This window comes from Heterodontus francisci, chromosome 10 (assembly GCF_036365525.1).
Source record: "Heterodontus francisci isolate sHetFra1 chromosome 10, sHetFra1.hap1, whole genome shotgun sequence".
NCBI lineage: Eukaryota > Metazoa > Chordata > Chondrichthyes > Heterodontiformes > Heterodontidae > Heterodontus > Heterodontus francisci.
The window spans coordinates 73,102,968-73,391,325 of record NC_090380.1 but is presented as its reverse complement, the minus strand read 5'-3'; the positions used below and the strand labels follow the sequence as shown (position 1 = coordinate 73,391,325).

Genomic DNA, 288,358 nt, shown 5'->3' with positions numbered 1-288,358 from the left:
GCAATTAGGGATGGGCAATAAATGCTGGCCTAGCCAGTGACGCCCACATCCCATGAACGAATAAAAACAAATTAGAATCTTCTCCTTGCTTAATGGATCATAAGGTATATAACACGGACAGAACTTTTAGACAGGATATTAAAATTCAATGCTTGAAGCTGGTGCATATAACCATATTAATTTTAACTCTTTCTCTCCATTAAGGCTCGAGCCTAGATTTTCCACTAATTTGCACTGGCTTTTTTCAATGCAATTGGCTGAAATCAGCCAAACCAGTGCAAAAGATCATGGAATTTTAAATGCAAGTTTGGTCAAGCATAAATCTAGTCTCCACCATCTTTAATTCTGGTTTAAACAAAAATTGTGCTGGAAGTTGCCCAGCCCACAAAACTGATCATGCCCCCCAGATTGAAATAATGTGGTTGGTGAGTTTCTGATACTGGGAACGATTTGAGTAGGCTCTTTAAAATAAGCTTTTTTTTTTTAGCCGCACAAGCACTAGTACACAGGTTTCTCAGTTTTTAGTGTAGTAAATTAAATACTTTTAATAAGAAATGACTAGTGCATGCCAATGAAACTAGTGAATGGTTCATTTTAGTTTTTTAAAGTCATTTTCAGTTATTTAAAATCAGGTTACCCACAGATGAAGGATTAACCCTCTGATTAAAATGCTTATTTTTTGTGACAAACCCACTTTCAGCAGCAAGAAAAGGGCACCAAGTTATACTATATACAACAGTGCAACACAGAAGGAGGCCATTCAGCTCATTAAGGTCTGCACTGGCTCTTTTGAAGAGCAATCCAGTTAGTCCCACTCTCCCACCCTTTCCTCATTTCCCTGCAATATTTTGGATTATGTATTTATCCAATCCCTTTTAAAGGCTACTATTTAATCTGTATCCACCACCCTAACAGGCAGTGCATTCCAAATCCTAATCACTCGTTGTTTAAAACATTTTTTTCCCTGATGTAACCTCTGGTTCTTTTGCCAATCACCTTAAATCTGGGCCCTCTGGTCATTGGAAACAGTTTATCTTAATTTGCTTTACCTAAACTCTGCATGATTTTGAACACCTGTATCAAATCTCCTCTTTGCCTTCTCTGCTCTAAGGAGAACAATCACAGCTTCTCTAGTCTAGCCACATTGTGGTATACTGTATTAAACTGGCTTATTGTATTGTAATACCTTTTATTTCCAGCCTCACAGTTGCCGTCTCTATTGGGAGGTGTAAATAAAATTACCAACATGGCTGCTCCTAGTTAAGACCTTTTAAATTTTACTCTTTTATTTTTATTTATTTTTTTTTATTTAGAGATACAGCACTGAAACAGGCCCTTCGGCCCACCGAGTCTGTGCCGACCATCAACCACCCATGTTATACTAATCCTACACTAATTCCATATTCCTACCACATCCCCACCTGTCCCTATATTTCCCTACCACCTACCTATACTGGGGGCAATTTATAATGGCCAATTTACCTATCAACCTGCAAGTCTTTGGCATGTGGGAGGAAACCGGAGCACCCGGAGGGGACCCACGCAGACACAGGGAGAACTTGGAAACTCCACACAGGCAGTACCCAGAATTGAACCCAGGTCGCTGGAGCTGTGAGGCTGCGGTGCTAACCACTGCGCCACTGTGCCGTTGAAAGTACACAACGGAAGCATGACGACGAAAGGATGGGATTGATTTCTTTTTATATTTCATTTGAAAGATTACAGTCTGAAGTACATTCTGACACTTTTTGGAACTACCAACATCGATTTTGAGGAAATTTGAACAATTTGAAAGATTGCAATTCAAGTTCAGCTAAAACTCAGTAAATACATCATTTTAAAAATATGGTACTGAAGACATATTTAGGGACAATAGGGGAACTCAACCCTAACAAAGAGGACTGGTGTAATTACGAAGGTTACACATTTGGCTTAAAGCTAACAAAGGCGGAGATCAGGATAAAGTGAATGTTTTCCTCAACTTGCTGGGGCCAGATGCGTTTGAGGCAGTATTTAACCAATGTTGCCCATGAGACCCCAGAACATTGGACTACTCTGAAATAAATGAGATTCTGGACTCATTATGGCTCACTAAGGATGAAATTGTGCTGCGAGTTACATTTCATGGAAGGAAGCAGTTGCCAAATGAGTCTGTTGCAGATTATATTCTTCAGTTAAAGAAACTCTCGTCATTGTGGTCATGGTGCCAACTTAGAAATCAACCTATAGACATGTTTGTTGGAGGTCTAAAGAACAGTAAAATCCAGGCCAAGCTTTTGTGTAATGGCAGTAAGCTGACGTGGAAGGAGGTCTGTGATGAGGTGACAGCCATGGAATTGGCAGAAAGAAATAACTGCAGATTCCAAGGACGTTCTTTTCCTGAGCTGGCAAGGGAGGTCCACCAGATTTCAGCAGGAACCAGGCAGCCAAGTTCACAGACTCAGAGTCAGAAATTTAGATGCTATCATTGCCGTGGTAGTCACCACCCATCTAAATGCTCCTATTTCCAGTCAAAGTTCTATGCCTGTGGGAAAGTCGGTCATATCCAGACGGCATGCAGAAGTAGAAGAAACAGTAATACTCCAGGTCGTGGTAAAACTCCAGGTCGCAGCATTGTAGCAGGTCGAGGTTGTGGTAAATCTAACGCTACTCTAGGCTCCCAGAAGTCCTCAAATGCACATATGGTAGATATGGAAACAGAAGTTGATGTTATCGAACAGGAAGATCAAGACTTGTACTCAGTCAGAGATCAAGAAAAACAGCATATGGAAGTTGAGAGAAAAAGGACATATGGAAGTTGAGAGAAAAAGGACTGAAGTTTTAATCCAACACCCACAGTAAAAATGAAAGTCGGAAAGTCACAACTTACATTCATCGATACAGCCGCAGCAGTGTCTGTTATCTCAGAAGGAGCGTACAAGAAGTCCCTAAGTCACATTCTCTTACGAAAATCTGGTGTGAAACTGATTAGTTATTCCAATAACAGTACTCCAGTATTAGGTGAAGTGAGTGTTAAGGTGGAATACAATGCTGCATCCTATTATTGCTATCAATGGCAAATAAGAGGGAACAGAGCCTTGCAGAATCAAAGAATTGTTACAGCGCAGAAGACGACCATTCAGCCCATCCTGTCTGCACCGGCTCTCCGAAAGAGCACTTGGTGCCATTCCTCCTCCTTCTCCCCATAATCCTGCACATTCTTCCTTTTCATATAACAGACTAATACCCTTTTGAATGCTTCAATTGAACCTGTCTCCATCACACTCTCAGACAGCGCATTCCAGACCTTAACCACTCACTGCGTGAAAAATTTTTTCCTCGCTTTTGCTTCTCTAACCCATTACTTTAAATCTGTGCCCTGTCGTTTTTGATCCTGTCATGAGTGGGAACAGTTTGTCCATATCATTTGCTGTCAGTAGTATCCAGAAATGTATTGATTTCTGTCTTGAACATGCTCAATGATTGAGCTTCCACAACCCTCTGGGGTAGAGTTTCACAGATTCACTACCCTCTGAGTAAAGAAATTCCTCATCTCAGTCTTAAATGGCCTGCCCCTTATTCTGAGACTGTGTCCCTTGGTTCTAGACTCACCAGCCAGAGAAAACATCCTATCCACAGCTATAGGAAGATGTGCAAGGTAAGGTAAGAGAAAAGGAAGACTAAATGAAGATTAGTCATGATACTCGAGGCATGAAACTTAGAGGGTTCATTGGAGGTCAGAAGGTAATGCTGAAAAACCAGAGGTTATAAGGAGAAGTATGAGTTTGAAGTTGTTGAAAAAGGCTAGGTGTATTCACATATCTCGTGAAGGTGGAGAGAGATTTCATCAGTGTCATGTCAATCATTTGCTTGACAGAGGAAATCTGACAAAGGGAGAGCATGAGAAACCTCCTACAGTCCAAGTTCCTACAGTTCCAAGTGAAAGTCAGAAGGAACGTGAAAGTCATAAAGAAACTGAAAGTTTGCCAGTATCACAAATGCCACTGGTAGAGCAAAGTGTGTTGGGGTCTTTGATTAAGACTAATCAATCAATTTCACAGTCCCAACCATTAATTGGAGTTTTTTTTTATTCGTTCCTGGGATGTGGGTGTCATGGCTAGGTCAGTGTTTATTGTCCATCCCTAATTGCCCTTGAGAAGGTAATGGTTAGCTGGAAACTTCAGGAGGTGGCCGGGATGGATCACCAACTCAGCACTTCTAGCTGAAGATTGCTGAAAATGCAAACGATTGTTGGTAGTAAAAATCTAAGTTCAGGATCGACACAGTCTGAGATGTTGGGAGTGCAGAGTCAAGCTAATGAAAATAGAAGATGCCCAGACAGAAAGAAAAAGATGTTAATTGAAAGTATGTAGGAAGGAAGAAGAAATAAGTTGTTCTTTACATTACTTTTTGTCAATGATTATATTTTTGTTAAAGACATTATGGTGCTAAGGAAAAACAATTTTTAACATGTAAATTACTCTGGAAATATTGATTATATATGTTTTCATTGTGATTACAGTAACAAGAAGCATGCAACCTAACCAGTTAAATTTCAGAGTATTGTTATTGTATTCTGGGAAATTATGTACAAGTACTATTTTACATTTAATGTAATTTTTTAAGTGAGGAGGGAGTGTGGTATACTGTATCAAACTGGCTTATTGTATTGTAATATCTTTTGTATACTGCCTCTCTGCTGCCCTCTCTGTTTGGAGGTAAAAATAAAGTTACCAACATGACTGCTCCCAGTTAAGACCTTATGCTAGTTTTATTCTTGTGAATATACAACAAAAGTAACTGCATAAAAAGAGAAATTGTTGGAAATACTCAGCTGGTCTGGCAGAATGTGAGGAGAGTGAAGCAGAGTTAATGTTTCAGGTCTGTGACCTTTCATCAGAACTGGCAAAGGTTAGAAATGTAATAGGCTTTAAGCAAGTGAAGCGGGGGTTGGGGGGGATAAAGAACAAAAGGGAAAGTGTGTGATTTCCTTTGCTTGCATTTACTCTCTGCCTTTGATATGCATGTGCTTTTGAAGAAGACTGCATTCTTTTTTATTTGGTTGCGCCAGATACAGCAATCCTGGGCGAGCTTCTCCCAGGATTCGGGGTCAATATCAAAACTCCTAAGCGAAGCCTTCAGAGTGTCCATAAGAGTGCACCTGAGACTCAAGCTCTCCAAAGAAGATTCGCTTTGGTAATGAGTGTCAGGCATTCTGGCTACATGGCCAGCCCAACTCAGTTGTAACGGTCTCAATATGGTGTGGATGCTTGGTATGCCAGCTGTGGTGAGTACCTCAGTGTCAGATATTTTGTCCTGCTATCTGATCTTCAGGAACTTCTGAAGGCAGCTCAAATGAAAGTGGTTGCACTTCTTGGCATGATGTTGGTACACAGTTCAGGTCTCGCATGCGTAGCAAAGAGTACAAAGTTTCATTGCTCTAAAGACTTTCAGTTTGGTAGGCAGACTTAGCTTCTTTGTTCCCAGACTGATGTTCGAAGTTTGCTGAAGGCTTGCTTTGGCAATTCTTGCATGTGTCTCGTCATCAATACAGGTAGCTCGAAAGAGTGTGCTGTCAAGGTAAGTGAACTTATCCACTGCTGACAGGTCCTGGTCATGGACTGAAACCTTGGGTTTGAGATAGGGCTTTCCTGGAGCTTGCTGGTACTTTACTTCAGTTTTTTTTGTGCTGATCATAAGACCGAAGTTGTCACATGCATTGGAGAACAAGCCCATGCTACATTACATGCCCAGCTCTAAACCAGCAACTAGTGCACAGTCATCGGAAAACAGGTATTTGCAAAGTATGTCCTTGGAGACTTCGGATTTTTCCCCGAGTTGTCTCAGATTGAGCAGCTTCCTGTCCATGCGATATCTGATTTTGATGCCAGATCACCATCATGGAAGGCATTGGAGAGCATGACGGAGAAAAACATGAAGAGGGTTGGTGCGAGCATGCAGCCATGCTTAACTCCATTAGTGACTGGGAATGGGTCAGAAGACTCAACATCATCCAAGACACATGCGAGCGTGCGGTCAAGAAACTATCGAACCATTATGATGAATTTCTCAGAACAGCCAAATTTGTCCATTACCTTCCAAAGGCCCTCATGGCCGACTGTATCGAAGGCCTTTGTCAGGTCAACAAGTGTGGTATAAAGATCCATGTTCTGTTCTTGGCATTTCTCCTGGAGCTATCTAACTGCAGATAGGGTGTCAGTGATTCCTCGACCTGTTCTGAAACCACAACGACTTTCTGGTAACAGATCCTTGTCAAGATGTTGCACTAAGTGATTCTGGAGGATTCTTCATTGCCTACACAGCTAAATATGTATTCAGTAGCAAGAAGGACCCCCACCAGTGTTATTTAAAGAAATCATCAACTACTTTCAGGTTAGTTGATGATTGATTTATAATGGCTGGTGCTGAGTTTGTAGAAATGTTTGGAGGATGGACTATTATTTAAAATTGCTGAAGTCTACAGGGAATGGTGTGGCATGTGCTGAAGGCCTTGGTCCTGACTTCAAGAGTACCTGAGAAATCACTTGCTCCCAGACATGGAAGCAGTAGTTTGCATCACCCTTGCACTAGAGCATGAAAGGGAGAATGAAGAGAGGTGACACAGAGGAGGAGAAGCAGCTGGAAGAGAGAGGAGGAGAAAGCTCTCAGAAGGGGGCCAGATCTGCCCAGGGTCTACAGGGAGCAATTCTCATATGTCGGCCTCAATGAGGAGCAGTATCAGACATCCGTTTCACTAAGAAGGTGCTCACTGTAATCTGTCACCTGCTGCAGCCACAACTGCAGCCTCAGAGCAGGGCAAAGATGGCACTGCCACCATGGCCATGAACTTTAATGCATCTGGCTCATTCCAGGCAGGAGCAGGTTATATTTGCACTCACTCTCAGTTCGCTGTCCACTTTTGTGTCAGGGAGGTCATAGAGGCTCTGAATACAAAGAGTTGAATACAATATTTTTTTTGGCCAGAGAGAAGCACATGGAGTGATCACAGAGCTTTGACAGGATTGCAGGCTTCCCCATGGGGCAGGGTGCTATTGACTGCACACACATCACATTGCCGGTGCCACATGTCAACTCTGTTCTATACGGCAACTGAACGGATTCCATTCCGTCAATGTCCAGCTGCCGTGTGACCATATGCAGCGTATCATGTAGGTCAATGCCTGGTATCCTGGCACATGTCACCTGCCTTCATTCTACAGCAGTCTGCTGTACCATCTGCATTTGAACCACCATGACAAATCAGGGGGTGGCTATAGGGCAACAAGGGTCCACTAACCACATGGTTCATGACCCGGGCATGCAAGGAAAGCACACACAGGCAGCATGCATACAACAGAAGTCATGTTGCCACACGCAATGTGATCAAGGCGACCACTGGTGTGTTTAAAAAATGCTTCAGTGCCTAGACCACTCTGGTGTTGCCCTGAAGTACTTGCCAGACTTCATCTAAAGCCTCATGGTGGTAAGCTGCACAACCTCGCCATCACCACGATGACCAGCAGAGAAGGAGAAGGAGCAGGAGGAAGACGAAAAAGATGAAGAGGAGGAAGGGGGAAAGGATGAGGAGGAAAGGAGAAGGCAACAAACACATTTTCCTTCTGGTCAGGCTGACCATGATCAATTCATCTAACTACAGCACCAGTGAATGCAACCCTAATTCCCCATTCAACAACAGTCCCACACCTAACCATCCCTCTGTTACTAACCATCGTGTTATCCTGGTGACTAAAATAAAATCCAACACAAAACAACATTCCAAATCAAATTTCTAAATGAAACCATCCATTATTCCATACAAAAGTCAACTAATCACCCTTGTGCATTCCCTAAAAACCAGTATTCCATGTGCCTTTGCCTATCCTAATGTTCCTATGCTGCATTACCCTAATGACTGCAGCATGGCTGGTGGAAGGCTGCTAACTTTCAGTGGGGGAGACGGCAGCTGGCCTTGCAGGATAACCTTGACCAGTTCTGGCCATAGAAGGCCCAGGCTTCAGATTGAGCCACCTTGGCAAGAGTGACAGCAGTCTGGGCAGGCTGACTGGATGGCTAAAGCATGGGCACTGATGGAGTGGCAATGGTGGGAGGACGAATGCTGTCATCCTGAGAGAGGACAGCAGGTTCATGTTCCACAGCGCCACTGCCACAGCCATGGGGTGGCACTTCAGCAATGCTAGCAATGTGTTGGAGGACAGATTACTGGACTGCTGTGACACCCTGAAAGACTCTGCGAGCACTGGAATCCACAGGTATGATGGCAGCAGTCTGAGCTTGCATCCACTGCAGCACTCAGACGTTGGGTGGCTGCCGCTTTTGCTGTAGTGGAAGCTGACACATCGGCCATCAGATGTTGCATCATGCTTGGCTCTGCAAGTGTTCTCATGGAGTTGGCCATCACTTCCATGCAGGAAAGGATGGGCACCAAGCTGTCCACAAGCTCTGTGGGCGGCACAGTGGCTAGCACTGCAGCCTCACAGCTCCAGCGACCCAGGTTCAATTCTGGGTACTACCTGTGTGGAGTTTGCAAGTTCTCCCTGTGTCTGCGTGGGTTTCCTCCGGGTGCTCCGGTTTCCTCCCACATGCCAAAGACTTGCAGGTTGATAGGTAAATTGGCCATTATAAATTGCCCCCAGTATAGGTAGGTGGTAAGGAAATATAGGGACAGGTGGGGATGTGGTAGGAATATGGGATTAGTATAGGATTAGTATAAATGGGTGGTTGATGGTCGGCACAGACTCGGTGGGCCGAAAGGCCTGTTTCAGTGCTGTATCTCTAAATAAAAAAAAATTTAAAAAAATAAATAAATAAAATAAATAAAGTAGGTGCTGAACTCCTTCATGGTCTTTGACAGTGACCGAAGGTGTTCTGGCAGGCCTGCCAATGCACCAGGCCTTTCCTTATGCATAACCATCAGCCTTTTTCAGCAGGCCACCCCATCGAAGTCATCATCAGAAGCCTCGACAGCAGAACTAATCTGCAATCTCACTCTCCAGTGAGCTGGCATCTCCACAACCCTTATTCCCTATCCAGGCTGCAGACCACTCATGTCCCATTGTCTTATTACGAGCAGATCCCACATAAAAGCCACCCTCTAAAGTATGTGCAGTGTCAGCAACTGAACTGATAGTTGTGAATGTAAAACTGAGTAACTGTTCCTTCTTCTTCAATGTCTTCCAGCTCTTTCATCTCTTGCATTCCCACCACTGCCTGGCCTGGTGGTAGTTCTTGGGTATCTGAAAGGAAAAAGGCATAAGATGGGTTTGTGATGAGGGAAAGGGAGAAGCAAGAGACCATCAGGAGCTTGTAAATTAGATGAAAGTGTGGGATGAGAGGGAAGTGGGATGTGAGAAGAAGGATTAGGCATGAGGACACTGTCATCTTCAATGGTTTCAGCCCCACTGTTGACCATGGCCTCAGTCATGGCCAGTCCAATGATGGTGAGCAATGTCTACTCAAAGTGGGCAAGGACATGTAACCATTCCTGTTCCCTGCTGCTGCCTCTGGTTACGCGCCACTTTGGCTTGCAAGAGAGTGGGAAGTGTGTCAGTGAGTGTCCTACAATCTGTTTGGGTGATGTGGCTGTCGTGGTTGAATAACTGGGAGTGTGTGCAAGCTGTGAGTGGGAGGCTTGCAGCAGTGCTAAGTGTTTGAAGGTGAGGCAAAGCAATGAATGTGAGATATGAATCGTGATTGTTGGTGGGTGAATTGAGCAGTGTCTAAGGCTAGTGGTTCAGCTGTAAGTATATGACATTTGAAGATGAATTCACTGAGCTTGACTAGAATCACAGAATTGTCAGAGAAGTGTTACAGCGTAGAAGGCGGCCATTTGGCACATCGTGTCCGCACTGGCTCTCTGAAAGAGAAATTCCCTCAGTTCCGTACGCCTGCTTTCTCCCCATAACCCTGCACATTTTTCCTTTTTATACAACTGTCTAATTCCCTTTTGAATGCTTCAGTTGAACCTGCCTCCACCACAATCTCAGGCAGTGCATTCCAGACCTTAACCACTCGCTGCGTGAAAAAGATTTTCCTCAGGTCACTTTTGCTTCTCTTACCAAATACTTTAAATCCGTGCCCTTTTGTTTTCGATTCTTTCATGAGTGGGAACAGTTTCTCTCTCTCTACTCTTTCCAGACCCTTCATGATGTTGAATACCTCTATCAAATCACCTCTCAGCCTTCTCTTTTCTAAGGAAAACAGTCCGAACTCCTCCAATTTATCTTCATTCCTGAAATTCCTCATCCTTGGAACAATTCTCGTGAATCTCTTCCATACTCTCTCCAATACCCTCACGTCTTTCCTCAAGTGCGGTGCCCAGAATTGGACACAATACTCCAGCTGAGGCTGAACTAGTGTCTTATACAAGTTCAACATAACTTCCTCGATCTAGTACCCTCTGCCCCTATTAATAAAGCCCAGGATACAATATGTTTTCTTAAATGCTCTCTCAACCTATCCTGCCACCTTCAATGACATATGCACATATACACCTACGTCCCTCTGCTCCTGCACCCCCTTTAGAATTGTGCCCTTTATTCTATATTGTCTCTCCATGTTCTTCCTACCAAAATGAATCACCTCACATTTTTCTGCATTGAACTTCATCTGCCACCTGTGTGCCCTTTCCACCAACTTGTCTATATCCTCTTGAAGTTCTACACTGTCCTCCTCACAGTTCACAGTGCTTTCAAGTTTGGTATCATCTGCAAACTTTGAAATTGTGCCCCGTACACCAAGATCTAGGTCCCTGGGGAGCTCCACTACAAATCTTCCTCCAGCCCAAAAAACATCCATTAAGCACTTCTTTGTTTCCTGTCACTCAGCCAATTTCGTATCCACGTTACTACCATCCCTTTTATTCTATGAGCCAGAAGTTCTCTCACAAGTTTGTTGTGTGGCACTGTATCAAATGCCTTTTGAAAGTCCATGTACACCACATCAACAGCATTGCCCTCATCAACCCTCTCTGTTACCTCCTCAAAAAACTCAAGGAAGTTAGTTAAACATGATTTTCCCTTATGAAATCCATGCTGGCTTTCCTTAATTAACTGTCATTTGTCCATGTGATTATTGATTTTGTCCTGAATTATTTTTTCTAGAAGTTTTCCCACCACCAAAGTTAAACTGACTGGCCTGTAGTTGCTGGGCTTATCTTTGCACCCTTTTTTGAACAAGGGTGTAACATTTGCAATTTTGCATTCTTCTGGCACCAGCCCGAGTCTAAGGAAGACTGAAAAATTATGGCCAGCGCCCCGACAATTTCATTCCTTACTTCCCTTTGTATCCTTGGATGCATTTCATCTGACCTTGATGCTTTATCCACTTTAATTACAGACAACCTATCTAATACTTCCTCTTTACCAATTTTAAACCCCTTTAGTATCTGACTTACCTCGTCTTACAACATTGCCTCGTCTTCCTTGGTAAAGACAGATGCAAAGTATTCATTTAATACCTCAGCTATGCCCTCTGCCTCCATGTATAAATCCCCTTTCTTGTCTCTAATCGGCCCCACTCATCCTTTACCACCTTTTCACTATGTATATGCCTATAGAAAACTTTGGGATTTCGCTTAATGCTAACTGCCAGTCTTTTCTCATGCTCTCTATTTGCTTCTCTTGTTTGCTTTTTCACTTCCCCTCTGGACCTTCTATATTCAGCCTGGTTCTTGATAGTATTTTCTACCTGACATCTGTCATAAGTACACTTTTTCTTCTTTATCTTAATCGCTACCTCTTTTGTCATCCAGGGAGCTCTGGATTTGTTTCTTGTTCTACTTTTCCCCTTCAAGGGAACATACCTCGACTGTGCCCAAACTATCTCTTCTTTGAAGGTAGCCCAATGTTCATCTATCGGTTTTCCTGCCAGCTTTTGACTCCAATTTATTCACCCCAGCTCCATTCTTACCCCATTGAAATTGGCCTTGCCCCGCTTAATTATTCTTACCCTGGATTGCTCTTTGCCCGTTTCCATAGTCAGCCTAAACCTTATGATACAATGATCACTATCCCCTAAATGCTCTCCTACTGATCCACTTGGCCCACCTCATTCCCAAGAACCAGGTCTAGCAGTGCTTCCTTTCTTGTTGGACCAGCAACATACTGTTGTAGAAAATTCTCCTGAACACACTCTAGGGACTCTTGCCCTTCACTGCCCTTTACACTACTACTTTCCTAATCTATATTTGGATAATTAAAGTCCCCCATTATTCTACCCTATAATTTTTGCACCTCTCTGTAACTTCCTTGCAAATCTGTTCCTCCACATCCTTTCCACTAGCTGGTGGCCTACAGACAACACCGAGTAATGTAACTGCACCTTTTTTGTTCCTTAGCTGTAGCCAAATTGATCCTGTCCTCGACCCCTCTGGGATATCCTTTTTCTCCAGCATTGCAATGCTCTCCTTAATCAATACTGCCACCTCTCCCCCATTTTTCTCTTCCCTATCTTTCCTGAACACTTTGTATCCAGGAATACTTAACACCCAGTCCTGCCCGTCTTTGAGCCAGGTCTCTGTTATAGCCACATCATATTTCCACATAGCAATCTGCGTCTGTAACTCACCAGTGTTATTAACCACACTCAGTGCATTTGCATACATGCAAATTAACCCTGATTCAGACTTTATTACTTTATCCTTACTCTGACCCTACCTAATAACATACTATTCCCTACTCTCGTGCTATCTATCTCCCCCAGTATTCTGTGTATCTTGGTATTCCTCTCTAATATTTGCTCCTGGTTCCCACACCGCTGATTAGTTACCAGTTTTGCTTCCCTCCAATCTCAGGTTTCCATTCCCTTGAGAATTTAGTTTAAACCCTCCCCAACAGCACTAACAAATCTCCCTGCGAGGATATTCATCCCAGTCCTGCTAAGATGCAACCCGTCCATCTTGTACAGGTCTTGCCTGCCCCGGAACCGGTCCCAATATCTGAGAAATCTGATGCCCTCCCTCCTACACCAGTTCTCCAGCCACGTGTTCAATCGCTCAATTCTCCTATTCCTATGCTCACTTGCATGTGGGACTGGGAGTAATCCTGAGATTACTGCTTTTGAGGTCCTGCTTTTTAACCTCCTTCCTAGCTCCCTAAAATCTGCTTTCAGGACCTCATCCCCCTTCTTACCTATGCCATTGGTACAAATGTGGACCACGACCTCTGGCTGTTCACCCTCCCCCAGAAGAATGTTCTGCAGCCTCTCCGTGACATCTTTGACTCTGGCACCAGGGAGGCAACACATCATCCTGGAGTCACGTTTAGTGCCGCAGAAATGCCTGTCTGTTCCCCTAACTAATGAATCCCCTATCACGACTGCTGTTCCACTCCTCTTCTTCCCCTCCTGTGCAGCTGGGCCACCTGTGGTGCCACAAACCTGGCTCTGACTGTACTCCTCTGAGGAACCATTACCCTCACCAGTATTCAAAATGGAAAACCGATTAGCCAGTGAGATCATATCAGGGGACTCCTGCACTACCTGCCTGGTTCGCTTAGACTGCCTGGTGGTCACCCATTTCCTATCTGCCTGCATGCTCCTAATCTGTGGTGTGACCACCTCCCTAAACATGCTATCCACATAGTCCTCTGCCTCGCGGCTGCACAACAGAGACTTCAGCCACCGCTCAAGTTTCAAAACCCAGAGCTCAAGCTTCTACAGCTGGTGACACTTCCTGCAGATGTGAGGTAATGAAACTTCTTGTGGCACTGCATCGAGGTCCTCAGGGCTACGCTGCTCGCATTGACTGTGACAACTATCTGCTCCCACTGCCTCCTGCCACCTCCCCCCCCCATGGATAGAGGACTTCTCTCCTCCTGTCCACTTGCTGCACTAAGGCCTCCAGTGCTGCCTTTGTGAAGCTTGAATCACGCTCTCCGGATTGTGGTGCCATTAGTTAGTGCTCTTCCTGCTCAGAATGCCTTCTCCAGCCACTTCCAGCCACTGCTGCAGCCAGAATGCACTGCCCCTTTAAGAGGTGCAGGCTGGCTTGAAGTAGTGCAGGCTAGCTTTAAGTAGTGTTAGTCTCGCACAAATTTGGACCTCCTGCTGAAGTGTGTAGCCACTCAACAGCACATTTAGTACTGGGTAGCAAGCCGCTATCATGTAAATCAGTAGACAGCACAATGTTTGCAAGTTTAATCACATATTACAATCCCCACGTCCATTTTCGGGGTTATCCAATTTTACCCCCATGTCTCTATTTATAAAACACAGGATCTAATATGTATGCTTTAACAACCTGTCCTGCCACCTATCACCTTTAAACACATCAAGGAATATTTTTTAGTGTAAAGATAAAAAATTATTACATTCTTTTAAGCTGGCTGTGTGCGCTGTTAGTGATTATCTAAATGAGTTTTAGCAGAATCTTGAACCATATCTGCAGTTCGGAAAAACAAAATAATTGCAAACGCAATTTGCACCCAGTTTGCCGAACATGTCCAAAGCCGAAAGCTCTGCTCTTGGCACTGGCTCTTGCTGGAGTCCAATTTCATAGGAAATGACCACTTCCATTATCTTGCCCAAGTGACTATTCTACACAGGTGAGCTTAAATCCTGTGTATCTTCAGGTTATTCAATATGGGAAGCAGCAGAGCCAAGTCTGATCTGGAGGTCACCCACCACATGTTATCACCAGCAGGGGACACTTGATAACAACCAGGAGCAGAAACTCCTGCTGAATTTTCTCCTATGCAGTCCAGAAGCCCTGAGACCTATTGTACCATTCCGAACAGCGCTCCAAGCTGAAATGAGCATATCAACATAGACTGTGGTTTTGACAGGGGCCCTTCTGCCCTGAATGGATTCTTACAACTTCAGCAGTTCAGTTATCCACTCAAGCCATCAGGAAAGGTTGCCCATTTTCTATTCTACCCATTTTATTTGTTGTTCTACATTTTTTTGTTTCATATACTTAGAATTCAGATAAATGAAAGCAGTAGAGACGCTGACATGATAACTAACAGAATATTCCTACTAGAACACATTGTTTGATTTATTTGTAAATGAACCATTTTGATGTCCTATTTTTGACACAGTCTATTGAGTATTTAAAGCAGAAATTTGAGCTCAACACAGCATCCCAAGATATTTCAGACATTTGTTTGGTTAAGATGCTGAATTTCAATAAATTAACCACTGGTCGGGATGTAATAGAAATTAAAGCTTAATTCAAAAGAAATAACTATGAGCTTTGGCCAACATATGAGATAATTTAAAAGAGTGTAAAAGTACCCAAAGGATTTTGGCTCATGTTAAAGCCAGATTGCTATTAGACAGTGAAAAATGAATGCAGCTGCTTGGAAAAGTTGAAATGAATTTAGTGTACTAGTCACCATATTAAACCATATCCAACAGGCAATCAAATTTCAATTCAGCTTAACAAAGGATAACGGCGATAAAATTCACAATATCACAATAGGTGTACACACAGGCATTAGAGATAAAGCTGCAAAGTCCACAGACAGGGCTGTCACTTAGCAAGTGGCAAAATCCAGGGCTGAAAGCATGTATAACCTGTTAGGGCACATGTGGCATTATGAAAAGTAGAAAAATTCCTGCTAGATGATCCATGTGTTTATTAATAAAATGTCTGATTCTGATGAAAATCCTTTCTCAGTCCTGAAGAAAAGATTATTTCAGCACTAAACAACAAGGCTGTAGAAAAATAGAAGCCCACTAAGACCTCTATTTTGTTTAGATAAGTCATCTTGATATTTCAGACAACCCCCGCAGATTGTGAAGAAAAACTCATATGATAATACTTGCATTTTTGAACTAGAAATTTGATGGAGATGATTTTTTGCACGTGTCACACCATTTTATACCACAATATTGCCTTTGCCTTGTATTTCATTTAGTAACTAGGAAAGAATATTTTCTGTGTTAATAGGGAGTCAAAAAATACTTAATTTCATGTTTCATATTGATAATTTACTACCACAGTAACACAAATATTTATATTACTAATATTAAAGTTATAGAATCATAGTATGGTTACAGCACAGGGGGAGGCTATTCAGCCCATCAAGTCCAAGCCAGCTTTCTGCAAGAGCAATTCAACTAGTTCCACTACCCGGCCCTTTCTGCATAATCCTGCAAATTTTCTCTCTTTTGGTGCTTATCTAATTCACTTTGGAAAGCCACAATTGAATGTGCCTCCACCACTCTCTCAGACAGTGCATTCCAGATCCTAACCACTCGCTGCATAAAAAAAAATTCCTCATGTCGCCTCTGGCTGTTTTGCCATTCACCTTAAAATCAGTGTCGTCTGGTTCTTGACCATTCCACCAATGGGAACAGATTATGCTCTGTCCAGACCCCTCATGATTTTGAACACTTCTATCAAATCTCCTCTCAACCTTCTCTTCTCCAACCTATCTTCGTACCTGAAGTTTCTGACCTCTAGAACCACTCTCAAATCTTTTCTGCACCCTCTCTAATGCCTTCACATCTTTCCTAAAGTGTGATCCCCAGAATTGGACACAATACTCCAGTTGAGGCCAAACCAGCGTTTTATAAAGGTTCACCATAACTTCCTTGCTTTTGTACTCTATGCCTCTATTTATAAAGTCGTGATCTCATATGTCTTCTCAACTACTTTCTCAACCTGCCTGCCACCTTCAACAATTTGTGCACATCTACTCCCAGTTTCCTCTGCTCCTGTACCCCATTTAGAAATGTATCCTTTATTTCCCCTCTTGTTCTTCCTACCAAAATGTATCACTTCACACTTCCTTGCACTAAATTTCATCTGCCACCTCTCCACCCATTCCACCAGCCTGTCTATGTCCTCTTGAAATCTATCACTATTTTTCTCAACAGTTGACAATAATTCCAAGTTTTGTGTCATCTGCAAATTTTGAAATTGTGTCCTGCACACCCTAGTCTAGGTCATTAATACAGATCAAGAGAAGGAGTGATCCAAGTACTGACTCCTGGGGAACCCTACTGTATTAGGCCTCTAGTCCAAAAAACAACTGTTCATGACTACTTTCTGTTTCCTATCACTCAGCCAACTTTGTATCCATGATGTCCTTTTATTCCTTGGACCTCAACTTTGCTGACAGGCCTATTATTTGGCACTTTACTAAATTCCTTGTGGAGGTCTATATACACAATATCAACCACATTACCCAGAATCAAAGAATTCTAACAGCACAGGAGGAGGCAATTCAGCTCATCGTATCTGCACTGGCTCTCTGAATAAGCAATTCACCTAGCACCATTCCTCTGCCTTCTCCTCGTAACCCTGCACATTCTTCCTTTTCAGATAACAGCCTAACTCCCTTTTGAATGCCTCAATTGAACATGCCTCCACCACACTCTCAGGCAGCACATTCCAAACCTTAACCACTCACTGCATGAAAAAGTTTTTCCTCATGTCGCTTTTGCTTTTTTACTAATTACTTTAAATCTGTGCTCTCTTGTTCTCAATCATTTCACGAGGGAACAGTTTCTCTCTCTCTCTACTCTGTCCAGACCCCTCATGGTTTTGAATACTTCTATCAAATCATCTCTCAGCCTTCTCTTTTCTAAGGAAAACAGTCTCAACTTCTCCAATCTATCTTCATAACCGAAATTCCCCATCCCTGGAACCATTCTCGTGAATCTTTTCCGGACTCTCTCCAATGCCCTCACGTCTTTCCTGAAGTGCGACGCCCAGAAATGGACACAATATTATAGCTGAGGCCGAACTAGCATCCTATACAAGTTCAATATAACCTCCTTGCTTTTGTACTCTATGCCCCTATTAATAAAGCTCAGGATACTGTATGCTGCATTAACCGCGCTCTCAATCTGTCCTGCCATCTTCAATGACTTATGCACATATACACTCAGGTCCCTCTGCTCCTGCAGCCCCTTTAGAGTTGTAAACTTTATTTTATATTGTCTCTCCATGTTCTTACTACCAAAATGAATCACTTCACATTTCTATACATTGAACTTCATCTGCCACTTGTCTGTCCATTCCATCAACTTGTCCATATGCTTTTGGCATTCTGCACTATCCTCCTCACAGTTCAAAATGCTTCCAAGTTTTGTATCATCTGCAAATTTTGAAATTGTACCCTGTAACCAAAGTCTAGGTCATTAATATACATCAGGGAAAGCAAGGGTCCCAACAATGATCCCTGGGGAACTCCCCTACAAACCTTCCTTTAGCCCAAAAAACATCCATTAATCATTACTATTTGTACTAATGCTTTGTCTTTCAACATACCATTAACATATTGTTTGCATTTGCTCCATGACCTTTTGGTCAGCTATTCTGTGGCCTTGTCTAATCTACACCTTCTCCTTTGTTATCTCTTGCCCCACCCTTGCTTTACTTGTTTATAACCTTTGACATTTCTAATATTTGCCAGTTCCGAAGAAGGGTCACTGACCCAAAACGTTAACTCTGCTTCTCTCTCCACAGATGCTGCCAGATCTGCTGAGTATTTCCAGCATTTCTTGTTTTTATTTCATTAATCACTATTCTCTGTTTCCTGTCACTCAGCCAATTTTGTATCCGTGTTGCTACTGTCCCTTTTATTCCATGAGCTATAACTTTGCTCATAAGTCTGTTGTGCAGCACTGTGTCAAATGCCTTTTGGCAGTCCATGTACACCACATCACCCTAATCAGCCTTCTCTGCTACCTCATTAAAAAACTCCTGCAAGTTAGTTAAACAGGATTTTCCCTTAAGAAATCCATGCTGGCTTTCCTTAATTAACCCGCATTTGTCCCATGTGCCTATTAATTTTGTCCTGAATTATTGTTACAAGAAGTTTCCCCACAACTGATGTTAAACTGTCTGGCCTGTAATTGCTGGGCTTATCTTTACACTATTACAACCAAGGCAGGAGGAGTGCACTGTCTTTCTCCACTTCCACTTCTCCAAAGATCACAACACATATTTAAATATTTACCCAGTTACTGATACATCCAATTGTATACTCTATCTATTTTTTGGTTTCAGAATAAAATCCAACAAGCGGGTTTCTTTAATAAGTAAGAAAAGTATTAATTTATCATAAAACAAGACTTAGTCAATAAAGATGCAAAGCTTTAACACACAGTTTGAAGTATGACAGTAAATATATACATTTCCTTCTAAATATCCAACACACACACACACATACTTACCGGTTAAAGGAAAAATAAAGATTCTTTGGCCAAAGTACTTATTAATTCTTGAAGAAAAAGTTATGTTATGTTCCAAATGGCATACAGTCTGGCGTCCGAGTACATGTAGACAGGTCACTGGGATCTTTTTAGAATCAGTTCATTCAGGGGATTTTGAGAGGAAGTATTCCAGAAGCTTGTCAGGAGAAATGCTGCTTCAATTTCTCTATTTCTAATACTTGATTCTCAGAGCTTCCCAAAGAAGTGGAGAAAAGATAAACTGGTCTTCTCTTTTAGCAGGCTGACCTTCAACGGACTCAAAACAGTATTCAAAAATGAAACCCACTCTTAAGCACCATAAATCTTGATATGTCACTTCTCTTGTAAACAACTTCCATAATCAGAAGGTACCTGTTGTTTACTTAGCTGAAGAAGTGTGACATCCAGTGAATGTTTTTAGACAGAGTCCTTCCAGTGACCCTTTAAAACAAGTCCATCATCTATAGAATCACTTCAGTCCTCCAATGAATCCATCTCCACAATTCTAAAACATGAGTTCTCAAAAAATATTTTTAAAAATGGAAACACTTTCATAACAACATGAAACACAAAATGTTAGTATGCAAGTACAGCAAGTGATTAAGAAGGCAAATGCAATGTTGTTGTCTATTGCAAGGGGAATGGAATATAAAAGTAAAGATGTTTTGCAACAGTTGTACAGGGCATTGCTGAGACCACATCTAGAGTATTGAAAACAGTTTTGGTCTCCTTACTTAAGAAAGGATATAATTGCATTGGAAGCAGTTCAGAGAAGGTTCACTCAATTGATTCCTGGGATTATGAGGAAAGGTTGGATAGATTGTGTCTGTATTCTTTGGAGTTTAGAAGTACGACAGGTGATCTTATTGAAACATAGAATCATAGAGTTGTACAGCAAAGAAACAGGCCCTTTGGCCCATCATGTCCATGCAAGCACCTATCTACTCTAATCCCATTTTCCAGCACTTGGCCCATAGCTTTGTATGCTATGGCGTTTCAAGTGCTCATCTAAATACTTCTTAAATGTTGTGAGGGTTCCTGCCTCTACCACCCCTTCAGGCAGTGTGTTCCAGATTCCAGCCACCCTCTGGGTGAAAAACTTTTTCCTCTAAACCTCCTGCCCTTTACCTTAAATCTATGCTCCCTGGTTATTAACACCTTTGCTGAGGGAAAAAATGTCTTCCTATCTAAACTATCTATGCCCCTCAATTTTGTATACCTCAATCGGGTCCCCCCTCAGCCTTCTCTGCTCTAAGGAAAACAACCCTAGCCTATCCAGTCTCATTTCATAGCTGAAATGCTCCAGCCTAGGCAACATCCTGGTGAATCTCCTCTGCACCCTCTCCAGTGCAATCACATTCTTCCTATAGTGTGGCGACCAGAACTGTACACAGGACCCCAGCTGTGGCCTAACTAGCATTTTATATAGCTCTATCATAACCTCCCTGCCTTATATTCTATGCCTTGGCTAATAAAGGCAAGTATCCCATTTGCCTTCCTAACCACCGAATCTACCTGTGCTGCTGCCTTCAGTGATCAATGGACAAGTACACCAAGGTCCCTCTGACCCTCTGTACTTCCTAGGGTCCTACCATCCATTGTGTATTCCCTTGCCTTGTTAGTCCTCCCAAAATGCATCACCTCACATTTCTCAGGATTATATTCCATTTGCCACTGCTTTGCCCATCTTACCAGCCCATCTGTATCGTCCTGTAACCTAAGACTTTCCTCCTCATTATTTACAACACCATCAATTTTCATGTCATCTGCGAACTTACTGATCATACCTCCTATAGTCATGTCTAAGTCATTAATGTACACTACAAGCAGCAAGGGTCCCAGCACCGATCCCTGCGGTACATCACTGGTTACAGGCTTCCAATCGCAGAAACAACCCTCAACCATCATCCTCTGCCTCCTGCCACTAAGCCAATTTTGGATCCAATTTTCCAAATCGCCCTGGATCCCATGGGCTCTTACCTTGTTGACCAATCTCCCAAGCAGGACATTATCAAAAGACTTACTGAAGTCCATGTAGACTACATTAATTGCTTTACCCTCATCTACACACCTAGTCGCCTCCTGAAAGATTCAATCAAATTTGTTAGACATGATGTCTCCCTGACAAAGCCATGCTGACTATCCTTGATTAATCCCTGCCTCTCCAAGTGGAGATTAAGCCGGCCCCTCAGAATTTTTTCCAACAGTTTCCCTACCACTGATGTTAGACGCACTGGCCTGTAATTACCTGGTTTATCCCTACTACCCTTCTTGAATAATGGTACCACATTCGCTGTCCTCCAGTCCTCTGGCACCTCTCCTGTGGCCAGCGAGGATCTGAAAATTTGTGTCAGAGCCCCTGCAATCTCCTCCCTTGCCTCACATAGCAGCCTGGGATACATCTCATCTGAGCCTGGGGATTTATCCAGTTTTAAGACCGCTAAAACTGCTAATACCTCCTCTCTTTCAATGCTGATTTGTTCAAGTATATCACAATCCCCCTCCCTGATCTCTACGCCTACATCGTCCTTTTCCATAGTGAACACAGATGAAAAGTAATCATTTAAAACCTCACCTACATCCTCCGGTTCCACACGCAGATTGCCACTTTGGTCCCTAATGGGCCGTACTCTTTCCCTGGTTATCTCTTGCCCTTAATATACTTATACAACGCCTTAGGATTTTCATTTATTTTGCCCGCCAGTGTTTTTTCATGTCCTCTCTTCGCTCTCCTAATTATGTTTTTAAGTACCCTCCCCCTACACTTCCTATACTCCTCTAGGGCCTCCGCTGTTTGCAGCCCTCTGAATCTGCCATAAGCCTCCTTTTTTTTTCTTTATCCAATCCTCTATATCCCTTGATATCCAGAGTTCCCTGGACTTGTTGGTCCTATTCCTCACCTTTACGGAACATGTTGGCCCTGAACTCTCACTATTTCCTTTTTGAATGACTCCCATTGGTCTGATGTAGACTTTCCTACAAGTAGCTGCTTCCAATCCACTTTGGCCAGATCCTGTTTTATCATATTGAAATCAGCCTTCCTCCAATTCAATACCTTTATTTCCGGTCCATCTTTGTTCTTTTCCATAACTACCTTAAATCTTACAGAGTTATGGTCACTATCCCCAAAATTCTCCCCCACTGACACTTCTACCACTTGTCCGACTTTGTTACCTAAGATTAGGTCCAGTACCGCCCCTTCTCTAGTAGGACTTTCTATGTGCTGGCTCAAAAAGCTCTCCTGGATGCACTTTAAGAATTCCACCCCCTTTAAGCCTTTTACACTAAGAGTATCCCAGTTAATATTGGGGAAATTGAAATCCCCTACTATTATTACCCTATTATTTTCATACCTCTCTGAGATTTGCCTACATATCTGCTCCTCTATCTTCCCTGACTGTTTGGAGGCCTGTAGTACACTTCCAGCAAAGTGATTGCCCCCTTTTTGTTTTTAAGTTCTACCCAAATGACCTCATTTGAGGAACCTTCTAAGATATCATCCCTCCCTACTGCACTAATTCACTCCTTGATCAATAGTGCAATGCCACCTCCTCTTTTACACCATCCCCACCCCACCCCTTGTCACACCTGAAGATCCTATACACTGGGATATTGAGCTGCCAGTCCTGCCCTTCCCTCAACCCTGTCTTTGTGATAGCAATAATATTATATCCCGATGTGTTAATCAAAGCCCTCAATTCATCTGCCTTACTTGTAAGATTCCTTGCGTTAAAATAGATGCAATCCAGCCTTTCATTATTCGCTTGTGCCCTAACAGGTCTATATTTGCTGTGCCTTCCAGACTGACTTAATTTCTCTTCTATATTTAGCTGTGCATCACCCACTTCTGTACCTCCACTCTGTATCCCATCCCCCTGTCAAATTAATTTAAACCTCCCCCAACAGCACTAGCAAACCTTCCTGAATGGATATTGGGCCCCTTCCGGTTCAGGTGCAACCCATCCGACTTGTACAGGTCCCACCTTCGCCAGAAACAGACCAAGTGATCCCAGGAAACTAAAGCCCTCCCTCCTGCACCATCTCTTCAGCCATGCATTCATCTGCTCTATCCTCCTATTCCTATACTCACCAGGACGTGGCACCGGGAGTAATCCAGAGATTACAACCTTTGAGGTCCTGCTTTTTAATCTGCTACCTATCTCCCTAAATTCTTGTTGCAGGACCTCATCCTTCTTTCTACCTATGTCGTTGGTACCCAATGTGAACCACAACCTCTGACTGCTCACCTACCCCCTTCAGAATGTTCTGCAGCCGCTCCATGAGATCCTTGACCCTAGTACCAGGGAGGCAACATACCATCCTGGAGTCACGTTTGCAGCCACAGAAACATGTAAGGTCCTGGGGGACTTAACAGGGTGGATGTTGAAAGGATGTCTCCCTTGTGGGAGAACTGGAATGAGGGGTCACAGTTTAAAAATAAGGGGTCTCCCATTTATACAGAGATGAGGAGAAATGTTTTGTCTCAGAGGGTCGTAAGTCCGTGGAACTGTCTTCCCCTTAGTGCCGTGGAGGCAGGGTCATTGAATGGTTTTAAGGCAGACGTAGACAGATTCTTGACAAACAAAGGAGTCAAAGGGTATCGGGGTAGGCAGGAAATTGGAGTTGAGTCCGCAAACAGATCAGCCATGATCTTATAGAAAGGCGGAGCAACTCTTGCTCCTAGTTCTTATGTTCCTATTCATAATTCTCTAGTCCTCTGTCACCACCTGAGTCTAAGGAAGACTGGAAAATTATGGCCAGTGCTGCCGTAATTTCCACTCTCACTTCCCTCAATATCCTTGGATGTATCCTATCTGGTCCTGGTGCTTTATTAACTTTGAGTATAGACAGCCTATCTAATACCTCCTCATCAATTTTAGATCCTTCTAGTGTATTAATTACCTTTTCTTTCACCATGGCCTGGTAGCATCTTCTTCCTTGGTAAGGACAGATGCAAAGTATTCACTTAGTACCTCAGTTATTCCCCCTGTCCCCCTTTTAGTCCCTAATCAGCCCTACCCCTGATTTACCACCTTTTTGCTATTTACATGCCTATTGGAAGATGTTAGGATTCCCGTTTATGTTAGCTACCATTCTCTTTTCATACACCCCCTTTGCTTCTCTTATTTACTTTTCCACTTCTCCTCTGAACCTTCTATATTCAGGCTGGTTCTCCATTGTATTATCCACCTAACATCTGTCATAAGCACACCCTCATCAACTCATTCTGTTATCTCATCAAAAAACTCAAGCAAGTTAGTTAAACACGATTCACCTTTAACAAATCCATGCTGGCTTTCCTTAATTAATTTGCCCTTGTCCAAGTGATTGATAATTTTGTCAAGGATTTTTTTATTCATTCATGCAATGTGAGCATCATTGGCAAGGCCAGCATTTGTTGCCCATTCTCAATTATCATTTCTAAAAGCTTTCTCACCACTGAAGTTAAACTGACCAGCCTGTAGTTGCTGGATTTATCCATACACCCTTTGTTTTAACAAGGGTGTAATATTTGCAATTCTCCAGGCCGCTAGCACCACCCCCATATCTAAGGAGGATGGAAAGATTATTGCCCATGCCTCCACAATTTCCACCCTTACTTCCCTCAGCATCCTCAAATGCATCCCAACTGGTCCCGGTGATTTATCAACTTTAAGTACAGCTAGCCTTTCTAATACCACCTCTATCAATTTTTAGCCCATCCAGTGTCTCAATTAGCTCCTTCTTCACTATGACTTTGGCTGTATCTTCTTACTTGAGGTAACAGATGCAAAGTATTCATTTAGTACCTCCATGCATGGATCCACTTTTTGGTCCCTAATTGGCCTATCCCTCCTCTTACTATATTTTTACTCATTATATGCCTACAGAAGACTTGGATTCCCCTTTATTTTAGTTGCCAGTCTTTTCTCATACTCTTTGCCTCTCTCATTTCTTTCTTCGCTGCCCCTCTGAACTTTCTATAGTCAATCTGGTTCTCACTCGTGTTATAAACCTAACATCTGTCATACGCACCCTTTTTCTGCTTCACACTCTCTATCTCTTTCGTCATCCAAGGAGATCTGGCTTTGGTTGCTCTATCTTTCCTCCTCATGGGAATGTACCTTGACTGTATCCAAACCATCTGCTCTTTAAATGCAGTCCATTGTTCCATTACAGTTTGCCTACCAATCTTTCATTCCAATTTATCTGGGACAGATCTGTTCTCATCCCACTGAAATTGGCCATCCTCTAATTCAGTATTTTTATTCTAGATTGCTCCTTGTCTTTTTGTATAGCTAATCTAAACCTTATGATACTATGATCCCTGTCCCCCAAATGTTCCTCTACTGACACTTGATCCACCTCATTCCCAAGAACCAGATCCAGCAATTCCTCCTTTCTCATTGGGTCGGAAATGTACTTATCTAGAAAATTCTCTTGAACACACTTCAGAAACTCTTCTCCTTCTCTGCCCTTTACATTATTGCTATCACAATATACATTAGGATAATTAAAGCTCCCCCCCCCCCCCATTATCACTGCTTGATAGTCCTTGCACCTCTTTAATATCCCTGCAAATTTGCTCCTTTATATCTTTCCCACTAGTTGGTGCCTGAAGAATACACCCAGTAGTCTAATGGCACCTCTATTGTTTCTTAACTCTAACCAAATGGATTTTGTCCTTGACTGCTCCAGGACAGTTTCTCTCCAACACTGTAATATTCTCCTTAATCAATGCTGGCAGCCTCCTCCTTTCTTTTCTTCCTTATCTTTCCTGAACAATTTGTACCCAGGGATCTTTAGTCCGCAGTCCTGTCCCTTTTTGAGCCAGGTCTCAGTTATTGCCACAACATCATATTCCCATGTGACTATTTGCGTCTGCAGCTCACCAACCTTATTTACCACACTCCATGTATTTACATACATGCACTATAAACCTGAATTAGATTTTACTGTAGTTCCTTTTAGTCTGACCCCACCTAATACCGTAGTTTTTCTTACCTGTCTCGCCCAATCTTTGTGCATTTTATGTTTCTTAATGCTACGTCCTGGTTCCCAGCCCCCTACCAAGTTTGTTTAAACCTCCCCAACAGCACTAACACCGCCCCATGGGGACATGGGTCCCGGCTCTGTTGAGGAGCAACCAGCCTGGTCTATATAGGACCCACCTTCCCCAAAACTGGTTCCAATATCCCTGGAATCAAAAGCCCTTCCTTGTGCACCATCTCTCCAGCCACGCAATCATCTGCTCTTTCCTCCTACCTTTATACTCACTAGCACATGTCACCTTGAGTAATCCAGTGATTACTACCTTTGAGGTTATACTTGCTGATCTCCTTCCTAGCTCACTAAAATCTGCCTGCAGGACCTTTCTATCTATGTCGTTGGTACTGGTATGGACTACAGCCTCTGGCTGTTCAATCTCTCCACCTCCCCCCCGCCCCCCAAACAACCCCCCTCAGAGTGCTCTGCAGCCGCTCAGTGACATCATTGATGCTGGTAACAGGCAGGCAAAATACCATCCTGGATTCAGGTCTGAGGGTGCAGATATGCCTGTCTGTTCCCCTATAGAATTGCCATTCACTACTGCTTTCCTAATTGTCCTCCTGCTTCAGCTATATAAAGCATTCATGGGGCTGGATTTTTAGATCCTGCCGGGAGTGAGAATGGAGGTGGGAGGGTGATAAAAAATAGTGGTGCTGGCCGCGTGTCGGCTTCTTGTTGTTGTTGCAGTTGCTGGCAGGGGAAGGCCAACCCCGAGAATCTGCCCAATTCCCAAATAAGTCCAATCAAGGTTGTTAAAGAGCTCATTGAGGGCCTTCTTGATTTTCATGGGGGCACATGGGCTCTATGCTGGGTCAGGAGCAGACCAGGTGCATGGAGGCAGTAACACAGTGGGCAGCCAATCATGGACACCCCAAGAAATTAGGAGGGTGCATACAAGGGAGAACGGCTCAGAGGGGGACTCAGTCATTGGTACATAGGTGTCATCGTCTGTACGCAGATTGCACGGAAAGTTAGCTGTACATGCTCAGGCAGTGCAGGGGGTCGGTACCCTCCTGGCATCATGGATGCATAAGAGTGAGGGGCAAGGCTTCCAGACCTAATTGGGAGGCCACCCGAATGGTAGGAAGGCAGCAGCTGGCAATGGGAGCACGACTCTCAGATTTGGGGTCCAGTGGTGCTGAGGATGAACATCCTCCGCAGGAAAGACAGAGTCCCAGCCATGGGAAGGGCAGAGGAGAGGGACAATGGGCAGGAAGGCAATGGAGACTATACCCTCAGCACAGGATGTACTAATGAAGGGGGAGCTACCTGGAGATGTCAGAGAACCAGTGCTGCAGGATTCTGCGACTCTCCAGGCAAATGGTCACAGTGATTTGTGCCCACATCGCGGAATACCTCACAACGCACAGCACTACTCATCATGCCTTGCCATTACCATCAAAGACACTGTGGCCTTCAACTTCTTTGCCTCAGGGTTCTTCCAAGGATGAGCTGCGGACCTTGGTGGCAGCTCCCAAATGGCTGAACACCACTGCATCTCTCAGGTTACTAATGTCATATTTGCGAGAGCTGAACAGTACAGTCAGTTCCAGACAGATGGGGCCTCTCAGGCCTTGAGGGCAGTCGGTTTCACCTCCATCATTGACTTTCACGAGGTGCAGGACATCATCAATTGCACCCATGTGGCTAACAAAGCACCCGGTGACTGGTCGGTGAAAATGATCAACAGAAAGGGCTTCCACTCCCTCAACGTTCAGCTGGTCTGCAACCACAAAAGAGCTTCCTGCATGTGTGCTCACTCTTTCCTGATGGCCTCCATGACTCCCTCATCCTTTGGCAGTCCAGGCTGCTGCAGTTCTTCATTCCACCCCCCCAAACTACATGGTTTGATTCTAGGTTAGATTCCCGAAGAGATGGATCCTTGCCCCTTTACGAGACCCTTAGACAGAGCCACAGAGGCACTACAACCAAATCCAGCTGCTCACAAGGACCACCATCAAGCAGGCCACAGTCTTCTGAAGATGCGGTTCCTGTGCCTGGACAGATCCAGGTGACGTCCTGCAGTACATTTCTGAAAGGGTCTCGCGCATTGTGGTCTGCTGCGTTCTCCATAGCATGGCCCTCCAGAGAAGTGTGGACCTTAGAAAGGGTGAGGCTTTGGAACAACGCAGCTCATCGGAGGATGAGGAGGAGCAGAAGATGCAAGAGGAGGAGGAGGAGGAAGAAGATGCAAAACACAGAGGAGCCCAGGGATGTAGCTGGGCCCATCTCAGGACTCAAGGGTCTCATCAGGGTGCTGTCAACATCAGGATCATCTGTTCCAAGCACGTTTCAGCTAAGACAGTAAAACCCAGGAGTGGCATGGTCTGGTACTCACTTTGAGTTGCCTGTGTTAACTTTTCCATTGAAGATACAGCCTGGAATAGATCCACTCTTACCGCCAATGAAGGATGCACATCTGTCCAGAGGTTTCACTGTCCAAATTGCTCCCCTTTACCAGTTCATCCCTATTTTCTTATCCCACCATTAAAAAATGGAAGTTCACACGTCTGGTGTCCTGTTTCAATATTCACATGGTGTTGAAAAAAAGGAAACGTCCACAGTTACAGATGAAACAAACCTCAGTAATTCACTTAGTGCTCTGCTCGGCGCAGTGGCTTCCATTTTCGGCCACTTTGCACAGTGCTCCCCTTGTGGCCTCGGAGGAGGTGGAGGCACCTTGCTCATTTGTCTCGACTTGTGGCTGAGATGCACATTTTGGTCGTCCTTGCCCTGGATGCATCAGGGGACACCTCCAGAGGCTGCTGCACTCTGCGCCATTGAGGCCACTGACCGGTCCATGCTACACAGTGTGGCATGCATTTTGTGAATGTCAGTGTGCTCCTCCTCTGCATCCACTCCGAGTGCTGCCGCTTATGGCTGTCCATGAGGTTGGCCACTCTCTTAATGGAGGAGCTCACGTGCTCAAAGCCCTGAGCCATGACCTGAATGGACTCCTCCATTCTCAGCCAATGACTCCTCACTTAGGGAACTCTGACATGTGGGAACACAAATGTTGCTGCTGATCTAAGTAGTCTCCTTTCTTATAACTCCCGAGGCCCTGCATCTGTGCCTAGCTGAGCAAAGCTGTGTCTGTCCTCAATCCTCTGAGGGGGACTGCCCACAGCTGCCCCTGCCTCTGTCACCTTTTCCTGCTCACACGTGAACGTGTTCATCCAGTGCCATCCTATCTATTTGCAAGCGAGGACCCCCTAAGGTGACTGTATCTGAGCTGGTGGAGGATGTGCTTGTAGGGTGTGATGATAATTGCTCTGATGTCTCTGCTGGCAGCACTTGTCCCACTTCAGACACAGGACTCGTTCCTTCCCTCTCAACATCTAAACCCGTGGGAGACACACAAAGACATGAGGTCTAGCCTTGGAGAATAGAAGCCTCTGCAGTGTGAGACTTCCCAATGCAGCTGAGTCTTTGACATTTGCTATTGGATGGGCAGGTGTGCACTGCACTCCTTTAATCTATGCATCGTAGTTTCTATTCACCCTCTTCACCAGGCATGCCCAGCTCACCTTCCCCGAATTGCTCATGGTCAGCCACCCTGGCGATCGCCATGGCCCCCTCTTCCATGGCAGTGACGATGTGAAGGATGGGGACTCCTCCTCCTGTCTGTGTCATTTCATGGGCATTACAAAGACAAAAGAAAGAGAGATAAGACCCTGCTGGTCTCTATGTCCAATGCCAATGACTCATTGAGATAGGAAGCTGCATGTTTCATTGCTGACAGGTCCTCAGCAGCATGATGGCTCTGAGCCTTGTTAAACGTTCAATAAGTGCTCTGGGCACATATTCCTCCCATGTTCAGGTGCAGCATGCACCCTCATATTCCTCAGCTGGAGGTTGACTGCCCGGAGGCCGGTCCTGAGGGTCCGGTGTTGCATTCACCTTGCCAGAGTGAATAAGGTAATTTGTTGCACTGCACCCAGTTCCTCCTGACCACACTTCATCTGCTCACAATCTCCACCACCTCTATCCAAGTCTGCTTGGTTTGGGAGGGTAGCCTTCTCCCGCCACCCTCCTGAAAGAGAACCTTCCTGCTTTCTCTCACTATCTCAAGGAGGACCTACTGGTCTGCATCAACAAAGTGAGGGGCAGCCCTACACTGGGTTCCAGCACTCTGCCATTCCTGCTCCATGAGTAATACTGCAAATGATTCAGTAAAATGTCAGCCAGAGAAATGGCTGCCACGGTTGTTTAAATTAGGCCTGCACTCTTTCTGTCCTACCTCCATACCTGCCCCCATAACCGCCAATTGGTTGCCCAACCAGCCCTCCAGCCAATTAACAAGCAACCCCCGTGAAAATTGGAGCCTGTGACTGCTCCCCGGAGGAGTGAAATTGAGACCTGGAAACAATCCTGATGCTCATTTCCTGACTCTGGAAGGAAAATCAGGCCCATGATCTCATTGAATGGTGGACAGGCTCAAGGGGCTAAATAGCCTACTCCTGCTTCTATGTTCCTATGGCCAAAAAACACGTAGGGGTAGAGGGCTAGATTTTCAAAACGGGGTCAGGAATCTGATTTCTGGATAATTTCCATGTTCTGGACCCTCTGCCTCAAATATTTTGAAATGTAACTGCCCTAATTGGGCGGGGGGCAAGCTCAGCAACCAATTAGTGGCAGCGAGTGTCTCCAGGAGGCAGGAGCTGCCTGCAGATTGCAGTTGGCAAAGGTGAACAAGCAGCCATGATGGGTTATGCCGCTGCTTTGCCGAAGACAGCAGGCAGCTCCTTAGAGGGCCAGTAGCATAAAAGAATACAATGGTGTTTCAAACATCCAAAACTGAGGTAATGTGCATGATCCGGCGCAAGATCCCCATGGGCCCCATAATTTTCAACCTCAAAAAAGAAGTTTCACTTCATCCCGCTGTGATCCTGACAGCCGTGCATTACCATGCACCAGACTGTTGTCAGGCAAGCCCCCCACCTGCCAAGAATGATTTTAAACAGTTGTTGGTGAAGAAAGAACTTGCTTTAAAAAGAAATTGGAGACTTTGGCTGGAGAGAGACATTAGCATATCCACAGATAGTACTTCAAAGAACAAAGGGGCTATCCCCTGCTCCAATTTAATCCACAATGGACTTTTGATTACCAGACATTGAAGGTGGAAAGGCTAGCATTCTAAGTTAACTTCTAAGATGGCCGAATACACAAACAGACATGGTCGGACCAGTTTGGTCACATGGCTGGCTGACTGTTGGAGTTTTTTGAATTTGAACTTCCAACAAGCAATTTGAAATCAGAAAGCTGTTTTCTCCTGGATTGAGAACACCTCCCTCCTGTCTGCTCTCATTTCGCTCTCACCAGCTTCGGAAACCATTGAAGACGCATGAACTCCAAGTGAGAACAGTCTCCTACAGAGAACAAGGTTTAAGAAGAATACTGGCCCCAACGAAAAGTAAGAGCTATCTACAATCAAGGACTCTATGACAAACTGGAAACAAAGAAACAATAACAAGAAACCTCGCTTTAGAGACTGCCTCGAACCTCTCTATTTTATATTTTTCTTCTGCTCTTTTCTGTCCCTATTTGCACGTATGTATCATGTGTGCATGCTAGTGTGGGCACGTCCTTTATCTGTAGGCGTTAACTGTATTAGAGTTTAAGTTTAAGTTTTTAATAAATTGCACCTTTCTTCTTTAAACCTAAGAAAGCCTGTTTCTGCTCATTTCTTTGCCTTGTAATTGAAAAGCTGTGAACAAGGATTCACCAAAGGGGAGCTCAAAACACAGTGTTTTTAAAATTTAACCCTGTTACAATAAGACCAGGTGAAGACAGTAAAAGACCCCAAGACACCTTTCTCACCTGGTCGTAACACTGTTCTGGATCGCCAGAACCCCATTTGAAAATTGCAGTCCCGACCTCCCCAGCTCCTTAACAAGGCTCCTGGAGGTGAGCCCTCACTTTAAAAATTGGGGCCTGTCCAGGAGTTGTCAGGATCCAGAGATGCCCTTTCAAATCGCATCTGCACCTGGTCCCAACTCTCCGGCATTTGAAAATCTGGCCCAGAGTTTGTGTTAGTTTCCACTGGTTTTATCAGCGTAATTCAGGTGAAATTGGTCGAAACCGCGCAAGAGATCAGGAAATTTTAAATGCAAGTTACGAAAAGTGTAAATCGCGTTTCCACCATCTTTAATGTTGGTTTAAAAATCATTTGGCCTGAACCCGGCCCCACCCACAAAACTGGCCATGCCCCCAGAATGAAATAATAGGGATGGCAAGTTTCCACCGATTGCACTGTTTGTGCAAGATGTAACTAGTGGGGTGCTACAGGGTTCGGTCCTCGGGCCCCAACTATTTACAATTTATATTAATGACTTGGATGCAGGGATAGAAGGTACTATAGCCAAATTTGCAGATGACACTAAAATAGGAGGGATAGTGAGTTGCAATAAAGAAATTTACAAATAGATATGGATAGGTTAGGTGAATGGGCCAAAATTTGGCAGATGGAGCTTAATGTGGATAAGTATGAAGTTATACATTTTGGTTGGAAGAATAGAAAAGCAAATTATTATCTAAATGGAGAGGAACTTCAGAGTGCTTCGGTGCAGAGGGATTTGGGTGTCTGCGTGCATGAATTGCAGAAAACTCTTATGCAGGTGCAGCAGGTAATAAGGAAGGCAAATGGAATTTTGGCATTTAGTGCTAAAGGAATAGAGTATAAAAGTAGGGAAGTGTTGCTGCAACTGTACAAGGCATTAGTGAGACGGCACCTGGAGTATTGCGTACAATTTTGGTCCTCTTACTTGAGGAGGGATGCAGTTGCATTGGAGGCAGTTCAGAGGAGGTCCACTAGATTGATTCCAGAGATGAGGGGTTTGTCTTATGAAGAGAGATTGAGCAGTTTAGGCCTTTACTCTCTAGAATTTGGAAGAATGAGAGGAGATCTAATTGAGATATATAAGATGATTAAGGGAATTGACAAAGTAGACGTAGAGAGGATGTTTCCTTTGGTGGGGCAATCCAGAACTAGAGGTAATAGTTTTAGGATAAGGGGTAGCAGATTTAAAACAGAGATGAAGAGAAATTATTTTTCTCAAAGGGTCGTGAGTCTGGGGAATTCCCTACCACAGAGAGCGGTGGATGCCGGGACATTGAGTAAATTTGTGGAGATAGATTTTTAATTAGTAAAGGGTTGAAGGGTTATGGAGAATTGGCAGGAAAGTGGAGTTGAGGTCAAGAGGAGATCAGCCATGATCGTATTGAATGGCGGAGCAGGCTCGAGGGGCTGAATTGCCTACTCCTGCTCCTAGTTCTTATGTTCTTATGTTCACAGCTGTTGAAGGGGACTCTTCAAATTGAGTTTGTTTTCTTAGGCGCACAGGCACTAGTCGACGTATTTTAAAAGTTTTAGCATTGTAAAAAAAATGTTTAAATTACTAAGGAACTGATTCTAGTTTACACCAGTGAAACTAGTAAATGGTTCAGTATATTGCTGTTAAGTCATCTGCAGTGATTTAAAATCAGATTACTTCCAGGTGGAGGACTAGATATGCTTATTAAAAATGCTTATTTTGTGATAAACCCATTTTCAGATGTATTAATAAAACTGTACCAGGTTACCACTCTTAAATATATATATGAATATTTTTAATGCAAAAGAATTTGTACTGGATCATAGAAAATGTTACGTTTATGATTATGCAAATGAACTTAAGCGAAAACTTGAACTGTGATCTAACCAGCACAATTTCCTGATTGTGGCCAAAGGGGAAACTTAATCCACAGTGTGCAACTAAAGCCAAAGTAAAATAATCCAAGCTAAGGTTTAGCATGACATCTACTTGCCCAGCTAAAACATCCACCCCCATTTACTAATTCATTTAAAACAAAATGCATATTTGCGGTTGCTATCAGTGTGTTTTTAAAAATAAATGAGGAATTTATAATAACATAGCAATAAAGGGAACTCAAATTCATTCAGATGTCAGGTGTGGGTTTTATTTGATTGACTTATGTCAATGGGACTCTCTTTCTCCACTGCCTCGCAAAGGAGGGATCAATCATTTCAAAGTTGCAAAAACATTTATCCACTAAACAAAATTCCAATATATTTATAGTTTATTCAGAGATCCCTTTGAGATAAGAAACATTATTTGGTTCAATAGAGTCTATAATATGAAACTCATCAATAGACTATTACCAATGATATTTTTTTCAGATGTGATATGATAAAAGAAACATATGTACAGTTTAAAAATGACAAAGGGCAGTCAAGCATCCAAGAAATGAGAGGTAAGAATGAAATCATGTATTGGAGCTTTCAAATGCTTTGGAAAGAAAATTTGTGGTGTTCTCTTATGGTTACATTCACATTGCGGCCAGAAATTGCTAGCCAATGGAAAATCTCCCATTTCAATATTTAAAAGACAGTTACAATATTGGAATGGATTACTGGATCAGTTGATAAATACAATGCTCTGTGTGGTAAATAACTCTCCTGAACCAAGGTGGTCCCCAGATCAGCCCTTGATCTGTATCAAACTTGGGACACATTGTCATTTTGTTTTTGTTGGAATGATGACCTGAAAAATTGTGATCAGGCCTACTTAAAAATAATTTTCTATTTCAGTATGGGTCCAGGTCTGTTAATGAGCAAGTTATTTTGGCATCAGAAAAGAGAAACAATTATTTCCTATCTGATCTTTGCTCTGATTTGTAGCCAATCAGCCAGTGCACAATAAAGATATTGCTTCTACTATCAGCTCAGAATCCATTTCGAACCAACTCAACTCCTTTGAATTCTACCAGCACTCAAAGGAGTATGTAAAACTTAGGGTTTAATGTATATTCCTATCCATTATAGTTAGATGCAAGACTGTCAATTATTGCAGTTAACATCTATGAGTAATGCATTCATTTTTCTGGAGATTAAAGTTACAGGAATAATATCAGGTTTCAAGAAAAAGAGCTCTGAAGCTCAATACCTTCGTGGCTCTGTTAAACTAACTCATTGGACAGGAAACAGGTGGGATTGAATGTGCCACCTATTTTACATCTCTCCCAAGAGTATTCCCTGTTGAAGTAATTAAGCATAGAATGGGGCAGGTGTAAAATGAGTGACCAAGCCAACCCTGTCAGATTCTGAAATAAAAACAAGAAATGCTGGAAATACTCAGCAGGTCTGGCATCATCTGTGGAGAGAAAAACAGAGTTAACATTTCAGGTCAGTGACCCTTCTTCTGGAGGGGGTAGGGTTAAAATTACCCTCTTTGTTTTCAAAGACCAAATAATCTCCCTTTTCTGTTTTCAAATTAAAAACTATAATTATTTCAGGTTAGCTGGTGTTCACCCTTGTTTCTATTGTTTCTCAGCAATTCTATTCCGAGTGGCAGGAAGTGTGGGAACAAGTGATTTTTAAAAAAAGGCCGTCAGTCAGGGACCAAAAGTGCTTGTCACTTAACATTGAGTAGTTAGCATTTCAGATTGTTGGCTAGACAGAAAGATGGCAGAGAGGATGGATATGGCGGAACAGGGCAGAGAATCCGCCTTAAGAAAAGGGAAAAGAGTTAAAGTAAAAAATAGAGCTGCAAAGTAAATTTAAAAAATCATGGTTAATGTGGACCAATATTAGCACAAAGCAATCAAAATAAACAAAATGTAAAAGGAAAGCTAAAGTATTATGGACCAAAGCACTAAAAGTGAAGAACTTGTGAATGATAAATCTGTTTTTAAAAAACTGACGGTTCATTGGATCGAGAGGTTGTTCCTTGTATCTATTGTCAAACTGTTCCAGTATCACAGAAGTACTCTGACAATAGGGTTCAATTTATGCATTTTCCAATACAATTTCATAATAAAATCAGTAATAAAACAACCTTGAATGAGATTAATGCAATAATTGTATCAATTGAACATGCAACTAAAACCAAAGTTTTTTTTTAATCACGAGATTAATCATTTTTAAAAATCATTTAGTTAGATGGCAGAAGCAATGGTGCTTGGTACGATGAAAACAAATGTACAAAAACATTCTGGTTGCATGGAGAGGGACAATTTGGCTGGAAGAGTCCATTCAGATACAAATTATCCCAAGACTAGATTAAAAATACGAAGAGAGAAAGAAAATAAACTTTTTTCATAAGTACAAGAAAAACTACATTCCTATCTCTAGGCCACAAAGAAATGGGTGCAGTATCTCATCTATTAAAAAAAGTATAAAACGGATATTCTCACCAAAAATGTATTTTTATATAAATGCATGTACTAACCCGTTGTGTTATTTTAAGGATTTTTTGATTTTATTTCAGATCCACTCAACAGACCAGCAATGAGGTCCGCTGTATTCACCACTCCTGATCATCATTGGTAAGAAACTTGGTTATAAAATATACACGTTAAAATAAAAAGTCAACCTCTTTCAACCACAACTGAACCAGTCTACTAAAAGTTGGTGCAACTTCTAAAATGGCCATGTCCATGCACATAAGAAACAAGTCAGCACAAAATTTATTAAAATAAATAGGCCGTTCAATTTATTAATTGACTTCCATGTTAGATTAATTTAAACTACAAAAATTTAGCCCAATTCCTACCAATTCAGATTTGGATTCTAGTCTTGTCATTCTTCCACCCTTAAATTATCATGGAGAGAGGGCTTTAGTTCGTTTGAATGGGCAGGAATTCAATTCAGACCCCCGTGATTAAAATACAGCATTTTAACAATACTATCCGGTTCCTTGACAAATGTGACATCTAACTCAATAAAGCTTGAGATTGTTAATGGCCTGTGTAACCATTATCATAGTCTAGTGGTATTTGCAACATTTGCTTCTAATCATTTCCAAGAGAACAGCAAAATAGAAAGTGAGCTATAAAGCATTAACTAAATGTTTTATTGAAAACTTTTAGAGATCTTAAACTGTCCTCCCCTGCATCAATAAGTGCAAGGAACTCATGGACTATGTTGTTAGAAAGATTGAGACCATCCGTTCAGCTGCTTCTCTCTCTTCCCCTAGGGCAAAAATCTAGCAGATGGAGTATAATGTGGGAAAATGTGAAGTTGTTCACTTTGGCAGGAAGAATAAAAAAGCAGAATATTACTTAAATGGAGAACGACTGCAGAATTCTGAAATGCAGAGGGATCTAGGTGTTCTGGTGCAGGAGTCACAAAAAGTTAGTATGCAGGTACAACAGGTAATAAAGAAGGCTAATGGAATGCTATACTTTATTATGAGAGGAATTGAAAATAAAAGTAAGGATGTTTTGCTTCAGTTATACAGGGCATTGGTGAGACCACATCTCGAATACTGTGTGCAGTTTTGGTCTCCTTATTTAAGGAAGGGTGTAAATGCGTTGGAGGCGGTTCAGAGGAGGTTTTCTAGATTGATACCTGGAATGAGCGGGTTGTCTTATGAGGAAAGGTTGGACAGACTGGGCTTGTTTTCACTGTAGTTTAGAAGAGTGAGGGGAGACTTGATTGAAGTTTATAAGATCCTGAACAGTCTAGACAAGGTGGATGTGGAGAGGATGTTTCCTCTTGTGGGTGAGTCCAGAACTAGGGGACACTGTTTTAAAATTAGGGGTTCCCATTTAAGGACAGAGATGAGGAGAAATTTTTTCTCTTAGAGAAGGCAAATAATTATAGGCTGGTCAGTCTGACCACGGTGATGGGTAAATTATTAGAATCAATTCTGAGGGACAGGACAAACTGCCACTTAGGAAGGCACAGAGGGTTAATTAGGGATAGTCAGTATGGATTTGTCTTACTAACTTGATTGAGTTTTTTTGAGGAAATAACAAGGAGGATTGATGAGGGTAGTGCAGTGGATGTGGTCTACATGAATTTTAATAAGGCATTTGACAAGGTCCCACATAGCAGACTGGTCAGAAAAATAAAAGCCCATGGGATACAGAGGAATGTGGCAGGTTGGATCCAAAATTGGCACAGTGACAGGAAACAAAGGCTTGTAGTTGACGGATGTTTTTGTGAATGGAAAGCGGTTTCCAGTGGCGTTCCACAGGGCTCAGTGTTGGGTCCCTTGCTGTTTGTGGTATTATATTAATGATTGCGACTTAAATGTGGGAGACATGATTGGGAAATTTGCTGATGACACAAAAATTGGCTGTGTAGTTGATAGTGAAGAGGATAGCTGTAGACTCCAGAAAGATATTAATAGTTTGGTTGAGTGGCTGGAAAAGTGGCAAATGGAATTCATTCCAGAAAAGTGCGAGGTAATGCATTTGGGGAGGGCAAACAAAGTGTGAGAATACACAATAAACAGGAGGATATTGAGAGGGGTATAAGAAGTGAGAGGCCTTGGTGTGCATGTCCACAGGTCCCAGAAGGTGGCAGTAGATAGAGTGGTGAAGAAGGCATATGGAATGTTTTCCTTTATTGGCCGAGGTACAGAATACAAAATCAGAGATGTAGTGCTGGAACTGTATAAAACGCTGGTTAGGGCACAGCTGGGAGTATTGCGTACAGTTCTCGTCACCGAATTACAGTAAGGACATAATTGCTCTGGAGAGAGTACAAGAATGTTGCCAGGACTTGAAAGTTGCAGCTATGTGGAAAGATTGGATAGGCTAGGGTTGTTTTCCTTAGAACAGAGGAGGCTGAGGGGGTGACTTAATTGAGGTATACAAAGTTATGAGGGGCCTAGATAGAGTAGGCAGGAAGGACTGGTTTCCCCTAGCAGAGAGGTCAATTTACAAGGGGGCACACATTTAAGGTGATTGGTAGAAGGATTAGAGGGGCCATGAGAAAAACCTTTTGCACCCAGAGGGTGATGGGTGTCTGGAATTCACTGCTGGGAACTATGGTGGAGGCAGAAGCCCTCAATTCTTTTAAAAGGTACCTGGACCTGCACCTGAAGTGCTGTAACCTGCAAGGCTATGGACCAAGTGCTGGAAGGTGGGATTAGATTGGGTGGCTAGTTTTTTCGGCCAGCATGGACACAATGGGCTGAATGGCCTCCTTCTGTGCTGTAACTTTTCTATGGTTCTATGGTGTGCGAATTTGAAACTCGCTGCCTTAGAAGGTGGTGGAGGTGGGGGTCATTGAATATTTTTAAGGCGGCAGTAGATAGATTCTTGTTAGGCAAGGGAATCAAGGGTTATCAGGGGTAGATGGGAGTGTGAAATTTGAAACACAAACAAATCAGCCATAATCTTATTGAATGGTGGAGCAGGCTTGAAGGGCCAAATGGCCTACTTCTGCTCCTAATTTGTATGTTGGTATCAATTGGCCAATTATCTGAATTGGGCGGGTTGCTAGGTTGCCCAAGCAAAATTGCCAGAGGTCAGAATGGCAGGCCGGAGGCACTAATTTTTGTTCCTCCTGCCTCTGTACTCACTCGCATATTATGATGAAAATCACACTATAGATTTTTATTCCTGATTTATTTAATTAATTGAATTTAAATTCCCCAGCTGCCACGATTGGATTTGAACTCATGTCTCCAGATCATTGGTTCAGGCTGTAATGTAAACTATAATGGCTATGAAGGTTCAAATGTTCATTATTGAAACAATAACTAGGTTAAAATGTAGATCTCTTTGAGAAGTAATTTAATCGCTCCACCATTGATGGCTGCACCATCAGTTGCTGAGGACCCAAGCTTTGAAATACCCTCCTTACACCACTCCCCACCTCGCTTACCTCCTTTAGGACATTCCTTAAAACATGACCTAATATTCCCTTTTGTAGCTTAGTGTCATACTTTGTTTTGTAAAGCTCCTGTAAAGTGCCTTCAGATGTTTCATTAAGTTAATAGCACTATATAAATATATGTTGCTATTGTAGAAGAAATATCAGACATCTTTAGTGGAAGCTACAATGTTGGTAGCTACATTAGCAAATATTCTATTGATATATCAGTTTAAAGTAACAGGGTTTATTTTATTTCAATCTCAGGTTACAGAAAACTGCTTTAAATGTTTGCAATTTGGGACAAGCAGCATTTTGAAATATTGACAATGTGCTAAAATTATTTGTCAAAATTAAATTAAATGCTCCATTGATTGCCAATCGTAATTCCTCTTGCCTCCAGTATCAGTTTAAGTACAAAATTAACAGAGTTCAGGCTCACTGTAATCACTTCAATTTTATTGCCATATCATAGAGTAAAACCTAAATTTGTCACAACAGATATATATCAACCAATAAAAAGTGCCCAACATAAGATTGTTAGTATTGCAGAGTTTTTGAGTGATCAATAAAATTGCTTAATGTTGTGCTAGTTTTGTCCCATGCCCACTAGAAACTCAGATTGTTCAAATTTAATTCACTTAAAAACATTTTAGGCTGCAGAATTAGGAGAATAACACCCCATAAAATCGGGCTGATTTTGAAACTCAGGTTCAGAGGTAAATGGGCAATATGGGACCCAACTGCGCTCCCAAGATTCCAGTGTAAGATTATTTCTTTATTTCCTGTCAGAACACGATGAAATGCAAACTTGATTGCTTTGTTTATTTCCTCTATCAGTTCATCAATGGATATTGAAGTATATGAGTATTATAGATCATGTAGCCTTAGTTACGAAAACATTTAGCAAAGCACTTTTGGCACTGTACCAGTGAGCCCTTGTACATCTTATTAATTAGGAGTATTAACTAATCCAACAATAATTAACAGCAATTCTACTCCTATTACAACTGATTCTACAAAAATAAAACAAGTAACAAGTTTTCTTATCTTATTTGAGCAGCCTCCAGGAGTCCTTATAAGGGCCATTGGTTAGATCATTCCAGACTCAGAACAACTGGATGGATCTTGCACAGCATAAACTCCATCCATTTGCAGAACAATTTCAATGAGACCCCAACGTACATAAGAAAAGGCCCAAAATCCTGGGCAGGATTTTATCCTGGTGGCACACAAAATGGCAAGGGGTGCCTTGCCTGACATTGTCCTGGACCCCTGCCATTTTGTCTGGGGTGGGGAAGGCAGAGGATAGCTATCCTGCCGCAGGCCAATTCAGCCCCTTAAGAGGCCAAATAAGAGCAGCCTCCCATCTCCACTACGATTTTATGGAAGATGGAGGAGCATTCTGCCATGTGGAGATGCCGCCAGGTGAGACTTGGCGGCCTCCTAGTGGACTTGGGGGGCCTTCTTTGGGGGCAATTCATGGTTCCAAGGGCCCCTGCAGCGATGATGGTTGCCTCCCCCAGCAAGACCCCCCCACACCCCCTTTCACCTGACTGGCCCCAATGACCCTGACCCCACTTACCTTCCTCCATCTTTGGCACTGCAGGCCTCTTGCAATAGCAGCAGTGGCCACCGATCCTGATGGCGCTGCTTGTACTGCAGAGCTGCCGGCCTCTGAATGGCCGGTAACGCCAGAGTCATGAGCTCATCCCTCAAAGGGATGGCATCCTGTTGTATGATTGCCTTTAAGATTGATGTCTCTTTAAGATCTTAGTATGCTAATGAGCTAAGCACCAGGATATAGTCATGTGACCCAAAGCCTGAGTCACTCTGTAACTGTAACACCATGAGGAAGGTTCTGTAAATAGTTCGCTCTGTACTGTATGTAATAGTATAGTTGTAAATAAACCTGTTTGAGATCTTCAACCAACTGGACTCCGCAAATCTCATTTATGTTGCATCAGACAACATTAAAATAACTCATTACAGTGTCCCAGACAGCAGGCGGTTAATTGGCTGCCTGCCACAAAATTGCAACAGGGGTCCAAAAGAGGGCTGAGGCAGGGTCTCCTCCCACCTTCCAGTCCACTGGCAGGACCCCCGTTGCCAGGGTAAAATCCTGGCCCTTGTTTCAAGTGGGGGCAGGCACCCTGCATATCTAGAAGGTTGAGGAAGATAAATAACACAGGCAGAGAGAAAGCATAGGGAAGAGTCAGAAATAGAGGAGGAGAAACAAAAGAAGAGGACGACAAAAAGACAGATACATAGAATTGAAGGAGGAGGCAAGCACATGCACTCTCAGAACTGAAAGAGGAGAGACACAAATTAAAGAGAAGGACACAGGGACAGAGGCAGACAAACACATAGGAGGTGAAATATATCTTGGACAATTGCTTAAAATGGGCAATAACAAATCAGCAGACCATTTTATACTTTGCTGGTTTTACTTTCCAATATATTGGGTTATCAATTTGCCATAGCTCATTTTGTACTGCACGATTTATGCTCCTGAACTAGCCACACCCTTAGTCAAGCTGTTCCAATACAGCTACAACACTGGCATCCACCTTGACAATGTGGAAAAGTACATCCTGTTCATAAAAAGCAGGAGAAATCCAATCTGGCCACTAACCGCCATATTGGTCTACCCTTAATCATCAGCAAAGTGATAGAAGGCATCATCGACCGTGCTATCAAGTAGCACTTACTCACCAACAACCTGCTCAGTTTGGGTTTGACCAGGGCCACTTGGCTCCAAACTTCATTACAGACGTGGTGTAAACATGGACAAAAGAGCTTAATTTCAGAGGTGAGGTGAGAGTGACTGGCCGCGATATCAAGGCAGCAGCTGACCGAGTATGGCATCAAGGAGGTCGAGCAAAATTGAAGTCAATGGGAATCAGGGGGAATACTCTCCACTGGTTGGAGTCATACCTCGCACAAAGGAAGATGATTGTGGTTGCTGGAGGCCAATCATCTCTGCTGCATGACATTGCTGCAGGAGTTCCTCAGGGTATTGTCCTAGGTCAAACCATCTTCAGCTACTTCATCAATGATCTTCCTGCCATCAGAAGGTCAGAAGTGGGGATGTTCGCTGATGATTGCATAATGTTCAGCACCACTCGCGACTTCTCAGATACTGAAGCAGTCCATGTCCACATGCAGCAAGACCTGAACAACATTCAGTCTTGACCTGATAAGTGGTAAGTAAAATTCGTGCCACACAAGTGCCAGGCAATGACCATCTCCAACAAGAGAGAATCTAACCATCTCCCTTTGACATTCAACAGCATTACCATCGCTGAATTTCCCCACTATCAACATCCTGGTGGTTTCCATTGACCAGAAACTTAACTGGACCTGCCATATACATACTGTGGCTACAAAAGCAGGTCAGAGGGTGGAAGTTCTGCAGCAACTAACTCACCTGCTAACTCCCCAAAGCCTGTTCAACATCTACAAGGCACAAGTCAGGAACACCTTCCAAACCCATGACCTCTACCACCTGGAAGGTCATCACCTGCAAGTTCCCCTCCAAGCCACACACCATCCTGACTTGGAACAGTATCACAGTTCCTGCACTGTCGCTGGGTCAAAATCCTGAAAATCCTTTCCTAACAGCACTTTGAGTGTACCTACACCACATGGATTACAGTGGTTCACGAAAGTGGCTCACTACCACCTTCTCATGGTCAATTAAGGATGGGCAACAAATGCTGGCTTAGCCAGCGATGCTCACATCCCATGAATAAATTTTTAAAAAGACCAATTTCACCCCCAAATCTGCCCTAGCACCTGAAATTTTGGGCAAATTCCAGTTTTGCCAGAATTCTGTGCATTTTCTTACTTCCAGCCATTTTTCTGCTAGGGTGAAATCTTCACCATATCAAAGAAGCATGTCTGGAGTGCTCCTGGGAAATTCTACCCTTCACATGCTCTGATCCTTGGCAAATATCAGCACATATCTTTACCAGACAAAGGTAATGGATCCTGGAGGGAAATCTATCACCCACCTAAGAAGCCTACTTGTTTCATTTGGGAGAAGATTAGAAGAAGCTACTTAACTAAGCTGGGCCTCCTCTCCACCATCACAACAGCATGACACAGCTCTTATATTCTGCTACAGTTCAGGACAGCAGGCATGAGTGATTACCCAAGTCATGTAGATGACCCCAAGATTTGGAATGAAAGTTCTGACTTGGAGATTGGACAGGTAAAGGGTTCCACTCTGCCACACTTGTGCTGAAACATCAGATCCCCAGGACTTTCAGGCCTTTTTACAGACTTTCCAATATCAATATTCTTAGCTGAAGAGGCACAAGAAATGACATATGATCATGTGAATACGCAAAAGAAATGGTGTGAATATGCAAAAGAAATGGTATGAAAAGACAATCTAGTTCATCAAGCCTGCCCCACATACTCTTGATACCTGAGTACCATGATTAGACGCTAAATCCACCAAGCAGCTGTGTAATTTCCTGAGAGAAGCAAATAAAACAGATAAAAACATATGCCAATTCAGGAAAAATATCTAGAAAGGAAGGAGCACGGAGTCCAGCTCGATGGAGTATGCTTTGAAAAGTACTTAACTCAGGGAATTCAGTGAGTGAGAGAATTTGGCACAGCGAGAAAAGAAATAGGGAGGCTTTAATCTATTTTACAGAGAGACACACTGGTATCAGTGGTGGAACTGGGCAGAGACTGAGCACAGCAACCAAGGAGTTAAAGTGGGTGAAGAGAACCTTCAGCGCAGTGTCCAACAACAAAAACAACATCTGCAAAACAGCTACAGTGATGTCCCAACCAGGGAATGAGCCGATTGGTGAGTAGCTGGTAAGTGTTTCCGGACAATAGTCTAGAAAGTAAAAGCATGGCAGGGTACCTCAGCCCTGTGAAATGCACATCCTGCGCCATGTGGGAAACCCTAGACGTTTCTCATGGCCTGGACAACCACATGTGCAGGGTCACCAGCTAGAGCAGCTTAAGCTCCGGGTTTTGGAGATTGATTGGCAGCTGGAGTCTCTATGGGACATCCATGAGGCTGAGAGCTTTATGGATAGCATGTTTCTGGAGGTGGTCACACCACAGCTTAAAAATGTGCAGACAGAGAGGGAATGGGTGACCTCCAGAAGAACGAGGAGGACCAGGTAGGCAGGGCAGGAATCCCATTAGTGCATCTCGCTCTCCAATTCGTATTCAGTTCTGAATACTGGTGAGAGTGATGGCTGCTCTGGTGAATGCAGGCAGAGCCAAGTCCGTGGCACCATGGGTGGCTCAGCTGTACAGTTGGGTAGGAAGAAGAGTGGAAGAGCAATAGTGATGGATTCAATAGTGAAATGAACAGACAGACGCTCCTGCGGCCACAGACATGACCCCAGGATGGTATGCTGCCTCCCTGGTGCCAGGGTCAAGGACTTCACTGAGCGGCTGCAGGACTTTGAGGGAGGAGGATGAATAGGCAGAAGTCATATCAGTATCAATAACATAAATGAGGTCCAGCAGGTAGAGTTTAGGGAGCTAGGAGAGTGTTGAAAAGCAGGACCTCAAAAGTAGTAATCTCCAGATTACTCCCAGTATCACATGCTAGTGAGTACAGAAATAGGAAGATAGAGCTGATGAATATGTGGCTAGAGAGATGGTGCAGGAGGGAGGGACCGCTTCTGGGGGAGATGGGGCCTGTACAGTCCGGATGGGTTGCACCTCAACAGAACCAGGACCAATATCCTTGTAGGAGGTTTTGCTACTGCTGTTGCGGGGAGGGTTTAAACCAACTTGGCAGGGGGATTTTATTTTATTCGTTCAGGGAATGTGGGCATCGCTGGCTAGGCCAGCATTTATTGCCGATCCCTAATTGCCCCTTAAGAAGGTGGTGGTGAGCTGCCTTCTTGAACTACTGCAGTCCTTGTGATGTAGGTACACCAACAATGCTGTTAGGAAGGGAGTTCCAGGATTTTGATCCAGCAACAGTGAAGGAATGGTGATATAGTTCCAAGTCAGGATGGTGTGTGGCTTGGAGGGGAACTTGCAGGTGGTGGTGTTCCCATGCATCCGCTGCCCTTGTCCTTCTAGGTGGTAGAGGTCACGGGTTTCGAAGGTGCCGAAGGAGCCTTGGTGAGTTGCTACAGTGCATCTTGTAGATGGTACACACTGCTGCCACTGTGCATTGGTGGTGGAGGGAGTGGATGTTTAAGGTGGTGGATGGGATGCTGATCAAGTGGGCTGCTTTGTTCTAGATGGTGTCAAGCTTCTTGAGTGTTGTTGAAACTGCACCCATCCAGGCAAGTGGAGAGTATTCCATCACACTCCTGACTTGTGCCTTGTAGATGGTGGACAGGCATTAGGGAGACAGGAGGGGAGTTAGGAGGATGGGCACCTGAGAGTAGATTCAGAAAGGAGAAAAGTTGGAAACGGAAGGCAGAAAATTAGTAAATGTGTTTGGAAAGCAAAGGAAATAAAGGCTAGAAAAAAGACAAAAAGGAGTTTGGCAGTGTTAGATGGTATATACGTCAGTGCAAGAAGTCTAGGGAATAAGGCAGATGAGCTGAGAGCACAGATTGACACATGGGAAAATGATATTATAGCTATTATTGAGATGTGGCTGAAAGAAGGCAGGAATGACAGCTCAACATTCCTGGTTACAGGCCTTTCAGATGAGCTAGAGAGGGAGACAAAAAAGGAGGGGTGGTCACAATATTAATTAAAGAAACAATTATAGCTGTGAGGAGGGATGATATGGTAGAAGGATCATATGGGTTGAACTGAAGAACAAAAAAGGGGCAATCACCCTATTGGGAGTATATTATAGACCTCCAAATAGTCAGAGGGCAATAGAAGAGCAGATATGTAGGCAAATCTCTGAGAAGTGCAAAAACAATAGGGTAGTAATAATGGGGGATTTCAATTACCCTAATATTGAGTCAGCGGCGCTTGAGATGGCTTGGCCATGTGAGCCGCATGGAAGATGGCAGGATCCCCAAAGACACATTGTACAGCGAGCTCGCCACTGGTATCAGACCCACCGGCCGTCCATGTCTCCGTTATAAAGACGTCTGCAAACGCGACATGAAATCGTGTGACATTGATCACAAGTCGTGGGAGTCAGTTGCCAGCATTCGCCAGAGCTGGCGGGCAGCCATAAAGACAGGGCTAAATTGTGGCGAGTCGAAGAGACTTAGTAGTTGGCAGGAAAAAAGACAGAGGCGCAAGGGGAGAGCCAACTGTGCAACAGCCCCAACAAACAAATTTCTCTGCAGCACCTGTGGAAGAGCCTGTCACTCCAGAATTGGCCTTTATAGCCACTCCAGGCGCTGCTTTACAAACCACTGACCACCTCCAGGCGCGTATCCATTGTCTCTCGAGATAAGGAGGCCCAAAGAAGAAAAAAAAAAAAAAAATATTAACTGAAATAGAATTAGTGTGAAAGGCACAGAGGGAGCAAAATTCTTAAATGCATTCAGGAGAACTTTTTTAGCCACTACACAGCAAAAGAGGGGGCGGTTCTGGACTTAGTTTTAGGGAATGAAGCTGGGCAGGCAGAAGGGGTATCAGTTGGGGAGCACTTTGGAAGTGATCATAATTCAGTTAGATTTAGGGTAATTATGGAAAAGGACAAAGATGGACCAGGAATAAAGGTTCTCAATTGGAGAAAAGCTAATTTTACCTAGCTGAGATGTGATTTAACTAAAGTGGACCGGAAACAGCTACTTGAAGGTAACTCAATGCCAGATCAGTGGCTGGATAGGTAGATAAGGTGGTCAAGAAGGCATGTGGGATACTTGCCTTTATTAGCCGAGGCACAGAATATAAGAGCTGGGAGGTTATGCTGGAGCTGTATTAAAATGCTAATTAGGCCACAGCTGGAATACGGCATGCAATTCTGGTCACTGTTCTATAGGAAAGATGTGATTGCACTAGAGAGGGTACAGAGTGCACTAGAGGAGATACGGAAGGTACAGAGGAGATTTACAAGGATGTTGTCTGAACCAGAGAATTTTAGTCATGAGGAAAGATTCGATTGGCTGGAGTTGTTTTCTTTGGAACAGAGAAGTCTGAGGGGAGATCTAATTGAAGTGTATAAAATTATGAGGGGTCCAGATAGAGTGGATCAGAAGGCCCTATTCCCCTTGGTTGAGTGATCCATAAACAGGGAGCACAGATTTAGGGTAAGAGGTAGGTGGTTCAGAGGGGATTCACAGGAAAATTCTTTCACCCAGAGGGTGGTGGGGATCTAGAATATACTGTCTGAAAGGGTGGTAGAGGCAGAAACTCTCCTAACATTTAAAAAATACTTTATATATGCACTTGAAGTGCCATAACCTACAAGGCTATGGACTAAGAGCTGGAAAGAGGGATTAGGCTGGATGGCTACTTGCTGGCTGGTGTGGACACAATGGGCCAAATGACCTCATTCTGTGCTGTAAATTTCTATGATTCTTTCCAACATCCTTAGATGATAAAACTATTCCAGGAGACCACATTGATAATGCTTATATATATCTGGTAATTCATCTGCTTTTATAAGATGCAGGGGGTGATTTTCAATGGCTTTTTTAGGTCCTGAAGAGCATCTGAGGTAGTCAAGATAGGGTCTTAACCTGCAAACCCAGATTATGCTTTGTTTAGCACAAGGCACAACTTGATAAATGAATTGAAATGGCGCTGGGAATGGCTGCCCGAAGGATGATTAAGGGCCTGATTACCACTTAGATTGTCCGCTAGCGCTCATCAATGGGACTCGATCACATTTTGGTGAATAGAACTTGAACTAATGCCCTCTCCTAACTGCAACTAGCTGATTGGCAGTAAAGAAATCATTTTGAGTGCTACTTAAGGCATACTCACCCTTATTCACTGATTAGTTGCTGCTGGACTTTTAAAGAGGACTTTTGAAACACATTGAGACACTTTCCAGGACGGTTTATGAAGACTTAACCAATCCTTCATCAACAGTTATTCCAGAAACTCATTGAAGATTTCACCCAAAAGTAGTAAGTCTTGTACAACTCCACCTTATTGGACACCTTATAGAAGTCACCAGGAGAAAGGGAGTCATGAGCATCTTGCTCAGGTTGGCAGGAGGAACCGGAGAACATGAGGCCAGGCAAAGTAGCACTAGCTGCCTCAGGAGAGAGAGAGAGACAGGATGGAGAGGTGGACTCCTTCACTCCTGCAGGTACAGGACATCCTTCCTCCTCTGGACATCTTGTACGGACTTCCAGTGCCACACCCGAGAACCTGTTCACCCTCTCCCTCTGTCACTGAGTCATATTGAAATGTGCCACTGTATGCCAGCCAGTACAATCCACACCATGGACTGGATTTTGTTGAGCTCCCGACGTCGGGCTCCGTGGCCGGGGGTGGGGGGTTGGGGGCAGCGCTGCAAGATCGCACGGTAGTGGCCCGCCATGGAGCCCGAAGGCAGGAATGCAGGGCCCGATCTTCCCAGCGGCAGGGACACTCCATGGCGGCACATCTGCCACATTGCGGCGGGACCCGGATTTCAATATTCAAATCATCTATTTAAATACATTTAAATGTAAGCCAGAGTGAGCTTACCAGCGACATTCAGGAAAGGGGCAGCTCTGCATTTGTATTAAAGTGGTGGGTGTGGGGGGCGGTGAGGGGCCAACTCTGCATCGCTAGTGTAGGGGGGTGGTGGGGTGGTGAAAGTGGTCAATGCTGCACATAGTGCAGTTGGGATGGAAAAGGGTAATCTAGGTTTTTCTGGTGTTGTTGGGGGGCGTGGTGAGACAAACTTTCTTTTCTAGTGCAGTTGGGGGGCGTGGGTCAAATTTTATTTTATTTTTTGCAGTTGCAGGGGGGTCAACCTTGATCGGTCAATGCAGGCCTGGCAGCACTGCGCAGAAACAGATGACGCCATTGATGGCGTCGCCGAGGCCACCGCGCCATGTGATTGGGGGAGACAGTCGCCCTACATATTGTAATGAGCCACTGTGTGCTAGATCGCAGCGGCATGGCAGCGTGCGGCCCACACATGCCATTTTTTTTCAAATCCAGCCCCATAAGTGGACATGAAAGCCCACATAAGCAGCTGCATGAAAATTGTATCTAATCAGCATGTGCGTGCTAAACCTGTAACTGTCTGTTTTAGCATCTCCAGGGAGAAATTATTTAAGTCCAAAATTGATTGTTAAAACCAGACTTTCAAGCCGGCATGCCTAATTAACATAGCACCCATTTAGCGCCTGTTTTCACCCTTTCACCAAAATAACCCCCATGATCTTCACTCCTGCCATGAACTGATCCAACTTTCTCTTGAAGGTTCACTGTGAATCAGCACTCAGCACACTGGCTGACAACTTGTTCCATAGGTCTACCATCCACCGAGAAAAGAAGAACTACCTAATGTATAACACAGCCCTACCCTTACATAATTTATATGCATGCCCTCAGGTTTTCTGCAGTCTATCAAATTGAAATAATCTATCACTAAGAATACCATCTAGCTCTTTAACTATTTTATAAACCTTTTCCAAATCACCCCAAAGTCTACACAGTTTTTATAGCTTATCTGAGTAACTAAGGCTGATCAAGCTGGGAATAATTTTGTAGCTCCTGCCAAAGCCTTGATATTACCCATCATGCAAGTGGACCAAATCTGGCCTTATCAAGGTCGTTTATAAAGACATAATGATTGTTGTTTGATTGCCTTTAAGAGTAATGTTCCTTTAAGATATTAGTATGCTAATGAGCCAAGTACCAGTATGTAATCATGTGACTACACGCTAGAGTCACTCTAACTGTAACACCAAGAGGCAAGTCCTGTAAATAGATAGCTCTGCACTGTACCATAGTTTAGCTGTTTAATAAATCTGTTTGAGATCTTTAATTAGCTGAACTCCATGCATCGCATTTATGTTACATCAGACAACATAAAAAGCTTCCCATTATATGTTGGCAGTGGTGGTGAGAAGAGAAAATCCAAGATTGAAGACCACAGGAAACCAGATTTAAAAACTAACTCCAGCTAAAAGAAAGTTAAAAGAAATACTAGCCCAAAAAGGGTAAAGAAAAAAAAAGAACTCACCTCCAGCTGTAACAGACAGAGCTGATTGACAGGCTGCAAATCAATCACTGTGAGCAGGTGAGTCAGTGTGCCATCTGTAGAGAAATTCCAGCTAAAAAAATAGAAACTTTGAAGTCTTTAAAAAATTGATTTTTTTTCTGTCAAAGGCTCCTTGGGAGAGTAAAAAATACAGGGAAAACCCAATCTCTTCCTTAGGCTGATCAGGTCCATGCCATTACCTGTGGGCGGCACAGTGGCGCAGTGGTTAGCACTGCAGCCTCACAGCTCCAGTGACCTGGGTTCAGTTCTGGGTACTGCCTGTGCGGAGTTTGCAAGTTCTCCCTGTGTCTGTGTGGGTTTCCGCCGGGTTCTCCGGTTTCCTCCCACAGCCAAAGAATTGCAGGTTGATAGGTAAATTGGCCGTTGTAAATTGCCCCTAGTGTAGGTAGGTGGTAGGAGAATGGTGGGGATGTGGTAGAGAATATGGGGTTAATGTAGGATTAGTATAAATGGGTGGTTGTTGGTCGGCACAGACTCGGTGGGCCGAAGGGCCTGTTTCAGTGCTGTATCTCTAAATAAATAAAATTACAGGAGGTGCCCGACAGCAAAAAGTGAGGGAATCCTCCATTCATGCAGCTCACAGCTAGAGTTATAAAAAGAAACTCATTAAATCATTCCAGTGTGAAGAGCTTTCACTCACTCAGTCAGAGTTTAAAAAACTCAAAAAACCACACAAGCTTGAAGAATTGCCTGTTGAGTGGCTGCATGAACAAACTGTCAAAAAAGAACACTTGAAATGCCTATTGCACGGCTGTATAAACAGACAGATTGAGTGCTGGAAGCAAGATAAACATACAAGCTGCTCCCATCAATCAAACCAGCCAGTCTAAAGAACAATTTTTTTTAAAGGGAAAGCAGTACAGAGTCACAGAAGCAAGTTCTTAAAGCAAGTTTAAAGCAAAAGAACAACAGAAAGATGGATACCAATTTTCCCATCATGAACTAGAAAGCCTTGGATGTCCTATCAGAGTTCAAACTGCTCCAACAAAAAATACAATTATGTTTTACAGACCAAATAATTGCAGAACCAGAAAGACAGGCTGTGAAAATATTAATTGCAATTGGAAATGAGGGATTGCACAGAATCAATAACTCATGCTTACTGAAGAGGACCAGAAAGATCCCGCAAAGACGTGGAAAGTGCTAGAAGATCAACTCAGATTAAGAGTGAATTTTAGAATTCACCACCTTGAATTGATGTCCTACAGGCAACAGCCACAGGAATCAATAGACCAGTTTGTCAGCAGAGACCATATTAAGGGCAATGAGTATGATTTCTCAGAAGCTGAGTTGTCAGACTGAATAATAGAGTTGGTGATTGTATCAACACCCATTGAAGCATTCCAGAAAGAGCTCTTGGTGGAAAAGAAAGGTCATAGCATCGATGCACTGCTGGAAGATGCCAGGAAGTGTGAAGCCATTGTAACTGGACAACAGCACCCACAAGCACTAGGTGCAACCAACAGTATCGGCACCATAACCAGGTCGCAAAGAGCAAGCAAACTGTGTGGTAAGTGTGGTCTGTCCCACTCATAGCAAAATTGCCCTGCATTTCATGACCTGTGCAAGGCATGCAGTGCAACAGGACACTGGGTCCACCTATGCAGGAATGCTGGCTCTAAAGACGCACCCAGAAGTCCTGTTCGGATGCAAACAAACAGACAACAGGGCAACAGCAGCAAGGGAAGCACCAGAGATCAGCATAAATGCAAGCTGATACATGAAATCCACAGCAAAGCAGACCTGAGACAAGACTCAGAGAGAAGTAGTTGTCAGACAGAAGACAAACAGGCATTCCCCATTGTGAACCTGACACATCACATGGAGAAAGTCCAACAACTGGAAGCTTTCACCACTATTAACATCGTGTGCCCAAAGAAAGCTGGCAAGCATAGTCAAGGTCAAGATCGACACCGGCGTTATTGTATATATCCTACCAGTCCATATACTCAAAGATATGTATCAGAGTCACTGGAGATGAATGATACAACCAATAACTGACACATTATCTGCATACAATGGGTCACCCATCCCTTGCAGTGGCACATTAACAATGTAATGGAGCTATGGCAAGTCAGTATGGAAACCACAAACTTCTACCTAGCAGCCACGAACGGACCAGCAGTGCAGGAGTACCAGTCTGTAAGGACTGCAACATCATAACCATCCACGAAAGTATTGCCAAGGGGAAGTCTCCAAGGACTAGAACCCGCTTGCAAGTCTGGCCAGCATCAAATGGTGCAGTCTGGAAATCCAGCAACAGCACAACGATGCCGCACCTTCACTTCTGCTCTCTCGAGAACCACCAGCAACACAATGAGCCAGAATGGACAGGTATCTCCAAGGCACCAAGTACTCTGCCCCCAGCAAGTCCTCGATCTTGAGCCCCAAGCTTTCAGATGCGAAGGATGAGGTGAGGCGAAGGTCACACAATGTCCTGAAGAGGCAGAGGAGGAACGTGTTGAAGCATTGTCTGTTGGCTCTTTGAGATGAGGTGCCAGAACATTCCAAGAATGACAAGGTCCCAAAAGTGGTCAACTTGAGAAAAGCAACAGAATATATTAGCAGGCTGAAGGAAGAGCAACAGAAACTGAATGCAGAGATGGAGAAATTTCAGAAGCAACAGCAACAAATGAGACCCAAATTTCCCGAGCAAGAGTTGTCAAACCACCGAGATGATATATGGAATTTTCAGCCTCTAAATTTGTAAAGATCATAATGTCTATACATTTGTAAATAATTTTGATGTCATCTAATTTTATATGTTTTTGCTCTTAGCATACAAGACTTATCTTTGGAAAGAAGGTGAATATTGTGTGATTGCTTTCAACAGTAATGTACCTTTAAGATCCTAATATGCTAATGAGCCAAGTACCAGTATGTAATCATGTGACTACATGCTAGAGTCACTCTGTAGCTGTAACGCCAAGAGGCAAGTGCTGTAAATAGATAGATCTGCGCTGTATAATAGTTTAGCTGTTCAATAAACCTGTTTGAGATCTTCAATCAACTGAACTTCACGCATCTCATTTATGTTGCATCAGACAACAATAAAAGCTTCTCATTACAGTGATGTGATTTTATTTTACTCTTGATTAATCCTGTTAAACATTATTGGTAGGACCCTACAAATTCAGTTAATTTTACAGATTTCATAGATTTTAAGAATCATGAATTTCACAATTTCACATATTTAAATTGTAAATTTCACAGTGTAGCAACAAACCATGAAAATGACCTATTTAGATCAAAAAGAAGACAAGAGAGGTCTCTGGTTTCAAATGGCATTTATTGTATACTCAAAAAGTTTGTAAAAAGCTGACTATATACAGGTCACACTCTTTACTCACTGGATTCCAAATTCTTTCACTTGTGCTACAGTAATGGTTGCGGCCATTTTTGATTTGCTCATTCTGGCATTCTCACATGTCTGCTAATACTTGAGACTGCTTCTCTCAAAACTGCACTGGAAGCCCTCCATCATATAACAATCAGCGAGGTGAGCCTCATGCCAATCAGTAAAACGGGCAATGCTCGCAACATGCCAGCAATCAGCAAGTTCAGCCTTGTGTCAATCAATAAAATGCACAAAGTTCACAAAATGGCCAATTTCAGAGAGGACCCAAGATTTCACAATCCATGGCACATTTTTCACGGCCGTGAATTTGGTAGGCCCCCAGTTATTTGCTTCAGCTGTAGTTTCTCAGCATTCGGCTGGATCCTTTAGAGAATTATGAGCTATAACACCAAGATACTTTTCTCACTCAACCAATTTCAGTTCTGAATTTTTGGTGGGGGTCAGCTCAAAACCTTTTTGAGAAATACTGAATTAGATGTTACTTTGGTGATATTTATTGTTGTATGCTTTTACTTAAGTGTTGTGTAAGTGAACCACAAGCAAAGGCATGCTTTAAGATACAAGAACAAAATATTTGGTTCTGGAGCTTTAGGGTTTTCTCCAAACGAAATTTGAATTGCCCACCAAATTATAGACTGATTTACACTTAAGTTTCATTGACTCAAATTACCAATTTATTGAGACCAGAACCTTCAGCTACACCACATGCTACAGTGCAGAACTTCATGTCAGTTATCTTCTACAGACGATGTGCCAAGAACTATGAAAGTGGAATTCTGACCCAGCCTTGCAATCAAATTGTGAACTGCAAATGCTGTTTGCATATGCCTGGCTGAACATAACAGCATGCACAAATGCTACTTTGTTTTTATACTGCAGCGGTTTCCAATTACCTTTCCTACTTCCACTACGATGTTAATGACCACTATACCATTTTGCAGCTGGGGAATGGGACTGACAGCATAGCTCCGTGGAGAGCCGACATGGACTCAATGGGCTGAATGGCCTCCTTCTGTGCCATAAATTCCGCTATGACTCTTCTGGTTTTCCAAATTATATAAACTTGTATTGTACTTGTGATCTGTGTACATGGACCATTAAATCTCCTTGGACCTCTTTTCACCATTTAAATAATACTTGGATCTATCTTTTTTTGGTCCAAAATGGATGATTTCCAACTGTTTTTGAAGTTTGTGATCCTTGCTAGCTGAAAGGGAAAAAAAAACTTTTGTTAAAGTGCTGGATGAGACAAAGAATGTAATCAAACTGAGAACCCAGGACAACTTTGAAATTACTGCTGAAGAGAAAGATCAAGAACATGTATAAGGTGGTACAAGGCGGATTTCATAAAGTGAAGGAGCAATGGGTCGAGGAACGCTCAATAGCATGGAGCTATCGGAGACCATGGGTGCATCAGAAAGAGGAAGCGTGAAATTTAAATTAGAATCCATGTGTAATGAGTGGAAGCTGGAGCCAGGTACTGGGAAAAGAGATGCGGCTGTGAAAGCAGGACTTATCAAAAACATGATTAAACACAAGAAGGGAAGAAGGAAACAATGAAAATGAACAGGCAAATGAAAATCATACTGGAGTGGAGCAAAACTTCAAGGTAGGAATCATTGGAAGAGAAGTGACAGCGAATTAAACAATATGAACAAAACGCAAAATATTGCAGCTGCTGGAAAACTGAAACGAAAATAGAAAACTGGAAATCTCACCAGATCAAGTAGCATCAGACAAAACATTTTAAATACAGACCATTCCTCAGAACTGCCCAAACTACAAGTTTGATGAAACAAACCTCTTGTTAAACCACAGTGCTTAGTCTGTAGAGGAATGCGGCTCTATCCAAAGATATGGATGAGATCTGGTGTCCAGTATAGGGATGGTCTTAGGCCCCTCTCGTTTTTGGCATATGCTGTTCAAAAATGAACCCAGACTAATTTCTATCCCTGAGTCTAAAGTTTGATCCATATAATGTCAACTATTACTTATACCACATCAGAAACAAGCAAAAATTGAGGAAATTGTTGTATGACATTGTCTGGGCAATCACAGTGGTGAAGATATGTTTTGGCAGTTGTCTGACCAGTGTGCAAGAGCTGTAACTCCTGGATGACAGATAAACAACGGTTTGTTATTGGTTAGTTCTACAGCAGAGTAGGAAGCTGGGCTGGTGAATTACTGAGTGATATTTGTTCTTTATACACTTTATTCAGGATGAGAAGGTGATAGGAGTCATGTGACTTGTCCTCCATTTTCTTGACAATGTACCAATCTTTGAAATTGTTCAATATTTATAACTTTTCAGTTTGTTTCTGTATTTTCATCGTTACATTTCTCATGAGCATGAAAGAGTATTATTCAAAATGATCTTAACTGATTGGGCTGGATTTTACCAGCCCCTCGACGCATGGATGGTGGCGGAGAGGCCCATAAAATACTTGTGGGAGAGACCTGCCACGACCCATTCACCAAGAAGGAACCACCGCATATTTCCGGCGGCGGCGAATCCTCGGTGTGGCCCCCCCTTGCCAAGCGGCAGGGCCTTCATTTCAGTATTAACATACATTAAAATAAATGGTAATGAACTTACCTGAACTGGGTGCCTGTCCCACGGCGATATTACAGGTGCCGGCCACAACTCGCACGCCTTCGGAACTCAGAACAGAGTTCAGAGGTGAGACACTGGTGGGGAGTGGGAAGGAGTGCAGAATTCGGGGCGGGAGTGGTGGGGGAGCGGGGAAAACACTTTTTATTGGCAATGGGGATGGTGGGATGGGTTGAAGGGCAAATGTTACGAGGTTGGGGTGGTGGGGGAAAGGTTCGCAATGGCAATAGAGTTTATTCAGGATTGGTGGCCCGAAAACAGACATTGTGGGAAGGTAGTGGTTGAAAGGGCCTCCAGGTTGTAATAAAATTTTAACAAATGTACACAAATTCCCCTTTAAATATTACAATTTCATCTAAGGGCTTGAAGCCCTTTAAAAATGGCGCCAGCACCTGCAAAGTGGCACCGGACACCATTGTTGGGGATGCAGCGGGTGCCCCCTCTACGTCATCAGGTGTGTCCGCTCCGCCCCCTCCATTTAAATGAGCCCCTGCGCATAATATCATGGGGGCTCTGTGGTGGCACTTCTGTGGCGGAAGGCCGTCGACGTCAACGTGCGCCATTGCAGAACACGGTGCACTGATAAAATTCAGACCATTATCTTTAACGAGCTAAATTGACAAGATGGATCATTGTTTATGGCTCGAAATTAAACCCTGCTCTGTCTGACATATGTGAACAAAATACTTCAAATATTTTCCTAAAATTATATCTAGACTGAGATATGTCAGCACACAGTTTTCATTATTGGACACTGCATTCTCACGAGGACAAAAATGTTAACCTCTGCTTTTAACAATAGCACTATCATTTTCTTGGTATACTCTGCAACAGTTCTGAGTCAATGTTGATCCTTATAATTTATGCATCATAGAAAACTTATAGCACAGGAGGAGGCCTTTCAGCCCATCGTGCCAGTGCTGGCTCTTAGAAAGAGCAGTCGTGCTACGTCCCGTATCCCTGCTTTTTGTCCATAACCCTGTCAGTGCTTCATTCTCAAGTGCCTGCCCAACTTTCTTTTAAAAGTATTTATGGAGTCAGTTTCCACCTTTTCAAAAAGAACTTTCCAGATCCCAACAACTCTGAGTGAAATGAATTCTTCTCATCTCCCCTCTAGAAATTTTACCAATGGCTTTGAATCTATGAACTCTGGTTATTGATCCACTCACCAGAGGGAATCATTTTTTTCTATTTACTCTATCAAAATCTCTGATCAACTTGAAAACTTGTGTTACGTCACCCCTTAACCTTTTCTATTCCAAGGAGAAGAGTCATAAGAACATAAGAAATCGGAGCAGGCTCCTCAAGCTTGTTCCGCTATTCAACAAGATCATGGCTGAAATATTTCCAACTCCACTTTCGCACCCTACCCCTGACTCCCTAGATTCCCTTAATACCCTACAATCTATCGATGTCAGTCTTGAATATACTCATCTCAACTGAGCATCCACAGCCCTCTGGGGTGGAGAATTCCAAAGATTCAAAACTCAGTGAAGATATTTCTCTTCAACTCAGACCCAAATGGCTATTTGCTTTTAAATTCTATTCCTCTACTTATAAACCCAAGTAACCCATATGCTTTCTAAACCACCTTCTCAAATTTCCATATTAGTTCTCCCAAAGTGCACCACTTCATAATTCTCTGTATCGAACTCCATCTGCCATGTTTCTGCCCATTTCATCATCCTATCTCATCTTGAAGCCTATAACTATCCTCATCACTAATTAATATTTTGCCAAGTTTTGCATCATGAGCAACCTTTACAATGCTGCTCCCTACACCCAAGTCTAGGTTTTTTAATAAAAATTGAAGCGTAATGAACCCATTACTGACCCTTGGGGAACACCACTGAAAACTACCTCCCAGTCTGAAAAACTTCCATCCATCCCCACCCTTTGCTTCCTGTCACTGAACCAATTGTATCCATACCACCACTTTCCCCTTAATCCAAGGACATCCATCTTCTTAAAACGTTTTTGTGCTGTACTTTGTCAAGTGCCTTCTGAAAGTCCAAATATACATTTACTGCACTACTTTGATCAATCTTCTCTGTTACCTCATCAAAGAATTCAGTCAAGTTATTCAGACACAATTTACCTTTAACAAATCTATGCTGGCTCTCCTTGATTAATTCATGCCTTCCCAAATGAAAATGTATTTTGTCTCTGATAATAGTTTCTAATATCTCATTGTACATCCAGGATGCATTAGCTATGGCTGCTCTACCTTTTCCCTTCAAAGGAATTTTTAAAAATTCATTCATGGGATGCGGGCATCGCTGGCTAGGCCAGCATTTATTGCCCATCCCTAATTGTCCTTGAGAAGGTGGTGGTGAGCTGCCTTCTTGAACCGCTGCAGTCCATGTGAGGTAGGTATACCCACAGTGCTAGTTTGCCTAGTTGCATCTGAACTAACTCTTCCTTGAATGTCCTCCATTGATTTGTTACTGCTTTACCCTGCAATCACCTTTTCCAATTTGCTTGTGCGAGGTGCCTTCTTAAATTACTGAAATTAGCTGTCCTCAGTTTAGCATTTTTACTTTCAATATGTTCAGGTCTTTTTCCATAATTACTTTAAACCAAATTACATTGATTTCCGATTGTAACACACTCCACTCGCCCTACTTCATTTCCCAGAATCATCTCCAACACTGCTTGCTTCCTTATTGAACTACAGACATAGTAATTGACAAAATTCTCCTGTACACATAAATACGAAAAGATTTGACATAGCATTTTTGTTATTCCATAATTGCAAGTCAATGTTTTCTTTGTTTACCTAATATTAACTAGGATTTCAAAATCCGCTTGCCAGAAAATAAGAGAATTTGGCTTTTTACATTATTCAATGAAGGAAACAATGAAGCCAAGAATTTGATGATGTTTCCAGATTATTGTCTTAGCTCAGTGAACTTCCCCCAGATATTTTTTCCCCTTACCTGTCCTGCCCACTCAAGAAAACATTGACGCCTTGGTTCTTTCCTAATACAGAATAATGTATCACAGAGGCTGGTTGTTTGCTCAAGGGGCCGAATGGCCTACTCCCACTCCTATTTCCTACGTTCTTATGCACAAATTTCCTCAATCTTATTATCCTGTTTATTGATCTCTGTATTCGATTGCATTATAATGGATCTGCCCCAGGCTAAAGTGTTGTACACAGACATTATTAATACTAATTTAATACTAATAACACTAATTAATAATCTTGTTGCAAAAAAAACCTTTAGGGATGAATGACCATAATATGATAGAATTTTACATTATGTTTGAAAGTGAGGTAGTTCATTCTGAAGCCAGGGTTTTATATTTGCACAAAGGAATTTGTGAAGGTATGAGGGGCAAATTGGCTGAGGTGGATTGGGAAAATACATTAAAAGGTATGATAGTATATAGGCAATGGATAGTCTTTAAAGATTATTACATAGTTTACAGCAATTATATATTCCTTCAAGGCACAAAACCCCCAAATGTAAAGGCAGTCAACCATGGATAACAAAGGAAGTTAAGGATTGTATAAAAGAAAAGGCCTATAAAGTTGCCAGAAATAATAGTAAATCTGAGGATGGGGAGAATTTTAGAATACAGCAAAGGAAGACCAAGAAACTGATAAAGAAAGGGAGAATAGAGTATTAACGTAAGCTAGCAAAAAATATAAAAATGGACTGTAAAAGCTTCCATAGGTATGTACAAAGGAAACGTTTGACTAAGACAAATGTGGGTCCATTACAGGCAGAATTTATAATGGAGAATAGAGAAATGTCAGAGAAGCTAAATGATTAATTTGTGTCCGTCTTCACTGAGGAAGATACAAGAAATCTCCCAGAATTAGAGATCCAAAGGATTAAGGGGAATGAGGAATTGAAGGAAATTAGTATTAGAAAGAAGGTTGTATTGGAGAAATTAATGGGGCTGAAGGTTGATAAGGCCCCAGGACCTGATATTCTACATCCCAGAGTGTTGAAAGAGGTAGCTATGGAGATAGTGGATGCATTGGTGATCATCTTCCGAAATTATATATATTCTGGAGCGGTTCCTGCAGATTGGAAGGTTGCAAATGTCACCCCACTTTTAAAAAGGGAGGGAGAGAGAAAACAGGGAATTATAGACCCTGTTAGCCTTATATCAGTCATTGGGAAAATGCTAGAATCTATTCTAAAGGATGCGATAAATGGACAATTGGATAATAATGATCTGATTGGGCATAGTCAACATGGATTTATGAATGAGAAATCATGTTTGACGAACCTGTTGGAGTTTTTTGAGGATGTTACTAACAGAATTGGTAAAGGGGAGTAGGTGGACGTGGTATACTTGGAGTTTCAAAAGGCCTTTGATAAAGTCCCCCACAGGAGGTTGGTTAGCAAAATTAAAGCACACGGGATAGGAGGTAATATACTGGCATGAATTAAGGATTGGTCAACAGGTAGAAAGCAGAGAGTAGGAATAAACAGGTCATTCTCGCATTGACAGGCTATGAGTAGGGAGGTACTGCAGGGATCAGTGCTTGGGCCCCAGCTGTTCACAATATATATCAATAATTTGGATGTGGGGATCAAATGTAGTATTTCCAAGTTCATGGATGACACAAAACTAGGTGGGAATGTGTGTTGTGAGGAAGATGCAAAGTGGCTTCGAGGGGATGTGGAAAGACTTAAGTGAGTGGGCAAGAATCTGGCTGATGGAATATAATGTGGAAAAATGTGAGGTCATCCACTTTGGTAGGAGGAATAGATATGCAGTGTATTTCCTAAATGGTAAGAGATTAGAAAGTGTAGATGTACAAAGGGACCTCGGTGTCTTTGTCACTAAGGCACTGAAAGCGAACATGCAGGTGCAGTAAGCAATTAAGGTGGCTAATGATACGTTAGCCTTTATTGCAAGAGGATGTGTGTACAGGAGTAGTGAAGTCTTGCTTCAATTGTATAGATAATAAAAGCAAAATACTGCGGATGCTGGAAATCTGAAACAAAAACAAGAAATGCTGGAATCACTCAGCAGGTCTGGCAGCATCTGTGGAAAGAGAAGCAGAGTTAACGTTTCGGGTCAGTGACCCTTCTTTGGAAGAAGGGTCACTGACCCGAAACATTAACTCTGCTTCTCTTTCCACAGATGCTGCCAGACCTGCTGAGTGATTCCAGCATTTCTTGTTTTTGTTTCAATTGTATAGAACCTTGTTAGAACGCACCTGGAGTACTGTGTGCAGTTTTGGTCCCCTTACCTTAGGAAGGATATTATTGCCATAGAGGGAGTGCAACGAAGGTTCACCAGACTTGTTCCCAGGATGGCAGGACTGCCCTATGAAGAGAGATTGGGGAAACTGAGCCTGTATTCTCTAGAGATTCGAAGAATGAGAGGTGATCTCATTGAAACCTACAAAATACTTAAAGGGATAGACAGGGTAGATGCAGGTAAGATGTTTCCCCTGATTGGGGAGTCTAGAACCAGGGGACACAATTTCAAAATAAGGGGGAAGCCACTTAGGACAGAGATGAGGAGAAATTTCCTTTACACAGAGGGTTGTGAATCATTGGAATTCTCTACCCCAGAGAGCTGTGGAAGCTCAGTCATTGAGTATGTTTAAAGCAGAGATTGACAGATTTCTAAATACAAATGATATAAGGGAATATGAGGATAGTGTTGAAAAAAGGCATTGAAGTGGATGATCAGCCATGATCATATTGAATGATGGGGCAAGCTCGATGGAATGAATGGTCTACTCCTGCTCCTATGGTCCTATGTTCTTATTTCCTGCAATTTCACTGGCTCAAACTGGATACAAAATAACTCCCACAATGTTAGGCACATTAGCAAACAAATTTTCTGGTGTTTTATTGTGATTTCTTAAGTTTATTTTTTAAAAATGATCTCCACTGAAACCTGTACTCTATTCTCTGTTCCTTTGACTTCACTTTATGGCTTTATTAAAAACTGTAAAGCTTTCATAATTGAATGTCCTTAAACATGCTGGGGTAGAATTTCCTGTGGGGTGTAATTGGAGAGTTGTGCTTATTTTGCCGTTGTCAATTTACATCTAAATTTTCTGCCAGTTCCATTAGCATACAATGGAACATAAAAATCTGCATAAACAAGTTGAAATCAGCATAAACAATTGGGCCCAATGAAAATACTGATCTCACACCATTTATTCCTGTTTTAAGAATGAAAATTAAAGTTTCAAACCATCTCAGCATCATTCATCCACATTAAGCCTAACTGCAACCTACTTTTACTCAGAAATCGATCAAAAGTAGTAGAGTTGGCAATTTTTATCTTGAAGTTCAGTCACTGCCATAGAGCAAAGCATCAAGCAAAAAAAAAATTACATAGTAGAGGTATTGTAGTAAAATTGATGTTACTTATCTAGACAATGGTTAACTAAAAGAAGAAAATGATTGTCAGAGTTAAATCTCAGCTTGTTTATTCCTATTTTAAGTTCAGCATTGCACATTGATATGACACTAGTCTAGATATGCTTCCTTTAACCTAATGGCAATATGATAAAAGACACAAATTTCCTTGATGTGTCTGAAAATTATATTATTTACTGTACCTCAGGAAGGATATGTTGGCCTTGAAAGGGATGCAATGCAGCTTCACCAGAATGATACCAAGGCTTAAAAGGTTAATAATAAGGTCAGGTTGCATAAACGTTTTATTCATTCATGGGATGTGAGCATCACGGGCAAGGCCAGCATTTATTGTCCATCCCAAATTACCTTTGAGAAGTTGGTGGTGAGCCGATTTCACGAATCGCTGTAGTCTCTGTGGTGTAGATATACCCGCAGTGCGGTTAGGGAGGTCCAGGATTTTGACCCAGCTCAGTTTCTGAGCCTGTATCCTTTCCATCACAAAGACTGCCTAATTTTAACCTTCATAACATTGCTTGCCTCCAACTCTGCTACAACTCCTCTATGGCTGAAAGTTTCATCCATACCTTTGTTACCTACAGACTTAATAACTGTTCCAATGCTCTCCTGGCTGACCGTCCATCTTACACCCTTCAAAAACTTCAGCTCATTCAAAACTCCACTGCCCATATGCAAGTCCTGTTCACCCAATACTCCTGTCTTTGCTGATCGACAGTGTATCCCAGTTCCCCAATGCCTTAAAATGTAATTTCTCATCCTTGTGTTTAAAACATGGCTGTGCCTTCCAACCAACAACTCCTCCCTTTCCCTTCCTCAAACTCTCTATTCCTCTGACTCTGACCTCTTCTGCATCTCCCTCCTTTCCTCCTACCATTCGTGGCCTTCAGTCATCTGAGTCATACACTGGAATTTGCTCCCTAAACTTCTCTGCCTCCCCAGCTCCCTCTCCACCTTTAAGGTACGCCTTAAACTTCTTTGATCAAGCTTTTGGTCACTACTCCTCTGTCTCAGTGTCCATTTATGTCTGATTACATCTCTGTGAACTTCTTAGGGAGATTTAAAGGTGCTGTAAAAATGCAAATTGTTGTTCTTATAGTGAAGTGATACATTTTGGGGAAAAAAAATAAGGTACGGGAGTATACATTTAATGGAGAGACACTGAAGAATGGGTTTAAACAGTAAATCCAGTTGTTCAAGTGTATGATCTGTGGAAGTTATGTGCAGAAAAAACAAAGGACAGGATAAATTTGGCTTTTATCATAGAAGTATAGCATACAAAAGCAAAAAAAAAGAGGAATTTATGCAAAATATTGATTAGGCCACAGCTAGACCCAGTTAGCAGTTTGGGTATCCTATTATAAAATCATAAGAAATTGGAGCAGTTGTAAGTAGGCCATTCAGCCCTTCGAGCCTGCTCCATAAGATCATGGCTGATAAGATTGTGGCCTTAGTTCCACTTTCCTGCCTGTCCCCCCAAAACCCTGGACTCCCGTGTAGATCACAAATCTGTCTAACTCAGCCTTGAATAGATTCAATGACCCAGCCTCCACTGCTCCCTGGGGAAGAGAATTTCAAAGATTAACAACCCGCTAAGAGAAGAACTTCCTCCTCATCTCCATTTTAAAAGACCCCTTATTTTGAAACTGTGCCCCCTTGTTCTAGATTCCCCCACGAATGGAACATCCTCTCAGCATCTACTCTGTCAAGCCCCCTCAGAATGTTACATGTTTTAATAAGATCATTACTCATTCTTCTAACTCCAGTGAGTATAGGCCCAAACATAGAAATGATATTGAAGCCATAGAGATAATATTCACTATAATGATACAATTATGAACAGTTTTAGAACTCTCATCCTTTGGTTTAAACAAATGCTGTTGGCAACATCTTGAGAATAAAGCATCTTCATTATTTCCCACTTCAAGGCAGTCAGACTTTATCACCAATCAGGCTTCTCAATACATGCAAATTGGTTGCAGAGGAAATTTGAAGCCACCTGGCTGATACTAAGTCTGACAATAAGAAAACTGCTCACTCAAGAGGGGATAAGCTTTCATTAGGTGGCGTAACACATTCGCAGCATTCCAGAGTGGCGAGAATGTGGAACTTGCTTATGCTGGGAGTAGTTGAGGCAAATAGTGTAGAAACATTTAAGGGGATGCTAGATTAGCTAGATATGAGAGAGATGGGAATAGCGGATTCTGCTGATAGTATTACATGAGGAAGAAGGGAGGAGCATTATTACTAGCAGGGGCTGGTTGGGCTGGATGGCCGTTTCTGTGCTGTATAATCTATGCAATTCTATGTAACTGCTCTGCTGTTTTCTCTCTCATTTTTAACCTGTGGGAGATTGAGTCTTTAAATAAAACTCTCAGAATAAAATGCTCAGATTTGACAATTTTTGACAATTCACAGGGATCAATAGCTGAAATTTGTGCCCAACTTTCCCACGACTCCATTTTTGCACCCCTCCAAACAAGTTTCCACGGCATTGAAATGTCCCTTCACCAAAGTCACAAATGACATCGTAAGTGAGAACGACTGTGATAAACTATCCCTCCTTGTCCTTCTCAACCTGGCTGCAGCCTTGATCACACCCTCCCTCCAACGCTTTTCCTCCATCATCAAGCTGGATGGGCATGCACGCACTTGGTTCCATTCCTATCTATCCAATCATAGTCAGAAAATCACCTGCAAAGGCTTCTTTTCGCACTCCTGCACCGTTACCACTGGAGTCCCCAAGGATCTATCCTTGGTCCCCTCCTATTTATCATTTACAGGCTGCCCCTTGACGATGACATCAATTGAAACCAGGTCAAGTTCCATACGGACACTGATGACAACCAGCTCTGCTTCAACACCCAGCTCTCTCGACCTGTCCACTGTCTCTGATTTGTCAAACAGTTTGTCTGATATTCCATCCTAAATGAGCAGAAATATTGGGAAGACCACAACCATTGTCTTTGGTTCCCGCTACAAAATCCATCCCTCTCCCCAGTCACTGACTGTGGATGAACCAGTCTATCTGTAGCCTTAGCGTACTATTTGACCCCGAGATGAGCTGCTGCTCCATCATCAAGACCACCTATTTCCACCTCTAACATTGCCCAACTCTGCCTCACCTTAGCTCATCTGCTGCTAAAACCCTCATTAATGCCTTTGTTACCTCCAGACTTGACTATTCTAATGCACTCCTGGCTGGCTTTCCATCTCCCATTCACCATAAACTTGAACCCATGCTCACTGACCTACATTGGCTACTGGCTCGACAACGTCTTGATTTTAAAATTTTCATCCTTGTTTTCAAATCCCTCTATCGCCTTGCCTCCTCCCCACTTCTGTAACCAGCACCAGCCCTACAACCTTCTGATATCTCTGTGTTCCGCTAATTCCATCACTTGTGCATCCCAAATTTTAATCACTCCACCATTGGCAGCCATGTCTTCAGCTGCCAGAAGCCTAAGCTCTTGAATTCCCTTCTTAAACATCTCTGCCTCTCTCTCCTCCTTCAAGATGTTTCTTCAAACATATTTCTTCGATCAAGCTTTTGATCACTTGTCCGAATATCCCCTTTATGAGGCTCGTTTTCAAATTTAGTTTGAAACTGCTCCTGTGAAGCACTTTGGGATGTTTTCTACATTAAAGGCACTATTGTTAGAGTGCACTGTCTTTCTCTAGTTCCACTTCTTCACAAGTCATAACATATATTTAAATGTGTACCCAATTACCAATATAGCCAATTATATACACTTTTTTATTTCAGAATAAAATCCACCAACCAAGTTTCTTTAATAAATAAAAGTATTAATTTATTATAAAACAAGACTTGGTCAATAAAGATGCAAAGCTTTAAAACAGAGTTTGAAATATGACAGTAAATATATGTATATTCCCTTCTAAATACCCAATACACACACACAGAAAGCAGTTAAAGAAAAAATAAAGATGCTTTGGCCAAAGTACCCGTTAATTCTTGAAAAGGGTAAGATATGTTATGTGCCAGATGGCATACAGTCTGCCATTCGAGTACACGTAGACGGGTCAACTGGGATCTTTTCAGAAGCAGTTCGTTCAGGAGATGTCGAGAGGAAGTCTCCCAAAAGCTTCTCAGGAGAACTGTGGCACAAGCATTACAGCTATCACACAGTGGATTTCTTTTTGCAGTGTTTCTCAGAGAGGTGGAAAAAAGATGAGCTGATGTTTCTTTCAGCAGGCTACAAACTCAAATGATTCAAAACAGTATTCAAAAATGAAACCCACTCTTGAGCACCATAAAACTTGACATGTCACTTCTCTTGTAAACAACTTCCATAGTCAGAAGGCACCTGTTGTTTACTTAGCTGAAGACATGCGACATCCAGTAAATGTTTTTAAACAGTCCTTCCAGTGACCCTTTAAAAAACAAGACCAGCATCTATGGAATCATTTCAGCCCTCCAATGAATCCCTCTCCAAAATTCTAAAACTTGAGTCTTCAAAAAACATCAAAAATTGGAAGTACTTTCATAACACTATATAACTACAAGCTGTTGTTAAGTAGTTCAGAAAAGCTAAAACTTAAGGCAATTTGTTGCAAGCACAACTCATCCAGGTAATTGTTCGCACAACTCATCCAGACTGTTGCAAAAAGATTATCTTTAGGTAGCATATGAAGGTTCTCAAATCTGAGAACTATTGTGAAATTGATATCTTTGGAGGAGGACGAAACCTTTGAGTGGAATGGAATTGCCTTTATGGCCCTCCTGACACTTTCTAAAAGAGTAATATTGAGGCATTGCAAAGACCAAGAAGTTTTCTGAAAACCAGACTGGGCTGGCAATGGAGATTTAGATTTTGTGAAAGATTTCTGGTTGGTCCCAGTGGGGTCACTGCTTTTTTGAAAAGAAAGTGGGACCTCGCTATGAATTATGAATAGAATTAGAGGATCTGTTTAATAATACAAAAGCATTCCTTAAGGAAATTGCTTGAGACCATGGTATTGTGGTGACATATTCATTTCCTTGCTCTGGCAATTGGGCCATAATACCTAATGCATTCACTGTAGTCATTGTTGAAAGGTAAAGAATTGTTTGGGAATCACTAAAGCCCTGATTTTAAACCCCCCCTAGGCATTCAATCAGAAAAGCGTATGTGGAGGTTAATACAAGGCTAGAGTACTTACCCTCTCGTTCATGCCACAACTCGCAGGTTTTGGGAAGAAGAGCCTGTTGCTTGCTTCAGCCCCTGCACACCACACTTACACACCCAGTTAAAATCAGGGCTTCAGTGTGGAATTGAAATGGCAAGGATAATTCTAATCCTAGTGATTAAGGTACTTGTATGATTTGCAGCTTGGCCACTTATTTTTTCTGCTGTACTATAACAAAAAATACAAATATACTAATCTTGTCATTGAAGACAAATATCCATTTCAATTGTGAAAGTACTAATTAGAAAAAGACAAGGTAAGTTTATAATATACTAACCACAACACAATATCACTTTGCAGTAACTTAATCATAATTAACCCATGTTATTATAAACATCACAATTAGTGTCCTCTGCTAACAGTAAACACATGAGGAAAAATAGAAAAATGCTTTCTGAGCTCCATATTCTATGTATTATTTTTCTAAAAACTGATGCACAAGAAAAAATTCACAGTGAAATGCCTCTTAAACTCAGATGATAACCTGCAGTTTACAATTTCACTTGAAGCCTTCAATACGATGACAACATTGCAATTATTCCCATGTAATTTTGTTCTCTGTAGAATATACTTGCACAACATAGCAAAAAAAAAACAGTCTTGTTAAAATTATATTTAAAACTGGAAAGTATGACTGCATTTTTAAAAGATAATTCATTGGGCTGAATGGTCTCCTTCTGTGCTGTAATGACTCTAACAGTATATTACGTACCGGTGAATTTTTTGTATTAGTAGCTGACCTCCAATGGTGATGTTCATGGGTATCAGGACCATCTCTAAGGTTATTGAGGAATAGGGGAGTGATGAGATAAGCACATCCTGAGGTTAATTAGAGGCCAATGATTCAGAGAAGTTTCTGTAAATTGGCACTTGCTTTTGGGGGTGAGACTCTCAATGTTGGAAAAACTAGCAGGAAATGATCGAGTTTATTTATTTCTTTAATATACTTTCAAAACTTTGAAATGCACCTAAAACATTTAGATAAAAATTGTGTCTTTCACATTCGCAGAATTTTGGAAAGCATTTCCCAGACAATAGATCACTTTCTATCGCCTGTGGCGATAGATGCAGGGAGGGTATTTTTCTGGTCAAGTAGTTTCTACATGGTTTCTGTTAAATCAAGCTCTACCTCTCCACAATCTCTCTATTCCCTTCAGACAGCCTGTCTGATACTGGTCTTGATAAATCAACAATTTCCTTCAGCTAAACATTGGGAAGACTGAAGCCATCAGCTAAAGCTTGGCAACAAATCCTGTACCATAGCCCCGTCTCAGGCTGAACCAGACTCTTTGCAGTCTCAGGCTGAACCAGACTCTTCCCCATCCTATTCAACACTTAGCTGAGCTTCTGATCCCATATCCCTTATCTCACAGAGACTGCATACTTTCACCTCTTAACAGATTATTCCATCCCTACCTTACCTTATTCACTGCTGAAATCCTCATGACTGCCTTTGTCTCCTCCAGGCTTTATTATTCCAATGCCCTTCTGACTGGCCACCCATCCTTCATCTTCCAGAAACATCAGCTCATCCAAAATTCCTCCCATGTCCTATCCCACATCAAGTCCTGTTCATCCATCACCCCTATACTTACTGACCTACATTGGCTTTCGGTCCCCAAAGCCTCAAATTTAAAATTCTCAACCTTCTGTTTAAAATCCTTTAGCCTCACTTCTCCCCATCTGTAACCTGCTTCAGCCTTACAACCTGCTCCCTTAAACTCCCTCTGCCTTTGACTCAAGCATTAGCACCACCTACACCCACCCCCCACCTCCTCCTTCACCCTGCCATTTGCAGCTGTGCTTTCAGCCACAAGACCCGACACTCTGCAATTCCCTTTCTAAAACCCCCTACCTTTCTATCCTCCATTAAAATCCTCCTTAAAGCCTACTCTTTAACCAAGGTTTCAGTCAACCCTCTAGTATCTCCTCCTTTGGCTCAATATACATGTTTGTGATGTGCTTTGGAATGTTTACCATGTTAACAGGTAATCACAAATGAAAGTTGTGTTCTGGCACTACATGGTTGTACGGGGGGTGGGGGGGGGGGGGGGGGGGTAGAGATCATACTGACTGGCTGCAGCACCTCCCTCCATAATGCCTGCACTATTCTTTTTCTTCAGGCACTCTTCCAATAATCCTGCTCTCTTTCATCAACCCTCTTCTATAAATACAAAGGCAAATACCAGTCAATCATTTCTGCATTCTCCCATTGTGTACTTAAGATTGCCTTATCTGTAGCTTAGTGCTCTCACCCCTTCTTTTAATAATGTTTAAAAAAGCCTTTGTTGTTACTCTTCGTGTTGACTGCCAGTCTTTTTCACACTCTTACTTAGCTCTTTTAATCACCTATTCCCTTGTCTTTCCTGCCTTTTAGTATTTCTCCTACATACAAAATTACCTAAATATTTAATTACAGCTTTTTTGTCAACAAGGGGAGAATTGGATTTTTTTAAGCAGGACAATTAGCAATGCATCCTTATCTATCACTAGATAAGTAAAAACATTATAATGCATATTCTTCAGGGCTCGGGATATTACATTACTTTCTAAACTAAATTCTGCACAGATCCAACAGTGTAGAGAACGTAAATTATTTTAAGAGTGTATACATCAAACGTGTGACTTGAAATTGAGTACATGTATCTGTAAAGTCTATTGGTTGGCTCAAAAAGGAATAGGCCTCACTTAGATTCAGTTGGTTTATCATAATTATTTCCTCAGGGATATAGTTATGTATAATATGATTATTGGGATGGGGAGTTTAATGATTCAAACATTTGGTCTGGAGGCAATTCTTTGTTCTCTTAAAAATCTACAGTGGTCCAGGAACTGAATGGTGTAGACAAACTCTAGTATCTATTCTGGAACTCATTTACGTTGTTGAATTCCAACAGTTGCTCTAAGAGCTGGCATATGGAAACACTTATTACTCTTTCTATTACTATAACTAATAAAATCCAGTGTCTTCTCAATAATAAACAGTGATATAGATGGGTAACTGGACTGGATTGGTAGAGCATTGGAACACTGACAGTCATCTGACACTTCTGATACCCAGAAACAGTTGGAATAACTCATTTAGAGCAGAGTTGTGCAACATATGGCCCACAGGCCAGAATCCAGCCCCCCAAAGGTTTCGATCGGGCTCGCCAATACTGTGTGACTGACAGCGGGCTGCCCCGAGGCTTGGTTTTGATTGATGGCTCTCCTGATAAGGTGTAAGTCAGGCAGAGGGGTAGGCGGGACCTGCGTCTGACAGACAGGGGATGCCTGTCTGAGCGGGGGGAGAGCTGATTGGCAGTTTGCGGCGCAGGCAAGAGCCCCCCCCAACACCCTTGCTGTTTTCGGGCAGTTCCGGGAGTGAGTGAGTGAACGGGAATGGCTGCTGTGGGGTAAAGGCCTGCTTGGGTCTGCAAAAAGAAACCCAACCCGAGCCCGAATGCTGGACCCAGAAGTGCAAGCCAACCCGGCCCGAACCAGACACGTAGTCAGGTCCGGGTCGGGTCGCAGGCCTTTACTGTGGGGGAGAGGACGAGAAGGAAGCGGGCCAGCACACAGCCAGAGGCGCGGCAGAGAGAGAGAGTCAGGCAGCCCTTTAAACCAGTACCAGCCTTGGAGGGTGGGGGGGGAAGCAGAGAGAGGGCAGGATGGAGAGGAGAGAGAATGGGGGGTGGGAGATGGTGGAGAGAGATTGCCACTTTGGTCCTTAATGGGCCCTACTCTTTCCCCTTCATATACTTATAAAACGCCTTGACATTTTCCTTTATCTTGCCTGCAATTGTTTATTCAAAAGCCTTACTGAAGTCCATGTAGACTACATCAACTGCTTTACCCTCATGTGCACACTTAGTCACCTCCTCGAAAAATTCAATCAAATTTGTTAGACATGATCTCCCCTTGACAAAGCCATGCTGACTATTCTTGATTAATCCCTGCCTCTCCAAGTGGAGATTAATCCTGTCCTTCAGATTTTTTTCCAATAGTTTCCTTACCACTGATATAGATTCACTAGCCTGTAATTACCTGGTTTATCCCTACTAACCTTCTTGAATAATGGTACCACAGTCGCTGTCCTCCAGTTCTCTGACACTTCTCCTGTGGCCAGATAGGATTTGAAAATTTGTGTCAGAGCCCCTGCAATCTCCTCCCTTGTCTCACTTAGCCTGGGATACATCTCAGATGGGCCTGGGGATTTATCCACTTTTAAGCCCATTAAAACCGCTAATACCGCCTCTCTTTCAATGCGAATTTGTTCGAGTATATCGCAATTCCCCCTCCCTGATCTCTACACCTCCGTCCTCCGGCTCCACGCAGAGATTGCCACTTTGGTCCTTAAATGGGCCCTACACTTTCCCTGGTTATCGTCTTCCCCTTAATATACTTATAAACGCCTTGGGATTTTCCTTTATCTTGCCTGCCATTGTTTAGACATGCCCCCTCTTCTTTGTCCTAATTACGTTTTTAAGTACCCCTCCCCCTACACTTTCTGTACTCTTATAGGGCCTCTGCTGTTTTCAGCCCTTTGAATCTGCCATAAGCCTCCTTTTTTTTTCCTTATCCAATCCTCTATATCCCTCGACATCCAGGGTTCCATAGACTTATTGGTCCTATCCTTCACCTTTACGGGAACACGTTGGCCCTGAACTCTCACTATATCCTTTTTGAATGACTCCCACTGTTCTGATGTAGACTTTCCTACAAATAGCTGCTCCCAGTCCACTTTGGCCAGATCCTGTTTTATCATATTGAAATCGGCCTTCCTCCAATTCAGTACCTTTATTTCCGGTCCACCTTTGTCCTTTTCCATAACTACCTTAAATCTTACAGAGTTATGGTGACTATCCCCAAAATGCTCCCCCATTGACACTTCTACCACTTGTCCGGCTTTGTTACCTAAGATCAGGTCCAGTACCGCCCCTCCTCTTGTAAGACTTTCTATGTGCTGGTTCAAAAAGCTCTCCTGGATGTACTTTAAGAATTCTGCCCCCTTTAAGCCTTTTGCACTAAGACTATCCTTGTTAATATTGGGGAAGTTGAAAGCCACTATTATTATCCTATTATTTATACAGCTCTCTGAGATTTGCCTACATGACTGCTCCTCTCTCTCTCTCTCCCCGACTATTTGGAGGTGTGTAGTACACTCCCAGCAAAGTGATTGCCCACTTTTTGTTTTTAAGTTCTACCCATATGACTTCATTTGAGGAACCTTCTAAAATATCATCCCTCCTTACTGTAGTAATTGACTCCTTGATCAATAGTGCAATGCCACCTCTGCTTTTACACCACCCACCGCCTCCCCAATCACACCTGAAGATTCTATACCCTGGAATATTAAGCTGCCAGTCCTGCCCTTCCCTCAACCATGTCTCTGTGATAGCAATAATATCATATTCCCACGTTAATCAACACCCTCAATTCATCTGCCTTACTAGTAAGACTCCTTGCGTTAAAATAGATGCAATCCAGTCTTGCATTCTTCGCTTGTGCCTTAACAGGTCTATATTTGCTCTGCCTTCCAGACTGACGTAGTTTCTCTTCTATATTTGGCTGTGCATCACCCACTTCTGTACCTCCACTCTGTATCCCATCCCCCTGCCAAATTAGTTTAAACCCTGCCCCCCCCCCACCAACAGCACTAGCAAACCTCCCTGCAAGGATGTTGGCCCTGTTCCAGCTCAGGTGCAACCCGTCTGACTTGTACAGGTCCCACCTTCGCCAGAAACAGACCTAGTGATCCTAGGAAACTAAAGCCCTCCCTCCTGCACCATCTCCTCAGCCACGCATTCATCTGCTCTATCCTCCTATTCCTATACTCACTAGCACGTGGCACCGGGAGTAATCCAGAGATTACAACCTTTAAGGTCCTGCTTTTTAATCTGCTACCTAGCTCCCAAAATTCTTGTTGCAGGATCTCATCCCTCTTTCTACCTAAGTCGTTGGTACCAATGTGAACCCTTCCTCTTCAGAATGTCCTGCAGCCACTCCGTGACATCCTTGACCCAAGCACCAGGGAGGCAACATACCATCCTGGAGTCACGTTTGCGGCCACAGAAACACCTATCTGTACCCCTTACGATAGAATCCCCCATCACTATAGCTCTCCCACTTTTTTTCCTCCCTTCCTGTGCAGCTGAGCCAGCCGTGGTGGCACAGACTTGTCACTTGCTGCATTCCCCTGAAAAGCTATCTCCCCCAACAGCATTCAAAGTGGAAAATCTTTTACAGCGGGAGATGGACCCAGGGGACTCCTGCACTACCTGCCTAGTTCTTCTACTCTGCCTGGTGTTCACCTATTCCCTTTCTGCCTGAGCAGTCTTTACCTGCGGTGTGACCACCTCCCTGTACGTGCTATCCACGATGATCTCAGCCTTGCGGATACTCCACAGTGTCCCCATCCGTCGCTCCAGATCCGAAATGCGGATTTCGAGTAGCTGCAGCTGGTGACACTTCCTGCACATGCGTTCGCCCCGGACACTGGAAGCGTCCCTGACTTCCCACATTACACAGGAGGAGCACTCCACACTGCCAAGCTGCCCTGCCATGACTTACCCTTAATTTACTCCCTTAAATTACTCAAAAGTTAGCGATTATTTACACTAGGGACCTTGATTCCCTGAAAAACACTACTTACTATATAAAGAAAAACTGTAGAACTTACCTTTCTCTTTACTTTAGTTACTAACCTAGCTATTTATTGATACTCCCTAACAGCAGTTACTCACCAACCAATCACCTTGCAGCTTTCCTATGATGTCACTGTTCGAATTTTTTTTTCAATCTCAGTCAGCGCGCACCAACTCCTGAAGAGGTCCAACTGCTCTCTGCTCCTGAAGGTGAGTGAGTCTTTGGAATGCTCTTCCTCAAAAGGCATGGAAGCAGAGTCTTTAAATATTTTTAAGGCAGAGGTAGATAGATTCTTGATAAGCCAGGGGTGAAAGGTTATCAGGGGTAGGCAGGGATGTGGATTTGACATTAGAGTCAGATCAGCCATGATCTTATTGAATGGCAGAGCAGGCTCGAGGGGCCGAGTGGCCTACTCCTGCTCCTAATTTGTATGTTCATATGAACACTTAACTCACTTGGGACTTTAAACTACCTCTTACCCTTTTCTCTCTATCAATCTATTCTTGCGTATGTATGTGTGTGCGAATGTGTGGGTGAGTGAGGTTGTCATCATTTCTTGATTTGCTTAAAAATATTTTTTTTTTAAACCAAGGAAACCTGTAATTTTTCTGTTTCTAGTCTGATTTATTCCCCTTTGCTCCAACTTTCCTGGAGGTGTTCTCTTGCACATTAAGTTCCAGCAACCTATTCAATCAGGAATTATAAATGCCCTGGTCCTGCCCACACAAAATCACTTTACAGCAGGGGAATTAGCTATGGCAATCAAGATCAGTAACCCTAGTGATTTATTTTGCTCCTTAGGTCCAAGGTACTTCCTGTGCATTAGATCCCTCTACATACACAAATATAACCAATGTCCTGCATGGCATGTTCCTTTTCCTATCAGGGGAGACACAACACGGAAAAAGGGAAAATCAGCATTAGAATTACCACAAATTGCTCCTATTTATTACATGAAAAGGATGTGTTCTGTGAAAACAGAAAATGATGGAAATTCACAGCAGGTCCATCAGTGTCTGTAAAGAAAAAAGTATGTTAATGCTTTGGCCATACCACCAAACAATCCTCGATCAAAAACCTAACCTGCCTTTTCTTTTTCTGGATACTAATGTGCCGTCTGTGTACTTGCAGTTTTTTTTTGGTTTAGAATGTACAAGAAAGATACATTCCTGCCTTTGTGGGGGAAGAAGTGCTGAGTCAGTTCTCATGCTTCGTGGAAGATAGGTTTTGTGGAAAAATATTGTATAGGTTTGTTGTTTGATTATTTTAAGTAATCTTTATGACTACAAAAGATATTCTTCTTTAATGATACATTTGTCCTTTTCAGGGACAATATTTGCTGGAAAGATTAACAACAAAGCCTTTGAAGTTTGAACAGATCAATCAGAGGTTGTTTGTGCAGACAAGAATCACAGCAAAATAATAATGCCTTTGAATGTATAGTGGGATACATTACATACAACTATTGTTTGTCACTGAATGGCAAACCTTGTTTATGTCATACATCATTTCTTTCCTTGTTCACTTTCAGTTCTTGATAAGTAAATGAAAACTGAAACAGTAATGTTTGAGAAACAGATCTCAAAGCCAGCAATTTTCCCATAGCCTATTCACCAGCCCTTCACAATGTTCAATAATTTGGCTATAGGACTGAAACAGTACATTCTGAATCACAGCTGCTCTCCATAAAAGACATAAAAACGCAATTTACAAATTCATATACTTATTGTACAGAATGTTAGACAGTATGCCAAAGAGAAATTTTACCCTGATGAAATCTGTGCTGTGCTTAATCCGAGACCATTCAAGGTAGCACTTAAAAAGAAAATAACCCAATCTGCAGCCCACACTTAATGACAGCATTAGTACAATCCTTGTGGAGACAATCCCATCCTCACACTGAGGCACCCTCCATCATGGCATGTGGTATAACCACTATGCTAATTGGACTAGATTAAGAGCAGATCAAATAGCTCAAAATTGGTTATGCATGAGCACTGTGGGCCATCATCAGCAGAATTTTATACCGCCATAATCTATAACCTCATGGTTCATGTATCCTTTGCTCCTTCATCACCATCAAGCCAGTTGACTAATTGTGGCAGAAAATTAAGGAACTAAGAGGAGAAGGAAGCTCCATGAACATCCCCATCTTCATACGACCATACGAATTAGGAGCAGGAGTAGGCCATTCGGCCCTTCGAGTCTGCTCCGCCATTCAATAAGTTCATGGCTGAACTGATTACTCCACATTTCAACCTAACCCTGATAACCTTCCACCCCCTTGCTTATCAAGAATCTAACTACCTCTACCTTAAAAATATTCAAAGACTCTGCTTCCACCAGCTTTTGAGGAAGAGAATTCCAAAGGCTCACGACCCTCTGAGAGAAAAAATTTCTCAACTGTCTTAGATGGGCCACCCCTTATTTTTAAACAGTGACCCCTAGTTCTAGATTCTCCCACAAGGGGAAACGTCTTTTCCACATCCACCCTGTCAAGACCCCTCAGGATCTTATATGTTTAAATCAAGTCGCCTCTTACTCTTCTAAATTCCAACGGATACAAGCCCAGCCTGTCCAATCTTTCCTAAGACAGCCCGTCCATTCCAGATATTAGTCCAGTAAACCTTGTCTGAACCGCCTCCAACGCATTTACATCCATCCTTAAATAAGGAGACCAGTACTGTACACAGTACTCCAAATGTGGTCTCACCAATGCCCTGCATAGCTGAAGCATAACTTCCCTACTTTTGCATACAATTCCCCTTGCAATAAACAATAACATTCTATTAGCTTACCTAATTACGTGCTGTACCTGCATTCTAACCTTTTGCGATTCATGCACTTTGAGATGCAGAGGGATCTGCATCTCAGAGCTCTTCAGTCTCTCATCATTTAGATAATATGCTTCTTTTTTTAATCTTCCTGCCATAGTTGACAATTTCACACTTTCCCACATTATACTCCATTTGCTAGGTCTTTAACCACTCACTTAACCCATCTATATCCCTTTGTAGCCCCCTTATGTCCTCTTCACAAGTTACTTTCCTACCTATCTTTGTGTCATCAGCAAATTTAGCTACAATTCCTTCGGTACCTTCATCTAAGTCATTGATATAAATTGTAAAAATTTGAGACCCCAACACTGATCCCTGTGGCATATAACTTGTTATATCTTGCCAACCATAAAATGACCCATTTATGCCTACTCTCTGTTTCCTGTTAGTGAGACAATCTTCTATCTATGCCAATATGTTACCCCCTACACCATGAGCTCCACAGCACATGTAACTCCCTCAAAGAACTCCAATAAATTGGTTAAACATGATTTCCCTTTCACAAAACTATGTTGACTCTGCTTGATTACCTTTAATTTTTCTAAATGTCCTGCTATAACATCTTTAGTAATAGCTTCTAACTTTTTCCCTAAGACAGATGTTAAGCTAACTGGCCTGTAGTTTTCTGCTTTCTGTCTCCCTCCCTTTTTGAATAAAGGAGTTGCATTCGCTATTTTCCAATCTAACGGAACCTTCCCCGAATCTAGGGAATTTTGGAAAATTAAAATTAACACATCAACTATCTCACTAGCCATTTCTTTTAACACCCTAGGATGAAGTCCATCAGGACCAGAGGACTTGTCAGCCCGCAGCTCCAACAATTTGTTCAGTACCACTTCCCTGGTGATTGTAATTTTCTGGAGTTCCTTCCTCCCTTCCATTTCCTGACTTACAGCTAATACTGGAATGTTACTCGTATCCTCAATAGTGAAGACTGATGCAAAATATCTAAACAATTTGTCTGCCATCTCCTTATTATCCATTATTAATTCCCCATACTCACTTTCTATAGGACCAATGCTCACTTTGTTTACTTGTTTCTTTTCTAAATATCTATAGAAACTCTTACCATTTGCCTTTATATTTCTAGCGAGCTTTCTCTCGTACTCTTAATTTTACCTTCCTTATTAATTTTTTAGTCATTCTTTGTTGTCCAATCTTCTGACCTGCCTCCCATCTTTGCGCAATTTTATGCTTTTTCGTTAAGTTTGATACTATATTTAACTGTTAGTTAACCACAGATGGCGGGTACCATCCTTGGAATTTTTCTTTCTCGTTCAAATGTATCTATTCTGTGTATTCTGAAATAACCCCTTAAATGTCTGCCACTGCATCTCTAGTGACCTATCCCTTAACCTGATTTGCCAGTTCACTTTAGCTAGCTCTGCTTTCATGCCCTCATAATTTCCCTTATTTAATTTTAAAATACAAATCTTGGACCCACTCTTCTCTCCCTCAAACTGAATGTAAAACTCAATCATATTAGGATCACTGTTAACTAGGTGGTCATTAATTATTCCTATCGCATTGCACAATACCACGTCTAGTATAGCCTGCTCTCTGGTTGGCGCCAGAACATATTGTTCCAAGAAATTATCCCAAAAACATTCAATGTACTCCTCATTTAGGCTACCTCTGCCCATCTGATTTTTCCAGCTTATATGTCAGGTAATATTCCCCATAATTGTTGCTGTACCTTTCTGACAAGCTGCCATTATTTCTTCCTTTATAACCTGTCCTACAGTGTGGTTAATGTTAGGTGGCCTGTACACCACTCGAACAAGTGACTTCTTGCCTTTATGATTTCTCATCTCTACCCAAACTGCTTCTACATCCTGGTCTCCTGAACTTAGGTCATGCCTCTCTATTGTGCTATTACCACCATTAATTAACAGAGTTACCCCTCCACCTTTTCCTATCTTCTTGTCCTTCCTAAATGCCATGTACCCTTCAATATTCAGGTCCCAATCTATGTCATCCTGCAGCCATGTCTCTGTAATGGCTATCAGATAGTACTTATTTATTTCTATTTGCACTCTCAGTTCATCTGTTTTGTTTCGACTGCTACATGCATTCAGATACAGAGCCTTTAGTTCTGTCTTATTATTTTTGTAACCTCTAGCCTTATCTGTTGATTTAGATTTGTACACTGTCCCTTCCTGCCACAGTCTGTTTATACCTTTCTATCTTGCCTTGTCTCTACTCCTTGCTTTACCAAATCTTCCCAAATTTGATCCCTTGCCCCCACTATTCAGTTTAAAACTCTCTCCACTTCCCTAGTTATGTGGCTCGCTAGAACACCGGCCCCAGCATGGTTCAGTTATAGACAATCACAATGGTACAGCTACCAGTTTCCCCACTACTGGTGCCAGTACCCCAAGAACTGGAACCCACTTCTACCACAACAATCTTCGAGCCACGCATTAATTTCTCTAAACTTATTTGCCCTATGCGAATTTGCACATGGCTCAGGTAATAATCCAGAGATCCAGGTTCTTCAATTATGGCAGAGCCCAGTACATGTGCAAAAGAAGTGTTTGCAATCATTTTCAGCCAGAAGTGCCAAGTAGATGATCTTTCTTAGTCTTCTCCTGAAATTCCCATCACAGGAACCAGTCTTCAGTCAATTTGATTCACTCTGTTAACGTGCTCTTTATGTTGTCTGATGCAACATAAATGAGATGCGTGGAGTCCAGTTGGTTGAAGATCTCAAACATGTTTATTATGGCTAAACTATTATATATAATACAGATCAAACTATTTACAGAACTTTCCTCTAGGTGATACAGTTGCAGAGTGACTCTGGCTTGGAGTCACATTAGATTATTAATTAGCTCATTAGCATACTGAGATCTTAAAGGGTCATCACTTTTGAAGAAAATCAAACAACACTCCTTTCTTTCCAAAGATAAGTCTCATATGCTACAAGTAAAAAACACAAAATTAGATATCAAAATTAGTTATATGGAATATAGATTATAAAATTTACAAGCATAGAAGCTTAAGAGTCCATATATCATTTTGGTGGTTTGACAATTCTTCCAGATATGGTTATAATATAACCTTCTGGGGATGTGGATTTCACCCGTTGGCTGTTTTGGGTTTGCAGGCATGTTGTCACTGCGTTGGTTGTTGTCCTGTTGTTCTGTCACATTATCATCGTCAGAACGTATTCTTTATAGTCCGCTGTGCGCAACTGGAGTATTGCGCACTTCTCTTAGTTGGCTTCGGTTAATTCTCAATACCGCTCGATTGATGTTTGAATCTCGTAGGACATAGGCTCACTGCATACTTTGGATTCCTCTGCAGGTAACCATGCTCTCATTGTAGATCCAGTGAAATTTCTTCATTCTTGCTCGGGTTTGGCAATCTGCTCAGCGTATCCGAGGTGACCATTGGATATCCAGTTTATAGCAGACATTGAAGTTGTACCTCTGTACTTTCACTAAGAGCCATTGTAGTCGAGGTGGTGCACTAGTCAATTGTTTGCACCAGATTATCTCCTGTGGTTTGTGGTCAGTTTCCACTGTACAGGTAGGTGTGGAGTCTTGTGATCCCAAACACCAGAGCAAGTGTTTCACACTCTATGTTTGAATATTTGGATTGTGCTGAGGATAAACATTTGGATCTGAATGCAATTGGTTTGCCATCCTGTAGGATGCACACTCCTAGCCCTTTCTGTCAGGCATTGACTTCCAGGATTGTCGTCTTCTTTGGATCATAGTACTGCAGAGTACAGATTTCTGCTGACAATGCTTGTTTGAGAGACTCAAGCATATGCTGATGGTCCTCCTGCTATACAAATGATAACTCTATCTTTAAGAGCTCTCTCAGTGGTGATGGTTTGTCAGAAAAGTTTGGAATGTATGATGCAAATGAGTTGAAAAATCCAAGATATCTCTGGAGGTCTTCTTTGTCTTGTTGGGTAGGCATACGCCTCACATCTGCAATTTTGCCTGGGTCAGGATGGATTCTGAAACTCAACAAGATGGAGCCAAAGAAATTGATCTGACTTACATTCACCTGGCACTTCGTGATGTTAAAAATTAGCCCTTCATGATGAGGTACTGCCATCAGTGAACAGAGATTTCGATCATGTTCTTCTTTGGTTTTGCCCATTACCTCAATGTCATCGGCAATGCATATGCAGCCAGGCACATTTTCTATAATTCTGTCCATATGCTGCTGAAACATATCTTGACTGACAGATAAGCCGAAGGGTAGTCTCTGGAAGCAGCATCTTCCAAATGGTGTCCTGAAGGTGGTGACTCCTTGACATTCCTTAGCTAGGTGTACCAACCAATATCGATGTTTAGAATCCAACTTGGAGAAGAATTTAGCGTCATAGAGTCGTACAGCATAGAAACAGGCCCTTCGGCAGACTGCATCCATGCCGACCATAATGCCCATCTATACTAATCCCACCTGCCTGCATTAATTTCATATTCCTCTATGCCTTGCTCATTCAAGTACCTGTCCAGATGCCTCTTAAATGTCGCTACTGTTCCTGCCTCCACCACCTCCTCAGGCAGCTCATTCCAGATACCCATTATTCTTTGTGTGAAAAATTTACCCCTTTGATCCCCTTTAAACCTCCTCCCTCTCACCTTAAATCTATGCCCTCTAGTTTTAGTCACCCCTACCATGGGAAACAGACTCTGGCTATCCACCCGATCTATGCCTCTCAATTTTATAAGCCTCCATCATGTCCCCTCTCAGCCTCCTTCGCTCCAGGGAAAACAGATCCAGCCTATCCAATCTCTCTTTATAACTCAAGCCCTCCAAACCAGGCAACATCCTTGTGAATCTTTTCTGCACCCTCTCTAGCTTAATTACATTTTTCCTGTAGTGTGACGACCAGAACTGCACACAGTACTCCAAATGCAGCCTAACCAACATTATGTACAACTGTAACATGACGCCCCAACTGTTGTACTCAATGCCTCAGCTGATGAAGGCAAGCACGCCACACGCCTTCTTCACCACCCTGTCTACCTGTATTGCCACTTTCAGGGAACTATATACTTGCACCCCAAGGTCTCTCTGTTCAACAACACTCCCCAGGGCCCTGCCATTCACTGTATATGTCCTGCCCTGGTTTAACTTCCCAAAATGCATCACTTTACACTTGTCTGCGTTAAATTCCATTTGCCACTCCCTTGCCCACTTTCCCAGTTGATCTATATCCTGTTGTAACCTTAGACAACCTTCTTCACTGTCCACTATACCACCAACTTTGGTGTCATCTGCAAACTTACTAATCATGCCCCTTACATTCACATCCAAGTCATTGATAAATATGACAAACAACAGAGGGCCCAGCACCGATCCCTGCAGCACACCACTGGTCACCGGCCTCCAATCTGAAAAACAACCCTCCACTACCACCCTCTGCCTCCTATCACCAAGCCAATTTTGTATCCAATTTGCCAGCTCACCCTGGATCCCATATGTTCGAACCTTCTGGACCAGCCTACAATGGGGGACCTTGTCAAAGGCCTTGCTAAAGTCATGTAGACAATGCCCATCGCTTTGCCCTCGTCAATCCGGTTGGTCACCTCCTCAAAAAACTCAGCCAAATTCCTGAGACATTATTTCCCACGCACAAAACCATGCTGACTATCCCTAATTAGACCTTGCCTTTCCAGATGCATATAAATCCTGTCTCTCAGAATCCCTTCCAATAACTTTCCCACCACTGCTGTAAGGCTCACCAGCCTGTAGTTCCCTGGCTTATCCCTGCTGCCCTTCTTAAATAAAGGCACAACATTAGCTATCCTCCAGTCTTCCGGTACCTCACCCGTAGCTAACGATGATACAAAAATCTCTGCCAGGGCACCAGCAATCTCCTCCCTTGCTTCCCAGAGCATCCTAGGATACACCTGGTCAGGCCCTGGGGATTTATCCACCTTAATGCGCTTCAAAACCTCCAACACCTCCTCCTTTGTAATGTTGATATGCTCCAGGATATCGGTTTTCCCTCCCTTGAACTCACTAGCTTCCATGACCTTCTCCATGGTAAATACAGATGAGAAATATTCATTTAAGACCACACCCATTTCCCGTGGCTCCACACATAGATTGCCACACTGATCCTTAAGGGGACCTACTCTCTCCCTAGCTCCCCTTTTACTCTTAATATAATTATAGAATCTTTTAAGATTCTCCTTTATCTTATCTGCCAGGGAAATCTCATGGCCCCTTTTTGCCCTCCTAATTTCCTTCTTAAGTGTACTCCTACATCCCCTATACTCCGAGGGACTCGCTCGATCCCAGCTGCCTATACCTGCCATATGCCTCCTTCTTTGTCCTGACCAGACCCTCAATATCTCTCGTCAACCATGGTTCCCTAAACTTGCCAACCTTGCCCTTCCATCTAACAAGAACATGCTGGCCCTGAACTCTTCCAATCTCACTTTTAAAAGCCTCCCACTTGCCAGACGTCCCTTTACCTGTAAACAGCCTCTCCCATTCAACTTTTGAGAGTTCCTGTCTGATGCCATCGAAATTAGCCTTCCCCCAATTTAGGACTTCAACCTGAGGACCAGTCCTATCCTTTTCCATAATTATCTTGAAGCTAATAGAGTGATGGTCACTGGTCCCGAAGTGCTCCCCCACTGATACATCAACCACCTGCCCATCCTCATTTCCTAAGAGGAGGTCGAGTGTAGCCCCTTCTCTAGTAGGGCCATCCACATACTGCTTCAGAAAACTATCCTGGACACACTTAACAAATTCTTCCCCATCTGATCCCTCAGCACTAAGGCAGTCCCAGTCAATATTAGGGAAGTTAAAATCACCTACTGTTACAACCCTATAATTCCTACACCTGTCTGTGATTTCCCTATATATATGCTCCTCCAATTCCCTCTGACTATTGGGGGGCCTATAGTATAATCCCATCAAAGTGATCACCCCTTTCTTATTTCTAAGTTCTACCTATATGGCCTCACTGGACATGCCCCCCGGGATATCCTCTCTAAGTACTGCTGTGATATCCTCCCTAATCAATAGTGCAACTCCCCCTCCGCTCTTACCTCCACCTGTGTCACGCCAGAAGGATCGGTTCCCCGGAACATTGAGCTGCCAGTCCTGCCCATCCCTCAACCACGTTTCCGTAATAACTATAATATCACAATCCCATGTACCGATCCATGCTCTGAGTTCACCTGCCTTACCTGTAAGGCTTCTTGCATTAAAGTAAATGCAGTTCAGCCTACCAGACCTTCCATGCTCCCTGTCCTGCCCCCACCCGGCCTGCCTACTGGACTTGCTTGCTTTGACCTCTACATTTGCCTCAACTATCTCATTGGAGATACCACTGCTTTGGGTCCCACCCCCTGCCAGACTAGTTTAAACCCTCCTGAGTAGTACTAGCAAACCTCCCTGCAAGGATATTGGTCCCCCTCCAGTTTAGATGCAACCCGTCCCTCTTGTACAGGTCACCTCTGCACCAGAAGAGATCCCAATGATCCAAGTAGCTGAAGCCCTCGCCTACACCAGTTCTTCAGCCATGCATTCATTTGCCTAATCCTCTTATTCCTACCCTCGCTAGCATGTGGCACAGGGAGTAATCCTGAGATTACAACCCTAGAGGTCCTGCTTTTTAACATTCTGCCTAACTCCCTATATTCACTTTGCAGGACCTCATCTCTCTTCCTGCCTATGTCGTTAGTACCAATATGGACCATGACCTCTGGCTGCTCACCCTTCCCTTTCAGAATGTCCTGCAGCTGCTCCAAGACATCCTTGACCCTAGCACCAGGGAGGCAACATACCATCCTGGAGTCTCATTTGCGGCCACAGAAACACCTATCTGCACCACTTACGATGGAATCCCCTCTCACTATAGCTCTTCCAACCCTTTTCCTCCCCTGCTGTGCGGCAGAGCCCTCTGTGGTGCCACGAACTTGGCAGTTGCTGCTTTCCCCTGGGAGGTCATCCCCCCCCCAACAGTATCCAAAGCGGTATATCTGTTTGGGAGGGGGATGGCCACAGGGGACTCCTGCACTACCTGCCTGCACATACTATTCCATCTGGTGCTCACCCATCTCTTTTCTGCTTGTGCAGCCATTACCTGCAGTGTGACCACCGCACTAAACGTGCTATCCACGACGTCCTCAGCATCGCGGATGCTCCACAGTGAATCCACCCGCAGCTCCAGCTCCATAATACGGGTAGCCAATAGCTGCAGATGGATACACTTCCTACACACATGGCGTCAGGGACACTGGAAGCGTCCCTGATTTCCCACATAGCACAGAAAGGGCATATCACGGGGCTGAGCTCTCCTGCCATGACTTACCCTTAGGTTAATTAGTTACTCCCTTAATTAAATACTAATTATACGAGGGGTCTTGTTCTACCCACTTCAATCTAAAGTCCTTAAAAAAAAAAACTTTAGTAGTACTCACCTTATAACCAGAGATTTTTTTCTCAACCAAAGAAACAACTTTCCCCTCATTTTTTTTTTAAAAGATATTCTAACAGCTGCTACTCACCAACCAATCACCTTGCAGCTCTCCTCTGTCGTCACTGTTGGCTTTTTTCTTCAAAACTCCGGCGCGCTGGAAGAGTTCCTCTCCCCTCCCGGAAGGTAAGAGCTTGGAATTCAATTCCTCTAATGTCGGAATCTGGTGAGGGCATCTCTTTAGGGAGAGGTTTAGACACCTCAGATCTAGACATACTCTGATTAATCCATCCTTCTTCAGTACACACATAATTGAGCTGCAGCATCTGTGATGATGCACACGATGGATGATGCCATTGCAGTCCACGTCATCTAACTTGCACTTAAGTTTTTCTTGTTTGTGCACTCTGCACTTTCTGGGAGGATTGATTGACAGAATTACATCCTCTGAGGTGCAGTATGGCATTCACCTTTGAAATCTCCTATGATGTCAAACGTTTCTGGGCACACTTGTTGTAAGTTATGGACTGACTCAATGCAGGTATCCTTGGTCTCTTCTGCTGTAATGGGTGCCTTGGTGACCTCGTGGATAGTCACGATGTTGAGGTCTTTGCACGCTGGTAGTCCTGCCACTGCTGGTCCACTTGTGTCTACCTGGTGAAATATTTGTGGTTTTCATGCCAACTTGCCATAGCTGCATTGCATTGTTAGTGTGCCACTGCAAGGGATGGGTAGCCCATTGTCGATTGTATCATTGATTTCCAATGACTGCGGTGCATATCCTTCAGGATTTGGACTGCTCGGATATTTGCACTAGCTCCAGTGCCAATCTTAACCATGAGTGTATGTTTGCCGGCTTTCTTTTGGCACGCGATGTTAATGGCAGCAAAAGCTTTCTGTTGTTTGACTTCATCAACTTGATGCATCAAGTTCACAATGTGAAATGCCTTCTCATCTTTTGGCTGAGAATTGCTTCTCTGAGTCTTGTATCAGGTCTACTTTGCAGCAGATTTTGTGTATTGGCTTGCACTTACGCAGGTCTCTGTCACTTTCCTTGCTGCTGTTTTCCTGTTGTTGTGCCTGTCTTTTGTTTGCTTGTGTTCTACTGTGACTTCTGGCTGCAACTATGGGCCCAGTATCCTTTTGCACTGCACACCTTGCACAGGATTTGAAAGGCAGGATGAATTCATGGTGAGTGGGACAAACCACATTTAACACACAGCTTGCTTGCTCTTTTTGACCTGGTTATCATACCAATACTGTTGGATGAACCTAGTGCTTGCAGATGCTGTTGTCCAGCTACAATGGCTTTGTACGTCCTGCCATCTTGTAGCAGTGCATCAATACTGTGACCTTCCTTTCCCCCCCCCCCCCAAGAGGTCTTTCTGAAATGCTTCAATGGGTGTCAAGACAGGCATCAGCTCCATTAGTTGCTCTGACATCTCAGTTTTAATTTAGTTTTAGTTTAGAGATACAGCACTGAAACAGGCCCTTCGGCCCACCGAGTCTCTGCCGACCATCAACCACCCATTTATACTAATCCTACACTAATCCCATATTCCTACCACATCCCCACTTGTCCCTATATTTCCCTACCACCTACCTATACTAGGGGCAATTTATAATGGCCAATTTACCTACCAACCTGCAAGCCTTTTGGCTTGTGGGAGGAAACCGGAGCACCCGGAGAAAACCCACGCAGACACAGGGAGAACTCGCAAACTCCACACAGGCAGTACCCAGAATTGAACCCGGGTCGCTGGAGCTGTGAGGCTGCGGTGCTAACCACTGCGCCACTGTGCTGCCCTTACTACGGCATCTACTGATGAACTGGTCTATTGATTCCTGAGGCTGTTGCCTGGAGGACATCAATTCCAGATAGTGAATTCTAAAATTCACTCAATTGAAGCTGATCTTCTAGCACTTTCCATATCTTGTGGGATTTTTCTGGTCCTCTTCAGATAAGCCAGAGGTGTTGATTCTGTATCATCCCTCATTTCCAACTGCTATCAGAATTTTTACAGCCTGCTTCTCTGGTTCTGCATTCACTTGGTCTGCAAAGCATAACTGCATTCTTTGTTTGAAAAGTTGGAATTTGGATAGGATATCCATGGCCGTCCAGTTCATGTTGGGAAATTTGGTACCCATCTTCCTACTGTTCCTTTGCTTAAAACATGCTTTAAGACTTGTTCTATGACCCTGCACTGTTTCCCCTTTAAGAAATTATCTACTATTTAAACTAGCTGCTTAAATTGAGGGGAGCAGGTGTTTGGCAGTACTCTGTGTTTATCTTGCTTGCAGCACTTAAGCTTGTCTGTTTACACAGCTGTTCAGTAGGCAGTTCAATTGCTTTAACGAGTTTATGCTCTTCATACTCGAGTGATTTAATAGTTTTTTTAAACTTTGACTGCATGAATGGAGACTCTGCAGTAATTGGGGTTTTCCTGTGCTTTTTGCAATCGGACACCTCCTACAATGGTGCCAACCTCAATCAGCCTGGGAGAGGATTCAGGTCTTCCCTGTTTTTTTCCCCCCGCCACAGAGTCTTTAGAAAAAAATCAATCTTCTAAGCACTTCAAAGATTTTTTTTAAACCAGTATCCCTCAACTGTCAGCACAACGACTCACCCAATTTACTTGCAGCCTGTCATTCTGTGCTCTGTGTTCTACAGCCAGAAGTCAGTTACTTTTTTCTTTCTACTGTTTGGGCCAGTATTCATCTTGAACTTTCTCTTTTTTGGCTGTAGGAAAGATTGGCTTCAGAGCTGTTTTACCCATGGTCTTCAACTTAGACTTTTTTTTTCTTACCACAACTGCCACCATCTGATGAGTTCTTTACGTTGTCTGTTGCAACATAACTGTGATGCGTGGAGTCCAGCTGGTTGAAGATCTTCTAAAGTTTATTACAGCTAAACTATTATATACCAGTACAGAGCAAACTATTTACAGAACCTTCCTGAAGGTGTTACAGTTGCAGAGTGAGGCTGGATTGTAGTCACATGACTGCATCCTGGTACTTAGCTCAATTGCATATGGAGATCTTAAATGGACATCACTCTTAAAGGCAATCATACAACACACACTCCATGTAGCATCAAGAAATGGCTGAGTGCATTGGATGTGGCAAAGATTTACAGACCCCCAAGAACATCCCGGCTGTAAAGTACAACCTTGGAATCTACCTGACAATATGGAAAATTTTCCATGTATGCTCTGTCCACAAAAAAAGGAACAAATCTAACAAACCAATTATTATTCTATCAGCCTACTCCTAATCATCAGCAAAGTGACAGAAAAGTTAACAATGCTATCAAGAGGCACTTATTCATCAATAAACTGCTCACCAATGTTAAGTTTGGGTCCTGCAGGGGCCACTTAGCTTCAGACCTCATTAGAACCTTAGTCCAAACGTTGACACAAAAGTAAATTTCCAGAAGTAAGCTGCCCTTGACATCAAGGCAGCAATTAATTGCGTGTGGTGTTAAGTCATGTTAGTAAAGCTGAATTTAATGGGGATCGGGGGAAAACCCTCCAGTGACTGGAGTAATACCTGGCACAAAGGAAAATATTGTGGTTGTTGGAGGCCAACCATCATAGTCATGTGCATCACTGCAGGTCCATCAGTGACCTTCCCTCCATTATAAGGCCAGAAGAGGGGGTGTGTACTGATTCTTGCACAGTATTAATCAGCATTTGCAATTCATGGACAATATCCAAGTCTGGGCGAAGTGGCAAACAACATTTGTGCCACATGTGCCAGACAATAGCCATCTCTGACAAGAGAGACACTATTTACCTCTTGATATTCAATGGCATTACCATTGCTAAGTTCCCCTCCATCAAAATCCTGGGGATCATCATTGACCAGAAGCCAACTGGACCGACCACATAAATGCAATGGTTCCTAGAGAAGATAAGAGGCTGCACATTCTGTGGATAAGGAACTGCAGTTATGCGGAGAGACTAGAAAAGCTGGGTTTGTCCTTCATATAGCAGAGCAAGTTAAGGGGAAATTTAATAGAGGCTTGCAAAATTCTGAGTTGTTTTGAGAGAGTAAAAAGGAAGCAATTGTTTTCACTGGCTGGCGGGTCAGTAATCAAAGGACACAGATTTGAGGTAATTGGGAGAAGAACCAGAGGGAAGATGAGAATATTTATATCTAGCAATTATTTAGGATTTGGAATACACTGCCTGAAAGGATAGTGGAAACAGGTTCAATTGTAACTTTAACAAATTATTGGATATATACATTTGTAGGATGATGGGTAAAGAGCAGGGTAAATTCAGCAGGTACTGAATAGCTCTTTCAACAACACAAACTTATATTTATATAGCACATATATAATGTAGTAAAATATCCCAAAGTGCTTAACGAATGATATCAAAAAATAATCATGTTTAACATCAAGCTACATAAGGACAAGTCAAGACAGATGACCAAAGGAGGAGAGAGAAGAGAGAGAGATGTTTAGGAAGGGAATTCCAGAGTTTAGGGCCAAGGTAGCAGAATGCATGCCAATGATGGAGTGATTAAAATCAGGAATGCATAAGAGGCCAGAATTGGAGGAGCACAGAGTTCTTGAAGACTAGCAGGGCTGAAACAGGCTGCAGAGATAGGGAGGGACAATGATATGAAGAGATTTGAAAACAAGGATGAGGAATTTGAAATTGAGACATTGTTGGATAGGGAACCAGTGAAGGTCATCAAGCACAGCAGTGATGAATAAATGAAATTTGGAGCAGGTCAAGATACAGGCAGCAGAGCTTTGGATAAGCACAAGTTTATGTAGTGTGGAAGATGAGTGGCTGGCCAAGGGAGCATTGGAATAGGAGAGCATAGCCTGTATTGACAATGAATGGTTAAACCAGAAGTTCGCCAAAGACTTTCAAGTCTGTATCCTTGGATTCAAGAGCTGGTAAAGGCACAGGGGCTGAATGGCCTCCTTCCGTACCATACAATTCTATGGTTCTATGAATTGGCTCACCTACTGACTCCCCCAAGCCTCTCCACCACTGACACCAGAGTGATTTCTGGGTATTGCTGATTCTCTTTTTTTAAAAAAAAGCTTCTGTTCAAAGATTAGCAGAGAAATTTTTAAAAATTGGCAACACCAAGGCATTTGATAGTTCCTGAATAAACAGACATTGCTAATGAATGAGCTATTGCTTGGGATTTGTGCCCATCCCATATTCCAACAATCTCTTGTTTTCCCAAAAGCAGCCAACCCAGTATGGGCTGTCTAGGGAATCAATGCCCCTTCCTGCAAATTTCAGCCAAAAGCACTTATTTATATTGCTTACGTCAGAGAGGGTAATTTTCAATTTGGGCTAAGGTGAAAAAGTGACTATTAGATTGGCTGCCCGTTTTACACCTCGCCACAGAAATCAACTGAAAGGAACATTCGGTGATGTGCAAAACAGGCAGCCAATCTGCTCGCATCAGTTTTTCACCTTTGCCATTGTTGAAAATGACTCACTTAGACATGATTAGTGCAAATATAAGGTGTTTAGCAGGTGCTTGATCTGCTACCACTAGTTTTCCACCCTACGTAAGCTGAAAATCACCCCCGACCTGGAATAAATGGTCACGTACAGTAGCATTAAAGGCAGGCAATTAATCATTTCTTCATTGGGAATATAGCATAAAATCAATTTTGAAAAGGCAAGCCAATTTCAAATCTGTAAGCATACATTTCAGCTTTCTGCTGTCAATTTAAAATGTGTTCTGTTCTTGTTTTCATTGCCAAAATGCTTCTACAGAAGGATGATGAAAATTACTGATTTCTGAATGGCAAAAAATGAATATTAATAGCCTAAAAAAAACTTTACAACTGGTCCCATACCCTATAACAATCAATACTGAGGAGCAGCAAGCTTGAATCAAGTTAGACATTTTATGCTAATGCATATTCTTTTGATGGACTTCTTTTCCATGAATTACTGAGTTATTATTTTTTTATTCGTTCTTGGGATGTGAGCATCACTGGCAAATGCAGCATTTATTTTCCATCCCTAATTGCTCTCCAGAAGGTGGTGGTGAGCCACCTTCTTGAACCGCTATAGTCCATCTGGTGTAGGTACACAGTGCTGTTCAGAAGGGAGTTCCAGGTTTTTGACCCAGCGATAGTAAAGGAACAGTGATGTAGATCCAAGTCAGGATGGATCATGACTTGAAGGGGAATTTGTAGGTGGTGGTGCTCCCATTCATCTGCTGCCTTTGTCCTTCTAGGTGATAGAAGCCGCGGGTTTGGAAGGTGCTGTTGAAGGAGCCTTGGCGAGTTTCTGCAGTGCATCTTGTAGATGGTACACACTGCTACCACTGTGTGCCAGTGGTGGAAGGAGTGAATGTTTAAGGTGGTGGAGGGGTACCGATCAAGCAGCTGCTTTGTATTGGACGGTGTCAAGCTTAGAGTGTTGTTGGAGCTGCATTCCTCCAGGCAACTGGGGAATATTCTGTCACATTCCTGAGTTGTGCTGAAAGATGGTGGACAGGCTTTAGTGAGTCTGGAGGTGAGTTACTCAATGCAGAATTCCCAGCCTCTGACCGGTTCTTGTAGCCACATTATTTACATGGCTGGTCCAGTTCAGTTTCTGGCCAATGATAAACCTTGGGATGTTGATGGTGGGGAATTGAGTGATGGTAATGCTGTTGAATGTCAAGGAGAGATGGTTAGATTCTCTCTTGTTGGACATGGTCATTGCCTGGCACATGTATGGTACAAATGATACTTGCCACTTATCAGCCCAAGCCTGAATGTTGTCCAGGTCTTGCTGCATGCGAGCACAGACTGCTTCAATTTCTGAGGACTTGCGAATGGTACTTAATGCAGGCAGGTGGGATTAGAATATATCGGCATTATGGTCGGCATGGACGCGGTGGGCCGAAGGGCCTGTTTCTATGCTGTCCGACTCTATGACTCTATGCTGGCCTTGCCAACGATGCTTACAACACATGAAAGAATAAGTAAATCACATTGCTCTTTGTGGAAACCTGCTGTGTGCAAATTGGCTACAATACATAAGTACTCCATTGGCTGTAAAGTGCTCTTGGATGTCCTGAGGTCATGAAAATCTATATAAAGCTCCTTTCTTTTCTTTTTAATCAGTGAATGTTGAAAGAAAAATCCATGCCACTGAACAAAATGTCCTATGAACACCATAAATTAAAGTTACTATCCATAAATATCAAGTTGAACTGCACAGATAATTTTAAACTGAAAATGGTTATTTTTAAATGGCCCAATTCCTATGTCACTTTTGGTTACTTAAAAGTTATGTTTCACGAATATTACTGTATTTTGTCTTTCCCATTTATGTCAGGTCATTTTCGCCTGCAGTTTAATTCTTTATCCTTTTTCGAAGCTGGATAACCTGAATGATGGGGTTGAATACATTTAGGGAGAAAGCAACTAGCTAAACCTTGGAAGTGTGCATGTGGATTGTTATACATGATTTACCTGTGCCCATTTACTGCATTGCAAGTATCACATTAAATTGGTGCTGCCTCCCATTTCAAATGCCTACTGCATGCAGCCAGCACTACCCATGTTTATTGGCTATTCATTTGGGGTCCCAATATTGCAATTGGCTAGCTCGATTTAAAGACACCCTGTGCCTCTTTCAGGGAAGGTGCATTATGGCAGCAAGACTAGGTAGGGGTTTTTTCACAATCAGTCTGGGCTGTGATACTTTGAACAATGGCTGAACATGTGAGAGAGAGCACCAAGGTTTTCATTCAATGAACTGGAGGTCTTGGTGCAAGAAGTGGAGAGGAGGAGAGACATTGTGCCTCTGCATTGGGGCAGGCGGCCTTCCAGATATATGCTCACGAGGCCAAGAGAAAAAGTAGTGTCAGAAGTCAATGCCAGAAGTTTTGCTCCAAGAACATGGATGTGCAGTTAGAAGTTTCACAATCTGTCACAAGTTATAAAAGTGAGAGTTCATCTTCAAATGGCATATCCTACCAACAGCATCACTAGCCTCAGACACTGCTTAATTCACTACACCCCATCTCCCACCTGCCAACAATCTCAATCAGTACGCAACCCTAAAATTCATGGGCTTTGCCTCACACTCATACACTTAACACTGTTGCAAGCCTCACACCTATATCTCACAGTAAATGCACACTAGCACATATTCAATCATGACAGCTACATTGCCCAAACATATTGCAAGGCACTGAGTGACACACTTACCTCTTTCTTGCAGGAGGTAGTGCATACAGCAGCAAAGAACTGGAGGAGTACAAGTGTGCTGGCTATCATGGATAGGGGCATCACCAATGACGTGGCCATTAGTAGGGCTAGAGAGATTGGCAATTAGGGTATGTTCATATCCAATCCTCTTCCTCTCACCCCAGTTCTCTCTCACCCCACAATCTCTTCTGACTCACAAGTTGTCGATGGTGTAAGGCCTCTGTAAGACAGGCACTAAGGGGATGGACAAGGGTGAATTGTTCAGAATTGCATCTATGACTTGAAGTGCTGTTGGATAAATTTGTTATGAAATGGTTGTTTTCAGGTGTCTTTTAGTTCAGGATTTTGACCTAGAGGATGCTCACGGTCTGTATCAGAGTGATGGAAAGTTGAGGAATTGTGGAACAGCTGTGATGTGGGGATGATTTTAGGGGAACTGAAGTCAGGGGTCCTGGATCCCTCCTCCATCCTCCCTTTCATCCTATCCCTCAGCCACCACCTTCCATCCAACCCCACTAGGTCCTCGCTGATGGCCTGGTGGCAATGGCTTCATGACAGCCAAGTTGTGTAGCATGCAGACGACCACCACAAATTTGAGGACATGTTCCTGCCAACATTGTAGAGCTCGCCAAGTGGTCCAGGCAGCAGAACCATTGTTTTAGAGTGATGCTCCCGGTGGTAACATGGATCTAGTTGTATGTGTGCTGTCCAACTGTGGTCAGTGACAGAGAGTCAGGAGCCACGTATAGAAAGGATAGCCCTTGCAACAAAGCCTCCAACCTCTTATCCATTGTAGTGGATCAAAGTTGGCAGGAACAGTGGATTGGTACAAGATAAAGCATTATGGCTGCTGCCAGGATAGCAGACATTCACTGACTTGATGATATAACCACCACGTTAAGGAAGTGGTACCCCTTGCAGTTCTGGTGCATTCTCCATTGAGATACAGTGCCTGCAGAGCCATGTGCATGCAGATGGTTCCCTGCACTATTGGCAATCAAAGCCATGTGCGCACTTCTGCTTCTCTGGCTAGGGGGAAGACTATGAAATCCCCTCTACTTGTGCACAGGGACACAATGACCTACTTGATGGAGCAATGGATGGTGAACTATGTGATGGTTGGCGATGCTGCTGACTCCAGCCTGGAAGGATCCTGAAATGCAGAATTCCAGGTTATGGCAATTTTGACAGTCCATGGCAGCGTCGTTCTTAGCCTGTTCTGCAGCTGCAGGTCTGGAGGTGGCACAGTTCAGTGACCACCTGCTTGGTGAAGCATAGCTGACTCAGGCACTGCTTCTGGCTGAGGTGTAGAAGTGTTCTCTGAATAGCCTAGGTTGGTACGGCCTTCTATTGAAACTACTCTTTCTCCTCCCTCTACACACAACTTCTCTTCTGTGACTTTTGCTTCATCGCCCTGTCGTCATGCAGCCCAAGGGGGACAGCAAAAGCATTTGATCTGAAAGTAGCAGGGATTGGGGTGGGGATTCTTCGTGCAACCCTGGGTGCGTTTAAGAGAAAGCATTAATAGGACCTGCAAGATCCAAAATGGCAGGTCAGACATCAAATCAGCTAAGATGTCAAGTGACATCACAATCTGCCCACACCTGCATTCTTCCAGAGCATGTGCAGTACGCCCGCTTTAGCACCCTTCCAAGCATGGCGCACCAAACGATCTGCAACAGAAGTGGCTGGAAGCGGATAAGCCGTCATTTTTGGGACTCCGAACTCCCGTAGCACCAATACCAGCAGTACTATGGAGCCCAGTTTTGCAGTTTCAGTCCAGGTGCTTACGCCCAGCCATGTCCATGACCTTGTTTGGGGCTGGCAGAGAATCTGCTCTGAACAAGGACTGAGTAAACATTCAGGGAAGGCTGGGATCCAACATGTCTAGGTCCAGGTCTAATCTGGAGCCCATCCAATACACTCCAGTCACAGCAATGGCAGAAGCACACCAGAAAGTGCACAAAAGTTCAATCTATTGGACAATTTCCACGTTATCTAGATACGCCCAATTTTTTTGAAACTTAGACAAGTTTAATTTTGTGTCGAACAGTCTAATTTAATCTTTAATTGTCACAAGTTGTTTCATAGGTGAGGAAAGAAAGTGTAATTAATGATTCAAGCTGAATTAGTCAAGTGTTTTTTTTTCTGAATGCACATCACCATACCTTAAACATGCTCTTGAATAGATCATATCATACATCAATGACATCTCTGGCTGTCTGTTCCTGAGTTGCAATTTTTAAAAGTTGAGATATTTGTATTCAGCACTGTATATAATAAATGTTTTATGCTATTTAATTATTCTTATATCTGACATGCATTCGTCCAAGTCACACTTCAGGCATCACATGTCGATCTTCAAATTTTTTGCTTCTGCATAGGTCAAACTTCATATTCATAAAAGATCAATAAATCACAACAAATGAGGTAGGGAACATGAGCAAAGTGGATAAAAAAAAAAGCTTCAAATAAAGTAGTAAGGACATGTGGAAGGAGCAAGACAAACAGGAGCAATTAGAAAATTTAGTAAATAAAAGGTGGTGAGCCCCAACGAAATTGCTCCAAATACTTTTTTGAAAATCTTTTGACCTCCATAAAGCTGAGGATGTACCACCAGAAATGATGTTTGAACCATAATAAAGGCATAGTAGCTACTAAATTTACAAGAAAATGATTAGAAGTACCTATAAAATAGCATTTGTGTAGGAAAATTACATAATACAGAAGCCTCAGCTTTGAGTTCATGCATCACTGTCAGCTGAAAAGACTCAGTGACATAACAGACAACAGCTACCTGCAACCAGCATGCATTGGTTCTGAAATTTTCCAGGTAATTGATAGCAAGTCTGACCAGTGGATGCCAGGAATTAGTGTTTTTGCAAGCCTGGTCACCGTTCACACTTGTGTATTAATGGAAAGTTACGACAGACGAAATTGGTCAGGAAAGTCATTCTCAGAAGCAGTGAAAAATAATGATTCTTTTTGTATCAAATATCAAGAACTTTGAAAGCAAAACCAGTGTACACTGTATGCTAGCAGCACTCCCTGTGTCTGCGTGGGTTTTCTCCGGGTGCTCCGGTTTCCTCCCACAAGCCAAAAGACTTGCAGGTTGATAGGTAAATTGGCCATTATAAATTGTCACTAGTAGGTAGGTGGTAGGGAAATATAGGGACAGGTGGGGATGTTTGGTAGGCTTATGGGAGTAGTGTAGGATGAGTATAAATGGGTGGTTGATGGTCGGCACAGACTCGGTGGGCCGAAGGGCCTGTTTCAGTGCTGTATCTCTAATCTTAATCTAATCTACATAACCAACCAGTGTGGACAATAACCAAATGCAAGAACAGCTGAGAGAACTGGGGGAGTGGTGGGGGGTTGCGGGGGGAACTGAGCAGACCTTTACTGTGAACAATACTGGGGTATATCTACCAGTAGATATAGTGTGTGTGTGTAGAAATATATATAATGCATACACACATTTTCCTCCTTCAACTTTGAGTTCCAATGGCATTCCACATTTGTTGGAAAAGTGCACCACCTAATGACTGCAAAATAATAGATCTGTATAAAAGACCAGTGTTTAGAAATCCATATCTTTTTCTTTGTGAGATCAGTGAATATTCTGTGAATAAACTTTTCATAAAATAATTGTAAAGGACATAGCAGTGGCTATTGTACATACCATAACAGAAGTACTAAGCTCAATGGTGTGCAGTTTCTTGTAATTTCTTCTTTATAATTAAACTATTAGATTTAAATTGTTTTTGACAGTAATAACTAACAAACAGATTAACCTAGAAGCTTGGCCTGAGTGAACTTTTCAACCAGATAGTTATGCATGTTGACGAACATGCTGGCAAAATTGAAGCTTGGGGCTTCAGAGCTGTATGTAAAAGTTCATTTTTATTATATACGAATGGTTTACTTTGCAACTGGTTCCATTAAAAGTAACCAAGCAAAGAATTAGAACTACGACTTGAATATAGTTTGTGTTGTGTAAGGCTAGAAATAGAAACTTCAAGAGCAAAGTCCATTGGACAAAAGATCTGATTCCACATAATGAATGAGAAAGTAAACATAAGCAGGTGATTCAACTTGGAGAACCCAAGCATATTAACAGACTTTGTGAAACTGGAAAAATGAACTTTTTTCCCTCAAAAGTGGCAAGGCATATGGGCCAACTCCTTTTAAAAAAAGCTGCATAAATATCTAGTATAGAATAGGATTGGAGGTTCTAACGATAAGGATAAGAAATGATCAGCAATCATAGTGCTGAGGCCATGATGAGTCATCTGTAGAATGCAACCAGTCTTTGTTGAACGACATGTTCTCTCACGTTGGTTTAGTCCCTTAGAAAGGGCTCAATTACTTAAATGATTTGGGAGTAAATTACACAGAGCTTCATTATATTGGAGTGTTTACCTCAGGAGATTAGGGCAATTATATGGAGCCACAATACATGGCCTATAGAAGGTTCTGGCTTGATGGGCTACATATTTCTTTTATAACAAACAAAATAACAGGTAGTAAAATTTTTAAGTATTTGGATCATTGGGTTTTAATACAGAGTTCATCAGTTGTCAAAATTTAGGTTGGTGATATAATTTAACAGCTGTACATGAAGTTTTAGGATGTCCTCTTTTAGGTGAGGGAGACTAAAGCTCCCTTGTCTCTGCCACTCAAATCTACTAACCTATTTATTCACAAAGTCACTTGCTATAAACTTGCACAAAAAAGTGCTATATTGATTTTTGTAATAATATTGTTCAGATCAAGTCTCACTCAAAATATTGTTACCTCCGGCACCTTCACCAAGCTTATGTAGGATGGAAAGGACTTTCAAAATAGGATTCTCTTGAGACCAATTTAGAATGTTCTCAAGACCTTAAAGTTTGTAGACACCCTTTAAATCATCAGAGAACAAACTGATTAGATCTACTTGGCTTTAGTGATCTTTACATCTAGATACTCAAATATCTTTGTATTGTTTTCACATTACCTAGAAGGATTTCCTTTCATATTCAGGGGTCATCACCCTCCAAATAACATTTAACACCCTACATGGTCAACAAGGATATCCCAAATGTTTTCGACTATAAACCCAACTCCCACTGTAGAGTATACTACCTCCCACCCAACTTGCCCAAGGACTCCCAGTTTCTCTGCCTTCATCGCTTCTGCTCAGACGATGTCACCTTCCACACCACTGCTTCAAAAATATCTTCCTTTCCTCAGCCGAGGATTCCCCTCCAACGTGGTTGATGTCGCCCTTGACTCTGTACATACCATTTCTCGCCCTTCCACCCTCATCCCCTTCCCCTCGCAGCACCATGACAGGGTCGCCCTTGTCCTCATCTACCACGCTTTAGCCTCCACATTCAACGGACCATCCTCCTCCATCTCCAGCATGAAGCAACTATCAAACACACCACCTTCTCCCCTCCCTTTTCAGCTTTCCGAAGGGACTGGACCCTTTCTGAAATACTGCTCTACTCTTCAATCACCCCCAATAGCCCCTCACCTTCCCCAGGCACCTTACTATGCAATTGCAGGAGATGCAACACATACTCTTTCGCCACCTCACTTCACACTAACAAAGGTTCCAAACATGTTTTCCAGGTGAAACACTAATTTACTTGTATTTTTTCCAATTCAGCATAATCGCTGCTCATGATATGTGATCTTTAGTTTAGTTTATAGTTTAGAGATACAGCACTGAAACAGGCCCTTTGGCCCACCGAGTCTGTGCCAACCATCAACCACCCATTTATGCTATTCCTACACTAATTCCATATTCCTACCACATCCCCACCTGTCCCTATATTTCCCTACCACCTACCTATACCAGGGGCAATTTATAATGGCCAATTTATCTATCAACCAGCAAGTCTTTGGCTTGTGGGAGGAAACCGGAGCACCCGGAGGAAACCCACGCAGACACAGGGAGAACTTGCAAACTCCACACAGGCAGTACCCAGAATTGAACCCGGGTCGCTGGAGCTGTGAGGCTGCGGTGCTAACCACTGCGCCACTGTGCCGCCCTTCTGCTTTGGGCCACTGAAGGCAGATTGGGTGATCACTTTGCTGAACACCTCTTTTCAGTCTGGAAGTGTGTCACAGAATGTTTGCTCACTTAGTACTTTAATTCACCATCCCTCCTTATTGGCCTCCTACACCATTCTAATAAAGCTCAATGCAAGCTTGAGGAACAGCACCTCCTCTTTCATTTAGGTACTTTAAAGCCTTATGGCTTGAACATTGAGTTTAACAACATTAAATTGTAACCCCACTTCCATTTTCTTGGATAGCAGATGCTGGCAATGGAAGATGTCTACCAAGTCTATTGGAAATGGAGCAGGTGTGGATTGGTGCTTGGGGTGGGGATCCATTCCCAATACACAGCTGGCAGGGTGGTCTGTACCCTTGGGTCTATCTGCATTTATCTGTCTTCTCCTCTTTACCAGATTTTCCATGCTTCCCTTACCATTATTCTTCTGTAATTATTTACACCACCTCTGTACCCAACTTTTGTTCCTTCACTTGACCCATTTTGTGTTGCATCATCATCCCTTTTATCATGACTCCTGCTCTCTGCCATATTAAAGACCTTTTTGTTCCTCCCCCATTCTCCTTTTGCTTAGCTCTACACTTGCAAACCTCAATTTCTAACATTTTCCAGTTCTGAAGTGTCATTGACCTGAAACATTAACACTTTCTCTCTCCACAGATGTTACCTGACCTGCTGAATGTTTCCAGCATTTTCTGTTTTTCTCATATAAATTTTGTTCCTTCAAGATTTTTTTTCAAGGCAGATGAGGATTGAGCTGGGTAATGGGACTGATTGGATTGCACTGCAGAGAGCCGGCATAGACTGGATGGACTCCTTCTGTGCTGTTATGACTATGTTTTGTGCATCAGCTGAGCTGTAAAACTTTGTTACAAAACTTCAGCTATAGGCTACTTCAACAAGTTATTTCACCATTGGGAAGGATTTAACGATAAAGTTTGTACTTTCATCTGCATCAATTCCCAGTCACTTTATACAACAGGCAAAACAGAACTCTAATTTAAGTGGAGAAGGAATGATCTTCAAAGATGAATAGAAATCTTCCCAAATAGCCAATGTACTCCTACTAATAGCTATTTTCCATATATTTTTGAAATTTTATAGATTGGTAGATTTGGTGATGATAGGTATAACCTTTGAAGACTTAAGACTATTCTCCAGGGCTAAGAGTACAGATTGCATATTCAACAGAGAAAATAGGCACAGTGAATAATAGCAAAAGTGAGGATTATTTCAAATAACAGTTTTGCATGTTTCAATGAAGCTTACCCTTTCTGAAGTCGACCTAGGGATGTGCCAGGGAAAATATTACATACCTTACGCAGTTTTCACTGCTACTCTCTATACTCTAACAAAAATTAAAAGTAATTCAAACAGAATTGAATGAGCATCCTGCACCATCATCCTATCAAGATCTTTTAAAAATGCAATATAAGAAAAAAAAATCTTATTGAAATAGAACAACCAAAAGTACAATAATTTGTCATGTAATATTATAGAGAAAAAAGTTTACTTTTAATAATCTGAATAAAATGTCATGCTTTTTTAAAAAAAACTATTTTGGTATTTGGTAAGAGCAACTGAATTCATTCAATACAAATGCCAAAAAATAAACAACTAGAGAGAATTCCCCAGCATCCATTTTATGTGGACATTCCAAATAAAGATAGCAAGGTTATGTCCATCAACCAAATATATAATTACTTTTCAAAATGTCTAAGATTTAAGTAAGTTTCTTTGACAATTTAGCTAATATTCATGAAATACATAATTATTTCTCTGATTACAGGCTCAGGAATGTTTCAAAAATAAATCAAAAACTTTACATTTTTAATTGGGTAATAGATGTAGATGAAAGATTAAACTTGCATTAGTGTGCAATAATGAATAAACTTTTAACAAGGAAGTAATATTGTGAATGTAAGTGGCATAGTGCATTCGGTGTGTTAATGTTCTGCAGTAAAGCGAGTGGAATTTATAAATTCAAAATTAACTCATGTTAAGTGAATTAGAGGCGAGCGTGCAACCAGTGAGCCAAGGCTGACACTTGACAGAGCACACAACCCATGCCTTTCAACTATATTGTTGACATACAGATGGCATTGACAGAATTTTTGTTCAGAAAAAAATCCTCTCTATTTGGCAAACTGTGACTTAAGTTTTGACAATAAATATTGTGTAGTAAGAATCTGCTTCTTCCTTCTGTTCAAAATCACTTTGGTGCTCCAAACAAAGAATAATAAATCTGATTGTTTTAAATTTAAACATGAAAAACAGAAGAGCAAGGGGAGAGGGAATATAGAGAAAGAGAAAATAGGATGTGACAAGGGCATGGTCAATTAGAGGAGTATTGAGGAAGTTTTGAAGATAGAGAATGAGGGACATAATCTCACATGGTGAGATTTAGGGAGGGAGTTCCGGAAGGCAGTAGCAAAACTGCTGAAAGACCACTCACAAATAGTGGAACAGAAAACAAGGGGTAGCTCAGTATTGGAGGAGTGAAAATAATGAGCAGATATTTGAGGCATGAGGAGATTGCTACGGTAGGGTATGGCAAGATCAGATTTCAAAGTGAGGACGAGAATGGTGAAATCAAGTCACTGGGGAACAGGGGGCCAGTGGAGCTTTGGAAAGACAGGATGATGGCAATGTGAGACTGCATGGGGAGGATAGAGATTTTGGCGTCTTGAATGAGTTGAACCTGAAGGGAAAAAAGGCACAAGTTAAGGTTTAGATGGTATTGCGATGAGGCAGGAACCGAGCCTGGCAATATTGTTGCGGCTGACAGATAGCAGATGTGATGACATAACTAATCAAGAGAAGGAAGCTGAACTTTGACTTAAGCAGTCTACTGAGCATCATGACTCCAAACTCAGTTTGAAGTGGAAGATGCTGAGTTTGAGAAGTTCAAAGTCAAAGGCACTAGTAGGAGTAAAAGAGAACAGCTTCAGTATTGCAAACATTAGACTACACTACCCCCACAAGCATTGCACAGGTTGGGATGTAAAGGAGGGTTGGGCTCAGTGAAGGGTTCATCACTGTTGCTGAAGCACTGTCATTAGGGTAGACTTCTGAGAGGCTCAGAGATTCTGAGCAAAGGCATTGCCTTATTTGCCTGAAAATATAAATCTTTCAGTAGACTCCAGTCATAGAAGTCTGGAACTTCTCTTCTGCAAACAGCAATTGATGCTAAAATCAATTGTTAACTTTAAAAGCAAGATTGATAGATCTTTTGTTAGCCAAAAATATCAAGGGATATGTAGCAAAGGCAGGTATATGAAGTTAGGTCACAGATTATCCATGATCTCATTGACAGGTGAGACAAGTTCGAGCAGCTAAATGGCCTATTCCTTTTCCTACGCTCCCATGATCTTCTGGCATTACTGCTCTATTTGATTTGATCCTATAAGCAGTGACAGCGAAAATCTGCATCTTTACCCCAGATCTCAAATGAACAATATGGGTAAGGCCATTAGGAAAGATATGTCTAGCCTGCGGTCTAGCATGCAGTGAATGCCACAACCTGTGGCACACGTAGCAGCCTGACAGAGTGAGGCCGTAAGTGCATAATATGGACATGACATGCGTACGTCGTCAGTCAAACCACAGGAAGCTATGATGGCAGTTTCCAAGGTTCAGGAGCTATACTGCAAGAAGGATGGTAGGATTTCATGCAGGTGTATTATTTTGTGTTGCAGCAGATCCACTGTCTCCTTTGGTAATTTTGGACAGCACGTCTAATAGCTGTAATGCTTAGAAGCATGTTTACCTTTCTTGGAATAACATAACATCTACTCAGGTCTGGAGGCTGGGTGCCAAATAAGAACTAATTGCACTCAAGAACAAATAGAACCCATCAGCATTAAGGGAAATTATTGAGTTCTTAATTGACATTAAGTAGCAGGCATGAAATTGAAGTCTGAACATTGTTAATTTCTTTGATCACCCGGGCAGAAAGTTTAGAAAATGGCTCAAATTACCAGTTAAGTCCAATTGTACTATTTTCTTGGGTTTCCATTCTAGCTTACCCAACCCCCATTGGTATTAATAATGGGAAACTTACCTCCAGACATTTTGCCATGTTCACGAACCTTGGCTTTCTTTATGTGAGAGGGTCCATGAGGAATGTTTTTATTCTAATGAGTTTACAAGAAGCTACAGGGCTAATAGTCCTTTCCTTTGTACCTGAGCAACATGCGTTTAAGTGCAAAGAAGAGGAATTAAAAGGTGGAGACCCATAACATACATCACCCAGGAATTGCCTGGAGATCCTCTTTTGGGGAGCAGGGGAAATAAGCATGGAGGTGATGGGCTGTGGTTATGCCTCTCCCAGAAAATGCAGCTAATCCTAATGAGGCATAAGCCAGTGTAACTATTCTTCTGACCTCATTTTTATCCTTCAACACTGGAAAGGTAGCCATTTTGAGGGGTGGCCAATAAAAGTGGGTCTTAGGTCTTGTACCGAGGATCAAAATGAGTTCGGCAGCAAAATCCTTTAAGCCAGTAAGTGCCAGGTCACATTTTCTTTCAGGGACGGGATAGATATTGGAGGCTGTTTTTTTGGACAGTAGCCAGAAGGCCCTGATGCTGGCAGGTGTTACAGGTGCTGTGGGTCTCTGATTGCTGTGCAACCTTTGGAGTTTCTTTTGCTGTGGCCTGCCTTGGAAAGAGAAGGGAGAATTGTTAGAATTTGTAGTTAGCAGCTGATTACAGGAAAAAAACTTTTTTTCATTTCTCTTCAACTTCAAAGTCAACACAACTGAAGAGTAATTTAACAAAAGTATATTTCAGTCAGAAATTGGGCTATTGAACACAAAATAAACTCTTCAGATCATACAGTGAAACAGACTATGTTACAGATAAGAATCTCACCAGTGGGAATTAGGGCTGAAAGCAACAAATACTGGTAAAAGATCAAGAAGTGACTCTGGAAAACTTGGGCAATAGAATTTACATTGTTGGCTGAAAAGTCCCAAAGACATTGGTATCACTGTAATTTCCCAATTGAATGATTTATTTTACCATTGATATGTGGAAAATGATAACTAGATCATTTAATATTAAAATCTGCTTGTATGCTTCAAAAAGCCTGTTGTACATTTGGATGGGAAGAATCAAATGTCCCTTTTTAATTTGCAACTGAAGCATAATAATTAAATGATAAAGTAGAAGTACATCATCTTTACGAAAGGAATTGAAATCTTCCTTTTTATTATATGACCTTCTGGCCACCTATTATCTGATCAGAAGGCGGCTGGATAAAAGTTGAAAGCGTAAAGAAATGGAAGCTATTTACACTCAGTTTGCATCAAACATTCCCAAGTTATGTATCACCAGCTACAAAGTTGAGTCTCCTATAATATGTAATAAATTACATCAATATTCAAGTGGTTCCCCACTACTCAGATTCTGTACTACCCTTCACTATGGATCCTTTGTGCTACAGTATATATTGGTTTTCGTTTCTCACCATCAATACAGGATTGAAGACAGTTTATGCTGTAAACTATACTTAAAGCAACATTTAGTAGATTGATGATGTTTTAGGCAGAAAATGATTGCCACCCAATTGCGGTACCATAATTGTGGAAATAATAATCCTGTAGCCCATTTTCTGGTATGTTTTAGGGTATGACTGGACAACATCCTCCCATGGCTTTTTGTGTCACCATCCCACTGCTAATTTGTTCTGTAATTTTAACATCCTCTCAGAAAAAATGTTGTCCAAATTTCCAATTTTCTTTTAGCACCCTTAGCTTTCAACTGTTTTCTACTCAAGTCCTTTACCAGACAGTAAAGGTTTCCTGAATGCAAACTTTCTAGATCTATGAAAATTCCCTCATCTTTCTGTTTGCTAGAAAATAAGGTCCTGGGATAAACAATCTTTCCTCATAACTCAATCTTTTAAGTTCAGAATTTAATCTCACAGCACTCCTCTGGACTCCCTCCAATAATGCTACATATTTGCTGAGCGATATCAATAATAAACACAATGTGGCATAATGAAGGCCAGATGCGCCATCAACATAATTTCTTTGCACTTACAAGTCATACACCTAGCTATAAATTCCATCACTTTTTTCCATTTCTTCACTGCTTTAAATCAGGGGCAAAGCCATGAGTGAACAATTAGCACCTGGCCCACCAAAATTACAGCCTGTGTATTTGCCAAGTTTAAGAAATTTATCGACTGGCTGTTTTGCAAACCATGCGTCCTGAAAGCAGAAGCTCAGGTATCAGACAAATAGGCTATTTTTAAAACATGACAGACTTTGGCCAAAGACAAAGTTACAGTGATGTTATATTTGGGTGTGACTGTCCCCTATCACAGCGAACAAAGTACAAGCAGTATTCAATTTACAGATTTGTGAGGCATGTGGCATTAATCCGTTCGAAATTCCAACTGATTCCATATTTCGACTTTATTTTAAATGCACAGTGCATTGTACAATCTAACTGGAGTGTTGCAGTCAACATGGAAAAACAAAAGAGTCTATTTAATTTCTTAAAAAGACAGTAGACTGATAATGGGATGAATTTCTCTGGCCCCATGGAGATGAAGTTGGAGGCGGGGTGGGGGGGCAGGAAAATTGGTGGGAATTGCATTCCCGCCTCCAGGGAACTTCCCAGCTGTGGCAGGGAGGCATGTTGGCAACCCACTCCAACGAGGCAGGCAGCCAATTAAATTACTCAAGGGCCCAATTAGGGGACATTTTCCGATGGAGACGGGGTTTTTCCACCGCAGGAGCAGCCCCCCACCGTGTGCAGAGCCTGCCAGATCTCTAGAGGGGGCCAGCCTCCCAGAGGCAGGCCAGGAGGCCATTGACAGTTCCCTTAAATCCACCCCACCTCCCAAAGCCATGGTGATCATTAGGTCATAGCCGTGGCCACAAGCCATCCTGTGGAGGGGTTTCCCTTCCACAAAGATGGACTGACAGCTGTGGCCATACTTAATTTTAAAATTTTAGAAGTCTTCAGAAAGCACCTCCCTTCACGGTTCCCCCACCTACATCAGCAGTACCCACCTCTCCCGGTGGGGCTGCCAATTGCCCACAGCCTCGTGTGCTCTGATTAGCCCTCACGTCATGCACCTGCCTTAATTGGACAGAGCTCCTGGAGGTAGCCTTCTAATTGGTCACCTCCTGCTAGATCGCACAGGCGGGCAGGATCCATTGGGCCGGGATCTGCATATGGTCCTGACGTTGGAGCCCCAATACCCGCCAGAAAATTCAGCCCAATGGATCCACAAAACTAAATATCAACATCCCCTTCTTCTGAATCTGCAAATTCATCACCAAGTACTTCAACAATGGAAATGACAGCATATGAAAATACAAGTGGGACCCAGTCCTGCTGCAACTAATGCTCCTGCTAAGCATAGGGAATCTCCGAGCTGATCTTCTGATTTATTTAACATGGATCAACTACCAGAGTTTACTACCAAAAGTCACAGACCTGAAATGTTAACTCTGCTCCTCTCTCCACAGATGCTACATGACCTGCTGACTATTTCCAGCACTTTGTTTTTATTATGGATCAACTACTAACTTCACAAAAGCGTTAACGTTTTCCATCTTTAGCTAACTGCAGGTCTGCATCACATTAGTGATAGCTGGAACGTAGTGCATCTAAAATGCAGTGTTTTTCAAATGTGTTGCCATTTTGGTGACTCTTGATCTAAAGTCACACTCAGAATGGCTTTAGGAATTGGAAATATGTGCACCACACCTGTTCCAAACATGAGTCAAGAAAACCACAAGCTATTGCACTCTCTAAATATGACAACCATAAAAAAAAGTCAGTAATCAGGCCCTGGAAATATTAGTCAAACAAGGATGAGGTGAACACTCGCTTAATAGGTGAAAACTGTGCACATATTAAAGTCATCCTTGGCATGGTGTTGTTCTGTGCAAAAAACACTTTACCTAGACAGAGTAGCTTTAAACAAAGGAAGCTTCTGAGGTTTTCTAACTAAGTAGTAAATATGACAAAAGAATTCAAAGTGAATTTGAAAAGCTTCTTAAAAGTGCCACAATAATGCATCCAAATATAGAGAACTACCTTCTGGAAGTTGTAGTCTCATTATTTCTATGCATGATTAAACAAGATTTGGAACGCCCCCCGCACCCCCCAACGCTTACTATGCAATTCTTGGCTATGAATGAAAAGATCTTTCAAAATGGGAATTTGTGAAAGTATGTGTTAGGCTCATGCATAATGAAATAGTTATAGAAAGAGTGGACTGAATGAAAGGATTGTGGATTCAGTTGACATGACCACAAAGAGAACGAGAAAATTCCTCAAGCTTTGGAAGTGCTTGAACCACATTTGGAATTGTGCTGTCTTCAGGTTTGATATGGCATCTGTTATGTCTAAAAATAATGGAGCATATGTAATTTTGAATCAGTGAGTAATTTGTGCATCTTTTTCTTTGTGATTAAAATATGCGCAAATGTTGCCACTTTTCTGAAGTTATAAACTTGTTGCATGCTTCTTTGATAAGGGAATGCACGTTTTTGGAATTTTCAAAACCTCATCCCGACTGACACTGCCTTGAATGGCCCGGAATTCCACATTTGGTGCTGTGAGCAAAGTTCTTTCTTTTTTCTTCTTTTGGGCCTCCTTATCTCGAGAGACAATGGATACGCGCCTGGAGGTGGTCAGTGGTTTGTGAAGCAGCGCCTGGAGTGGCTATAAAGGCCAATTCTGGAGTGACAGGCTCTTCCACAGGTGCTGCAGAGAAATTTGTTTGTTGGGGCTGTTGCACAGTTGGCTCTCCCCTTGCGCCTCTGTCTTTTTTCCTGCCAACTACTAAGTCTCTTCGACTCGCCACAATTTAGCCCTGTCTTTATGGCTGCCCGCCAGCTCTGGCGAATGCTGGCAACTGACTCCCACGACTTGTGATCAATGTCACACGATTTCATGTCGCGTTTGCAGACGTCTTTATAACGGAGACATGGACGGCCGGTGGGTCTGATACCAGTGGCGAGCTCGCTGTACAATGTGTCTTTGGGGATCCTGCCATCTTCCATGCGGCTCACATGGCCAAGCCATCTCAAGCGCCGCTGACTCAGTAGTGTGTATAAGCTGGGGATGTTGGCCGCTTCAAGGACTTCTGTGTTGGAGATATAGTCCTGCCACCTGATGCCAAGTATTCTCCGAAGGCAGCGAAGATGGAATGAATTGAGACGTCGCTCTTGGCTGGCATACGTTGTCCAGGCCTCACTGCCATAGAGCAAGGTACTGAGGACACAGGCCTGATACACTCGGACTTTTGTGTTCCGTGTCAGTGCGCCATTTTCCCACACTCTCTTGGCCAGTCTGAACATAGCAGTGGAAGCCTTACCCATGCGCTTGTTGATTTCTGCATCTAGAGACAGGTTACTGGTGATAGTTGAGCCTAGGTAGGTGAACTCTTGAACCACTTCCAGAGCGTGGTCGCCAATATTGATGGATGGAGCATTTCTGACATCCTGCCCCATGATGTTCGTTTTCTTGAGGCTGATGGTTAGGCCAAATTCATTGCAGGCAGACGCAAACCTGTCGATGAGACTCTGCAGGCATTCTTCAGTGTGAGATGTTAAAGCAGCATCGTCAGCAAAGAGGAGTTCTCTGATGAGGACTTTCCGTACTTTGGACTTCGCTCTTAGACGGGCAAGGTTGAACAACCTGCCCCCTGATCTTGTGTGGAGGAAAATTCCTTCTTCAGAGGATTTGAACGCATGTGAAAGCAGCAGGGAGAAGAAAATCCCAAAAAGTGTGGGTGCGAGAACACAGCCCTGTTTCACACCACTCAGGATAGGAAAGGGCTCTGATGAGGAGCCACCATGTTGAATTGTGCCTTTCGTATTGTCATGGAATGAGGTGATGATACTTAGTAGCTTTGGTGGACATCCGATCTTTTCTAGTAGTCTGAAGAGACCACGTCTGCTGACGAGGTCAAAGGCTTTGGTGAGATCAATGAAAGCAATGTAGAGGGGCATCTGCTGTTCACGGCATTTCTCCTGTATCTGACGAAGGGAGAACAGCATGTCAATAGTCGATCTCTCTGCACGAAAGCCACACTGTGCCTCAGGGTAGACGCGCTCGGCCAGCTTCTGGAGCCTGTTCAGAGCGACTCGAGCAAAGACTTTCCCCACTATGCTGAGCAGGGAGATTCCACGGTAGTTGTTGCAGTCACCGCGGTCACCTTTGTTTTTATAGAGGGTGATGATGTTGGCATCGCGCATGTCCTGGGGTACTGCTCCCTCGTCCCAGCACAGGCATAGCAGTTCATGTAGTGCTGAGAGTATAGCAGGCTTGGCACTCTTGATTATTTCAGGGGTAATGCTGTCCTTCCCAGGGGCTTTTCCGCTGGCTAGGGAATCAATGGCATCACTGAGTTCCGATTTGGTTGGCTGTATGTCCAGCTCATCCATGACTGGTAGAGGCTGGGCTGCATTGAGGGCAGTCTCAGTGACAGCATTCTCCCTGGAGTACAGTTCTAGGTAGTGCTCAACCCAGCGGTCCATCTGTTTGCGTTGGTCAGTGATTATGTCCCCCGATTTAGATTTGAGGGGGGTGATCTTCTTGATGGTTGGCCCAAGAGCTCTCTTCATGCCATCATACATTCCTCTGATGTTTCCGGTGTCTGAGGCCAGCTGAATATGACTGCATAGGTGTTGCCAGTAGTCGTTTGCGCAACGCCTAGCTGTTCTTTGTGCAGTACTTCTGGCTGCTTTAAGTGCTGCGGATGTTAAATCGCTGGGGGCTTTCTTGTAGTTCAAAAGTGTGAGCAAAGTACCAATGCTATATGTCACATTTGAAGTTAGAATTTACAGTGGACAAACAAGTAGCTTAGTCTCTCCAACAGATTCGGGCAAAAAAGTTCTCATTTTAGTAGAAACATTTGAAAAAATTGTTTGAAATGAATGACCTGAATAACCCAATTTTAAATAACTGAAAATTACTGTAAAGAAAACTATATAAAAGTATTCACTAGTTTCATTGGAGTACACTAGTCAATTTCTTAGTAAATTAAATTTTAACATTTAAAAACATTTTTTAAAAAGGTGCCTAACTAGGCCTTTGTCTAAAAATCAGCTCAACTTGAAAAGCCTCCTTGAAGAACAGAATTAGTAAAATAAACTCTAACTCGTTCTCGGGGCATGGTCAGTTTTGAGTGAGGACATGCTACCAAAGTGATTTAAAAAAAAGTTTAAAGGATCACAGAAATTCAATTTTCTTTGGACGTAACTTATGCTTGAAATTCCTTGATCTTTTATGCTGGCTTGATTGATTTCAGGTAAATTACGCTGGTTAGCAAAAAAACTACTGCATGGTCACATGAAAGCCATGACTGCATGCTTGCTAAATTATAATGTTGATTATAGATGAAGCTGAAGTTTCAGTGTTCATCCAACAAGTGCAGCATAAATCAACTACAGGGAAAAAAAACACATAGATGATTGCCACTTGAATATCTTTCTCTTTTAAAGAGTTTGATCACGCTCCCAAAGACTATCTGCACAGTAAAATGGTTCTTCTTCACCCCGAGCTGGATTAAAACAGTTGTCCAAGTGTCAATGCTGACAAGTCATCTGAATATGCTGTCTCTCATATTGTTTGAAAGGGACCTGCTCAATTCTCTGGTTAAAACTTTTATATATTTAATAATAAACCCCCAAGGTGTTCCTCTGTTGAAAGGTGGAGTGGAAACAAGATTTAGGCAATGCAAGTCATTTACTGATGTTCATTCAATCTACTAATTGGTTTGCCAAGCCACCATAAGGAAGTACTTCTTCGCACAAATGTTAGTGGAAATCCGGAGTGCTCTCCCTCAAAAGACTATTCAGTGGAGGTCATTTAAAAATTTCAAAACTAAGATAGATTTTTACTAGGTAAAGGTATTAAGGTTTATGGAGCAAAGGCAGGTAGTTGGAGTTGAGGTACAAGTCAATCATGATTTAGCTGAATGATGGAACAGGTTCAAGAGGCTGAATGACCTACTCAGTTTTGTTTTTTTAGGACAATTAGAGCTTTCTATAATGATCAATGAATGGATGCTAGCTGCAAATAAATAAATAGAAATGGTTGAGGTGGGAAAGAAGAAAATAAATGAGTAGTCCAAGCTGGAAATTAAATTACAGGGCAGGTTGCAAAAAAAGCAAGATGATGAATGGTGGCCAATAATAATAATGAAACAAAGAAGGAAAGTACAGGTATACAAGAAATAGAATGAGCATCAGACAGAAAATAAAAATGCAAAATGAAAAGTCCCAGCTCCAAAAGAGGAAAACAAAACCATTATTTTCATGAGACTTTTGTAATGCAAAGATGGCTGCAGCTACACTGTTCAAATAAGTACCTAGAATTTCCCATTTTTCCATTAATCATAACAAGCAGTTTTTAATTATTAAAGCTGAACTAACGCTACTAAATTTTATCATGTGCTCACACATTGCTACTAAGGTATCTACAAAGTCATAACAGAAGCCCCAAAAATAATCATGTTAAAATCCATTTTAGGAATGCTAACCATCACAAAAGAGAATACTGTTGGAGGCAGGGCTTTCACAGGTACACATTTCAACTGCATCATTCAGTTCATACTGTTTTGGCTGGTTATTTGTTTTACAAAACTAGGCTAAAATTTTCCCAACACTTATTCTTGATCTGTGCAGAAATCCATTATTTTCAGTAATGTATTTCATCCAGTTCTGTACAACAATCCAGTGGAAAAGTGAATGCAAAGAAACATGAAATTCTACAGTTTTTATGTACTGCATCCAACATGCACACAATCCTTTTACATAGGCAAACATATGAAAAACGTCATTCAGTGAAGCAAACCCTTTCAGCATAAAGTCTACTGAAAACAAAGACAGTATCCTTTCGATTGACATTATGAAACTTTTTTTGAAAACTTGATTTCCATCCTCAAATTCCACAGTGGTTCTTTCACAACTTGGGCCTTTGATCCCAGGTAGCTTCAGATGGTACAGCAGGCGATCCAGGTTTTCTCACCACCAATATAAATAATGTCATTCTAGATTTGGGCTGTAGGAAGTATCCTAGTAACATGGTGACCAAACTTCCCTCTGTAGTAGATTGCTCAGTTCTCAGGTGCTTAAGCCAAATCTCGATAGGAATGGCCAAAACTGATTTGAGTGGCAAATAAATGTGAAAAGAGCAGTATTTCATTTGTGTTTTGAGTCAAACTAAACAAGATGCATTTAAAAACAGAATAATTTGTTACCCACTATATCCGCTTGCTTCTGTATTACATTTTAAAAGTTTTGAAGCATGTTGATGGAGTAGTTATGCACTAAACTCACCAAATTTTGAATTTTGAATTTATATACATTCCTATTAGGAGAATGTTTTCTGCTGCAGTTCAATTGAGCACTGTAATGAAAAGTAATATTCTCTCTAAAAACCTTGGTAAAACTCATTCTGTTTCAAGCACAATTAGTACTGGCAAACCATGCAGTGTTGAAATTGATGAGACGTGGACACCATTCTGCTTTCTTAGCTAAGTGGAATGAAGAGGGTTGAAATTACACTGTCATTCAACATAACTTGATTTTGTAACTAGAGTTCTGCTGCATTTCTAAACAACTGGTTCACTTGAATTGTCCCGATTCTACCTGTACTCTCAGTCTATCTGCAGGAAAAGACTTAGCAGAAGACAAGACCAGAGTTTGTGCTTTGGATGAGTTCATAAAGTTTTCTTTGACTGGTGTGAAATTAATCCCTGATCTATACAGAGTTTTTAAAATATATTTGGTTTCCACACTGGTCCTCAAATCACTTACAAAATATTTGTCTGCTGGGAATATTCACATCCATGTAAGTAAAGTCAATTCCTACTGAACTACTCTAACTTGCATGATCAATAGGAAATTTGTCAGCAAACACTTTACAGGAATACACAAATAATTCTGCATTATTTTCCTGTTAAACAAAAAAACAGTTGAATGTTATTCAACTTTTGTAAATACTTTACAGAATTCACCCAGATTGTACAATTAGCTCTGATGTGAATAATTATTTTACAGGTAATAGAACATATTAGTACACTATGATATCATAGTGCAACATTATAGCCATGAGTGTCTACATGGGATCCAGGAATGTTTTCCTGCTTAGGGTGGAGGGAGGGTATTAGATTCCCAGTTAATCAATTCCGCAACTTGCACTTGCATAATGCCTCTAATGTAGTAAAAACACCTCATGGTACTTCACAAAGGTATTATTAAAACAATGAACAGCAGGCCATCATGTGAAAGATGGAGATTAGGTAAGGTGATGAAAAGCTTTGTCAAAGAATCAGATGAAAGTTTCAGTGGCAAATGGGCAGAGAGGAAGGGCTTGCAATGTTACAGGCATGCAAGTAGCAGTCCTTGTGACAAACAGGATATGGAAGTAGAAAGGCAAGAATGGAACTAAGCTGCACAATGGAGGAACAACATTGGACGAAGATGGTGTGATCAACAGTGTCAAAGGCTGCAGAGAAGTCAAGCAAAACAGGAATGGACACTGCAGCTCAGTGACAGTCATACAGAATGTCATCTGTGATCTTAACGAGGGCTGTTTAACTGCTGTACGAGGGCCAGAAATCTAACGGGAGAGATTCAAACAGAGTTGTGGCAGAGTTGGACACGAATTTGGGAAGCAACGACATTTTCAAAGACTTGAGAGCAAAGGAATGTTGGAGATAGGATGATAGACTGCAAATGGCATTGGCTGAATAAAATGATGAAAACAAAGTGCAGGAGAGAGAGAAATAAGAACGGTAAAAAATGCAGGAAAGGCCGAGCCTCGAAAGACAGAGGGGAACAAAATCATCTACTATTTTCATTAAGTTTTTGCAATGCAAAGATGATTGTAGCCATACTGTTTAAATATGTACCTAGAATTACTCATTTTTCCATTAATCACAATGGTAGTTTACAAACATAGAAGGGGCTATGTGTGGATTTGAGGGAAAGGAGCAATGACAGTGGTTTTGAGGAAGTACAGCATAGATTTACCAGAATCTACCTGGACTCTATAGGTTAAATTAAGAGGAAAGATTACAAAAACTAGGGTTGTATTTCCCTGGAATTTAGAAGGTTATGGGGTGATTCGATCTAAGTTTTCAAGATACAAGGGGAACAGAGAGGATATACAGAGTGAAACTGCTGCTGCTGCTTGGTGAGTCTAGAACTGGAGGCATAGTCTGAAAATTAGAGCCAGGCCTTTCTGGGGTGAAATTATGAAACACCTGTACACACAAAGGGTGGGAGACATTTGGAACTCTCTTCCACCAACAGCAAATGATGGTAGATCAATTGTTTATTTTTTTAATTTGCGATTTGATTAACAAAAATCAAAGATAGTGCAGATCAGCCATGATTTCAAGGGGTTTAAATAGCTTAGTTCTGTTCCTATGTTCCTATTAAAGAGCCTGAGGCGAGGGAATCATTTAAAATGTCAGCTAGCATGAGGGCCTCTAAGGGATATTAAGTGATCAGCAGCTAGGAATGGAGTCAGGGGCCAACTTGGGCTGCTGTTGTACATCTGTTAGTGGCCAATTACAGAATACAATTGACACTGGACCGCATTCTTAGCCAAGGAAGGGCAGGTCTGCATACTTGTTCTTTGTGCAGATGTGGGATAGGGTAGGTGGAAAGGCAACAAATTTTAATTACTTTTTAGAATTGGAAATTATCTCAAATATCAGTTCTCTTTGTAGATCCCTTTTTAGCAGATTATGCAAGAACTCCCATTCCCCTCAATCCCTCACGTACATTTTAGAACAGCTTCACAGAATCACAGAATAATACAGTGCAGAAGAGGCCCTTTGGCCCATCGAGTCTGCACCGATGCATTATAACACCTGACCGGTCCACCTAACCCCATTTGCCAGCACTCGGCCCATAGCCTTGAATGTTATGACGTGCCAAGTGCTCATCCAGGTACTTTTTAAAGGATGTGAGGCAACCTGCCTCTACCACCCTCCCAGGCAGGGCATTCCAGACCGTCAACACCCTCTGGATAAAAAAGTTCTTCCTCAAATCCCCCTTAAAACTCCCACTCCTCACCTTAAACGTGACCCCTCGTAACTGACCCTTCAACTAAGGGGAACAGCTTCTCCCTATCCACCCTGTCCATGCCCCTCATAATCTGTACACCTCGATCAGGTCACCCCCTCAGTCTTCTCTGCTCCAGTGAAAACAACCCAAGCCTATCCAACCTCTCTTCATAGCTTAAATGTTCTATCCCAGGCAACATCCTGGTGAATTGCCTCTGCACCCCCTCCAATGCAATCACATCCTTCCTATAATGTGGCGACCAGAATTGCACACAGTACTCCAGCTGTGGCCTTACCAAAGTTCTGTACAACTCCAACATGACCTCCCTGCTTTTGTAATCTATGCCTCAATTGATAAAGGCAAGTGTCCCATATGCCTTTTTCACCACCCTATTAACCTGCCCTTCTGCCTTCAGAGATCTATGGACAAACACGCCAAGGTCCCTTTGTTCCTCGGAACTTCCCAGTGTCAGGACATTCATTGAATACTTCCGCATCACATTACTCCTTCCAAAGTGTATCATCTCACACTTTTCAGCGTTAAATTCCATCTGCCACCTTTCTGCCCAACCATCCCGTCTATATCTTCCTGTAACCCAAGACACTCAACCTCACTGTTAACCACTCGGCCAATCTTTGTGTCATCCGCGAACTGACTGATCCTACCCCCCACAGTCATCTATGTCGTTTATATAAATGACAAACAATAGGGGACCCAGCACAGATCCCTGCGGTACGCCACTGGACACTGGCTTCCAAACACTAAAACAGCCGTCTGTCATCACTCTCTGTCTCCTACAGCTAAGCCAATTTTGAATCCACCTTATCAAGTTACCCTGTATCCCATGTGCATTTGCTTTCTTGATAAGTCTCCCATGTGGGACCTTGTCAAAGGCTTTGCTGAAATCCATGTAAACTACATCAACTGCACTACCCTCATCTACACACCTGGTCACATGCTCAAAAAATTCAATCAAATTTGTTAGGCATGACCGCCCTCTGACAAAGCCATGCTGACTATTCCTAATCAAATTTTGCCTCTCCAAGTGGAGATAGATTCTCTCCTTCAGAATTTTCTCCAGTAGTTTCCCTACCACTGACGTGAGACTCACTGGTCTGTAGTTCCCTAGCTTATCTCTACAACCTTTCTTAAATAGTGGGACCACATTAACTGTTCTCCAGTCCTCTGGCACCTCCCCCGTGGCCAGAGAGGAATTAAAAATCAGTGTCAGAGCCCCTGCAATCTCCACCCTCGCCTCCCACAGCATCCTGGGACACAAATCGTCCGGAGCTGGAGATTTGTCCACTTTTAAGCCTTCCAAAACCTCCAATACCTTGTCACTCCCTATGACAATTTGCTCAAGAACTTCACAGTCTCTCTCTGAGTTCCATATCTACTTCCTCATTCTCTTGGGTGAAGACAGATGTGAAGTATTCGTTCAACACCCTACCAATGTCCTCTGGCTCCACCCACAAATTTCCCCCTTGGTCCCTAATGGGTCCTACTCTTTCCCTGGTTATCCTCTTCCCATTGATATACTTATAGAATATCTGGGGATTTTCCCTACTTTTACCAGCCAGAGCTTTCTCATATCCCCTCTTTGCTCTCCTAATTGCTTTCTTAAGCTCCATCCTACACTTTCTGTACTCCACTAATGCTTCCATTGATTTAATCTATGCTAAAAGCCTCTCTTTTCCTTCTCATCGTACTCTGAATGTTTCTGGTCATCCATGATTCTCTGGGCTTGTTGCTCCTACCTATTACCCGAGAGGGAACATGTTGGGCCTGTACCCTCCCCATTTTCTTTTTGAATGCCCCCCACTGCTCTTCTGTAGATTTCCCGACAAGTAATTCTTTCCAGTCTACCTTGGCCAGATCCTGCCTGATTTTACTAAAATGCACTCTTCTCCCAATCCAAAACCTTTTTTTGCAACTTGTCTATTTCTTTCTCCATAACAAGATTAAATTGTACCATGTTGTGGTCGCTATCACCAAAATGCTCCCCCACCAACACATCAACCACCTGTCCGGCTTCATTCCCCAAAATTAGGTCTAGCACTGCACCCTCCCTTGTTGGATCCTCTACATATTGAGCTAAAACGTTCTCCTGTATACATTTTAAGAACACTCCATCTAAGCCCTTAACATGATGACTATCCCAATTAATGTTGGGAAAGTTGAAATCACCTAATATAATTACCCTATTATTTCTACACACCTCTGCAAATTGCACACATATTTGCTCCTCAATTTCCCATTATAAACTAATCAGATGAGAGGAGAAAGGGCATAAATGCTATTTGATTCTAAGTGTAAATAATGGATAATGCAGTAAACAAAAACATCTCAGAAACATCAGTTTTTAAACATCAAGTACACCTTTGCTTAAACTTATGCATACGGTCTACTCCTAATAATTAAAAGTTACTTTGTGCACAAAATAATTGAAATACCAATAATCTGAATGAAGCAACATAAATAATATAGTACAGTGAGAACTTAGTGCTAAAATCTGAAATAGCAGATGATTTAAGAGGAGCAGAGTGTACAGAATAAATATGGAAAACTGCCTTATGTTTTACCATTGTGCAGTGTTACGAAAGTCCCTCTGTGTTTTGTTAAATATATTTTTGAGGATTCATTTTTGAAAGATTGATGAAATGTTAAACTTTGGGGTTTTCAAAGGGGTCATGTAAAGGCAGTCCCTGGAAATGTTTTTAAAAGGGGCCCTGGGAGGTCTTGAGGAAAACAAGCCTTTCTGGGAAACCCCTCGACTTCCAGCAACAACAGAGAACTTTGGACACCTGGAGAAGTTGTTTACAAAGAAGTGGCAGGTCAAGATTGATGGAGGTCAAAAGCCTGCTAAATTAATTCTCAATGCCGCCTGAAAAGAGCTGTTCTAAAAGATCCCAGTGGCCCGTCTACGTGTATTTGGAGGCCAAATTGTATGCCAGTTTTGGACTACAACATATCTTATCTGCTGTGCCTTCAAGAATCAGCAAATATTCAGCCCAAGTGGTTTTTGTCTGTAATAGAGCTCTAAGAACAAAAATCCCTTTATTTTGAGAGTTAACCGATGTATGTATACGTGTGTGTGCGTGTGTGAGAGAGAGAGAGAGAGAGAGTGGCTAAGGTAAAAATGGAACTGTAATATTTAAATCTGTGTGTTTATGCTTTACTTCATTGCTGGTTAAGACTTGTTTTATAATAAACTGGTAATTTTGTTGTTTATTGAAGAAACCCAGTTGGTGTGTTTTATTCTGAGATAAAAATAGAGTCTATGATTGACCGTATCGGTAAGTGGTAAAAAATATAAATATATGTTGTGACCTGTGGAGAAGTGGAACTAGAACAAACAGTGCACTCCTCCTGCCTCAGTCCTAACAGTAGAGAATTATGGGGAATGGCAGTAATGAGAATTGTGTGTAGATTTCATTCAGGGTAACATTTAAGAACCTGAAGTTTAAAGTGATTTACAGACCTTGATTAAATGATGCGCACAACACATATGTTCATCTCCTCTTTAATACTGTAAAAGATGTGTACCAACTCCAGGAAGTTTTGATCACACTGTTAGGACCTCTATCCAATGGTACTGAAGAGCAGTCTGAATACTCTTGAATACTAGCCATATTTGTTGGCATTTTACCACAATTAAATGGCTCAGCCTCAACTGAACTGCAAACTTTCCGCCACTGGCCATCTGTTGGGGCCAATACTGTAAAATATTGACAAAATGCTACAGATTGGTGTCCAAATGAGAAAAGAACAGAAACATCCTGGAAAAAGTACATATTTTTACAATACCAAACATGCACTCCAAGAGAAGTTAATTTCTCCCATAGCAAATCAAGCCTGAAGGTCAAGTGGGCCTTCACATTTGAAAGTGATACCAATAGGTGTTTTTTTTTTTAAATCAACACAAAGGCTTCCTTATGGGTAAAGAAAATTTGCAAAGTGCAGAAATATCACAAGCACACTTATACTGGTAAGATTCCAACAATCCCAAGGTGTCTGCAATCACACGCAACATCAGAACTGGAACAAATCCTCATGTTCAATAAGGAAGCAATCTCTTCCAAGGCTTTTCCTACAAAAATAGAATGTTGTTCTGTTTTTTGCTAGGAAGAACCATGTATGGATGACTCCACAAAAGGGATGCTGTTTCTTTAAAAACGGTGACTATTACACTCTTACCAGGGACTCTCAATGGCTTCCAGCAGTGCAGGAGAAAACAAAATCCTGTACTAACTTACATACATCTCTAGTGCTGTTAAGCTTTCTTTGAACATCTGCCATAAAGTTCATTGTACAGCATTAGTACTGTACTGATTGCCAACTACACCATTGTAAACTTATACATTCGTAGTTACTCTGCTGTGAAAGATGTATTATTCCAGTAGTCCACACCTTCCTGCACAGTTTAATCTCAAATCATTGAGTCTTATTAAATAGGATCCTTTTCTTTTCCAGCAGATTAGTTGCACTTGTCCTGCTAGCACTACGACGCAACAATGAAGTTCACCTTCAGCTGTCTTGGAGTCCTCACTGAAATACCACATTTCCAGAGAGAGTAGTGTTCTTAGAACGTAAAACAGGAAGAGGATGAGCTTCTGTGTTAAAAACCCAATAGTCCAAGGGCAAGAGGTCATCACTAGAAAACAGGAGGTACAGGTACCTGAAATGAGAAACAGAACATTGTTTACATTGCCATTATGAAACAAACTAATTAAATCAGAAAATAAGACATTAAGTTTTCAGATCACATCCCTGTCTCCAACACAGCAGCGATCAGTTTACACAGAAGACGACAGGTAAAACCTGGCACCTTAGTGTGTTTAACTCAGTTCTACAAGAAGTGGTACACCAGCAACTGGAGGAGTACAATGTTAAAGCAGGAATTATTCACAAAACTGGAACATGTGCATTGTATAAACAGATTTCTGCATCGGAAGCCTCTAGAAACAAGCTTAAATTAGTTCGGCTTAAAAAGGTATGCATTTTCCTTCACTCAGACTCAGTTTTGTATCAACAGCTTTTGATGCTACCCCTTTTTATGCAATCCCTTTACAGCAAGAAGCAACATAACCAATGTATATTTTTTTTAAGAGACAATATACTTTATTCCATATGTGGGATATCTACATTTGTGAAAATCCACTTTAGAGGAATACATTGGAAGGCTTACTTGCCAGTAGCAGAGTTGGAATACTATTGATGAATGAAAATATAACCAGCTTTATGCATATAATTGGAAAATGACAAATTGATAACTTGTGAAGTATTCACAAACATCTCCAACAAAAGGTGGAGAGAAAAACTTGCAGAATTCTTTCAAAAGAGAAAGATCATGACAAGTACACAGGTATGTGAAATTGCCATTCTTATTAAAAGCAGCCCAATCTTCTTCAAAAAATCTTAAGCTTCAAATCTACAAGTTATGCTTTTATGAAAGATGATCTCCAACAAGAAAGATTCTTACCATCTCCTCTTGACATTCAACAGCATTACCATCACTGAATCCCCCACTATCAACATCGAGAGGGCTTAAGATTGACCAGAAACTGAACTGGAGCAGCCACATAAATACCGTGGCTACAATAGCAGGGCAGAACCGAGGAATTCTGCGGTAAACTCATCTCCTGACTCCCCAAAGCCTGTCCACCATCTACAAGGCACAAGTCAGGAGTGCGATGGAGTACTCTCCATTTGCCTGGATGAGTGCAGCTCCAACAATACTCAGGAAGCTCGACACCATCCAGGCCAAAGCAGGCCGCTTGACTGGCACCTCACCCACCACCTTAAAAACATTCACTCCCTCCACCACCTACGCACAGTGGCAGCAGTGTATACCATAAACAAGATGCACTACAGCAACTCACCAAGGTTCCTTCGACAGCACCTCCCAAACCCACAACCTCTTCCACCTAGAAGGACAAGGGCAACATGTGCGTGGGACCACCACCATCTGCAAGTTCCCCTCCAAGCCACATACTATCCTGACTTGGAACTATATAGCCATTCCTTCAGTGTCGCTGGATCAAAATCCTGGAATTCCCTTCCTAACAGCACTGTGGGTGCACCCGCACCAAATAGACTGCTGCGGTTCAAAAAGGCGGCTCACTACTACCTTCTCAAGGGCAACTGGGGATGGGTGACAAATGCTGGCTTTCCCTGCATGCCCACATTCCATGAAACGAATAAAAAAAATGTTTTTTGAATTTCAATCATGGTTTCAGGTCCCACTCCAGGGCTTGAACACAAAAATCAAGGCTGACACTCCCAGTGCAGTACTGAGGGAATGCCACAGTGTCAGAGGTGCTGTCTTTCCGATGCGATGTTAAGTCGAGGCCCCGTCTGCCTGCTCGGGTGGTTGTAAACTCTCCCACGGCACTATTTCGACGAAAAGCAGGGGAGTTATCTCTGGTGTCGTGACCAATATTTATCTCTCAATTAATATCACAAAAACAGATTATCTGGTCATTATTACATTGCTGTTGGTGAGAGTTTGCTATGTGCAAATTGGTTGCCATGTTTCCTACATTACAACAGTGAACACACTTCAAAAGTACTTCATTGGCTTTAGTGTTTTGAGATATCTGGTGGCCATGAAAGGCACTATACTAACGCATGGCTTTCTTTTGTCTTTTTAAGATATGGATTTGGGAAATTTTAACAGTAGAAGTCATTTGTCTTGCTGAGATGGAAACTCCATGCTATGAATTTTGTTGGAGAGGAAACCGCCAGTCAGAAACCTTTCTTGAAGCCCTCTTTCTAAACCTGAACCTAAATAATGGTGCACAAAAAAAAACATTTAATATTGGAAATAATGCAAAACTGACACTGGATGTAAAAAAAAACCCATCCCCAGCACTGACATTTTGTAACATGATGAACAAGATATAGCAGGAATGTATGCTTTTCATTAAAGACAAATATTGGATTGCCAAATTATGTAACTCACTAGAATTTTGTACAGTTTTCCCACTCATGAAAATAAATTAATTTTCCAACTTAGTAAACTCTTTTTGACTCATTCAACAGTATGAATGTTATGTTGCTGGAATCCTTCCAGCTACGAATGATGATGGACATGCAGCAAACAATCCATTTAGGCGGGGTGCCTTCTCTTGGTGCACCTTTGCGGATGGCTGTGAAAACCAAACTTTGAGAGGTAGGTTCTGACACAAGTGCTACATGTGAAGCTGCCAAATGACAGAGTTGTTGTTTTCAACATTGGCACCTGTTGCCAAGCTACTGTAGCCACTGGTCGTCGTGGTAGTGCACACCAGTCCACAGCATGTGTCACTATTTCCCTCTTTCGCCAGCTAGTGACTCCCAAGTGCAATAGTCGACATTTAGGGCCTTCACGTCATGCTTGCAAGCATCCTTGAAGCGAAGCTTTGGGCGCCCCACCGGTCGTCTGGCCCCGGCTACCTCACCATACAGAAGGTCCTTGGGTATGCGACCATCTTCCATCCTGCAGGCATGTCCAATCCACCGAAGTGGCCTCTGTTTGATAACTGCCAACATGCTTGGGTGCTCTACCTTTGAGACGACTGCCACATTTGTGAATTTGCCCCACCAAGATATACCCATAATGTGCTGCAGACATGAAAGATGGAAATTATTAAACTTCTTTTCCTGGTAGCTGTAAGTCGCCCATGTTTCACAGCCATACTGCAAGGTGCTGAGAACATAGGCCTTATAAACCATCAGCTTGGTCCTAAGGGTCAGCTTGGTGTTATCCCATGCGTGTTTCACAAGTCGGCCAAAGGTAGTAGCTGCTTTCCCCATGCACGTATCGAGTTCTGCACGAAGGGGCAGATTGTCTGTCACCATGGACCCAAGGTAGTAAAATTTGCTAACCACGTCACGCGGGGTGTTAATTAGTGTGATCAGGGTCCAAGATGCAACACCTTGTCCCATGACCATGGTTTTCTTGACGCTTATAGTCAAGGAGAACAAGTTACAGGTATGGGAGAGAAAGTCCAGGAGTCTTAGTGGAGTTTCCGTGTGAGTGAGTAGAGCAGCATCATCAGTGTAGAGGGGTTCTCTGAGACCTACTCAGCTGAAATGATATCTGTCACTGATGCAAAAAACAAAGGCTACATGATGTACAACGTAAACCCAACAGACACTGCATGATCTGAAAGTAACCAAGACAGCCATGCAAAGGACAGGGAGATACTGTGCAAACACTGGATCAACTTACGTCAAGAAATCCAAACTGCATGTGACAAAGGAAATCTATAAGCAATGTACAAAGGGATTAAGAGGGCGCTTGACCCCGTCATCACCAAAGTTGCTCCCCTGAACTTAGCAGATGGTGAAGTACTCATCCACAGAAGTTACTACTGTGACCCGTACTCCTGAGAGTTGGACGTCTCCCATTCTGCACTTGACGCTCTCCCGCAACTTCCTGTCATGGATGAGTTAGGTGAAGAACCCTCATCACTGGAGCTTGAGAAGGCCACAGACTGCCTAGTGAACAGAAGGGCACCCGGCAAGGACAGAATCCCAGCTGAACTGCTCAAGCAAGGAAAGTCCCATCTATCTATTGCCATACCTTAATGACTTCTCCTTCTCTGCTGGAAGGTAGGTTCTGTTCCACAGGAGGTGTGTGAAGCCAAAACCATCACACTATACAAAAACAAAGGTGACAGAGGAGACTGCAACAACAGGGGCATCTCACTCCTTAGCGTCACAGGGAAGACTTTTGCTAGGGTCATACTTAAAAGACTCCATTTACTTGCAGATCAAGTGTACTTGGAAGCACAGTGCTGTTTCTGTGCCAGCAGATCTATTGTGAACATGATCTTCTCCATACTCCAGCTACAAAAGTGTAGGGAACAGAGTATATACCCCTTTACCTTACTTTCGTAGATCTCATTAAGACATTCGACATAGTCAGCAGAGCAGGGCTCTACAAGATTTTGGGAAAAACTGGCTGAACACCGAAGTTCCTCAGTCTCATCTGCTCCTTCCATGACAACATGTACTGCACTGTACAGTTTGATAGCTCCACTTCCGACAGTTTTGGAGTGAAGAATGGAGTGAAACAGGGTTGCGTCCTAGCCCACACTCTGTTTGCATCTTCACCATGCTCCTGACTTTTGCCTTCCCTGCAGATATGGAAGGAGTATACTTGCACACTAGGTCAGACAGCTTGCTGTAAGTGTATGTAAATGTTAAACTTTTTTTTTTATATCAAATGCTGGACTCCATATTTATATACTTACAGAGCAAGATACAATTATACTGTCAAAATAAAATCAACACAGCATTTCAACCATATAAGCAAGATTGTGCGAAACAAGTTTAACGTGTTAGCTTCGGCTCAGTTGTGACACTTTTACCTCCCAGTCAGAAGGTTGTGGGTTTAATGCCCAAATGAGAGACTTAAGCAAATGAAATACACACTACTGAGCACCTATTGCACTGTTAAAGATGCCATCTTTCGATGAATCGAGGTCCTGAATGCCCTCTCAGGGACATAAAACAAAGGTTCTTAAACATTTTTTGACGAGCCTCCTTTCAAAGTTTCATGTCCTGTTAATGCCCTACCCTTTTCTAAGAAACAAAATTTTTGGTCGAACAAGAGGATTTTTATCTTTTCAGCTAACACATTGCTTAAGACCTCTCATTTGCCTCCACCCATTGACAAAAAGGCTTTCCCCTCCAAAAAACTGCAAAGCTTCTTCTTATGGCACTCAGCTAAGGGTATTACAGAATAAAAATTATGTTTTCTTCATCAGTCATTAAGTGCAGGGTCATCCTGCTGATAATTCAATTTTTGTTAATTTCTAGTGCCAAAATAATTGCATTCTAGATGGCTGTACAATTGGTCCATTTCTTTTCACAGGCCTGAAAACAAATTTAGTCATTGCCAGGCAAAATGAAAATGACCAAAAAATCATACACATCATCTTCACAAATGAATCCACTCATTATCTCAGATCCCTACAATTTTGAAAACAGTGCAAATCAAAAATTCTATCACGTTTTTGTTTGGAATATTATTACAACAGTGTTTGTTGATCTGCAATGTTTTAAAACTTAATCCACATAAAACTAAAGCCATACAAAACAAAGCAGTGATGGCAGATTATTTCACCTTAATCACAACACCTGTACCCCACTTCCACCCCCATTAAGCTTTCCTGAAGGTAGCAGCTTGCACGGGGATACAGTTTTTTGGTACCACCAGTCTTGCACTTTGCCAAAGTGACCATTATTCAGTTTAAGCTGGACAGTGTGCCGATTACCTTACTAGGGCTTATCTTTTTCCCAAAATGTGTTGATTGCCAGTTTGTTTGTCCAGGTTTGCAGTTAAATGAATAGATTTAAATTTTCTGGTTTCTATGCGAAATGGATGGAAACTACCTTGCTCTTTATTAGCTGCCTGCATCCTCAACAGTTGCCCGGTTTATGATGGTGGGGGGCAGGGGCCATGTAACATTATCATCTACCCCAGTATTGCAACAACTGTTGCTTGTGGCAAAGTAGACAATAAGCACAAAGAAAAGGCTTCAAATAGAATTAAACAGATAAAATGAATGTGGGAATCTCCGAGATGAAAGATCCCACAACATTATTCTAAGAAGAGGGCAGTTCTCCTGCTGTCCTGCCCAATACTATTCCTCAACTAAAGTCACTAACACAGATTCATTATTGTTTGCAAGACCTTTCTGTGTTCAAATTGTCTGCCATGTTTCCCCACCTCATAATAGCAACAACATTTCAAAAGTACGGCATTGGCTGCGAACAGCTTGGGAAGGTCCTGAGGTCATGAAAGGCACTATACAAACGCCAGATAGTTTTTTTTCCCCCCGAAAGCCTAGGATAACTTTGCCTATCAACTAGAATCTCTGTTGCTAATTTTGGTTATCAGACAGAACTCGCTGCACTATTATTTAGTACCTATGCTTAGCTCTATGACCAGCAGATGGAGCTAACAGGTTTAAAACCAGTGGTACAACAGGAATATTTCTGTTGCTATTTGAAAATATAAAACCTTAGAAATACTGTATGAAAAAATACTTTAAAAAAAAACTACCTTGGGACTAAGAATATGGTAAAGTCATTTCCAGAACTTAACCATGCTATTCCACAGACCCAGAAATTTTCAGTGTATTTTCATAGCGTACATTTGTTGCAACCTGATTGTAATGCAGACGTTGCCTACAATGTTGGCAGCTGCAACAAATTTCAGCACACACAGGTCATGGAAGATGGACTGAACTCTAAATTACCATGTAGTTTGACAATTTGAATTTCTTTTAAAAGAAACAGCAATATTTTTGATTTATTAATTATTGTTGAAAATTACTAAAAGTGAGTTCAGACAATTTCACTTAATAATTGCAGCCTGGTTAAACTGACATTCTTGTTGCTACACACTCAGCATGAAGGAAGAACAACCAGCTGTATCAAGTATTAGCAAAGGTACATAACTGCATATGCATTGTTACCTCCACGATTTAAAGATGAAAACTAAACAACACTGCTCATTTAATAGTGGTGGCAGAAAGTAAGTAAAGTTATTATTTCTATCAATAATGAGCAATTTTGGTTAAAGTACTCATGCAAAAAGAGCTAGAGATATCTACTAGGGTCAGTTTTCAGACCTCAGCTGTTCCCTACAGTATATATGGTTTGATTTAGAGACAAGCACAGCAATGAATAATTCAGACGAGAGAGAGAAAGCTGACATTTAGGGGAGTACAGCCTTTGCATTTTCTCATTGAGGGGGTCAAGTGATAAAGTGGCAATAGCTAAAATACTGCATAGAATTATTTTTCATTCGTTTACACCTCAGGAAAAATGGATATCCAAGCAAAATAAAAAATTCTCATGTCCAATAGAAGATTATCTTTATAAATGAATATCCTGAACAGCAGTCCTTTACAACAGTTACTGGTAAAACTCCAGCTGGGTTTAAATATTGGTTGTTTACTTACTTTAGTGTTTCAGCCAAGAAGAAACTTTGTTGCACATCATCATAGGCTGGCGATGAAGAGTAAACATCTTTAACACCTGAAAATCCTCCGACTACCCTGCAGTACTTGTCGATAGCCTGAAAGTAGAAGCATGCTTATCAAAATGCAATTTTACACTTGTTTTGTTAGATTCCTGGTTTAAGTGCATACACTATAAAAGTATCAGAGATTCTACTGGCTAGAAGCTGGAATTGAGGCATTTATGCACAATAAACAAATCCAAAAACATCATGTTGCAACAATTGATGAATTAGAATAATCTTTCTGCAAAACACTAGTAACTGCAGGCTCAAATGTTCTTTCTTCAGAAACACAATGGGGTCTTAAAACTTCTTGTTGTCAATTAAAAAGAATTAAGTACCTGTATCGTATCTGAACCATCCTAATTGAAGAAATTTAAACATGATAAATTCATTTCAACTTCTGCTAATTGCAAAAGTTTAATTGTAACTAGCTTGAACAGCAGTAAATTTATTATTGGGGCAAAAGTTGCAGAGTTGTATCCTAATGGACGGACTGTGGATGAAGTTGCCTGTAACATTTATTAGTGAAACTTTTCTGGCAATTTATATCACTGGAACCATAACCTTCCTATCAATTCTGTCCCATCAGCATTAATGGGTGAATGCTATTGGCAACTTATCACTGGTTGCGGGGGTGGTGGGGGGGGAAACAAAGCACAATATGTACTGTGTTGAATCTTCATGCTTATGACTGAGCCAAGCAAACTAGTGGAAGACAGATATTAATGCATAAAGATGACTTTTGCCAATGACACCTTTTAAAGTCAGTGCCACCGGAAAGTTATTTTTCCTCTATTTTGTATTGCTTACCTGAGCTGCCTCCCAACCCCATTGCCTATATTTGGGGTCATGTGTGAATCTCCACATGTACCAGTAGGTTTCTATCACTTCTGGCCGAAGGATGTAGTACTTCTCGTTTTGCCTCAGTGCCACTGCCTCTGTCCCACCATCAAATTTGAATGCTTCAGGGCCCAACTTTAGCACTGTTTAAAATAAAAGAGGAGATGGGAGAAATGGAAATTTACAGAGCATCATAGGAAGTGAGCAAATCAAAAAACATCTCAATACTACTTAGAATTCTTAAGTTTTTAAAGTTCCTCACTAAGAATGGCTGAAAAGTATTAGATAAATTCTCACTGTGATAATGCCTATACAGAGAAATCATAGGTTTTATTTTGGGTTTTTTTTGTACTACTTTTCCAAATTACTTTTCTTTTAAACTGAACTTAGCCAAATGACTGGGAGTAAAAATAATTATAATTTGCATCATCATTCCCAGGTTAAGTACAGATAAAAGCTCTGGAAAAATATTAAGACTCTAGGACAAAATAACCAAGACAATACAGCAGATAAACAGGACCCTGCAGAAGGCTCAAAAGGAATTGAACTTTTGCCAGCAATACCAAGCACCTGATCTGCTCTACTGACTAAACAGGGGACAACCACATTATTCTTGTTCTATGCATGATGTTGGTTGATCCCAATGGTTCACGAGCCCACCTATCAGAAAACTTGTGGAAATCTATTAGAAGCAGGAAAATCCTCAGCCCATACAAATTCCTATCAGACTTCTCTAAGAAATTAGCCTTGATGTTACGACTAGGTGTGAAAGGTGTCTAGGGGTCTCTCAGTCTTCACCTGGTCTTATTGTAACAGGGTTTTAATTTTAAACACACCGTGTTTTGAGCTCCCCCTTGGTGAATCCTTGTTCACCGCTTTCCAATCATAAGGCAAAGAAATGAGCACAAACAGGCTTTCTTAGGTTTAAAGAAGAAAAGTGAAATTTATTATAACTTAAACTCTAATTCAGTTAACGCCTACAGATACACGTCGCACCCACGCTAGCATGCATATGCGATACGCACATGCAAATAGAGACAGAAAATAGAAGAAAAATAAAGTAGAGGTCTGAAGCAATCTCTGAAGAGGGGTTTTTGTTACTGTGCTTCAAGCTCACTGTAGTCCTCGCTTGTAGATAGATCTTGATTTTCATTGGGGCCCAGTATTCTTCTTAAACCTTGTTCACTGGAGGAGACTTTTCTCTCTCAGGGTTCATACGTCTTCAATGGATTCCAAAGATGGTGAGAACAAGATGAGAGCAGACACGGAGACAGGTATTTTCCAGTCCAGGAGCAAACAGCTTTCTGTCTTCAAACGCTGTTTCTCCAATTTAAAACTCCCCTAGTTGACCAGCAGGTGGTCACGTAACTGACTGGTTTGACCGGGTCTCTTCTGTGTATTGGGGCAGGGACTGGTTCTTTTATTCCAACACTGTCTGCTAGGATGAAAAAAAAGTCTTCCCAGCCAGGGCATGGCAACCTCTTTGTAATAGGCCTTCTTTTCTGCCCAGCAACAATTTTAAAATTTAATGTCCATGCGGCGAAATGTATGTGCCTCATTCTTGGCAGGTGGGGGCCTGCATGACACCTCCACACCCAGGGGAATTAAATGTAATTTGGATAAAAAACACACATCTCATTAAAACGTTTGAAAGAAATATAAGATACAGAAAGAAAAACCATGCATTTCTCTCATTTATTTCCATTCATTCAGGAGTCTAAAGCTTTTTAAAACAGTCTTTTCTGGGTGCCAGTGCTGCTTTAATTTCTCCTTTTTGGCATCCCAATAACCATGTGGTTCTTTGGGGAAGTTATTCTTCAGTTTGTCCATTGCCATGACAGCCTTGGGTCTTGGTTCCTGCTTAGATAATGTTTATTTCAGGAGAGTTAGTGGTGGGCGGGTCTGTCCTGTCATGTCATGTCGCCCCTGCACCTCCGTCGTTCCAGTGAAAACAATCCAAGGTTATCCAACCTCTCAAATAAAATAAAATTAAATCAAATTCTTTGGAGTTTCACTTGTATCTCAGTTCAAGTGTCATTTCAACATGTATTAAATGGCTGTGCTTATAGATTTATCATATAATTCCCCATTAGACAAAAGACATTCATGAACCCATTTTGGATCAGTTGAAAAAAATGCATTAATTAACGTTGTATTCAGATAGCACAAAAGAGCACTTCACCAAATACTAGAGATACATCTACAGAAATACTTAGTTGATGTAAAAAATTTAGCAAAAATTCTGCGGTGTAATCATGCTTCTGTCACAGAGTTGCATCTTACCTGTTCTGTCATATGACTGATGACAGGTGTGAGCAATTTCAGCACCAAGCTGTAGATAATGACCTGCTTTATCATCTGGAGCCCCATCCGCTCCGAGAGCAAACATTCCTCCAGCAAAACATGTTAGGTGGCCCATTTTTCTCTCCAGATGACCGTTCTTCCATTCACCAATAAAAGTCAAGCCAGTGTTTGACTTCCTGATCAGGTGCTTTTCAATAGCCTGTGAGAATTTTAAACACGAGATTAGAAAGGGAACAATCTAACTGCTACAAATTTTCGGTCTGCTTTGGATATTCCCTCAGGTGCAGCAGTGCTGGTCATTCCTGTAAATGGTCTGAGTGCCTTAACTTCAGGAGTGTGCCAATACCGCTCAATATTTAGTTATATAACACAACTCAGCGTCACAATGGGATATCTAAACTGGATATTATGCGTGCGTACCAAGAAACACTTAGTGGCCAGATAAGTGGTTTTATTTCAGACAGCAAGTGAACACTGAGAGTAACGGATGTAGCAAAATCTCTCACACCAACTCATTTCTGTTTCTGTTCTGTTATGAGGGGCTTATTAAAAAAAAAAATTTTTTTTAAGGACTCAATTAAATTGTGGAAATGGATTCATTTGGAAGCCTGAAGAAATGCTGGACTGCTTTTTTCCACTGGGGTCACTGAAAGGACACTTGACTGAAAACACTTACTGGGAGAATCAAGGTGTGCTAAAACCAACCTCCACTGGAGATCACCTGCCTTAAGACAAACAATAGGAACCTTGTACGAAGGGGAGATTTTTTTTTTAAACAGAGAAGCCACATGTCAAGGTTTATGGAGGTCAAGAGGTTGACTTTCTGTTTGCAGCTTGGACTGTTTTCAGTTCAGTTGGGGTGTGAACTGTTTTGAAGCCAATTGGTGATTTGACCTACCAAGAAAAAAAAAATAAACCCCCAGCTCATTTGCCTGCACCTCTCTAAGAGACCCTGAGAAATCAAATGTGTCAGCTCCCCTTTCATCCTGTCTTTGGAAAAACCCTGAGATTCAAATGCGTGCTGGCTAAAACCTTGAAAAGCCTACCAGACTATTTCCTGACATCTCCAGAACTACTTCTAGAAAGATCCCAGTGACCAGTCACCGTATACCCGGATGCCAGACCAAAAGGGACAACTGACATCCTTCCAAATCTCTTTTTTCTTCAAGAATTAGCAAGTATCTGGCCAAAGTATTTTTTTTTGTCTTTTTCTTGTAACAGACCTCCGCAGTAAGAATTTCTGTATTTTTTCCAGAGTTTGTGTGTGAGGGATTTTAAAAGAGAAATTTCATATTTTAATCTGTGTGTTAATGCTCTGCTTTGCTACTGGTTGTCTTGTTTTATAATAAACTGATAATTTTATTGTTTATTAAAGAAACCTGGTCGGTGCAGTTTATTCTGGGATAAAGAGTAGAGCATATGATTGACCGCATTGGTAACTGAGTAAACATTTAAATATATGCTGTTAGCTGTGGAGAAGTGAAACTAGAAAAGACACCTCGGTCGTAACAGTCCTTACAATTAACAGAAGCAACAACTCAGCTGTGTTACAATCAGTAAGCTAAGTACACTTGGTTTTAGTCCATCTTAGCACTGAATCAGACCATGGCATAAGCAGGTCATGGCTCTAACTCAACATCACCTGCCTGAACCTTACTGGCCTTCCTTCCTCTCAGCAGACCTCACCGACTGACTTCTCAATACGTGGGCCTTGGTGCGCTTCCTTCTTGACTCACGGAGTTATGACCTGATTCCTTTTCCTGTTTGGGGGTTGGCCAGAGAGCCGCTACTCAAAACTGCTTCTATGCCTTATTCATCTGAAACTATCTTCATGCAAAATCCATAAAGGGACATTTCAAACGTCTATAGTGGTACTATTTGCTGGAGCACCCGAGATAAGAAAATGACTCCCTTATTGTCCTCAATCATCATGGATAACAGTTTTAGTGCCTTGTTCATCACCACATCAATTCCAACTCTCTCAGTGGATTCATAATAGAAAGATTTTTCAACTTGAACTTCATTTGAAATTAAAATCAACAGAAAACATTATCCAAAATCTTTTATGTGAAGATAAATTGTAATATCAATTTAGCCCATTGTTTTAAACCAACATTTTAGGTCCGCAGTTACAAATGCAAACAGCTTTTAAGCCCATAACTTGAAGATTACACAGACTACTAATCACAACATCCTCTTAATTTGGAGCCAGGATATCAAGAAACAGTGCGATACTCAAATATACTGTATAAGATATAATTTAATAAACCCTCACTGCCACAGAACATTACTCAATAGAGCAATTCAACAGAGAATTGATGAAATTGATTTTATACTTGTACGGCAACCTGCAAATCGGTCAGCAGCACAATTATAAAGTTGATTGCCCCTTGCAGAAAGTCACAAAGCCATCACCAGCACAGTAAAGGAGTGTTTTATTTTACCTGCATGGCATCATCGTACATTTTCCTTGCTTCTGTATCAGTCTTATCAGATACCAGCCAAGCTTTCAGCAAGTATTCATAAAAACTGTCTCCTAGCCCACCCACAGAGGTATGATCTGTATAGAAATGAAAAACCAAAATTTACATGTAAAACTAAGCCATATTTTTTTATCCAGCATTACGCCTGTTGCTGTTATTTCAGTCAGGTGGATAAAATTATTTGTATTGCAATCAAACTAGAAATTTGATCAATTTAAACTACTGAAACAGAAGGGAAAGTGTTCAAAAAACAGACAAACTGCCAAGACAGACAGAAAAAAAAAGTTTGAAAAAAATCGCTGCTGCACATAATCAGATGTGGAGATGAGCTGTTAATATAAATAAAAACAGTAACTGTTAGTCATTTAAACTAGATTTGAGCAAATGACATGACTGACCAAGAAGAAAGAAATGAACTTTTTCTTTCCCCTGAATAAAGTTATGAGTCTGGAATTAGAAATATATGCAAATAGCAAAAATATTGGCACTACTGACATCATAGAAAGAAGTGGAAGCTTAAAGGCAGATCCATTAAGCTAGAATTGAGAGAAGAGCTAAAACACAAGCAATTTCACAGAAGCAATCTATGATTGCTTCATAATGCCTTGTGAAGCAGAGTACTGTATTTGATGCTGTAATTAAAAAAAGGTAGAAGCACACAGGTCAGACAGTGTCTGTAGATCAAGCCAAAGTGGACTGCATAAACCCAAAAGTTAATATTTTATGAACAAATTTTTAATGCTTTATTTATTCTTTCATGGGATGTGGGCGTCACTGGCAAGGCCAACATTTGTTGCCCACCCCTAATTGCCCTTGAACTGAGTGGATTGCTAGGCTATTTCAGAGGGCAGTTAAGCATCAACCACATTGCTGTACACTGGAGTCACATATAGGCCAGGTAATGATGGCAGATTTCCTTCCCTAAAGGACATTAGTGAAACAGATGGGTTTTTATGACAAAAGATGATGGTCTCAGTAATGGTGCCATGAAACTAACTTTCAATTCCAGATTAATGAATTGATTTTAAATTCTACCAGTTGCTGTCGTAGGATTTGAACCAATATTCCCAGTGCATTAGCCTAGGCCTCTGGATTACTAGTCCAGTTTGCATTACCACTGCGCCACCATCTCCCCCCACACTGAACAGCCCACATTTTTTGCTCTAAGAAACAAATGTGCACGAGGCAGTGGACGTGGTATACTTTGACCTTCAGAAGGCTTTTGATAAAGTCCCCCACAGGAGAGATTGGTTAGCAAAATTAAAGCACATGGGATAGGAGGCAATATACTGGGATGGATTAAGGATTGGTTAACAGGCAGAAAGCAGAGAGTAGAAATAAACGGCTCATTCTTGCGTTGGCAGGTTGTGACTGGTGAGGTACTGCAGAGATTAGTGCTTGGGCCCCAGCCGTTCACAATATGTATCAATGATTTGGATATGGGGACCAAAGGTAGTATTTCCAAGTTCGCGGATGACACAAAACTAGGTGGGAATGTGTGTTGTGAGGAAGAGGAAAAGCAGCTTCAAGGGGATTTAGACAGACTTAGTGAGTGGGCAAGAATGTGGCAGATGGAATATAATGTGGAAAAATGTGAGGTTATCCACTTTGGTAAGAGGAACAGGTGTGCAGGGTATTTCCTAAATGGTAAGAGATTAGAAAGTGTAGGTGTCCTTGCCAAAAAGTCACTGATAGCCAACATGCAGGTGCAGCAAGCAATTAAGAAGGCTAATGGTATGTTGGCCTTTATCATAAGAGAATTTGAGTACGGGAGTAGTGAAGTCTTGTTTCAATTGTATAGAACCTTGGTCAGACCACACCTGGAGTAGTGTGTGCAGTTTTGGTCCCCTTACCTTTGGAAGGATATTATTGCCATAGAGGGAGTGCAACCAAGTTTCACCAGACTTGTTCCTGGGACGGCAGGACTGTCCTATGAAGAGAGATTGGGGAAACTGGGCCAGTATTCTCTAGAGTTTCGAAGAATGAGAGGTGATCTCATTGAAACCTACAAAATACTTAAAGGGATAGACAGGGTAGATGCAGCTAAGATATTTCCGCTGGTTGGGAAGTCTAGGACCAGGGGACACAATTTCAAAATAAGGGGGAAACCACTTAGGAGAGCAATGAAGAGAAATTTCTTTACTAAAAAGGTTGTGAATCTTTGGAATTCTCTACCCCAGAGAGCTGTGGAAGCTCAGTCACTGAATATGTTTAAAGCAGAGATTGACAGAATTCTAAATACAAATGAGATATGGGGATATGAGGATAGTATGGGAAAAAGGCATTGTAGTGGATGATCAGCTATGATCATACTGAATGGCGGTGTAGGCTCGATGGGCTGAATGGCCTACTCCTGCTCCTATGTTCGTATGCAACAATTTCCATTGTTCCCCAATGAACCACTCACTATCGTCTGTTCACATTAATTATCAGACAATAATAGAACAAGTCTCAAAGATAATGGATCAAGTAATCATGTGCATATGTATCTAAGGCAACAAAATGCCACTATTTCCTACTTAACAACAGACAAACTTCAAGTTAAAATTTTTTAAACAGATTTTATAAAAAGTTTGTGAATACAAGCATAGAAATTTTCTCTATTGCTTCACCAGGCAGTGGGGGGGAAAAACAAATATGTACCTGACTAGATATCTTAAAACCATCCATATGTTTATATATCCATAGATATGTTTAGAACTACATCATAAAGCATTTTTGGAACTGAAACTATTAAAAAGTATAATAATTAACTATATAATTACACCTACATCTATTGATTCTCAGAAATAAGTACATGCATTCATTGTTATTTTCTTTTAAACTGAACCAGGTAACTGAAGATGGAAGATGCATTAAATGCTGGCCTAGCCAACGATGTCCACATCCCATGAAAGATTAAAGAAAAAAAATCATGGAGAAAATGCAGCACTAATCATGAGGGGAAATGCGAACAACGTTAAAAAATAATGTTGACAAGAGGCAAGAATAAAATTAAGTTAATTCTAACTTTAAGGGCAATAAAAAAGCTTCCTTTTTGAATTTTCTTTATATCAATCCTTCATGAAAAGTATTATACATATCATTTCAGTCAGCATTCAGTGACAACTGTTGCCAGCACAAAAATTAGCCTAAAAACATAAAGCCACATCATTAAATTGACAGTGTCTATTACAAAAAGGCATCCAGGGCACTTTAATTGAATACCCTAACCTTGAGATTCAGAAAGAACAACAAAGTGCTGGAAATACTCAGCAGGTCAGGCAGCAATCTGTGGAAAGAGAAGCAGAGTTAACTGAAAGGTCACAGACCTGAAACGTTAACTCTGCTTCTCTCTCCACAGATGCTGCTTGACCTGCTGAGCATTTCCAGCACTTTCTGTTTATATTTCAAATTTCCAGCATCTGCAGTATTTTGCTTTATTTTCTTGAGATTCAGATGACGGGCACAAACAACCTGACATATGAACAGAATTTCTGTTCCAGCAGTGCTTATGGTAATTTTCTTTGCTAAAATCTAAACTGGCTTACTGTCAACATTACATAGAATTTACAGCACAGAAAAAGGCCATTCAAATCAGCTGGCCGATGCACCAGAACTTATGGTCCACACAAATCTCCTCCCATCCTACTTCATCTAACCCGATCAGCATGTTTTATTTCTCCATCCCTCATGTATGTTTCGACTTTCCCCTTAAATGCATTACCGTCATCTAACCTCAATCTTCTCTTGATTTGGTTGCAAATTAGACAGTGTTCAATTAATAGTTCTGTTCATCTAATAATTGTGAATTCGGAGGACAATGCTTATTGTGTGGAAACTATTTAAACCCAAAAAATATCTAAAGATCATTTTCAATCCTTGATATGAAATTTTCTTGACATTAGTACTTCTTTAATGCAAGACTTGACTTTTTAAAAGTTATGCAACTTTTTAAATACAAAAATTCCAGCATACGTTTGTAAAAATGCCTCACAATTATTTATATGGTTCATTGAAAACTTGTGTACAATGATACACTGTGGTGCCTGGGCTACATACAAAGAATTGTTCAAACCAGCAGTGATTGAAGACATTACCTTCTCATTAGAATTCTATGTGATATTCCTCAGGAATAGTTTATAATTTAAAAACAGAAAATGCTGGAAATACTCAGCAAGTCAGGCAGCATCTGTGGAGAGAGAAACAGAAATAATATTTCAGGTCGATGACTTTTCTGAAGATAGGTTATCGATCCAAAATGCTAACTGTTTCTCTCTCCACAAGTGCTGCCAGACAGCCTGAGTACTTCTGGTATTTTCTGTTTTTAATTTCAGAATTCCAGCATCTGCAGTATTTTCCTTTTGTATTATAGCTTACATTTTGTCTGGTGCAAAGGTAGAATAAAATGTAATTTCTGATTATCACGTTAAAATAGGCTGGTTGCTACGCGTGGAAGCTTCAGGTGGTGATGCAGATCCCACAAGATATCATAAAACTGTTCACTCAGATATTATGGCACGATGAATTCTGCATGCTTCACTTCTTCAAAAAAATTGCATACACCTCAAAAGGATCAAAAAGGTAAGTGTCCCCAGGCCTGCCTGCTGTTTCTTTAATTGTACATGGTTATAAAATTCTGAACACTTGGGCTTACATATTCTACCTGTAAAACAAACCTGAAGACAGAACACAGAAAGTGCATTGGCTCTGGAACTAAGTTAAGGCAGTGTCACTGAGATAAACCATAAAAGAGAAACAATGAAGGAGGAGGAGGGTGTGCCCAGTGTCCAGGAAGACAAAAGCGGTTTACTGCAGTGCATCACAGCCTCTTTGATTGCTTTGATCAGTGTAGTCTTGGTGCTGTTTACTATAGTTTACATATACATATGTGTACACTGTTCTCTGATAATACAAGTCAGCAGAATAGAACATTTTAAAAATACAACTGATCTTTCATTTTTACCATCTGCAATGCTCTTTTTAAGAGGACAATGAAATTAAAGCTAATGTGTTTGCTAAATCTATGGAAGGCAGGTACTAGAAGCATATATAGAATGTGGCTAGCTAACTGGGTCCGATGCAGCAATTATAAGTAGGCTTTAGAAACTTACATAATGTAGGTCCAAAGGAATTCTCTGTGGAGAATGGATTGATGAAGTAAAAAAAATGAAAACATTTTAAGTAACATCTTAGCAACCAATTTGTATTCTCTCCACCTATTTTTCTCCTTGTCATCACCTCATTAACTAGCAGATGCCTAATTGAAACCAGGGCAAGTCACTTATTTGAGGCACACTTCATGAACAATGAGAGTCGTGGTTAACATTATAGCTAGAAGATAGAGGCTCAACCCTCTGAACCACCAAAGTACATTTACTTCATCTCCTTAGAATTATAACAGTGATTCCTACCCCAAAAGTGAAGACTTCCAACAGGATATTTAGGATACCATGACATTGATTAGTTAAAGCATTTATTCTTTTATTGAAAGATAACTGATTCCAAATGACACATATGCGTGAATTCTACCAAAAAATTAATTATGTACAACTAAAAGTCAATGAATGCAACTTACTAACAACAGTGACAAAAAGACTGCAATAAAATCTCATTCTTGGTGTAGGTAGACCACATTGCACTGGGCATGATTCCATCACGGAAGACAAGTCAAAAACTTGAAGCGCAATGAACTAAATGCTGCTCAAAACAAAGCGCAGGAAGTTTGTTTTTGGTGGGTTCAGGAACATAGCTGCTTTCTCTGGGATCTCTCCTTTTTAGCCCACTGCCAACAAGCTTTGATCTGGAACATACAATTTTTTTTCATTTGTTCACGGGATGTGGGTGTCACTGGCAAGGTCAGCTTTTATTGCCCTCGATTAGGAGGTCTTCTTAAACTGCTGCAGTCCGTGTGGTAAATGTACTCATAGTTTTGTTCGTCAGGAAGTTACTAAATTTTTGACCCAGTGACGACGAAGGAACAGCAATAAATTTCCACCTCAGGATGTGGATCATAGTGTGCAGTTTGGAGGGGAACTTGCAGGTGGTAGTGTTCCCCTGCACCTACAGCCCATGTCCTCCTAGGCAGTACAGATTGCAGGCTTGGGAGGTGCTTCCAAAGAAGCCTTGGTGAGTTAGTGCAGTGCATATTGTAGATAGTACACACTGCTGTCATGATGTTCTGGTAGTAGAGGGAGTCAAGATTTAAGGTGGAGGATGGGGTGCCGATTGAACGGGTTGTTTTGTCCTAGGTGGTGTTGAGCTTCTTGAGTGTTGTTCGGGCTGCACTCATCCAGGTAAGTGAAGACTACTGCATCACACTCCTGACTGTATCTTGCAGATTGTGGAACAACTTTGGGGAGTCAGGAAGTGAGTCACTTGCTGCAAAATACCCAGGCTCTGTCTTGCTTTTGTAGCCATAGTATTTGTGTGGCTGGTCCGATTGAACATCAATGGTATGCCCCAGAATGTTGATAGTGGGAGATTCAATAATGGTAAGGACATTGAATGTTAAAGGGAGGTAATTTGATTCTTGCTCGAGATGGCCATTGGCTGACACTGCCACGATTGTTACTTGCCATTATCAGCCCAAGCCTGAATGTTACCTAGGTCTTGCAGCATGCAGGCACAGACTGCTTCATAAATCGGAGGAGTTGCAATTGGAACTGAACATTGTAATCATCGCTGAACATCCCCACGGTAGGGCCTAGGACACTGCCTTGAGGAACGCCTGTAGCGATATCCTGGGGCTGAGATGATTGGCCTCCAAACACCACAATCAATTTCCTTTGTGCTAGATAGGATTCCAGCCAGTGGAGAGTTCCCCCCACATTCCCACTGACTTCAATTTTACTAGGGCTCCTTGATCCACACATGGTCAAATGCTACTCTGATGTAAAGGGCAGTCAATCACCTCACCTCCGGCATTCTGCTCTTTTGTTCATGTTTGGACCAAGGCAGTAACGAGGTCTGGAGCCAAGTGGCTCTAGCAAAACTCAGACTGTGCAGTGAGTAGGCTATTGATGAGTAAGTACCACTTGGCAGCACAGTGAATGACACCTTCTATCATTTTGCTGACAATTGAGAGTAGACTGATGGGGCGGTAATTGGCCAGATTGGATTTGTCCTGCTTTTTGTGGACAGGACATACTTGGACAATTTTCCACTTTGTCAGGTAGATGCCAGTGTTGCAGCTGTACTGGAACAGCTTGGTTAGAGATGCAGCTGGTTTTGGAGCACAAGTCTTCATCACTACAGCCAGGATGTTGTTCGGGGCCCCACAGCCCTTGCTGTATCCAGTGCAGTCAATTGTTTCTTGATATTAAGTGGAGAGAATTGAAGCAGGGAAAGGGTAGGGCCCATCAGCGACCAAAGTGGCAATCTGTGTTTGGAGCCAGAGGACATAGGTGAGGTTTTAAAGGATTACTTTTCATCTGTGTTCACTATGCAGAAGGACGATGTAGATGTAGAGATCAGGGAGGGGGATTGTGATATACTTCAAACAAATTAGCATTGAAAGGGAGAAAGTATTACGGTTTTAGCGGGCTTAAAAGTAGATAAATCCCCAGGCCCATCTAATATGTATCCCAGGCTGTTATGTGAAGCAAGGGAGGGGGATAGCAGGGGCTCTGACACAAATTTTCAAATCCTATCTGGCCACAGGAGAGGTACCAGACGACTGGAGGACAGCGAAGGTGGCACCATTATTCAAGAAGGGTAGCAGGGATAAACCAGGTAATTACAGGCCAGTGCATCTAACATCAGTGGTAGGGAAACTATTGGAAACAATTCTGAGGGACAGGATTAATCACCACTTGGAGAGGCAGGGATTAATCAAGGATAGTCAGCATGGCTTTGTCAGGGGGACATCATGTCTAACAAACTTGATTGAATTTTTTGGGGAGGTGACTAGATGTGTAGATGAGGGTAAAGCAGTTAATGTAGTCTACATGGACTTCAGTAAAGCTTTTGATAAGGTCCCGCATCGGAGATTGGTTAAGAAGGTAAGAGCCCATGGGATCCAGGGCAATTTGGCAAATTGGATCCAAAATTGGCTTAGTGGCAGGAGGCAGAGGGTGATGGTCGAGGGTTGTTTTTGAGAGTGGAAGCATGTGACCAGTGATGTACCGCAAGGATCAGTGCTGGGACCCTTGCTGTTTGTAGTGTACATTAATGATATAGGCGCGAATACAGGAGGTATGATCAATAAGTTCGCAGATGACATGAAAATTGGTGGTGTCATAAATAGTGAGGAGGAAAGCCTTAGATTACAGAACGATATAGATGGGCTGGTAAGATGGGTGGAGCAGTGGCAAATAGAATTTAATCCCGAGACATGTGAGGTGATGCATTTTGGGAAGACTAACAAGGCAAAGGAATATACAATCGATGGTAGGACCCTAGGAAGTACAGAGGGTCAGAAGGACCTTGGTGTACTTGTCCATATATCACTGAAGGCAGCAGCACAGGTAGATAAGATGGTCAGGAAGGCATATGGGATACCTGTCTTAATTAGCCGAGGCATAGAATATAAGAGCAGGGAGGTTATGATGGAGCTGTATAAAATGCTAGTTAGGCCACAGCTGGAGTACTGTGTACAGTTCTGGTTGCCACACTATGGGATGTAATTGCACTGGAGAGGGTGCAGAGGAGATTCACCAGGATGTTGCCTGGGCTGGAACATTTCAGCCATGAAGAGAGACTGGGAAAACAACCCTAGTCTTTCCTAGAGCAGAGAAGGTTCAGAGGGGACCTGATTGAGGTATACAAAATTATGAGGGGCATTGAAAGGATAGATAGGAAGAAACTTTTTCCCTTAGCGGAGGGGTCAACAACCAGGGGGCATAGGTTTAAGGTAAGGGGCAGGAGGTTTAGAGGGGATTTGAGGAAAAACAAATTTTCACCCATAGGGTGATTGGATTCTGGAACACACTGCCTGAAGGGGTGGCAGAGGCAGGAACCCTCACAGCATTGGCTATGGGCCAAGTGCTGGAAAATGGGATTAGGATAGGTGCTTGATGGCCAGCAGAGACAGGATGGGCCGAAGGGCCTGTTTCTGTGCTGTATAACTCTGACTCTAAGAATTGGCTGAAGACTGCCACCTGTGATGGTAGGGATATCAGGAGTAGGCTGAGTGGATCACGCACGCACTCAACACTTCTGACTGAAGATGGTTGTAAATTCTTCAAACTTGGCAGAGCCCAGCACCAAAGTGCAAAAGACATAATTGAGGATGGGAATATTCACAGAACCTTCTCCAGTTGGTTGTTTAATTGTCCCCCACCATTCATGACTGGATGTTATAGGGCTGCAGACCTTTCATCTGATCTGTTATTTGTGAAATTGCTTAGCTGTGTAGCCAGCATGTAGGTTCACCAGGTTGGCACCTCATTTTTAGCTACACCTGCTGCTGCTCCTGGAATGCTCTCCTACAGTCCTCATTGAACCACGGTTGGTCCTCTGGCTTGATGAGGGATATACCAGCCATGAGGTTACAGACTGTGGTGGAATACAACTCTTTTGCTACTGATGGCCTGCAGCACCTCACAGATCCCATTTAGCACAGTGGCAGTGCCACACGACATGATGGTGCACGCCCACAATGAGAAGGCAGGACTTCATCTCCACAAGGACTATACTGTGGTCTCTCCCACCAAAGCTATCATGGACACATGTATCTGCGACAGTTAGATTGGTGAGGATGAGGTTAAGTCAGTTTTTCCCTCATGTTGGTTATCCCACCACCTGCTGCAGGGCCAATCTGGCAGCTATGTGATTCAGGACTCAGCCAGCTCGGTAAGTAGTGGTGCCATCCAGCCACTTGCTAATTATCATTGCAGTCCCCTATCAAGAATACATTCTTGCTACTCTCAGTGCTTCTTCCAAGCGGTGTTCAATATGGATAAGTACTGATCATCAGCTGAGGGAGGGCAGCAGGTGGGAATCAAACCATGTTTGACCTGATGCCATGAACATAGGAAATAGAAGGAGTAGGCCAATCGGCCCCTTGGGCCTGCTCAGCCATTCAATTAGATCATGTCTGATCTTCTACCTCAATGGCATGTTCCCACAGTATCCCCATATGTCTTCAATATCTAGAAATCTATCAATCTCTGTCTTGAACATATTCAATGACTGAGCCTTCACAGCCCTCTGAGACAGAGAATTCCAAAGATTCACTAACCTGAGTGAAGAAATTCCTCCACATCTCAGTCCTAAATTGCCTACCTCTTATTTTGATATTTATTTTGAGTCTAGAAACCCCCAGCCAGGGGGAACACCCTTCCTGCATCAACCCTGGTGAGCCCTCTAAGAATTTTGTATGATTTGATGAGATCACCTCTCATTCTTCTAAACCCTACAGAATACAGGCCCATCTCCTCACTCTCTCCTCATAGGACAATCCCGCCATTCCATGAATCAGTACAGTGAACCTCCGTTGCTTAGTTTAAAGATACAGCACTGAAACAGGCCCTTCGGCCCACCGAGTCTGTGCCGACCATCAACCACCCATTTTTACTAATCCTACACTAATCCCATATTCTTACCACATCCCCACCTGTTCCTATATTTCCCTACCACCTACCTATACTAGGGGCAATTGCTAATGGCCAATTTACCTACCAACCTGCAAGTCTTTTGGCTTGTGGGAGGAAACCGGAGCACCTGGAGAAAACCCACGCAGACACAGGGAGAACTTGCAAACTCCACACAGGCAGTACCCAGAATTGAACCCGGGTCGCTGGAGCTGTGAGGCTGCGGTGCTAACCACTGCGCCGCCCTGTGTTGCACTCCCTCTATGGCAATTATGTCCTTTCTCAGGTAAGGAGACCAAAACTGTACACAATACTCCAGGTGCAGACTCACAAAGGCACCATACAATTGCAGCAAGACTTCTTTACTCCTGTACTTAAATCCTCTTGCAATAAAGGTCAACATACCATTTGCCTTCCTAATTGCTTGCTGCACCTGCATGTTAGCTTTCAGTGACTTATGAGCAAGGACACCCAGGTCCCTTCGGACATCAACACTTCCCAATCTCCCACTATTTAAGAAATACTCTGCATTTCTGTGTTTCCTACCAAAGTGGATAACTTCACATTTTTCCACATTATATTCCATCTGCCACGTTCTTGCCCATTCACTTAGTCTGTCTAAAACCCCTTGACGCCTCTTTGCATTCACCTCACAACTCACATTTCCACCTAGTTTTATGTCATCAGCAAACTTGGTAATACTACATTCGGTCTTCACAACACTTCATGGGATCCAGAGTCAATGTTGACAACTCCAAGGGCCACTCCCGCCTGACAATATTGTACCGACACTGCTGGTGGGTCTGTTCTGCCAGTGGGACAGAACATACCCAGCGATGGTGATGGGGGAGTCTGGGGTGTTCGCTGAAAGGTATGATACCGAGAGTATAAATGCCGGGCTGTTGCTCTGTGGAAGAGCTCTCTAAATTTTGGTGCACATTCCCAGATGGTGGCAAGGAGGACTTTGCAGGGTCGACTGGGCCAGGTGTGCCTTTGTTCTATCCGAATCTTATGCCCCAGTCAGACTGTTCTTTAGACATTTCAGATGAAGAGAAGGCTTATCACTGACAAAACCTAAAATTACTCTGTATTGAATATAATTGATATTGATTACAACAAACAAGTGTTTTGGTTTAATTTGCATTGTCAGTAGCAGAAAACATTGCATGAAGTTGAATATTTAAGCCCCTGTTGCTGTTCAAAAGACAACCTGCCCTCCTTTTAACCATTAGTATGTTTCTGCAATCTCCAAGTTGTTACAATTTTAATGGCCCATTGATTAAAATAAAATTTTCGATTACAATAGTTTATAGATACGGAGAATGGAAGTAAAAGCAAATACCAAAACAGTCTGATTAAGAGGAGTTAAAGTGAGCATTGGACCGATAGAAAGAGGTCTGGGAAATTAATATGGGAAAATAAGGAAATGGCAGATGAATTGAATAGGTATTTTGCATCGGTCTTCACTATTGAGGATACAAGTAACATCCCAGAAATAGCTGTAAATCAGGAGATGGAAGGGAAGAAGGAACACAAGAAAATTACAAATCAGGGAAACGGTACTGAGCAAATTGTTGAAGCTGCGGACTGACAAATCCCAGGGTCCTAAAGAAAGCGGCTAGTAAGACAGCTGATGTGTTGGTTTTAATTTTCCAAAATTCCTGAGATTCAGTGATGGTTCTATTGGATTGAAAAATAGTGAAAGTAACTCCTTTTTGCAAAAAGGGAGGGAGACAGAAAGCAGGAACTACAGGCCAGTTAACTTAACATCTGTCATGGGGGAAATGTTAGAAGCTATTATTAAGGATGATATAGCAGGGCAGTCAGAAAAATTCGAGGCAATGTTGTGAAGGTGCTTTTCTTTTAAAAAAGTATATGCTTTTGAGGACTTATATTTAAATTGTGGAGATGGATTCATTGGATGGCTGAAGATTTCATAGAAGCTGGACTTTGCTTTGTTGTTGACAGTTCATTGAAAGGACACAGCGATGTTGTTTAAAAACAGCCCTGCTGGAAGTCATGCGCTTTAAGCAATAAACAACAGAAACCTTAGTGACCTGGGGAAGATGTTTACAGAGAAGTGACAGGTCAAGATTTATAGGGGTCAAGAGACTTGACTCTTGAGATATTGGTTTTTGGTATTGCTTTGGACAGTGTATTGGGGTGTGAACTGTTTTGAAGACAGTTGGAGAAAACCAGTCATGAGAGCAGCCATCAGCTCACCCTCTTCCATCTCTGAGAACCTCCTGAGAATCAAGTTTAATAGAGAAACTGATGCTGCATTTCTCCTGGCAAGCCTGTAAAACTGATCCTCAACATCACCTGAAAAGACCTGCTCTAGAAAGATCCCAGTGACAGCCGTCTATGTGTATTTGGGACGCCAGATCAAAAGGGACAATGACATCTTTTTGAATATTCTCTTTTTTCTTCATGAATTAGCAAGTATTTAGCCAAAGTATTCTTTTTTTTTCTCCTTTCTTTCTAACTGTGGCACACCATTCGTTTCTTGTTAGCTAGCCAATCTTCTGTCCATGCCAACATGTTACTCCCTGCACCAGGAGCTTTTATTATCCACAATAACCTTTGATGTGACGCCTTATCAAATGCCTTCTGTAAATCTGAGTACAGTACATCCACCAATTAATTCCCTTATCAAATGCCTTCTGTAAATCTAAGTACAGTACATCCACCAATTAATTCCCTTATCAAATGCCTTCTGTAAATCTAAGTACAGTAAATCTACCAATTTCCCTTTATTCACAGCACATGTTACTCTGCAGAGAGAATTTCTCTTTTTTTCAGCGTGTCTGAGTTTGTGTGTGGGGAATTTAAAAAGGGGAACTTTCATATTTCAGTCTGTGTGTTAATGCTTTTCTTTGTTAGTGGTTAAGTTTTGTTTTATAATAACCTGATAATTTTGTTGTTTACTAAAGAAATCTGGTTGGTGTATTTTATTCTGGGATAAAGAGTAAAGTTACTGCACCGGTAACTGGATAAAAATTTTAAAAAATATATTTTGTGATCTGTGGAGAATTGGAACTAGAAAAGACAGTGCAGTTCTCCCGCCTCTGTCGTATCAGTAATCAGGAAGAGTCAACATGGTTTTGTGAAAAAGAAACTACATCTAATCAATTTAACATGAAGTAACGTGCTGTGAATAAAGGGGAATTGGTGGATGTACTGTACTCAGATTTACAGAAGGCATTTGATAAGGCGTCACCATCAAAGATTATTGCAGAAAATAAAAGCTCCTGGTGTAGGGAGTAACATATTGGCATGGATAGAAGATTGGCTAGCTAACAAGAAACAGAGAGTAGGCATAAATGGGTCATTTTCTGGCAGGCAGGATTTAACGAATGGTGTGCCACAGGGATCAGTGCTGAGGCCTCAACTTTATACAATTTACATAAATGATTTGGATGAAAGAACCGAAGATATGGCTGCTAAATTTGCTGATAACAAAGATAGGTAGGAAAATAAGTTGGGAAGAGGACACAAGGAGGCTACAAAGGGATATAGATAGGTTAAGTGAGTGGGCAAAGATCTGGCAAATGCAGTATAATATGGGAAAATGTGAAATTGTTCATTTTGGCAGGAAGAATAAAAAAAGCATATTATCTAAATGGTGAGAGATTGCAGAGATCTGAGATGCAGAGGGATCTGGGTGTCCTAGTGCATGAATCGCAAAAGGTTAGTCTACAGGTACAGAAAGTAATTAGGAAAGCTAATAGAATGTTATCATTTATTGCAAGGGGAATTGAATACAAACGTAGGGAGGTAATGCTTCAGTTATACAGGACGGTGGTGAGACCACATCTGGAGTACTGTGTACAGTACTGGTCTCCTCATTTAAGGAAGGATGTAAATGCGGTGGAAGCAGTTCAGAGAAGGTTTACTGACTAATACCTGGAATGGGTGGGTTGTCTTATGAGAAAAGGTTGGACAGGCTAGACTTGTATCCACTGGAGTTTATAAAAGTAAGTGGCGACTTGATTGAAACACAAGAGCCTGTGGGGTCTTGACAGGGTGGATGTGGAAAGGATGTTTCCTCTTCTGGGAGAATCTTGAACTGGGGTCACTGTTTAAAAATAAGGGGTCGCCCGTTTAAGACAGAGATGAGGAGAATTTTTTTTCTGAGGGTCGTGAGTCGTTCTTCCTTAAAAGGCGGTGGAAGCAGAGTCTTTGAATATTTTTAAGGCAGAGGTAGATAGATTATTGATAAGCAAGGGAGTGAAAGGTTATCAGGGGTAGGCGGGAATGTGGAGTTGAGGCTATAATCAGATCAGCCATGATTTTATTGAATGGTGGAACATGCTCAAGGGGCAAGTGGCCTACTCCTCCTCCTTCTCCTAATTCGTATGATTGTATGTAGGAGAAAACTAACCCCATTGCCAAACCTCCCAGTAATACGTAATGAAGCCTGTCTAAGAACCCACTATTTGTTGCTGCCTGACTCACTTAATGTCATCAAAAAGCTGCAAGTCCCTGCTAAATATTTTTTTTACATTAATTAATTATGCCCTTTTGCTAATGCTTTGACTACTGGCAAAGAGTACTTAACCATGTGCATGGCTATTAACTTAGATCATTGCAACAACTATGATATCATAACTGCTACTGCCTCATCACTGTAGTAATATTACACAATATAAACTTTAAATTGGTTGACACAATTAATATAAAACTGTAGGAAAATTATTCCTATATTAGTATTAAGATAAGCTTCTATCTTTACATTGATGAAACTGATGGACAAGCACAATTACTTGTGAGCTATTTCAGCCTCAATAAAGAAAAAGATGAAAAAAATGGAACAGAAAGGAGTGGAAAGCAAGTAACATTCTATAAGGTTCAATCACAGGAATGATGTAAACTAACATAGGATATTGGAACTCTTGATAATACCCAGTGCTAATAATTTATTATTTGCTGTTATTGATTTCTGAATCATTTTGATCTCGTCAATTCTACACTTGAGGCAACTGCTGATACTTTAACAGGAATATATACAAAAGGAACCTGACATTTACAACGCAGCTCTTAATAGTCAAGACTTACAAAGAAAATTGCTTATGATTCTGCATATATCAGGAGCTGGGGAGAAGTCAATTAATAATCAGCATAACAAATGAGAAAGGTACTGCAGCTGGCATTCTGGCCAGAAGTTTTGATTTAATATGGGTTATTAAGGAGTAGAAGAGAGAGCTTTGTTTTAGATCGAAATCATATCATCTCTGATCGAAACCAATGCAGAGGTATTGATCATCAACATACAGAATTGGAAAAATATTCGATTAGCCAGCACAAACACTCAAAGGAGAACTTACCAAAGTACGTAAATGCACAAAGTTAATACTGGGTCCAGAACATCAGCACACATTTCAGACTTTTTCGAATTCATGTTTGCCAGCTAGTTATCATAATTTATGTTAGCCTGCCCAACAATATATCTGGAGTAAATTTTGGACAGTGAAAATGAGAGCAAGTTGGCAGCCCATTTGCATCTCTCCCAATTTTTATTTCTAAAGAAGTCAATGAAAATAAAAAGAGGGATGTAAAATGGGCTGTTGACTCACTTTCACTCGTCTCAGTCAAGATCAGTATCTCTCTCAATTACATCAGGTCCTTTTTGTAAGAAAGGGAAAAGAAAAGGTCTTCAGCACCATGCATAGGTTCAGTCTTTTGAAGCACTATCGGTTTGTATCTTTTTTTTTAAAAAGGTGAAGTAAAAAGTGACAAAAGGAAAAGGGGAAACAACATTGTTAATCATCAGCCTGATAGAAGAGGACTCAAAATGGTTAAACCTTGAACTCAAAAAACACATACAATGTTTTTGAACATTACAGCTAGGTAATTAGAATTGACTACTTTCAGCATCAAATAACTATAAGGTACAATTTTAAAAGGCCCTGTGTGTTCTCTCAGCATCACTACCATTGAATCTGGTAGCAGAGATGGAGCTGTAGCTCTGATTTTACGATGTGTACATCGGTTACCTGAGCTCCATGCTCAGAGCAGAACCTTCCAAAATTAGCCCTACAGAGTATAAGGAAACAACCTATTGTACGGGATTTAAAAAAACATTAAATGCATTATATTTCAAAAGCATCTTGCACAATTATCATGATCTAATATCTGACTCTCAGTCATGTGCACAATTATTCTTCAAATACAAAATAGTACTCACGTTGGCCCCATCGCCCTGTCCTCGGATTAAGGTAGTTGGGATACAGACCATTAGGTCTATCCATTTTCTGCAACAACTTCCGAATATGCAACACCTGCAATTAATTTCAAAATATATTTCATCAATTGTTGTACTATTTGCACTCATTTTCAATTATCAATGTTCTTTTACTACATTATTTCCAAAAATTTAGCAATCATCTTTCTCATCGCCCGCCTTTCATGTCTTTCAGCTAAGAGTACAGGTGATCCAAGTCCAAGCCTTCATCATTACTACTGTTAAAACTACTCCTTCACAAACACAGACAAATGTGGAATTAAGACAAACAGATTCAAATATCAAGCAGTCCTGGGACTTCAACCCCCGGAACATCTGACTGGGAAACTGAGATTACTAGGCTACCAGGTCTATCCTCTACGTACTACCATTCTCCTGAGGCAAGATTATCAAATAACCTACTCACCATCAATACTAGTACCATGCATTAGTGTGCAGGTGTGTGCTTGCTGTGAGTCAATAGGCAAGGTCTGGTCGCTGACAACGAAGGAATCTCATCAGTCACGAAATTGGAATGTTTAAGTATCATTCCATTTATGCCTCAGATTAACTACATGGCCTTTGATTAAGACAGCTATGTTACTATAGATTCAAATTTAACGGTTTAAGAACCACCCCTAAACCTGAATGAGATTTTTGTTAATTCCAAGATTATAGGTCAAGAATGCAACGGTTCTACATATTACTCCAATTCTATTTCAAAATAGCTTTAGTTATAATGAACATACATAATTTAAATTTTGCAATGAATATTCTGTACTCAAACAACCATTTATGTAATTCATGGCTAAAATTACACTAATTGAAGGATTGTTGTTTCAGTTCTCCATACACAAAGCTGTGTGCTAACCAAGCAACATTTTCCAGAATCTCCAAAATATGAAAGCAGCAAGGACATCTAGTCTTCATTTTTGCAATTCTTGGGATGTAGGCAGCACTTATTATCCATCCATATTTGTTCTAAGGGCATTAAGACTAAGTGAAGGACTAACATGGGGTGCAGGTGGCAGGTTCCATCCCTGAAGAGCATTACCAAACCAGTTGGATTTTTTTTAAATGACAATCTGGCTGCTTTTCTGTTCATTTATTAAATTGAATTTTGTAGCATGACTGTGGGATTTCAAATCATGATCTTGGGGATGTGAATCCAAATCCACAAAATTACGAGTCGTCAGTCTTGCCTTTCTCCTTTAAGTTACAGGCTTGAAGTACATGCCTATAGTTGTGGTCAGGATTTCATGCATTTTTCATTCATGAATAGGACTTTAATTTGTCATCCAAGATGAACTCTCAAACAGTTCCTCAAAATTCAAGCAACTGTTTAATATACTCCCACAACCCAATATTAAGTACAGAAAGTTGGAAGTTAATGTTCAATAGTTTCTCACATTTTAAAAATAGAGCATTATGATTAGGGTAGCACTATATAATAAGTGTGTCTAGCACTCACTTACTTTTTTGTAGTAGATGGGATCTCCTGTCAGGAAGCTGAGATGCACAAACTCCAAATGCAGAGTCCCAAATTCAGACAAAATGCTACTCCCAGCAGATGCCCAGCCCCAGTTCCGTCCAACACCACTGGCAAATCAAGAACCCAGGCAAGAACAAACATATAATCACAAACAGAAGAGCAAAGCCAGTTATCAGATGGTTAAGGCACACTGAAAACTGCAAGCAAACAGATTCTAATGACTACATAAACAGGGATACCATAAATAGCCATTTCAGGGAGAAAAGAAATCCTTCAATGTCGACACCTGGATGCTCAAAATAAATATTCGGTGACCAACAGTGGCATCATATCTGTCATAATTTCTATTTCATCTTAATTGCTTATAATTGTTTTCTTGTAACAATTTTTGTTAATTGTCGTGTAAAAGCTGTCATTAGATATACCCCCCTCCCTCAAAAGCACATATTATACGGATGGCTATGACATTTTACCATGCAAAACAGTTATACATTTTTTGAAAGTCTATATTTACAACCATCCCTCATTCCTACCTTTAAAAACTGTTATACTTTTCTTTAGAAGGTACTCTATCAACTGGAATTTTCAATTTTACCATCGATTTCAGTTTTACTAAAATGACAAATCAAAACTGCTTAGTTTCTGCATCTATGCAAATATCAGTCCATCCTCAGCTATGTGTTCATTTATACTGAGCTGAATAGACCATGAAAGCCACATAACTGCATTCTGAAGGGGGAGGGTGAACAGCCAGAGGTTGTGGTACACATCGGTACCAATGACATAGGCAGGAAGAGTGATGAGGTCCTGCAAGGGGAGTTTAGGGAGGTAGGTAGTAAGTTAAAAAACAGGACCTCTTGGGTTGTAATCTCTGGATTGCTCCCTGTGCCACGTGCCAGTGAGGCTAGAAATAGGAAGATAGTGCAGCTAAACACATGGCTGAGCAGCTGGTGTAGAAGGGAGGGTTTAAGATATCTGGACCACTGGCCTCTCTTCAGGGACAGATGGGACCTGTACAAGGACGGGTTGCATCTAAACTGGAAGGGCACTAATATCCTGGCTGCAAGGTTTGCTAGCGTCACTCAGGAGGGTTTAAACTAGTGTGGCAGGGGGGTGGGAACCAGAGCAGTAGGACAGCTAGTGAAGTAAATGAGGAGGACATAGTAAATAAGGCCAGTAGCACTAAGAGGAAGAGCAGGCAGGGAGATGTTGCTGAGCACAGCGGGACTGGTGGTCTGAAGTGCATTTGTTTCAATGCGAGAAGTATAACAGGTAAGGCAGATGAACTTAGAGCTTGGATTAGTACTTGGAAATATGATGTTGTTGCTATTACAGAGACTTGGTTGAGGGAAGGGCAGGACTGGCAGCTAAATGTTCCAGGCTTTAGAAGCTTCAGGCGGGATAGAGGGCGATGTAAAAGGGGTGGGGGAGTTGCATTACTGGTTAAGGAGAATATCACAGCTGTACTGCGGGAGGACACCTCAGAGGGGTCATGCAGGGAGGCAATATGGGTGGAGCTCAGGAATAGGAAGGGCGCAGTCACAATGTTGGCGGTTTACTACAGGCCTCCCAACAGCCAGCAGGAGGTAGAGGAGCAGATACGTAGACAAATTTTGGAAAGATGTAAAGGTAACAGGGTTGTAGTGGTGGGTGATTTTAACTTCCCCAATATTGACTGGGACTCACTTAGTGCTAGGGGCTTGGATGGGGCAGAATTTGTGAGGAGCATCCAGGAGGGCTTCTTGAAACAGTATGTAGATAGTCCAACGAGGGATGGGGCCATTCTGGACCTGGTATTGGGGAATGAGACCGGCCAGGTGGTCGAAGTTTCAGTAGGGGAGCATTTCGGGAGCAGTGACCATAATTCCATAAGTTTTAAGGGACTTGTGGATAAGGATAAGAGTAGTCCTCGGGTGAACGTGCTAAATTGGGGGAAGGCTAATTATAACAATATTAGGCAGGAACTGAAGAATTTAGATTGGGGGCGGCTGTTTGAGGGTAAATCAACATCTGACATGTGGGATTCTTTCAAACGTCAGCTGATTAGAATCCAGGACCAGCATGTTCCTGTGAGGAAGACAGACAAGTTTGGCAAGTTTCGGGAAGCTTGGATAACACGGGGTATTGTGAGCCTAGTCAAAAAGAAAAAGGAAGCATTTGTAAGGGCTGGAAGGCTAGGAACAGATGAAGCACTTGAGGAATATAAAGACAGTAGGAAGGAACTTAAGCAAGGAGTTAGGAGGGCTAAAAGGGGTCATGAAAAGTTATTGGCAAACAGGATTAAGGAAAATCCCAAGACTTTTTATACATATATAAAGAGCAAGAAGGTAACCGGGGAAAGGGTTGGCCCACTCAAGGACAGAGATGGGAATCTATGCGTGGAGCCAGAGGAAATGGGTGAGGTGCTAAATGAGTACTTTGCATCAGTATTCACCAAGGAGAAGGACTTGGTGGATGATGAGCCGAGGGAAGGGAGTGCAGATAGTCTCAGTCATCTCATTATCAAAAAGGAGGAGGTGTTGGGTGTCTTGCAAAGCATTAAGGTAGATAAGTCCCCAGGGCCTGATGGGATCTACCCTAGAATACTGAGGGAGGTAAGGGAAGAAATTGCTGGGGCCTTGACAGAAATCTTTGCATCCTCATTGGCTACAGGTGAGGTCCCAGAGGACTGGAGAATAGCCAATGTTGTTCCTTTGTTTAAGAAGGGTGGCAAGGATAATCCAGGAAATTATAGGCTGGTGAGCCTTACATCAGTGACAGGGAAACTATTAGAGAGGATTCTTCGGGACAGGATTTACTCCCATTTGGAAACAAAAGAACTTATTAGCGAGAGACAGCATGGTTTTGTGAAGGGGAGGTCATGTCTTACTAATTTGATTGAGTTTTTTGAGAAAGTGACGATGATGATTGATGAGGGAAGGGCGGTGGATGTTGTCTATATGGACTTTAGTAAAGCCTTTGACAAGGTCCCACATGGCAGACTGGTACAAAAGGTGAAGTCACACGGGATCAGAGGTGAGCTGGCAAGATGGATACAGAACTGGCTCTGTCACAGAAGACAGAGGGTAACAGTGGATGGGTGTTTTTCTGAATGGAGGGATGTGACTAGTGGTGTTCCGAAGGGATCAGTGCTGGGACCTTTGCTGTTTGTAGTATATATAAATGATTTGGAGGAAAATGTAGCTGGTCTGATTAGTAAGTTTGCGGACGACACAAAGGTTGGTGGAGTTACGGATAATGATGAGGATTGTCAGAGGATATAGCAGGATATAGATCGGTTGGAGACTTGGGCGGAGAAATGGCAGATGTAGTTTAATCCGGACAAATGTGAGGTAATGCATTTTGGAAGGTCTAATGCAGGTGGGAGGTATACAGTAAATGGCAGAACCCTTAGGAGTATTGACAGACAGAGAGATCTGGGCGTACAGGTCCACAGGTCACTGAAAGTGGCAACGCAGGTGGATAAGGTAGTCAAGGCGGCATTCGGCATGCTTGCCTTCATCGGTCGGGGCATAGAGTACAAAAATTGGCAAGTCACGTTGCAGCTGTACAGAACCTTAGTTAGGCCACACTTAGAATATTGCGTTCAATTCTGGTCGCCACACTACCAGAAGGACGTGGAGGCTTTGGAGAGGGTACAGATGAGGTTTACCAGGATGTTGCCTGGTCTGGAGGGCATTAGCTATGAGGAGAGGTTGGATAAACTCAGACTGTTTCCACTGGAACGACGGAGGTGGAGGGGCGACATGATAGAGGTTTACAAAGTTATGAGCGGCATGGACAGAGTGGATAGTCAGAAGCTTTTTCCCAGGGTGGAAGAATCAGTTACATGGGGACATAGGTTTAAGGTGCGAGAGGCAAAGTTTAGAGGGGACGTGCGAGGCAGGTTTTTTTTTTTCTTTACACAGAGGGTGGTGAGTGCCTGGAACTTGCTGCCAGGGGAGGTGGTGGAAGCAGATACGATAGCGACGTTTAAGAGACATCGTGACAAATATATGAATAGGAAGGGAATAGAGGCATATGGGCCCCGGAAGTGCAGAAGGTGTTAGTTTCGGCAGGCATCAAGATCGGCGCAGGCTTGGAGGGCCGAATGGCCTGTTCCTGTGCTGTACTGTTCTTTGTTCCCCTGTTGTTGGTATTAATAACCTCTTTTCAATGGTCACTGCTCCCTGGTACCTCTATTGGTTGCTGCTAACTTTATTCTCATCATCCAGTAGTCATTTAGGATCCCACACCTAGTGTCAGCTAGTCTCAGACCAACTCTTTGTATCGTTTCCCTGCTGCAAGTCTGAACATCAACCATACTATGCCCTTGATTCTCGGCCCAGCCCCAGCCTAAAAAGCCCACGTCTAACACTGGGCTCAACTTCAACCTTGCCAACCATTACAGACAAGTGTTATCCATATGAAACCCAAACTCTGACCTTGAACCCAGCTTCTGCTTTGGTCTAGCCTGCTTCCAGCCAAAATATCAACTACATATATATATACTGCAAGTAACAAGGCGGAATCTATGCAAACACAAACGTGGGAAACTGATCATCAATTCTGGTCTTAATTTAAGATTTTATATTTTAAAATAACTGAAAGGTGATAGAAAAAGTCCTTACTGGGTAGACGATCTTTCGTTAAATGATATGCATCCTCCACACATCGTAGAAATATTACCTAGTTTGATAGCTCATGGTTTTCATCAGAACTTGAGCATGTACAAGAAAATGCTGTCATTGTGAAATGCCTTGCACTCCTACACTGTTTAAGGCTCCAGGTTCTGTTCCGCTGTTGCAATTTTTTTTTTTTTAAATGAAGTTGAACTTCACTTAGGACTAACTCCCTAAAAACAATATCACTGCAATGCCGATGGCTGGGACTGTATTGTGAAAAAAAGCATTTTTAAGACAGTTCTACCAAGTAGGTAATCTATTTTCACTTCACGCCTTCCCCACACTAAAAGCATACCATAGAAGTATAGATTTAGGAAGAGGAAAAATCCACAAATAACTGAACACCAGTTACCAGAAATGTTATGTTTCAAGCATTGTTGTGTATAGATATTAACGCTTCGTAAATGTATAAATATTGCTCCATGTAGCAGATGCATATAAAAATCAATCAGAACCTAATTAGGAGGTGCTAAGACGACTGTTAACGCAGGCTTCTTCTTTCAAGATGGTAATGGATACGGTCAACCATTATTTGTTCCTGCTATGCTTTGGGTGCTTGCACAAAGCAAAACTGCAAAAGGCAGCTTAAATTGCGCTTAAAAGGCAGAGTAACTTAGGACTCAAGGCATCTACACAGCTGAAGTGAAAATGTGGTGTGGCGGCAAATTAACTCACGCAGGACAATTTTTTTGGTCCAAATGAAATTGTCATAAGACTGCCCCATCAGAATCAAATCAAGTGCAGCTAATTTCAATAAGGCCTTGTAGTTCAGTATTGTGGGCTCAAGCTCTGGACCAGGACTTCAATGCGCAATCTGTTTTGACACATCAATGCAATATTGAGGAAGTTGGAGGCGCTGTCCTTCAGAGGTGGCTACTCAGCTGAATGTAAAGAAATCTCATGGTATTATTCGGAGAAGAGAGGGATACTGCCTGGTATATGGCCAACACCACCAAAACAGGTTCACTGGTCATTTACTTCATTTGTGGAATCTAACTGTAGGCAGATTAGCTACTGTTCTAGGCTAAAAACAACTGATTTAGTAGAACGCTGCAAAACTACTTCTATTTTGTGTTATAATCTCTTAGTGCATCTCATGCAGAAATTAACCAAGGTATCTGCCATCAGGGGCAAAAGCAGGCTTTAACAGTCACCATTTTTCCAAAGGTTGGCAATTAACTGGAACATTTCCAGGTGTAGGTACAACATCTGAACATCCTCTACCACACGATCAATTGCGAGAGGAGATCGCTTATGCAAAATGGTGGGGACCTATTTCTAATTGATGCTCAGAGTCAAGGTCTTTGAAACAATTAAAGGGCTACCAGTAAAAGCTTTACTGTGTCTACACATCTCTTAAGCTACTCGAGATAAGATATTAAGGAAACAAGTATATAAAAAGAACAGATAATCCAGCTTCCAGGTCTACAATGGAAACACCTTATGATGACTTTTATTAACTTTGGAAAGGCATTGGGTGATGCAATGGCTGTTAATAGTTGGATGCAATATAACTGGCTCAATTTAGCACCGCTGCTAAATGCAAGTGATATTAGGATAGTGCACAAAACACATTTGAGTGATACTGTATTTCACGCCCACAATCAATTAAATGAGATACATTTAAACAACTACTCATGGGACAATCAACCAAGGCTGTGCAAATCTCTCACTGTGGAGGACTCCAGGAGTATTGGCACGGAAGTGTTCAAGGATTAAAAGAGTAAATATTAGAAAAAAAAACCTGATCAGCTGAATAACAGAGTGAGTAGGAAGACAATAAAAATTTGAATTTAAGCTATAGATTATCTCCCAAACAGCTCCAAGTATTTCACATGCATTCAAATACGGTGACTTCTACAGGCAAACATGGTAGCCATTTTATGCACAGTAAGATTCCACAAACAGGTTGAATGACAAGTTGATTTTTTTTTAATGTATTGGCTGAACAAATAAGGTCATCCAGGACACGAACAGAAGTTCCTTTTAAGTCATCAAGTAATGCTTTGGGATCTTGATCTTTAACCTAAACCAATAAAGATAGCCAGGACTTCCATTTGTCATCTCAATGAAGGAGAACAATTCCAACAATAAGGCACTGTGATGGTTCAGATTATTAGCTCAAAGCCCTAATTCAGAAGTAATTGTGCTACCAACTGAACCATGCTGACACACCATTCTGATGAAAAAGATTTATTTCTGGACAGTCAATTAATAAACTTCTCAACAGTGTTGAGTGTGCATTTTCTGTCTATGAGCAAAACTCAAACTGAAAATTAATAATTCTACTTCTACCCATTAAGTAATTAATTGAATAATGAACATATTATTCATCACTGAAGTTTAACCCAGGTAAAATGTCATACTCTAAGATCAAAACTTTATGCCACATCAACAAATGACCTCCCTCAATTAGCTATGCCAACTACTTGTGAAAAAATAAACTATCTTGGCTAATACTTGGTAAAAGGAATTCTGGCTAAAAACAGAGTTCATATGGGAAATATCTCTAGAATGGGTTAGAAAAAAAAATTAAAAACAAACACCAACAGGAACAGCAACAAACTGTTAACATGACCACTCTCAGAATCATGCAATGCAGTTTAGTGTTGCACATCAATACTGGGCATATCTGCTCCCAAACATGTAACCACAGATTTTACCTTCTCCTCATAAACAGGATTCCCCAATAAACAGGAAATGTGGAGGAACTCCAAATGAAGAGAGCCAAACTCTGCAAGAATGCTCGCTCGCTGCGAGGCCCACACATAATTACGACCTATCCCACTGAAGAGAGAGAGTCAGGTTCAGTTACAAATTGCACCTTCTCTCCCACCCCCGTTTTCCTTAAACATACTATGCCACTTGACTGCAGACAAGGTCACAAAGACTAAATACGCAAAAAAAATCAAAGCTGCATCGATGACCGTACCTAAAGTTATGTTCTGTGACTAATTATTCTGAAAATAAAAGCATAGCAGGATGTTTTAAAATGGATCAATATTAACCAGCCAGCTCCAGCATTCTACCATCTACATTAATTTTGAGGAAGGGTAGAAGACAGATTACAGTTGTACTTGCATATGATTTCAGCATATGCTTGCTCAAGAAAAACGAAAGTCATCTGTTTGTGGGATGCATGAATTCGGTAAGGCAGCTCATATTCACTGTTGCATATTTCCCTTAGCTCATAGAAATCAGTGAAGAAAAGCTACAGGAAAATTTCAATTGCAGAAATTTGCAACTTTGTCACCAATTTGATTTTAGAGCAAAGCAGCATCTCACCACAATGTTATTACCATATCCCAGAAAGAGAGTAATTCTGTCAAAGTCCAACATGAAGTTACAAGCATGAATCCTAGACATCTCTAGACACTTTGCCGTAGTAGATAAATGCCCTTCTAAAACATAAAAAAGTGACAGAATCAGAGTCAAACGTTTGGACAATCAGCAAACAAATGTGACTTCAGGCCTGAAAAGATCAAATCAATAACTCCATTTAAGATAGACTTTTGCCTTACATTCACCAATGCTTTATAAAGGATACTAAGCTACCTTCAGTCAAAGGCATTCTGCTTACTTGTCTTGGTGATCCATATTATGTAGGCACGCAGATCGACAAAACTGAAGAAGCTTTAAGAATGGGAATGTGCAGCTCTACTCATTACCATTGGCAACTTCGGTGTTCGAAATAGCCTGTATCCACCAAGTAAAGGAATATGATCCTGTTTTCCAGGTTGCAGAGAAGAGTTTTTCTTCTCACATTTGGATATAATACCCAAAGCCAGTAGACAACATGAAAGTGCTTCACTCTATGCTACAGTCCATCCTTTACAACATCAAGAGTTCCATCAGATTGGAAGTTGGCAAATGTTACACAGCTTTCCAAGAAAGGAGGGAGAGAGAAAACAGGGAACTACAGGCCAGTTAGCCTATCAGTCGTTTGAAAAATGCTGGAATCTATTATTAAGAAGTCTGAACATGTAGTTAGAAAAGCACAGTATGATGAGAACAAGTTAACATGGTTTCAGTAAAGGGAAACTCTGTTTGACAAATTTATTAGAATGTTTAGAGGACGTAACTGGTAGGGTAGGTAAAGGGGAACTTGGATTTCCAAAAGGCATTCGATAGGGTGCCACGCAAAAGGTTAACAGGCAAGATAAGGGCTCAGAGTTGGGGGGTAATATATTAGCATGGATAGAGGATTGGTTAACGGACAGGAAGCAAAGAGTGGGTCAAAGACTAGTATTTTAAACTTAAGGATAATTAAGAGGGCATGAAAGCAGAGTCAACAAAAGTGAACTGGCAAAGTAGGTTAAGGGATATGTCAATAGAGATGCAGTGGCAGACATTTAAGGGAATATTTCAAGATACGCAGAATATTTACATTCCAATGGGAAAGAAAAATTCCAAGGGGAGGACCTACCAACCGTGGTTAACTAAAAAAGTTAAAGATAGCATCAAACTTAAAGAAAAAGCATAAAATTGCGCAAAGATGGGTGGCAGGTCAGAAGATTGGATAGAATATAAAAAGCAGCAAAGAACCACTAAAAGATTAATAAGGAGGGAAAAATTAGAGTACGAGAGAAAGCTGGCTAGGAATATAAAAACTGATTTCAAGAGTTACTATAGATATATTTTTTTTTAAAGTTAACAAAGCGAACATTGGTCCTATAAAAAGTGAGTCTGGGGAATTAATAAAGGAAATTAAGGAGATGGCAGACGAATTGAACACATATTTTGCATCAGTCTACTTGTAGAGGATACAAGTAACACCTCAAAAATAGCTGTAAATCAGGAAATTAAAGGGAGGGCGGAACACAAGAGAATTACAATCAGGAAAGTGGTACTGGGCAAATTGTTGGAGCTGGGGGCTGACAAGTCCCTGGAACCTAATGGACTTCATCCGAGGGCCTTAAAAAAGGTGGGTAGTAAGATAGTTGATGCGTTGGTTTTAATTTTCCAAAAATTCCTAGATTCGGGGAAGGTTCCGTTAGATTGGAAAATGTAATGTAACTCCTTTATTCAAAAAGGGAGGGAGACAGAAAGCAGAAAACTACAGGCCAGTTAGCTTAACACCTGTCACAGGGAAAATGTTAGAAGCTATTAAAGAAGTTATAGCAGGGCAATTAGAAAAATTCAAGGTGATCAGGCAGAGTCAATATGGTTTTGTGAAAGGGAAATCATGTTTAACCAATTTATTGGCGTTCTTTGAAGTAGTAACATGCACTGTGAATAAATGGGAACCAGTGGATGTACTGTACTTAGATTTCCAGAAGGCATTTGATAAGGTGCCACATCAAAGGTTATTGCGGGAAATAAAACCTCACGGTGTATGCGGTAACATTTTGGCATGGATAGAAGATTGGCTAGCTAACAGGAAACAGAGTAAGCATAAATGGGTCATTCTCTACTTGGCAAGATGTAATTAGTAGTGTGCCATAGGGATCAGTGTTGAGGCCTCAACTTTTTACAATTTATATAAATGACTTGGATGAAGGGACCGAAGATATGGCTGCTAAATTTACTGATGACACAAAGATAGGTAGGAAAATAAGTTGGGAAGAGGACACAAGGAGGCTACAAAGGGATATAGATAGGTTAAGTGAGTGGGCAAAGATCTGGCAAATGCATTATAATGTGGGAAAATGTGAAATTGTCTATTTTGGCAGGAAGAATAAAAAAGCATATTATCTAAATGGTGAGAGATTGCAGAGCTTCGAGATGCAGAGGGATCTGGGTGTCCTAGTGCATGAATCGCAAAAGGCTGGTCTGCAGGTACAGCAAGTAATTAGGAAAGCTAATTAAATGTTATCATTTATTGCAAGGGGAATTGAATACAAAAGGAGGGAGGTAATGCTTCAGTTATACAGGACAGTGGTGAGACCACATCTGGAGTACTGTGTACAGTACTGGTCTCCTTATTTAAGGAAGGATGTAAATGCGGTGGAAGCAGTTCAGAGAAGGTTTACTAGACTAATATCTGGAATGGGTGGGTTGTCTTATGAGAAAAGGTTGGACAGGCTAGGTTTGTATCCACTGGAGTTTTTAAAAAGTAAGAGGCGACTTGATTGAAACATAAGATCCTGAGGGGTCTTAACAGGGTGGATGTAGAAAGGATGTTCCCTGTGAGTGAATCTAGAACTAGGGGCCACTGTTTAAAAATAAGGAGTCGCCCATTTAAGACAGAGATGAGGAGAAATGTTTTCTCAGAGGGTCATCAGTCTTTGGAACTCTCTTCCTCAAAAGGCAGTGCAAGCAGAGTCTTTGCATATTTTTAAGGCAGAGGTAGATAGATTCTTGATAATCAAGGGGGTGAAAGGTTATTGGGGGTAGGCGGGAATGTGGAATTGAGGTTACAATCAGATCAGCCATGATCTTATTGAATGGCGGAGCAGGCTTGAGGGGAGAGTGGCCTACTCCTGCTCCTAATTCATATGTTTGTATTTTCAAGTTGGCAGGCAGTGAATAGTGGAGTGCTGCAAGGATCAGTGCTGGGCTTCAGCTATTTACAATCTTATATTAATGACTTAGATGGAGAGACAAAGAGCAACATATCCAAGTTTGCTGATGATACAATGGTAGGTGGAAAGATAAGCCATGGGGAGGACACAGAGAAGTTTCAAAGAGATATAGACAGCTTAAGTGAGTGGGCAACAAAATGGCAGATGGAGTATAATGTAGGGAAGTGTGAAGTTCTTCACTTTGGTCATAAGGATAAAAAAAAAGCACAATATTTTTTTTTAAAAGGTCTGAAACTTGTAAGTGTTGATGGTCTATGAGGCTTGGATGTGCTTGGACAAGGAACGCAGAAAGGTAGCGTGCAGGTAAAGCAAGCAATTAAGGCAACAAATGGCATGTTGACCTTTATTACAAGGGGTTTGGACCACAGAAGTCTTGTACAATTGTACAGGGTTTTGGTGAGATCACATCTGGAGTACTGTGTACAGTTTTGGTCTCCACATTTAAGAAAGGATATACTTGCATTGGAGGTGTTACAGTGAAGATTCACTAAATTGGTCCCTGGGATGAGAGGATTGTCCTACAATGAGAGGCTGAGTAAATTGGGCCTGTATTCTCTGGAGTTTAGAAGAATGAGAGGTGATCTCATTGAAACATACAAGATTCTGAAGGGGCTCGATAGGGCAGACACAGAGATCGTTTCCGCTGATTGAGGAACGTAAAATATGGGGGCACAGTCACAGGATAAGGGGCTGATCGTTTAGAACTCAGATGAGGAGAATTTACTTCACTCAAAGAGTTGTGAATCTTTGAAATTCTCAACCGGAGAGGGTTGTGGATGATCCATTGGTGAATACATTTAAGGCTGGGGTAGAAAGATTTTTGATCTCTCAGGGAATCAAGGGATACGGCGATCAGGCAGGAAAGTGGAGTTCAAGCCGAAGATTGGTCATGATCGTACTGAAAGGCGGAGCCTTTCCTATTTTGTGTGTTCGAGTATAGGCGGCTCTCACTGCTCTGCAAAACCATGACCACACAACAGATAGTCATACTTAAACTAGAAATCCTCATTTACACAGGGAGGACAAGAGCTGCTGGGTGGCACCATAACACTTTGTATCAATCCAAATATTCAATATGTAGTATCAGTGTTAAATCATCACAAGCTACTAATGCTGCATACTGACTACCCTCTACTGACTTTAAGATGTTGTTCTTTGTATGCTATTAACCTGCCATCAAACATTGTTTGAATATGTAATACAAAAGCAAAATATTGCAGATGCTGGAAATCTAAAATAAAAACAGAAAATGCTGGAAATATTCAGCAGGGCTTGCAGCACCTGTGAAGAGAGAAGCAGAGTTAATGTTTCAGGTCAATAACCTTTTATCAGAGCAGTTCTAATGAAGGGTCAACAACCCAAAACATTAACTCTCCACAGATGCTGCCAGACCTGCTGAGTATTTCCAGCATTTTCTGTTTTAATTTCTGTTTGAATGTGTTTTAGGCAGTTAAACATGGCAATTTTTTCTCAGTATAATGCTTTCAGAAATCATAGAACTGTAGAAGCTTACAGCATTAAAGAAAGCCATATGTCCCATCGTGTGTGCTGCTTTTTTGGAAACACATCACACTGCCCTGGTTTCCTCCATTGTTCTGTATTTTCCTCTGCTCCAAGTAGTTATCCAAGTTTCAATTAAAACAACTGCAATGGTCTTTGCCTCAACTGCTTCCTGCAGCAAACCATTCCATGCTCTCAACTCTGCGTTAACCTACGTACTCACTGTCTTACTGACAGTATTAAAGCGATAACTCGTCATTAACTCCCCAACCAGAGGAAATTATCTTAACCTATTCTGCCCATCAAGACCCTTCATTATTTTATAAACCCAACAGGTTGGGGCCATTTTCTCTAGAAAAGAGAACACTGAGCGGTAACTTGATTGTAGTCTTTACTATGAAAGGGTTTGATAGGGTCGATGCAGAAAAGATGTTACCACTTGTGGGGAAGACCACAACCAGGGGCTATAAATATAAGATAGTCATTAATAAATCCAATGGGAATTCAGGAGAAACCTCTTTACCCAGAGAGTGATAGTGTGTGGAACTTGCTACCACAAAAAATAGTTGAGTCCAATATCATAGATGCTTTTAAGGGGAAGCTAGGTAAATACATGAGGGGCAAAAGAATAGGATATATTGATGAGGATTAAATGAAGAAGGATGGAAGGAGGCTCGTGTGAAGCATAAACATCAGCATGACCCTGCTGGGTCAAAAAGCCCATTTCTGTGCAGAAAATACTTTGTAATACTATGTAGCATCTCCTTGTCCTTCTCTGCTCCAGTGAAAAGAGTCCCAGTCTCTCAATTCTATCATACATATAGTTCCCCATCCCTGACATCTTGATGAATTTAAGCTAAACACGCTCTATGGCTTTAATATCCTTTCTAGATGGAGTGCCCAAAATGGTACACAATACTAAACTATGGCTAAAATATTGCTTTGTACAAGTGCATCATTAGCTCTTTACTCTTATATTCTACGTCTCTATTTACAAGACACAGTTCAAGTCTGGGAGACTCTGTATCCAAAGGCAAGGGGTAAGGGGACATCTCCCAAGGACACCACCAACAGTGCTCTTTATTGATTACCATGAGGTACCAATATCACCCCATTGGGGCCCCGAGTTTCAACTTCCTTCCCCCACCCCTCAGCAAATTCAACAGTGGGCACTTGGTCTCCATATATTACCTTTCTGCAGAAGTATGATTAACATGGGGAAATTAATATAATGGGATGCAGATTTGATTCCTCCTCCCTACCAACCCTCCATAGTGCCACTTGCTGATCCCAACATGCCTTTGACTGCTTCTTGATAGCTAATGAAGACACCTAAAGAGGAATTCCTCAAATTAAATATGAAATGTAAATATGCAAAGAATAACTGTTTACATAAAAATAAAACCAAATGGTAATCCACAATCCCAAACTAATTATTTTGTTCCCATCAGAAACTGATTTTCAAAATCACTGCTGGTTAGTTGTTTCTCTGCTTTACATTGGGCACTATTCTGATTTGAGAACAAAATACAACAAAATAGAATAAATGTAACTTGGCAGTCATACGGATTATGTGACAGGACCAAAGGCTATGTGACATGAAGTAGTCACTTGAGGTTGTTTAAGTTTTAAGCAATCGGATTAAGTCCCACGTAAGGTTAATTCTTAAATACCCTCTATAGTTTTCATCAGAAATCATTCGAAGATATGCAACTATGTGTATGAACAATCTGGATATTTATGTTGTATTACTGATCATTACATCCCCATGATTCAAACTTGTAAAACTTCAAACAAGCCTCTTTCCAATGATAGCGACTTCCCTTTTGAGTCTACACATATTTCTGTTTTACAAGATTGTACACTCGAAATAGCTAGCATTTTAAGCAATAAGACTGTTCCAAACAAATCACTATTTTATGTTTGATCCTAAAAAATACTAATTTGCAGCAAATACTGTATTAATTCTGCTCAAATGAGGACCAACCATTACATGACAACTGGACATCAAAGGCTACACGAATGACAGTAATATAAATATCATAGAAGTTTTTTTTTAAAAATTCACAATTATTCTGATAGAACCAATTCACAAAAACAAAAGTAGAAAATGGCTGCGTATTTTTTCTTAAATGCAAGGACAGCAATGATTTATAAAGATTGACATATGCTCTTAGATTGTCTCAGCTACTTTCTGCACTGTACTTAAAAAAGTTATTGCAAAGTATGGTAGAAAGCCTTGAAAATAATCAAAAGCGATAAAAATAGGATATTAAAAGACCTAAAAAAGCATGAAGGCCATTAATAACAAACATGCAATGCAGCCTTTTTACCACAATCCTTGTTACTGTAACTATAAAATGCCATACTTTTGGTAGAGGACTCCATATTTCTTGCACATAACACTTAGTTTTGCTGCAACATAACCTATATAATCTGTCTTTTTATTCTTTCTCAAATGGAAGTCTCATGATAGCTTCACAGTTAAATCTTTACCATCAATTTACTTTTTAGCATGTGGCAGGACAAGATACAGAAGCGCAAGGAGAGAGCCAACTGTGTAACAGCCCCGACAACCAATTTTATCTGCAGCACCTGTGGAAGAGTCTGTCACTCTAGAATTGGCCTTTATAGCCACTCAGGCGCTGCTTTACAAACCACTGACTACCTCCAGGCGCTTACCCACTGTCTCCCAAGACAAGGAGGCCAAAGAAGAGTTTACTTTTTTTTTTAAATTCTTATTGTTTCTTTCATGCTGTCAGTTTCAGGTAAACTTACAATCTTTACATCATATTAATTTCACATTAAATTTGCATGCTAGATGTTGGAATATATTTCCTCGTATTAAAAGCAATGTCATAATTCACCATATTGTCATGCAATTAGAGAAATATTTTTGACATAACTTTTAAGTTGAAGCAATACATACAAAATGTGACCAACCTACAGCCCATCCTGTATGTCAATAAGTGACCATGCATCATGCAGCTAGATTGTGTTGCAATGATCTGATGTTTGAAGACCTTGGAAAATGTCACTGCATCAAGAGTTTCAACTATAGGCTATAGCCTATATTTATGTCCTGCTGGTGTGGGTATACATGAGATGCAAAGAAAGGGATGCAAGGTTCTGCAAGGTCTGGACGTGAACCAGCAATATATGTGGAACTGATTGAAAGTAAACACATGTGCTGCACAGTTACACACTCTCAGTGACATTAAAGCTAAAGACACGCACTTGTAAATAACAAATCTCTTCTTACCATATAAGCTTTCCCTTCTCTAAAGAAATTAAATCAATTACCATTGGATTGCATCTGCAAGTGGATTCCTTGATAACTTGCTAGTTCAAAATTTGTAAAAGATTTGACACTGTTTTAATTGTGGTTTAAAAACTAATGTTAACCCTTTGAGAACTTGTAAGTTGATAAAATGAGCATCTTTGTTTTCATGCATTTGAAAATGATCTTATAAATATTATAAGCACACCTGGAAAATGTGCACATGTACAAAGTATCTGTTAATGCAAAACATTATTGAAATTAACTGGAAAATCATGATATTGATTTTGGTGAAGAAATGCTCAGAATCTTCAAACAAGAACTTATTTTAATTCTAAAACATTCTCTGCTCAACAAGAAAATATGACAAATAACAGATAAAAATACCACTATAAAATAGACTCCATGTATTCTTTCAAGAAAAATATTTTATCTCTTCTAAAAAATACAAATGATGGTTTGATGGTGAATATGTCAGAGGGTTTGTTATACCTAAATATTAATTCTAATCATTCCAATAACTGCAGTTTAAAATAATATGTACATTCCATACAATAGTAATAGATGCAATAAAATTATAATATTTGAAGATATGCCATCCTGCATTTGTAATCTTAGGCTGTAGTTACATTGTACATACCAATCTATCAGTTTGTGTTTTGAATGCACAAATCGCATTGACCAGAATTATATTGCTGCTCAGATTTGCTAACTTTTCAGTATTTGCAAAGCATGTTCCAGTCTCAGAACATACATGCAGAGGACATAGGCATGAAAATACATGCACATTCGTTAATGTATGAACACATAATACCAAAATTGAGTCTTGAAAGTGAAAGTTAATTTTTCAGAAGAAACTTGCTGTACATACTTGCTTTTAGGGACAAAAAGATAATGCAGCATTTGTATAATAGAGCAGGGGTTTTGATTCCCCTCCAACTGAACATTCACCCAACACCCTGATGTACAGCTGTATTTTGAAACTACAACTATAATGCCATTTGTGAACTGCAAAACAGGTCTGAAACCTCTAACTGTTGCAAATTTCATTCCTCCTCAAATTTGTGGTGCAGTTAGATGCCAGCGAAGCCAGAAGTAGCAGTATAACTGCAATCCCATTCTTTCCTTGTTCTACCATTGTGTAATATGCAACATTAGGTACGCAAACTCACCTCTTCAGGTTCACCATAGCCCAAGGAATGCCTGTCGGGGTGTTAAAGGAAGGCAGCAGCTTCTCCGCAAGTTGCGCAGCTTTTTGCTTAAAGACCTACAAAAACAAATGAAAATATCAAAGAAAATCCACGTGTTTCATGCTTACACTGTAGCGACTAAGGGGACACAGAAGTAAAGCAACCATTTCTATGAGAATTGGATCAATCCAAAGGAATTTTTTTAAATTCCTTCATGGAATTCCTTCGTCACTGGCAATGCCAGCTTTTGTTACCCATCCCTAGTTGCTCTTGAGATGGTTGTGGTAAGCTGCAGTCTTAAACTGCTGCAGTCCATGCAGCAGTCTGGTACAACTGAGTATCTTGCTAGGCTTTTTCAGAGGGCAGTTAAGAGTCAACCATCTTGCTCTGGTTCTGGAGTCACATGTAGGCCAGAACAGGTAAGGGCAACAGATTTTCTTCCCTAAAGGACATTAGTGAACCAGATGGGTTTTTACAGCAATCAACAATGGTTTCCTGGCAACATTACTGAGACTATTTCAATTTCAGATTTTATTCATTAATTGAATTTAAATTCCACCAGTTGCCAGTGTCCCTAGGGCACTATCCTGGGCCTCTGGATTACTAGTACAGTGACATTACCACCGCCATCACCTTGATGGAGTATATGTGAATTGACGAGGTAACCTTCTCTGGTATCTAGATCCCATGCACTGAAAGTAGTAATTCACCTCATGGCTGAAAAATCCTATAGGCAGCTCTCCATCCCAATCTTGAGCAAGAGGACAGTTTCTAGCGAGTTAAGCTTCAAGTGGCCCAGGTGCAATTCAATTGGAGGAAATACAACTTTGGTCGTGCATGGAGTAATGCACAGTTACTTGCAGTTTACAGGAAATGAGCTGTTTCCTTCTACAGCGCAACTGTCTGCATTTGATTCTTGATCGGACAGCAACTGACTTTGGAACATGTTCAGCACTGCTGGGACTAAGTGACCCTTTAATGAAAAGATCTTACATAATGGACCTGGTGCATGCCATCGAAACATGATCAGTTCCTACTGGACAAACTCACTAGCTGCATGTGCCCATCTATTTATTTATTTTTATTTAGAGATACAGCACTGAAACAGGTCCTTCGGCACACCGAGTCTGTGCCGACCAAGAACCACCCATTTATACTAACTGTGGGAGAAGTTTGCTGAGCTTTTGCTTCTATAACTGTTATTTGAGTAAGTAGATTAATATAATCCTAGTGAATACATATACATATATTCTTTCATATATGAGTTGAAAGCAGAGCTACATATTGGTACAAAATGGAGTATTTGACAGAGGCATTGTGGGACAGATTAGTTAGCTCACAGTTGGAGCTTGGTACAGCATGGCACAGATACCAACAGGGGGCCCCTCTTATCAGTGTAACTGCAGACTGCGCGAAACCCTCAGGAATGCAGGCCCAATTAAAAGTGACAGTTGGAAGACTCAAGGATAATTGATAGGGCCTGAGCTCATCAATTGGTGATCAGGGGCTTGCATGAGCTGATCACGTAGCCACATGATGCCTAATGAGTAATCTAATTGGTAATATGTGTAATGTATGTAATCAATAACCGTTATGATTGGATTATGTCCAGTTGTGGATTTCCTTTGTCCGGTGGAGTAGCACTGGACCGCCTTTAGGGAAGGTGTGCACCCCATGATATCATGCAATAAAGTGTTTATTCTCAAAGTCTGAGTCCGGAGAATTTGTTCAACAATTTGGCATAATCTGGATTTCTCCAACAGTTTGGCGTAGTTGGCAGGATCCCTGAGTTCATGGGATCCAAAAGAACCTAGTGAAGAACTAATCAACAGAATCAGGGGTAAGTCAACTTTTCTACGACTCTAATGTCTCAATTACCCAGCCTGAGCCTGAATTAAGAGGGCGACTGGGCCCCACACGAAGGCCAGGGTTAACTGGGAGAGGGGGACTAGGGGTCAAGGAAGAATTGGCTGAAATCTGACCAGAAAAATCCAGTAAAATTTGGCGAATTTGATGTAGTAGTGGTACCAAATTCCGGGAATTTGGTGATCCTAATTTGAGTTTGCGCAAGCTGTTCCTCCACCGGGTGGAGTAAAGAGGCTGTGGGACAAAAGGAGTTAGGACAACCGTCTGGGACGGTAAACGACTGGGGCTGTAACTAAATTTAATACCAAATTGACCCGACAGGCACGTGATCGTTGCTCCTGAGTACACAAGCCGGGATCTGGCCCTAGAGAGAGAGGCTGTGAGACGGAGGGAGAACGAAAGAGCGTTGTGGCCTGAGAGACGGGGTGAGCCGGTTAGCTGACCTTGAAAATTTATTAACTGCGCCTGTTCGTTTCCTTGTGTGTGGTTCGTCCTTTGTTTGTGTTACTGTGTCTATTCGTTTTCTTGTGTCTTGTTCGTTTTCTTTTGTTTTAATTCTACTTGATTCATAGAAAAGAACTCGTAAGTGAAGAAGGTTTTTGAGAAAGTAGAAGGAAATCTGGACTCAACGGCTTCCAAGAGGGAAGGGTCGCCCCTGGGGACAAGTAATTCGTGTCCTCTGGAGAAAGGCGACCCACATCCTTTTGCCCCCTCGAAGGAGACGCAGAAGCGCCACGGTAAATATGTGTTTTCAAGATAGGTATGTTTTAGATTAAAAACAAGTTACTGTGTCTTTGATTCGACTGTGAGAATGTTGGAAGCTTCCGCGAACAAATTGAATGTCTGGGATGTAGAACTTGTGTTCTGTACAACTTGTGTTCTGTAGAACTGACTGTCATTAACTCTTTGTTGTCTGGCTTTAATGTTGAAAGCATGAGTCTATTAAGTTGTTTGGAATTGAATGAGTGTGAAAAGTGATTGTTGAGTGTGTTCATTTCAATTTAAGATTGTGCACCCAGGAATGGGATATAAAATTGAATTATATTTTAAGTTAAAGTTTTATTTTTATTTTAAAAGTTGGTTTTGCAACTGTGAAAAGGCAATGAACAATTTTCTAAGAGATAAGCTTCAGCCTTGAAGGTCTGAAGATGTCTGGCAGAAATCCAATTTGAAGTTCAAAACATTGCTTTAATTGGAAACTCTGCTATTGTTTTATTTTACAGTCTAAACTTGAAGACATGTTTTACTGACTGTTTTAAGCAGCAAATGTTAAAAGATTTAATATTGGTTTAAGGGAGAGATAGATAAACAAAGGAGATACAGGAAAGATTCTGTCTGTTTAAAAAGCTGGTGTTAAGTCTTCTGTTATAAGAATGTTAAATAACTTTTTCTTTAGTTTTTGATTTTATTACAGTCATTTGAAAAGGCGCCTGAAGAAAGAACAAGAGAATGATGTAATTTACCTATCTTTTAAAATGCTATTCTGTTCTGTGTGTAGTTAATAAGTAGCATAAGTTAATAAGTCAGAATTGAATTAATACTATTAAGATTAATTGACCTGTTAAGTTGAAGAACTGGAAATTTCATTTGTTGCCACAATGAACTTTCAAGTTTATTATGTCATGTTTTGGAGGAGTCTTCAGTTCCGGACAGAGGACTCACTCATATAACATTGGCAGTTTTGATTTTTAAATATTATTGCAGTGAATTGGAATTTGGAATCATCTTTGTTAAAAAAAAAAATAATAATCATCCTTGGATTAGAAACCTCTTATTTAAGGATAAAAAAAAACATTTAAAATGGAGAGTTCAAACTTTTCCATTAAAACAAAAGGGTTACGTAAAGCGACGCAGCGGAGAATGCTTTGCTCCGCCCCTTGGAGACAAGCAAGAAATTAACCCTGCTGCAACTATCTTTATCAATGAGACAAAGTGCTTGAGAAGGAGAGATAGTTGCAAGCACTTCTGTCTTTAACGTACAAAAAGTACAACCAAGTCTGGGCATAAGAAATTGGAATCGATAAACAAAATTAAATTGATATGCGTGGTTATTTAAAGCATTCAAAGGGAAACTTACTGTTATTTGAATTTGGAATAATCTGAGATGTCGAAAGTCCAGTTTAATTTGGCAAGTTATTTAAGGAATTAAAATGTCATCTAAGGAAAAAAAAAATATACACTAATGTCTGGAATCAAATGGAAATGTTTGATTTCTGTTTTAAGGAATTATGAATATTAATTGTAAAGGTTCTCCAGGGCTCAAAATGAAATAGAATTATAATTAATGGGAATTGGCAATCAGATCTGGCTGATGCAAGCGCTAATAAAGGAATTCTGGGGATAAACAAATAGTGAAATAAACAGCTAATTTCCAAGAAGCCTCGAATTTTCCAGTGAAAGTCAGGAAAGTGTAGATCAGACTAGCAATTGATAGTTTTCTCTTGGAGATATGAGTTTTTAAAGAGTGCTACATTTGAAAGTCTTGCCATAACCTGAGACATCAGGACCCTGCAGGGGGAGGTAAGCAAAGATCTCAGATAGACACCACCAGCATTCCCCCCCCACCCCCCCACCCCCACCTTTTCCTCACCAATGATATTTGATCTTTTGATAAGATCACCTGAGAGATCAGAATATGTGGCATGACAGTGGAATACCAGTGTAAGTGTGCAGATGTGATTTGTTATTTGGAAAGCAACGGAAGCATTTGTGGCATTTTCAACTTCAAAGGCGAGCAACCCTAAGGATACCAAAAAAAAAATAGATTAAAATGGAGTGTGGTTTTTTTTCCGATCAAAGAAAAAGGTTTTGTAAAGAGACGCAGCTGAGACGATTTTGCTCCGCCCCTTGAAAAAAAAACCCCCGCTGCAGCTGCTGTTTTTCCATTTAACCCACCACACAATTTTGCATTGCTGAGAGTAAAATTTATACATATTGGACATTGTTAAATTTTAAATTTCTAAATTGACAGATATAAGTGGACAAATTAATCCATTGGGCTCAGGGGCAAAGCCACAATAGATTCTTTGTGTTTTTTTTAAGCAGGTGACGGCAGGCCATGTGAGAATTGATGCCACAGCAAGAGATCCAGCAGCTTTGAGAATTTAAGACCTTAATTGCAGACATCAAATATCACAGCATCTGCATCAATGAGACAATTTTCAGCATCTGCAGTATTTTGCTTTTATTTAGTAGACAATTTAATCTACCAGGTGTGTCAGATTTTGACAGCAAAGGCCCTCCAGGGACCTTTTGTGTCAAAATCATTGGGGGGTGTACAAGGGAAGGAGCCAACAATCAAACCAGCATTCAAAATTTATTAAACGGACAACAAGCTCCAATCACCACGATTACCCCCCACATTTTAAATACTAACGAGTAAGGTTACGACCCAACAGCCACAAGTGACTGGTCATGGACTATATGAACTATGGGGCATTGCACAACATGTTGGATGGAAAGTGTGTACGGTGTTCCACAGATGACCGTGCTAACGGCGTGACCAGACAGAAAGGGGAAGGGGCAACTGAGAGCTGTGTCTTTGGAATTGTTTGTGCCCCTCCCATTGGGCAACAGATGATAAGGAAAGTTGAAAGGAACATGGATGTGTGTGGGTACATCGAGCCCAGGGGAGGCATTGTATGATAATGTTAAACATGAGATTGTGCCTGTCCTGGTCAATATCTCAGGGATGCAAATGCCGGGATATTGTACGGAACAGGCAAGAAATATGTATAGTGTATTAAGTAAGATTTGTAATGCAGCAGGCTGCCGATGCCATGGGTGCCACTAAATTTAGAGGCCAGGATCAGCTTTATAGAACAAAGTAGAAAATATAGGGGTGATAAGGGGAAAAGATTACATAAAATACAATGATATTTTACCCTATGTTATGGAAATTAGAAAAGAGGCAATTGGAACAACATTGTCCATTGTCTGAGAGTAGTCTGGAAAACCAAGTGATTATATGTCCTCATCCTAAATATAAAATGGCAGAATCAAAATGTGGATTTAATGCCACTGTAAACTGCATCATGGAGACTAGGAAAGCATTGTCAGGGCTAACCCATGTGGCCTATATGGGAAAGGGGAGATATTGCTTAACTACCACAGCGAGGGAGTATCAGTATGGACGTAAACGGACTTGGCCGGTGAGCAACAGTACATTTTGGTTCAACCCACAAATACCAACCCGAGTAGGGAAGATGGAGTTGGTAGAGATACATAAACAAAAGACAGAAACGATAACTGTGACAGAAAGTATTAAGGATTTGACTATTCAGCCATTGCCCACACGCTTGGGTAAAGAGAGACAGCAGCTAGAAGTCACTGCTGCAGTGTACTACAATTTGGAACAACAGTCGAAGATGCTACAGGATGAGATTGACGAGATAAATGATTCTACCTGGCAGGAGGACTTATGGAACTGGGGGTCAGACGTGCAGATACACCCCTGGTTTAGAATTATCCCCCATGTCCTGATAGTGGTTTTGGGTATCATGGTGTTAGATGTGACATACTTAATTTGGCAACTTAAGAAATTAATTAGGCGATGTAAGAGGATGTATGAACACAGGTTGGACAGCTACCCGAAAAAGCAATTAGTGTTCGAACTTGCTCTGTCAAAGGAGGGACAATTAGTTATGCCATAAAAGGGTAATTGTATAACCTTTTCATATATACTTAAAATGAATTAATGAATGATCAATGTACTCTAAGATGTTTGTACAATCGAAATTGTAATTGTATAAGTGCACCACCTTTTATATTGTAAACGAGTAACTGAAGCCCTTGCAAAACCTATGCCTTTACAGAGTTCCCGCAGGCCCCTCTTGTGGCACAAGCAGGCAACGTATTGAGTGCGACCCCTCCGGGTGTTGAAGGCTGTTTCGAGACAAATAGAGACCATTAAAGGCACCTAGGTGGGATCAAGGGAAGGATTCTTAAAAGGTTTTGAAGAGTCAAGAGGGGACTGTGGGAACAGAATTTTAGAATTTTAAGAACAGAATTTTATGGGGACATTTAAGATGAAATTAATCAATCATGTATTGCTAACAAGCTAGCTTCAGTGCTGGAGGGAGGGACAGCTTATCAGAAATGACTTCAGGGCTGCCGAGGCAACTTGGCCTTGCGGCTGGTGCAGTGTGGAGGGGGAGAGAGATTATGCTTTAACAACTTTTTAACCCCTACCTCTCCCCTCTGCATACGATGATGTTTTGTTATCATGGTATGATAAAAGGAGGGATTGTGGGAGAAGTTTGCTGAGCTTTTGCTTCTATAACTGTTATTTGAGTAAGTAGATTAATATAATCCTAGTGAATACGTATACATATATTCTTTCATATATGAGTTGAAAGCAGAGCTACATATTGGTACAAAATGGAGAATTTGACAGAGGCATTGTGGGACAGATTAGTTAGCTCACAGTTGGAGCTTGGTACACCATGGCACAGATACCAACAGGGGGCCCCTCTTATCAGTGTAACTGCAGACTGCGCGAAACCCTCAGGAATGCAGGCCCAATTAAAAGTGACAGTTGGAAGACTCAAGGATAATTGATAGGGCCTGAGCTCATCAATTGGTGATCAGGGGCTTGCATGAGCTGATCACGTAGCCACATGATGCCTAATGAGTAATCTAATTGGTAATATGTGTAATGTATGTAATAAATAACCGTTATGATTGGATTATGTCCAGCCGGGATGGGCTGAGTAACTGTATATCCGTTGTGGATTTCCTTTGTCCGGTGGAGTAGCACTGGACCGCCTTTAGGGAAGGTGTGCACCCCATGATATCATGCAATAAAGTGTTTATTCTCAAAGTCTGAGTCCGGAGAATTTGTTCAACAATTTGGCATAATCTGGATTTCTCCAACACTAACCCATATTCCCTACCACCTACCTACACTAGGGGCAATTTACAATGGCCAATTTACCTATCACCTGCAAGCCTTTGGTGGTGGGAGGAAACCCACGCGGTCACAGGGAGAACTTGCAAACTCCGCACAGGTAGTACCCAGAATTGAACCCAGGTCCCTGGAGCTGTGAGGCTGCGGTGCTAACCACTGCGCCACTGTGAACTCTTGGTCAGGAAGTTCAAGGTTAGTCTGCTGCAACCTAAGTTTCCTATGCCAAAAGAAGATCTGAAGTACATCAAGCCATGACTGGTGAGATTGTGTGTGTGTGTGTGTGTGTGTGTGTGTGTGTGTGTGTGTGTGTGTGTGTGTGTGTGTATATATAGGCCCCTTTTTAATCATGGGAGAAAATAAATACAGTTCCGTGACACAAGCCACTCTCTTAGGCATAGAATGAATGAAAAAATAGAAGTTTCAAAATTTGCATGTCTTCGGGGAGCAGAATCTGAGCAGTGTATCAGAATGATAGGCTAAGAAGTTCATTTATTAGCTGTTCACTGTATACATAAACAACTGCTCAGCAGCACAATTACTTAAATTTTTAGTAATCAGCTGGGCTATTGGCCAAAACAGTTGTTTTAACCAGATGCAAGAACTGGCTCAAGCAACGCCCCCCCCCCCCCCCCCACCCCCCACCATCACCTTCTTGAGTGAGTAGGAATGGGCAATAAATGCAGACCTGGTGATGCCCACCAAGAATGAATGAAACCTCTCTACCTCTCCTTCCTCCTTTAAGGATTCCTTAAAACCTACCTCTGACCAAGTTTTTGGACATCTCTGCCGTAATATCTTTTTATGTGGCTCCATGTCAAATTTTGTTTTCTCATGCTCCTTTGAAGTGTTTTGGGATATTTTATTACTTTAAAAGCTACTTTAAAAATAGTAGTAGTTGTGCGTCAACTATAAGAAATTATATCGAGACTTCATCTGGACATAAGTTGGAGCAATTCTGATGCTAAGCAAGTTATTTATATATGAAAGGCAGACATCAACATGACTTATTACTCAACAGTAAAAATAGAGTGTATTTTTAAAACCATTATTGTAGAGTAGTCAAAAATTGCATTAAGAAAAAGGACTGCCCCCAAACATGGTATTTATGCCAATGGGAATCTTGATCCTAGCGAAATATATTTCCTTTAAAGTCTGCAACATTTTTGTGTAAACAATAGCACTGTGGCACTGCTAAATCCTTTCAAATAGAGTACCTCAGCAACATTCATATGAGGTCTGTATCATGGCTTTTTTTTTTTAACCCCTGTTTTATTACTAGCTCTTTCATTCCCTCTATAGACATGCAGAATGGAAATTCTTTGCTGCAATATCAGGGACTGCACAGAAGCTGAGAGCAAGGGAAACCCATATAAAAGCAAATGCCTTGTACATTAGTCTATAAACTTAGCTTCAGCTGAAGTTTTTAATTTAAATTGAAAAGCTGTTTTAATAGCTACAAGTCTATTATTCTTAATGGAATATTAAGGCATAGAAATGGAAGGAGAAATCTGTACAGTGCAAACATGCTCACAAGAGTCAAAGGGAAATAATGTTCTTTTATTTCCTTTTTCTGTATTTATATAATTGCAGTTTCTGGTAGAATTAAAGAAAGAGTTCTATAAAAACAAAAAAGTGTTTGAAGGTATAATGGAATCAAGTTTCAAATTACATTAACATGATAAAGGTGTTATAAAGATGAAAATTTGGAGAACACAAGAAGTTAGCACAATGGCTACCCGATTTCTGTCCATTAAAATTAAACTGCGCTACATCTGTGTCCTAAGCAAAAGATATATTATTCATCATAGTTTATTTAGTACAGTTAGGTAGCAGTGGTGCAAAACAACCATTATGCCACTAAATCCAAATACAGTGGCAGCTTCAAGCATTTCCTAATCTGATATGGCAGAGGTTATATTGAATCCAACTTGGAGCTCTCCTTCCATATCCTTGACAATGCATCTAAATCCCATGTGCCATCAAGCAATTTCCAGGTATTTAATCAGACTGCTTATTTTATTCCTCTCAGTAAATTTGACGCACTAAAAGCAATTTAATGCTTCAACTGCATGATTTAAGATTGTTGCGACTAGCTAGCTGGCAAAGCAGGTACAGATTATAAAATGGATTCCCATGAGGTATAAATTGACTTCCCATTATTTTCTGCAAAAGTCAGTCTGACCTTTCAAAACTCAATGCTGAATACATCCTCAATTTCCACTTGTGCCTACTTACCAGAATGTGCGAGTGCAAATATGTATGCAGATATCCATGTGAAGTTGTGGAAGGGGGAAGATGGCTCTTTAGTGAGAACAAAAAACAAATACTCGCTTTACCACAGAAATATAAATCAATTTACTAAATACAAGACGAGGACCTTTTCTGAGTGATTTAATCAAAAGGAGTGAAGTAAAGAAATAGCTCCTGTGCGCAGCACTTCATTTTGGGTGAGCTAATTTGATTAATCATATTGCTGGGCCTGCATGGACCTCTCCCCCAAAATTGGGAAAGGTCCCAGCCAGATCAGCAAAAAATTGGAAATGTGACTTCATATTAACAGGGGCATTATTCACACCTTCAGAGCAACAACACATAGGTGAATCTCCAGGCAGTGGAAATGGGGTAGATCCTGAAATAAAGGAATTGACTCAGTTTATAGAATTGCTTCCATATGGAAGTGGCATAGAGTACCTCAGTTAGGATGAAAGATCACAGATCTGAAATGTTAACTGTTTCTCTCCCTCCACAGATGCTACCAGACCTACTGAGTATTTCCAGCATCTTCTGTTTTTATTATGGCACAACGGAGCTGCTGTTTTAAGTTTAACTTAAAGGGTATTGTTAGGTTTATTGTCAGTTTTGAACCTTGATTCTCAAAGTGAGATTGTTAAATCTGTATGAGTTTTGAATGTGATAGTTAGGAATTGTGCCCTCCAATGACATTATAAAAATTCAGGATTCATTTTTATGGGAATGAGATAAAACTACATAAAATTATTACAGAAGCAATGTACTACTGAAAATCTGAAATAAAAACAGAAGATCCCAGAAATATGCAGCAGCTCAGGCAGCATCCGTGGGGGGAGAAACAAGTTACGGTTTCAGGTCACTGACTTTTCATCTGGAAAGGAAAGGGAGATTGAATATGGGTCTATAATTTGCAAGGACAGGGTGCATTTTAATGAGCAGGACAACATGAGAAATGGAAACTATTCGCAATGTCAGCTAGCATGGGAGCTAGGGAGATATGTGCAGCAGTCAAAGTGTGCACACAAATAGAATTTAGATCACACAGGACAGGGAAGAGACGATATTAAAGCCAAAGTTGAAGTCCGAGGTCCTGTGGTCAGATGAAGTCAACTTGTAGACAGTGCGGAGTAACCTTGGAGCAACCCAGAACCAGAATTGTTTTCTAATTTAGCTTAAAAAAAATGTCCTCCCTTCCAGGGAGTATATTCTGGGATTATACCAGAATATTAAAGCATTGGGAGAATGGATTTAATGATGAGTAGATGTACCATTTGGCAGAACAAGTTTGATGGACCAACTAGTCATTTCTGTCCTTTTTCATACATTGCAAAATGTTAACCTTTTTTTTCTCTTAACAGATTCTTACTGACCTTGTGTATTTCCAACATTTCCTGTTCTTATTTCAGATTTCCAATATCTGCAGTTTGCTTTCTATTTCCATTTTTATTACTCAGTATTATGGAAGCATCAGTGGTAATTTTATAATTTGAACCTTAAAGTATGTTCATATTTCTGGAGAAAATGAAAAATTAGTGGTCATGGTTATCCCTGGATGTTTGTTTAGCTCTGTCGAGTCATAGAGTTATACAGCATAGAAACAGACCCTTCGGTCCATCGTGTCTGTGCCGGCCATCCAGCACCCAACTATTCTAATCCCATATTCCTGCACTTGGCCTGTAGCCTTGTATGCTATGGCGTTTCAAGTGCTCATCTAAATACTTCTTAAATGTTGAGGGTTCCTGCCTCCACCACCTCTTCAGGCAGTGCGTTCCAGATTCCAACCACCCACTGGGTGAAAAAAAATTTCCTCAAATCCCCCCTAAACCTCCTGCCCCTTACCCTAAATCTATGCCCCCTGGTTCTTGACACCACCGCTAAGGGAAAAGGTTTCTTCCTATCTAACCTATCAATGCCCCTCATAATCTTGTACACCTCAATCATGTCCCTCCTCAGCCTTCTCTGCCCCAAGGAAAACAACCCTAGCTTTTTCAGTCTCGCTTCTTAGCTAAAATGCTCCAGCCCAGGCAACAGCCTGGTGCACCATCTCCAGTGCAATCACATCCTTCCTATAGTGTGGTGACCAGAACTGTACACAGTATTCCAGCTGTGGCCTAACTAGCATTTTATACAGCTCCATTATAACCTCCCTGCTCTTATATTTTATGCCTCGGCCAATAAAGGCAAGTATCCCATATACTTTATCTACCTGTGCTGCTGCCTTCAGTGATATATGGACAATTACACCAAGGTCCTTCTGACCTTCTGTACTTCCTAGGGTCCTACCATCCATTGTATATTCCCTTGCCTTGTTAGTCCTCCCAAAATGCCTTACCTCACTTCTCAGGATTAAATTTGCCACTGCTCCGACCATCTATACCTCCCTGTAATCTAAGGATTTCCTCCTCACTATTTACTATCCTCACCACCAGTTTTCGTGTCATCTGCGAACTTACTGATCATACCTCCTATATTCACGTCTAAATCATTAATGTGCACTACAAACAGCAAGGGTCCCAGCACCAATCCCTGTGGTACACCACTGGTCACAGGCTTCCAATCGCAAAAACAGCTCTTAACCATTACCCTCTGCCTCCTGCCACTAAGCCAATTTTGGATCCAAATTGCCAAATTGCCCTGGATCCCATGGGCTCTTACCTTCTTAACCAATCACCCATGCGGGACCTCATCAAAAGCCTTACTGAAATCAACATATACTACATCTACTGCTTTACCCTCATCGACACATCTAGTCACCTCCTCGAAAAATTCAACCAAGTTAGTTAGACATGACCTCCCCCTGACAAAACCATGCTGACTATCCCTGATTAATCTCTGCCTCTCCACGTAGAGATTAATCCTGTCCCTCAGAATTTTTCCAATATTTTCTCAACCACTGATGTTAGACTCACCGGCCTGTAATTGCTTGGTTTATCCCTGCTACCCTTCTTGAATAATGGTACCACATTCGCTGTCCGCCAGTCCTCTGGTACCTCTCCTGTAGCCAGAGAGGATTTGAAAATTTGTGTCAAAGCCCCTGCTATCTCCCCCCCCTTGCCTCACATAACAGCCTGGGATACATCTCATCTGGGCCTGAGGATTTATCCACTTTTAAGCCTGCCAGAACAGCTAATACTTCCTCCCTTTCAATGCTAATATGTTCAAGTATATCACAATCCCCCTCCCTGATCTCTACACCTACATCGTCCTTCTCCATAGTGAACACCGATGGAAAGCAATCATTTAAAACCTCACCCATGTCCTCCGGCTCCACACACACATTGCCACATTGGTCCCTAATGGGCCCTACTCTTTCCCTGGTTATCCCCTTACACTTAAGATACTTATAAAACGCCTTAGGATTTTCCTTTATCTTGCCCGCCAGTGTTTTTTCATGTCCCCTCTTCACTCTGCTAATTATTTATTTATTTTATTTTATTTTTTTTTTTAAGTGCAACCCTACACTTTCTATACTCCTCTAGTGCCTCCGTTGTTTTCAGCACTTGGGATCCGACATAAGCCTCCTTTTTTTTCCTGATTCAATCCTCTATATCCCTCGACATCCAGGGTTCCCTGGGCCTATTAGTCCTACCCTTCACCTTAACGGGTACATTTTTTTTTAATCCCCAACTTTTCATTTCCCATCGGTGTCCCTGAAGATTTCATTCCCCCTTTGTGGCCCCCAACTTACTGAATCGTATCTTTTAACATTTTTAAATAAAACCCAGAACATACTTGAAGATGGTAAAGAAAATGTTCAGTTGGCAAGTTAATGGAAGTGAAACAGGGCCATGCAGTTCTGAAGCTTTGGGATAATGATGATGTGATCTGGAATCATTGAAAAGGGGGTGGTAGGACGTGGGAGGAGTGGAGAAGTGTTGGGAGTTTGGAGGGAGTCCTGAGAGATACAAACATTGAGAGCAGTCACTGAAATATGGGAGTACTGCAAGGGGGCACCATGGTGTGGGAACAATGGGAGTAGAGTCTGGAGGTGGTGAAAGCAAGAAACTGGGATGTAGCAATGTTGCCTTAGAATGAGGGAAAGGGATAGCAGAGTATGAGAGCATTGGGGCATGGAGCTAAAATCACTAGGTGAGGGGGTCCTAGGATGTAGCACCACCAGGAGTGGTGCCTTGAGGGTGTGGCAATGGCAGTGGGCGGGGGGGCAGTTCCGGTGTGTGGCCAGATGCTGTTGGGATCTGGGAGCACTGGCGTAGACTACAAGGGTCAGGAAGAGAGAACACTGCATATGGGAGCAGTGGAAAGAGTAGAAGGGTCTTGGAGCACAGAGTGTTAGCTCTGTGGACTGGCACGATGGAGAGTGCAGTTTGGGAGCAGCAGATGGTATGAGATCTGAGAACATTGGAGAAGACAGTCCCTCAGTATTGTAATACTGGGGGAGGTGCTGGGAGCTAACAGCATTAGCGGTGAATCTTAGGGAGTCCAAGAGTGCTGAAAGTAGATAACGTTTGTAAGGGAGAACTGGGATCTGGCAGATGCTATGATTGGATAGGTGACAGTAGGACCAAGCAAGGGGAGTTCCATTGAGCTGGATAACAAGAGGAGAGGCTTTGGAGAAATATGGTATGGTGGACCATGTCAAAGACTGCAGAGAGAGATAAAGGAAGACAAAAGAGATAATGTACCATGGTCACAGTCACAGAAAACAATTTCATTGGTGACTTCAATTAGGGCCATTTCAGTGCCGTGGTAGTGTCATAAACCTGTTATGATCAGGTTAGCAATGCGTCTAGGGGTCTTTTGCTGTCTTCACTTGGTCTTATTGTAACAGGGTTTTATTTCAAACACACTGTTTTGAGCTCTCATTTTTGTGAATCCTTGTTCACAACTTTCCAATTATAAGCCAAAGAAATGAGCACAAACAGGTTTCTGAGGTTTAAAGACAGATGTAATTTATTAAAATTTTAAAACTTAATCTCTAATACGGTTCATGCCTATGGATATACATCGTGCCCACGCAATGTAAACATGCAGATAGGAATAGAAAAGATAAGTAGAACAGTTTGAGGGAATATCTTGTTACTGTTTCTTGAACTCGCTGTCGTCTTTGATTGAAGATATGGTCTTGCATTTCATTGGGGCCCAGTAGTCTTCTTCAAACCTTGTTCACATAAGAACTCTTTTCTCTCTGAATTTAGATGTCTTCAATGGTTTCAGTTCCCTGAGAGATGAGCAGGCAGACAGGAGATGTTCTCCGTCCACAAGCACACAACGTTCTCTGTTCAAATCCCTTTGTCGGGAGTTCAAATTTTAAAAAAACTCCCAGATTGTCCAGGTTAGTCATGTGACTAGCTCCTTATATGGAACAGTCTCTTCAACATCCTTTGTTGGAAGTTCAAATTCTCTGCAACAGCCAGTTAGCCATGTGACTAAAACTGGTCTAACCACTTGTGTATTGAGGAAGCAACTGCTGGGTCCCCATTGTTTCAACATTGTCAATACTATGTAAATGTCCTTCCAGTCAATACTTGCAATTTTTAAGTTTTTGTTCATGTGGCGAAATACTGTGCGCCTCAATCTGGGCAGACCCGACTGAGAGATTCAAACATGGAGTTACAGGAAAGATGGGTACAAATCTGGAAAGCACTGACACATACAGGGACATTGTAGATGGGAGACAGAGCGACTACAAGTGTTTCATTTGGAGAGGGATATGATGGCAGTTTTGAAAGGAATGGGGAAGGTACTTGAGGAAAGGATCATTTACAGTGTCAGTTATCGTGGAAACCAGGAAGGGAAGTTGTGTGGTTAACAGATTAATGGGAAGGATGTCAAGGGAGAAAGAGGTGGGTCTCAGGGAGAAGATGAGCTTACAGATGGAAAAGTAGGAGATGCAAGAGGAATTAGAAAAAGACACAGGTGCACAGCTCAGCTGAGAGGGACCACAGGGAAGAGATTGGGCTTGGCGAGCAAGGGGAAGAAAGGGTGGCAGCAGAGGCTGCTGAATATCTCAATCGCAATGACAAAGAGGTCCATGACCTCAAATAATAACACAACTATAAAGGAAGAACAAGAATTGGTTGAGTTGTGACAGCTGGATTTGTTCCATGAACATCACTCAACACTTGCCAGAGAAATCGACTTGTCAGCATAATTTCGCAAGATTTTAAGTAAGAGTTCATTTCCTTTTGTTACGACCGAGTTGGGAAGAGCGCACTGTATATTCTAGTCCCACTTCTCCACAGGTCACAACGTATATTTAAATTTCCCACTTACCAATACAATCATGTATATCTTTCCCCAGGATAAACACATCAACCAGGTTTAACAAAATTATCTGTTTATTATAACCCAAGTCTTAACCAATAATAAAGTAAAACATACACACAAATTGCAATATTAAAGCCCCTTATTTATCCTAGCCCTCACACCCACACATACATACACACTGGTTAACTGGGAAAAATAAAAAGGGATTTGTGTTTACAGTTGTTATAAAGAAATAGAAGGAATAAAAGAAACATTTAGGCTGAAAAGAAGGTATGGAAAGATATCCTTTGTTTTGATTAGGCATTCCAAATGCGTCTTAAAGGCTGTCAATGGGATCTTCCTAGAACAGTTCTTTCCAGGAGATGTTGATGATCAGTTTGGGTAGGCTTTCCAAGAGATGCAGCAACAGTAGGCTCCAAATAAGTCTTACAGCAGGAAGACAGCAATAAGGTTACAGTGGCCACACATTCGATGCAAGGTTCCTTCAAATACACAAGGTTCCTTCAAATACAGGAGGAAATAGGAAACACGCTTGATGCAGGATTTCATTTCAAGAGAAAAAACTGAGCTGGCTGGATCTTCTGCTGTTGCAGGCAACCAACTACTTTTTTTTTTTAACAGTTCAAATTGAAACCAAAACTTTCCAGAAGCAAGCCTCCTGATGTCTATAAATCTTGGCCTGTCACTCCTTTATAAACATCTCTCCAAGTCAAAAACAATGCTTACTGGGTTTTTATTTTGAAAACGGGTGCCTTCCAGTAACTGTTTGCATTTCAAACTTAGTCCAAACCTTCTGAAAAAAAAAACACCCGAAGTTCCAGCATCTATGGAATCCTTTTAGTTTTAAACATCAATTCTCAAAATTTATCAAAAAATGGAAACATTCGTAACTTTACAAAAGAAAGCAAGATTTCAAAAGATACCTTGTCAACTATGTTAATTTCTTAGCAGTAGAATATACCTGAACAATTTTGCTAGGGAGCATCTGGAGATTAAAAACTGAAAATACTAGAAATTTGAAATAAACACAGAAAATGGTGGAAAGACACAACAGGTCTACCAATATCTGAAGAGAAAATGCTAATGTTTCAGTCTGAAAATGGATCTATATCCAAAATGATAAATCGACATTTTGATATTCATTTTCCATCATTGTGTTTTTCCGCTTATATTGATGGAGCTGTGCTATGAGCAATGAGATCTGCGAAAAAGTCCAAAATTACAAGGGGCTGAAGGGAATTCATTAACTTTTAACAAAATAATGAACAGCTTTACTGTACCTCTTCGCCTGAAAGGTAGTAGGCAGCTAGAAGGCCTCCGATAAACCTGATATTCACTTCAAAGACCGAGACTTCTGCATTCTACAGAGACATAAGGAGAAGAGTAAACAAAGTTAGGTTGTGATATATTAATGTTTTATAAGTATTATAAGGGGTCTGTCTATTTCTTATGCACAATTCAGGGGAAAAAGATCCAATTTTGGGGGACGTCTCCTGTTCCCCAAGGATGCCCAAAATATATTGGACACCATAGTGGCTCAAGTTACATTCAGGCATCCCTGGTAGTCACCTTAAACACAAGTTAGGGCCCGTTGCATATGCTATGAGTGGCTGAATGTCAGTTAATGAACTCCTTGGTCAAAAGCTGAGCAGAACAGGCTTCATTTGTTTTTTCCAGATCCTTCTGAGCCTTAACCTTTAAACAGGCCTTTGGAAGCTCCCAACATAAATGTTTGTTTTTTTTCTTCTTAATTTACTTTAATATGGAACCAGCAGCAATAACGCTCTTTCTATCTCCATTGCCCGACTGTGGGCTACTGCCAACCCACTATCATGCAACCTCACCCCCCAATTCCGCTCGCGCTCCCCACATCCCAAAACCTACCTGAGGGCCACTGCTGACCTCATAAGCGTCCAAATTGCTCAGGGGAAAAAGAAAATCAGTAAACTGCCTCAGGGGACAACACAGATGCCCATAGCACATTAGAATTATTTATATGAGGTCTGAAGCCCAAATTCAAATGAGCCTCAGGTCGCCAACTTCTGGTGTTTGCTGCAAGTGTCAAACATCTCGGACCGGAAAACAACTCAAAAAGTATACTTCCCCCACTCTCATGTTTATCATCAACACACAAAAGCACTTAAGTGCCCTACACCATGGACATAATATACAGTAAACCTAGCACACAAATGACAAATAAGTGTTCTGATTGGGTTTAGCTAAGTATTAAAATCAAGAAAGCACTGAGATTTTGTTTTACTTAAACCAATTATTTTGAAATCATGAACTCAAATATTTTCTTTGAACCATTATTTAACAATCTAAAGCCTGCAGCAAGTAAACTGGTATAAATCAGGAAATTTGCCATCACACTTAATTGGGGTCAGAGCTATGGCAATCAAATGGTGTTGGCGTAGTATTGGTGAAATGGTGCAAAAGTCCCAGGAAATTATGACATGGAATAAACAATGGTGTAATTCACATAACACTACAAATGAACTCAACTTTGTACATGTGCCATTTCAATGGTGCAAGTTTCCATATGGTGCTCATCACCCAGCCATCTTACTTTTCCCCTTCCATGAGCTATGTATACATCTACGTGCTGCTTTTTAAACAATTAAAACGTTCAAAATGTTAGAATATTTTCCTTAGGTGATATTGGACAATTATTCCCCAACCCAGCTTCCTCCCTTGCTTCCATCTCAGCCCACTTCAGCAAGCCATAATCTAAACTTCAATTCTCTCATGGCTTCATTTTGACCCATTCAGACCTCTATTTGTTTGCCTGCTTGTGCCTGCGCTGTCACCATTCTGGACCTCATCTTCCTCTCCTTCCTCCTCCTGTGTCGGTTTGGGTTTCAAACATGTAGGGCACAGCCAAATAGGGCACACTGGACAGCAAGAGAGGGAACCATAAGGAGGGAACTCAAGAGAGGGATCGAGGAAGCGTGACAGAAAGCTAGAGAGCAGAACGTAGGGTAGCAAGCACTCAACTTCCATGAATAGTGTGTGGGAAATCAACTTTCTAATTAAGGATGGATATGTCATCTGACAAACCACCTCTCTGACAATTCAAATACTTACCATTAATAAATTTGCCTTTAATTAAAACAGGAAGATGGAAAAAGGTCATTAACAGGAACAGCCATTTGGCCCTTCAAGCCTATTATGACTTACCACACTGAAATCTAGGTTCTTCTCAATCCATTCTTTCCCATCTCGAAACTCATCAAGAAGACCCATGATGTACAGCGTATCTAATGCATCCACAATGGTTGCACCCAACTGGGAATTTCCTTAAAAAAAAAAAACAATATTCAATACTTTACATGGTATCTGGCAAAAAGAGAAACACCTAAATCTGGCCAATCCAACTGTATACCTGAAAATATCATAGTATTGTTTATTTTACTGCATATTTATAGCTCCGTTTTTTTTTTAAATCTAGGGACTTGCCAATCTGCTTCAGAGGTAATCACCTACCTCCCAAGATCCTCCTCCTCCTTAGCCAGCTTCTAGAAAAACTTTCCCTCCCTATTTCTCTCCTTTCGGTCACCTAGAAAACTGATGTCTCCTTCTTAGCTTCGTTTCAACAGCAGACTACACAAACTGAACAGGAATTTGTGATCTGGCAAAAATTGTCACCAGATTAGGAATTCCTGCCAGTAATGCACTACAAAGAGCAAAACAACAGCATGAGGTAGGAGCTGTATTGGCAATGAATGAGATCTGTAACAGGTGCTCCTCAGGAAGGGGAGTTGCAGCAAGCCCCCCGAACAGATGCTTGTAGGCCTCTGGGAGATCAAGTTCAGATTGAAAATAGATGCTGGATTTCTGAATACCTGCAAAACAATGCTTTTCCATCAATTGAATTGTCATTGGAAGACTAAAATGCAGCAAGAAAAGCCTTCAAATCAATGATTCACATCTCTCTCTGACATTCAACGATATTACCATCACTGAAACCCCTACCCCTTGTGGTTGTCACTGACAGGAACTTAACCAGACTAGCCATATAAATACTGTGGTTACAAGAGCAGGTCAGAGGATGGGAATTCCACGGCGAGTAACTCACCTTGAGCCCCCAGAGCCTGCCCATCGTCTACAAGGCACAAGTCAGGAGTGTGATGGAGACTGTCCACTTGTCTGGATGAATGCAGCTCCAACAACATCAAAGAAGCTCACCATCATTCAGGACAAAACAGCCTGCTTGATCGGCACCCCATCCACCACTGGAGCACAGTAGCAGCAGTGTGTACCATCTTCAAGATGCACTGCAACAACTTGCCAAGGCACCTGCCAAACCCATGACAAGGACAAGGGTAGCAGAGGCATTGGAACAACAACTGCAAGCTCCCCTCCAAGTAACACTCCATTCTGACTTGGAATTATAATCGCCGTTCCTTCACTGTCACTGGGTCAAAATCCTGGAATTCCCTCCCTAACAGCACTGTGGGTGTACCTACATCACATGGACTGCAGCAGTTCACCACCACCTTCTGAAGGGCAATTAAGAAAGGGCAATACAATGCTGGCCTTGCCAGCACGCTCACATCCCATGAATGTATTAAAAAAAAACTGCGCTTTCAGTTATACCAACTTTAATTCTTTGCAGAACTGTGCAGTTTAAAGGCATACTGTGATGCCTATTACAAAATCAATGGAATGCTGAACTACATAGACAAAATAGAAGTCACAATATATAGTATTCTGGTCAAAAAACACTACTCTGTCCTGTTCTGATCACTGAGACACAAGTGTTACGATTGGATGAGGATGGGGTCAAAGGGCTCCCCTCTTTTCCCTTTCCTTGTTTAATCACAACAGGTTTATTTCTTTAAGTGGATATATTTACTAATTCAGTGAGTATTTAATTGTTTACACGACATGATCATAAAAAGAGTCAAATGGACCATTTTTCTTGAGCTTAATAAAGAAAGAGGCTAGCTTGATGGTACTTAAACCGATCTAAGTAAAATAATAAAATACGATCCAACCTTATCACACACACAAATAGGTTACAGAGTGGGGAAGGATAGATTGGTAGAATTAGAGCCCGAAGAAATAAAAGGAGCATACAGTCTGTGGAAATTGGTGACTCGGCTGGCTTCAGGCTGAATTCGGTGGGCGTGTGACTTTCCTTTGGTGGTCCTGAGGCTTCCGGTTTGAAGATGTGGACGTTGATTCAGTGGTTCTCTGGGAGGAGGTAATGCGATTGATTTCTTTTGAGGGGGTCTCTGTCTAGTCTTTCCAGAAACTTCTCTATCGACTAGCACCATCCTCAGGCTTAAGTAATTAAGCACAGTGAGCATCAATCGGTGAAAAGACTAGCACAATCAAACACAGATCAATTAAACCACTGAACACTACAGTCTGCAGCAGGAAATATGCCTCGGTGCTCAAGGTCAGCAGGCAGAGTTCGAAGCTTGCAAGGATTGAGTGGTTCGTCTCCACAAGTTTCATATACAGATTTCCAGCCGGAGGATTTAAAAAATCATCATTCGACCTAGCACGTTTTCGTGACACAAGGGAGAGAGACATTTAAATTTAGAGTCAATGCAAAGAACGACAAGGCTAAGCCCCAGTGCCAAGGGCCCGAGTTAATGAAAAGATTAGAGAAACTTGAGCTTTTCAGTCTTGATAAGTGCATTATAAAGTGCATAAATAGTAAACAGCAGAGGAAACATAAATCTATAGAAGAGGAGATGAAAACCCTGGAATCATTTAAGAACCAAATGGATGCTGCAGTGGGGGTTGCTTATGTTAACTAGATGGATAACTACAATGGGCTGAATGGCCATACTCATCCTTAATTATCTTCTTGGCCTTGTGGAAACAAATATCCCTGAAAAAATTGATCCAGCATCTGTAAAGGTTTACATACATACCTAACAGGGAAACAAGTTAATATATTACCATGGCAAATGGCAGCATGAATCTCAAACACAAATATATTTAAGATTCACAATTAATTTTGTAGGAGAGGCATGTTGTGGATGTGATATAATGTTAACCACTGAAGAAAATATGAGGCAAGATTCACTCAAACCATTTTTGTGGCTTATAGTGAACAACAACTTGATCATGCTAGAAAGCTTAACTCAGAATGCTTGATTAATGTGCAGCTCACTTAAACAGCGATTTACAAAAATAGCCACATACTCTAGCTAGTGTTCGCTCTCTATCTGCAACCAGCAATATTTTAAAAAGTAATCATTTTTCATTCATCATCTGTTCAGGGTCATTTCCTCTAGTGAATTCCTGCTTGCACATTCTAATTTTTGCTTTCAAAAGTGAAAACTTGCTATCTAAAATATGAATAGAGCACACCTCAACTAAGAATGTACAACTAGACAGAAAACAGAAGACTCTTCAGCAAGCCAGTTTAACGATGAGTGAAGCTACATAACAGGACTTAAAGATTTTTTTAAATCAATGTTACTGAATTGTTTTCTTTAAGTGAAAGCTTAAAATTATAATAGTACCTAAACCACATTCAGTAACAGAAATCTTTGAATTATCAAAACAGCCACAATAAGGCAGTTAGGTTATGGATTAAAGATACAAACTGACATCTAACTGCATAACTTTATAGCAGGGTAAAGTGAACTTCACAGCATTCAACTCGACTGCAGCACTGAAATATTATTGAGACCTAAAGGTCTGACAGCTCAAGATATGTTGTGCAATTTAGGGTCAATAATGCTTAAATTATGTATTTACAAAGTTTGATAGGGATCTTGTTTAGCTGTTGATAATGTTGCAAGAGAGACTGAAAATAAAAGACAATTTAATGTCTAATATTTTGTACCAAAGATGTTTTTAAATCACATCAGATCTCAAAAATAACATCGGTCAAATTCAATAGATTTGGCAGCAGATCAATAACTGTGGGGGCTTAACCGACCTGTTAGATGAGTGAATTAAGTGCCAAAGCACAAAGAAAGAAGTATGCAACACAGAGTAATCGCAGAACTGAGTGATCTGCAAACAAAGTACTAAAGTAGGGAACCTGATGCAGAGGGGGAAGGAGGCTTTTTTAAAATCTTTTTGTTTTACCTGCTGTAGCTGGTGACTTTTTTTGTCTCTAAGCTGGGAAGCTAACTTCCTATTACTTTACTAAATTAGTTATTAATCAAATAAGCAAGGTTAGATTAACATGACAGGGCAGGTGGTGCGTCGTAACTGCAGCATGTGGGAGTTTATGGAGAGCAGTGCAATCCTGGACAACTATATCTATGGTAAGTGTCAACAGCTCGAGGAACTTCAGTGCAGACTTGCAGAGCTGGACTCCAAGCTTCAGACATTGTGGGACATCAGGCAGGGGGAAGAGTTACCTTGGCATTTTGTTCCAGGAGGCAGTCATACCCCCTTAGGTTAAGTAGAACTTTAGATTTGGTCAATAGCCAGAGACAGGAGGATGTGTATACAAGTCAGGCAGATATGGGGATCCAGGATGTAGTAATGGAGGAGCCTTGGCCCTCGACTTTGGCCAAGGTACTTGTTACCTGGGCAAACTGACCACAACACCAGGGTGCATGTGGCCATTCAAGTGGGGGGAATTAAAAGGCAAGTGGCAGTGATAGGGAACAGCATAGTCAGGGAGATAGATGCTGTTCTCTGCAGCCACGACAGGGAGTTTCAAAGGTTGTGTTGCCTGCTGGGTGCCAGGGTTAAAGTCATCGCCTTGTAGCTGTAGAAAAAGTTGGAATGGGAGAGGAAGGATCCAGTTGTCATGGTTCACGTAGGGTCGAGGACAGAATCAATTTGGCTAGAGCTAAGAAACAAAAAAGCTGCAGTTATACTGCTTGGTGTTGTCTATAGGCCACCAGCTAGTGGGAAGGGCGTGGAGGAACAAATTTGCAAGCAAATTACAGAGAAGTACCAAAATTATAGGGTAGTTATAATGGGGGCCTTTAATTGTCCAAACAGTGGCGCAGTGGTTAGCACCGCAGCCTCACAGCTCCAGCGACCCAGGTTCGATTCTGGGTACTGCCTGTGTGGAGTTTGTAAGTTCTCCCTGTGACCGCGTGGATTTCTGCCAGGTGCTCCAGTTTCCTCCCACAGCCAAAGACTTGCAGGTGATAGGTAAATTGGTCATTGTAAATTGCCCCAGTACAGCTGGTGGTAGGGGAATTGAGGGAAGGTGGGGATGTGGTAAGAATATGGGATTTATGTAGGATTAGTATAAATGGGTGGTTGATAGACGGCACAGACTCAGTGGGCCGAAGGGCCTGTTTCAGTGCTGTATCTCTAAATAAATAAACAAACTGGGATAGTAGTATAAAGGACAGTGAGGTCGAGGCCTGCTTTAGGTTGGGAAAAAGAACCCGACCAAACCACAACGGACCCAAGCCCAACCCCCTCCGAATTCGTCCCGAGCCTGACCAGAACCCGCCACTACTTGACCCGACCATCCCTTTACTTACCTTCCTGACACCGAACCTTCAAGAAGCTGCAGCGCATGCGCGATGACATCATAGCGATGTCACTCGCCCACTGCGCAAACTCAGTTTCGGCCTGGACTCCCAGCTCAGGTAAGTTTTTTATTTTTAATACTTACCAGCAGAGCACTTGCTGTGAGTGTCTGCCTCGGCCCGACTCGACCGGGACTCGGCCCGACCTGAGCCCGAAAACCGGCCCAACCCGAACCAGACACGCTGTCGGGTAGCAGGCCTCTACAGTGAGGGGCAAGAATTCCTAGAGTGTGTGTTCAGGAACATTTTCTACAGCAGTATGTTTCTAGTCAAAGAGAGAAAGGAGGTACTGCTAGACCTGGTTCTAGAGAATGAGGTGGGCCAGGTGGATCAAGTGTCAGTAGGAGAGCATTTAGGAGATAGCGATCATTGTATCATAAGGTTTAGGCTGACTATAGAAAAGGACAAAGAACAAATCTAGAGTAAGAATAATTAACTGGCGGAAAGCCAACTTCAAAAGGCATAAGAATGGAGCTGCGGCGAATAAATTGGAGTCAAAAGTTGGCAAGAAAACCAGTAGCTGAACAGGCTACCTTCAAGGAAGAGATAGTTCGGGCCCAGTCAAGGTATGTTCCCTTGAAGGGGAAAGGTAAGACAAACAAATCCAGAGCTCCCTGGATGACAAAAGAGGTAGAGATTAAGATAAAGAAGAAAAAGTGTGCTTGTGACAGATGTCAGGTAGAAAATACTATTGAGAACCAGACTGAATACAGAAGGTCCAGAGGGGAAGTGAAAAAGCAAATAAGAGAACAAAGAGAGAGCATGAAGAGAGACTGGCAGCTAGAATTATAAAGAAAATCCCGAAGTTTTCTATAGACATATAAATAGTAAAAGGGTGGTAAAAGGATGAGTGGGGCCAATTCAGGACCATAAAGGGGATTTACACATGGAGGCAGAGGGCATAGCTGAGGTATTAATTGAATACTTTGCATCTGTCTTTACCAAGGAAAAAGATGCAACCCAGGCAATGTGGAAGAGGGGTTTAAAATTGATAAAGTAGTACGAGATAGGCTGTCTGTACTTAAAGTGGATAAAGCACCAGGGCCGGATGCGATGCATGCAAGGATACTGAGGGATGTGACGGTGGAAATCCCAGAGGCACTGGCCTTAATTTTTCAGTCTTCCTTAGACTCGGGGGTGGTGCCAGAGGACTGAAGAATTGCAAACGTTACACCCTTGTTCAAAAAAGGGTGCAAAGATAAGTCCAACAACCAGTCAGTTTAACTTCGATGGTGGGGAAACTTGCAGAAAAAAATAATTCTGGACAAAATTAATAGTCACTTGGACAAATGTGAGTTAAGTAAAAAAAAAAAAACGAGCATGGATTTCTTAAGGGAAAAACATGTTTAACTAATTTGGAGTTTCTGAGCAGGTTAACAGAGAGGATTGATGAGGGCAATGCGGTTGACATGGTGTATGTGGACTTTCAAAAAGCATTTGATACACTGCCACATAACAAACAGTAGCAACATGGATATTGAATTGGCTGAGTGAAAGGAAACAAAGAGTAGTGGTTAATGAATGTTTTTCAGGCTGGAGGAAGGTTTGTCGTGGGAGTTTACCAGGAGTCAGTGTCGGGACCTTTGCTTTTCCCGATTTATATTAATGACCTAGACCTAGGTGGACAGAGCACTATCTCAAAGTTTGCAGATGATATGAAATTTGGAAGCATTGTGAACTGTGAGGAGGATAGTGTAGAACTTCGAAAGGACATAGACAAGTTGGTGGAACAGGCTGGCAGATGAAATTCAATGCAGAAAAATTTGAAGTGATTCATTTTGGTAGTAAGAACATGGAGAGACAATATAGAATAAAGGGTACAATTCTAAAGGGGGTGCAGGAGCAGAGGGACCTGGGTGTATATGTGCATAAGTCATTAAAGGCGGCAGGACAGGTTGAGAGAGCAGTCCATAGAGCATACAGTATCCTGGGCTTTATTAATTGGGCATAGAGTACAAGAGCAAAGAGGTTATGTTGAACTTGTACAAGACACTAATTCGGCCTGACCTGGAGTACTGCATCAAGTTCTGGGCGCCGCACTTTAGGAAAAACGTGAGGGCATTGGAGAGAGAGTACAGAAAAGATTCACAAGAATGGTTCCGCGGATGAAGAACTTCAGTTAAGAAGATAGATTGGAGAAGTTAGGGCTGCTTTCCTGGAAGAGAAGGCTGAGAAATGATTTGTTAGAGGTATTCAAAATCAAGAGGGGCCTGGACAGAGTAGACAAAGAGAAATCGTTCCCACTCGTGAAAGGATCGAGAACGAGAGGGCACAGATTTAAAGTACTTGGTAAGAGAAGCAGAAATGACATGAGGAAAAACTTTCACGCAGTGTGGTTAAGGTCTGGAATGCACTACCTGAGAGAGTGTGGTGGAGGCAGGTTCAATTGAAGCATTCAAAAGAATTAGACTGTTTTATGACAAGGAAGAATGTGCAGGGTTACGGTGAGAAGGCGAGGGCATGGAACTGAATGAATTGCTCTTTCGGAGAGCCAGTGTGGACACGATGGGCTGAATAGCCTCCTTCTCCTTCACCACTGTAACAATTCTGTGAACCAACAACATAGGTAGAACGAAGAATGAGGTCTGTGATTCTGTTTTGGTGAGGTGGTTTGAGGAACTAGGTTTTAAATTATGAAGCAGAATGGCTTGGGTAATAATCTCCTGATTACTACCTGAGCCACATGCAAATTGGCACAGGGTCAAGCAGCTTAGAGAAATAAATGCATGGCTCAAGGAGTGGCGTGGAAGGAAGGGGTTTCGACTCATGGGGTACTGGCAACAGTACTAGGGAGCTGTTGCGTTGGGATGGGCTCCATTGAATTCAGGCTGGGGTCAGTGTCCTGGCGAATCATACAATTTGCAGATAGGGTTTTAAACTAAAAAGGGTTTTGAGGGTGGGGGAAAGTGGTCAGGTGAAGGGAAATGTGGAAATATAAAGAGGAAAAATGAGGCAATAGGACAGTCTATTAATTTGGGTAAATACAAGCAGAGCATGATAGGAAGGGACAAAGAGTAATAAGTACATCAGTGAGTAAGATCCATGCAAAGAATAGTGGTAAAAAAAAATTAAAGGCTGTTTCTCTGAATGCATGTAGCGTTCCTAACAAGGCAGAGGAACTAGCAGCAAAAATTGAGATAACTGGAATTGATCTAATTGCCATTACAGAGACATGGGGCAGGATATTTTGCCCTGATATGGGGATGGGAACAGAGGCAGGTAACTTCCCGCCGCCAGTAAGCAGCGAGTAGCCATTAGAGTTAACTAAAAGGCCAATTAAGGCCATTGATCAGAGGTGGACTTGAATTTTCCAAGCAACCTGCAGTCCCCCCTTGCCCCATGGCATCAGGAGCATGAAGGTCCAGCACTCCAGGAAGATGCTGAAGCCCCCCATTACCTACCGCCTACCTGGCCACAGCTGCGGTTACAGGCCTGAAGATGGAGGCACCATCTCTCCCTTCCCTGCAATAGCAGGCTGCAGCTCCTTCCTTTTGGCCCTCCAGCTTGCCCGCCATCCTTAACTGGGTGGTGAGCATGCCCTCTGGCCACTAATTGGCCAGTCCAGGCAAAATAGATGTTGAGTGACTGCTCCTAACACAGGACAGGATCAGGACCCACATTTGACCCCCACTGTTGGGGTCCCAAACCAAAACTGAAAATCCTGCTCATGGTTGCAAGGTGACCAAAGGCTGGGAAATAAATATTGCAGGATACTTAATATTCCGAAAAGCAAGGCAGGATGGAAAAGAGGAGGAATACCTCTGATAATAAAGGATGACATAAGGACAGTAGTAAGAAAGGATCTTGGCTCAGAAGAGTAGGAAGTAGAATCAGTATAGGTGGAGATTAGGAATAGAAAAGGGTGAGAAAACACTGCTGGTAGTAGTTTAAGGGGCCCCTAATCGCAAGCAAGATGGCTCCTGGGCTGGAAGCTCCCTAGGAAGCTCCCTTGCTGTTCAACTCTATCCATGGCCATCTGCTCCCATCCCTAACGTTTTCTCCCCCAATCTGCCCTCTTAAACTGTTTAAATTCCCCTGGCTCTTTAAATCAGTTCATTTTAGCCCTATCTAAAAGTTAACAGTTAGTTTAGTGTATGTTACCTGGGCCCACTGCCCTCCCCCAGCCACACCTGCTCTGTTTTCTCAATGAAATTGATCCGGATGAAACTGACGAGAACAGCTGCCGATACTTCAATCTCCGATCCTGCTGTCTTCACAGTCCAGAGTGTCTGCAGCCACGGCATGCGGTAAGTCCATTGAGGTGAAGAAGGAGCTGCGGGACCCGAGAGAAGTCCTGTGAAAAGGTGCCCCGAACACCCAAAACATCCACGAACGGCACCCCCGGCCGCAACTTCAAAGCGCCCGCGGGAGATGGCTCGGAGAGCATCTGCAGCGCACTGTCGGCAATGCTGCATGCCTTTATTTAAACCACTGCAAAAAAAAAAACCCTTAGCAAATGTAATCACCTCCAAGTCTGCCAAATGATGCTTCACCTCCCGAAGGACGTAGATGAGCTTTCCGGACGTCGATGGTGGGCACTGAGGAAATGGCTTATTACCTGCACCAGATTCCACCCCCCCTCCCCCCCTTTACCCCCCTTCTACCCCCCCCCCCACCCCCGTCCCCTTCCCTGCTCCACCCTCTCAGCTCACCCCCTCACAACCCCGTCCCAGCCCGCCACCCCCCCCGCACCATCTTCACCACGCACCCCCTTCCCCTGCACCCCCCCCCACCCCCTCCCTCTACCCCTCCCCCTTGCATCCCCTCCTCCCACCGGCACCATCCTACACCTGTGTAGGGGCCCCAACAACCCCACTGCCTTGTGGGGGTCTCGGGAGAGACCAAGGCTAAGGGAGTAAACCCTAACAGAAAATCCGGAGCGGAACCCCGTAGGCGGTCATGTGTCACCTTTGGCATGTTTCCGGCAGTTCCTGCAGCCATACTGGTGCCAAACGTCGTGTCCTGCACTCCTTTGGACCCCACCAGAAAGGCCGAGAGGGGGGTTTTGACGACTGGGCAACTCTCAACCTCCATAAATTTGCCCAGGCATGCGCCATGGAGAGGTCACTCCATAGTTGCCTCACAGCGACTGAAACAACACGGAAGGCAGCAGTTACGGGTTATAAGTCCAGATAAATTGGCGTAGAAACTGGGCGCCACGGGTTGCCTTTGTCGGTGGGAGAGGTCATTGCACCTCACTGGACAGCTACCGCCCGCCTCAAACCGGGCAGCCCCCGGTCAATAAGGTTCTGTCCCGCCACAGTCTGCCTGCTTCAATGGGTGCTTGGAGCTCAGGGTCATTGCCCGAAAGGTGGACTGATACACCGCACCAAACAACATGAAAAAAGGAAAGAAGGTACCAGCCCTTCGCTTTGCAAGCTGGAACGTCAGAACTATGTGTCCTGGCCTGTCGGAAGACCTTACACAAATCAACGATTCTCGGAAGACCGCCATCATTAACAACGAGCTCAGTAGACTCAATGTGGACATTGCAGCACTTCAGGAGACTCGCCTCCCCGCGAGTGGCTCTCTAGCAGAGCAAGACTACACCTTCTTCTGGCAGGGCAGGGATCCTGAAGAACCAAGACAGCATGGAGTGGGCTTCGCCATCAGAAACTCCTTGCTCAGCATGATAGAGCCTCCCTCAAATGGCTCGGAACGCATACTGTCCATCCGACTGCTCACCACCTCTGGTCCAGTACACCTACTCAGCATCTATGCTCCAACACTCTGCTCCCCACATGAAGCTAAAGACCAGTTCTATGAACAACTCCATAACATCATTAGCAGCATCCCCAACACCGAACACCTATTCCTGCTGGGGGACTTTAATGCCAGGGTTGGGGCCGACCATGACTCATGGCCCTCCTGCCTTGGGCGCTATGGCGTTGGAAGGATGAATGAGAACGGGCAGAGACTGCTTGAGTTGTGTACCTATCATAACCTCTGCATCACCAACTCGTTCTTTCACACTAAACCCTGTCACCAGGTTTCATGGAGGCACCCAAGATCACGTCGTTGGCACCAGCTAGACCTCATTGTCACAAGGCGAGCCGCCTTAAACAGTGTTCAAATCACACGCAGCTTCCACAGTGCGGACTGCGACACCGACCACTCCCTGGTGTGCAGCAAGGTTAGACTCAGACCAAAGAAGTTGCATCATTCCAAGCAGAAGGGCCACCCGCGCATCAACACGAGCAGAATTTCTCACCCACAGCTGTTACAAAAATTTCTAAATTCACTTGTAACAGCCCTTCAAAACACTCCCACAGGGGATGCTGAGACCAAGTGGGCCCACATCAGAGACGCCATCTATGAGTCAGCTTTGACCACCTACGGCAAAAGTGCGAAGAGAAATGCAGACTGGTTTCAATCTCATAATGAAGAGCTGGAACCTGTCATAGCCGCTAAGCGCATTGCACTTTTGAACTACAAGAAAGCCCCCAGCGATTTAACATCCGCAGCACTTAAAGCAGCCAGAAGTACTGCACAAAGAACAGCTAGGCGTTGCGCAAACGACTACTGGCAACACCTATGCAGTCATATTCAGCTGGCCTCAGACACCGGAAACATCAGAGGAATGTATGATGGCATGAAGAGAGCTCTTGGGCCAACCATCAAGAAGATCACCCCCCTCAAATCTAAATCGGGGGACATAATCACTGACCAACGCAAACAGATGGACCGCTGGGTTGAGCACTACCTAGAACTGTACTCCAGGGAGAATGCTGTCACTGAGACTGCCCTCAATGCAGCCCAGCCTCTACCAGTCATGGATGAGCTGGACATACAGCCAACCAAATCGGAACTCAGTGATGCCATTGATTCCCTAGCCAGCGGAAAAGCCCCTGGGAAGGACAGCATTACCCCTGAAATAATCAAGAGTGCCAAGCCTGCTATACTCTCAGCACAACATGAACTGCTATGCCTGTGCTGGGACGAGGGAGCAGTACCCCAGGACATGCGCGATGCCAACATCATCACCCTCTATAAAAACAAAGGTGACCGCGGTGACTGCAACAACTACCGTGGAATCTCCCTGCTCAGCATAGTGGGGAAAGTCTTTGCTCGAGTCGCTCTGAACAGGCTCCAGAAGCTGGCCGAGCGCGTCTACCCTGAGGCACAGTGTGGCTTTCGTGCAGAGAGATCGACTATTGACATGCTGTTCTCCCTTCGTCAGATACAGGAGAAATGCCGTGAACAACAGATGCCCCTCTACATTGCTTTCATTGATCTCACCAAAGCCTTTGACCTCGTCAGCAGACGTGGTCTCTTCAGACTACTAGAAAAGATCGGATGTCCACCAAAGCTACTAAGTATCATCACCTCATTCCATGACAATATGAAAGGCACAATTCAACATGGTGGCTCCTCATCAGAGCCCTTTCCTATCCTGTGTGGTGTGAAACAGGGCTGTGTTCTCGCACCCACACTTTTTGGGATTTTCTTCTCCCTGCTGCTTTCACATGCGTTCAAATCCTCTGAAGAAGGAATTTTCCTCCACACAAGATCAGGGGGCAGGTTGTTCAACCTTGCCCGTCTAAGAGCGAAGTCCAAAGTACGGAAAGTCCTCATCAGAGAACTCCTCTTTGCTGACGATGCTGCTTTAACATCTCACACTGAAGAATGCCTGCAGAGTCTCATCGACAGGTTTGCGTCTGCCTGCAATGAATTTGGCCTAACCATCAGCCTCAAGAAAACGAACATCATGGGGCAGGATGTCAGAAATGCTCCATCCATCAATATTGGCGACCACGCTCTGGAAGTGGTTCAAGAGTTCACCTACCTAGGCTCAACTATCACCAGTAACCTGTCTCTAGATGCAGAAATCAACAAGCGCATGGGTAAGGCTTCCACTGCTATGTTCAGACTGGCCAAGAGAGTGTGGGAAAATGGCGCACTGACACGGAACACAAAAGTCCGAGTGTATCAGGCCTGTGTCCTCAGTACCTTGCTCTATGGCAGTGAGGCCTGGACAACGTATGCCAGCCAAGAGCGACGTCTCAATTCATTCCATCTTCGCTGCCTTCGGAGAATACTTGGCATCAGGTGGCAGGACTATATCTCCAACACAGAAGTCCTTGAAGCGGCCAACATCCCCAGCTTATACACACTACTGAGTCAGCGGCGCTTGAGATGGCTTGGCCATGTGAGCCGCATGGAAGATGGCAGGATCCCCAAAGACACATTGTACAGCGAGCTCGCCACTGGTATCAGACCCACCGGCCGTCCATGTCTCCGTTATAAAGACGTCTGCAAACGCGACATGAAATCGTGTGACATTGATCACAAGTCGTGGGAGTCAGTTGCCAGCATTCGCCAGAGCTGGCGGGCAGCCATAAAGACAGGGCTAAATTGTGGCGAGTCGAAGAGACTTAGTAGTTGGCAGGAAAAAAGACAGAGGCGCAAGGGGAGAGCCAACTGTGCAACAGCCCCAACAAACAAATTTCTCTGCAGCACCTGTGGAAGAGCCTGTCACTCCAGAATTGGCCTTTATAGCCACTCCAGGCGCTGCTTCACAAACCACTGACCACCTCCAGGCGCGTATCCATTGTCTCTCGAGATAAGGAGGCCCAAAAGAAATCGCAGTTATACCATTGGACAGAGCATTAAGCAAGAAATAACTGTAACAAAGACAATGTAATACTCATGAAGGACTTTAATCTTCATATAGACTGGACAAATCAAATTAATAAAGGTTGTCTGAAAGAGGAGTTTGCAGAATGCTTTTGCAACAGTTTCCTAGAACACACTGTGCAACCAACTAGGGATAAAGCTATTTTAGATCTAGTATTGTGTAATGAGGCAGGGTTAATTAGTAATCTCATAGTAAAAATGCCTTTGGGGGAAAAAAATCATAACACAACTGAATTCCATTGCAAGTTTGAAAGTGACATACTTGAGTCCAAAACAAGGATCTTAAACAAAGCCAATTACATAGGTATCAGGGGAAAGCTGGCTAAGGTTGCTTGAGTAAACAGACTAAGTAAGAGGTATGACGATAAACAGTGGGAAACAGTTAAAGAAATAATTCAAAATATTAAACAAAAATACATTCTATTAAAAAAGAACTCAGCAAGTAAGTTCCATCCATAGCTTACTACAGAAGTTAAGGATAGTATTAGATTAAAAGAGACTAATAACGTTGCAAAGAATAATCGTAAGTCTGAGGATTTGGAGAGTTTTAGAAACCAACAAAGAGTGGCCAAAAATGTTGATAAAAAAAATGGAAAAAAAATAGAATGGGAGTAAACTAGCCAGGACTATAAAAACAAACTAAGAACTTTTTCAGGTATATAAAAAGGAGAGTAGCTAAAGTAAATGTTGATCTGAGGCAGAGACAGGAGAAATCATCATGGGGAACAAGGAAATGGCAGACGTTGAACAAGTATTTTGTGTCCGTCTTCACAGTAAAAGGCAAATTACCTACCAGAAAGAAGGTAACCAAGGGGTTATAAGAGTGAGGAACTTAATACAATTAATATCAGCAAAGAAAAAGGATTAGAGAAACTTAAGGTACTAAAAGACAACAAAATCGCCTAGACCTGATAGGAATCCCTAGATCCTAGAATGGTTCCAGTGGATTAGAAGTTAGCAAATGTAACACTGCTATTCTAGAAAGAAGGGAGACAGAAAACAGGGAACTACAGGTAGTTAGTCTGACATCAGGCATCTGAAACCTATTAAAAAGACTTAACAATGCGCCTAGAAAATCATAGTATGATCAGACAGAGTAAACATGATGTTATGACGGGGAAATCATGTTTGACAAATTTTCAGAGTTTTTTCAGAATGCAGCTAGTAGGGTAGATAAAGGAGAACCAGTAAATGTAGTACACTTGGTTTTCCAAAAAGGCATTGGTAAGGTGCCACACAAAAAGTTAGGAAGCAAAATAAAAGGTTCATGGAGTTGGGGGGTAGTATATTAGCATGGATGGAGGATTGGTTAATGGACAGAAAGCAGGGATAAACAGTGCATTTTCAAGTTGGCAGACTGACCAGTGGAGTCCCACAGGATCAGCGCTGGGGCCTCAGCTATTTACAATCTATATTAATGACTAAGACAAAGAGACCAAGAGTAAGATATCCAATATAATAGAAAGGTCACTGACCTGAAACGTTAACTCTGCTTCTCTCGCCACAGATGCTGCCAGACCTGAATATTTCCATCATTTCTTGTTTTTATTTCAGATTTCCAGCATCTGCAGTATTTTTCTTTTATTATATTAGTAAGATATCCAAGTTTGCTAATGATACAAAGCTGGTGCAAATGTACGCAGTGAGGACGACATAGAAGCTTCAAAGAGATATAGACAGGTTAAGTGAATGACAACAAGGGAGCAGATGTAGGGAGGTTATTCACTTTGGTAGATGACTAGAAGAGCAAAACATTTTTTTTTTTTTTAAAAGGCATGAAACTTGTGAAGACTGATGTTCAAAGAGTCTTGGGTGTGCTCGTACAAGAAAACACAAAGTCAGCATGCAGGTACAGCAAGCAATTAGGAAGGCAAATCGCATGTTGGCCTTTTTTGCAAGGGGATTGGAGTACAAGAATAAGAAAGTTTTGCAACAATTGTATAGGGCTCTGGTGAGACCACACCTGGAGTACTGTACACAGTTTTGGGCTTCATATGTAAGGGAGAATATACATTTGCCTTGGAGGCAGTATGACAAAGGTTCACTTGATTGGTTCCTGGGATGAGAGAGTTGGCCTATAATGAAAGGCGGAGTAAATTAGGTCTATACTCTCTGGAGTTTAGAAGAATGAGTGTTGATTTCATTTGAAAAAATACTACATTTTGAACAGGCTTGACACAGATGTTGTTTCCACTGGCTGGGGACTCTAGAATCTAGAACACAGGGGCACAGTCTCAGGATAAAGGATCGATCATTAGGACTGAGATGAGGAGACATTTCTTCACTCAGTTGTGATTCTTTGAAATTCTCTACCCCAGAGGGTTATGGATGCTCAATTGTTGAGTATGTTCAAGGCTGAGAGAGAGATTTTTGGTCTCTCAGGGAATCAAGTGATATGGTGAATTGGCAAGAAGGTGGAGTTGAGGCAAATAATCAGCCATGATCATACTGAATGGAGCAGCAGGCACAAAGAACAGCAAGGTCTTATCCCTGCTCCTAATTGTGAAAGAGCTAGCATTTTAGATTGCCTTTCATACCCTCAAGTTATCCCAAAGCACTTTACAGACACATAAGTACTTTTTTTTTTAAGTGTAGTCACTGTTTGAATGTAATGACACACAGACTTTTTACACCCACAAAATTTCTTGCACAGGGTTTTTTTTTTTAAAAACAGAACAGCATCAATACATAACTCTGTACATAAAATGCAACAAATACATTACTGATTTTTGGGTTAGAGTCACTTTTAACTGCATATCAGTTGTTTATATAATTTACTGCCTTTATTTAGCCCTCCATGTACACCACTGAAAGGCCAGTATTACTGCTTTGATTGTATTTTCTGCTTTTAGTTTGCTCACCACAATCAAGAACAGAATGATAAAGAATACAGGTTTCTCTATTACTGCCCCTTTTATGGAATCTTCGAATTTTATACACAGGTTGTAAATCAGTCCATCACACCCTAACTTCTGTGATAGATAGATAGATTTTGTGATGTTGGTTGAGGGATAAATATTGGCCAGGACACCAGGGATAATGCCACTACACTTATTCAAAATAACGAATGGGATCTTTTACGTCCACTTGAAGGGCAGATGGGCCTCAGTTTAAGATCTCATCCCAAAGTCGGCACCTCCGACAACATTCTCTCAGTACTGCACTGGAGTATCAACTTAGATTTTTGTGCTCACGTCTTGGAGTGGGTCTTGAATCCACACTTTGACTCAGTCGACTGTGTTATCAACTGAGCTCGGCTGAAGGACGAGGAGGGATGGTTAACCTTTATCACAGTCACAAAGGATGTCATTCGTGGCTTCAATCAGAGCATTTTAGTATTATGGCAGGGACAGAAAGCTGATCAGAGAGATTCAAACAGATTTCTTCAAAAGATGGGCACTGATTCGGGAGGCCACAGGACATTTAAGAACTTTAGAGAGGAAAGGAAAGTTGGAGATGGGGCAGTAGTTTGCATGGACAGAGGGGTAGAGGATTTTTTGGGGGGAGTGGGGCAAGGATGGCAGATTTGAAGGAGAGGGGACAGTACCTGAGGAGAGAACGGTTAACAATATTGGCTAACATGGGGACCAGGAGGGGAAGCTGGGCAGGCAGCAGTTTAGTGGGAAAAGGGTTGAGGTGGGTCTCATGAACAAGATGAGCTCAGAGAGGGCATGAGGGGATATAGGAGAAAAACGAGTGAAAGATGGAAGTTCAGGGCTGGGGCAGGGGGCACCCTTAGAGGAGGTTTGGCCCAGTGAGCTAGGGAAAGGAAATTAGACTAATTCAAGAGTTAAGTTGTCAAATAGCAGTTTCTAAGTGGAATTGTGCCATGTATGTGCCTCCATGATATTGTTCACTCTGGGTTTTCTTTGCTTCCTCTTTTCTCTTCTGGGTGTCTGTCCACCAAGGTTTATACTTTAGCAAGTGCTGAATGGCATCATCTTCAAACATGTCAGCAAGATAATGATCAGAATCAAACTTGGCCTCTTCAGCAGCTAACCATTTCTGCCGGAGTTCAACCATTTTGGTGCTATCTGGTTCTTTCAGGTCAATCACATCACTGAGCTCATGCTGCAGTCTTTTGAAGACTCCTGATCTCAAGTTTCCAAAGCCATAGAAATAGCTTGAGTTTATAACATCTGCTTCCAATTCTACATAGGGAGTTTGCTCAATTTCCCAGTCAAATACTTTCTGATCTTCCTCCTCTTCAATTTCAGCATTGATGGAGTGTCCCATCTCTTCCAGCAGTGGCTTTGCAGATCTTGAACCCTTTGGTGCCAGAAGTGCAGTCAGCATATTCAACCCCTCAAAGTATTCTCCAGGGGTCTCTTTTGGAACCTTTATAGTTGATACAGGAATTTTTTACATCATATGAAGCTCTCTCTCTGCCATCCTCCACTATCTTTCCTGGAAGAGTCAATCTTAAGGAGTATGGCTTGGCATAAAATTTGAAGTCCACTCCATCAACGTACAGGTCAACCTCATTAATGTTTGCATATGGGACATGGATTATGATACTGAGGAAATCAGGCTCTTGACTTAAATCAAAGGCAGGAGTGATCATAATTACTCCAGATGAATACAGGAGAACTGCACAAATTCTATTAACTGGGGCCGACTATAATATTAACAGCACATTTATATCCGACAGATCACCCCGTGCTCCCGGGAGGCCGTATCAGTCACAGCAGAATCAATAAGCAGCCGTGGTCCCGCCTTAATGACGTTATTGGAATGTCTGTACTTCAGTCTGTCCGAACGTTCCCTCCTACAATTCCATTTCCCTTTGTTCCTCCGAATGTCCTACTCCTCAACGTTCCATCTCCACGGATTCGATCACCCACTACACTATTCTAAATCAGGGGACATAATCACTGACCAACACATGCAAATGGACCGCTGGGTTGAGCACTACCTAGAACTGGACTCCAGGGAGAATGCGGTCACTGAGACCGCCCTCAATGCAGCCCAGCCTCTACCAGTCATGGATGAGCTGGACATACAGCCAACCAAATCGGAACGCAGTGATGCCATTGATTCTCTAGCCAGCGGAAAAGCCCCTGGGAAGGATAGCATTACCCCTGAAATAATCAAGAGTGCCAAGCCTGCTATTCTCTCAGCACTACATAAACTGCTATGCCTGTGCTGGGACGAGGGAGCAGTACCCCAGGACATACGCGATGCCAATATCATCACCCTCTATAAAAACAAAGGTGACCGCGGTGACTGCAACAACTACCGTGGAATCTCCCTGCTCAGCATAGTGGGGAAAGTCTTTGCTCGAGTCGCTCTGAACAGGCTCCAGAAGCTGGCCGAGCGTGTCTACCCTGAGGCACAGTGTGGCTTTCGTGCAGAGAGATCGACTGTTGACATGCTGTTCTCCCTTCGTCAGATACAGGAGAAATGCCGTGAACAACAGATGCCCCTCTACATTGCTTTCATTGATCTCACCAAAGCCTTTGATCTCGTCAGCAGACGTGGTCTCTTCAGACTACTAGAAAAGATAGGATGCCCACCAAAGCTACTAAATATCATCACCTCATTCCATGACAATATGAAAGGCACAATTCAACATGGTGGCTCATCAGACCCCTTTCCTATCCTGAGTGGCGTGAAACAGGGCTGTGTTCTCGCACCCACACTTTTTGGGATTTTCTTCTCCCTGCTGCTTTCACATGCGTTCAAGTCCTCTGAAGAAGGAATTTTCCTCCACACAAGATAAGGGTGCAAGTTGTTCAACCTTGCCCGTCTAAGAGCGAAGTCCAAAGTACGGAAAGTCCTCATCAGGGAACTCCTCTTTGCTGAGGATGCTGCTTTAACATCTCACACTGAAGATTGCCTGCAGGGTCTCATCGACAGGTTTGCGGCTGCCTGCAATGAATTTGGCCTAACCATCAGCCTCAGGAAAACGAACATCATGGGGCAGGACGTCAGAAATGCTCCATCCATCAATATTGGCGACCACGCTCTGGAAGTGGTTCAAGAGTTCACCTACCCAGGCTCAACTATCACCAGTAACCTGTCTCTAGATGCAGAAATCAACAAGCGCATGGGTAAGGCTTCCACTGCTATGTCCAGACTGGCCAAGAGAGTGTGGGAAAATGGTGCACTGACACGGAACACAAAAGTCCGAGTGTATCAGGCCTGTGTCCTCAGTACCTTGCTCTATGGCAGCAAGGCCTGGACAACATATGTCAGCCAAGAGCGACGTCTCAATTCATTCCATCTTCGCTGCCCCCGGAGAATACTTGGCATCAGGTGGCAGGACCGTATCTCCAACACAGAAGTCCTCGAGGCGGCCAACATCCCCAGCTTGGACACACTACTGAGTCAGCGGCGCTTGAGATGGCTTGGCCATGTGAGCCGCATGGAAGATGGCAGGATCCCCAAAGACACATTGTACTACGAGCTCGCCACTGGTATCAGACCCACCGGCCGTCCATGTCTCCGCTTTAAAGACGTCTGCAAACGCGACATGAAATCCTGTGACACTGATCACAAGTCGTGGGAGTCAGTTGCCAGCGTTCGCCAGAGCTGGCGGGCAGCCATTAAGACAGGGCTAAAATGTGGCGAGTCGAAGAGACTTAGTAGTTGACAGGAAAAAAGACAGAGGCGCAAGGGGAGAGCCAACTGTGCAACAGCCCCGACAAACAAATTTCTCTGCAGCACCTGTGGAAGAGCCGGTCACTCTAGAATTGGCCTTTATAGCCACTCCAGGCGCTGCTTCACAAACCACTGACCACCTCCAGGCGCGTATCCATTGTCTCTCGAGATAAGGAGGCCCAAAAGAAAAAAGAAAAAGAAAAAAAAAGAATGTGCCTCCATATGCAATAAGAAGCCCTGCTAATATGGGACCACCATAAGCTGGCTTGTGCACAACTCAGTTGTTAGAAAAAAGATTTTCCTCATTTAGTACAAAGGATCAATTCTTCAAACCTTTGGGATGTGATATCACAGAGGCCTTTTATTTGTAATAGAGTTAGAAATCATTGCTTTTGTCTCCTCGGTTCAGATCCAATGGATAAAATAAGGAATAAAGCCAAGTACAGTGCTATATCTTTATTATAAAGACTGTCACTTGCATGCTTCAAGTCTATCAACGTCATGACCATTGAGCTAACTAGTTTTCTTCTTCCTCTCATTGGTTAAGCTGTAAGTTTCTGGGATTTTTGCTAACTGGTTACTTGCTACATCAGTTGTACTTCATTATTCAGCAATTCCAAGCTATTCCAGTACAGCTACAACACTGGCATCTACCCTGCAATGTGGAAAATTGCCCAGATATGTCCTGTACACAAAAAGCAGGACAAGTCCAACCTGGCCAATTACCGCCTCATCAGTCTACTCTCAATCATCAGTAAAGTGATGGAAGGTGCCATCAAGTGGCACTTGCTTAGCAATAACCTGCTCAGTGACACTCAGCTTGCATTCCGCCAGGGTCACTCAGCTCCTGACCTCATTACAGCCTTGGTTCAAACATGGACAATAGAACTGAACTCAAGAGGTGAGGTGAGAGTGACTGCCCTTGACATCAAGGCAGCATTTGACCGAGTATGGCATCAAGGAGCCCTAGTAAAACTGAGGTCAATGGGAATCAGGGGAAAAACCCTCCGCTGGCTGGAGTCATACATAGCGCAAAGAAAGACGGTTGTGGTTGTTGGAGATCAATCATCAGCTCCAGGATATCATTGCAGGAGTTCCTCAGGGTAGTGGCCTAGGCCAAACCATCTTCAGCTGCTTCATCAATGACCTTCCTTCAATCATAAGATCAGAAGTGGGGATGTTCGCTGATGATTGCACAATGTTCACCACCATTCGTGACTCCTCAGATACAGAAGCAGTCAGTGTAGAAATGCAGCAAGACCTGGACAATATCCAGGCTTGGGCTGAGAAGTGGCAAGTAACATTCGCGCCACACAAGTGCCAGGCAATGACCATCTCCAACAAGAGAGAATCTAACCATCTCCCCTTGACATTCAACAGCATTACCATCGCTGAATCCCCCACTATCAACATCCTAGGGGTTACCATTGACCAGAGACTGAACTGGAGTAGCCATATAAATCCATGGCTACAAGAGCAGGTCAGAGGCTAGGAATCCTGAGGTGAGTAACTCACCTCCTGACTCCCCAAAGCCTGTCCACCATCTACAAGGCACACATCAGGAGTGTGATGGAATACTCTCCACTTGCCTAGATGGGTGCAGCTTCAACAACACTCAAGAAGCTCGACACTATCCAGGACAAAGCAGCCCACTTCATTGGCACCCCATCTACAAACATTCACTCCCTCCATCACCGACACAGTGGCAGCAGTGTGTACCATCTACAAGATGCACTGCAGCAATGCACCAAGGCTCCTTAGACAGCACCTTCCAAACTTGTGACCTCTACCAACTAGAAGGACAAGGGCAGCAAATACATAGGAACACCACCACCTGCAAGTTCCCCTCCAAGTCACACACCATCTTGATTTGGAACAATATCGCCGTTCCTTCACTGTCGCTGGGTCAAAATCCTGGAACTCCCTTCCTAACTGCACTGTGGGTATACCTACCCCAAATGGACTGCAGCAGTTCAAGAAGGCAGCTCACCACCATCTTCTCAAGGGCAATTAGGAATGGGCAATAAATGCTGGCCTGGCCAGTGACGCCCATATCCCATGAATGAATTTTGAAAAAAAATTATATAAAATCATTTACCCCTGATTTCAATTTTCTTCACAATCACATTCCAATAAAAAAAAAATTGGACAGTCACATTCCACCAGTTTCCCCAATACACATGCAACAATAGTTCCTAGCGCATCCTGCTCGATACTCCCAAAAATAAAATGCATATCACAACACACTAAAAACTGAAGATTTGGTTGACAAAAAGGTACAATCATACCCATAAGCATAATTAACCCATTTTTTAATAACGCCAACAACTCCTTTGCTTCCAAAATGCATCATCTGAGGAAACCCATCAGACATTATGAACATCCCTAACCCCAGCACATTATCCTCCTGATACTTCATGGCCTGGCCGCCATCAGAAGGACATCTTTTTCTGGCCCATGCACTTGACAATATAGTCCAGTGTCAACTGATATCAACACATACACAGGAAACATTTTCAATGAAATCTCAAAGACTCAAGGTGGATAGTGTGATCAACTATGTCAAAGCAACAGAATCTGCTATTGCAAAGACAGCATACATGTTGTTAGCTGAGACAATCGCATTCATCTGCATATCCCTGCTGCTGGTCTCCAGAAGTAATTTCCTTGTCCCTGTTGCATTTGAGCAAATATAATCGCCAACATTCAAAACCTTAGTGCATTGGTTTGTGTAATACCAGCGTTGTTAATTACATCACAATTTTCACTCCCAGTTAATTAAGCATTTAGTATAGCAAACCAGACATAGTTCAGTACACAAAAAGTGATACAAGCAGCCTGTTAATGGCACTGGGACCTGCAGCTTCCTTGATACTAATAGGCAGCATTACAATAAAATTTTTTCCCCCAGTCAATTCTCTTCTTTTTTGTTGTTTGCCCCCAGTGGCACTGCTGGGACTAAGAGCTGCCGGTCTGCTGATTGGCCGGCAGCTCACTGAGGTGGGACCTCCTCCCTCAAGTGGGTGGAAGTCCCGCCTCGGGACAATTAAAACCCGGGGGCCCGTAAAACACGGGACAGATCCCCAGGCTAGGCGGAAGCGGGTTCACCACCGACTTTCATATCCTGTCCATCCACCATATAATTCCGGCCTATCTCTCCTTAAATAAGATCAAACTTGTATGCACAATTCGAGGTATGGTCTCACCAACACCCTATGCGGTTGTAGAACGACTTCCCTACTTCTATACTCCATTCCCCTTGCAATAATGGCCAACATGTTATTTGCCTTCCTAATTACGTGCTGTACCTGCATACTAATTTTCATGTACGAGGACACCCAGATCCCTGTGTCTGGCAGCATTCTGCAATTTCTCATGTAAATATTTTGTTTTTCTATTCTGCCTACCAAAGTGGATAACCTCACATTTTCCAACATTATACACCATCTGCCAAATTTTGCCCACTCACTTAAACTATCTATATCCCTTTGCAGCCTCTGCATCATCCACAAAACTTGCTTTTCCACCTATCTTTGCATCAACAACAAATTTGGCTATAATACACTTGGTCCCTTCATCCAAGTCATTAATATCGATTGTAAATAGCTGTGCAAATAGCACTTATTGATCGCTGTAGCACCCCACTAGTTTGCCCTGAAAATGACCCATTTATCCCAACTTTCTGGCTAACTAACTGAAAGCAATCCTCTATCCATGCAAATATACTACCCCCAACACAAAAGGTTACTGCACAAGCTAAGAGCCTTTAATGTGGCATCTTATCAAACTCCTTTTGGAAATCCAAATGCACTGGATCTACTGGTTCCTCTCCATCCACCCTGCTCTTTACATCTTCAAAGAACTCTAATAAATCTGCCAAACACAATTTCCCTTTCATAAAACCATGTTGACTCTGCTTGAATGCATTATGATTTTTTAAATGTACCACTACTACTTCCTTAATAATGGATTCCAACATTTTCTCAATGACAAATTTTAGGCTAACTGGCCTATAGTTTACAGCTTTCTGACTCCCTCCTTTTCTTGAATTCGGGGATTACATTTGTGATTTTCCAATCCACTGGGACCTTTCCAGAAACTAGGGAACTTTGGAAGATTACAACCAATGCATCCACTATTTCTTCTTTTAAGAACCTCAGATACAGGTCATGAGATCCAGGGGACTGGTCAGCCTTCAGCCCCAGTGGTATGACTCGCACTTTTTCTCCAGTCATGATGATTGTTTTAAGTTACTCCCTCCTTTTTGCCCCCTGATTTTTTATTATTGGGATAATTTTAATGCCTTTTAGCATGAAGACAGATGCAAAATATTCAAAGTCTCAGCCATCTCCTTGTTTCTTAAGCAAGGAGTTAGGAGGGCTAAAAGGGGTTATGAGAAGTCATTGGCAAACAGGATTAAGGAAAATCCCAAGGCTTTTTATACATATATAAAGAGCAAGAGGGTAACCAGGGAAAGGGTTGGCCCACTCAAGGACAGAGAAGGGAACCTATGTGTGGAGCCAGAGGAAATGGGTGAGGTACTAAATGAGTACTTTGCATCAGTATTCACCAAGGAGAAGGACTTGGTGGATGATGAGCATATGGAAGGGAATGTAGATAGTCTCAGTCATCTCATTATCAAAAAGGAGGAGATGTTGGGTGTCTTGCAAAGCATTAAGGTAGATAAGTCCCCAGGGCCTGATGGAATCTACCCCAGAATACTGAGGGAGGTAAGGGAAGAAATTGCTGGGGCCTTGACAGAAATCTTTGCTTCCTCATTGGCTACAGGTGAGGTCCCAGAGGACTGGAGAATAGCCAATGTTGTTCCTTTGTTTAAGAAGGGTAGCAAGGATAATCCAGGAAATTATAGGCCGGTGAGCCTTATGTCAGTGGTAGGGAAATTATTAGAGAGGATTCTTCGGGACAGGATTTACTCCCATTTGGAAACAAACTTATTAGCAAGAGGCAGCATGGTTTTGTGAAGGGGAGGTCGTGTCTCACTAATTTGATTGAGTTTTTTGAGGAAGTGACGAAGATGATTGATGAAGGAAGGGCAGTGGATGTTATCTATATGGACTTCAGTAAAGCCTTTGACAAGGTCTCTCATGGCAGACTGATACAAAAGTTGAAGTCACATGGGATCAGAGGGGAGCTGGCAAGATGGGTACAGAACTGGCTCGGTCATAGAAGACAGAGGGTAGCAGTGGAAGGGTGCTTTTCTGAATGGAGGGATGTGACTAGTGGTGTTCCGCAGGGATCAGTGCTGGGACCTTTGCTGTTTGTAGTATATATAAATGATTTGGAGGAAAATGTAGCTGGTCTGATTAGTAAATTTGCGGACGACACAAAGGATGGTGGAGTTGCGGACAGTGATGAGGATTGTCAGAGGATACAGCAGGATATAGATCGGTTAGAGACTTGGGTGGAGAAATGGCAGATGGAGTTTAATTCGGACAAATGTGAGGTAATGCATTTTGGAAGGTCTAATGCAGGTGGGAAGTATACAGTAAATGGCAGAACCCTTAGGAGTATTGACAGGCAGAGAGATCTGGGCGTACAGGTCCACAGGTCACTGAAAGTGGCAATGCAGGTGGATAAGGTAGTCAAAAAGGCATACGGCATGCTTGCATTCATCGGTCGGGGCATAGAGTATAAAAATTGGCAAGCCATGCTGCAGCTGTACAGAACTTTAGTTAGGCCACACTTAGAATATTGCGTGCAATTCTGGTCGCCACACTACCAGAAGGACGTGGAGGCTTTGGAGAGGGTACAGAACAGGTTTGCCAGGATGTTGCCTGGTCTGGAGGGCATTAGCTATGTGGAGAGGTTGGATAAACTCGGATTGTTTTCACTGGAACGACGGAGGTGGAGGGGCGACATGATAGAGGTTTACAAAGTTATAAGCGGCATGGACAGAGTGGATAGTCGGAAGCTTTTTCCCAGGGTGGAAGAGTCAGTTACTAGGGGACATAGGTTTAAGGTGAGAGGGACAAAGTTTAGAGGGGATGTGCGAGGCAGGTTTTTTCCACAGAGGGCAGTGAGTGCCTGGAACTGGTTGCCGGGGGAGGTGGTGGAAGCAGGTACCATAGAGACGTTTAAGAGGCATCTTGACAAATACATGAATAGGATGGGAATAGAGGGATACGGACCCCGGAAGTGCAGAAGGTTTTAGTTTAGGCAGGCATCAAGATCGGCGCAGGCTTGGAGGGGCGAATGGCCTGTTCCTATGCTGTACTGTTCTTTCTTCTTTGTTCCTCCCCTACCAAATCATGAGCATCGCATACAAGCCATCTTTGTCGTCTCTCAAGACAGAGTTCAACTTACTATCAAATTGCCAATTTTAATCGTCTCAACTTATTTTATGTAGTTCACCTGCAGGCAGAATAGAGAAAAGAATTAGCAAAAAAAATCTCTGAGGCTAAATCTGTGGAATTGGTGGTAATACTTAAGAATCGCAGGAATGCCAAGGGGTAAAAAGAAATTGCAATCTGAATACCAGAGAACCTGGAGCTGCTTTTGTATAACTGAAATAATCATTGTAACCACTAGCTCTGGGACTTGAGTTTGTAATTTTTGTTTCAGATTTTCCACTATTACAAATCATGGTAATGACAGCCAAGTCACACTTCCCACCCCTGCAAGAGCATCCAAAATGGCTTAACTACTACACACTAGGAATGTAATAGGTCTGTTGAGATCTATGAGGCTGTGAAGAGTGAGAAAGTGTTCATTTTTCCTTAATTGACCCTCAACAGAGTATCATCCATACTGATGATCCAATTGCTAGCTCTCCTAAAAGTAAATTGATCCTTTTAACATTTTTCTCTTTTTACTGTAATCTTCATGATCATGAGGAATCTCCTTCCTTTGCTTCATTTTGTTCTACCATTATGGCCAAACAGGTCCCTCCGATATTCTTTTTTCTAAACACTAAATAAGACCACTGTCCTGATGGTCTTCTCATAGTTCACAATCTACACCTCCAAATGTATCCCCCCACTTTATGGCTGTTTTTCAATCTCATACTCACAGTCCACCTTCCTTTCTTGAAAATTCATTCAACTATCCAGGGAAGCATAACTTGTGTTAATATATTGCCTTCCACAGTACAAAATTTCACTCAGTGCATCAAAAGCAATCGCTCTTACCCATCCAACTATTACCCAATTGCCCTTACATTAGTACTTAGTTATGAAGCTGTTGTCAACTGAAAATCAAAGATGTGCAGGCCAATGGGACAGTCAGCAACAACTGAACCTTTTAGCAGCTTCCACTGAAAATAACGTTATGGGGGAAAGATCCATATCTGTGGGGTGTCCTAAAAATGTAAAGATGTGTCACAGGATGACATTACAGAATACATCATTTGCTTCAATTATCATTTGGGTACCCAACAATGCTAGGTTTATGGCCATCTAATTTCCTTTCAAACTGCCTCATCTATATTGTACTTGATGATTTATCCATTGACTCTGCCATCTCAAATTTCCTAAGGCTCTGTTTTCTATCCCACAATGTTCCTTCTTCAGAACAGTCATTCATGAATCATTAGCTCATCATTAAAGGGAAGAGATTTGTGTGATAATAAATACCAAAATTGGCTGGGCTATTATTTACATTTTTCAGGATGCGGGTGATGTTGACAAGGCCACATTTATTTGTTGAACATGATGGAAGCTAACTTCTTGAAATTAGTAATTGTTTGTGCAACTGAGAGTCTTTTTGGGACATCTTAGGGGGCATGTTGAGTTATAGGAACATACAAAGAGTAGGCGACTCAACCCCTCCAGCCTGTTCTGCCATTTCATTAGATCATGGCTGATCTGCATCTTAACTTCATCTACCAACCTTGGTTGCACAACCCTCAATACCCCTAGCCTAACGCAAATCAACCTCAGTTTTGAACTTTTTCAATTGACCATCAGTTTTGCCCCCGCCAATGCCAATGGACCATTTAGTATGGTTTGAAATCGTGTAGGCATAACCATGTAGGGGGCATTAATGAACTTGTTGGTTTACTATGATAAAGCAACAACTTTCATGATCATTTTTCAATCCTAGAAATTATAAAGTTTTTTGTGAATTTGTTTTCACAACTTGCCATGCTGTGTTGCTATTCTGGTACCATAATCACACGATTCACACAAGTTTCAAAAGAAATCTGGATAGTCACATGGACAGGTGTTATTATCGATATGAAACAATTTGAAAAATGCCATCTTTAAACAAAATGATCACATGCAGTGGCAAAGGCCAGATTCTACAGGATAAAAAAAATAGTCTAACAAAATTCAGTTACACAAGTTGCAACACCAAAATTTGTTAGGCGTACATTTTATTGGTAATCCTTCCAGAATCAGATCATATGGAATGGGAATTGAGAACTCATGCAGACTGCACAGAGACATGCTAGGGCAGTTTCAGATAGAATGAAAAAAATGGCATTTTTAAAATCCCAATGTGGGAAGAAAAGCACATTATATATGGGGTGGGGGGGGGGTCCTAAAAATCATAGGATTGGTCACAAAATGGCATGCCATGCCAAATTACTTGTTGCTCTAATCAACCCTATCTACACTTTTTCTTCTGATTTACTTTATTCAGTTAATGGCGTTACAACACAAGTTGTTGCTGTATTCAACTACCTTCAGATTACACAAGCTCAGTACACATGATCTACATTCTGCTTGCAATGCAATGGCTCAGCTACTACATCTTGATCTCCTCCATGTCCTCTTAATTCTTTAAAGGCATCTTCTTCCATTCGTCCAATATCTACCACCTCTTAACTTTGATTCCTCTACTCATCATCCTTCATCTATTCTTCAGCTATCTTCTGGCCTCAAGTGGAAATTTACAACTAAAGCTGTCACCAAGAAGCTCAATTTTCTTTTTGCATCAAACATATTCTTTCCCCTCAACAACATTCAACTCTTCAAAACTCAAGTACATGAAAGTTCTGAATACAATATATTTGGGCAGGCTTTTCTATATGTTGCGAGAAGCAGCTTGGCAGTTAGCTGCAATCTCTCTCATTATCAATATCTTATATAGTCAATCATTACTCTAAGCTTTCCACTCTTCTTCCTCCTTAGCTGTAAATATGCCATGCTACAAGCTCTTTTTCCTTCTTAGATCCTCACTGCAGTGAAATCAAGACACATCAGTTTCTTTACTCTCAATCTTTCCCGGGATCTCAAAGCAATAGAACTCCTTAGCTCAGTTAGTGTTTCCTCCTCTTAAAGTTATTAGGTGACAGCAAGTTTGGGTTTTAAAATGTGAATATTGTATCAGCACAAGTCAGGATGCATTGCTTAGCAATTTGTTGCTCTTCAAGCGAAGCATGATGGAAAAGTAAATTTAAAAAGCTTAGCCGTCACTAGTTTGCAACAATTTTAGTCACGGCATCATATTGATAAGTGGTAATGAAACTGCTCCACTTATGAAAAGAAAAGAAAAATGTGAAGCAGTAAGGCTGATAGTAATGAAAACTTACTTTCTTTCTCTAATGAAATCACCTTGCACTATAAATAGGGTTGCTTACCAACAGAAGAGCCAAATCACAAGTGTGAAATTAAGACATTTCAACTAATTCTGTCACAAAGGTGCCAATTCAGATAGCTTTCAGGAGTAATTTAGTTTTCAGGGTCTATACAGTGAAATGCTTCAAAACACAATTTTGCAACAAAAGACCATTAGGTCAATCTAAATAATATACACAGTTCCTTGTATTTTCAAAAGCATGGTTCCAGGAAACCACAGGTTTAAATGGCGAGATTATTTTTTATGTAGAACTATACTTAATTGCAAATTCGAATTACTTCATTTCAAGCAACCATCTTCACCTTTCTGAACACAAAATGGATCTAGAGTTTATAACAAAACTATATGCTGACATTATTTAAAGCATCAATCTGTACAATTGTTTAATACTTAACAATGCTTTATATAACTACTATGTTAAAAATTATGAAAATTTTTGGCGCAAGGACACAAAGTTATTCTATAAAAAGTTTTGAATGTACTTCTTTAATTTAATAAACTGACTACTGTACCCCAACAAACTTGAAAAGTTTTTTTTAAACTCACTTTCAATAATTCAAAGCCAGATTACTCACAGGTGATGGATTTACTGATTAAGAATGCTTATTTTTTGAGAGAAACTCAATTTCAGGCATATCGAACATCACTTTACCACACAAACATGTCAAGTAATATTTGAAAAATTTTTCAAAACTCGTGCAATTTTAGACACAATTTGCGCCTCGCTTGACAACTGCACCCAAGAACTCCACATCACAATCTCCAGGAACACAGGTGAAAGTCGAGGGTGCTAACTGAATCAAGGTGACATGGCATTTGAACCATTTTAATTGGGAAAACGGTAAAATGTACTCACTTATGCTGACTATTGCATTTAAAACAAAGTTTAAAGAGATAATAAGTGAGAAATTCTTACATTTAGCCCCCGTTTAAGATAATTTCAAGATTAGAGATTAGAGATACAGCACTGAAACAGACCCTTCGGCCCACCGAGTCTGTGCCGAACATCAACCACCCATTTATACTAATCCTACACTAATCCCATATTCCTACCAAACATCCCCACCTGTCCCTATATTTCCCTACCACCTACCTATACTAGTGACAATTTATAATGGCCAATTTACCTATCAACCTGCAAGTCTTTTGGCTTGTGGGAGGAAACCGGAGCACCCGGAGAAAACCCACGCAGACACAGGGAGAACTTGCAAACTCCACACAGGCAGTACCCGGAATCGAACCCGGGTCCCTGGAGCTGTGAGGCTGCGCTGCTAACCACTGCGCCACTGTGCCGCCAGTTATCTAAGTACGTGTCACAAATTGCTATATTGTGAAGTTCAATAAAGCCCTTTGCCCCCAAAGTCCAATTAAAACAAAATGCAACATATGTAATAGGACAAAATTTTACATCGCTGCGGAGGACCTGCCCACCGGCTCAAAAGTTGGGGGACACCTGCCTCCACCAAGCTTAGAAGCCATGCATCAATTTTGCATGGCTCAGGCCCTTAACTGGCCTAGGTCGGGGCTTCTGCCCCTCTGACAAAGGTTTGGTTTATTACGAAGTAGGCTACAAAAAGAAAATAAGTTACGGAGTTTTTAAAATACAAAAGCAAAACATAAATAGCAATCTACCTACACCAAGCATAAAGAAAGAAAATATTTTATTGGTTAAGTACAAGGACTTGCTTTTAGCTATTTACAGAGCATTGTTATGGTCATTATTTACAGAAGCCACTTTGCAATTTGGATTTTTTCATATTGGTTATGATAAAAGCTTGCTACAAAGTCAGATAACAGTTACAAGATGTAACCAAGTATGGTAATATATGGTATTAGGCAGGTGTTGTAAAGAGTACTTAGGGGCGGGGAAGGGCAATGGGGAAGCAGAAAAAGAAAGGAAAACCGATTTTAAAAGACCCTATAAGAAGGGTTTTGGAATATAAATCTTTGAATAATAAGATACCCCATTACATCAAAAATGAAAATTTCTAATTGTGGTCCCTACATCCTCAAAGGTCCACATGAGAATTCTAAAGGTTGAAGAGATCAAAGTTTTGTCCATCCCTCATCAGATTTCTGAAAAAACTGAACACAACGTTAAATAGAACAAATTTAACATACCATCCTTAAGCAGTAGTAACCCAAGTAGAACAAATAACTTTGATACAGTCCAGATGGAAGTCTCAGACAGATTAAAAAGGATCAAAACAAATAAATTCCCAGGGACAGATTAAACCCACAGTACTGAGACGTGGAAGAAATTTAGGAGTCACTGAACACTGGGAAGTCACGAGTAGACTCAAACAAGCTAACTAGGTACCTCTTTTCAAAAATGGTGACAAACAACAATAACGCAGTATAGAAAATAGACATGGTGGCCGAAGAGGAAGGTCCTGTCTGTCTAACCTCTGAGGAGGTGACATCCCAAGTCAACAGTAAAAGTATTAAGATGTGTGATGTACCTAAACTTCCCAAAAAGCACGCAACAAAGTTTGACACAAAAAATTACTAGTTATAGTCAATGTCGTGGCAATTCCGGATCAACTTTAGGAATGAAGAAGAAATGATCTGAAGGGTAGAAAAAAGCAAAAGGTATATCAGAAGGGGAGGGGAAAATACTATGTGAGGTGCCTCAGGGATCAGTGCTGGAATAGCTACTGTTTCCAATTTACATCAATAACTTGGATTCAGTCAATGCAAATTTGCAGGCAATACAAGAGGGGCCAGTGATTCTGAGGAGAATATCCAAGTTGGTAGAACAAAAGCAGGATTACTGTACCTCATAACCTGGCATCAACTGAAACTTGAGTATGCAACTCTCTATTCTTTCATCTAAGTCATACATATATTGCTGAAAATAGAGACAAGTTGTAGAAGCTTTTCGTCTTCCACTCATCAGGGGCGGCACAGTGGCGCAGTGGTTAGCACCGCAGCCTCACAGCTCCAGCAACCCGGGTTCAATCCTGGGTACTGCCTGTGTGGAGTTTGCAAGTTCTCCCCGTGTCTGCGTGGGTTTCCTCCGGGTGCTCCGGTTTCCTCCCACAGCCAAAAGACTTGCAGGTTGATAGGTAAATTGACCATTATAAATTGCCCCTAGTATAGGTAGGTGGTAGGGGAATATAAGGACGGACGTGGTAGGAATATGGGATTAGTGTAGGATTAGTATAAATGGGTGGTTAATGGTCGGCACAGACTTGGTGGGCCGAAGGGCCTGTTTCAGTGCTGTATCTCTAAATAAATAAAATAAAAAAATTTAAAAAAATACCAATATAAGGGAAAACGACAACTTTATACTGTATGAGAAGAGAGTGCTGACTGGTTGGCAAGTGAACTCTGACTAGTAGCGGCTTTGCCATGGAGAATGCACCAGTTTACAGCGACTGACAGTTAACTGTTGAGCTTTGTTTGAAATTTAAACCAGGCAGCTTGACTCTGATTGGTCCTGTCCTGAGGAAGGAACCAGCGAATGGCTGTCACTTATTTTGTTTAGCTGAAACAAGCGCAGTGTTTGTACATGCTCTGTCTGCAAAGAACAGGGCCCTGTGTATTAATATATGTAGCTTCCAGTACACACAAATGCGCCACACTGCGAGCCCTACTGACAATCTTAAATTGGTTGTCAGCCTAATTCTTGGCATACTGAGGATTATTTAGCAAATGTTGCCCAATCATGGAATTGCATCTAATGTTGGACGTTGTCCTGCCTATCACACAAATGAGTTATGTGATATATGAATTTCAATGCCAGTGTGATGCCAGATATATAGGCCCTACGTCCCAAAGACTGGTGGATCGTATCAAACATGTCCCTTCCGCCGTTCGCAACGGCAGGTGCAGGTCGTACCCAACCAGCCTGTGCATGCAAAACTCAAAACACACTGTCCCAGTACAGATCCCTTGAGAACATCACTAATCACACCCTGGAAATCAGAGAACAAACCCTTTAGAAATATACAAAGATTTATGGCTATTTGGCCATTTTATCTGTGCCAGTGGGAAGAGAGCTATCCAGTTTAATCCCACCTCGCAACTCTTGGTGTGTAGCCCTGCAGGTTAGGGCACATCCAAGCGTTTTTTTAAAAACATACGATGAGCGTTTATGCCTCTATCGCCCTTTCAGGCAGTGAGTTCCAGATCCCACCTGTGGGTGAAAAGAAATTATGTCTTAACTCCCCTCTAATCCTTCCACCAATTACTTTAAAACTATACACCCTAGTTATTGACCTCTCTGCAAATGGAAATAGGTCCTTCCCATCCACTCTATCTAGATCCTTCATAATTTTACAAACTTCAATTAAATCTCCTCAGTTTCCTCTGTTCCAATGAAAAACTCAGACTATCCAATCTTTCCTTGTTGCTAAAATTCACCATTTGTGGCAACATCCTTATAAATCACTTCTGTACCCTTCTAGTGTGATCTCATCCTTCCTGCAACATGGTGACCAGAACTACTTTATTCTTACTTTCTGTCTCCTACCTCACAACCAATTACCAACCCATGTCACAAGGTCCGTACGCTCTAATTTTTGCTAATAATCAGTAACTCCCTCACAAATGCCAAACCCAACAGGTCTCCAGTTATCTCATTTCTTTCTCCCTCCTTAAATGATGCATATATTGTAAATAAATTAATTTACAGTAATAATCATATATTTTCAATTAAGTAAAGCACATTTCAGCTGAAAACAGAATTTGCTGGAAATACTCAGAAGATCAGGCAGCATTTGTGGAGAGGACTAGAATTAATGTTTCAGGTCAACAAACTGTCAGAGCTCTTGATGATGTTTCAGGTCAATGACCTTACATTAGTTCTAACTCTCTCTCCACAGAAGCTGCCCGACTTGCTGAGTATTTCCAGTATCCACAGTATTTTTCTTTTGTAAAACACATCTCAGTCTGTCTCTAAAGTGCTTGAACTAAAAGCAAGTCCTCACATTGTATAAGTTAAAGGCAAAAAGATGGTATGGACAATGCAAACAATAGGTGATTAAACAAATATCCAGATACTTACCAAATATATTGGTGGTATGGCCCTTCCTGGAAAGTGGTTTCAACTCATTGTGCCCCCAAGCATACTGTCTATAGTTGCCCCAAGCATGCTTCATCATCTGCAAAAGCAGAAAATTAACTTCACCTAATTTTATGATCTTTCTGCAGTTAAAATGAATAAAACAAAATTATAAAAATATAGTCCAATTTTAAATTTCAACACCAAGTGATTCCAACTACATCAGCGCAAGAGTTTGCCCAACATGCCTAATTTTGCAGACAATGACAATATTGGGCACTAGTTAAAGTTAACACTTTTTTTTTTAAATATACATGAACTTAGATATATTTGATTATAATTCATCCATCTAACACATGGTGGAGGAGCCTCAGCCTTTGTCATTTGCTAACAGGTTCTAGGTGCATGTTACTGGAGTGAATGATAACAGGGAGGATGAATAAATTGACCATGGCAGCATGGTACAGGAGGCCAGTGAAGTGGCAATGAATTAACAACGATATATTTCCAAGTCGGATAGTGTGAAACTTGGAGGGAAACTTGCCCTGGCCTTTCTAGGCAAGAGGTCGCAGGTTTGGAAGGTGCTGTCGAAGGAGCCTTGGCAAGTTGCTGCACTGCACCTTGTAGATAGTACACAATGCAGCCACTGTGCACCAGTAGCGGAAGAAATGAATGCTTAAAGTGGTAAGTGGAGTGCTGATCAAGCAGGCTGCTTGGTCTTGGATGGCGTCAAGCTTCTTGAGTGTTGTTGGAGCTACACTCATCCAGGCAAGTGGAGAGTACTGTATCACACTCCTGACCTGTGCCCTGCAGATGGTGGACAGGCTTTGGGGAGTCAGGAAGTGATACACTTGCTGCAGAATGCACAGCCTCTGATCTGCTCTTGTAGCCACAGTATTTATGCGACTGATTCAGTTAAGTTTCTGATCAATGGTGACCCCCACCCCCCACCCCCAGGATGTTGATGGTGGCAAATTTGAAAATGGTAATGCCAATAAATGTCAAGGAAATGTTAGACTCTCTCTTGTTGGAGATAGCCATTGCCTGGCACTCATGAGGCAATTAATATACGTGGCGCTCATCAGCCCAAGCCTGAACATTGTCAGGTCTTGCTGCATGTGGGCACAGAATGCTTTAGTATGAGAAGCTGCAAATGGCAATGAACCTGTGCAATCAGCAAATGTCTCCACTTCTGACCTTATGATGGAGGGAAGGTCATTGATAAAGCTGAAGATAGTCAGGCCCAGGACACTGCCCTGACAAACACCTGCAGCGATCCCATCAGACTGAAATGATTGGCCTCCAACAATAACAACTGCCCTCCTTTGTGCTAGGTCCAACTCCATTTAGTGGAGAATTGCCTTCAATTCCCATTGACTTCACTTTTACTGACGTTCCCTGATGCTACACTCAGCCAAATGCTGCCTTGATGTCAAGGGCAGTCACTCACATCTTCTGTCCATTCAGCTATTTTGTCCATGTTCAGACCAAGGCTATGATGATGAGTCGTCCTGCAGAACCCAAACTGAGCAGTTCCGAAGAAGGGTCACTGACCTGAAACGTTAACTCTGCTTCTCTCTCCACAGATGCTGCCAGACCTGAATATTTCCAGCATTTCTTGTTTTTATTAGCTGCATCTACCCTGTCTATCCCTTTAAGTGTTTTGTAGTTTTCCATGAGATCACCTCTCATTCTTCGAAACTCTGGAGAATGCAGGCCCAGTTTCCCCAGTCGCTCTTCATAGCACAGTCCTGCCATCCTGGGAACGTCTGGTGAAACTTCATTGCACTCCCTCTATGGCAATAATATCCTTCCTGAGGTAAGGAGACCAAAACTACACACAGTACTCCAGGTGCAGTCTAACCAAGGTTCTATACAACTGAAGAAAGACATCACTACTCCTGCACTCAAATCCTCTTGCGATAAAGGCTAACTTACCATTAGGCTTCTTAATTGTTTGCTGCACCTGCATGTTAGCTTTCAGTGACTTATTGACAAGGACACCCAGGTCCCTTTGTACATCTACTTTCTAATCTACCATTTAGGAAATAGTCTGCACATCGGTTCCTCCTACCAAAGTGGATAACCTCACATTTTTCCACATTATATTCCATCTGCCACATTCTTGTTCACTCACTAAGTCTTTCCAAATCCCCTTGAAGCCGCTTTGCACCTTCCTCACAACACACATTCCCACCTAGCTTTGTGTCATCCGTGAACTTGGAAATACTACATTTGGTCCCCACATCCAAATCATTGATACATATTGTGAACAGCTGGGGCCCAAGCACTGATCCCTGCGGTACCCCACCAGTCACAGCCTGCCAATGAGAGAATGACCCGTTTATTCCTACTCTGTTAACCAATCCTTAACCCATGCCAGTATATCACCTCCTACGCCATGTGCTTTAATATTGCTATCCAACCTCCTGTGGGGGACTTTATCAAAAGCCTTTTGAAAATCTAAGTATACCATGTCCACCAACTACCCTTTGTCAATTCTGTTAGTGACATCCTCAAAAAACTCCAACAGGTTCGTCAAACATGATTTCCCATTCATAAATCCATGTTGACTATGCCCAATCAGATTATTATCCAAGTGTCCATTTATCACATCCTTTAGAATAGATTCTAGCATTTTCCCAACGACTGATGTAAGGCATCTGTTTTCTCTCTCCCTCCCTCCTTAAATAGTGGGGTGACATTTGCAACCTTCCAATGTGCAGGAACCGCTCCAGAATTTATAGAATTTCGGAAGATGATCACCAATGTATCCACTATCGCCATAGCTACCTCTTTCAATACCCTGGGATGTAGAATATCAGGTCCTGGGGACTCATCAACTTACAGCCCCATTAATTTCTCCAATACAACCTTCTTACTAATACTAATTTCCTTCAGTTCCTCATTCCCCTTATCCCTTGGATCTCTAATTCTAGGAAATTTTTTGTATCTTCCTCAGTGAAGACAGACACAAAGTAATCATTTAGCTTCTCTGCCATTTCTCTATTCCCCATTATAAATTCTCCTGACTCTGCCTGCAATGGATCCATATTTGTCTTAGCCAAATGTTTCCTTTTTACGTACCGATAGAAGCTTTTACAGTCCGTTTTTATATTTTTTTGCTAGCTTATATTCATATTCTATTTTCCCTTTCTTTATTAGTTTCTTCGCCCTCCTTTGCGGTATTCTAAAATCCTCAGGTTTACTACTATTTCTGGCAACTTACAGTTGAAGTATATACATACAGTGAAGTACTTTGGAAGTGCAGTCACTGTTTTAATGTGGAGATCAGGGAAAATAGTAAAAAATCAAAAGGACTAAATTCCATGGCGTTGGGAAGGCAATGGGCACACTGCCTGATGCCACCCATGCCATTTTGTGTGCCCCAATGCCTCCAAAGGCAGGATAAAATCCAGCCTTGTTTGTTTCTCTTTCCACAGATGATGCCAGATCTGAGTATTTCTGACAATTTCTGTTTTTATATAGGAGTAAGAAATTTGCCTTAGACAGATATAACAAAAGTTCATTAGATTGATTCCTGAGATGAGAGGCTGTCCTATGAGGAGACAGTGAGTAAAATAGGACTGTATGTTCAAGAATGAGATGTGATCTCACTGAAACATATAAAATCCTTAGAGAGCTTGATAGGGTAGATGCCAAGAGGCTGTTCCCCACAGCTGGAGAGTCTAGAACTCCAGGTCATAGTCTCAGGATAAGCGGTTGGCCCTTTAGGACTGAGATGAGGAGAAATTTCTTTACTCAGAGGGTTGTGAACCTTTGAAATTCTCCACCCAGAGGACTATAGATGCTCAGTCAATGTATACATTCAAGACTGAGATCAGCAGATTTTTGGACACTAAGGGAATCAAGCAATATGGGAATAGCGCAAAAAAGTGGAGTTGATGTAGAAGTTCAGCCATGATCTTTTTGAATGGCAGAGCAGGCCTGAGGGACCGTCTGGCTTACTCTTGCTCCTATTTCTTATGTTCTTATGTAGAGTGAGCATGAATTTCTAATCCATCTTTGATTTATTTTCTTTATTAAAAAAATGCCCATAACTGAACAATGTTGCATTCAATGCTGCAATATCAACATTAATAGCTTCAAAGCACACAAATTGCACAGAGATTCAGATTTTAATTCCAGCTTTAGCTTAGTTGTACTCAGGCATCCAACCAACTCAACTGTCACATCTGACTAGGGTGGCAGGTGCAAAAAAACAAGCAGTGGCAAGATGTCTTGGTTTAAAAACCAATACAAGTGAACACTCAGCATCCATTTGGCAGCATCAGAGCATCACTAGATACTATGGGTAACATCGGTTTCCTTTTCCCTTCACTTCCAAAGCCTTTTACCAAAATTTTGACTATGGCATTTTTTCTTAAGGGGATCAGAGTGTGGAAAGAAGTAGCTAAACAGGCACTTTACCAACCCCTTTATATGTGACACTTACTAAATCCAAATTTGGCAGTAATATTTACTGCCCGATGACTACAATATTGTCTATGACAAATATGAATATGAAACTTTGTGAAGCAAATGGCTTAAAGCAAACAGTATTATTCATTCCAGCTCACTACCATCCACAAGTAAACATAAGTGATGTAACATGTTTGAAAGGAAACTGATAAAAACTACCATCATTCCAACTTAAACAATATAGTATTCATGCATCTCACATACCTCTTTAATCTTCTCTTGTTTCTCTTTGATGTCTGGATCGCCTGGGTCCCCATTATTGATTCCTACCGGTTTTGGGATAGGTACACGTGGTAGTTGTTTGCCTTCTCTTTTTTTCATATCTTGTGCCACTCGATTTTTCTCTGTCTGAATCTCAGCATGGATTTGATCTTTGGATTTTTTCAGTTTTTCCTTTGCCTCTTCCAGTGCTCTCTCGTGATCTGCCCTAATCATCTCACGAAGTTGCTCCTCTTCCTCTCTAGGGAATACAGTGAAGACATCAAACTCTCAGTAATAGATCATTCACAGTACAACAGTAGTTTGTAATAAACCATTTGAGCATCTAAATGCACCAAGTCTAACCTTGCTGTCATTTGCTGCACAGAATAGTAAACTGAAGTAAATATAAATTGTGACATTCAAAGTTAAGATTTTAAACAGCAGAGATAATTGTAGCAGTGATTATAATGTTAGGGCACTTTGTTCACAAGAGGCCAAAACATAAACTTCATCTCTTAGGTTTTAGGCTTTTACCAGATATTTTACCACATTATACAAAAAAGACAACTCGAATGAGCAAGACTTTTCTCCATACAAATGTAAGGAAAGCGTTATACACATGATTAAAAAAAAAAGAAAATGCTGAAAATACTCAGGTCAGGCAACATCTGTGGAGCGAAGAACAGTATTAACATTTCAGGTTGCTGAGCTTTCATCAAAACTAGAAAAAGGCAGAGATGTAACAGGTTTTAAGCAAATACAGAAGCAGGAAAAGGGGTAAGAGGGGGAAAACAACAAAAGGGAAGGTCTGTGATAAGGTGGAAGCCAGGAGAGATTCAACGACAAAAGGGATGATGGTACGAGGCAAAGGGAGTGCAAATGAGGCAAGTAAAGAAACAAAAGATGGGTCTAGAAGACCAGGAAATGGCAATAATAGAACTATTACCAACAGCTGCTGTACAGAATATTGGGTGCACTGGTTATGATTAGAAATTGTTGAATTCAATGTTGAGTTTAGAAAGCTGCAAAATGTCGAACTGAAAGAGGAGGAGCTGTTCCTCGAGCTTCCATTGAACTTTGCTATAACAGTATAAGAGGCCAAGGACAGAGAAGTCGGGGCGAAGAATTAAAATAAGCGACCTGACGCTCGCGGACTGAACAGAGGTGCTCTGCAAAGCAAATCACCTAATCTGCATTTGGTCTCCCTCGTGTAGAAGAAACTGCATCGTCGGCAGAAAATACAGTATGCTAAACTGAAAGTAGTACAAGTAAATCACTTTCACCTAGAAGGAATGTTTGGAGCCCGGGATGGTGGGAGGGAAGAGGTAAAAAGGCACATGTTGCATCGCCTGTGCTTGCATGGGAAGATGCTGCAGGTGATCAAAGCACGGACCAGGTGTCACAGAGGAACAGCACCTTCAGAATACTGAAAAGGGAGGGGAGAGAAGATATACTTGCTGGTGGCATCACAGCGAAGGATAATCCAATGAATGTGGAGGCTGGTTGAGTGGAAAGTGACAAGGGGAACCCTACCGTTGTCCTGGGAGGGGCGAGAAGGGGTGAGAGCAGGAGCGCAAAAACAGGACAGACACAGTAAAAGGCCGTCAACGACAGTGGACAGGAATTCTTGCTTGAGGAAAAGGGAAAACATATCAGAAGCACTGGTATGGAAAGTGGCATCAGAACAGATGCAACGGAGATGGAGAAATTGGGAGAAGGATTAGATTAGATTAGATTAGAGATACAGCACTGAAACAGGCCCTTCGGCCCACCGAGTCTGTGCCGACCAGCAACCACCCATTTTTACTAATCCTACACTAATCCCATATTCCTACCAAACATCCCCATCTGTCCCTATATTTCCCTACCACCTACCTATACTAGTGACAATTTATAATGGCCAATTTACCTACCAACCTGCAAGTCTTTTGGCTTTGTGGGAGGAAACCGGAGCACCCGGAGAAAACCCACGCAGACACAGGGAGAACTTGCAAACTCCACACAGGCAGTGCCCAGGATCGAACCCGGGTCCCTGGAGCTGTGAGGCTGCAGTGCTAACCACTGCGCCACTGTGCCGCCCTGGTATGGAAAGTGGCATCAGAACAGATGCAACGGAATAGAGTCCTTACAGGAAGTGGGTGGAAGAAAGTATAATCAAGGTAGCTGTGGGAGTCAGTGGACTTATAGTAGATACTGGTTGACAGCCGATCCTCAGAAATGAGGACTGATAACTTCAGGAAGGGAAGGGAAAAGTTTGAAATAGATCACATGAAGGCAAGGGAAGGGTGGAAATTAGAAGCAAAGTTGATGAAATTTTCTAGCTTGAGGCAAAGCCACGAAACAGCACGTGTGCAGTCATTGATATACCAGAAACAGAGGCGAGGGGACCAGAGTAGGACTGGAACAAAGAATGTTCCACATATCCCACAAAAAGGCAGGCATAGCTAGGACCCAAATGGGTTCCTACTGCAATGCCTTTTATTTGAAGGAAATGAGGGGAGTCAAAAGGAGAAGTTGTTTTAATTTAAGAACTAATTCAGTCAGGCAGAGGAGGGTGGTAGTAGGTGGAGACTGGTTAGGCCTCTGTTCAAAGAAATGAAGAGCCCTCTGGGTGTTCTGGTGAGGGATGGATGTGTAGAGGCAGTTCATGTTGAAAAGGAGACAGTTAGGGCCACAATACTGGAAACTAGTAAAGTGATGGAGCGCGTCAGAAAAGTCATAAATGTTGGGGGGGGGGGAAGAAACTGGACAAAAGAGGGGGAAAAAAAAAAAAGAGTTGAGATTGGAAGAAATCAGGTTAAAAGGATGGGTCTACCTGCTTGTGAATCGTGCGAAGGAACTGGAAACGGACAATGCACAGTTGTGGAACGATGAGGTTGGAGGCCGTGGAGTGAAGATCTCCAGATGAGACTAGGTCAATGACAATCTGGGAAAAGAGGGTTTGATGTTCAGGGATGGGGTCATGGTCCAGGGGAAGTAGGAGGAGGCATTCAACCTCTGCAAGGTAGTTCACAAAAGAGCAGCTCACTCTTGTCAGAAGGTTTAACTGCAATGTTAGGGTGGGTCTTGACAGACCGAAGTGCTGCAAGTTCAGAGAGGTAGGCTAGTGTGAGTGAGGGTAGTAGAAAAATTGAGACAGTTGATGTCACGCTGGAAGATCCTAATGAAAAGATCTACAGAGTTTAAGAAGCCAGTTGGAGGGGTCCAGGCGGGAGAAAGAGTCTGCTGTGAGGGGAAGGACACCTGGCCAAAGAGGTGGGTGGAGGCAATGGAGGAAGAGCTCAGCATCATGCCAAGCTCGAAGCTCATCATGGTGGGGACACAAAGGAACTCTTGAATCACCAACACCCTCTCTCCTTCCCATTGCACCTTCCTGTGCAAGCTAATAAGTGGCAAGTAACATGCGTGCCACACAAGTGCTGGGCAATGACCATCTCCAACAAGAGAGAATCTAACCATCGCTGAATGCCCCACTATCAACATCTTGGGGGTTACCATTGACCAGAAACTGAACTGGAGTAACTATATAAATAGCATTCAGTGTTTGTCCCCCTAGATGACAGGGAGCAGATAAAAGGGCAGATTTTTTGTTTTATACATTCATGGGATATGGGCGTTGCTGACAAGGCCAGCATTTACTACTCATCCCTAATTGCCCTTGGGTAGGTGGTGGCGAGCTGCCTTCTCGAACCGCTGTAGTCCATGTGGGGTAGGAAGGGAGTTCCAGGATTTTGACCATCAACAGTGAAGGAGCAGCAATATAGTTCCAAGTCAGGATGGTGTGTGGCTTGGAGGGGAACTAGGTTGTGTTCCCATGCATCTGCTGCCCGTGTCCTTCTAGGTGGTAGAGGTCACAGGTTTGGAAGGTGCTGTCTAAGGAGCACTGGTGCGTTGCTGCAGTGCATCTTGTAGATGGTACACACTGCTGCCACTGTGTGCGGTGATGGAGGGAGTGAATGTTTGTAGATGGGGTGCCAATCAAGCGGGCTGCTTTGTCCTGGATGGCGTCGGGCTTGAGTGTTGTTGGAGCTGCACCCATCCAGGCAAGTGGACAGTATTCTATCACACTCCTGACTTGTGCCTTGTAGATACTCGCCGCAGGATACCTAGCTTCTGACTTTCTCTTGTAGCCACGGTATTTATATGGCTACTCCAGTTCAGTTTCTGGTCAATGATAACTCCCTAGGATGTTGATAGTGGGGGATTCAGCGATGCTAATGCCATGGAATGTCAAGGGGCGATGGCTGGATTCTCTCTTGTTGAAGATGGTCATTGCCTGGCACTTGTGCGACTCGAAATGTTACTTGCCACTTATCAGCCCAAGCCCGAATGTTGTCCAGGTCTTGCTGCATTTGGACTCTGACTGCTTCAGTATCTGAGGAGTCACAAACGGCACTGAACATTGAGCAAACAAACATCCCCACTTCTGACCTTATGACTGAAGAAAGGTCATTGATGAAACTGCTGAAGATGGTTGGGCCAAGAACACTACCCTGAGGAACCCCTGCAGTGATGTCCTGGGGCTGAGATGATTGACCTCCAACAACCACAATCATCTTCCTTTGTGCTAGGTATGACGCGAACCAGCAGAGAGCTTTCCCCCTGGTTCCCATTGACTCCAGGTTTGCTAGGGCTCCTTGATGCCATACTCAGTCAAAGGCTACCTTGATGTCACGGCAGTCACTCTCACCTCGGCTCTGGAGATCAGCTCTTTTGTCCATATTTGGACCAAGGCTGTAATGAGGTCAGGAGCTGAGTGACCCTGGCAGAACACAAACTGAGCGTCACTGAGCAGGTTATTGCTCAGCAAGTGCCCCAAGATAGCGCTGTCGATGATCCCTCCATCACTTTACTGATGACAGTGAATAGATTGATGGGGCAGTAATTGGCCAGGTTGGATTTGTCCTGCTTTTTCTGTACAGGACAAATCTGGGCAATTTTCCACATTGCCCGGTAGATGCCAATGTTGAAGCTGTACAGGAACAACTTGGCTAGGGGCACAGCAAGTTCTGGAGCACAAATATTCAGTAGTATAGCTGGAATGCTGTCAGGGCCCATAGCCTTTGCAGTATAAGTGCCTTCAGTCATTTCCGATATCATGTGGAGTGAATTGAATTGGCCAAAGACTGGCATCTGTGATGCTGGGGACTTCAGGAGGAGGCCGAGATGGATCATACACTCAGCACTTCTGGCTGAAGATGGATGCAAATGCTTTAGCCTTATCTTTTGCACTGATCTGCTGGGCTCCCTCATCATTGCGGATGGGGATATTTGTGGAACCACCTCTTCCAGTGAGTTGTTTAATAGTCCACCACCATTCACAACTGGATGTGGCAGAACTACAGAGCTTAGATCTGATCTGTTGGTTGTGGGATGGCTTAGCTCTGTCTATCGCATGCTACTTATGCTGTTTGGCAAGTAGTCCAGTGTTGTAGCTTTAACAGGTTGACACCTCATTTTTAGGTATGCCTGGTGCTGCTCCTGGCATGCCCTCCTGCACTCTTCAGAAGAATGGAAGAACGACAGTGATAGGGGAAATCGATAGGGGAGTAGACAGACATTTCTGTGGCAGTAAACATGACTCCAGGATAGTGTGTTGCCTCCCTGGTGACAGGGTCAAGGATGTCAAGGAGCAGCTGCAGGACATCCTTCTGGGGGAGGGTGAACAGCCAGAGGTTGTGGTCCACATTGGTACCAATAACATAGGTAGGAAGAGGGATGAGGTCCTGAAAGCAGATATTAGGGAGTTAGGAAGGAAATTAAAAAGCAGGAACTCAAGAACAGTAATCTCAGGATTACTCCCAGTGCCACGTGCTAGTAAGCATAGGAATAGGAGGACTGATCGACAGAACACGTGGCTGGAAAATTGGTTCTGGAGGGAGGGCATCAAATTTCTGAGGCTTGGGACCGGTTCTGGGGGAGGTGGGATCTGTACAAGGCACCTTAACAGGACCGGAACTAATATCCTCGCAGGTAGAGTTGCTAGTGCTGTTGGGGAGGGTTTAAACTAGTTTGCTAGGGGGAATTGTAACCTGAGAGGTAGCTCAAATTGGAAGGAAGTAAAGCTGGTAACAGGAGGTAGGAAAGTAGCAAGTGACATTAGAAGGCAAGCGAAACAAAGGCGAGCATCAGAATCACAGAATAATAGTGCAGAAGAGGCCCTTCAGCCCATCAACTCTGCACCGATGTTTTAAAGACATCTGACCGGTCTACCTAATCCCATTTGCCAGCACTTGGCCCATAGCCTTGAATGTTATGACATGCCAAGTGCTCATCCAGGTACTTTTTAAAGGATGTGAGGCAACCCGCCTCTACCACCCGCCCAGGCAGTGCATTCCAGACCGTCACCACCCTCTGGGTAAAAAAGTTCTTCCTCAAATCCCCCTTAAACCTCCTGCCCCTCACCTTAAACTTGTGTCCCCTCGTAATTAACCCTTCAACTGAAGGGAATAGCTGCTCCCAATCCACCCTGTCCATGCCCCTCATAATCTGTACACCTCGATCAGGTCACCCCTCAGTCTTCTCTGCTCCAGTGAAAACAACCCAAGCCTATCAAACCTCTCTTCATAGCTTAAATGTTCCATCCCAGGCAACATCCTGGTGAATCGCCTCTGCACCCCCTCCAGTGCAATCACATCCTTCCTATAATGTGGCGACCAGAATTACATAGTACTCCAGCTGTGGCCTTACCAAAGTTCTATACAACTCCAACATGACCTCCCTGCTTTTGTAATCTATGCCTCAATTGATAAAGGCAAGTGTCCCAAATGCCTTTTTCACCACCCTATGAACCTGCCCTTCTGCCTTCAGAGATCTACGGACAAACACGCCAAGGTCCCTTTGTTCCTCGGAACTTCCCAGTGTCAGGCCATTCATTGAATACTTGCATGTCACATTACTCCTTCCAAAGTGCATCACCTCACACTTTTCAGGGTTAAATTCCATCTACCACTTTTCTGCCCATCCCATCTATAGCTCCCTGTAACCCAAGACACTCAACCTCACTGTTAACCACTCGGCCAATCTTTGTGTCATCCGCTCAGCTGAGAGCGCAGAATTTCAAGATATGATTAAGAGCACTCTACTGCACGTAGCATTCGCAACAAGGTAGATGATTGAAAGGCACAAATAGAGGTAAATAGCTATGATCTAATTGCCATTACAGAAACATGGCTACAGGGTGATCAAGACTGGACCAGAGGACTGGAGGACAGCGAATGTGGTACCATTATTTAAGAAGGGTAGCAGGGATAAACCAGGTAATTACAGGCCGGTGAGTCTAACATCAGTGGTAGTGAAACTATTGGAAAAATTTCTAAGGGACAGGATTAAACCCCACTTGGAGAGGCAGGGATTAATCAGGGATAGTCAGCATGGCTTTGTCAGCGGGAGATCACGTCTAGCCAATTTAATTGAATTTTTCGAGATGGTGACTTGATGTGTAGATGAGGGTAAAGCAGTTGATGTAGTCTACATGGACTTCAGTATAGCTTTTGATGAGGTCCCGCATGGGAGATTGGTTAAGATGGTAAGAGCCCATGGGATCCAGGGCAATTTGGCAAATTGGATCCAAAATTGGCTTAGTGGCAGGAGGCAGAGGGTAATGGTCAAGTGTTGTTTTTGCGAGTGGAAGCCTGTGACCAGTGATATACCGCAGGGATCGGTGCTGGGACCCTTGCTGTTTGTAGTGCACATTAATGATTTAGACGTGAATATAGGAGGTATGATCAGTAAGTTCACAGATGACACGAAAATTGGTGATGTCATAAATAGTGAGGAGGAAAGCCTTAGATTACAGGACGATATAGATGGGCTGGTAAGCTGCGGCAAATGGAATTTAAACCTGAGAAGTGTGAGGTAATGCATTTTGGGAGGACTAACAAAGCAAGGGAATATACAATGGATGGTAGGACCCTAGGAAGTACAGAGGGTCAGAGGGACCTTGGTATACTTGTCCATAGATCACTGAAGGCAGCAGCACAGGTAGATAAGGTGGTTAGGAAGGCATATGGGATACTTGCCTTTATTAGCCGAGGCACAGATGGAGCTGTATAAAACGCTAGTTAGGCCACTGCTGGAGTACTGCGTACAATTCTGGGCACCACACTATAGGAAGGATGTGATTGCACTGGAGAGGGTGCAGAGGAGATTCACCAGGATGTTGCCTGGGCTGGAGCATTTCAGCTATGAAGAGAGACCGAAAAGCTAGGGTTGTTTTCCTTAGAGCAGAGGAGGCTGAGGGGAGATATGATTGAGGTATACAAAATTATGAGGGGCATTGATAGGTCAGATAGGAAGAAACCTTTTCCCTTAGTGGAGGGGTCAATAACCAGGGGGCACAGATTTAAGGTGAGGTGCAGGAGGTTTAGAGGGGATTTGAGGAGAACAATTTTCACCCAGAGGGTGGTTGGAATCTGGAACGCACTGCCTGAAAAGGTGGGAGAGGCAGGAACCCTCACAACATTTAAGTATTTAGATGAGCTCTTGAAACACCATAGCATACAAGGCTGTGGGCCAAGTGCTGGAAAATGGGATGAGAATAGTTAGGTTCTTGATGGCCGGCACAGACACGGTGGGCTGAAGGGCCTGTTTCTGTGCTGTATAACTCTATGAATGGGAACTGAATATTCAAGGATATTCGACATTTAAGGAGGACAGGCAAAAAGGAAAAGGAGGTGGTGTTGCACTGATAATAAGGAATGGCATCAGTACATTAGTAAGGGAGGATCTCAGATCAGAAGAACAAAATGTGGAATCTGTTTGGGTGGAGCTATGAAACAGCAAGGGGCAGCAAACTTTGGTAGGAGTTGTTTATAGGCCAAACAGTAGTGGTAGTGTGAGGCATAGTATTAGTCAGGAAATTAGAGAAGCACATAGCATGAGTAATACAGTACTCATGTTGACTTCAATCTGCATATAGACTGGTTAAACCTAAAGAGCACTAATGCTGTGGAGGACGAGTTTCTGGAGTATGTTTGGGATGGTTTTCTGGAACAGTATGTTGAGGAACCGACTAGAGAACAGGCTATTTTAGATCTAGTGTTATGTAATGAGAAAGGACCAACTAATAATGTGGTTGTAAAAGGACCTTTAGGAATGACTGACCATAATATGCTGGAATTTTACATTATGTTTGAAAGTGAGATAGTTCAATCTGAAGCCAGAATGTTAAATTTGAACAAAGGAAATTATGAAGGTCTGAGGGGCAAACTGGCTGAGGTGGACTGGAAAAATACATTAAAAGGTATGACAGTACATAGATAATGGACAGTCTTTAAAGAATTATTACATAGTTTACAGCAACTATACATTCCTTCAAAGTACAAAAAAAAAACAAAATGTAAAGGCAGTCAATCGTGGCTAACAAAGGAAGTTAAGGATTGTATAAGATTCAAAGAAAAGGCCTATAAAGTTGCCAGAAATAGTAAACCTGAGGATTGCGGGGATTTTAGAAGAGAGTAAAGGAGGATCAAGAAACTGAAAAAGGGAGAATAGAGTATGAATGTAAACTCGCAAAAAACATAAAAACAGACTGCAAAAGCTTCTATAGGTGCGTAAAAGGAAATGTTAGGCTGAGACAAATGTAGGTCAATTATAGGCAGAGTCAGGAGAATTTATAATGGGGAATAGAGAAATGGCAGAGAAGCTGTTACTTTGTGTCTGTCTTCACTGAGGAAGATACAAGAAACCTCCCGGAATTAGAGATCCAACGGATTAGGGAGAATGAAGAATTGAAGGAAATTACTATTACTAAGAAGGTTGTATTGGAGAAATTAATGGGGCTGAAGGTTGATAGGTCCCCAGGACCAGATATTCTACATCCCAGAGTGTTTAAAGAGGTAGCTTTAATGGTTTAGTTTAGAGCTACAGCACTGAAACAGGCCCTTCGGCCCACCGGGTCTGTGTCGACCATCAACCACCCATTTATACTAATCCTACACTAATCCCATATTCCTACCACATCCCCACCTGTCCCTATATTTCCCTACCACCTACCTATACTAGGGGCAATTTATAATGGCCAATTTACCTACCAACCTGCAAGTCTTTTGGCTTGTGGGAGGAAACCGGAGCACCCGGAGAAAAACCACGCAGACACAGGGAGAACTTGCAAACTCCACACAGGCAGTACCCAGAATTGAACCCGGATCGCTGGAGCTGTGAGGCTGCGGTGCTAACCACTGCGCCACTGGAGATAGTGTGTGCATTGGTGTTTATCTTCCAATATTCTATAGATTCAGGAATAGTTCCTGCAGATTGGAAGGTAGCAAATCTCACCCCACTATTTAAGAACAGAGGGAGTGAGAAAACAGAACTACAGACATGTACGCCTTACATCAGTGATATGGAAAATGCTAGAATCTATTCTAAAGGCTATGATCAATGGACACTTGGATAATAATCATCTGATTGGGTATAGTCAACATGGATTTATGAATGGGAAATCATGTTTGACGAATCTGGAGTTTTTTGAAGCGGTTACTGACAGAATTGACAAAGGGGAGTTGGTGGACGTTGAAGACTTGGATTTTCAGAAGGCTTCTGATAATGTTCTCCAAAGGAGGCTGGTTAGCAAAATTAAAGCACAGGGGATAGGAGGTAATATGTTGGCATGGATTAAGGATTGGTTAACAGGCAGAAAACAGAAAGTATGAATAAATGGGTCATTCTTGCGTTGGCGGGCTGTGACTAGTGGGATACTGCAAGGATCAGTACTTGGGCCCCAACTGTTCATAACATATATCACAGATGACACAAAACTAGGTGGGAATGTGTGTTGTGAAAAAGATGCAAAGCAGCTTCAAGGGGATTTGGATAAATTTAGTAAATGGGCAAGAACGTGGCAGATGGTATATAATGTGGGAAAATGTGAGGTTATCCATTTTGGTAGGAGGAACAGATGTGAAGAGTATTTCTTAAATAGTAAGTGATGAGAAAGTGCAGATGTACAAAAAGGAACTTGGATGTCCTTGTCAATAAGTCATTGAAAGCTAACATGCAGGTACAGCAAGCAATTAAGAAGGCTAATGGTATGTTAGCCTTTATCGCAAGAGGATGTGTGTACAGGAGTGGTGAAGTCTTACTTCAATTGTATAGAACCTTGGTTAGACCACACCTGGAGTACTGTGTGCAGTTTTGGTCCCCTTACCTTAGGAAGGATATTATTGCCGTAGAGGGAGTGCAACGAAGGTTTACCAGACTTGTTCCCGGGATGGTGGGTCTGTCCTATGAAGAGCGATTGGGGAAACTGGGCCTGTATTCTCTAGCCTTTCGAAGAATGAGAGGTGATCTCATTGAAACCTACAAAATATTTAAAGGGATAGACAGGGTAGATGCAGCTAAGTTGTTTCCTCTGGTTGGGGAGTATAGAACCAGGACACACAATTTCAACATAAGGGGGAAGCCACTAAGGACCCAGATGAGGAGAAATTTCTTTACTCAGAGGTTGTGAATCTTTAGCATTCTCTACCCCAGAGGGCTGTGGAAGCTCAGTCATTGAGTATGTTTAAAGCAGAGATTGACAGATTTCTAAATGCCAACGACAAAAAGGGACATGGGGATAGTATGGGAAAAAGGCATTGAAGTGAATGATCAGCCATGATTGTATTGAATGGCGGAGCAGGTTCGATGGGCTGAATGGCCTTCTCCTACTCCTATGTCCCTATATTCATTGAGCCAGGGTTGATCCTCTGGCTTGATGGTAATGGTCGAGTGGGGGATATGCCGGACCGAGAGTTACAGATTGTGGTCGAGTACAGTTCTGCAGTGTCTGCAGAGACTCATCGACAGGATTGCGGCTGCCTGCAATGAATTTGGCCTAACCATCAGCCTCAAGAAAGCGATCATGGGACAGGACGTCAGAAATGTCCCATCTATCAATATCGGCGACCACACTCTGAAAGTGGTTCAAGAGTTCACCTACCTAGGCTCAACTATCACCAGTAACCTGTCTCTCGATGCAGAATTAAACAAACGCATGGGAAAGGCTTCCTCTGCTATGTCCAGACTGGCCAAGAGTGTGGAAAAATGGCGCACTGACAGAACACAAAAGTCCGAGGGTATCAAGCCTGTGTCCTCAGTACCTTGCTCTATGGCAGCGAGGCCTGAACAACGTACGTCAGCCAAGAGCGACGTCTCAATTCATTCCATCTTCCCTGCCTCCGGAGAATCCTTGGCATCAGGTGGCAGGACCGTATCTCCAATACAGAAGTCCTCGAGTCGGCAAACATCCCCAGCATATACACCCTACTAAGCCAGCGGCGCTTGAGATGGCTTGGCCATGTGAGCCGCATGGAAGATGGCAGGATCCCCAAGGACACATTGTACAGCGAGCTCGTCACTGGTACCAGACCCACCGGTCGCCCATGGCTCCGCTTTAAAGACGTCTGCAAACGCGACATGAAGTCCTGTGACATTGATCACAAGTCGTGGGAGTCAGTTGCCAGGGATCACCAGAGCTGGCGGGCAACCATAAAGGCGGGGCTAAAGCGTGGCGAGTCGAAGAGACTTAGCAGTTGGCAGCAAAAAAGACAGAAGCGCAAAGAGGGAGCCAACTGTGTAACAGCCCCGACAATCAATTTTATCTGCAGCACCTGTGGAAGAGTCTGTCACTCTAGAATTGGCCTTTATAGCCACTCCAGGCACTGCTGCACAAACCACTGACCACCTCCAGGCGCTTATCCATTGTCTCTCGAGACAAGGAGGCCAAAGAAGAAGACAGTTCTGCTACTGCTGATGGCCCACAGCACCTCATGGATGCCCAGTCTTGAGTTGCTAGATCTGTTTGAAATCTATCCCATTCAGCATGGTGGTAGTGCCACACAACACGATGGAGTGTATCTTCAATGTGAAGACAGAGCTTAGTCTCCACAAGGACTGTATGGTGGTCACTACTATCATGGGCAGATGCATCTGCGACAGGCAGATTGGTGAGGACGAGGTCAAGTAAGTTTTTCCCTCTGGTTGGTTCCCTCACCACCTGCTGTAGACTTAGTCTAGCAGCTATGTCCTTTAGGACTCAGTCAGTAGTAGTGCTACCGAGCCACTCTTGGTGATGGACATTGAAGTCCCCCAGAGTGACATAAGTAAACTATTCATTGCGTTATGATCTTATGGTATATTAACTTTTTCCAATAAAGTTATTACACACCAAAAGTAGACCACTGATTATATAGAACATTGCTCTGCAACAGTAATGTGTTCTTTCAGGCCCACTGCATTGTGCACACCAAATACATGCAGGCAATTAGACAATTTCAGTGTACACACTAATTCTCTTGACCAACCTGGATGTGGGTTGCAACAAAAACTTGCATTTATGTTATTTAAGAAAACTCGGTATTTCCAAATCTTGGATCATGTCTGCCCCTTTTAATTTTTTTGTTAAGGTAAAGATATTCAGCAGCTTTGCTGGTATTTTCTCGCAGTGGCGGTGTGGCACCCAACACCAGACCATCTAACCCAGTCCTCCTCCTCCTGAGCATCTCACCTTGTTCCATCCCCTCACGTAAAATCCTCATTCTCCACCACCCTCCTAAGTACAATAAAAAGACATTTCACTGATATATCTTCACTATTTTCCTCCCTCAGCCCCTGTACCAAATTACTTCTCGGTGATTTCAACCTTCATCTCAGCTCATCAAGCTCTCTCCTCTGAGTTCACTGCCCTCCTATCCTCCCTTAATCTCCACCTCCATGTAAACTCCCCAACCCATATTCACAGTCCATGTCATGACCATGTCATCTCATGTAGTCTTGCTAATCCCCTTCGATCATTCACAGATAAGACCATCTATTATCACTTCCTTGTATCACTCTCCACCCACATCTCAAACATATCTCCTTCTCCATCGCCCCTGGAAAAATATTATCCCCCAATTCACTTACAACTGCACTTTCCAAATCCCAACTGTCTAGCTTTTGGCCCTCTGTACACCACAATACTTCTGCAACTACTGATTTGCTCAACCGCCCCCTCACCAACTCCTCTGAGATCCTAGTCCCCAATAAAACCATTACTCTCTCTCACCATTGCCATTCCCCCAGCACAGACCTCACCTCCGCTCCCTTAAGTGCAAGGAATACAGACTTAAAAGGATATGGTGGACAACTGGTTTAGCCATCCACTGCAAGATCTGGCTGGACTACAAAAAGCACTCAGGTCCTGCTCTTGTCTACTGAAACTGCTCACTATTCCAAATCACCCTGGTACACAAAGATAACCCCCACTTCTTTTTTTGGCTGCAAACAGTCTTCGCAAATCCTTTCCCTCGTCTCCTCCACCCTCACTTCCAACAATAAGCGCAAGGAACTCTGACTTCTTTGTCACTAAGATCAAGACCACCGAATCAGCTACCACTGCCACATCCCTACCTGCCCCTCGTCCAATGGACTGAACTTCCTCTAAGGCTGCCCTAGCCCTGAGGAACAGCACACCTCATCTTTCCACTCCACTGTCTTCTGGACTCAACTTTGATTTCAACAATCTTAGATTATAACCTCTGCCCCCATATATTTTTTTGCTGGTTTTTCCACTCCACCACATCTCCCCCCCCACCCCCACACGCCACTTCTTTCTTGATCCCTTTACTTTGTATTCGGACTGCTGCTATCCTGTCATCTACACCTCATCAGAAACATGTTTTGTTTCCTTACTTGGCTTTGTACCATGAAACTATGCCATTTAATGTCTCCTGCTCTCCACCCTATCACAGACCTCCCCTTTTATTCTTCTTCCCCCACCACTTGCTAACCATTGCCAGTTCTGATGAAAGGTCATTGACGCAAAACGTTAACTCTGCTTTTATCTCCACAGATGCTGCTTGACCTGCTGAGTATTTCCAGCATTTTCTGGTTTTGTCGCCCTAGCCCTGATCTCTAGTTTCTCTTCTATGTCCCCTCATGTCCTCTCTGAGCTCATCTTGTCCATGAGACCCATTTCTGCTCCCTTGACCCTTTTCCAACTAAACTGACCAAACTCCCTTCCTGGTCCCCATGTTAGCAGATATTGTTAATGGTTCTCTCTCTTCGTGTGTTGCCCCTCTTACCATAAAATGTATCACCCCTCCCCTCAAGAAACCAACCACTGACCACACCGTCCTTGCAAACGACCGCCCCATCTCCAACCTCCCTTTTTTCTCCGAAGCCCTTAAACATATAGTTGCCTGCCAAATTGGTACCTATATTTCATGGAACTCCTCCTTGAATTCCTTCAATTAGGTTTCCGTCCTGCCACAGGACCAAAACAGCTCTCAAAGTTACAAGTGACAATTTATGTGATTCTGAAGGTGGTAAACTTTCCCTCCTCATCCTGTCAGCAGCCTTTGATGCAGTTGACCACAGCATCCTCCAATACCTCTCCAATGTCATCCAGCTGGGTGGGACTGTTTCACCTGGTTCCATTCTGATCTATCTAATCGTATCCCAAATATTACTTGCAGTGGCTTCTCTTCCTGCTCCTGTACTGTTACCTCTGGTGTCCCCAAGGATCTATCCTCGGCCCCCTCTTATTTGTCATCTGCAAGCTGCCTCCCGGAAATATCATCTGAAAACACAGCATTAGTTTTCACATATACGCTGACAGCCAGCTATACCTCACCACCACCTCTCTCGACTCTTGACTGTTGCTAAATTATCAGATTACTTATCCAACATCCAGTACTGGATGAGCAGACATTTCCTCCAACATTAGGAAGACTGAAGCTATTATTTTCGATCCCTGCCACAACTCCATCCCTCTCCCAAGCAACAGAGCGAGACTAAAGCCATCATAACCATGGTCACTTGTAATCATTTGACTCCAAGATAAATTTCTGATCACATATTTCACGCCATCACTAAGACCACCTACTTTTACCTCCATAACAATGCCAGACTTCACCCATCTCAGCTGATGTGCTGCTGAAACCCTCATTCATACATGAGTTATCTCTAGACTTGACCAGTGCAACGCACTCCTGGCTGGTCTCCCACACTCTACCCCCCGTAAACTTGAGGCTATCCAAAACTTTGCTGCCCATTTACTAACTCGAACCAAGTTCCAATCCTCTATCACCCCGGTGCTCGCTGACCTACATTAGCTACCGGTCTAGCAACATCTTGATTTTAAATTTTTTTTTTAAAATATAGAGATACAGCACTGAAACAGGCCCTTCCGCCCACAGAGTCTGTGCTGACCATCAACCACCTATTTATACTAATCCTACACTAATTCCATATTCTTACCCCACCTGTCCCTATATTTCCCTACCACCTACTTATACTAGGGGCAATTGCTAATGGCCAATTTACCTATCAACCTGCAAGTCTTTGGCATGTGGGAGGAAACCGGAGCACCCGAAGGAAACCCACGCAGACACAGGGAGAACTTGCAAACTCCACACAGGCAGTACCCAGAATTGAACCCGGGTCGCTGGAGCTGTGAGGCTGCGGTGCTAACCACTGCGCCGCCACTGTTTTCAAATCCCTCCACAGCCTCACCCCTTCCTATCTCTGTCATCTCCTCCAGCCCCACAACCCTCCAAGATACCTGCACTCATCCAATTCTGGCTTCTTGAGCAAGCCCGATTTTAATCACTCCACCACTGGTGGCCGTGCCTTCAGCTGCCTAGGCCCTAAGCTCTGGAATTCCCTCACTAGACCTCTTCACCTCTCTACCTCACTTTCCTCCTTTAAGACACTCCTTAAAACCTACCTCTTTGATCAAGGTTTGGTCATCTGACCTAATCTCTCATGTGGCTCCGTGTCAAACTGCGTTTTATAATACTCCTGTAGAGCACCTAAGGACATTTTATTATGTTAAAGGCACAATACAAGTGCAAGCTGCTATGGCTGTTGTTTCCTGATAACCAAAATCCCCAGACATGGAACCCCTATTAATTGTTCTCTCTAAACCTTTTCACCAAAGGTAGCTAAAACATAGACAATACTATAAATGTGGCTCATCAACAATCTTTTGATTACAGAAAATTCTTGGACAGGGACTTCAACAAACTTCCCCTTGCCATTTTCCCAAATTGTCTCTTCCTTCAAGAGACAGGTGTTTGACACAAACAGAAACCCATCAGTACACTTAAGAATCTCTAAATCAACTGATAGTGGGGTTTCTGTTACCTTTTGGTAGCAGAAAGATGTGCACTCCATTTTGGGCACACATCCCACTTACATAAGTTGAAAGCATTTGCTCTTCATGCCTCCCTGCAAAGGCAGATAATCACTACTTGTCATTAGTAAGGCCCTTCCAAATTCACAGCCATAAATAAGTTAAAGATAGTGCTACAAGTGCTTTGTCTTCAAAAAAAAAGGTGTGCCTTTAAGACTGAGAAAATGATTTCTCTGGGAACAGTGAATGCTGAGCTAGGTGGGGCACTTGCAAGGCAATGTTTTCCCAAGCCACTCAGCAGAGAGAAATGACTGTCACATGACTGGCTGCTGGGGAGTTTTTAAAGTTTGTCTTTTGCAAAAAAGACCAACTGTTGGCTGGAACCTATTCTGGAGACCAGAACAAGAGAATTCTCTCTGAAAGAAATCAAATCAAAAGACCAGTTTGCTACTAGAAGGGGTAGGAAGACAGCACAGAAACTTTCTCTTGAAAAATAATTCCTGCATCAAGGGAAATTCTAATCAAGTTACAAGAACTTGGAAGGAGTTACAAATCGAAGGCATAGAAGCTAAAACCCTTGTTGCTGTTTAGGCCTGAAAAGAGGGGAAAGACAGAGGAAGAGGAGTTGCAACACTCTGTGGAGAATCACTGCTTTGGAGAAAGGCTCCTTTGCTGATAGGAAGCCTGCATTGCTGAAGGTAGTCTCCAGTCTCTGCAAAAAATCTCAACTTCAAGAGTTGCATTGTTGCATTTTTTGCAAACTCCTGAAATCGCAAGAAAGTTTCTACTATTGGACCGCTACTTTAAAAATTTAAATAGACCTGTTGCTACAACCTGCTGCTGAAAGATCTATCCGGCGCCTGCAGCAGACGAATTGCCTTGAACGCCTACCCACCACAGACTGTTCATTAATTTCACCTAGAAACTTCGAGTGACATCTGACTATTTGATAAAAGGCATATGGGACACTTGCCTTTATCAATCGAGGCAGAGATTACAAAAGCAGGGAAGTCATGTTGGAGTGGTATAGAACTTTGGTAGAGCCACAGCTGGAGTAATGTGTGCAATTCTGGTCGCCACATGATAGGAAGGATGTGATTGCACTGGAGGGGGTGCAGAGGCAATTCACCAGGATGTTGCCTGGGATGGAACGTTTAAGCTATGAAGAGAGGTTAGATAGGCTTGGGTTGTTTTCGCTGGAGCAGAGAAGACTGAGGGGTGACCTGATCGCGGTGTACAAGATTATGAGGGGCATGGACAGGGTGGATCGGGAGCAGCTGTTCCCTTCAGTTGAAGGGTTAATTACGAGGGGACACAAGTTTAAGGTGAGGGGCAGGAGGTTTAAGGGGGATTTGAGCAAGAACTTTTTTACCCAGAGGGTGGTGACGGTCTGGAATGCACTGTCTGGGCGGGTGGTAGAGGCGGGTTGCCTCACATCCTTTAAAAAGTACCTGGATGAGCACTTGGCATGTCATAACATTCAAGGCTATGGGCCAAGTGCTGGCAAATGGGATTAGGCAGACCGGTCAGGTTTCTTTAATGCATCAGTGCAGACTCGATGAGCCTCTTCTGCACTGTATTATTCTGTGATTCTGGGACATCACCGATCAGGAAATATTCTATCAGAAGTTACAACCCAGTTATTTTATTATTCCTAAGAAAGAGTTTGAACTTAAACCAATCTTTTAAAACCAGTTAACCGTTGGTTTTTGAATGTATGAGTGCGCATGAGGGTTTGGAAGAATAAGTTATAACATCTGTTCATACACAGATTTCTTTTAACGTTTAAAATTGGTTTATTAATAGTTAATTTGCTGTTGTTTACAGAAACCTGGTTTGGTGTTCTTTATTCTGAGGAATAAATACAGTGTTTAATTTGGCTTTTCCAGTAGGTGGGAACGTTATTTGAATTGCAATGACCTGTGGCATGGTGGGACTGAATTAAGAGTATTACTCCCCACTTGGTCGTAACAATTGTATCAAACTTAAAGAAAAAGCATATAATTTCGCAAAGATGGGTGGCAGGTCAGAAGATTGGATAGTATATAAATAGCAGCACAGAATGACTAAAAGATTAATAAGGAGTGAAAATTAGAGTACAAGAGAAAGCTGGCTAGAAGTATAGTAAGAGTTTCTACATATATTAAAAACGAAAAGATTAACAAAGTGAGCGTTGGTCCGATAGAAAATGAGTCTGGGGAATGAATAAGGGAAAAGAAGGAGATGGCAGATGAACTGAACAGGTATTTTGCATCAGTCTTCACTACAGAGGATACAAGTCACATCCCAGAAATAGCTGTAAATCAAGAAATGGAAGGGAGGGAGGAACTCAAGAAAATTACAATCACCAAGGAAGTGGTACTGAGCAAACTTTTGCAGCGGCGGGCTGACAAGTCCCCGGGTTCTGATGGACTTCATCCTAGGGTCTTAAAACAAATAGCTAGTGAGATAGTTGATGAGTTGGTTTTAATTTTCCAAAATTCCCTAGATTCCGGGGAAGGTTCCATTAGATTGGAAAATAGCGAACGTAACTCCATTAGTCAAAAAGGGAGGGAGACAGAAAGCAGGAAACTACAGGCCAGTTAGCTTAACATCTGTCATAGTGAAAATGTTAGAAGCTATTACTAAAGACATCACAGCAGGGCACTTAGAAAAATTCAAAGTAATTAGGCAAAGTCAATATGGTTTTGTTAAAGGGAAATCATGTTTAACCAATTTACTGGAGTTCTTTGAAGTAGTAAAATGTGCTGTGGATAAAGGGGAACCGGTGGATAACTGACTTAGATTTCTAGAAGGCATTTGATAAGGTGCCAAATGATACTGCGGAAAATAAAAGCTCATGGTGTAGGGGGTAGCATATTGGCATGGATAGAAGATTGGCTAGCTAACAGGAAAGAGAGAATAGGCATAAATGGGTTATTTTCTGGTTGGCAAGAAGCAACGAGTGGTGTACCACAGGGATCTGTGCTGGGGCCTCAACTTTTTACAATTATATAAATGATTTGGATGAAGGGACCAAAAGGTATGGTTGCTAAATTTGCTAATGACACAAAGATAGGTAGAAAAATAAGTTGTGAAGAGGACATAAGGAGGCTCCAAAGGTAGGTTAAGTGAGTGGGCAAAGATCTGGCAAATGGATAATGTGGGAAAGTGTGAAATTGTTCATTTTGACAGGAAGGATAAAAAAAAAGCATATCTAAATGGTGAGAGATTGCAGAGCTGAGATGTAGAGGGATCTGGGTGTCCTAGTGCATGAATCGCAAAAGGTTAGTATGTAGGTACAGTAAGTAATTAGGCAAGCTAATAGAATGTTATTGTTTATTGCAAAGGTGAATTGAACACAAAAGTAGGGAAGTTATACTTCAGTTATAGAGGACATTAATGAGACCACATCTGGAGTACTGTGTACAGTATTGGTCTTCTTATTTAAGGATGTAAATGCGTTGGAAGCAGTTTAGAAGGTTTACTAGACTAATACCTGGAATGGGCAGGTTGTCCTATGAGGAAAGGTTGGACAGGCTAGGCTTGTATCTGCTGGAAAAGCAAGAGGCGACTTGATTGAAACATATAAGATCCCGAGGGGTCTTGACAGGGTGGATGTGGAAAGGATGTTTCCTCTTGTGGGAGAATCTAGAACTAGTTTAAAAATAGGGGGTCACCCATTTAAGACAAAGATGAGATGACATTTTTTTCTTCCTCAAAAGGCAGTGGTAGCAGAGTCTTTGAATATTTTAAAGGCAGAGGTAGATAGATTCTTGATAAGCAAAGGGTGAAAGGTTATTGGGGGTAGGCGAGAATGTGGAATTGAGGCTACAATCAGATCAGCCATCATCATCTTGTTGAATGGTGGAGCAGGCTCGAGGGGCCGAATGCCTACTTCTGCTCCTAATTCATATGCATGTTCATATGAGCCTTGGTGAGTTCCTGCAGTGCATCTTGTAGATGTTACACACTGCTGCCACTATGTGCCTGTGGTGGAGGGAGTGAGTGTTTAAGGTGGTGGATGCGGTTCTGATCAAGCAGGCTGTTTTGTCCTGGATGCTGTTGAGCTTCTTGAGTGTTCTTGGAGCTGTACTTATCCAGACAAGTTGAGAGTATTCAAGCACACTCCTGACTGTACCCTGTAGATGGTGGGCTGGCTTTGGGGAGTCAAGTGAGTTATTCACTGCAAATTTCCAAGCCTCTGACCTGCTCTGTATTTAGATGGCTGGTCCAGTTAAGTTCCTGGTCAGTGACCCCCACGATGAAGAAGGTCGGGGAATTCAGCAATGATTATGCCAGAACATCAAGAAGCAACGGTTAGATTCTCTCTTGTTGGAGATGGTCATTACCTGACACTTGTGTGGTGCGACTGTTATTTTCCACTTAACAGGCCAAGAATGAATGTTGCCCATGTCTCACTGAATGCAGGCACAGACTGCTCGAATATCTGAGGACTCCCGAATGGTACTGAACACTGTGCAATCATCAGCGCACATCCCCACTTCTGATCTTTTGTTGGAGGGAAGGTCATTGATGAAGCAGCTGAAGATGGTTGAGGAACCATCTTGAGGAACTGCCTTGAGGAACTCCTGCAGCGATATCCTGGGGATGAGATGACTGGCTTCCAACAACCACAATCTACTTCTTTTGCACTAGGTATGACTCCAACCAGTGGAGAATTTCCCCCTGCTTCCCATTGATTTCAATTTTGTTAAAGCTCCTTGATGCCACACTCAGCCTTGATGTCAAGGGCAGCCACTCTCATCACCTCTGGAATTCTACTCTTCTGTCCATGTTTGAATCAAGGTTGTAATGAGGTCAGAAGCAGAGCAGCCCTGGCAGAACCTAAAATGAACATTGGTGAGCAGATTACTGATAAGTAAATACCGCCTGACAGTACTGTCAATTACAACTTCCATCACTATGCGGATGATTGAGAGTAGATCAGTGAGGCGGTAAGTGAGCAAATTAGATTTGTCCTGCTTTTTTTGGAACAGGACATACCTGAGCAATTTTCCACAATGTCGATAGATGCTAGTGTTGTAGCTGTACCGTAAGAGCTTGACTAGTCCTGGAGCACAAGTCTTCAGGACCCATAGCCTTTGCTGTACCCACTGCTTTTAGTCATTTCTTGATATCATGTGAAGTGAAGTGAATTAGCTAAAGACTGGCATCTGTGACCTCAGGATGAGACCGAGATAAATCATCCTCTCGGCACTTCTGACTGAAGATGGCTGCAAATGCTTCAACCTTGACTTTTGCACTGTCACACTGGGCTCCGCTATCATTAAGGATGGGAAGGTCGTGGAGCCTCCTCCTCTGGTTAGTCGTTTAATTGTTCACCACCATCCATGACTGGATGTGGCAGAACTGCAGAGCTTTGATCTGCTCCAACGGTTGTGTCAATAGCATGATGCTTAGCATTCATGTAATCTTGTATTGTAGCTTCACCAGGTTGGCACCTCATTTTCCTGGTGTTGCCCCGGCAAGCTTTCCTCTTGCATGCCTTGCTAGGCCATATCAGAGGGCAGTTAAAAGTCAACAACATTTCTGTGGTTCTGGAGTTGCTAATGTCACATAAAAAGGACATTAGTGAGGCAGATTTTTTTTCTAAATGAAAATCGGGTAGTTTCATGGTCCCCATTACCGATACTAGCTTTTTATTCCAAATTTAATTAACTGAATTTAAATTCCGCAGCTGCCATGATGGGATTTGAACTCATGTCTGAGTCATTAATCCAGGTCTCTGGATTGCTAGTCCAGTAACATAATCACTATGTTATTGTACCCCCAAGGTTGCCAGACAGGGATCAAAGTTTGTGGTGGGGGTCAAAGACAATGGGCTGAAGTTCGTACAGCCCTCAACGTCAGGAACGGTGGCAGGGGCTGGGGATGAAGATTGCTCTGGATGAGGCCCGCCACTGACTTAGATGCTGGCAGGACCCGTCCTTATCTTGACGGCAGCAGCGAGGCCTCGTGGTGGCGCCCCCGCCACTCAGTGTTAGCATCGCCATTTAAATATTCGAATTAAATTACATACCTTAGGTAATTAAGCTCCTGAAGTGTCGCCACAATCTTCATCCCAGCAGCCGGCACAGACGCGCCTTCGAATTCCCCGTCTGGGGAAACAAGACGCAAAACCTGTGGGGAGCAGGGGGAAGAGAGACGGTAAGTTTATCAGTGTGGGAGGGGGACTTACTTGATTAGTCTGGGGATAATGAGAAGGAGTAAAAGGTAAAAGGTGCTGAACTTTGAGGGGCATTGGTGAGGAAGGTGATCATATATTCCAAGGTATACTGAGTCAGCGGCGCTTGAGATGGCTTGGCCATGTGAGCCGCATGGAAGATGGCAGGATCCCCAAAGACACAATGTACAGCGAACTCGCCACTGGTATCAGACCCACCGGCCGTCCATGTCTCCGCTTTAAAGACGTCTGCAAATGCGACATGAAATCCTGTGACACTGATCACAAGTCGTAGGAGTCAGCTGCCAGCATTCGCCAGAGCTGGCGGGCAGCCATAAGGACGGGGCTAAAATGTGGCGAGTCGAAGAGACTTAGTAGTTGGCAGGAAAAAAGACAGAGGCGCAAGGGGAGAGCCAACTGTGCAACAGCCCCGACAAACAAATTTCTCTGCAGCACCTGTGGAAGAGCCTGTCACTCTAGAATTGGCCTTTATAGCCACTCCAGGTGCTGCTTCACAAACCACTGACCACCTCCAGGCGCGTATCCATTGTCTCTCGAGATAAGGAGGCCAAAGAAGATATATTTTTTGGGGCGGGGGAAAAAAAACAAGGGCCTGGGAAGATTTTTTTTTTTTTTAATTACTTTTAATAATTGTAAGTTAACTGTTCCTTTGAAAATTTAAATTGTCATTAAGGGCTATGAGCCCTTTAAAAATGGCGCCAGTGCCTGCGCAGTGGCACCTGACACCACTGCTGGCTCGCCCACCCCTCCACGTGATAAGGGGGGGTGTGAGGGCTGTCCGCCCCAGCCATGTTAATGAGCCACGCGTTTAAGATTGCGGCGGCTCCGCACAGTGAATGCGGTATGTGCAGGCCTCCATCTTTTACAGCCGCCACCATGCCACACAAAATGAGGCCAATGACCTTGATCTTTCCACTCTCTAAAGCTAAACAAACAGTTTATCTGCATCGTTAAAAGCTAAAGAGAGCAACTACGACTGGAAGAAAGAGAAAAAACACTTTTACTACATGACTATTCTATAGGTTCATTTTTTTCCCTTTGCTTAACCTTTATTCATTTTTTCTTTAAAAAAAAAGGTTGCATTTTATTTCACTTTGCAACTATTAATGATTATAGACATTAACGTATTTGACAATAACTAATGAAATTATTTTTTAGACAACTGATGTTCAACTTTTCTACCCTTTCCCTTTTTTTGCCAATTGAAAAATTATGGATGTGGCCCAAAATTGCAGCTAGTAGTCAGTGATTAGGCACCAAGTTTGGGTTTTAAAAGCCTGAAGATTGCAGAAGAACAGATAGATATAGGGAAAGAAGGATTTCCAAAGTTCAAGTTATGGAAAAGAATGTTACAGTAAGAGATTGTGCAATGAGTCTGGACATTAAAAAAAGCAGGTATGAACAAAATAACATGTAAGAAAACATACTGAGAGGTTACAAGGAACAGAGAAAGGTTTAGAGTGATGACCATAGCAGTACTGATAAAATAGAAGAGGGTCTGATAACGAGTAAGAGAAGGTTCACCGAACAAACGAGCCATTTATTGCAAACTGTCAATGTCAAAAGCAGCACTGGAAGAGTATCCTCATATGGGAGCAGTATTCAAATTGGGACAACCTTATAGTTTAAAAGAATTACAGTTGTTCAGAGAAAATAATTGTTTGGCACACTAAAGGAAGCCAAGTTTCTCAGACACTGCTTTGGAAAGGGAGAAGATGTGGGAATTCCAGTAAAGTTAATGAAGTCAAAGATGTCAACAGATGAAAAAGATTCCATGATAGAGCCATTAAGAGCAAAAGACAGTAAATGTTGGTTACACTTGAGCACCACAAAGAAACAAGATATTTAATACTTCATTGAACAGCACTGAGGGGGCTGGGAATCCAGTGCAATCCGAAGGAAATTGCTGAACACAGATTTTAGTAAGTGAGCACGAACACATTTCCAAGAAGGAAAGATAGATTGTAAAGAAGAACCAGCAGGGGTATGTTCATAGATATATAATTTGATAGCACCATTAGGAACAATGATTTATCAAATCTCAGAGAACATACCTGGTCAAAATCTAAAATATTGCATGATGCTTGTCATGTAGTAGTGCAACTAAAGCTAGCAATTAATAACCAAGGTCATGGAGATTTAAATGGAAAGATAAAGTGAATCAAGATGACCTGATTTCGCTTTAGGAAAGCAAACAACTGGGCCATCAGGGAAAAGATTCCTTTCAATGGTGTATTTAGCAACTCTTAATAGTGGATTTACATAAGATATAGAGATAGGATTGATTCAGGTGTTTCACACTGGCAGAATTGTCATGCAAGACCATAAAACAGCAGACAGGCATAATGGGACATGATTACTTCACTGGCACATATGGAGAAGTCAAAAAATGAAAGTAGCGGTTGGACCAAGAAAACAAAATATATCAAAAAACTGCAAATTTCAATACAATTTGGCAAATCATGGTTATCAAAATATAGGTTATGTCGCAGCCAGCAACTGAATACTTCCCCAGAAGTAAACTATGACCAGTAATGCAATATTGAGATATCATATTGAACTGATACCAACAAAATATAATATCTGCACTATGTTCCCTGCTGAAATCATTTTAATCAGAATTCTTAACCCTCAAGGTTAGCTGAACATGCTCTGTATTATTGTATTAGTAGAAATACCAAATTATTTCTCCACACAAATACGGTACAAAAATAATGAAAGGATAAAAACTGTTCCACAACAGTGAAAATCCCACTCAACAGATCAAAACATAACTCCCAAGTTCAGGAAACACAATTTCTCAATGGTTACAGCAAAGATTTTGAGGAAAAAATGCACTTTACAAGTGAAGGTTTTAACCAGGAGGTTTTTTTTTTAAAAAAAGCATAACTTGTACAGATTCTGATGAAAGGTCACTGACCCGAAACGTTAATGCTGCTTCTCTCTCCACAGATGTTGCCAGACCTGAGTATTTCCAGCACTTTTTCTTTTTATTTATAATTTGTACAGGTTTCTGCACCAATTTTCTCCTTCCTCTCCTGCAATCTGTTACGACCAGGTGAGAAAGAGGTCTAGGATTCCCTTTCAGCCTTCATCCGGTCTTGTTGTAACAGGGTTTTATTTTTAAAGTGTTTTTAGCTCCCCCTTGGTGAATCCTTGTTCACTGCTTTCAAACTATAAGGGAAAGAAACCAGCACACACGCACAAGCTTTCTTAGGTTTAAAGAAGGAAGGTGAAATTTTATTAAATTTAAATCTCTAATTTGGTTAACGCCTACGGATACACGCCGCACCCCACACTAGCATGCATACGGGATACGCACATGCAAAAAGAGACAGAAAAGAAAAGAAAAATCAAAGTGGAAAGGTTTGAAGTAATATCTGAAGAGCAGTTGTTACAGTTCATCGAGCTCACTTGTAGAATCCTTTTGTAGATAGGTCTTGATTTTCGTTGGGGCCCAGTATTCTTCCTAAACCTTGTTCACTGTAGGAGACTTTTCTCTCTTGGGGTTTATGTCTTCAGTCGGTTTTTGGAGTTCCATGAGAAAGAGATGGGAGCAGACAGGAGAGGCTGTGGTGAGCCAGCCTGGCGAGATCTTTACAACGTAGGAGCATTCTGCTTTCTGCCAGTTCAAACACTGTCTCTACAATTTAAAACTCCCCAAGTTGTCCAGCAGGATAGTCACGTGACCGACTGGTATATCCACTTCTGGCTTTGTGTATTGTGGGGGTCAGGGAATGGTTCTTTGTCGAAAAATAGACCCCTGTCTATTAACATGCAAAAATGTCTTTCCAGCCAGGGGCCTGGCAAACCCTTGCAACAGGTCTGCTCTTCTTCCCAGCAACAATTTGAAATTTAATGTCCGTGTGGCGAAATTAAAGTGCCTCATTCTTGGCAGGTGCAAGCTTGTGAGATAGAGGATATAAGTCTGAGATTCAATATTTATCTAATGACTGGATCCATACATTACAACTGTTATGTATTGGGCTCACCTTTCAGGAACACAGGAACAAGAACAGGTCACTCAGCCCCTTGAATTTGTTCCAGTGTTCAATTAGACCATGGTTGATCTGTACCTATGTTATCATGGGAGCGGTTTTGTTCTGTTCAAGTTTAGGGGATCTGATTGCCTTTAAGACTGAGAAGAGTTTTTTTTCCTCTCTCTCTGGGAACAGTGAGTTCGAACTGCAAGCCTGTTTCTAGGCAGCTACAAGAGAGATTAGGTCACATGCTGTATTGTATCAGTTTGATTCTGTGTAAAACTGGCTGGAACCAATTTGTTCTGGTACTCCAGAAGAGCTTCTCTCCTTGAAGGAAGATTTGTCCCTCTCATCAGAAAGTCTACATTGGCCTACAGACTGTGTTTCGCCTAAAGAGGAAAAAAGACCCCTAGAAAAGAATCTTTGCATTGTTGGAGGTATCAAATACCTTTTTACTCCCAGTCTCCAAGAAGTCTCTGCCTCAGGAGTGACTTTCTGTTGCCTTCTGTGTTTCTGGAATTCTCAGGAAAGTTTCCACTGTTAGACTGCTAATTCAAAATCCAAATAGACTTGTTTCTATCCTCTTTGTTGCAATATCTGTGATGCCTGCTGTAGCCGAATTGCCTTAAACGGATATCCATTGCAGACTGTTCATCAAATTTGTCTGGAGACTTCGACTGGCATCTGACTATTCACCTCTGGAACACCTCACCTATCCAGGAAAACAACCCACCATGACTCACAACCCAGTTATTTTATTATTCCCAAGAGAGTGCTCCGATTTTAAAACTTTTTTTTAAACTGGTTAACCATTGGTTTTTGAATGTATGTCTTTGTATGCATGCGCGCATGAGGGTTAGGAGGAATAAGAAGTTATAAAGTCATTTCAGACATAGATTTATCTCAATATTGTTTAAGATTCAGTTTATTAATAAATAGTTAATTTGTTGGTGTTTAAAGAAACCTGGTTTGGTATGTTTTATTCTGGGTGTTAATAAAGTGTTTAATTTGGCTAATTTCCAGTAGGTAGGAAATTTTACTAATACGCTATGACCTGTGCAGTGGTGGGACTGAATTAACAGTACATTTAATAATGTGCCTTTGTTTTGCAATCCTTAATACCCTTGCCTAACAAAAAATATATGAGTTTTGAAACTTTCAACTGACCTAGACTCAACAGCTTTTTGGGCAATCTAATAAGCTCTTAACAAATTCTCCATTTATATTAGTCAGTCTAAATGGAAGCACAGAACTGGTACTTCAATCCCATCTTGCATTTCAATAGAACCAAAACACAAATGGAAAACCAATGGCCCGGATTTTGCAATAGAAATAATGGCGAGACTCACCATAACGAATAAATCAGACTTCCGGTGATTGCACACTCAGCTAAATGTAGAAATCAGGAAGTTGCTGTCCGAGTTGCACTGCTCCTCCAGAAGCTGTGCTAGACTGGTATCATGGCGAGCAACTCAGCATTGAAATATGTGCAATAGCACATATGTGATAGATACTCACTAAACACGCCAGAAGAAGTTAGGCCTTGTCCATTCCAGTCTCAGTGAATTTTTGATGCTAAGCAACCGTTCTGGTACTGAAAATTAACTTTTACAAGTGTGGAGTCTCATTCTTTCAGATTTTAATTATTGCTGGAGCTTTTTCATTCTTTTTCTCTCATTTCTATCTTTCTTTCCCTCTCTCCTCTTCTTTCTGTATATGATTTAGCATTAAATTAAAATATTCCAACTTACACTTCCTAGTGCAGACTCTGCATGTCTCAGCAATGATTCTTCAATCAATCAGATTGGTTAAGGCAACACACTGTTACTTACCCTGCTCACAGATCCAAGATCCTCTGTAGAGGGCGGTATGCTGTTCTGGATTTCTAATTACTGCAACTTCCAGTGCAAAAGTCCATAAAAGTCTATGTGAAAGTGCGATAAATGTCTAGCACCGCTCATTGCTAACTGCAAAATCTAGGCCATCGTTTTTATCTCAGTGACAGGTACTGTACATGAGAATTTCAGCATGCCATCAAAATTTAACTTTTACTTTGTCTGCCCAATCACCATCTCACAGGGGAACCAATGGCAAACAGCAGTAAATTATTTCATCTATTCCCTGGAGGAAGTAAACAGATTGGAAAATGACCTACTTTCTATAAAACCATATGATATTTTGCTGTAAATTTACTCAGCAATCAACAATATTGAACACTTAACATTGTTACAAAATGATTCTTTGCTGCTATGATGCAGAATGAGAACTAGGCAGAATGCACAGAACTATGGAATGATTAACAACATCCATGAATGTATACGAGTATCCTTTACAATGCAAAACAAATTGTCTGTTCTAATGTTTCAACATTATACTATGTTGTAAGTCAGATTAGTTACATGCTTTCCATCAGTAGGATGATCATAAGTTTATATTTTTATTGGAAAAAGTTTAAATTGCAATAGGCGAGTGTACATTCTGAGACTGAATCATACATTGCATAACCAGGATACATAATGATTTACTAGGTGATTAATATTGAGCTTGGGAAGATGGCAAATGGAGGAGTAGGCCAGTCGGCCCCTTCAGCCTGCTCCGTCATTCAATTAGATCATGGCTGATCTTCTACCTCAATGCCATTTTCCCACACTATCCCCATATCAATCAATTTAACACCTAGAAATCTATCAATCTCGGTCTTGATCTCAATAACTCAGCCTCCACAGACCTCTGGTGTAGGGAATTCCGAAGATTCACCACTCTGAGTAAAGAACTTCCTCCTCATCTCAGTCCTAAATGGCCTACCTCTTAATTCTGAGGCGGTGTCCTCTGGTTCTAGACCACCCGCCCCCAGCAAGGTGAAACATCCTACATCAACCTTGTCGAGTCCTGTAAGAATTTTGTGTGCTTCAACGAGATCACCTCCGATTCTTCTAAACTCTAGAGAATACAGGCCCAGTCTTCTCAATCTCTTCTCATTGGACAATCCCGCCATCCTAGGAATCAGTCTGGTGAACTGCGTTTGCACTCCCTCTATGGCAAGTATATCTTTCCTTAGGTAAGGAGACCAAAACCATACATAATACTCCAGGTGTTGTCTCACTAAGGCTCTACAAAATTGTAGCAAGACTTCTTTACTCCTGTACTCAAATCCTCTTGTAATAAAAGGTCAACATACCATTTGCCTTCCTAATTGCTTGCTGCACCTGCATGTTAGCTTTCAGTGACTTATGAACAAGGATACCCAGGCCCGGTAGGACAGCAACACTTCTCACCAATCTCTCACCATTTAAGAAATATTCTGCATTTCTGTTTTTCCTAATATTCACAATCACTGCCAACTTTTAATGGTCGCAATGCTGATCTCTGCTCTTTGGTCTCAATTCCTGCTTCAATGATGGGCAGAAATAAGGGCTGAGCAGCACAAGTATAGAAAAATGAAATTACCTTCCTTCATATCTTCCACAAATATCTTCAGAATTTTAGAAGTGCCATTTTCATCCACCACACTGTTTAAGTTTAGTTAAATGTTGTAATTCTGAACAGTTGTAATGATTTTCAGTCTCTGTTCCAAAAGGACATGCAGACAATTGCATGCACACGAAGAAATTAGACGGATGTGTGTTATGTTCTCATTTTGAATTTTAACAGATGGCCTTACTAATTCTTATGCTACCAAATAAAGTTACATAAATAAAAATGATTCTGAATTCTGATTTTTTTTTTTAGTAGTCCCACCTACACTTCAGTGAACACAATTATTTTCTATTTGAAAAAATGAAAAAGGCCAGGACACAAACATTTAATTTTGCACCAATAAGGCAGAAACTATTTCAGCAATAAGATAAACATAGGGAGAGATATATTGAATAGACTCTGCTACTATTTATAAAATGGGCAATTGTTTTTTTGCAAGATTTGTTCACCAAGAAGACTTGGACAATTGCCCCACAGGTACCCCAACCCCTAGAACTGCAATAGACATACCTTCAAAAATGTCTTTATTTGTCAGAGCAAGATTCCATCTCTAACACTGGCTGCAAAATTTTAATATGCACTTGAAAGGCTATTTTGCAGCCTTCACCTTGCAAACTGACAACTGGCCCAATGCAGAATTTAAATGGGGAATACATCTCCATTATTGGCATCAAAACCACAATTTATTTTGTCCTTTTTTTTAAGCAATGCAAATGTTCAAGAAGAATTTCAATGTTAGAGAATGGAACACATTTTCCTTCAAGATCAACAGAGAAAAGAAACTTTAAGCCCATCATTGTGGACTGGACCTGAACCCAAATTGACAGGCTGAAGATCAGGGTGATAACTAACAGCACCAGTTTTTGTTAATGTTTACAGCCCCTCAAAAATGTGTCCAATTTTGATTTTTCATAACTGTTCACAAATTGTCAATGTGTTAGTCAAATTTCTCTGGAGATAAATGAAAGCTACCTCTAAAAGCGCCCGCAATACTTCAACTATAGTGCAGCATTAGTAGAATGCTGGAATTTTAGATGTTCAGCATGGAATTTGTCCAAGGTAGAATCTACACAATTCACTTGTGGATCTATTACTTACGAATGTTTCAGTATTTCTCATTTATGGGATAAAGTCCATACTTCAACTTTTAAGTATCCTGTTTATTCCATGTCTTTGTTGATCCAGAATTCTGCACTGTGTTCTAATGTTAAAGAAAACTGAAACAGATCTAATGCTCCTAAAAGAAAATGAAAATAGGTAAGTATAACTAAAAAGCCTGGTAGCAAAACTATAAATCACTACAGACAAACCTGTTCAAGAGTGAGAGGATAGGGGATCCTGCATTTACAGATCCCCAAAACATAGACTAGGTTTCTCTGATTAAAACAACTTATTAATCCACAAAAGTAGCCTTTAGTCATTTTTCCTTTCATTTAAGAAACATGCAATTTAACAGACTTGCTCTGACCAACCAATCAAGGTTTTGAACACACACTCACTGGAAGGTGGGCACTGGAGATAGTGCATCGGATGCCAAGTTCCCTCACAAAAAGCTATAGACTAAGGATGAACCAATGATAATGTACACTGAAGGCTCTTTTGCCTTGAAAGCCAAGTCACAGGAGATAAGGTCAAGTGCATTGTCCTCTCAAAAGAAAAGCACATCACAATGCCAAAGCTCAAAGTCCACATGCTGACATTATGGTACCAGTCTAAACTAATCTGGTCAACAACATTTATTTGCTGTTGGCTGCATGAACTCGATTAAAACACTGCTCAAAATGTGCTTAAAATAAGTCTTTTGCAGTGGAAAGAACAAAACAGAAAAATTTAGCTTCATTGAAGACTTCAACAATATCTAAAAAATATCAGAATACTGAAAACAAGAGGGACACCAAGCAACAGGAAAGGCATTTGCTGGGACGGGTTGTTGGGAAGTGGCGGCCGGGAGGAGGAGGGGGGGGGGGGGGGGGAAAGGTGGAGGGAGGGATGCAGGAAGAGATCAAAGGGTATTTAGGGATAGAGATCAGGAAGCCTTTGAACACAGGTAACCAAGTAGAGAAGGAATAGAGACTTGAACCGATTGGAGTTGATACACAATTCTAATGTTCTAATGGCAACATTGTTACAAATCCAGCACAAATCTAATTTTTACACTTTAGGCAGACAAAGTAATTCAACCCTTTCAGGGCTGATCATGTTATTGAAGAACATTAAGAATTTAGGAACAAAAAGCTCGTCAGATTGCTGTGTCATTAATATAATTTTCCACAAATCAATCTGACCCCTTTTCATGCTTAAACTCAAAATTTATATTCTATTTTATGTTGAATTAATATAATTTCCGACAGTATATTATAACAATTTATTGCATTTTTGAAAGCTCCCAGAATACATACCCTTAGTGTAAAATATGTGATATTCTAAGGTTGACATCCTCCCATCTACAAAGATGATGGACACGCAGCAAACAATCCACTTAGGTGGGGTGTCTTCTCTTGGTGCACCTTTGCTGATTGCTGTGAAGGCCAAATTTTGAGAGGCAGGTTCTGTCACAAATGCTGCATGTGAAGCTGCCAAATGATGCTGTGAGTTGTTGTTTTCGACATTGCCTGTTGCCAAGCTGCTGTAGCAACTGATCGTCGTGGTGGTGCACACCAGTCCACAGGATGTGTCACCATTTCCCTCTTTCAACTAGCTAGTGACTCCCAGGTGCAACATTCAACATTTAGGGCCTTCACATCATGCTTGCAAGCATCCTTGAAGCGGAGCTTTGGGCATCCCACTGGTCGTCTGACCCCAGCTACCTCACCACACAGAGGGACCTTGAGTATGCAACCGTTTTCCATCCTGCAGACCTGTCTGATCCACCGAAGCTCCCCCTATTTGATTACTGCCAACACATTTAGGAGCTCTGCCTCTGAGACGGCTGCCACATTTGCGATTTTGTCCTGCCAGGATATACCCATAATGCGCTGCAGACAGTGAAGATGGAAATTATTGAGCTTCTTTTCCTAGTAACTAGGATGCCCATGTTTCACAGCCATACAAGGTGCTGAGAACACAGGCCTTATAAGGGTCAGCCTGGTGTTACCCCATGCACGTTTAGCAAGTCAGCCAAAGGTGGTAGCTGCTCTCCCTATGCGTGTATTGAGCTCTGCACGAAGGGACAGATTGTCCATCACCGTGGACCCAAGGTAGTCAATATACAAACCACCTCCAGTGGGGTGTTATTTAGTGTGATCAGGGGCAGAGATGCAACACCTTGTCCCACGATTTTCTTGACGCTTATAGTCAAGGAGAACAAGTTGCAGGCATGGAAGAGACAGTCCACGAGTCTTTGTAGCTGAGTTTCCGTGAGCAACTAGCGCAACACTGTCAGCGTAGAGGAGTTCTCTGATCAGGATGTGATGTAGTTTTGTCTTCATTTTCAACCGTGAGCTACACAAGCTTGGTGTCAACATTGCCGCTCTACAAGAAACCAGCAGACACAGGCTCTATTCGAGAGGTTAATTACACCTTCTACTGGCATGGAAAGAGTCAAGATATTCTAAGATAAGTACTCTAAAAACAGGTGAAATGTAAACCCTGGTTTAGGAGCTAATGCCTCATGCTACATAGTACTTGCAAATTGCAACTAAATCACTTTAAAAACAGCCCTGCTTCAGAAGTCACCACAAATATGGATTTTTAGATGCAAGTTACTATAATGAGAATAAATCTACTGATAAAGTTTGCAGTCAGGATTTTAACCTGCATATCTATACCCAAGCTGTTGCCAATGTCTGCTGGCTCCCTATCCACCCAGTGCATCAGGTTCAATCACAGCTTCAATCCATCCCACCCACAGAAATATTCTCTAGACCCATTGTCCATGACTTACATTCTGCTCTTCAGACTCTGGTTTATTATAACATATTCCTCTCCCGCCACCCCCTACTAAAGGCAAAACCTTCCGCCACCTTACTTCTGAAGTCTGGAATTTAGTTTCTAAACCTCCTGTTCTTGCTATCTCTCCTGACCCCCAAGACCTCCTTTAAACTTAGCTATTTGTCTGTACTTTATCATCTCCCTAAATTTCTCCTGTACTCCCCACTCCACATCCTCTACCATAGCATGTGCTGATTGAAAGCCACTATATAAATACCAGCTGTTGTTACTGCTGTCCAGCTGTGAGGTCACTGGGTGAGATGACTGGGATGCCTCTTCATCCCACCCCAAAAAACCCTGAAGGAAATCACTTGAAAAACATCAACAAGGCTCCATGCCCCAACATACAATTTTTAGGAGAGATGGAGAGAAAACAGGAATTGCTGAAGGTTCATTTCTGCAGGACAGTACTAGCACTACCTACATTTCCTCTTAGTGACAGAGTTAATCAATGCAAATTTTTCCATCTAGCACCAAACCAACATAAAAATAAAATGCACATTGTGAGAAGAGTTTAAACAATTGCTAAGGACCTGCCTTGGGGCCTCCAATTTGCATTTATATAAAATGATTGAGAACAGACACAAGAGAAATGAGATTAAAGTTTGCAGATAGCAAATTAGGAGGCAAGAAAAACTGTGACTGCAGGAGGGAAGGAAGTTTAGCAAAATGGAAATATGCAATTCAATAATATGGGAAGTATATTTTGGGGGAAGCAACGGTGAACACTCTAAACAGCAAGGTCATTAACATAGAGGAGGAAGAGCGAGATCTGGGGGTGTAGATATATAAGATATAATATCTACTACAACATGGCACTTGGAAAATCACAATATGATTAGGGTTTGGTAAGGTTTTCCCTTTTTTTTTTAAATCTCTGTTGTCAATTTAGTGTGGAGGGGCTAGAAGCTAGGGCAGTTGCATGATCCTCTTGCAGGATGTGCGGGGTGAGGGTCACCACTTGTGTCCCTGCTGACTTCACCTGTGAGAAGTGCACCCAACTCCAGCTCCTCGCAGACCGCATTAGGGAGCTGGAGCTGGATGAACTTCGGATCATTCAGGATGCTGAGGGGGTGATAGCGAGCAGTTATAGGGAAGTAGTGACACCTAAGTTACAGGATAAAGGTAGCTGGGTGACCGTCAGGGGAGGGAAAGGGAATAGGCGCACAGTGCAGGGATCCCCTGTGGCCGTTCCCCTCAATAATACGTATAACGTTTTGGATACGGTTGGGGGGGGGGAGGGGGGGGGAACCTACCAGAGGAAAGCCACAGTGGCCAGATCTCTGGCACTGAGCCTGGCTCAGAAGGGAAGGGGGGAGAATAGGAGAGCGATAGTGATCGGAGATTCAATGGTTAGAGGAGCAGACAGGAGATTCTGTGGTCGCGAACGAGACTCCCGGATGGTATATTGCCTCCCGGGTGCCAGGGTCAGGGATGTCTCGGATCGAGTCCACAGGATTCTTAAGGGAGAGGGGGAGCAGCCAGAGGTCGTGGTACATATCAGTACCAATGACATAGCTAGGAAAAGGGATGAGGAACTGAAAAGCAAATATAGGGAGTTAGGTTGGAAGCTGAAAGGCAGGACGAGCAGAGTAGTAATCTCAGGATTGTTACCGGTGCCACGTGCTAGTGAGGCTAGAAACAGGGAGCGAGTGCAGCTGAACACGTGGCTACAGAACTGGTGTAGGAGGGAGGGATTCAGATATGTGGATCATTGAGATACCTTCTGGGGAAGGTGGGACCTGTACAAGAAGGTCGGGTTGCATCTGAACTGGAGGGGCACCAATATCCTGGGCGGGAGGTTTGCTAGAGCTCTTCGGGAGGGTTTAAACTAGTTTGGCAGGGGGATGGGAACCGGAGCCACGGATCAGTGGATGGGGTAGCTGTAGAACAGGCAGATACAGAGTGCAGAGAGTCTGTGAGGAAGGTTAGACAGTTGACAGGGCAAAGTTGCAGCCAGTATGATGGGTTGAAGTGTGTCTATTTTAGCGCAAGAAGTGCCAGGAATAAGGGTGATGAACTTAGAGCATGGATCAGTACTTGGAGCTACGATGTTGTGGCCATTACGGAGACGTGGATATCACAGGGGCAGGAATGGATGTTGGATGTTCTGGGGTTTAGATGTTTCAAAAGGAATAGGGAGGGAGGTAAAAGAGGTGGGGGAGTGGCATTGTTAATCAGGGATAGTATCACAGCTGCAGAATGGGAGGTCGTCGAGGAGGGTTTGTCCACTGAGTCATTATGGGTGGAAGTCAGAAACAGGAAAGGAGCAGTCACTTTGTTGGGAGTTTTCTATAGACCCCCCAATAGCAACAGAGACATGGAGGAACAGATTGGGAGGCAGATTTTGGAAAGGTGCAGAAGTAACAGGGTTGTTGTCATGGGTGACTTCAACTTCCCTAATATTGATTGGAACCTCCTCAGTGCAAATGGTTTGGATGGAGCAGTTTTTGTCAGGTGTGTCCAGGAAGGTTTCCTGACTCAATATGTAGATAGGCCGATTAGGGGGGAGACTATGTTGGACTCGGTGCTTGGCAACGAACCAGACCAGGTAGCAGATCTCTCGATGGGAGAGCATTTCAGTGATAGTGATCACAACTCCCTGACCTTTACTATAGGCATGGAGAGGGACAGGAGCAGACGGGATGGGAAAATATTTAATTGGGGGAGGGGGAATTACAATGCTATTAGGCAGGAACTGGGGAGCATAAATTGGGAACAGATGCTCTCAGGGAAATGCACGACAGAAATGTGGAGGTTGTTTAGGGAGCACTTGCTGCGACTGCTGGATAGGTTTGTCCCGATGAGGCAGGGAAGGGATGGTAGGGTGAAGGAACCTTGGATGACAAGAGATGTGCAACAGCTAGTCAAGAGGAAGAAGGAAGCTTACTTAAGGTTGAGGAAGCAAGGATCAGGCAGGGCTCTAGAGGGTTACAAGGTAGCCAGGAAGGAACTGAAGAATGGACTTAGGAGAGCTAGAAGGGGACATGAAAAAGTCTTGGCGGGTAGGATTAAGGAAAATCCCAAGGCGTTCTACACTTATGTGAGGAACAAGAGGGTGGCCAGAGTGAGGGTAGGGCCGATCAGGGATAGTGCAGGGAACTTGTGCCTGGAGTCAGAGGAGGTAGGGGAGGTCCTAAATGAATACTTTGCTTCAGTATTCACTAGTGAGGGGGACCTGGTCGTTTGTGAGGACAGCGTGGAACAGGCTGATATACTCGAACAGGTTGAGGTTAAGAGGGAGGATGTACTGGAAATTTTGAATGATATGAGGACAGATAAGTCCCCGGGGCCACACGGGATATACCCAAGGATATTACGGGAAGCGAGGGAAGAGATTGCTGCGCCTTTGGCGATGATCTTTGCGTCTTCACTGTCCACTGGAGTAGTACCGGATGATTGGAGGGTGGCAAATGTTGTTCCCTTGTTCAAGAAAGGGAATAGGGATAACCCTGGGAATTATAGACCAGTCAGTCTTACGTCGGTAGTGGGAAAATTATTGGAGAGGATTCGGAGAGACAGGATTTATGATTATTTGGAAAAGCATGGTTTGATTAGAGACAGTCAGCATGGCTTTGTGAGGGGCAGGTCATGCCTCACAAGCCTTATTGAATTCTTTGAAGATGTGACAAAACACATTGATGAAGGAAGAGCAGTGGATGTGGTATATATGGATTTTAGCAAGGCATTTGATAAGGTTCCCCATGGTAGGCTAATTCAGAAAGTAAGGAGGCATGGGATTCAGGGAAAGTTGGCTGTCTGGATACAAAATTGGCTGGCCCATAGAAGTCAGAGGGTGGTAGTAGATGGAAAGTATTCAGCATGGAGCTCAGTGACCAGTGGTGTTCCACAAGGATCTATTCTGGGACCTCTGCTCTTTGTGATTTTTATAAATGACTTGGATGAGGAAGTGGAAGGCTGGGTTAGCAAGTTTGCCGATGACACGAAGGCTGCTGGAGTTGTGGATAGTGTGGAAGGCTGTTGTAGGTTGCAACGGGACATTGACAGGATGCAGAGCTGGGCTGAGAAGTGGCAGATGGAGTTCAACCTGGAAAAGTGTGAAGTGATTCATTTTGGAAGGTCGAATTTGAATGTGGAATGCAGGCTTAAAGACAGGATTCTTGGTAGTGTGGAGGAACAGAGGGATCTTGGGGTCCATGTCCATAGATTGCTCAAAGTTGCCACCCAGGTTGATAGGGTTGTTAAGAAGGCGTATGGTGCGTTGGCTTTCATTAACAGGGGGATTGAGTTTAAGAGCCGCGAGGTTATGCTGCAGCTCTATAAGGCCCTGGTTCGACCACACTTGGAATATTGTGTTCAGTTCTGGTCGCCTCATTATAGGAAGGATGTGGAAGCTTTAGAGAGGGTGCAGAGGAGATTTACCAGGATGCTGCCTGGACTGGAGGGCATGTCCTACGAAGAAAGATTGAGGGAGCTAGGGCTTTTCTCATTGGAGCGAAGAAGGATGAGAGGTGACTTGATAGAGGTGTACAAGATGATGAGAGGCATAGATAGAGTGGATAGTCAGAGACTTTTTCCCAGGGTGGAAAGGGCTATCACCAGGGGGCATAATTTTAAGGTGATTGGAGGAAGGTTTCGGGGAGATGTCAAAGAACAGTACAGTACAGCACAGGAACAGGCCATTCGGCCCTCCAAGCCTGCGCCAATCTTGATGCCTGTCTAAACTAAAACCTTCTGCACTTCCGGGGCCCGTATCCCTCTATTCCCTTCCTATTCATATATTTGGCAAGATGCCTCTTAAACGTCGCTATCGTATCTGCTTCCACCACCTCCCCTGGCAGCAAGTTCCAGTCACTCACCATCCTCTGTGTAAAAGACTTGCCTCGCACATCCCCTCTAAACTTTGCCCCTCTCACCTTAAACCTATGTCCCCTAGTAACTGACTCTTCCACCCTGGGAAAAAGCTTCTGACTATCCACTCTGTCCATGCCGCTTATAACTTTGTAAACCTCTATCATGTCGCCCCTCCACCTCCGTCGTTCCAGTGAAAATAATCCGAGTTTTTCCAACCTCTCCTCATAGCTAATGCCCTCCAGACCAAGCAACATCCTGGTAAACCTCCTCTGTACCCTCTCCAAAGCCTCCACGTCCTTCTGGTAATGTGGCGACCAGAATTGCACGCAATATTCTAAACTAGATGTCAGAGGTGGGTTCTTTACACAGAGTGGTGGGTGCGTGGAATGCGCTGCCAGCGGTGGTGGTAGAAGCAGATACATTAGGGGCATTTAAGCAACTCTTAGATAGGTACATGGATGATAGTAAAATGAAGGGTAGGTAGTTAGTTTGATCTTAGAGTAGGTTAAAGGTTCGGCACAACATCATGGGCCGAAGGGTCTGTACTGTGCTGTACTGTTCTACGTTCAACACAACTTTATGAAAAGGCACAAAAACAAGAAATGCTGGAATCACTCAGCAGGTCTGGCAGCATCTGTGGAAAGAGAAGCAGAGTTAACGTTTCGGGTCAGTGACCCGAAGCAGTATTTTGCTTTTATTTTAGTGTTTAATTCACTGCCACTTCTCTTCCAGGAATGCCTACCTTGAAGAAGTTCTGCTCTTCTCACGTTAACTCTGCTTCTCTTTCCACAGATGCTGCCAGACCTGCTGAGTGATTCCAGCATTTCTTGTTTTTGTTTCAGATTTCCAGCATCCGCAGTATTTTGCTTTTATTTATGAAAAGGCAACTGTGTTTGACAAATCCATTAAGAGTTTTTTGACGGTGTAACTAGCAGGAAAGAAAAGGGGAAACCAGTGGATGTGCTATATTTTGATTTTCAGAAGGCATTTGATAAAGTGTCACACAAGGGCTCATGGGTTTGGGGGTAATATATTAGCATGGATTAAGGATTGGTTAATGGACAAAAAACAAAATTCATTTTCAGGATGGAAGGGTGTAACCAGTGGAGTGCCTCAATATGTGGATCAATGCTTGGGCCACAACTACTTAAAATTTATTTCAATGACTTAGAGGAGGGGACAGAGAGCATTACATCCAAGTTTGCTGATGATACAAAACTAGATGGGAACGTAAACTGTGAGGGGGATGAAGAGGCTGCAAAGGGATATAGAACGGTTAACTGATTGGCAAGAAGGAGGCAGATGGAGTACAATGTGAGGAAGTGTGAAACTACCCACTTTAGTAGGAAGAATGGAAGAGCACGTTTTTTTTTAATTATAGTAAATACTGGAATTAAAGTGATTTTGTTGTCCTTGCACGTGAATCACAGGCAATTTTTATTTTATTCGTTCAAGGGATGTGAACATCACTAGCAAATCCAGCATTTATTGCCCATCCCTTGCCCTTGAAAAGGTAGTGCGCCATTCTTCTTGAATCGCTACAGTCCATGTGGTGTAGGTACACCCACAGAACAGTTAAGGAGAGAGTTCCAGGATTTTGACCCAGTGACAGTGAAGGAGTGGCAATATAGGTCCAGGCCAGGATGGTGTGTGTATTGGAGGGGAACTTCTAGGTGGCGGTGTTCCCATGAGTCTGCTGCTCTTGTCCTTTGAGGTGGTGGAGGTCGCGGGTTTGGAAGGTACTGTGGAAGCAACCGTGACAAGTTGCTGCAGTGTATCTTGCAGATGGCACACACTGCAGCCAAGGTGTGCTGGTGGTAAAGGGAGTGAACATTTAAGATGGTGGATGGGCTGATCAAGTGGGCTGCTTTGTTCTGGATGGTGCTGAGCTTCTTGAGTGTTACTGGATCTGAACTCATCCAGGCAAGTGGAGAGTATTCCATCACATTCCTGACTTGTGCCTTGTCGATGGTGGACAAACTTTGGGGAGTCAGGAGATGGGTTACTCACCGCTGAGTTCCCAGCCTCAGACCTGCTATTATAGCCACAGTATTTATAGCTGGTCCAGTTAAGTTTCCAGTCAATGGTAACCTCCAGGATGTTGACGGTGGGGGATTCAGCAATGGCAATGCTGGTGAATGTCAAGGGGAAATGGGTGTATTCTTTCTTGGAGATGGTCATTCCCTGACTCCTGCGTGACACACGTTACTTGCCATTTATTAGCCCAAATCTGAATGTTGTCCTGGTCTTGCTGCATGTGAACACAGACTACTTCAGTATCTAAGGAGTTCTGAATGTTACTGAGCACTGTGCAAAAATCAACAAACATCCCCACTTCTGACCTTATATTGGAGGGAAGGTGACTGATGAAGCAGCTGAAGGTGGTTGGGCCCAGAACACAACTCTGAGGAACTCCTGCAGTGATTTCCTGGGGCTGAGATGACTGGCCTCCAACAACCACAACCCACAGTTAACATGCAGGTACAGCAAGCAATTAGGAAGGCAAATAGTATGTAAGCCTTTATTGCAAGGGGTTTGCAGTACAAGAGTAAGGAAGCATTGCTGCAATTATATAGGGCTTTGTTGAGACCACATTTGGAAGTACTGTGCACAGTTTACATCTCCTTACCAAAGGAAGGATATACTTGCCTTAGAGGGGATGCATGAAGGTTCACCAGTTTGCTTCCTGGAATGTGAGTGCTGAACTTAAGGAGAGAGAGAGAGTAGAATGGGCCTATATTCTGAGTTTAGATGAGCAAGAGGTGACCTTATTGAAACATTTAAATTTCCTTAATAAGGTAGATGCTGAGAGGCTCTTCCCCATAGTTAGAGAGTCTAGAGTTAGAAGTCATAGCCTCAGGCTAAGGGGTTGACCACTTAAAACTAAATTAAGAAATTTCTTCACTCAGCGGGCTGAGACTTTGGAATTCTCTACCCAAGAGGGCTATGCCGCCTCAGTTACTGAGTAGTTACAAGACGGAGGTTGAAACATATTTGGCCTCAAGGAATAGGGCAGGAAAGTGGATTTGATGTAAAACTTCAGCGATTATCTGATTGAATGGCAGAGCAGGCTCAAGGGGCTTTATGGCCTACTCCTGCTCTGAACCATAAAGGTGGACTGTAAAAGCTTCTTTAGGTATGTGAAAAAGGAAAAGATTAGCAAGGATGAATGTGGGTCAATTGCAGGCGGAGACAGGAGAGCTTCTGGTGGAGAATGAGGAAATGGCAGAGAGACTAAATTACTTTGTGTCTGTCTTCACAGAGGAAGACAGAGAAAATCTCCCAGAAATACTAGGGAACCAAGGGACTTGTAAAAATGAGGAACTGAAAGTAATTAGTATCAATAAAGAGGTAGTACTCAAAAAATTAATTGGACTGAAAGTTGATAAATCCCCTCGATCAGATGAGCTACATCCCACAGTATTGAAGGAGATGCTATGGAGATAGTGGATGCATTGGTGGTTATCTTTCAAAATTCTGTAGATTCTAGAAGGGTTCTTGCAGACTGGAAGGAGCAAATGTAACCCCACTATTTTTAAGGGGGGGGGAGTGAGAGAAAAATGGGGAACTACAGACCTGTTAGTTTGACGTCAGTAGTAGGGAAAATATTAGAATCCATTATAAAGGATGAGATAACTGGACATTTGGAAAATAATGATATGATTGGGCAGAGTCAACATGGATTGGTGAAGGGAAATCATGTTTGGCAAACATGGTGGAGTGTTTTTTGAGGATGTTACTCGTAGCATAGATAAAGGAGAACCAGTAGATGTGGTGTATTTGGATTTTCAGAAGGCTTTTGATAAGGTCCCACACAGGTTAGTAAACAAAATTAGAGCACATGGAATTGGGGATAATTTACTGCAGTGGATTGAGAATTGGTTAACAGACGGAAAGCAGAGAGCAGGAAGGGCAAGGCTGGCAAGTTTAGGGAACCTTGGTTGACGAGGGATATTGAGGGTCTGGTCAGGACAAAGAAGGAGGCATATGTCAGGTATAGGCAGCTGGGATCGAGCGAGTCCCTCAAGGAGTTTAGGGGATGTAGGACTACACTGAAGGAAATTAGGAGGGCAAAAAGGGGCCATGAGATTTCCCTGGCAGATAAGATAAAGGAGAATCCTAAAAGATTCTATAAGCATATTAAGAGTAAAAGGGTAGCTAGGGAGAGAGTAGGTCCCCTTAAGAATCAGTGTGGCAATCTATGTGAAATGGGCGAGGTCTTAAATGAATATTTCTCGTCCGTATTTACCGTGCAGAAGGTCATGGAAGCTAGTGAGTAAAACCGATATCCTGGAGCATATCAACATTACAAAGGAGGTGGTGTTGGAGGTTTTGAAGCGCATTAAGGTGGATAAATCCCCAGGGCCTGACCAGGTGTATCCTAGGATGCTCTGGGAAGCAAGGGAGGAGATTGCTGGGGCCCTGGCAGAGATTTTTGTATCATCGTTAGTCACGGGTGAGGTACTGGAAGACTGGAGGATAGCTAATGTTGTGCCTTTATTTAAGAAGGGCAGCAGGGATAAGCCAGGGAACTACAGGCTGGTGAGCCTTACATCAGTGGTGGGAAAGTTATTGGAAGGGATTCTGAGAGACAGGATTTATATGCATCTGGAAAGGGATGGTCTGATTAGGGATAGTCAGCATGGCTTTGTGCGTGGGAAATCATGTCTCACGAATTTGATTGAGTTTTTCGAGGAGGTGACCAAGAGGATTGACGAGGGCAGGGCAATGGACGTTGTCTACATGGACTTTAGCAAGGCCTTTGACAAGGTCCCGCATGGTAGGCTGGTCCAGAAGGTTCGAACACATGGGATCCACGGTGAGCTAGCAAATTGGATACAAAATTGGCTTGGTGATAGGAGGCAGAGGGTGATAGTGGAGGGTTGTTTTTCAGATTGGAGGCCGGTGACCAGTGGTGTGCCGCAGGGACGGGTGCTGGGCCCTCTGTTTTTTGTTATATATATTAATGACTTGGATGTGAATGTGGGGGGCATGATTAGTAAGTTTGCAGATGACACCAAAATTGGTGGTATAGTGGACAGTGAAGAAGGTTGTCTAAGGTTACAACAGGATATAGATCAACTGGGAAAGTGGGCAAGGGAGTGGCAAATGGAATTTAACGCGGCCAAGTGTGAAATGATGCATTTTGGGAAGTTCAACCAGGGCAGGACATATACAGTAAATGGCAGGGCCCTGGGGAGTGTTGTTGAGCAGAGAGACCTTGGGGTGCAAGTACATCGTTCCCTGAAAGTGGCAACACAGGTAAACAGGGTGGTGAAGGCGGCGTATGGCATGCTCGCCTTCATCAGCTGAGGCATTGAGTACAAGAGTTGGGACATCATGTTACAGTTGTACATAACGTTGGTTAGGCCACATTTGGAGTACTGTGTGCAGTTCTGGTCGTCGCACAACAGCAAGGATCTGATTAAGCTAGAGAGGGTGCAGAAAAGATTCACAAGGATGTTGCCTGGTTTGGAGGGCTTGAGTTATAAAGAGAGATTGGACAGGCTGGGTCTGTTTTCCCTGAAGCGAAGGAGGCTGAGAGGGGACATGATAGAGGTACATAAAATTATGAGAGGCAAAGATAGGGTAGATAGCCAGAGTCTGTTTCCCATGGTAGGGGTGACTAAAACTAGAGGGCATAGATTTAATGTGAGAGGGAGGTGGTTTAAAAGGGATCAAAGGGGCAAATTTTTCACACAAAGAATAGTGGGCATCTGGAATGAGCTGCCTGAGGAGGTGGCGAAAGCAGGAACAGTAGCGACATGTAAGAGGCATCTGGACAGGTACTTGAATGAGCAAGGCATAGAGGTATATGGAATTAATGCAGGCAGGTGGGATCAGTATAGATAGGCATTATGGTCGGCATGGACGTGGTGGGCCGAAGGGCTTGTTTCTATGCTGTACAACTCTATGACTCTATAAATGGATCATTTTCAGGATGGCAGGTGTACCGCAAGGATCAGTGCTGGGGCCACAGCTGTTGACAATCTATATAAATGATTTGGATATGGGGAACAATTGTAATATTTCCAAATTTGCTGATGACACAAAACTAGGTGGGAATTTAAGTTGTGAGGAGGATGCTAGGAGGCTTCAAGGGGATTTGGACAGGCTAAATGAATGGGGAAGAACATGGCAGGTCCAATACAATATGAATAAGTGTGAAGTGATCCACTTTGGTAGAAAAAACAGAAAGGCAGAGTATTTCTTAAATGGTGACAGGTTGGGATGTGTTGATGACCAAAGAGACCTGGGTGTCCTTGTTCATGAGTCACTAAAAGCTCATATGCAGATGCAGCAAGCAATTAAGAAGGCAAATGGCTATGTTGGCCTTTATTGCAAGGGGATGAGTAGAGGAGTAAAGACGTCTTGCCGTAATCGTATAAAGCCTTGGTGAGACCAAACCTGGAGTACTGTCTACAGTTTTGGTCTCCTTATTTAAGGAAGGATATACTTGCCATAGAGGGAGTGCAACGGAGGTTTACCAGACTAATCCCTGGGATGGCCGGCTTGTCTTATGAGGAGAGACTGTAGAACCTGGGCCTATATTCTCTCAAGTTAAGAATGAGAGGGGATCTCATTAAAAAACTTACAAAATTTCTTTTGACAGGGCGTGACAGGGCAGGTGTAAATAGGATGTTTCCTCTGACTGGCGAGTCCAGAACAAGGGGATACACTCTCAGAATAAGAGGTAGGCCATTTAAGACTGAGATGAGGGGGAACTTCTTTACTCAGAGGGTGGTGAATCTGTAGAATTCTCTGCCCCAGAGGGCTGTGGAAGCTCAATCATTGAGCATGTTCAAGACAGAAATCGAAAGATTTCAGGATACTAATGACTTCAAGGGATATGGGGTTAGTGGAGAGAAATGGCATAGAGATAGATGATCAGCCATGATCAGTCTGAATGGCAGAGGAGACGCAACGGGTCGAATGAACTACTCCTGCTCCTATTCCCTATGATCCCGTTTCTATGTTCTTATAATAAAATGCAAACAGGATTCAGTATTTTACAAGAAGTTGTATTTATATAGCACCTTTAACAAAATAAAATGCCCCAAAGTGCATCACAGGAGAGCTAGAAAGCAAAATTTGCCACTGAGCTCCATTAGGTGATGTCAGGGCAGATGACCAAAATCTTAGTCAAAGAACAGCAGAGTTTTGGAAGACCTCAACTATATAGAGGGTAGAATGTGGGAGGCCTGCCAGGAGTGCCTTGGAATAGTCAGGTGTAGAGGTAATAAAAGACGAAATGAGGGAATCAGCAAATGAGCTGAGGCTGGAGTGGAATCAGGAGATACTAAGGAGGTTGAAATAGGCAGTCCTAGGTGTGGCTATGTGGTTGGAAGCTAGCCTTGGGGTCAAATATGACACCAAGGTTGCAAACAGTCTGGTGCAGCCTCAGACAGATTTTATGGATAAAGGCACTGAATATAAAAATAGCAAAGGAAATTATATTGAATTTGTAAAAGACATTCATCAGACTAGAGATGAAGTATTGTGCTCAGTTCTTTGTATCCATCATTGAAATTTAGGGGCCACAGAAAGTATGCAGTGAACATTCATTAGAATTATACCGGGAATGAAAAATTATAACAGTTAGCTCGGTTTCACTCAGTGCCATACTTTTTGGACTCAAAATTGTGATTTTGATGGACGATGCAGCAGTTGCAAACATAATTTAGGCATAAACTTCAGTGCAGTACTGTTAAGGTCAGAGTTCTATTTTTAAGATAACATACTGAACTGAGGTCTATCTGCCTACAGATAGGCATGAAAAACTCCGATGTCTTGTTTTTTGAAGTGAGAGTCCTTCCAGTATCCTGATAAACATTCATCCTTCAACCAACACCATCAAAACTGATCAACCAGCCAACCATCGCATTGCTATCTGTGGAACTTTGCTGTATGCATACTGTCACTGTATTTTCCTACAAAAACCAACAGGGACTACACTTGAAAATATAATGAAGTGATTATGAACCACTTTGGAACAACCTGAAGCTGTAAAAGGCACTGTATAAATATGAATCTTGAACATTATGAGAAAGTAATGAAAAAATCATAATATTGTTAACGAAACAGAAAAGTTTTTTTAAAAATCAAATAAAAAGTGTTGTAGATTATGAAAGGCATTGAGAAGGTAAAACAGTGGAAGATGGTTGGTGAATTCATAATGAGAGGCTGCATTTTTAGGATTATTGCATGACTGAATGGAGAAGTTTTTACATCTGATTATTAGAATATGCAATGCTTCAGTAAAAATGACTAGTGAGGCAGAGAATATACCATTTTAAATAAAATTGGATAAGTATTTGAAAAGGAAAAATAAAATGGGATATGGGATATTTCCAATTGAAGAGCTAACATCAGCACAGGTTCAATGAGGTGAAATGCCTCCTTTTGTGCTATTTTAGATACCAGTTACAAGTGATGAATCATTAAAAGTAACTGTTAGAAGTAATTCCCTTAACTTTGGTCAGAAGAATAGAAGACAAATTATCTAAATGGAGAGAAACTTCAGAGTGCTTCGGTGCAGAGGGATCTGGGTGTCCTCGTGCATGATTTGCTGAAAACTAGTATGAAGGTACAGCAACTAATAAGGAGGCAAATGGAATTGTGGCATTTATTGCTAAAGGAATAGAGTATAAAAGTAGGGAAGTGTTGCTGTAACTGTACAAGGCATTAGTGAGACCACACCTGGAGTACTGCATACAGTTTTGGTCCCCTGACTTGAAAAAGGATGTAGTTGCATTGGAGGCAGTTCAGAGGAGGTTCACTAGATTGATTCCAGAGATTGAGCAGTTTAGGTTTCTACTCTCTGGAGTTTAGAAGAATGAGAGGAGATCTAATTGAGGTATATAAGATGATTAAGGGGATTGACAAAGTAGACGGAAAGAGGATGTTTCCTCTGGTGGGGCAATCTAGAATGAGAGTTCTATAGTTTTAGGATAAGGGGTAGCTGATTTACAACAGAGATGAGGAGAAATTACTTCTCTCCAAGGATCGTGAGTCTGTGGAATTCCCTACCCGAGTGTGGTGGATGCCGGGACATTGAGTAAATTTGAGGAGATAGACAGATTTTTAATCAGTAATGGGTTGAAGGGTTATGGAGAATGGGCAGGAAAGTGGAGTTGAGGCCGAGATGAGATCAGCCATGATCGTATTGAATGGCGGAGCAGGCTCGAGGGGCTGAATTGCCTACTCCTAGTTCTTATGTACTGCTTAAATAAATTTGCCATTATGACAGGAATAGCACCATATATTTGAATAATAAGAAATAATGCTATGGATTGGGAAAGCAGGTTCATTTTCACATTCCACTCAACACTCTGTGCAGTGCGGCTTAGAGAAGCACTGACTAGAAGGCCAGTTGTCTTTATGCAGATGAGGAACCAGAAAATCCATAGGAAGGACCTCACTGCCACTGTTACATAATTCATGACAAATGACTCCCCCTCCGTGTCCAACACTGGTAGTTAGAACTAGCCACTTTCATGCTCAGCAGCTCAGAATGCCCTATGACAAGGAAGAAGACAGGGGGAGGAAATCAAAGGTTGCATAAAGTAAATTTTTCACTAATGCACCAAAATTTAAAAAGCTTAATAGAAAGACTGATTCTGGAAAAGGCCTTGAAAGAGTACAAATGCCATAACAAAATAATGAGGGAAACAGAATAGAAGTAAACAGTAAAATGATGACATTTTCTTGTGATTGCTCTCAAAACCAAATATTCCAATTACTAAAACAAAACTATAAAATAAATCCTTAAAATGTGGTACAAAGTGGCCAGTGACAATATCTTATAAACTGTCAACAACTTTGGGGAAAATGTTAAGAATGATATTTAGGATCAGTACAAGTGACAATTTTAAATCTATGACTCTCTTCTCATACAGCATAAATCTGTTGCTTACATTGTTCTATGTAACTGTGATAATTTTAGTCGAATTGTTCTGATGAGTGCAAGATAAAAAGCTTCGACAAAATGTCTCTGTTTTCAGCAATACTCAAGTTCTGTACTACCAAACGACTATTTACTAACAAAATATTAAAAGCAGACAGTTACTGACAGCATGAGTCAACTTGCAGGAATTCTATTGGGATACTAACAGACAAAACTTAAATCAGTAAATCACAATTTTACAGCAACACATATGTAAAAACTGACCAGCTAAGAACTAAACAGCCTTATCCCAGAAAAGTAGAAGTTAGCAACTTTTAAGTACTAGTGACCAGTTAGAATGGATACAGATAATTGGACCATCTTTGCGGGTAACAAACTATTATCACAATTACATAGAATTTACAGCACAGAAACAGGCTATTCGATCTTATGCCGATGTTCCATACCAGCTTCCTATTATTTATTTCATCTTACCCTATCAACATATTCTTCTATTCCTTTCTGCCTCGTGTACTTGTATAGCTTCCCCTTAAATGCATCAAAATAGTAACCCTATATCAATGCGGCATCTTCCAACCTAGTTTTAAAATGTTTTGTTTACATTATTGTCATTAAACTGGGTGAAAGAACTTGATGATGATGTGAATCCCTGATAACTACTAGGGAAAAAGCAAAGATTACAGTATTACTTTCCCTGTAACAATATCCCAGGCCCGGCAAATGTCACTCATTAGAGGCGAGATTCGGGTTTGAAAACGTAACCTTTCCCGATGAATCTGCAAACTAGCTCACTTATCGACCCTAAAGCTCATTCTTAACGTTTCTCCCATAACTGATGAAAGCCCGAAGCAACCTGGACAAGACCTAAAGGGTTCAATCGTGTGTGCGTGGTATTTCTGTAATGCTATCAAGCCTACATTAACTGGCTCGATAACAAGCTGAATAATCGGCGTTGCCTTTTACTTAAAATCATTTCAACTTTTCCGAAGAGGAAAAAGAATCTACGCATCTTTCGCTCCTGGCCACTCTAAAGCTGCAGTTCGCCCCCCACCCACTCACTCCCCCACTACTACTTTGTTTTTGGCTCTCTGTACAAAATAAAACAATTACTCGGGCACCGGGTTTGTAAATGGAACAAATCTGTTTTCCAACCAAATCTAACTGAGTGGAACTCGGGTGAAGATGGGACAGTTGCTGTTTCCCCACCAGCCCCAGTACCTGTGTCGGTGCTGATGCTCCTCCCCGCCTCCATGCACCATAACTCCGCCGCCGCGTGGCCCGGCACTGCCGTCCCGTCCCGCCGGCCTGCCCCGCTCGACATGGGGGATGAGGACGTCCTGCAGCCCCAAGTCGAAGCGCCTGTGCTTGGAGGAGTCGGGCAAAAAGAAGATGGCCCCGAAACAGAGGGTAATGAAGGCGCTGAGGATGAGCAGGAGGATGAATTTCTCCGACAGCCGCAGGGTGGCTCTGTGATGCGGGTAGAAGGAGACGGGCGAGCTCGGGTTCAGAGACGCCAAGCGACGGCTCGACACCGGCAGCAGCGCCGGGCTCGACATCCTGCAGCAACCGCGAAGACCAGCTGCCAAACAAGGAGCCTGCCCTCGGTATTTGATATCGCACCAACTGCACCGTTAGATATCTCCCCGTCGCGGGTAGCCCGGAAACCGCCGGGCCACCAACATCCGTCCGGTCAGGTCCAATCCCGCACACCCCACAGCCTCCAACCGTCAACGTCCCTCACCGCTCGCCGGGAGCTCAGGTACAGCGGCACTGCGCATGCGCCGCCCCACAGCAGGCGTGGGGGAGGGGGTGATCCAGCCCAGCCTTGCCCCGCCCCCTCCTGGGGTCTGCCTCTGCGCATGCCAGGCAGCGCGCTCTTTTTCCCCCACCCCATCACCCCTGTCATCTAGGTCCAGCTCAGCATTGTTTTAAGATACTTCCAGCTTTGCATCAAATTCAGACTTGCACCTTTCATAGCATTGCAAGACCGCTGACTGAGTACGGAACAGCAGAAACATACTGTCATATGTCGGTAGAGGCAGACGTGCCGAGTATATTTAAATGGCAAGTAAAAAGTTTAAAAACAAAATCTGCAGATGCTGGAAATGTGGAACAGAAAGCAGAAAATGCTGGAAAGCACTCAGCACGCGTCAGCATCACTGCAGAGAACAGATGAGTTGACGTATGAACCTCGACGTAGAATCCTCACCCGAAATGCGAATTAATCTATTGTCTTCACAGATGCTGAATGATCTGCTGGGAGTTTGCGATAAAAAAAAAAGGGTGTGGGGAAGAGCAAGGAATGTAACACAGTCGGTAGCTCTTTTAGAGAACAGCAATGGGCCCTGTGGCCTCCTCCTGTGCTGTTAGACTCCGATTCTGTAATATGTACAAGTGGCACCCATTATAGTGGTTTGGTGACTTAAGGAAAAATAAACCTGTTGTGGACTGCACAACGACAAGTGAGTTACCTAAGTCTCAGGTAAATTATTGTGTGGGTATATTGTATACAATAAAAGTACACAGTAAAAATGATTTATACAAACTCCTAAGGTTAATTCTTGATCTGTGCTGAATTATCCATACAAACCTGGAAAACTTGATGAATTGCTTGAAAAAAGTTGGCACAACACAAAAAGCTGACAGCTCTAAAACAAATTACAACTGAAAAACAACCCTTAATAAAGGCCTGTGACCAATGCTCCTGCTTCTAGGTGACTGAATACATTATTACTTTGGATTTCAGAATAATTACTCGTGTTTTGGGATCACATTACACAATTCAGTTTGTTTTCTGTGAAACTGAAATCCCAATACTCTTGCATGTGACATGCAAAAAGATGTAGTTACAATGGGAGTGCAGTGGGAGATGAACTTGTCAGAAATTAAGCTGCTGCTGCACCCAAAATTCCATCAATATTATTACAGGAGGAAAATTTACATAACAGTGCAATTTTTACATTGGTGGAATCAGACATTTTGAAGAGAGAAGCAAGCTCTGATGGTGCAAAATGTATTTTCTAAGTTGGTCTGGGGAAATGTCGCTAAGGAAATTGTATTTTTTGATATATTCTCCAACATTTTGAAGTTCACACAGATTCAGCATTTCAAGCCAAAATTAATTTGTTCCATAATTATCTTTCTTTCTTTGGCCTCCTTGTCTCAAGAGACAATGGGTAAGCGCCTGGAGGTGGTTAGTGGTTCGTGAAGCAGCGCCTGGAGTGGCTATAAAGGCCAATTCTAGAGCGGCAGACTCATCCACAGGTGCTGCAGATAAAATTGGTTGACAGGGCTGTTACACAGTTGGCTCTCTCCTTGCGCTTCTGACTTTTTTCCTGCCAACTGCTAAGTCTCTTCGACTCACCACGCTTTAGCCCCGCCTTTATGGTTGCCCGCCAGCTCTGGCGATCGCTGGCAACTGACTCCCACGACTTGTGATCAATGTCACAGGACTTCATGTCGCATTTGCAGACATCTTTAAAGCAGAGACAAGGACGGCCGGTGGGTCTTATACCAGTGACGAGCTCGCTGTACAATGTCCTTGGGGATCCTGCCATCTTCCATGCGGCTCACATGACCAAGCCATCTCAGGCGCCGCTGGCTTAGTAGGGTGTATATGCTGAGGATGTTGGCCGCCTCCAGGACTTCTGTGTTGGAGATACGGTCCTGCCACCTGATGCCAAGGATTCTCCGGAGGCAGCGAAGATGGAATGAATTGAGACGTCGCTCTTGGCTGGCATACGTTGTCCAGGCCTTGCTGCCATAGAGCAAGGTACTGAGGACACAGGCTTGATACACTCGGACTTTTGTGTTCCATGTCAGTGCGCCATTTTCCAACACTCTCTTGGCCAGTCTGGACATAGCAGTGGAAGCCTTTCCCATGCGCTTGTTGATTTCTGCATCGAGAGACAGGTTACTGGTGATAGTTGTGAGGTGAAGAGTAGGTGAACTCTTGAACCACTTCCAGAGTGTGGTCGCCGATATTTATGGATGGGGCATTTGTGACGTCCTGTCCTAAGATGTTCGTTTTCTTGAGGCTGATGGTTAGGCTATATTCGATGCAGGCAGCCGCAAACCTGTCGATGAGTCTCTGCAGACACTCTTCAGTGTGAGATGTTAATGCAGCATCGTCAGCAAAGAGGAGTTCCCTGATGAAGACTTTCCATACTTTGGTCTTCACTCTTAGACGGGCAAGGTTGAACAACCTGCCATCTGATCTTGTGTGGAGGAAATATATATAACATAAAAGTAGCTCAATCACATAATTCTTGATTTTTGCTGATGGTATCACTCGGTGAGCATAACTCAGCAGACGTACATATATGCAGATCCATAACTGAATTAGCTAATAATAAATAATAAAGTCTGTAGGCTTACTTATAACATAGTAAACTTATTGAAATGGACGTAAATAATAATTTATTGCTGTAAGCATTGACATTAAAGGCATGTTAACACACCACAACCAAAGGTGAGGATACCACATCCATTTGCAACACATTGTGAAGATTATACACTACCCAAACTCGAAAAATACACTGTCCAAAGATGTCTTAGTGATCAACAATTCAAACTAATTTCCTGAGCTCTGTATGCAACCCAATGATTTTCAATCAACTCAAATATTCTTTCAGTAATTCTGAACAATAAATACTTGCATTCCCTTATGCTAGCTCTTGAAAGAATGGTAGGCCAAACTTAGACTAAATTCAAATTGTTCTTAACTATCGAACATCGCCCCCTGTCTTTTTATGAATTTCAAATTTGCTTTGAAGAGTTCATGCAATTTTCAAAGGAAAATCAAGAAATCATTGATTCATAAGTTGAAATTGCACTATGCAATATCAGTACTGTTTTTCTGCTCTTAACTTTCTTTGAATAGGAAAGAGAGGAATTTCATCTGAATACATCTGTTAGTAATATTATACTATGTGAGCTCACCCATTGGTCTTCCAGACTGGGAAAAAGTGACCCTTAGTCCGAATAAAAGTGAAGTTAAAATCAATCAACTCATATTCAGGACCACGATTAGATAGATTCCCTGAATCTCAAGGGCATAGTGTGACATAAATTTATATTAAGTGCATGGTAGAAATGATCTCAAAGAACCAATCAGGGACTTAAGCACAAAGGTGTAGGCTGACATTCCAGTGTAGTACTGAGGTAGGGCTGCACTGTCAGAGATGACATCTTTTGGATGAGTTGTTAAACCAATGCCCTGTCTCCTCTCTCGGGTGGACGTAAAAGATCTCATGGCACTATTTTGATAAACAGCAGGGGAGTTATCCCATTTACCAGTTATGATGAAGGGTCACTGACCTGAAATGTTAACTCTGCTTCTCTCTCCACAGATGCTGCCAGACCTGCCGAGTATTTCCAGCATTTCTTGTTTTTATTTCAGATTTCCAGCATCTGCAGTATTTTGCTTTTATTATAGGGGAGCTATCCCTGGTGTCCTGGCCAATATTTATCCCACAATTAGTAGCACTAGAACAGATTATCTGGTCATTAGCACATTGCTGTTTGTGGGAGCTTGCTCTACATAAATTGGCTGCTGCGTTTCCATTACAATAGTGACTACGCTTTAAAAGTACTTAGAACATAAGAACATAAGAAATAAGAGCAGGAGCAGACCATACATCCCCTCAAGCCTGCTCCGCCATTCAGTACAATCATGGCTGATCTTCTGCCTCAACTCCATTTTCCATCTGTTTCCCATATCCCTTGATTCCCTGAGTGACCAAAAATCTGTCTATCTCAGCCTTATATATATTCAATGATGGAGTATCCACAATCCTCTGGGGTAGAGAATTCCAAAGATCCACAACCTTTTGAGTAAATAAATTTCTCCTCATCTCAGTCCTAAATGATCGGCCCCTTATCCTGAGACTGTGCCCCCGTGCTCTAGATGCCCCAGCCAGGGGAAACAACCTTTCAGTGTCTACCCTGTCAAGCCCTTTCAGAATCTTATATGTTTCAATGAAATCATCTCTCATTCTTCTAAACTCCAGAGAGTATAGGCCCAATTTACTCAGCCTCACATCATAGGACAACCCTCTCATCACAGGGGCCAATCTAGTGAACCTTTGCTGTGCCGCCTCCAAGGCAAGTATATCCTTTCTCAGATATGGAGACCAAAACTGCACACAGTTCTCCAGGTGTGGTCTCACCAAAGCCCTGTACAATTGTAGCAAGACTTCCTTATTTTTGTGCTCCAATCCCCTTGTAATAAAGGCCAACATGTTATTTGCTTTCCTAATTGCTGGCATGCATGCTGACTTACTGTGTTCCTTGTATGAATACACCCAAGTCCACTGAACATCAACATTTATAAGTTTCATGTCTTTTGAAACATATTCTTTTTCTATTCTTACTGCCAAAGTGAATAACTTAACACTTCCCCACATTATTCTCCATCTGCCACCTTATTGCCCTTCATTAGTTTTAAAGTGCTTTAGAACATCATGAGGTTGTGTAAAACATATATAAATGCAAGTCTTTCTTTGCTGTTGTTGTTCTATGAACGAGGCAAACCACTGGACACCACCAAAGTAAATAAACAAGACCCATTCCCTTGATGAGTCTCCATTCTGTAAGTTCTTTCAGTGTGAAGTAAATTGCTTTAATTGTTTCATCTGCATTAGCTTAATACTAAAATTATGCAAAGCTAATATGATGGTTTTACATCTGCCACTCCATCTTTTATGTAAAGATTTTAATACCCAATTCTCCAACCAGATGGACCTTCAGGCCAGAGACAAATTATAATTAGCTGGAAAATTGGAAATTTATAAACCTGACAAAAGTCTTGGCAGTGACTTCAAAGAACATTTCCAATTTTGAATAAGTAGAAGGCTGTAGTATCTCTCAGTGCTTTCTGCATTTGATCACACTTGGAGGTATTGTTTGCATAATTGTGTTTTATTGTTCCATTCTACGAAAGATTAATATGTACTTCCATTTCTTGGTTAATTTGAGTGTTCAGAACATTTTTACAAGACTTCACCTCCATTGACATGGTGAATATTAATATTCAGCAGAATTGCTACAGCAGAATGTTACTTCTATAATGCAAAATCTTGCAGGTACTCCACAAGCAGAAATGTTAGCTGAATATTTTTGAAGTGCCCTCACTGAGAGTTTAAGAAAGCACAAGTTAGAGGATCCACAAAAGCTTTTTAAATATGAATCCAGTATGGTCCAAAATACTAACAGGTAGAGATAAAGTATATTTTAAATATAGTGTTATGATCCCTGTGAAGATCACCAACAAATGAAAAGAATCAAATCCACCGACTGGCCCCATTTAGGAAACAAAAAACAAATGGACTAGATTTCACTTTTATAAATTTTACTTTAACACTCAATCCAAAACCGATATAAATTAAACATGAATTAACGATTAAATCACGATCGATATATATCTTAAAGGTTACGCATTAACTATGAGATGCGGCAAGGTAGTCCTTACAGGTCTCCAGAATAGTCCTATCAGGAAGGTGGTGCCAAACTGTCTCAAAGTTCTTCAGCTCTTTGGACTGATGCAAGATGCATCCCCAAGATGCAAATGCCAGCTTCCACCCAATGGCAGTTTCTCTGCAATTCGAATCTCATCAAAACTGTGCACCCTTCAGAACTTCCGTGGTTTTTCTCACAACAGTCCTGGTGGTGTAGCTTCACGGATCGCTCTTTCATTCACCAAAGACAATGATAGCACCTTGTATCTTCCAAGAGTCAGCTACCAGAAAACAGGTTCCAATTCAAAGAGCTTATCCTTTTAAAGCGAACAGCTCTTAGCTTCCCCCCACCACCCCAGGTCAGCAGCCCTCGGAGACTGTTAAAACAACACCCAGCTTTGCAGCTTTTCAGCTGGCTTCTTGTGAAACTCACACAGCTTTTTTTCCCTGGCTTAACACTGTAGTGTTTTCTTAAAACTGGAACTAAAACCTACAGTCACATCTCCTTGGTAAAAAAAAACAACCTTTTTTTTTCAATCACAGGACTGTTTGTTTGTCTAACTGGGTTTGACTTCCAACCTGGAAAACCCCAGCCCCAAATCAGGGATCGTCTCAAAAATACAACACAAGGTGTACAGAACTCAGTTTCCACACAAAGATTTCATAACAATAGCCACTGTTATTACATTTTATAGGATTGGTTTAAGTTAAGACATAAATATGGATCTGATTGTACTTGGATATGCACTTGAAATGCCATAACCTGCAAGGCTACGGACTAAGAGCTAGAAAGTGGGATTAGGCTGGATAACTCTTTTTCAGCTGGCATGGGTACAATGGGCCAAATAGCCTGCTGTGTGCCGTAAATTTCTATGATTCTGAATTACCTCCATATTGAATGGATCAAAGTTTCTTTCCAGGACCATTAAGTTCCTAAATTATAGCAGTTTGAGCAACCTCAGCCTTATTTTAAACCAGATTCAATGGACCTGAATCTAGAACAAATGACTGTCACTAAATTAGTAATTTCTCACAGTGAGATCAAGTGAAAGATTAGTACTTCCAAATAAAAATGTCAGGCTGAGGTTAAGATGTATTATTGAAGCATCTACTTGTGCTATGACTGCATTCAATGGAGATTATATTGCTTTCATCGATTGTCATAAGACGATCAATCTAGTGCTTCACAAACCTTGATAAAAACACTTAGAAATTATGGAAATGCTTGCCAAATCTTGGCTTTTATATGGAGTCTGTACTCTGGTTCCAAGATCCATAGGATAGATGAGCAATTCACTGAATCTATCTCTCTCAAAAGAATAGTAAGGCAAGATTGTCTACTGTCACTAATGCTATTTGATGTTTTCTTCAATGATGTGTTGAATGACATTGTAGGAAAGAACCCTTCTGGATTTTTCTGAAAGAATTATGACATTCTTTATCATAGATGTTTCTTTATGTTGGTGGTCTCACCTGATGATCTAGCATATTCTGTACACTACTTTGAGCAATAGACTAGTAGGAAATGGTACTGGATGCCCAAATATATGGTGTTATTCCTACACAACAATAACAACTGACATTTATATAGCGCTTTGATCATAGTAAAATGTCCCAAGGCGCTTCACAGGAGTTTTATCAGACAAAATTTGACATAAACCACATGAGGAGATATTAGAACAAGTGACCAAAAATGTGGTCAAAGAGGTAATGTCGAAAAAGAGGAGACAGAAGTAAAAAGGTAGAGAGACAGAGAGGTTTAAGGAAACAATTACAAAATTTGGGACCTAGACAGCTGTAGACACATCCACCAATGGCAGGAAGAAGGAAAATGGGGATAAGCATAGAATGACATAGAATTTTACAGCCCGGAAAGAGGATATTCAGCCCAACTGGTCTATGCTAGTGTTTATATTCCACACAAGTCTTCTCCCCGTCTAATTGCCTCTTCCCACTCTGCCCTCTTATCCCTTTATTCCATTCCCTCTCACAAGAGGCCAGAATTGGAGGAACATATAATTTGCAGAGAGTTCTAGGGGTGGAAGAGGTTACAGAGATGGGGGTGGAAGGTGGGGGGGGGGTGGCGCGGGTGGTGAGGCCATGGAGGGATTTAAACACAAGTATGAGAATCTTACATTTGAGACGGAGCTGGACCCGAAGCCAATGTAAGTCAGCAAGCAGAGGGCTGAAGGGTGAACGGAACTTGATATGAGTTAGCATATGGGCAGCAGAGTTTTGGATGAGTTCAAGTATATGAAAGGTGGAAGATGGGAGGTTGGCCAGGACAGCATTGGGTAAAAATTTGTTTGGTAATGCTCCTGTGAGATGCCTTGAGATGTTTTACTAATTTAAAGGTGCTATATAAATGCAAATTGCTGTTATTGTTGAATAGTTGAGCCTGGGAGTAACAAAAGCATAGATGAAGATTTGAGCAGCAGATGAGTGGAGGTAAGGACAGAGATGGGCAATGTTACAGAGGTGCAAGTAGATGTTCTTAATGATGGAGAAGAAATGGGGTCAGAAGCTCAGCTCAGGGTGACATAGGATGCTGAGGTCGCAAACAGTCTGATTGAGACTGTGGGCAAGAAGGGAGATGGAATTGGTGGCTAGGAAACAGAGTCTGTGGTGGGGGCCAGAGACAATAGCTTTGATCTTCCCAA

General features: G+C 42.2%; 1 protein-coding gene across 1 annotated transcript; it reads right to left on the bottom strand.

The window, feature by feature from the left end:
- Positions 1 to 111,152: 111,152 nt before the first annotated feature.
- On the bottom strand, positions 111,153 to 280,031 carry man1a2 (mannosidase, alpha, class 1A, member 2). Its single transcript, XM_068040743.1, has 13 exons — positions 279,460 to 280,031; positions 228,848 to 229,103; positions 224,165 to 224,261; positions 189,071 to 189,189; positions 187,171 to 187,251; positions 169,621 to 169,715; positions 152,464 to 152,587; positions 150,953 to 151,046; positions 134,213 to 134,328; positions 131,748 to 131,967; positions 129,435 to 129,607; positions 128,563 to 128,678; positions 111,153 to 121,277 (listed from the first exon to the last, which is right to left on the bottom strand). Exons 1-13 carry the CDS (start codon positions 279,795 to 279,797, stop codon positions 121,145 to 121,147), a joined length of 1,962 nt encoding a protein of 653 aa, XP_067896844.1. The 5' UTR covers positions 279,798 to 280,031; the 3' UTR covers positions 111,153 to 121,144.
- Between the last annotated feature and the right edge of the window lie 8,327 nt (positions 280,032 to 288,358).

Bases quoted from the DNA above. Each gene is read 5' to 3' on its own strand.
- man1a2 (XM_068040743.1), bottom strand. From the start codon at position 279,797: ATGTCGAGCCCGGCGCTGCTGCCGGTGTCGAGCCGTCGCTTGGCGTCT. The intron at 224,262-228,847 runs GTATGTGAGATG...CTGCTTTTGCAG, and splicing joins AACAAGAGAAGATTAAAGAG to ATGATGAAGCATGCTTGGGG. The intron at 121,278-128,562 runs GTAAGTAAACAA...TTCTCATTTCAG, and splicing joins TTCTTGGCTGAAACACTAAA to GTACCTGTACCTCCTGTTTT.